Source organism: Molossus molossus, unplaced genomic scaffold (genome assembly GCF_014108415.1).
Source record: "Molossus molossus isolate mMolMol1 unplaced genomic scaffold, mMolMol1.p scaffold_m16_p_5, whole genome shotgun sequence".
Taxonomy (NCBI): Eukaryota; Metazoa; Chordata; class Mammalia; order Chiroptera; family Molossidae; genus Molossus; species Molossus molossus.
Genome location: NW_023425388.1, coordinates 64130777 through 64381339, shown reverse-complemented (window position 1 = coordinate 64381339; position 250563 = coordinate 64130777). Strand labels below are relative to the sequence as shown.

The following is a 250563-nucleotide window of genomic DNA, read 5'->3' as shown; positions in this document are numbered from 1 at the left end:
TGCTGCCTCCCATGCTATGGAGGCTAAAAAGATTCCAAGGCACCAGAAGAAAAACAGGGTACATCTCTAAACCTGTGTAGGCATTTGTGGAAGACCGAATAAAGGCCCCCAAAGATGCCCATGTCCTAATTTCCACAACCTCTGATGATATGTTACTTGGCAAGGGCAAAGTAAGGCTGCAGATGGAATTAAAGATGCTAATCAGCAGCCCACGAGATAGGAAAATTATTCTCAATTATCAAGGTGGGCCCAACGAATCACAAGCCTCCTTGAACGTGGAAGAGGGAAGCAGAAGAATCAGTGTCAGAGGGATGCAATGTGAGAACGACTCCTCTGGCCATTGCTGCCATTGAACACGCAAGGGGCCAGAGCCAAGGAATACAAGGCAGCTTCTAGAAGCTGGAAAAGGCGAGAAGGCCAATTCTCCCAGGAGTCTCCAGAAGGAACCAGCCCTGTCAACACCTTGACTTTAGCTCCCTAAGACCCCTTTTTGGACTTCTGACCTCCAGAACTATAAGACAATACTTTTATGTTGTCTTCAGCCACTAAGTTTGTGGTAACCTGTCACAGCAATGACAGGAAACTAGCACAACATTTTTTTTTTTTTTTTTTTTTTGTCATCTCCTTCCCTGAGCATTGCCAGGTCCGGGAACAGACCAGGGCCTTTCTCAGAGATCCACACCTGCCCTCTCTTTAGTGTTCTCCCCACCAATTATCTCCCTCTCTCTCCTCCCAGGAGAAAGTTCTGATCATATTCTACTTCTCCAAATCTGTTTGGGGAAATATAAACCTTGTTTTCTGAGTCTTTCTGGGTTTTGGTTTTAAATAACAGCCATTTTCTCTCAATCTATTATCTGTTAGTAGAAGAAACCCGAGAAAGAGTGACTTCAACAATCCAGGGCTTGTTTTTCTCTTGTACATAATAGGTCTGAAGCTTTTTCTTTAGATTCTCTGGCAAGATACTTTAGAGTCCTCTGGCAATAGGAAACTGTTTATCTTTTGCAAATAAAAATGAATTACACATTTACAAGGATTTTCACTCAGATGAAAAAGTTTCCTAGAGGACTTGAAAAATTTATGTTGGCAGTTTAGAGGTAATGCTTAGCATTACAATACTGTCACCCTGAAAGTCTCTGTGATCATTAAGTTGTCTAATTGCATTAGTTTCAATTTGGGGGAGATTAGGGCTGCCCTACCTCTGTCCACAACAGTTGTGTTTAAGGCAATGTTACTTCTCCTTTTTATCCTGGCTAAAGTACTATAAGCTGTGGGCTAGCTCTGCACAGAACCAGTTTCCCTCTGCTCAACTGCAGTTCAACTTATCCGTGATAGAAGAATAACAGGACATCAATAAGGGGTGCTAATTAATCACTGGAGGAGGTGGCCTGCATTGGTCTGAGCCTAGCTGGTCATTTTAGGAGTCTGTTGGAAAACAAGGCATCTCCCAAAGGTGGGTGGAATTTGGGTAGGTGGAAAGAAATTATTGTAGTAAGCTCTATGGTCTCCAGGATTTCCTCTCCCGGGTCATGAAAGAATACTAGGGGTTGAATGAGAACTATGCTATTGTGAGGTAGGGGTCAGGGATACTATAGCTCCAGGGAAGGACCAGTCATGGGAAACAAGTTGCATTTTAAGGATAGGGAGAAGAGTTTTAGCCTTGAGGGGAACTGCTCAGCCAGTGGTATGAGAAGTGGAGAACTACTAGAAGAAGGCCAGATGGGGGCAGGAAACTGGGCAGAACCAGCATGAAGGTGTATCTGGGGTCTAGAGGAACAATCAAGGCATCAGATGGGGTAAGAGAGACCATCTCCTCTGCTGGTATGACCAGCACAGCCTTGCCTTCCCCTGAATCTTGCACAAAAATGGAGGGAGTTTGGAGTGGAGATAGAGGTGCCTGTTTTTATCAAAAGCTAGATTGGAGGAAGCAGGGAGCTATGGAATATGTCACCAGCTGCCTCCCTCTGAAATTTAGACACTAGCTCCCAGGATAACTAGCTAGAGTAGGAGGCTAGAACCAATGAAAGCAAAGAACTCTAGGACTGAGTTCCAAGCACATTATGGGCTAGTGCTTGTGAGTATAGTGAAAATAGGTAAGAGATCAAAGCCCAAGAATAACCTTCAGGGTCAGCACAGGACTGGATCCCTGACCAAAGCATCAGGAAATAATTTTGGAGGAATGTGGTTGTTCTCCTTGACATCAACCCAAAGATGTGGTTATTGCCCCAAATCTCCCAATTTTCTTCTAATGTTTTGTTTCTATCTGACCTCTGAAAACATTCAAATTATAAACAGAGATTTCTGCTTCTTTAGAATTGTCTATACTTCCAGAATTTTTTACGTTAAGCACTAAATTAAATCAAAAATAAAGAATTTAAAATAATAACAATGTAATGAAGTTTTAATGAGAAGCATACCAACTTAGAAAGAATCCCCTGTTAGGTCAGTTGCCACTCCTAAAAAGTTTTGCTAGAATTATATGCCAGGACTTTTATGGAAATTTTTAAAATTTGTTTTATTTACTCATGAACAGGCTGGGCATATGAAATAGTGGAAAACCTGAAGTGGGATTCTAAGCCATATACATAAGCTATGCATCTTTGGATAAGGTACTTAATCTTTCTTTGTCTTAGTTTCTTATATAAAGAAGATTTAATATTACCAGCCATAATTACCAACTGTTGTTATTTGCCAAATAAAATAATTGATGTAAAAATGTCTGTCACCTTCAGAAGCATAGGGAAAATACAGAAAATCATTACAACCACAGACAACTGAAGTTTAAAGGTTTTTTTTTTATTTTATTTTTTATAGATACTCAAGAAGTAGCAGAGTTCAATGATTTATTCTACCGAGTTTCTTAGTTGGAAACAATAGAATCAATTCTAGCTATTTTAAGCAAAAAAGGATTTATTATTGGATATTAAGATGCTTTTAAACTTCTGATGACAAAGCTTGTTATGCTATACAATCAGGAGCAATGAAGCCAGGAGAAATACCTAATCCTTCCATAGGTTTGTTCTGACAGAAACCTCACTACCTCACCTGCCTTCCACTTAGCACCCATGATACAGGGAACCAGACACCAGAACCTAATTGCAGCCAAATGAACCAAACTTCTCTGCCATCAACTTTCCAAGCCTTCCATTGACCATGTGCAAAACCTTAGCTGCAAGGGAGTCTGGAAATGTAGCTTTTGCTGTCCAGCCTCTATAGTATAGAAAGACATACTAGAAGGAAGTCAAAGTGGGTAATTAATGAGGCAATCTGGAATATCCACTGCCCACAAAGTATTTTTAAGATCAAACACAAAATGAAAAACACTCCTGAGAAGGGAAAAAAAAAAAAAAGCAAAATGTAATGCCCTTTCATCTGAACAGCTGTGGTAAATCAGAAAAATTTTGTGCTTAAAACAGAGCTGCAGCTGGCATTTTTCCATGAGAGAGAACCTGTTGTCAGACAAAAGAGAGCAAGCAAGGGCAAGCACTGCAGGGGGTGGGTCTGCAGGGAGTGGAGGATGGCAATTAGTACATTTGATTATAAGTGCATCAGTACTATTTGACTTTTTAAATAATATGCATGTGTGTGTGTGTCTGTATCTGTGTCTGTTTAATAGCCTGTAGAAAAATACATAATTGTTTAATAGTGATTAAGTCTGGGTGTTAGAAATATGAATAATTTTTTTTTCTTTTAAAATATATTTTGGATTCTTCCTTTTATTTCTTTCCATGAGTATGACTTAGAGTAAAACAAGAACAATCTGTTCCTGGATTATCGGGTGTGACATTATGGTTATTTTTGTTTGTGTGTTTGTTTGTTTTTACTTTTAATTTAGAATCATTTTAAACTTACAGAAAATTTGCAAAAATCAGTAGTACAAACAACACTTGTACCTATCCCTTCTATTCAGATTTACTTATTGATAACATTTTACCCCATTTCCTTTCTCATCTACACTGTGGTCATTTAACCAAACATGACATGCACTTAAGTATTTAAGGGTGAAACCACATAATGCCTGGCATTTCCTTTAATATACCATGAGGTGGAGGATGGGGGATAAGTATATAGGGAGAAAGATAAGAAACAACACCAGAGCCCAACTGGTGTGGCTCAGTGGATTGAGTGTTGTCCCATGAACTGAAATGAACCTACTCAATTCCCAGTCAGGGTACATGCCCGGGTTGTGGGCTTGATCCCCATTAGGGGGCATGCAGGAGCCAGCCAATAGGTGTTTCTCTCTAACATCTATGTTTTTATCTCTCTCTCTTCTTCTCTCTTTAAAAAAAATCAATAAAAAAAAAAAAGAAAAGAAAGAAAGAACAGCAGAAAGTTAATGATTGTTGAAGCTGGATGACTGGTACATGGGGCTTTATTTTCTATACCTTCTTTATTTATTTATTTATTTTCCTTTATTGATATTTTAGAAAGAGAGGAAGTGAGAGGGAGAAAGAGATAGAAACATCGATGACAGAGAACATTGACTGGCCGCCTCCTGCATGTCCCCCACTGGGGACCTGGCCCACAACCTGGGCATGAGATTTCCTGACCGGGAATTGAACCAGTGACCTCTTGGTGCATGGGTCGACGCTCAACCACTGAGCCACACTGGCCGGACTATTCCTTCATTTTTGTAAGTTATTTTTAAGAGCCGGGCCCATGTGGCTCAGAGGTTGAGCGTCAACCCATGCACCAAAAGGTCGCTGGTTTACACTATTCACAATCACTAAGATCTGGAAACAGCCCAAGTGTCTATCAGTAGATGAGTGGATAAAAAAAAAACTGTGGTTCATATACCCAATGGAATGCTATGCAGCTGTAAGAAAGATCTCTTATCTTTTGAGATGATATGGAGGGACCTGGAGAGTATTATCCTAAGTGAAACAAGCCAATCAGAGAAAGACAAATATTACATGATCTCTCTTATTTGTGGAATATAATGAACAAAACAAACTGATGAACAAAATAGACCCAGAGACATAGAAGTAGGATACAGATTGACAAACCTCAGAAGGCGAGGGAAGAAGAGATAAACCACAGAACTTATATGCATGTATGTGTAACCATGGACATAGACAACATGCTGAGGATGGGGTGGGGGGGACATATCGGGAGGAGGGTGTCAATGGGGAAAAAAGAGAAACATCTGTAACAAAAATAAATTAATTTTAAAAAACTTAAAAATTAAAAAAAAAAAAAGAGGTCGCTGGTTCGATTCCCAGTCAGGGCACATGCCCAGTTGTGGGTCAAGCCCCCAGTGAGGGGCATGCAGGAGACAGCCAATCCATGTTCTCTCTCATGGATGTTTCTATCTCTCTCTCCTTCTCCCTTCCTCTCTCTCTAAAAATAAATAAAGAAAAACAATTTTTTAATTAGCCAAAGAATAAAAAAAATTCATCAGTCAAAAAATTACACAAAAGAATTTCAATAATTAGACTGATTGCAATTGTCACAACTCAGTCTCTCAAACACTCAAAGAAAAAGAAACTAAAAGTCTGCCAAACAGCTAACATTTTAGTTAAAAAGCAAAAATTTTTAAATAAAATTAGGATTTTTTACAACAAGGTTCAAAAAGTAATTCTTGGAGACTCAAACTGCAAGCTAAGAAGAGCAGCTTCATCAGAAACCAACCCTGCGAGCACTTTGATCTTAAACTTCCAGCCTCCAGAACTATTAGAAAATAAATTTCTGTTGTTTAAGTTAAAAAAAAGAAAAAAAAAAAGAAGAAGAAGTAGTTCTTTGAAGCATATCAGAAAGGCCTTCTTGAAAGACAAGTCTCCCTGGATTTTCTGATGTGATCTATTATGATCTCTCTCATTCTGAGATGAACCAACTGAGGGCTGGTTCGAGTTTTCTGGACTGTCCTCTGGCAAAAGGTTTAAACGTCTTTAACAGATCCTTCTTAGCCTTTGCACCAGTCATTTCTCTTTTATGTATACTCTCCCAAAAAAATAATGCAACAAGCAACAAAGTTAATTAACACTGATGTGTTTTGGCTAAATTAAAAACTGCCTGGGCCAGGTGCCAGGAGGCCTACACCCAGAAGAGCATTGACACACTACTGAGGTCCTGTGATGCAAACAGGAAAGGATCCAGACGCCCGACACCCAGGGGATGGCTAAGGAAATGAAATTACGCTATAATCCCGTTGTGGGAGAGCCACAGACAGATATGACAAATGTGTGCACTATGTCAAAACACGTAATCAAGTTTAGAAGTGAGGTTAAGGGGGAGAGCAGGGCACAGAATAGTACGTCCACACAGAATGAAGTTTCACTGGAAAGGAAGAAGAGGGGATGAATGCAGGGGAGGCAAGTAGTTTATTGTTTGTTTGCTTCTTTCTTTTGTAAAGTTATATAACTTTGCTGAAATGAGGAAAGGAGGGAGGCAGGGAAAAAGAAGAAACACAGCCTTATCTGAGATAGTTTAGCTACAGTTTAAGGACCAATAATGCCAAGATTAGGGTGGACAGTGGATTAGAAGAAGTTGCTTGTGGGCTCTTGATTGGACAGGCCATGGAGAGTGTTAATCCATTTCCCTACACCCTGGTCAATCTTAGGTGCCTTTAGATGAGTGGAAGGTAAAACATTCAAAGAACAATTTTTTAAATCACTTTTTTTGTTATACAATGTGGTTAAGTAAACTTTAAGCCAAATATAAAACAAACAAAATGGTATTAGCATTCCTCAATCTTGCCTCTTTTTCAGTCTCTTACCCTCCTCCCCTCCCCCAGTAATTAGCTGTGTGCTAATTAAGGCACCACACAGCTCTGTCCTAGACTTTCATAATTGTAACAATCACATTGAACAAGCAAGACTCATGGGTTATAATCCTAAAGTAACTTTTTATTTCCCATCATCCATCCAAAATCTGCTCCATGAAGCTAATTCTGCTGCCTCTAAATAAAAATCTTGGGCATGACTTCTCTGGTAACTCTTAGGAGACACAAGGAACATCCTAATCAGTAATTACAATGTCCAATTTTATGTTGTAATCAAATTCTGAATAGTATGGTTTCATTTCACTCAGCTCAGGGCTCCTGCAGAAAGAGAAGCCAGTGGTCAAAAAAGGGGGTGTGGTCAGCTATTTCCCTGTTTACCTCATGTGTGCTGTGACTTTTCCTCCCTACATGTATGGTTAACCTCTCTTAAGGTTTGGGCACAGGGAGAAAAACAAAAGTTAAGTTGGGCAGAAAACCCTCACACTGACTGTACCCAACAGATGTTTAAAGCTGACTCTCATTCATGGGACCCACATGTGTTCTTTGGAGACCACCTCCATTGCTGGAGCCCCCTCTCCTGCAGGTTTCTTAATGGGGGTGATGCACTCTCCTCATTTAACTCCTAAGCTTCCTGCAGCATCTCCAGTTTCTTACTTTGCCCCTGCAGGTGGCCCTCTTGGTCAGGAATGAAGAACACACAGAAAAAATAAACTCTAAGTTATCATTGCCCTGGGGTTCTCTCCCACTGAGCAGAATAAATGATATACTGCAGATACACAAAAACACTCCAGTTTACTTCCTCTGATACAATCGCTTTGGTGGGACATTCAACATAAAGTTTCCAAGATCTTTTTGATCTCCCTGTGACCTGCAATCCAAGACCAAGCCCTCAGGATCACCACCTTGGTCCACTGCACAAGCCCCTCCCAAACTCTTTCTAGACCTCCCCAAATGGAGGTTGTGGCTTTTCCCACTGTAATATCATTCATTAAAAGAGTAGGCCTCTGCCCTGGCAGGTTTGGCTCAGCGATTAGAGCGTTGGCCTGCGGTCCAGAGAGACCCGGGTTCGGTTCCCGCTAAGGGCACATGCCTCGGTTGCAGTTTGTCCCTGGCACTGGTTGATCGTGCAGGTAGCAGCCACTCGATGTGTCCCTTTCACATTGATGTTTTTCTCTCTCTCTCTCTTCCTCTCTCTCCCTCCCACTCTATCTGAACAAAAACTGGAAAAAAATATCCTCGGGTGAGGATAAAAAAATAAAATAAAAAATAAATAAAGAGTAGGCCTCTTGGGGGCTGAGAGTGGTGCCCCGGAGTGGGGTGTGGGCGCCTCACTCAGTAGAGCTGAGCTGGAGACAGGCAGTTGTGAGGAACTTCAGGACAAGGATGTTTCACCTAAGGACATGTGCTACTAAGTTGAGGCCGTTGGCGGCTTTGCAGACTGTTAAGACGTTTTCCCAAAACAGACCAGCAGCCGCTAGGACATTTGGGCAGATCCGGAGCCACACTGCCCCGGTGGCCACGATGCCCTTCCTGAGCGGACCAGCTCCGGCCATGCGGAGGAGAGGTACCATGCCTGGCTGAAGAACCCCAAGAGTGATTTTAAAGTGTAAGGAGCTGTGCAGATACGGGTTGTCTGTCCTTCAGTGTAGCCTGTGCTCCCACTTTTATAGGCAAGGAACCAAGCAGAGTCCAGGCGACTTCCCTGGCTTGGCCCAGCCTGCAGGGAGAGAACAGACCCCAGACTCCAGACCCCAGGCCCCAGGCCCCAGGCCCCAGACCCCAGACCCCAGACCTCAGACCCCAGAGCTGGCAGCCAGCGCCCCTTGTGGTGGGCTGTCCTGCACCTGGTCCTGTTAGGTCACGCTCTTGAGCTGGCTGACATGTTCAACACACAGTGGGGATTCTGTATTATAGTCACAGAAAACACTTAACTTCCTTATCAAAAGCAAACAAAACAAACAAGTGAAGCAGTCTGACTTCAGATATTATCAGATACACAAACCAGCACTATCCTCCAGAACCACATGGTTATAAGAATGTAATTATGTAATAAAATCCCCCCAATGCTCTTTTATTAAAGTCTCCTGGATAGGGTTAATCATAGGATCATTTTATACTGAATTCTCATGCAAAACAAACAAACATATAAGGTTGCTATGTATTAAAAGAACTCTTGAGTAACTTACAAATCTTTCTCAGGTTACTTGCTGTCCTAGGCAGAATAATGGCCCCGGATGACGCCTACACCCTAATGCCCAAAACCTGTGAATATGTTACGTTACATGGCAAGGGAAAATTCCGTTGTGTATGCAATTAAGATCGCTGTTTAACTGACCTTGATATAGGGAGAGTATCCTGGATTATTCAGGCCGACCCACTGTAATCAGTAAAAGAGGGAAGCAGGAAAGTGCAGGTCAGAATCAGAGAGAGATTTGAAGATTGTACACTGCTGACTTTGAAGATGGAGTAAAGGACCATAAACTAAGAAATGCAGGTGGCCTCTAGAAGCTGGGGAAAGCAAGGAAGAGGTTTCCCTTAGAGTCTTCAGAAAGGAATACAGCCCTGCCAGTGCCTTGATTTTAGTTCAGTGAGACACACTTCAGACTGCTGACCTTTGTGCTGTTTTAAGCCATTATTCGTCGAGTAATTTGTTACTGCAGCAATAGGAAAGGGTTACACTTACCCTTTTCTAAAGGTACGTGTCAGTGCTGGGTGGGCTTTCCTGCTATAGTATTCTACGGTTGCCAGTCTTCCTGAACCATAAGAGAATCAGTCAGACCAAAAGTTTGGGTGGCTTCAGACCACTGCAACTCCTGAAAATGTTCACATGGTAATAGGAATTAATTGTCCAAAAGTTAATTTGACAATATGCTCTTAGAATTAAACGACACGACAAGGAAGAGTTCAGACAACTATCCTGGTGTCTTCAAAAAGTCAGTATCATTTTTTTCCCAAGGCTTTTCTAGATTAAAAAACATCTAGACAGCAACCAAAAGCAATGTGTGAAACTTGAATTTGAGGGAAATTTGTAAAATGTGACTATGGGCTAGTTATGAGATGAAATTAAGAAAATATTGTTAATTTTCTGAGGTGTGATCATGTAGCTATTATCATTATTATTATAATGTCCTTATTTTTAGGGGATGCTGACTGAACAGTGGAGGGACAAATGTCACAATACCTGCAACTTATTTTTAAACGTTTCACCAAATTATACAGATATTTATTAAAATATAAGGCAAAGTATTAATAATTATTTAATCTGAGTGGTGGTATAAGGGTGTTATCGCTCAGAAACTTTACATTTAGTTTTAAATGCTCTCTGTGCCTAGAACTTTCTAAAATTATTTGTAACAACTTAGATGTGTGGCTAGGATGTGACAAGATAAGTAACCACCATATGTAAAATAATTTAAATGAGTTTCCAGTTAGAAAGCTGATGGGGAAAAATGTGATGTCATTCTATGAATCAGTGGAAAGTTGCTACCCTGTAATTGAAGAAAGTAACCTGGTGGGATGGGGATTTTTGGTCTCAGCAGATCACATATTTTCATTTCTTGATTTTGTTAAGAGAATGGATAAAAATGAAACTTTGAAAATTAAAAAATGGAAATTTAAGATCAAGTAAAAGAAGACAGGCACAAAATTATTCCCTAAACCCCAACATCCTAGAACCAGTAGCAGAAGGAAACTGCAAAAAATTATGTTGCCCAGTTTCCTATTGACATATGACTACATGAGAACATCAGAGCACATTAAGGAACCGCATTCTAGTCACTCCAGAGATAAGAACATGATTAGCTAGTGATAGAATGAAAAATATTTTTGTACAGTTTGCATTTGAGACTTTTTAAAATACATATAAGTGATTGGTCAATGCTAATTTCTATTTGTATTAAAGCAACAATTACTAATTTAAAGTTTTTTACTAAATACTCAATGTTGTTCATTTCTATCTGAAAAATATTCAGTTAAAATCTACAATGGAATTTAAAAAGAAAACCGTAATTTGATCTCATAGACGGCATAGCCAAGATATCTGGTACCACCTAGTGGAGCATAACTGAATTACAGGGAAAAACAAATAAACGCCTGAACAGGAAAGAGAACTAATTTTAAAAATCAAAATTCTGGTTCTCTGAAAAACTAACAAAAATCAAGCAAAATTGTAAATGCAAAAATAAATAACTCATTGAAACAGAAAAAAAAATTTCTTTATTGATTTTAGAGAGGAAAAGAGAGGGAGAAAGAGAGAAACATCCATGAGAGAGAACATTGATTGGCTGCCTCCTGCATGCCCCCCACTGGGGATTGGGCCCACAACCTGGGCATGTGCCCTGACCTGGAATTGAACTGGCGACCTCTTGTTGCACGGGTCAATGCTCAACCACTAAGCCACACCAGCCAGGCAACAGAAAATGTTTTTAAAAGTCATAAGCAACTACTTTGTGCATCACTATGCAAATATATTTGAAAAGTTAGATAAAATGGATAATTTCCTAATAAAACACAGTCTATAAAAATGGATTCCAGCCCAGACGGTGTGGCTCAGTGGTTGACCTTCGACCTATGCACCAAGAGGTCGTCAATTCGATTCCCAGTCAGAGCACATGCCCAGGTTGTGGGCCTGACTCCACCATGGGCGGCATGCAGGAGGCGGCCAATCAGTGTTCTCTCTCATCGATGTTTCTCTCTCTCTCTTCTTTTCCTTTCCTCTCTCTCTAAAATCAATAAAGAAAAAAAAAATGGATCTAGTAGAGATAAAAAGCTTAAACAAACCAATGTCCATAAGTAAATTTGATAAAGTTATCAAAGCACTACCCACAAAAAGGCACCAGGCTCAGTTACAAAGGAAAATTGTATCACATCTCCCAAGATCAGATGGTCCCAATGCAACATAAATTATTCTAGAGAAGAGAAAATATCCAAATTATTTTCATGAATTAAAGCATAATATTGATTGCTAAACCAGACAAAAATGGCACCAAGAAAATGACAGAACAATATTTCTTATGTACATTGATGCAAAAATCCTAAAATAAAATATTAGTGAACAGGATCCATTGCCATGTTAAGAAAATACACCGTGAGCAGGGAATTATTTCAGGAATACAGGGTGGTTCATTACTAGAAAATAAATTACTATAATTCACCATAGTAAGAGATCTAAGTTAAAAAAAAATTATATGATAATCTCCAGAAAGACTGAAAAAATATTTGACAAAACACCTCTTTCTCGTGTTAAAAAAAAAAAAAAGCATTCAAGAATATAGAAAATAATGGATTTTTCTTAATGTAATAAAATATATACAACTCAGTCCTAAAACCAGCATCTTACAGATGACATAATAGTATGTCCACAAAGTCTTAGAAAATTCATGATAAAACTAACCAAGCAATTAAAAAGTTCCAACATTAGCCCTGGCCAGTTCGGCTCAGCAGTTAGAGCGTTGGCCTGCAGTCTGGAGAGACTGGGTTCGGTTCCCGCTAAGGGCGCGTACCTCTGTTGCAGTTTGTCCCCGGCCCTGGTTGGGTCGTGTGGGTGGCGGCCACTCAATGTGTCCCTTTCACATCCATGTCCCCCCCCCCCCCCCATCATAACAAAATTTTTTTAAAAAGTTCCAACGTTAGCATAATATAAAGCTAACATACAGAAATCAATAGCTTTTAGGTACACTAACATTAACCAGTTTGAAGATAACAATAACAACACAACAAGATAAATTCTAAGGAATAAACTTAACAATAAATGTGCAAAATCAATATGAGAAAAACTTTAAAACACTTCTGAAACACCCAAAAATAGACTTGAACAAATGGAAAGTTATTTCATGTTCTTAAATACCATCACTCACATTTAAAAGATGTCTGTTCTTCCCAAGCTAATTTATAAGTTAAATAAGATTTTCCATAAATATACAAATAAGCTTTCTTCTGGAACTAGAGAGTTAATACTAAAGTGTATATGGAAGAAGAAGAAGAAGAAGAAGAAAAAACATGTAAGAAAGTCTATTTCCACAATACAATCAAGTAAAAGAGATGCAATAAATTGAAGTTGACATAACTTTTTTTAAACTCTTGAAAAGAAAAAGTAGATGAACCAGATATTAAACTATATTATAAAACTTCTAGAGTTTGGTATTGGCCCTTGAATAGACAGCCAGATCTATGTAATAGAATACAAAGTCCATTATTAAACCTATGTATTAATGGAAATTTGGATAAAAATTGTGATAAAGGTGGCATGTAAAAATCACTGGGGTAGCCCTGGCCAGTTTGGCTCAGTGGTTAGAGTGTTGGCCTGCGGTCCGGAGAGACCCGGGTTAGGTTCCCGCTAAGGGCACGTACTTCGGTTGCAGTTTGTCCCCGGCCCTGGTTGGTCGTGCGGGTGGCAGCCACTCGATGTGTCCCTTCACTTTGATGTTTCTCTCTCTCTCTCCCTTCCTCTCTCTCCCTCCCACTCTATCTGTACAAAAAATGGAAAAATATCCTCGGGTGAGGATAAAAAAAAAAAAAAATTCACTGGGGTAAATATATGGTGTGAAGCCAACTAGATAGCCATTTTGAAAAAGATCATATTGGATCCATACTTCAAACCTTACACAAGAATGAACTCCAAATGGATCAGAAATTCTAAATGTGAAAAACAAAACTGTATAAATACTAGAAGAAATCAGCGGTGAATTCTTTTATAACCTGAATGTGGGGAAAGGCTTTTTTTCTGTGACTTGAAATCCAGATTCAGTGAAAGAAAATACTGATAAAATTGACTGCATACCCTGGTTGGTTTGGCTCAGCTGTTAGAGTATTGGCCCAAGGACTGAAGGGTCACAGGTTCAGTTCCAGACAAGGGCATGTACCTGGGTTGTAGGTTCAACCCCCAGCCCTAGTTGGTGTTGTGTGGGAGGCAACTGATCAATGTGTTTTCTCACATCTATGTTTCTCTCTCCCTCTCCCTACTTTCCACTCTAAAAAGGAAAGAAAGAAAAGAAAAATATTGACTGCATAAAAATTTGTCACATCACAAAAAAGAACACCAGAAATAAAATCAAATAACAAATCACTAAAGGGAAAATATTTACAACATATATCATAATGAGCAATATCCTTAATATACAAATTATTTTTAGAAATCATAGGAAACAAAGACCAAAACCCCAATATAAAAATGGGCAAAAGATATGAACGTGTAATGCACCAGTATGTGAGAGAAGAAAAGGTTCTTGTCCTCATGGGTTGTAAGCAGAGTTACCAAGACCACCAACTTCTCTTTTTATTAAAAGATAAATATCAGCAACAACTGGTGGCTCAGTTGGTTGAGCGTCGTCCCATGCTCCAAGAAGTCACCAGTTGGATACCCGATCAGGGTACATTCCCAGGTTGCAGGCTCAATCCCAATAGGGAGTGTGCAGGAGGCAGACTATGGATGTTTCTCTCTCTCTCCCTCTCCCTTCTTCTCTCTCTAAAATCAATAAAAACATTTTTTTCTTTTCTTTTTTTTTTTTGGTACGTGCCCCTAGCTGGAACGGAACCTGAGACTCTCTGGTCTGCAGGCCAACGCTCCAACCACTGAGCCACACCGGCCAGGGCAATAAAAACATTTTTTTTAAAAAAAGGTTGTGGTCTGGCCGGTGTGGCTCAGTGGTTGAGTGACGACCCATGCACCAAGAGGTCGCCAGTTTGATTCCTGGTCAGGACATATGCCCAGGTTGTGGGCCAAACCCCCAGTGGGGAACATGCAGGAGGTGGCCAATCGATCTTCTCTCTCACTGATGTTCCTCTCTTTCTCTCTAAAATCAATAAAGGAAAAAGGTCAATTAAATAAATAAATAAATACAATTTTTTAAAAGTTGTGGTTTAATTCCCAACCACATACCTGGGTTTTGGGTTCAATCCCAGGTCAGGGCATGTATGGGAGGCAACCGATCCCTGTTTCTTTCTCTCATCCTCCTTTTTCCCCACTCCCACTCCCTGCCCCTGCCTTCACTGTACTGTTGCCTGGAGCCATTGGTTATTCATATATGCACATAAGTTCTTTAGTTTATCCCTTCCCACCCTTCCTCCCCCTTCCCTCTGAGGTCTGTCAGTCTGTTCACTACTTTAATAACAGGTTGTTTTAAAACACACCGGAGGGGTACTTAATTAAAAACAAATGAATTGGAAAGCTGCAATATAGTCAAACAAGAGAATTAGTTTTATCAATGATTAATGACAAATGAAGACTTGGGGATAGCATCAAATTGTATTTGTAATTTTGCATTTCTTTATATCTGTATTTAAAAGTGACTAAGTATGTATGTTCATCTCTAAAAAAAAACACCTTTATTTTTATTTCTAACAATTGCCTAGACAGCATTATGATGTCTTTAACCAGTGATTCACTGTGAAGTGGTTGGAACATAAAGTCCGCTCCAACCATGAGACTCTGTGGCATGATAATTCTCTGATAGCTCAGTTGAGCTCAATTAGGCAGATATAACCAAAGTGCCATTGGCTACTTGGTCACAATAATTGCCTGTAAACTTCTTGAAAGGTAATGAACAACCTACTAATGGATTTGAAACTAATTTATACAGACATTTCAGGTAGGTCACAAGATGCTTTAGTTGGAAAGGTCAGCAAAATCCTTTAAAGAGGAATTAGAAAAAGCAGAGCAAAACATATTCTGTCTTTATCAAAAATAGTTGTGGAGCCCTGGCCGGTTTTCTCAGTGGTTAGAGCACTGGCCCGTGGACTATAGGGTCAGGGTTTGATTCCCGGTTAAGGGCATGTACCTGGGTTGCAGGTTCAATCCCCTGCCCAGTTAGGGTCATGTGGGAGGCAATCAGTCAATGTGTCTCTCTCACATCTATGTTCTTTCTCTCTCTCTGGGGTTATACTGCTTCTACACCTCTGGCACCTTCTTTTGCAGCTTACACAGTTTCTCAAGCTTTATTTATTCACATCCCCCTAGATAAGAATTAGAAAGATGTCTTATCACATGTCGCTCATATTATTTTAAAAGTAGTTATCTTTGGTCTTCCAAACAGATTTACAATTATGGGTTTTCATACTTTACATGTCCTTCCTCTCTCCTCACTGCAAAGAGATTCCCAGACTTGTCCTGATGCGTTTGAGAATCACTGCCTTACAGTAGCTTTTACCTGAAAATTCTCAGTTAGAAAGCCCTCAGAACATCAGTTTTCCCTGAACTCTGCTGAGGATGAGTGAGATGGCTAACAAACTACTTCGAGGAACAGCGAGTTCCAGGTGAGGCTGGGCTTGGCTTCCTCTTGGTGCCTGCTTTCTTCCACATGGTCAGGCTCTAAGGTGTGGGAGGGAACAAGGACCCCTGAATGTGTTCTTCTCCCCTGACCAGACTGATGGCTATAATAGCTGCAAGGACAGAACATAGGCAATCAGCAGTTATGGGCTGTCTGTGTAAAATGTCTTTACATTGTGGATAAGGAGAGAAAGAAATTAGCTGCTTTTAGACCCATACCTGGCAACAACCAGCTTAAAACTTCTTCTGGAAGGACACAGGGATTATAAATGGCCCATCTCCATAAATAAGCCTTTCTCTGTTAAGGAGCCTCATCAGAAAAGAGGAGGACCCTGGGAACATGAACAGTGAATGCCCACAGTGAGCCAGCACCCTTGCAGCGTGTGGTCCCATCATCTCTCATGTGAGCTTGTCCATGGTGTGAAGCTGGTGGACACTGTTAGCACTGACTTCCTGTGGCACATCAGGTTTAACCTACAACCACCATTCAGAAAGGCCTGAAATCAAGCTGAATGGAAGTCCTACAACTACAGAATTAAAGAAGAAGCCACATCCAGACTGGAGGGGCAGAGACACAAAATGGCCTGGTGCCAAACCCACATGTGTCAGATAAAAATCAGGAGGATATCTCCACCATGGAGGTCCCCCCTAAGGAGTGAGGGGTTGCAGCCGCACACCAGGCCCCATAGCCCAGAATTCCAGTGCCAGGAACAGATGTCCCCATAACTTCTGGCTGTAAAACCAGTGGAGATTGAGGCTGAGGGAGAAGAAGTTGCTAGAGTCCCAGGCAGTTCCTCCCAAAGGGCCCACAGACGAACTTACTCAGACTCATTCCCTCTGAGCTCCAGCATGGGGGCAGCAGTTTGAAAGGCACCAGAGACATACAGGGAGAAGCTGTGTTGTTTGGCATCAGGGTGAGAGCTGGAGGGGCAGCTTTCTCCCGGACAGACATTCTGGTGGAGGCTGTTGTTCCTCTGGGGAGCCCTTACCCTGTAGGGCCAGCAGATGGGCACCATATCTGGGACTTCAGCATCCTGGCTCACACTCTGCCCCACCCTGGTGACTCCCTGAGACCCTGCCCCACCCACCTTTCAGGCCCACCCAAGCTGTTACCAGTTACTTTACCATAGGATTGGCCTGTCTCTGATCCTGCTTCAGATTTTCCTAACTCCTCTCAAACAAGCAGCATCTGGTCTCAGAAGCCCCATTCCTCACACTAAGTGGCCCCAAGCCTAGCACTAGGAGCAGCAAGTTTTGGTTCATAGCTTGGCCCCTCCTGGGCACCTCCAAGCCCAGCACAAGAAGCAGTCATCTGCACATCGTTTTGTAGCTAATGCCTGGTGGCCCTGGGTAGAACACAGGCAGTGTCTGACCTTGGCCAGCACCTCCTGGGAGGCCTCAGAGCCAGCACACCAAGTAGACAGCTTCAGACCACATCAAAGCACCACAACCCAACCACCTGCACAAGTGACACCCTCAGGGGGTGAACTCAGTGGGTACCAGAGCCCTGCTGAAGTAAGTCTTGTTCTGTGTGGTGGGCCCTGCACAGCTGATCCTCCAAGGTGGTCAGAGGTCAGTGGTCAGTGGGCACAGCTAGTCCTTATAGCTGATCAGCCTGAATAAATCCCTCCCACTGATGTGTGAACAGCAACCAAGACTTAATTACAACAGAAGGGTATACAGTCCACATGGCGGGGGTATACCTTGAGCACCCAGCTGGGGAGATCAGGGAGGCTGTGCTATTGGACCCCATAGGACACCTACTACAATCAGCCACCCTCAAGCCTTGGAGACATAGCAACTCTACCTAATACATAGAGACAAACACAGGGAGGCAGCCAAAATGAGGAGACAAAGAAACATGTCCCAAATGAAAGAACAGAACAAAACTCCAGGAAAAGAACATAACACAATGAAGATAAGCAATCCAACAGATGCAGAGTTCAAAACACTGGCTATAAGGATGCTCAAGAAATTTAGTGAGGACCTCAAGGGCATAAAAAAGGACCAGTCAGGCCTTTGTGGCTCAGTGGCTTGAGCATCATCCCATAGACTGAGAGGTCCTGGTTCAATTCCTAGTTAGGGCTTGATCCCCCATATGGGGCATGCAGGAGACAGCCAATCAATATATTGCTCTCACGTTGATGTTTCTATCTCTCCCTTCCTCTCTCTCTAAAAAATCAATAAAAATATACATATATATATATTTTAAAGGACCAGTCGGAAATGAAGGATGCACTAACTGAAATAAAGAGTAATTTATAGAGTATCAACAATAGAGTAGATGAAGCTGAGAATCAAACCATCGATTTGGAATATAAAGAAGCAAAAACACCTGATCAGAACAGCAAAAAGAATTTTTTTAAAATGAGGATAGTGTAAGAAGTCTCTGGGACAACTTCAAGAGGACCAACATTCACATTATGGGGTTGCTGAAAGGAGAAGAGAAGAATAAAAAATAGAAAACCTATTTGAAAAAATAATGACAGGCCCAGCCAGTGTGGCTCAGTGGTTGAGCTTCAACCCATGCACCAAGAGGTCACCGGTTTGATTCCCGGTCAGGGCACATGCCCAGGTTGTGGGCCCAATCCCCAGAGGGGGGCATACAGGAGGCGGCCAATCAATGTTCTCTCTCATCGATGTTTCTATCTCTCTCTCCCTCTCCCTTTCTCTCGCTCTCTAAAATCAATAAAAGAAAGAAAATAATAATAATAATAATGACAGAAAACTTCCTTAACTTGGCAAAGGAAACAGATATACAAGTCCAGGAAGCACAGAGAGTCCCAAACAAGATGAATCCCAAGAGGCCCATACCAAGACACATCATAATTAAAATGCAAAAGATTAAAGACAAAGAGAGAATCTTAAAAGAGGCAAAAGAAAAGCAGTCAGTTATCTACGAGGAAGCTCCCATAGACTGTCAGCTGATTTCTCAATAGAAACTTTGCTGACCAAAAGGGAATGGCAAGAAATATTCAAAGTGATGAAAAGCAAGGCCCTACAACCAAGATTACTCTATCCTGCAAAGTTATCATTTTGAATCTATGGCCATATGAAGAGTTTCCCAGACAAGAAAAAGCTAAAGGAGTTCATCACCACCAAACCAATATTATATAAAATGTTGAAGGGTCTTCTTGAAGATCAAAAATATGAACACTAGCCCTGGTCGGTTTGGCTCAGTGGTTGGAGTGTTGGCCCACGGATCAGAGAGTCCCAGATTTGGTTTCCGCTAAGGGCACGTACCTTGGTTGTGGTTTGTCCCCGGCCCCAGTTGGGGTCGTGTGGGTGGTAACAACTTGATGTGTGTCTCTCTCACATCAATGTTCCTCTCTCTCTCTTTCTCCCTCCCACTCTATCTGAAGATAAATGCCAAATAATAATAATAATAATTAATTTTTAAAAAAAGATACAGGCTCTTTCTTTAAAAAAAAATATGAACAATAAAATAGCAATAAATACATATCTATCAACAATTGAATCTAAGAAAAAGACAAAAATAAATGAACAAGCACTATGGAAAGAATCATAGATATAGAGAATGTTTTGATGGTTGACAGATGAGAAGAGAGGTTAGGGAGATGGGTGAGAAAGGTGAAGAGATTAAGAAGTACAAATTGGGCCCAGCCGGTGTCTCACTGGTTGAGTATCAACCCATGCACCAAGAGGTCGCTGTTTCGATTCCTGGTCAGGGCACATGTCCAGGTTGTGGGCCCAATCCCCAGTGAGGGCATGCAGGAGGCAGCTAATCAATGTTCTCTCTCATCCATGTTTCTCTCTCTTTCTCCCTCTCCCTTCCCCTCTCTCTAAAAATCAATAAAGAAATAATATTTTACAAAAAAAAAAGTACAAATTGATTGTTACAGAATCGTCATGGGATGTAAAGTACAGCACAGGTAATATAGTCAATAATAGTCTAATAACTACATATGGTGTCAGATGGGTGTAAAATTTATTGGGATGATCACTTATTAAGTTATATAATGTCTAATCACTGGGGTGTACACCTGAAACTAATATAATAATGTATGTCAACTGTAATTGAAATTAAAAAATGATTTTAAAAAAACACACAATTTTATGCCTCATAGAAATATGTTTCTGGATTTGAAACAATGTAGCTGAAAATGACACTTTCCATTAGTACTCTTGTTCAGATTTTTAAATTTTTTATTAATTTCTACAGAAAATATAAAAATTAGAGTGGATATAAATCTCAAATCAGAAGCCTAAGTATTAAAGAAATATAATTTGATTTTCTCTATTTCTGTTTCCATTTTGATCTCTCATTTCACAAGAAAACAGCCTTAACTATTTGGGTTTCCCCTCACTCCCTTTGGATTGTGCCATGTTCCAAAACCTTACATGGCGCCAAAGATGGGGAACTAGGGATCGCGGTCTGGTTCTCAGTGTCAAGTGTACCCGGTTTGCAGTGGAGATGTCCACCATTCCTGCCAGCATGCCTCTCGGCTCCCGCCCCACACTCAGGCACAGGAGTCTTTGCAAGGCCGTCTTCATCCCATCGGCCTGGAAGCACCATGAAGCTACTACCTCTTCAAGGTTTTGCTACTACCCTCCCTCGCTCCAGGCCCCACAGAGCTCTGTTCATTCATCGCCCCTCCTCCTTAGCCGGGACAATATTTTCAGTCTCACCTTGGTTTCAGACAGGTACCTTGTGTACTTCTCTCTACCCTGGAATTTCGTAGAAACAGAAACCAGAAAGGTTTGCAGACTTCTGCTTTCTATCACGCAGCTCCCCTCCCTTGGAACAAGAACAGGCAGCTGCAGCCTCGCCTGGAGCCGCTGGGCCTGGGCTCAGCGGGAACCGGGCCTGGGTCACCGCGGAGCCCCGCTCCCGCCGGGCCTCAGCGCAGCCTGCTGGGCGGCAGGGAAGCCGGACCACAGCAGGGAAGCCGGCTCCTGCGCTCTCCCGCTGAGCAGCCTTAACCAGCCGCCCTCCTTTCCGGGCTGCAGCAGCCCAGCCTCGCACGCGTTTCTGCCTCCCAAGAAGCAGGAGGCGAAGTGGGGGTGGACGGACGTGGGGAGTCGGGCGCCCCAGTCCATCCCGCCCTCGCTCAGCAATGTGGCAGTGCGTCCTGGCCCAGGAGGCCGGGGACCGGACTGTCCAGACGGAGCCCGCAGCCTCCCAGCAGGTGATCACATGGAGAGAGACAGGGACACAACGTTCAGGTGGAGACAGAGGGACCGTCCAGAGACTGAGAAGGAGCAGTCAGTGAGGTAAGAGTAGAAACCAGAAGAGTGTTCCAGAAGAGAGGAGATGATGCAGGAAGGAATGATCACCAACGTCTTGCGCTTCCAGGAGGCCATGTAAGATATCAGTAGAGAATGGATCGATGCTACCAGCCAGATTCAGTGTGAGACGCATAAGCATTTTAAATGAGCAGAGACGAGAGATTCCCTAATCCAGTCAGCTCACTTTCCCGGGTAGAGATTGATGTATAAGTGCTCAATAAATGATGTTTGAATCGCTTTCCCCCTTACCACTTCACAAGCTAGGGTGACCAACTGTGTGGGTTCACTTGAAAGGTTAGTTAAGCTTTAAAACTAAAGTAAGTGCCTCCTAGGATGCCCTACGCTGAACAGTGGCTGAGCCTGACCTAGTATACGTTTTCCTTCCCATCAGAATAGAGGAGTTTCTCAATCAAGGACCAGACTTTGGTATTTAGTTTTATTCATGCTTTGGCGTGAGGATCTGCCTCAAAATAGGACAGGTTTCCCCAACTATAGGAAAGAAAGTGTTCCTTTGAAACCTTTGTAAGCCTAAACGGTGTAAAGCAAAGCAGTAATTACTGTTAATTTATATGGAAAAATTTTGTGTCACCAAGCCCCCAAAATAACCTACTAAATCTACTAAATAACACATAGCCCAGCCAGTGTGGCTCAGTGGTTGAGCACTGACCCATGCACCACGAGGTCCCCTGTTTGATTCCTGGTCAGGGCACATGCCCAGGTTGTGGGCCTGGTCCCCAGTGGTGGGCATGCAGGAGGCAGCCAGTCGATGTTCTCTCTCATTGATGTTTCTAGCTCTCTCTCCTTCTTCCTTCCTCTCTCTCTAAAATCAATAAAGAAAAATAAATAAGTAAATAACACATAAAACCTAAAATAACATTAATATGTAGTAAAAACAGTGCCACTCTCACCACTCAGGGTTTGTGCTGCCTTTATAATGGCAATGCAAATGCTGAAAGACATTTTTGTTTTTCACCTTTTTTTTGTAAAAGCAAAATTCCTCTTCATATTTCTTTCTGTTAGAAAAACAGGTACAGATACTCCTCAACTTAAGATTAGGTTATGTCGACTTGTGGTCAAGATGGCAGCGTAGGTAAACGCGGTATCGCGTCCTCCCACAACCACATCAAAGTTACAACTAAACTACAGAACAACCATCATTCAAAACCACCTGAAATTAAGCTGAATGGAAGTCCTACAACTACGGAATTAAAGCAGCAGCCATATCGAGACTGGTAGAAGGAGCGGAGGCGGACGGGCTGGTCCCACACCCACCTGTGGGACACCTTGGCTGGGAAGGTCCTCTCTGAGGACTGAGGGGTCCCCATCCCACACCAGGCACCCAGCTCAGGGTTCCAGTGCCAGAAAGAGAAGTCCCCATAACTTCTGCCTGGAAAAACCAGCGGGAACTGAGGCTCAGGAAGGCAGAGGCGGCTGGAGCCCCAGGCAGCTCCTCTTAAAGGGCCCGCACACGGACTTATCACACTCACTCCCTCTAAACTTGGAGGGGAGGCAGCTCGAGGTGGCACCAGAGACATACAGGGAAGAACTGAGCTATTTGGCACTGGAGCGAGGGCTGGAGAGAGGGCTTTCTCCGGGACAAATGTGCTGGCAGAGGTCTTTGTTCCTTTGGTGAGCCCTGCCCTGGGGCGGCAGACAGTCACCATATCTGGGACTCCAGCAACCTGGCTCACACTGGTAGCCCCGCCCTGGTGACTCCCTGAGGCCCGCCCCACCCAACTTTCAGGCCCACCCAAGCTGTGGCCAGTTGCTTGGATTCTGCTTCAGGTTTTCCTAAATCCTTTCAAACAAGCAGCATCTGGTCTCAGATAGCCCCATACCTCTCCTTAAGTAATACACAGAAACAAACACAGGAAGGCAGCCAAAATGAGGAGACAAAGAAACAGGTCCCAAATGAAAGAACAGAACAAAACCCCAAGAAAAGAACTAAGCCAAATGGAGATAAGCAACCTAACAGATGCTGAGTTCAAAATACTGCTTATAAGGATGTTCAATGAACTTAGTGAGAACCTCAGTGAACTTAGGGAGGGCCTCAAGAGCATAAAAAAGGACCAGTCAGAAATGATGGATGCACAGTCAGAAATGAAGGAGGCATTAACTGAAATAAAGAATAATTTAGCCCTGGCCAGTTTGGCTCAGCGGTTAGAGCGTCGGCCTGCGGTCCGGAGAGACCCGGGTTCGGTTCCCGCTAAGGGCACGTACTTTGGTTGCAGTTTGTCCCCGGCCCTGGTTGGTCGTGCAGGTGGCAGCCACTCGATGTGTCCCTTTCACATCGATGTTTCTCTCTCTCTCTCTGTTCCTCTCTCTCCCTCCCACTCTATCTGTACAAAAAAATGGAAAAAGTGTCCTCGGGTGAGGATAAAAAAAAAAAGAATAATTTACACAGATTCAATAGTAGAGTACGTAAATCCAAGAAGCAAATCATCGATTTGGAATATAAGGAAGAAAAAAAGGCTCAATCAGAACAGTAAAAAGAAAATGAGGATAGTGTAAGGAGCCTCTGGGACAACTTCAAGCGTGCCAACATTTGCATCTTGGGGGTGCCAGAAGGAGAAGAGAGAGAACAAGAAATCGAAAACCTATTGTAAACAATAATGGCAGAAAACTTTCCTAACTTGGTGAAGGAAACAGACATACAAGTCCAGGAAGCACAGAAAGTCCCAAACAAGATGAACCCCAAGAGGCCCACACCAAGACACATCATCATCAAAATGCCTAAGGTTCAAGACAGAGAATCTTAAAAGCAGCAAGAGAAAAGCAGTTAGTTACCTACAAGGGAGTTCCCATAAGGCTGTCAGCTGATTTCTCAAAAGAAACTTTGCAGGCCAGAAGGGAGTGGCAAGAAATATTCAGAGTGATGAAAAGCAAGAACCTACAACCAAGATTACTCTATCCTGCAAAGCTGTCATTTAGAATCGATGGCCATATAAAGAGTTTCCCAGACAAGAAAAAGCTAAAGGAGTTCATCACCACCAAACCGTTATTATATGAAATGTTGAAGGGTCTTTTGAAGAAAAAGATAAAATATATGAATGTTGTTTACAAGAGACCCTCCTCACAACAAAAAACTCACATAGGTTGAACAAACAAAATGGCAATGAATACATATCTATCAACAATTGAATCTACAAACAAAATGAACCTGCAGAACAGAAACAATCTCATAGATACAGAGAACATTTTGTTGGTTGCCAGATGGGAGGGGGGTTGGGGGAAATGGGGGAAAAATGTGAAGGGATTAAGAACAAATTGGTTGCTAGACTGACAAACCTCAAAGAGAAGTGGGTTGGGGGGTGGGCGTAAATAAACCAAAGAACTTATATGCATAACCAATGGACACAGACAGCAGTGGGAAAAGGCAGGAGAGTGGTGGGAGTGGGGAGGAGGGGGTCAATGGAGGGAAAATGAGGAGCATCTGTAATACATTCAACAATAAAGATAAAAAATTTTAAAAATTAAAATAAAAAAAAAGATAAGGTTATGTCCCAATAAAGCCATCAGAAAGTGAAAAAAAAAAGTCAACAAGAACAGGGTGACCACTAGCTTGAAAGGGGGCGTCGGGAGTCATATAAGAAGAGTAAAAATATATGTAAATATCTGAAATACCATCTGGCCACACTTGTATTTTTCAGTACTTACATGGATTCTTAAATGCCTTCTTATATAATTTTGCATCTATCATTATCATTCCATCAACTGAAATAAGTTGGCAAATTTACTTTCTAATTCTAATCCCACTTTCCTCAATTGAGTATTTCTCTCTACTGTGGCCCTATGTTTCCATAAAAACCAAGTATCCTGGGACTTAAAAGTATAAACTAAACCTAACTCACAAAACCAGGGCATCTGACTATTTTCATTAAGAAAAGTGGAATAACATCCTCTAATCAATAAATATACATGGGCAGGACTTTATATAGAATAATGTTTATGAAGCATTATTTATATCAGCAAAGCATTGAAAACAACCTAAATGTTCAATAATAAAGAATTATTTAAATAGAGTAAGATCGCATGATAAAATTCTAAGTAACTGTTAAATGTCAAGTTGTAGAAGACAGGAGACTATATGGTAATATAGTGAAATATTCACAATAAAAATAATAAAGGAAGTACGAACTGTGCAATCACAGTCTTATAAAGTACACACTTGAACCGAGGTTACAGCAAGAAGCTGGAAAGTTCCTCACCAGAATGTTAAAAGGGATCCTGTGTGGTGGAATTATGATTGAGATTATCAATGATCATTATTTTCTTTCCATATTTTCACATTTTTCTACAATGTCATATGTTGTTTTCATAATCAGAGAAATAATGTTTCTTAAAAAACTAAAAACATTTATTGAGCTCATGATTTGTGCACCATATATATGCTATACTTCAATAAAAAGATTTTAAAAAATAAACAAGAGCAAGCAAGGATCTTCAACAAGAATAAAAAAGAAAAGAAACATCTCCTGAGATCATCTCAGCCTTGATTGGGCTTCCTTGTTCAACAAAGAACTCTTTTGTACTAATTTTTTGACTGTCCCATAGAAAATGTGCTTACTTGTTTTTAATTCTCAGATATTAATGTGCTTAATAAAAGTATTTGGCAAATCAAAGAGATAAGATTTGCTACCATTGTACTGTCTCTCCACAGTTGACTGCAGAAGCAGGAAGTAACCTGAATATGTCATACAGGTTATGAAAGTCTTGGTTCACAGGTTAACTGAGTCATTAAGAGCCTGTTGAGTAAAAATCTCGTCTGACTACTTGTCCTGGACTTCATAACTCCTGACTCCACCCTCTGTCTCCAGGCTTTGCTCTGGCTGAGAGCCCCACCTTCTCACGTAGGCTTGCAGAACCAGATGAGGCAGCGGAATTACTGGTGCTCAGAAGTACGAATGGCACTTGATTGACATGTCTACTGAAGAATTATGAAAGATAAGAACTCTTCTGTCATTGCTGAATCTGGGTCTAATTTCACCTATAACCACTTTATTTTGCTCCTTATACCTGAATCAGTTATTCTTAGTTCCATTTGGAGTTATACAGTGTTTTGCCATCCATCCTCTGTTATCTTTGTTTGGCTTTAGGATCGCAGTGTAACCACAGTAGTAGAAAGGGGATGATTCCTACAATTTGTGCTGAGAACCATAACCTGGTTAACATTCTTTTTTTTTTTTTTCATTGAATTTATATGGGGTGACATTCATTACTAACATTATATAAGTTCAGGTGTACAGTTCTATAATACATCATCTGTATATTGTATTGTGTGTTCACCACCCCAAGTCAAGTCTCCTTCCATCACCATTTATCCCCCCATACCCTCTTCTACTTCCCCCCACTGGTTAACATTCTTTTAACCAATCTCTGACATTGAATCTTCTGAGAAAGCCTAAAAATTACATCCTGGGTCTCCAGGTCTAAGATTTAAGTCATCTTCAATTTGTCCATTCATTCATTCATTCAACTATTTTTTGAATGCCTGGAACTTATAAGACACAAAGCTAAGCACTGGGGATGAAATGATGAACAGACATAGTCTCTGCCTATAAAGCATATGATGTAGATAGGCATACAGACCAAAAACAAAAGCAACACAAGCAATCAAAAAAAGACAAGACAGACAATTACAATACACTGTGGTAAGAACTCTGATAGAGAAATTACAATTATAAAGTGCCAGAGTAGTTCGTAGCAGAGGCATACAGGTGGCAGTTGGGGGGTGGAGGGACAGGGTTGTGTGTGTCCCAAGGGCTTAAATCTTATATTAATTTGCTAGAGTTGCCATGACAAAGTACTATAGACTGGGTGGTTTAAACAGCAGAAATTTGTTTTCTAACCATTCTGGAGGCTAGAAGTTTGAGCTGAAGGTGTCAGCAGTGTTGGTTTCTTCTGAGGCCTCTCTCTTTGGCCTGTAGATATTTGCCTTCTCCCTGTGTCTTTACATGGTCCTTCCCTCTGTATGTTTGTGTTTTTCCCCTCTTTTTATAAGGACACCAGTCATATTGGGCAAAGGCCCACTCTAGTGACCTCATTTTAACTTAATTACCTCTCTAAAGACCGTCTTCAAACAGAGTCACATTATGAGGTATTGGGGGTTAGGACTTCACCGCTTGATTTTGAGGAGGGGACACACTTCAGCCCATAACAAGCCTGAAAGATAAAGAGGAATCAGCCAATCAAATGGAAGCACAGGGAAGGGTTTCCAGCATGAGGCAGAGAGAAAGGCACCCTAGGAGAAGTTAGCAGGAACCAAATCAGAAAGAGCTTTTGAGCCATGTTACACAATGAGAACTGTATCCTATGGGCAGTGGAACACTAGTAAAGGGTTTCCACTAAGAATACAGTGTGATGAGACTTCCTTTTGAGAAGAAATTTTTAGCTGTTATGTGAAGAATGGGTGAAGAGGAGAGTGTGGGGGGGTTAAATGCTGTGATTCAGGGGAGAGGTAGTCATGGCCTATATGAGGATGGTGCAGCCAGATGGAGAGGATTGGATAGAGTCCAGTGTAACTGAAGAACTAGTTATTGCTGAAGGAGGGGGCTGAGATGGGGGGAACAGTGGAGGATGACACCATCTTTTTGACTTGGGGAGTGGGAGGACCAAGCCATGGAACACTGGAGAAGGAGAACAGAAGATGAAAGGTTCAGTCAGAAGTAGACCCTGAAACCAAAAGACCATCTAGCATTACCCACACAACAACTCTACTAAGGACCACACTTCATATCAAAACAGGAAAAAAGAAAAACATACTTAGATACTCAGCCTGGTGTGGTTATAACGATGAGACTTTTTATCTTACCTATTTCAAATATTTAAAATTAATCCAAATGCATTCTTTTATCCTGTTTTACTTTATTCATTTCTCTTTACATTTCTAGATCCTTCAAGATGCACCTGATGGTGCAAAATGTAAGATGGTTGCTAGGATATCTGGAAATGAAACGACAACCAGCTTCCACTTATGGAATACTATCAACACATGTGCCAGGCACTGAGCCAAATACTCTGCATACTTTCTGTTTAATCCTCACAGCCTGTGAGGTACTTACTATTGTTTACATTTTACATACAAGGAACTACTGATGCTCAGAAAGACAAAGTTCTTGCCCAGGGTTACAGAACTACATACGTACACAGATTCTTGAGCCCAGCCATCTCTGACTCCAAAGCTCATTATATAAATGAATATGCTATTCTACCTCAAGCCTTTCTTTGAGAACTCAGATGAGCCCTGGCCAGTTTGGCTCAGCGGTTAGAGCGTCGGCCTGCGGTCCGGAGAACTCAGATGAATTTAAGTCCATTCCATAAGCGGCTTCTCGCCCTTTACATGCATTTGTACTGAAAAATTAGAAAGTATCCTTAGTTAGAACATTTCATAAACTTGAACTCCCTTTAGAATGCAGCGTGGATAATGCCCTTGGAATTGTACTACCTTGCAGCCTCATGACTGTACTGGCTTGGATCAAACTATTGGGTCTCAAGATTAAGTTCAGACCAAGCATATAGACTGTCAAACAACTCAATTATAAAAATGAATTAGAGCCCTGGCCGGTTTGGCTCAGCGGTTAGGGCATCGGCCTGCGGTCTGGAGAGACCCGGGTTCGGTTCCCGCTAAGGGCATGTACCTCGGTTGCAGTTTGTCCCCGGCTCTGGTTGGTTGTGCGGGTGGCAGCCACTCGATGTGTCTCTTTCACGTCGATGTTTCTCTCTCTCTCTCTCTCCCTCCCACTCTATCTGTACAAAAAAATGGAAAAATGTCCTCGGGTGAGGATAAAAAAAAAACGAATTAGATGACTGACTCGTCGAATTATAAAACATCTGTATCAGCCCTTGGTCAGCAGTCCAGAGAAACAGAAGCCCAGTTAATCATGAGGGGATATAATCTTGAACTGCTGGCTGCTTATCTGTGAGGAACAGTGTCTATGGGAGACTGCCCAAAGGAGATCCAATAAATCCATTTTTCTAGATACTTTAGATTTTATTTTTGAATTAAGCTAGCTTAAGGCATTTCACACTGATCATTTTGCTATGCAAAATTGCTTTTTTTCTCAGCTACCCTTCAGCCCATATATAAGAAACAGTTTCTAAGTATTGTGGATCTTGCATTTGCTGAAGGGATGTGTTGAAGACAATCCTCACTGCTTTACATATATCCTCCCTCTGCGACCATGGGAAACATGTCCACCATGCTGTGCTATCAGGAAATAGCTGTCTTATCATCAACAGCGAGTTTGTTCTTATTTTCTCTTCATGAATTGTGTAGCTGACCTTGTTTCTGTCTTTGCTTTGGCTCAAGGACCATAAAAGCCAAAGCTGCAGGCTTGCCTCTTGGCAACTAACCCTACCTTAGAGAAGCCAGCATTTGGTGTAATAACCTTGACTTTAATTTTTTATTTCTTCTTACTCTTATTTTTCTTCTCTCCTCCAGTCCCAGTTTCCTCAGTTACATATGATATAAGTTTATCTTGTGATTGTGTATTAAGCACTTAGGCATGCTGATTTAAATCCCTTTGTAGACTATCTCAGGGTAGAAATAATCAATTCAGGATGGAAAATCAAAGGTCATGATTAGGGTTGTATGAGTTATATTTAAACCCAGATAGGTAAGGAATGACGCCAGAGCCAATTAAGGGTTCTGTTTGCAATTTCAAAACCTGTTTTGGTTGTTCCACAGGTTTATCAATTCTGACCTGCTTCCTGACTCATCGTCACTTGCCGCCCATGACAGAGCTAGACAAGGCTTTGGCTTCTCACCGTCGGCAGGAGTGCCCTGCTTTTGTAAGCTGTTTGTCTCTCTAGAATCCAGCCATTCTCTGTATAAAAATACAGAAGATATAAGCCCAGCTTAACTGTATGAAGAAAACAAGAAGGTTACCCTTACCATTCTTGCATCTGTGGAACTGTTTTATCATTAGAGAGACATAACTAGGCAGACAGACAACAGACAGTGTTAGAAGCCACTGGCAAAGTGATTGGTTGGATTTTTCTTTATTTTGGATACTTAACACCACGTAAACTGGTGGTTAAGTCTGGTCCGAGTCCTATGATTAGCAAGCACTGAATGCAAACTGATCTTCAGTTTCCTCAAGTACAAAATGGAGAACTTAACCTAGATGTGTTCAGCCAATGACCTTCAAGGACCCCATGAGACTACTTTGGAAGTTGCCCCTTCTCCCACTAAGAAAGTGGTGAGACCTATGAATTTGCTGGGCAGATGCTGTGTTTGATAATCTAGAGGATACAATGGGTGGCAGCCAACACAGCTGTCTCTGCCATGGAAGAGGTTAGAATCAGATCATGGAGAAGATACACAGAATATAAGTGTAATAACTGAGATAATATGAAAACATGATGGAGAAGAGGGTGCCAATGGGGAAAGGAGAAACATCTGTAATAAAAACAAACTAATAATAATTAAAAAAAGAATACATAGTGCAAACCAAGTGCTAAGAGGAACCACAGAAGGCTCTGAGTGGTGTGGTTTTTGAAAGCAGTACTGAACTTAAGTTGATGGAGAAGAGGAAGTGTAACATCCCTCTCAAGGGGCATCACAGGAGCAAGAGTATGGGTCATAAATGAGAATGAGGACGTGGTGCAAGAGACACAGACCCAACTGCTGGAGGGGAGTTCTGAGAGAGAAGGCTGGCTCAAGAAGAACCTTGAGTACTCAGGTGAGATTCTTAAGAATTTAGAATGGATTTGATAGGTGATAGGAAGTTCCCAAGTTATGGAACAGTAATTTTTAAAAGACTGATAAGAAAGAATTTGGTTTTCAGGTGGTAATAGAAGGGTGAGACCCAGCCAGGAAGTGTCAACAATAATCCAGTAAGGGTGTGATGAAAGATCTGATGGAGTGGTATCTGTGAAAACAGCAAGGAAGCTTGTATTTGAGAGGACTTGTGAAATCATAACTGTCAGTATGTTTGAGTAATTTCCAGCAATATCACCCCAGGTTTCTGCGCAATAAGCTTTTAAGTTGGAGGTTTCCAGCATCTTAGAAGTATTATCCCAAGACCTAATTATTCAATTTAATGTAAGCTTTTGGGTTGCTAATGCTCTATTTAAGTCTTTAGAAGGCCCTCTATAAGAACACAATATTCCTAAATATCGGTAGGTATAAAAGAAGAGAATACTTAATGTCTAACTCTGCCTTCCCTTCTTTTCCAAGGTTGCTGGGTCAGTGCAGGGGAAAAGGAACACTAGAAAGGTTAAAATGCAAATAACACAGAAGGCAAAGAAATTCCACTTGTTTGGAGAAATATTGATCATTTTGGCTCTTGATTGACAATGGGATAGTGCTGTGACCAGCATCTGTCCCCTGCTGATTAAAGAGCTTCATCTGCCCAGGCACAAAATTCTCAGCTAGTACTGGTGGCATGGCCATTGAGCTAGGACAAACTGCTTGTAAGGACTGGAATGTTACATGCGCCCAGATGGATGTTCTACAACATGAACCCAGAATTGAGTTGCATCCAACTCAATTTTCATCCCAGGGAGAGGTGCAGTAACATGAATTGCATAACATTACCCCACCCTGGCATTTGTTGTTAGTCATAAAAGTTGACAGCCAACTTCAGTATCACCAGGTCACTTGATTAGTATCCAGGGTGGATAAACCCTTACAATTTCCTTCCCTGTCCCCTCAAAGGGAAAAAGCACAACTCAACTTGGGGACCAGGCTACCGGGCAAATATTTGAATGATCCCTGAAGTCACACAAATGTTTCTGTATTGTTTTGAGAGTACCCAACACCATGGTGGTTGTTGAGATCACCAGTTCCTTTGTCCTGCGGAGAAGGAGAAGATGATGGCTACAACACTCACTTTGGAAGTGAAATAAACTGCAGGGGGCTGAAAGATTTACTCTTGAAGGATCTTTGACAACATCATTGTTTCTATAACTCTTCAAATTATGCTTGCACCCTCATCCTTGCCCAGAAGGGTGCCCTGGGGCAAGCACAGCACCCAGACTTTTTGGCTTTAGCTACTTTATTCCCACCTTCAGTCTCAGCACATCTGCATAAGCGGCACTGAAGTTGGCCATAGAAGCAGATATGGGTTAAACAGCCACATTACATCCCAATCCCAGCCTCCTCTCCCCCTATTGCATCTCCATCCCTAACCCACTGCAAGTTACTAACCTCCAACTCACAGATGCTCAGGACTCACAGTTTGGGAATCTCTCTGGGACCTCACACTCTGCCCCTTACTGGCAACCACCTTCCAGTGGAAAACCAGAGCCTTCTGTGACCAGAATTATTTTTTTCTTTGCCTTGTTTTGGCTAGAATTTGTGTTATCTTTTGCAATAAAAACATTTTTTTTTTTTTTTACAATATCAGGAATTTTCCGTAGCCAGGAAAGTTAGGATTGTCCAGGAAACACCAAGTGACTAGAATGCCATGAGCCAAATAATTAGGGTGAGGTTGGCTAATTCATATGTACATTCTACTTTTTAAAAAATAAGTATCAGCTTAATAACTATCAACTGAAAGTTCTAGCCAGAGCACGTAGGCAAAAAATAAAAGGCATCCAAATCCAAAAGGAAGAAATAAAATTGTCTCTATTTGCAAATGACATGATATTATATAGAGAAAACCCTAAAAACTCCACCCAACATAGTTAGCACTAATAAACAAATTCAGTAAAGTTGTAGAATACAAAATCAGTACACACATAAAGTAGTTTCTATACACTAACAAAGAAATTAAGAAAACAATTCTGCCCTGGTCAATTTGGCTCAGCGGTTAAAGCGTCGACCAGCAGACCAAAGAGTCCCAGGTTCCGTTCCCGCTAAGGGCATGTACTTCAGTTGCAGTTTGTCCCCAGCCCTGGTTGGGGTCGTGTGGGTGGCAGCCACTCGATATGTCTCTCTCACATCGATGTTTCTCTCTCTCTCTCCCTCCCTCTCTTCCTCCTGCTCTATCTAAAGATAAGTGCAAAAAAAAAAAAAAATGTCTTCAGGTGAGGATAAAAAAAAAGAAAACAATCCCATTAACAATTGCATCAAAAAGAATCAAATACTAAGGAACAAATTTAACAAAAGAGGTAAAAAATCCATACACTAAAAATAATAAGACATTGACGAAAGAAATTGAAGACACAAATAAATGGAAATATTTTTTATGTTCATGGATTGGAATAATTAATATTGTTAAAATACTGATACTACTCAAAGCAAGCTATAGATTTAATGTAATCCCTATGAAAATTCCAATTGTATTTTTCACAGAAATTGAAAAAAAAAATTTTTAATTCAAATAGTTCACAAGGGAACCCAAATAGTCAAAGCAATCTTGATAAACAAGAAAAAGCTGAAGGCATCCCATTTCTTTATTTCAAACGATATTACAAAGCTATAGTAATCAACACAGCATGGTATTGGTATAAAAACAGACACATACATCAATGGAACAGAATAGAGAGCCCAGAAATAAACTCATTCATATATGGTCAATTAATTTTTTACAAAGGAGACAAGAATACACAATGGGGGAAGGACAGTCTCTTCAATAAATAGTGTCAGGAAAACTGGATATCCACATGCAAAAGAATAAAATTGGACACCTATCTTACACCTTACATAAAAATCAATTCATATAGATTAGACTTGAACATAAGACCCAAAACCATAGTAAATGAAAAGATACTCAACATCACTAATTATCAGAAAAATGCAAATTAAAACCACACACACAAACACACAATGAGATATCACCTCACACCTGTGAGAAGAGCTATTATCAATGTATCAACAAACAACAAGTGTTGGCAAGGATGTGGAGAAAAGGGAACATTCATGCAGCTACTGTGGAAAACAGAGTGGAGGGTTCCTCAAAAAATAAAATATAGAGTTGCCATATAATGATATAGCAATTCTGTTTCTGGGTATTTTTCCAGAGAAAATTAAATCACTATCTTAAAAAGATATCTGCAACCCCATGTTCACTGCAGCATTATTTCCAATAGTTAAGACATGGAAACAACCTAAATGTCCATCTGCAGGTGAACATCCTGCCATTTGAAACAACATACACAGAACTTGAAGGCATTGTGCTAAGTGAAATAAGTTAGAGAAAAACAAATATTCTATAGTCTCACTTATATGTACAATCTTTATTTAAAAAAAACAAAAAAACAAAAAAACCTGGAAGAAACAGGGAGTAAATTGGTCATTACCAGAGGCAAGAAGTTGGGGGAAATAGGTGAAGTTAGTCAAAGTGTACAAACTTCCAGTTATAAGATGACTACGTTCTGGGGATATAATGTTCAGCATGGTGATTATAATTCACAATACTGTATTGTATATTTGAAAGTTGTTAAGAAAGTAGATTATTAAAGTTTTCGCCACACAAACAAATAATGGCAACTATGTGAGGTCATGGTTTATTAACTAATTTTATTGTGGTAATCATTTTTAATATGTACAAAAATAAAATCATCACATTGTACACAAACAATATCTCAATAAAGCTGAAAAAAAGACAAGAGAAAACAGTATGGAGGTTTTTCAAGAAATTAAAAATAGAACTATTATGTGATTCAGTAATCCCATTTCTGGATATATATCCAAAGGAAACAAATTCACTATCAAAGAGACATCAGTACTTTTATATTCATTGCAGGATTGTTCACAAAAGCCTAGGTATGGGAAACAACCTAAGTGTCCATTAATAGATGCATGGATAAAGAAAAGGTTATGTACACATAGATATAGATGTAGATTAGATAAATAGATATAGATATAGATATACACATACACAATGGGATATTATTCAGTCTTAAAAAAGTAAATAGTCCCATTTGTGACAACATGGATGAACCTGAAGGGTATTATATTAAATAAAATAAATACTGCATGGTATCCCTTATATGTGGAATCTTAAAAAAAAAAAAAAAAGTCAAACTCATAGAAACAGAGAGTCAAATGGTGGTTGCCAGAGGCTGGGGGTAGGGGAAATAGGGAGAGGCTGCTAAATGGTTATAAACTTTCAGTTTTAAGATGAATACATCTAAAGATCTAATGAAAAATGTGGTAATTATAGTTCATAATTCTGGATTGTATAATTGAAATTTTCTAAAAGAGTACAACTGAAGTGTTTTCACCACCACCCCCAAAAAGGTAAATAGGTGAGGTGATGAATATCTTAATTGGCTTAATGGTGGATCTTTTTATAATGTACGTATATATCAAATTATTACAAGTACACTTTAAATATCTTACAATTTTATTCATCAATTATACCTCAGTAAAGCTGAACAAATCATTAACATAGATGTAATGCAAACACCAATCACTAAATTGTATATTTAAACAGAGTTTAAGAGAAAATTTAAGAATATAAAAATATCTGGGGACAATTAGATACATTTTTGTTAAGTTTTCGACTCTTCCCTAGAACTATGAAATCCAACATTGTTTTTCCCATGTTATAAAACTACCGCCTTCCTGGTGAGCAGCTTATGCCAACTTTGCACTGTTGGAATGGAGAGAGGTGGGTCCCTGGAGAAGGATGCAGATAGAAAAGACATGTAGTTTAACAAAGTCAGAACAAAAAACACCAGCTTTATCTAGTAAAAGCAAAAGAGGTGATCACCTAACTGATGAGATTAATAGGTACTATAAATATTCTACTTCCCAAATGTATTCACGCATCTCGTGCATAATATGTCACTGCTGTATTTCTTCCTCTCAAAGCATTTACTCCAGCCAAGGTGTCAATATCCATAGAAAGTTTTGTTAGCCATTTACACTTTTTTGTGACAGATTTGCAGATACTTTCCTAAGAGTAAATTTTAATAAATGAGATAGGGGAAGTAAATGAGTACAGTAATACCTGAGGGGCTTGGCGGGGAAAGGATGGAAATCTGAGAGTCTCTTGATTTTGGCTGTGGCACACCCTGAATCCACATGGACTGGTTAAAAGTCTGGCATTGAATGCCTTTACCATCAGAAGAACTATATGCACAGTAAGAATATTGTTCTTAGGAATAAGGGAAATTTAACAACCACATACTATTTCCTTCCATGTGCACTAATCTCTGGATCTAGACTTCCTGGGCAAGACACCTGAAACGTGCTTTCTCTTGATGTATCAGGACCTAAAAGGTGAAATACACTTAATAATAACAAATAGATAGACCCACTCTTCTACTGTCAATTTATATTTAACAACAGTATCGATTCAATTTAATGATGAAAGAAAGTTTTTTTTTCCCCAATAAGACATATTAGAACAACTAGGTAATCTGTAAAGAAATACAAATTTTTTCTCCCTCCCTCACATCATATACATCATACAGAAATCAATTCAAGATGAATCACACATTTAAATGTAAAAGCTAAAACCATAAATCATCTAAAAGAAAAAAAAAGGAAGATATATTTCTGAACCTTAAGGTTGTAAAACATGTTATAGGCAAAAACCATAAAAGAAAAAGGGACTTCATCAAATTAAAAACTACTGCTCATCAAAAATAATCATTGTGCCCAGCCAATGTGGCTGAGTGGATTGAGCGTTGTCTCATGGACTAGGAGGTCCCAGTTCAATTCCCTGTCAGGGCATGTGCCTGGGGCATGCAGGAGACAGCTGACTGATGTTTCTCTCTCACACGGATGTTTCTCTCTCTCTCTTCCTCTCTCTCTAAAAAATCAATAAAACATTTTTAAAAATAACCATTGTGAAAGTAAAAAGACAAGCTACAGATTGGGAGAAAATACAACAGATGATAGATAGATAGATAGATAGATAGATAGATAGATAGATAGATAGATAGAACAAAGAACTCACATCCAGAATATATAAAGAACTTTTCCAATATAGAAAAAAGCTGGGGAGGGGGTACAGGCAAGACTTAAATAGGCACTTCATGAAAGAAAATATTCAAATGATCCACAAGGACATGAAAATGTGCTAAAAAGTGTTACTCATCAGGAAAATGCAAACTAAAACCACAGTGATATACACTATGTATCCATAAGAATGACTAAATTTAAAAAGATTGACAAAACGAAGTGCTGGAATGGATGGAGTAACTAGGCCATGAATTGTTGATGTAGTCTAAAATAGTACAACTACACTGGAAATTGTTTGGCAGTTTCTAATAAACATACACCTTCCCTTTATTCCAGGATTTCCACTCCTAGGTATACACCCAAGAGAAATGACTTGTTCATAGCAAATTTATTCAAAATAACCAAAAACTGGAAACAAGTCAAAACCTATCAGCAAGAGACTGAATAAACAAATGTGGCAATATATAAACAATGGAATACTACACAGCAATAAAAAAGAACAAACTATTGATAGTGACTGGAAAGGGGCATGAGAGAACTTTCTGGAATGAAGGAAATATTCCATAATATTTTCATATAGGTGTATATAACTGTAAGAATCTAGACACATATCATTGAGCTGTGTACCTAATATGTGTGCATTTTGCAACACACAAATTTTGCTTCACTTTTGAAAAAGGAGAAACATCCCACCTGGAACCCCAAAATACATTTAACCAGGAACTGCGAACTCCCCAGCCAAGGATTACTGCAATCTCCAGGCTGGAGACACGGCAACCCTATACCTCTCCAAGAATTTGGCTGAGCCCTAGGGTTCACCCTCTTCATTCCCTTCTGTTCACTCTGTTTTCCTCCACTGCAATCCAGGCATGAACCTCAGAACGTGCGCTCCCGCTCAGGAAAGAAATCTACTTATGCCAAGCACTTTGTAAGTTTTGTCAATTTCTGCGGGTCTGAAGTCACAGGCTGGGGACTCATCACAGAGCACAGGCTGGCTGTCCTGCCACTTTCCTGGCTAAGCGGTCTCTCCTCCCTCTGAGGAAAAAGAACAAAACTGCTTTTCTCAGCCAGCACCCAGGCCACAATGTCTCAGCTTCCTCCCTAAGGAGGCTTGAGAAGGGAATTCTTTGTAAGAACCGAATACCCCTTCTAAAAGGAATTCTGGGAATTACAGCGCGCGCGTGCGCACACACCATCTCCCTCGTGTTTAGTGAAGCCTCTCTGGTTGAAGCAAAGAGCAGAGGCAAAGTCTCCAGGGGCTGCTAACGGCTATATGCCCTTCCCGCCTGTCCTCCTTCCCTTCACCATCAGGCCCTGGCAGAGCTCTGAGAAACCTTTAGCATCCCTTGAGGGCAATTTGAAAAACACTGCACTAAGTCTTGGGGGGGAAAAAACTGTAACAAAAATGGAATTTTATCTTATTTTTTTAATTGATTTGAGAGAGAGAGAGGGAGGGGGAGAGAGAGAGAGAAAGAGGAGAGACATTTGTTCCACTTATTTATGCATTCATTGGTTGATTCTTGTATATACCATCTGCATAGCATTTCTTAGATTATCCAGCCGGACACTTACCTATGTCCAAGAATCTGTCAAGCACCTGCCAGACATTGCAATGAATAAAGCACCTTCCTATGTAGTAATGTAGGACAATATCCAAAATATATTGTTAGGGGTAAAAGAGTATATAACAGTTTATGTAGTAAGGTACCATTTGTACCATTTATTTTTTTTAAATGTATACACATGTGTATATGTGTAGGTGATTAGTTAATTATTTGCATATTTGTATGTATAGAGAATGTCTCTGAAGGCTACAATGAACTGGGGACAGTAGCTGTCTCTGGAGAGTAGAAGGAACAGAGTGGGTGAAGAATTCTTTATATTGTAAACTCTTTTGTTCCTTTTGAACATTTTTATCATGTGTATATGTTACATATTCCAAAATTTGAATAAAGTAATACAAATAGTCTGGCCGGTGTGGCTCAGTGGTTGAGCACCAACCCATGCACCAAGATGTCGCCAATTCGATTCCGGGTCAGGGCACATGCCCAGGCTGTTGGTCAAATCCCCAGTGAAGGGTGCAGGAGGTGGCCAATCGATGTTCTCTCTCACCGATGTTTCTGTCTTCTCTCCCTCTCCCTTCCCCTCTCTCTAAAAATCAATAAAAAGAAAAAATTTTTTAATAAAATAAAATAATACAAATAAATATTCACACAAAACAATATTACTTGTACATAAGTTGCCTGCAGAGACCCTCATAGATGTACAAAAAGGGAAAATGCAATATTGTTGATAAGGGTAAAAAAACAGAAACAACCAAAATCTTCATCAATAGGGGAATAAGTATATAAAATATGGACTAACATATAGCAGTTAGTGCACATAGAGATGATGGATAGATAGTGCTATCATAGAATAAAGTTAAAGGAAATGAATTAGATCAATCTATGTGTATCAACATGGAGTGGCAAAAATATGTTGAGTAGAAAAACAGCATAATATAGAACTGAACCCAGGACTCTCTGGTCACAGGCCGACACACCAACTGCTGAGCCAAACCGGCCAGAGCTTGCTAGACATTTTTAACACACTAATTCAAAAAATAAAAATAGGCTGGAAAGATACCAAACTCACAATGTAATTTCCCTCTGTGTGTGTTGGGGGTGGGGAGTAATATTTTATTTCTTAAAAACAAGTACAAGAAAAGATAGAAAGTAAATATGACAAAATGTTAGAAGTTTTAATTCTGGGTAACAGGAATATAGGGGCTTGTTGTTTTATTTTTTGTGTTTTTCTGAGTTCTAGAAATGTAAATAAATGTAAAATAAATTATCCAGCCATGGTTCTCCAGATAAATCCTTTTATTTTCTTTATAAAGTCAAGTAGATTCGAAATAATCAGTCCTGATATTATTAATAAATATTCCTTAAAAAAATTTTTTGTGGCTCTGGCTGGTTTGGCTCAGCGATTGGAGCATTAGCCCGCGGACCAGAGAGACCCGGGTCTGGTACCCATAGGGGCACGTACCTCAGTTGCAGTTTGTCCCTGGCCACAGTTGGGGTCGTGTGGGTGGCAACCACTCCATGTTTCTCTCTCATGAATGTTTCTCTCTCTCTCTTCCTCCCTCTCTCCCTCCCGCTCTATCTGAATATAAATGCAAAAATGTCCTCTGGTGAGAATGAAAAAAAAAAATTTGGTGTGTAAAAATTTTAAAACATTGGGAAACTCTGGCTGTGGTTTCCAGATGTCATCCTTCAGCTGCGACAGGATGGAACCATTGTCAGAGAACGCAGGGAAGTGTGATTCTTGCTAGGACACGACTCCTTGTGCACGCCCATTTGTTCACCCTCAGCCCCTCGTTCCTCCGAATGCCTGTTAGCTATTCTGTTGAAGAAGCAGAAATACTTGTCTTGAGGCATCGTCATTTTCCTTGTGCCTTTTGCTGTTTAAGGAAAATAAAACATTCTATAGGCGGAGCTTGTGAACAACAACACCCTCTTTAAAAACTGGAGTCTCCACCCTTACCTGATCATTTCAGTTTCAATATCCTGCCCAGCAAAGAAGCAATCAGCCAAAATGATGCCTGGAGGTTTAACTGAAGCCAAACCTGCCACTCCAGAAATCCAGGAGATTGTTGACTCGGTGAGTGGATGTGCACCATGGAAAGGCTGGATCCAATATCTTAGTTCCTAGGTTGGCCCTGAGTGAAGGATGTGGTGAACATGAAAACCAGAACACTGGGAAATGTGTCATTTTGTTCAGGGTTTCTTCTACTAAAAGTCTTTGTAGATGAAACCTCTAATAATCCCACTGTGAGAGTGTGATCTTGAGCAAATCACATCTGTTCTCTGAGCCTCAGTTTTCCCATTTGTAAAAGAAGAATTTTTATTGGATCATCTCTGAAGCGTTTACAATGTATAATTCTAGGATTACTAACTCAGTTTCTGATTCGACTTTCCTAATCTCACCAAGGGGAGCCAACATGTAATTAAAGTCTGAAGTTGTTAACAATTTGACAAACTAGACTTCAAACGTACCGCAGGAAAAAAAATTTTTAATGGGTTGATTGAAGAACAACATTGTAAAGGCAACAAACTTCCTACAGATTTGACCTAATAGATAATGTGTTCGTCTTTTAGAATTTATTTATTTATTTTGGTTTATTTATTTTTATTTTTTTCTCTTTTATTTTTTTATTTCTATTTTTTAATTTTTATTTTTTATTTTATTTTTTATTTTATTTTTGTTACAGATGTTTCTTCTTTTTTACCCCATTGACACCCTCCTCCCCATTCCCCCTGCCCCATCCCCGGCTTTGTTGTCCATGTCCATTGGTTATGCGTACATGCATATAAGTTCTGTGGTTTATCTCTTCCCTCCCCCCACCACCCCCTCTTCTGAGGGTTGTCAGTCTGTACCCTACTTCCATGTTTCTGGGTCTACCCTATTCCTCAGACTGTTATGTTCATTATATTCCATAAATAAGTGAGATCATGTGGTATTTGTCTTTTTCTGCTTGGCTTTTTTCACTTAGGATAATACATTCCAGGTCCCTCCATGTCGTCTCAAAGGATAAGAGATCTTTCTTTCTTACAGCTGCAGAGTACTCCATTGTGTATATGTACCACAGCTTTTTTATCCATTCGTCTACTGATAGACACTTGGCCTGTTTCCAGATCTTAGCTATTGTAAATTGTGCTGCTATGAACATGGGGGTAGTCTTTTAGAATTTAGAAGATGATTAACTAGTAGAAAAGAGAAGTGGAATAGTCTATGGTGATTCCAAATTGATCATGATGAAAACAGAACTCTAAATGTTTTTTTAGCAAGTTGATACATTTTTTCAGTGTTGTTTGATTAGCTATCACCCATATAGTAAAATTTATTATAGTGCATATTTTATGAAAATACATATATATAAATGACTATTTTAGGTTTGTATCATTTTCTATTTTCTCTATCATTTCTTCCTCCTTTTTCTCTCTCAAACTTTATTCTGTGACATCGTTTGGCAAACAAGTTTCTGGCGTAAGTCGAAGAGATGGGATCCTCTATGTCAGGGCCCTGGAAAGCTTTCTGAGAGATCAGATGTCTGGAATTCTACCATTCAGTGTTTGGGGCTAAATATTTCTCCTCTATGAGTTCTTTTAAAAAGTAAATACCTTGGAGCTTTCTTTTTCTTGGAGAACATAATATTAAGTCATTGATACTTTCACTCAAATCCCTATAGAGGGTCAGTGTTCTCAAACTTGGGGGCTTGTTAAAATGCTGATTCTGACTCAGTAGGTCTGGGATAGGCCTGATAGTCTGCATTTCCAACCAGCTCTCTGGTGAGGCCCATGCTGCTGTCCATGACTTCACTGGCCTGCAGGACCAGAGATCCATGATATCCTAGGAGACCTATGGAAGATGATGGGCTTTCTAAACTCAAAGTGCTGCCAAAACAGTCCCCATTTCATCTCTGAATTGCAGATAACACCCCTTGCCCTGCTGATCTCAGAGCTGTAAGGACTAAATGAAATAATTTGGATAAAAATTACTTGAAAACAAGAAAGAAATATGCATAGGGGAGGTGTCACAATTGCTCACTTCCAATTTTTGCCTGAAATCAGCCCTGACCCTGGAAAATCCCCCTGAGACTCTCCAAGGACCAGAGTTGTAAGGAGGATGGGGAATAACAGAGATTTAAAATATAGAGGATACAGAAATTTTTAATTTTAATGACTTTGACCTGTCTTGGTTAGCAAGAATTTTTTTAAATAAGAAGCTATCAGAAGGCCTTGCATTGTTAATAACACACATCTGTGAGCCACATCTGAAATTCTAAAATGTATTTGAAAGTGTGTTTCTTGCTACGTATCTCAGGATCCAATCCTGTCAAAGAGGTAGGATAAGAGATAGGTGTGTACAGTAGCTACATCACCCCAGAAAGGTACTTTACAGTTAGAAACTTTTTGCCCTCCATTCAACCTCTCATTTGATCTTTATAACCCCTGGGGCAGGGGAAAGGCATCATGCCCATTTTTCAGATGACAAAACTAAGATTCAAAGATGTCAACAACCACCTGGTTAAGAAGCTAGCCTATCTCCCGATTTTTGACCACCTGCCTTGTTTACCATACAATGGCAGGAATGTAGAGAAGTAGGTGGTGGAGTGAAATACACTGGGGAGATACACTGGCAAATTTGCCTTCTTTGTACAAGCAGCAGGCCACAGAGATAAATCAATATGAGAAATGGATATCAGCGGATCTTTCCTTGAATATCTCTTAGGCATCAGCACTGTATTATTATAGAAGCTATAGAAGGACTGCAAGACATGGCTCCTGCCCTCAAGGAGATTCACCTCGATTTAGGGTAATCGAGCTATCTGGAACGTATAAAACAATCTGCAATTAAGTACTTTTTTATAATCATAGGTTTTGGACCAGAAAAGACATTAGAGATTACTTGTCAAACCTCCTTATTTTCAGGTGAATAATTACTGTGTGGTAGTTCAGCTTCTCAGGTGTTAAATTCCCAATTAGCATTTATCTTCCCTCTCTCACAGAAGAGAGCCTTAGGGAACAATTCCTGATTAAGTGTTAGAAGATAGAGAAATAGTCCACTTGGAAGCACTTCATAGTTTAGGAAGCACTTTCACACCAATTACATCATTTGTTCTTCCACAAACAACCCCAAGAGACAGGTATTACTATAACCACTTTTAAGTGAGGAAATATAATTAACATCTCTAAGATCATGGAATTAGTTAGGTCCCCCAGGCAGGGCCAGGCAAATGGGTAAGTGTTGGTAATCACATACCTAGTATGATTTCAGGGAGTCCCAGGGAAGACCACCACTACCTGTCATTTACCTTGTAGATTTATTTCTTTGGTTTTGTAATGTATTTCTATTTTGGAAAATCACCTGGTAAAATGCAGGTGTTCTTGGAGGAGTTAAATTTATTAGCTTTCCCTGTTCTTATCACAGAGCTTCTTGGTGGAATGCCAGCTGAAGGAAGAACCCTGTTGGGGAGGGAGGGAAGAGAGGGGGGTGGTCATCTCATAGAGAAGGGAAAGTATAAGAAAAATAGATAACTGCATATTCAAGGAATTTGATGTCAAAATGAAAGCGAGATGTTGGATGAGGTCAGAAAAAGAAGATTAAACAAAGGGCTTGGGGTTCAGAAGACAAACATTTTTGAAGGCAGAAGAGTTTCCTCTTTCTGAAGATAACAGAGACTGGATGGTAATCGTAGAATCATTGCTAAAGAGTGCTAAGGGAACTTGGGACCATAGTACACCTGAAAGAAACTCCTCTTCCGAGAGTCTCTATACAAGTTGAGCATCTTGGCTATGCCCTTCTTCTATCCTCTTTTCTATTTTGTGAGACAATTTGTCACAAAAAGCCAAACCTACTCTCTTTATTCAGAAAATATTATATACACAGTACTGTGTGAATAGCTATAGGGAGTGAAGGGACATAAGGGATATAAAAAGAGTAGCCACCTTGGGGGCAATTTACAAAATAGATTGGAGATAAGAGATACACACCAGAAAATAAAGATCCAAATATGCCCCACCCATGAAAAGCCGTAATACAGGTTGGGGCAAACGTAGGTTTATAGTTGTGAGTAGGTGAAACAGAGTTTATTCTTGTATTTTTCATGCAAACAACTATAAACCTACATTTGCCCTACCCTGTGTATGTAATTAAAAAACAAATAAATGACCCTACTAGCAACAGCTTCTGGACCATTATTGCTGATTGGTCATCTTATATGTAAAAAAAACAAAACAATTGGGTGAGAATTCTGACAATGTATATGGGCAGGAAGGAAATGTTATTTCAATCATTATTTGTAGACATGAGAGCTATTATTACACATGCACAGGTACATACACATAGAACAGCCACACCAACACACACACACACCTCAAACCTGATCACTGAACATCATTCCTGGCATACAGAGATCATGCTTTTTGTCTGCCAGGATACCACACAAACACCCCATCTGCATACCATATGGACACACCCTGGGGCTTAGCATGTCATGGTGCTCAGTCACCCACGAATTTGTGTTCTGCTTTGACTATAACCTCCTCATCAATCACCTCTCCCACTGCCCCACACCCAGAGAACCTGCCATTCAACCACACCAGAATCCTTCAGGCTCTCACCCTCCCATCTGCATCTGAACCCACGGAGGCCCAGCAGACCACTCATCCAGCCTGGACCTACAATGGGTGGTTCCACACTCTCCTCCACCCCTGGTTTCCATGACTTCATATGCTTCTGGCATTCAATCCTCAGTTAGAGGACACTCCCGCTGCCAACACGCCTCCTCAGCTTCTGCTCCAGGTTCAGAAAACTCTGCTCAAGGAAGGTGCAAAACCACAGAAAGCTCACCTATTATGAACCTATGAATTCATGCTGACACACAACTGCTACAGAACGCTGGGGCTGCCAGAACATCCTCTGTCATATCCTGTGGGTCCTTCTCCACAGAGACGGAGCTGGACCTATGTTTCCTCAGTTCCTCCATCGCTCCCATCGCCATAGCGCTTCCAGCCAGTGTCTCGGTCACTCCCTTAGAGGACTGCAGTCATCCCGTGTAAGAACTCCCTGATCTACTTATCCCCTGCTGATCTCCGTCCTCCCTACAATCTAAGACTTTGTCCTCCTTTCTTAAGCCAGCCCTTCTCTCCGATGCAGGTGCCATCATTTTTGTATAGCAGGTGCCTTGTCCCATACGTACCCCTTCTCTCAAAACATAGCAGACAACAAATGTCCACAAGTCACCTCTCACCAGCCTCACAGTACTTTCACGCTGCCACCCAAACTCTCCCTCCTTGCTCTATAAAATTTCCCAGAATCTGGCCTATCCATGTTGCCACCATTACCTTTTGATCCATTCTTCCCTAAAATATGCATAGTCCAAATGATTCTGCAGAATTATTATGAACAAGAAAAACTCCCAGGTGTTGGGTGCAGCGTGGCTGGGATCCTCAGATCCCAGAGAACTAACAGTTCACCAAGATTCATGCTTTGCATCAATAAGAACTGCTTGAACAGCTCTGGAGTAAATGTATTTTACCAGGTGCTCCTCCCTGGCAGCCTCCTTCCCCTGGCTGGGGCCCAGGCAATAAACCGACACTGTTTCTTCCAGCACCTAAGCCACCACCATCAGGGTGGGCTGAGGGCGGTGAACACCGCCTGTGTTCAGCCCAAGGTCTGTCAATTTTTCACCAGGCTCCTGACCACCACTGCCAGCTGGACTTCAGCGTCTTAGCGCCCATTCTGGGAGGACTTCAGCACCAAGCTGCTTTCTGAAACTCAAGGTTTCACTGAGCAGCTTCTTCCTACTCTGCCCCTTTTCCTGCTCCTCAGCTTCCAGCTCATAACCCCAGGTTCACAGCATCCAACACTAGAACAACACAATGGTCCTGGTTTGTGTCTGTAAGTGCACCAGTACCTCTCAGAGTGTGTGCCCCGAATCCAGGGGGAGCACGGCTTCCCCCTGGGAAGGGGGAGCACAGCTACAGGTAATAAATAAGTAGGTCCTCCATATCCATAGGTTTCACATCTGCCAATGCAACCAACCACGGGTCAGAAATACTTCGGAAAGTTCTAAAAAGCAAAACTTGGATTTGCAATGCACCAAGCTCTATGCCGAAAACACACGAATGAAATACACTGCAGCCTATATGCAAACACAGACTATATGCAAACACTGTACTATGCCATTTTATATAAGGAACTGAAGCATCTGCAGATCTGGGTATCTGCAAGGGGTCCTGGAACCAAGGCCCCTTGGATTCAAAGGGACAAGTATACAGTGAACCTGGATTCGGGGCACACACTCTGAGAGGTACTGGTGCACTTACAGACACAAACCAGGACCATTGAGATCAGCTCTTGCATGGACAATTCTGGACTTACAGACTGCACAGATGCAATGGAAAGGTTACAGATTTAGACTGGACAGATGGAAATAAAAACTTCTGATACATGGTAAAAACATGACCAAGAGGGACTTTCAGTCAAGACGACGGTGGCGGAGGTAAACGTGGTATCGCATCCTCCCACAACCACATCGAAGTTACAACTAAACTACAGAACAACCATCATTCAAAACCGCCTGAAATCAAGCTGAATGGAAGTCCTACAACTACGGAATTAAAGGAGCAGCCACATCCAGACTGGTAGGAGGGGCAGAGGCACGACGGGCTGGTCCCACACCCACGTGCAGCAGATAAAAATCAGGAGGACACCTTGGCTGTGAAGGTCCTCCCTGAGGACTGAGGGGTCCCCGTCCCACACCAGACACCCTGCTCAGAGTTGCAGTGCCAGGAAGAGAAGTCCCCATAACTTCTGCCTGGAAAAACCAGCGGAAACTGAGGCTCAGGGAAGCTGATGCGGCTGGAGCCCCAGGTAGCTCCTTAAAGGGCCTGCACATGGACTTATCGGACTCACTCCCTCTAAACTTGGAGGGGAGGCAGCTCGAAGGGCACCAGAGACATACAGGGAAGAACTGAGCTGTTTGGCACTGGAGCGAGGGCTGGAGAGGGGGCTTTCTCCGGGACAAACGTACTGTCTGAGGCCTTTGTTCCTTTGGTGAGTCCTGCCCTGGGGTGGCAGACAGTCACCATATCTGGGACTCCAACAACCTGGCTCACACTGGTAGCCCCGCCTTGATGACTCCCTGAGGCCCCACCCCACCCAACTTTCAGGCACATCCAAGCTGTGGCCAGTTGCTTGGATCCTGCTTCAGGTTTTCCTAAATCCTTTCAAACAAGCAGCATCTGGTCTCAGATAGCCCCATACCTCTCCTTAAGTAATACACAGAAACCAACACAGGGAGGCAGCCAAAATGAGGAGACAAAGAAACAGGTCCCAAATGAAAGAACAGAACAAAACCCCAAGAAAAGAACTAAGCCAAATGGAGATAAGCAACCTAACAGATGCTGAGTTCAAAATACTGCTTATAAGGATGCTCAATGAACTTAGTGAGAACCTCAGCGAACTTAGTGAGGGCCTCAAGAGCATAAAAAAGGACCAGTCAGAAATAATGGATGCACAATCAGAAATGAAGGAGGCATTAACTGAAATAAAGAATAATTTACACAGATTCAATAGTAGAGTACGTAAATCCAAGAAGCAAACCATTGATTTGGAATATAAGGAAGCAAAAAACACCCAAACAGAACAGCAAAAAGAAAAAAGAATCCAAAAAAATGAGGATAGTGTAAGGAGCCTCTGGGACAACTTCAAGCATGCCAACATTCGCATCTTGGGGGTACCAGAAGGAGAAGAGAGAGAACAAGAAATTGAAAACCTGTTTGAAACAATAATGGCAGAAAACTTCCCTAATTTGGTGAAGGAAACAGACATACAAGTCCAGGAAGAACAGAAAGTCCCAAACAAGATGAACCCCAAGAGGCCCACACCAAGACATATCATCATCAAAATGCAAAAGGTTCAAGACAAAGAGAGAATCTTAAAAGCAGCAAGAGAAAAGCAGTTAGTTACCTACAAGGGAGTTCCCATAAGGCTGTCAGCTGATTTCTCAAAAGAAACTTTGCAGGCCAGAAGGGAGTGGCAAGAAATATTCAGAATGATGAAAAACAAGAACCTACAACCAAGATTACTCTATCCTGCAAAGCTGTCATTTAGAATTGATGGTCATATAAAGAGTTTCCCAGACAAGAAAAAGCTAAAGGAATTCATCACCACCAAACCGTTATTATATGAAATGATAAGGGTCTTTTTGAAGAAAAAGATAAAATATATGAACAAACAAAATGGCAATGAATACATATCTATCGACAATGGACTCTACAAACAAAATGAACAGTCAGAACAGAAACATTCTCATAGATACAAAGAACATTTTGTTGGTTGCCAGATGGGAGGAGGTTAGGGGGAATGGGTGAAAAAAGTGAAGGGATTAAGAAGTACAAATTCATTGCTAGACTGACAAACATCAAAGGGAAAGGGGTTGGGGGTGGGAAGAAATAAACCAAAGAACTTATATGCATAACCAATGGACACAGACAATAGTGTGGGAAAAGGTGGGAGGGGGATGGGAGTGGGGAGAAGGGGGTCAATGGGGGAAAAATGAGGAACATCTGTAATACATTCAACAACAAAGATAAAAAAAAAAAAAAAAAGCATGACCAAGAGACTGGAAACCAGAAGGAGTATAGATAACTGCAACTGAAAAATCAGACACTTGAGTTATCAAGCAAGTAATTTAAAACTTTAAATAATTATGATTAGTAATTTATCAGCCTTAAGCAGTCATGTTCTCCTCACAGCTTAAGGTCCCTCGTTTGTAAAAGAGGTTTATTTATTTATGTATTTATTTTTCTTTATTGATTTTAGAGAGAAAGGAAGAGAGAGGGAGAGAGAGATGGAAACATTGATGAGATAGAACATCGATGGCCGCCTCCTGCACACCCCCACTGGGGATTTGGCCCACAACCTGAGCATGTGCCCTGATCAAGAATTGAACCGGTGACCTCTTGGTGCATAGACCGATGCTCAACAACTGAGCCACACTGGCCAGGCTGTAAAAGAGGTTTAAATAGATCATTTTGGATTTTGTGTGGAGATTAACCATTTCCAACTCTTTCTAACATGACTGGTACTCAGTGTTGGCTGGAAAAGGTTAGGATGGGGCAGTCATAGGACAGTAACCCCTTTTCTTCCTCAACTTCTCTCTCCACTCTTGTCCACTTTTCTCCTCTGGCTCCTGCACCCTACCTCTCCCATCTCTGGCTCTCTCACTGTTCTCTCCTGCTCTCCATTTGGAGCTTCATTTTTCCCTCTTAAGGTTACAAAAGAAACAGGCGGTAGGTTGTCCATGAACTGTTTGCCCGCTCGAAAGAGGTCTGAGAATGCCTAGCTTGCAAATGTCTTTATCTTTGAAAACAGTTCTGGTACCCACACTGAGGCACCAATAGAAAAGGATTCAAAACATTGGCCCACTGATGGGCAGTACCAGATGGGCTCAAGGGAACCACAGAGGCACTGAAGATCTGACTGGAGCTGAATATGCACCTAAAAATGCTTTGGTGAAGGGCAGGGAGGCAGCTTCCCACTGAACACAAACTTGGTTTCCTCTAAAGCATAGAAAAGGTCTGCGGGAAGGGGGCACAAACACACAAATATAAAGAAAACAGGAGATAGGCAAAGACCACCTCCCAGATACCAACAAAATGTTGGAAGATGGAAAACAGATGAACCCTGGGGAATGACTGAGCCATCTAGACAGAGCCTAAGCCCCAGAGGGGACTGTCTGAGCCAGAAGCCAGCAAATTCACACTGCAGAACTCCCAAACATCTCAAGCACAAGCAACACCAGAGACTGAGGAAGAGGAGAGTGAGGCCTGGGGCTAAAGCCAGAACTGATGGAAGATCTGTATGAGGAGCAGTTAGGCTGCCCCCAGGTCCTTCTTTTTTTTTTTTTTGGTGCTACGTGCCCCTAGCGGGAACCAAACCCAGGACTCTCTGGTGTGCAGGCCAACGCTCAACTGCTGAGCCAAACTGACCAGGGCTCCTTCTCTTTGACTGTCCTCCACGCTGCAAGACAAGCTATTTCCTGTCCTTCACCCGGGCAGAGACTTGAGCTTTACTCTCAGCGGAAATTGAGGCAGAGAGACCATGGTGGATACGAGCATAGGAGGGCCAGCTGAGAGCAGGACTGAAGAACCTACACTGAAAACTTGGACTTGGTAAAAGTTGACATGTTGAATTTGAGACTCTCTTGCTCCCTTATCATGCTTGGTTCAGGAATTCTGACATTGAGGCTTATATCCTCTGTGGTAGACAGAATGACGGCCATTCAGATCCCTGAATCCTGTAAATATATTACCTTACATGGCAAAGGGAATTGCAGATGTGATAAATTAAGGATCTTGAGATATACAATAATGTATTTTTGCAATTTTGAGCTGGGAATTATTCACCCCCCCCCCATTTTATAGTAGTAATTATTGCTCTCCTTTTTTTGATTAATCAAAGGCATATTTATTAGAGCTTTGCCAGTCAAAACATTATCATATTGCTGTATCATCACACTGAATTGATGTAAATTCAACCCAAAGAAACAAAATTTGCCCAGCTGGTGTGGCTCAGTGGTTGAGCATCAGTCCATGGACCAAGAAGTTGCTGGTTTGATTCCTGGTCAGGGCACATGCCCGGGTTGTGGGCCCGATCCCCAGTTGGGGGCATGCAGGAGGCAGCCAATCGATGTTCTCTCTCATCAGTGTTTCTCTCTCTCTCTCCCTCTCCCTTCCCCTCTCTCTAAAAATCAATAAAAATATTTTTTTAAAAAAGAAAGAAACAAAATTTGACCTTTTAGTTAGTCCATGTAATCTTATTAAAGATAATATTTTTCCCCCCTGGCCGATTTGCCTCAGTGGTTAGAGCATCAACCCGAGGACCAAAGAGTCGCAGGTTCAACTCCGGTCAAGGGCATATACCTCGGATGTGGTTCATCCCCAGCCCTGATCAGGGTTGTGCAGGAGGCAACCAGTTGATGTGCCCCTCTCACTTCAATGTTTCTCTCTCTCTCTCTCTCTCCCTCTCACTCCCTTCCGCCCATTCTATCTGAAGAAAAATAGAAAAATATCCTCAGGTGAGGATTAAAAAAAAGATAAGTGTTTTCCTTTCTTGGAAATATGTAAATAGCTCCTAGATCTCATTATCATCATTTAGGAACGTGAGGTCCTACATATGTAAATCACATAAATGGAGTCCAATATAGATTTGATAATTTGTTTCTTCTTTTCTTTTATCAAGGTCAAGCCACAGCTTGAAGAAAAAACAAATGAAACGTACGAAGAATTTGAAGCTGTAGAATACAAAACCCAAGTGGTTGCTGGAATAAATTACTTCATCAAGGTTAGAGTTCATCATCTACTTTGGCACCAAAGGACATTGTATTTCTCACTTTATGTGATCTTGCCTGTCATCTCCACCATATAATCTGTTCCTCTCCTTGTCCTAAATCAAGATACCCATATAGCATACTTCCCAAGCAGTAAACTCTCAAAATCAATAGCTGACGGTATATTTATATTATATTTTTCCTTTTTTGTTAATCCTCACCCAAGGATGTTTTTCCATTGATTTTTAGAGAGAGTAGAAGGGAGGGAGAGAGAGAGCGAGAGCGAGAGAAATACTGATGTGAGACACATCTATTTGTTGCCTCTGCACAACCCTGACCGGACCCGGGATAGAACCTGCAACCCTTAAGTCTTTGGGGTGGGGGGCTGACGTGCTAACTGCTGAGCCAAACCGGCCGGGTTATATCATCTTTTTCTTGTTAATTTAGAAAGCCTTATATTGGTTCTTAACTTAATTTCCAGAAACTGTATAGAAAAATATTTCATAGAAGTTCAGATCATGTTTAGATTGTGGCTACGGCTGCTTCATATGTGAAGGGGGAGCCTGAAGGCATGGGCTGGACCAGCTGCTCTCTTGAAGTTTATTCCACCTCAAAGCATTGTGATTCTCATGTCTAAATTAAGTGGACTTAAGGAATGACTTGAATTATTAGCTGGGAAAAGAATTTAAACCACTTCTGCCCTTTTAGCATTTTGTAATTTAAGTAATTTTTGCAATTCAAATAAATAGATTCAACTTGTGGCCCTGAAGGTATAGTTTTTTTTGCTTGTTTTTTTTTATTGATTTTTTTTTAGAGAGAGGAAGGAAAAGGGAGAGATAGAAATATCAATGAGAGAGAACATTTATTGGCTGCCTCCTGCATACACCCCACTGGGGATTTGGCCCACAACCTGGGCATGTGTCCTGACTGGGAATCGAACCGGGGACCTCTTGGTGCCTGGGTCAATGCTCAACCACTGAGCCACACCGGCCGGGCTGAAGGTATAGTTTAAAACAGTGGACCATTAAAAATATTTTTAAGCCCTGGTCGGTTTGGCTCAGCTATTAGAGCGTCATCTCGAGGACCAAAGAAAGGGTTGCTGGTTCAATTCCAGGTCAAGGGCACATGCAAGGAGGCAACCAGTTGATGTGTCTTTCTCACATCGACGTTCCTCTGTCCCTCTCTCTCTCCCTCTTTCACTCCGTCTAAAAATCAGTGGAAAAATATCCTCAGGTGAAGATTAACAAATAATAATAATAATAAATTTCATATCTATATTAAAAAATTAAGTGATGTATTGATCAGTTCCAAGTGAAGAAGAAACTTATGTAGTTGTTGAGAGGGAACCAATTCAACCATAGATATTTGGGAGCTATTTTGTCCCTTTGTATTGAGAAGATGAAAATTCTGATTTAATAAATAATAACAGCAGACATTCAAATGCATTTACTTAATCCTTACTAAATTATTTGACCAGGGCACAGCCTGGTTTATTTCTCTTTAACAAACAATTAATTACTTAAGAAATAAAATTTAAAAATTTAATGTTTTTAGCAAAGAAAATAAAATAGGTGGTGCTAACCAGCTCAGCATGAGAAAATTACAATACTGGGTTACGTAAGTGGATCAGCCCAGTTCTGCCAAATTTGAGCTCCTGAAATATGCCAGGCCCAGGGTGATGCTCATGAATGATAGCCTGCCTTGTGCTCAGAAAGCAATCTGCTTTCTTCATAGCTGAAAAGAACACTTTCCAAGGAAAAGATAATTTTGTTCAATAAGAAACATTCCATCAAAATTGGGATCATTAATAATTTATAATTAATCTAAGTGCATAACTTTCCCATGTTAATTATCTCATGTATTTCTTTAAAAACTCATCAGAGCCCTGGACGGTTTGGCTCAGCGGTTAGAGCGTCGGCCTGCGGTCCAGAGAGACCCGGGTTCGGTTCCCACTGGGGGCACGAACCTCAGTTGCAGTTTGTCCCGGCCCTGGTTGGGTTATGTGGGAGGTCGCCACTCGATGTGTTCCTTTCATGTCAATGTTTCTCTCTCCCTCTCTTCCTCTTTCTCCCTCCCTCTCTATCTGAACAAAAAAATGGAAAAATGTCCTCAAATGAGGACTAAAAAAAAACTCATCAGAAAACGATCTTAAAAATTTTCTCCCTTAAGCGCAGCCGGTGTGGCTTAATGGTTGAGCATTGGCCCATGCACCAAAAGTTTACCAGTTCGATTCCAGGTCAGGGCACCTGCCCAGGTTGTGGGCCCAATCCCCAGTGGGGGCATGCAGGAGGTGGCCAATCAATGTTCTCTCTCATGTATGTTTCTCTCTCTCTTTCTCTCTCGCTTCCTCTCTCTCTAAAAATCAAGAAAGAGCCCTGGCCAGTTTGACTCAGAGGTTAGACCATCGGCCTGCGGTCTAGAGAGTCCCGGGTTTGGTTCCCGCTAAGGGCATGTACCTCGGTTGTGGTTTGTCCCCAGCCCTGGTTGGGTCGTGCGGGAGGCAACCAACCACTCGATGTGTCCCTTTCACGTCAATGTTTCTCTCTCTCTCTTTCTTCCTCTCTCTCCCTCCCACTCTACCTGAACAAAAGGTGGAAAAATGTCCTCAGGTAAAGATAAAAAAGAAAAATCAATAAAGAAAATAAATTTGTTTTTCAATTTCTTTCCTTAAGATCACCTTAACCACAGTCTCTTCACTTGCCTTCCCTTTTCTCCCCCTCCCTCCTTCCTTCTGCTATCAAATTTCTCCTACTGGTTTATAGCCAGGGACCCCAGTTCCCTGAGGCTTTCTGTCAGTCTAGCTGTTAATCACTTTGCTCTGAACCACTCTCTAGATTTAAGGTCTTGCTGGTGATGTGACCTTCTCTGTTATTTCTCAAGTACCCATCAAGAGGCAGGTGGTAAAAAAAAAAAATGGATTGTAAGCTTTGGTCCTGGGTTTGAACCCTTGTCTGACTTGTTCTACCGATCAAAACCTGTGAAATTGCAGCTCCTCATCTTCTCTGAGCCTTCATTCCCTTTTCCGCACAAAGCAGATAATAACCTACTTTTCAGGATATTGTGTGGAATAAATGAACCAAAAGTTTACTGAGCACATAGAATGTACCAGGCACTGTTCTCAGAGCTGGACGTGCATTATCTCATTTAATCCTCTCAACAAATCTATTGGATAAGTATGAGTATTTGTGTGTGTGTGTTACTGATGAAACGATTGAGCCCTGGAAAGGTGAAGTAACTAACAAAGGTCACACAATGGAAAAAGCAGAGCCAAGGAACTCTGATGCTTAACCATTGCCTTTAATAATATATGCAAACATTAGTGTCCTGTTCCAAGCACAGAATGAATGCTTTTAAAAGGTTAGACTGTAGAGTGAAAAGAACGTAAGTGTTGGAGTCTGGATTTGAATTGTGGTTCTGTCACTTATTAGCTGAGAGATTTATGGAAAATTACTTAATTTATGGAAAATTACTCAATCTCCCTGAATCTGCTTTGCTTCTGCATTTGTAAAATCATCATCAATCCACCTTTCTTTGGGCCCATAATAAAAAATAAATGTAATCATGTATGTAAAATGCTCAGTATAGTATCTGACTCAGAGTAAACATTTGATAAATGGCATGTTTTAAAATTAGGTTAGGAAGGGACATGAGAGCACAATAAATATTACTCTAAAGCAACACTTTTATCGTCTCAACCAAGATCAGAAATGGAAATTCTTACCATGATTTCTTAGGTCCCAAATTCATGCCCAAACTACTATTTCAATCTTTATACCAATAACTTCCCAGCAAGATCCCTTAACTTTAGAAGGGAGATCAGACTGTCCACCCCCTGGGCCCTGCTCAGTCCTACCAACGGACATTGATAACGTAGGTTCTAATATAGATATGAGAACCACAAATCTCAAATTCTCTATGACAATTCTGCATTTCTTCTCCCTTCTTAAATCATGTGGCAAATAAACTGTCCCAATTTGGGAGTCAGAATCACCATAAAGGTTGTCACTTGTTTTCTTGCTCTGTGCATCTTTGAAAGTGAAATGCAACTCATTTGTGCCCAGGTTATAGTAAAGTATAAAATGAAATACACCTAGGACCTAGGCCTCTTGCCCTGCTTTTAGCCTGCCCTGTCCCTCATGGAATGAGGTGACCGGTTTCTGAAAACCAAGGCTCTGAGGAGGCTGGGCTAGGAACGCTGTTCAGAAAAGCCATTGCAGAGAGGGCTTCAGAGTCTAAAGATGCTCCCTTGTCACAGATCCATGCAAATGAACCTCTTTTTCTTCTTCTTCTCTTATCTTTCAGGTGCGGGTAGGTCAAGACACTTATATTCACCTAAAAATATTCAAACCTCTTCCTCAGCAACAGGAGTCTTTGACTCTTACTGGTTACCAGACTGACAAAAGCAAAAACGATGAGCTGACGGGCTTTTAATGGCATGTTCCTGAGTGGTCGGATTCCTTCTACTGGCTACTGATGAATAATTCCTGCTAATAAATGCAAAACATTCCTTTTTGAATAAATACATCCTTTCAACTCTGTGTCTCTTATATTCAATAGTAATTACCTTTTCTTTCTCAAAATCATTGTTATTGCTTTAGAATAGAAATTCCATACAAATTGATGTCAGTTGGAAATCTTGTAAAAATCAGTCAGGCCTAAGCAACGGGCTAAAGGATATACCACCACCCCATCCCCATGACTGCCACCACCCCATCCCCATGACTGCCACCATAGGCAGCTACACCATGGGCCATCAGTGCCCTGTGGTTGCTGAGAATCTGACATTCCATCTCCCCTCTCACACTGTCGATTTAAATCAGGTATTTTACAAAATATATTTATATTTTGAAACAATCTCAAACTTACAAATAAGTTGCCAAAAAACCCACTTTTTTTTCTGGACATTTGAGAGTAAGTTACCTACAGTGCTGCCCCATAATCAACAACTACTACATTTTGCATTTCCTACAAACAAGTATAGTCTCCTGAATAACTGAAATGCAACAACCAAAATCAGGAAATTAACACTGATACATTTGCTTGCATCTAATCCCCAGATAACATTCAGATTTCCCTAGTCATCCCCAAAGTCTCCTTTATTGCAAAAAAGATCTAGTTAAAAACCATGTTTTTCATTTAATTGCCATTTTCTCTTTAACACCTTTATTGAAATATTCATCCAATTCAGTGATTTTTAGTATATTTAAAATGTGTGCAGCAATCACCACAGCCAATTTTGGGACATTTTCATCACCTCAAAAAGAAACCCCATATCCTTTATTAATTTCTTTAAGTATTTTTTTATTGATTTTTAGAGAGAGGAAGGGAGAGGGAAAGAGAAAGAGAAACATGGATACAAGAGCAGAACATAGATCGACTGCCTACTGAGGATCAAGCCTGCAACCTGGGTATGTGCCCTGACCGGGTATCAAACTGACAACCTTTTGGTGCGTGGGACAACATCCAACCAACTGAGCTACACAGGCCAGGGTAAACCCCATATTCTTTAGTTATCATCTCTTGTCCCCCACTCCTAAGCAACCACTAATTTAGTTACTTTCTGCTTCTATAGATTTGCCTATTCTAGACATTTCATATATATGGAAATATACAATACATATATGGTCTTTTATAACTAGCTTCTTTCACTTAGCATAATGTTTTCAAGGTTCATCCATATTGTAACCTGTACCAATATTGTATTCTGTTTTATGGCTAAATAATATTCCATTTTATAGATATTCTACATTTTGTTTATCCATTCATCATCTGATGAATATTTGAGTTGCTTTCACCCTTTGACTATTGTGAACAAAGATGCTATATATTTGTGTACAAGTTTTTGTGTATACATATGTTTCTAGTTCTCTTGGGTATGTATCTATGAGTGAAGTTGCTGCTTCATATGGTAATTCTATGTTCATTTGTTTGAGGAATTTACAGACTATTTTCCAATGCAGCTGCACCATTTCACATTCCCACCTTCAGTATATGAGGGTTTGAATTTCCTCACATCCTCATCAACATTTGTTCTTACCTGACTTTTTTGAGTCTCGTCATGCTAGTGGGTGTGGATTGTTATCTAATTGTGGTTTTGATTTGTATTTCTCCAATGACTGATGATGTCAACCATCTTGGCATGAACGTATTATACATTTGCATATCTTCTTTGGAGAAATTTCTATTCAGAGTCTTTGCCCATTTTTTGGAAGGCAGCTATGCTCACCACTATACCACCAATGCAGTCTCTCTTTTCCCATTTTTTAATTGGGCTATTTATCTTTTTATTTTTGAGTTGTGAGTGTTCTTTGCATATTCTGGATACAAGTCCCTTATCAGATATATGATTTGCAAATATTTTCTCCTATCTTGGATTGTGTGTCACTTTTTTTTTAAGGCTTAATAAAACTTTAGAGCTTTTTTATTTTCCTTTATTGATTTTAGAGAGAAAGGAAGGGAGAGAGAGAAAGGGAGAAACATCGATGAGAGACAACATCGATTGGCTGCCTCCTGCATGCCCCCCACTGGGGATTTGGCCCACAACCTGGGCATGTGTCCTGACCAGGAACCAAACTGGTAACCTCTTGGTGCATAGGTTGATGCTCAACCACTGAGCGACAACGTCTGGGGTGTGTTTCACTTCCTGGTGGTGTCCTTTAAAGAACAAAAGTTTTGCCCTGGCCGGTTTCACTCAGTGGTTAGAGCATTGGCCCACAGACCAAAGAGCTGCCAGTTGGATTCTGGTCAAGGGCACGTACCTTGGTTGCAGTTTGTCCCCGGCCCTGGTTGGAGTCGTGCAGGAGTCAACCAATCAATATGTCTCTCTCACATTGATGTTTCTCTCTCTCTCTCTCTCTCTACCTCCCTCTCTATCTGAAGATAAATGGGAAAATATCCCCAGGTGAGGATTTTTAAAAATTAAATAATAATAAAACAAATAATTGAAAAAATTCACTTCTAGTTTCTTGAGTATATTTTTTATCATGAAAGAACATTAGATTCGCCCTGGCCAGTTTGGCTCAGCGGTTAGAGCGTCGGCCTGCAGCCCGGAGAGACCCGGGTTCGGTTTCCACTAAGGGCACGTACTTCGGTTGCAGTTTGTCCCCGGCCCTGGTCGGTCGTGCGGGTGGCAGCCACTCGATGTGTCCCTTCGCGTCGATGTTTCTCTCTCTCTCTCCCTCCCACTCTATCTGTACAAAAAATGGAAAAATATCCTCGGGTGAGGATTAAAAAAAAAAAAAAAAAAAGAACAAAGAACATTAGATTTTATAAAAATTTATTATTCACCTATTAAAATGATCACATTTGATTTTTTTTTAGCCCATCCATACAGTATATTACATTAATAATTCATTGATTTGGGGATATTAAACCAACCTTACATTCCTAGAATGAATCCCATGTGGTCTTGGTATGTAATTTTTTTTTTTTCTTGAGGTTTTGTTCAGATAGAGTGGGAGGGAGAGAGGGAGAGAGAGAAACATCGACGTGAAAGGCCTAACCAGGGCTGGGGACAAATCGCAACAAAAGTACGTGCCCTTAGCAGGAACTGAACCTGGGTCTCTCCAGACTGCAGGCCAACACTCTAACCACTAAGCCAAACCGGCCAGGGCTAATTTTTTTTGTACTAGATTTGATTTGCTAGTAGTTGAGGGTTTTTGCATTCATGTTCATAAGAGATATTGGTATGTAGTTTTCTTGTGATTTTTTTTTTTCCTGGCTTTGGTATCTAAGTACTAGTGGTCTCAGAATGAGTTGGGAAGTAGTTCTCCCTCTTCTGCTTTTTGAAAGAATTTGTGTAGAATTGGTACTAATTCTTTAAATGTTTGGTAGAATTCAGCAGTGAAGTCATATGGGCCTGGGCTTTTTCTTTGTGGAAAGCTTTTATTTATTTATTAACAGTTTATTGATGTTTTAAGAGAGAAGAAGGGAGAAGGAGAGAGAGAGAGAGAGACAGAAATATCAATGTGAGAGCACAACATCCATCGGTTGCCTCCTGCATGCCCCCTACTGGGGATTGAGCCAGCAATCTGGGCATGTGTCCTTGACCAGGAATTGAACTAGCAACCTCCTGGTGTGCAGGATGATGCGCAAGCCACAGTGGGCCACACCAGCCAGGGCTGTAGGAAGCTTTCGATTATTAATTTGATCTCTTTACTTGTTATAGGTCTATTTAGATTGACTATTTCTTCTTGAGTTTATTTAATAATGTTTCTTTCTAGGAATTTGTCCATTTCATCTATATTATCTATTTTATTGGCATACGAATGTTCATAGTATTCCTTCCTTGGCCCTACCTAATGGATTTTGGCCTGAATTATTTAGGAAAGAGAGGGGAAGAAGAAGTGGAAGAGAGGGGAAAGAGAAAGGAGGAAATGGGGGAGGGGAAAGAGAAGAGCAAAAGGTGCCCTAAATAACATCTCCTCTGTGCTCTGCTGCTCTACTAGTGCCAACCCCTCTGTCCCCAAATAATAATAATAATAATATATTAAGTGCTTATTACATGCCAGATAGTATTCTGAAGACTTTACACATATAACTCACTTAATTCCTGTAATAACCTCATGAGGTAAATATTGTTATTATCGTCTCTTTACAGAAGTCTGTGTAGAGAAGTTCATATACTTGCCCAAGGTCTCATGGTTAGTTAGTAAAGTGAGGACATGATCCTAGACTGTTTGCCTCCAGGACTAATGCTCTTAACCCCTACATTCTACTAACACAAGCTCAGCTATTCTTACCCCTGAAGGAGATAAGTGGGAGCTTGAAACAGTGATTTTTAAAATAACCACTGGCAACTCTTAATGCTTCATAATAAAGAAACAGTCCTATTTATCTACCTTTAGCTCCTAGAACATAGACATTTAGTTCAATAAGTAAACTAAAAACTCTCCATAGTTTGGCTAGTATTGATGTAGGGCTCTTAGGTAATAGGAACTACCAGAGATGACCTAACGATCTAATAAGAATCCTTTCTGGCCTGGCCAGTGTGGCTCAGTGGTTGAGCATTGACCCATGCACCAAGAGGTTGCCAGTTTGATTCCCAGTCAGGGCACGAGCCCAGGTTGTGGGCCCGATCCCCAGTGGGGGGCATTTAGGAGGCGGCCAATCAATGTTCTCTCTCATCAGTGTTTCTATCTCTCTCACCCTCTCCCTTCCTCTCTCTCTAAAATCAATAAAGAAAGAAAAAAATTTTTTTTAAAAATTTCTGAGCAATGCAAACATGTACAAAATATATATAGCCATATACACACCACAGCTGCTCAACGATATACAAAACTCAATAATCAAAATAAGCCAAGCAGAAAAAAACAAATACCACATGATCTCACTTATATACGGAATATAATGAGCATAACAGTCTGAGGAATACGGTAGACCCAGAAACATGGAAGTAGGGCACAGACTGACATCCCTCAGAAGAGGGGGTGGGGGGGTGGGAAGAGATAAACCACAGAACTTATATGCATGTTTGCATGACCAATGGACATGGACAACTAAGCCGGGGATGGGGCGGGGGTGGGGTGGGGAGGGGGGTGCCAATGGGGTAAAAAAGGTGAAATAACAAAACAATAAATAAAAAATAAAGACAAAAATAAAGACAAAAAAACAAAACAAAACAAAACTCAATAATCAGCTTCATTAGATTTATTTTTATTTTATCCTGATTTTGGTATAGAAAGTCTGATACATCACTGTTTAAGAATTAATCTGCCCGCCCGTGTAGCTCAGTGGATTGAGCATTGTCCCATGGACTGAGTTGTCCTGTTTCAATTCCCAATCAGGGCACATGCCTGGGTCTCGGGCTCAATCCCCAGTGGGAGGTGTGCAGGAGGCAGCCAACTGATGTATCTTTCATGTCAATGTTTCTATCTCTCTTTCCCTTCCTCTCTCTCTAAAACAAACAATAAAAGCATAAAAATTTAATTAATAAATAAATAAATAAGTAAATAAAATTAATCTAATAAGGAACATACAGAACCTACACAAAGACACAGCACTTTACTGTCAGAAATAAATGACTTGAACAAATGGATAAACATATGTTGTTGCTGGTTAGGTAGACTTCACTTTAAAGTATTTTGGTTTTGTTTTGTTTTAATCCACACTCGAGGACATTTTTCTATTTATCTTCAGATAGAGTGGGAGGGGGAGAGAAAGAGAGGGAGAGTGAGAAACATTGATGTGAGAGGAACATATCGACTTGTTGCCTCCTGCACCAGCCTGACCAGGGCCAGGGATGAACCGCAACCGAGATATGTGCCCTTGACCAGAATCGAACCCATGACTCTTTGGTCTGCGGGCAGACACTCTAACCACTGAGCCAAACCAGCCAGGGGTAGACTTCATGTTAAAGAGAACACAATAATAAATAAGAATGAATAGGGAAAAAATCAACTAATGTGTGCAGTGATTCTCAATCTTGCCTACATATTAGAATCACTTAATTAATTTATTTTTTTAAATCCAGATTGAGGTCTCACTACAGACCAATTAAATAAGAATCTCTGGGAGAGTCCAGGAGATTATAAAGTTGGCTAGGTTGAGTACTACTGTGATTTAAAGGAAAAAAGAAAGAATTTGATAGAAATATTGCCCTAATAAAATTGAAAATATATTTTTAAGTTAAAAATTTATTACAGCCCGGCCGGTGTGGCTCAGTGGTTGAGCGTCTACCCATGCACCAAGAGGTCACTGGTTCGATTCCCGGTCAGGGCACATGCCCCAGTTGTGGGCCCAATACCCAGTGGGGGGCATGCAGGAGGTGGCCAATCGATATTCTCTCTCATCAATGTTTCTATCTCTCTCTCCCTCTCCCTTCTTCTCTCTCTCTAAAATCAATAAAGAAAAATATTTTTAAAAAATTTATTACAGCCTTGGCCAGTTTGGCTCAGTGGTTGAGCGTCGGCCTGCGGACCAGAGAGTCCTGGGTTCGGTTCCCACTAGGGGCACGTACCACACACACACAAAAATTATTACAAAATATTTCACTGATAGTAGGTGAGCAGAATAGATGAGGGAAACTGCAAAAAAGTCAGAAAATGTAACCCAAATTTGTTCAAGTCAGATTAAATAAAAATAATATGAAAATAATTTTTATTTTCTATATGCTGTTAAAAATTTACATTTTGGGGGGATAATAATTTGAAGACATATTAAACATATATTATAATAAATTACAAAGTGTTTAGAAAGTGAAAAACTAGAATAGTTTAAAAACAATTTTTACATAGGGTAAGGAAGTGTTATTTGAACAATTAGATTTATTCTCCAAGAACTGTTGGGATTCCCAGAGTGAAAAAAAAGAAAAGAGACCTACAACTGGATAAAGCATTAATGGAAAAAGTGTTCAAAAGTCAGTTGGTCATTTAGGGCTCATCCAAATAAAGGAGCGAGTTTCTCCCCAAAAGACCAGACTTCCCTTAGCAGTACCATTGTAACCAAATTAAAAATTACATTGCTAAAATATTTCCCCCACTAAATTTTAAGTTGAATCTGGGAGCAAGAATTTGTACTCTGTTGCAAAAATTATTTTAACCCAAAGAGAGAGAGAGACTGAGAAAATGTACTTTGCCTCACAGGAGTGAGGGACTCAATCCTAGCTATCAGGCACTCCCAGAATTCTCTCCCACAGAGCATGTGTTTAAATGAGTGGAATTGGGCCAAATGAAGACTCAGAGGACATAATTCTACCCAGAGTTATAGGCAACACCTACTTAGGTCTGTCTTGGAAAACAGGTTTCTTCACTCTATGATAAATGCAGGGATTTATCATTAAGACGCATCTGCTTAGGAGTCTAGGAAATGCCAAACAGCCAGGCCTCATGGAGAAGAGGTACCTATGCAGAATTCGGTCTCACAGCCAGAACCAGAATCCAAGGCTGCTCTAAGAACCTGAGGAGCTGTGCTGATGGGTTTTTACTCCAGGGCTCCATTATTAATGGGTCTCAACTCTTCTCCAAGCAGCTATCTGCATCTCTCTCTCTGTCCATTTTCCCACCAGCTCCAACTGGCATTCTCTCTTCTATTCTGTGTAATTTTTCCCTATCTTGAGCTCCTGCCTTCTCAGAATATTGGATCGTCAGAGCCCGTATTGTATATCATCACCACTCTCCTTCAAGCTTCACCTCCCACTGCTAACTACATCATTCTCTTCATATTCTGTTCAAAGCCTTGAAGATTTTGATTGTCCAGATCACCTTTTTGCCCCAGGACACTGGCCAACCTAAGCTTTGGCAGTTGCCCTGCCCTGATCCAATCAGCATAGTGTGAAATGGGCTTCCTAGGGCTGCTCTTTCAGTAAAATCTGTGGGCCAGAGCCTTCCCTAAAACAGGGCTCTGATATGGCAGGTATCCGATCCAGGTGACAAATATATGGGTGGACTAATGGATGGATGGACAGGTATAGACAGGAACACTGTCCTCAGAGAAGTAAGGCATGTTTGTTCAGTGGTAGAGAGAGATTAATGTGAGTTGAACAACTGAGCAAAGAGAGAACTGCATTTGTATGTTAAAATATTTGAATGAGTTCTGACCTCAATCATTAGGAACCAAGTAATGGGCAGATCCTGAATGAGGTGGCTATTAATGACAACTTTTCCTTCTTAGGAAAATGAGATGACTTTCCTCCAAATTCCTTCACATACTTCTGGCTGTTCCTTCATATAGGGCCTGGTCTTCTCTAGCCTTTCCCTATTAGAATCTTCCAAGGTTCATCTCATAAAGTACCCAGAATGGTAAGCACTGTAAAAACAAGTTAGTATACTCTTCATTCATTGAACAGATATTTGAACGGTGCATCACCTATGGGCTGCACTTACCTGCATGTAAAAGAATCTTAAATATAGAGACTTAACCAAATAGGTTAACCACTCCTGTTACATCCCCAAATGAACAGATAAAAACCCCTGTCCTCACTTGATAACAAGTATGGAGACACAGCTTGGGGCTGGAACAACAACCCACAATGCCATTGAAGAGCCAGTGTCCTGGGCTCCGACTGGGCACGATGTTTCCAAATAGATGACTGTGAGGCAGGCAACTTCCTGGTCCCCCTTCCTCCCCCTCCTCCCTCTGTCCCCTCTTGCCCAACCCATGACCCACTGCACCAGAATTTCCCCTTCTTTCCTGTGCTCCCCTTGGTAATAGAGGGCACCCAGAAAGGCACTAATATTTGAAAATGGCATTTTACATTTTCAAATGTTGGGAATCCAGCATTTTATAAGAGGAGGTGACTTTAGAGAACTGGACAGGCCAAAACCTCAAAAAACAAAAGATCCAGTCTCCTTACTGTTTGACCATCCTTAACGTGTTTTTTATCTTCATGTTTGTCACCACACAGGCAAATAGTCCTCATCCTTGTCACTTCTAGCCACCCTACCCATACTTCAGTTAGAAAGGAGGAGGAAAGGACAACACCTGTATCAGTAAACTTGCTCAGAAATGCTCCAGCAGTCTTCTGCTCACGACTCATTAGCCACAACTGCCTCACTGCTGTCTGGGGCTGCAGGGGAAGCTGGGCACACTGCCGCTCCAGACAAAATCAGGAGTCTGATGGTCAGGAAGAGGACAATGGATATAAGAAAGAGAACTAGCAGTGCCTCGGGCTTATCCATGCCAGGCACTGAGAATCACAGCGCCAGTCCTCAAAAGTTGGCAGGGAAGGGGAAACTAGCCTCGAAGCAACATGGTGAAGATCATGATAGAGGTGTTGCTCAGGGAGCACATAAAAGGGGCACCTAGTCCTGGCTGATTTGGCTCAGTGGTTAGTGTGTCAGGCTGCGAACCAAGGAGTCATGGGTTCGATTCCTGGTCAAGGGCACGCACCTGGGTTGCAGGTTCAATCCCTGACCCGGGACAGGGTGTGGGAGGGAGTCAACCAATCGATGTTTCTCTCTCCCTCCCACTCTATCTAAAAACCAATGGAAAAATATCCTTGGGTGATGATTAACAAAAAAAGGGGGGGGGGGGCACCAAATTTGTATTTGAGAGGTCACGAAAGGCTTGCTGAAAGAAGTGACAGCTGAGACCTGAAGTAGGGAAGGGAAGAGAGCATGTGCAGAAGTTCAGAGGTGAGGTTGGGTCTTTTCCACCAACAGAAAGTGGTGCCCAGAGAGCAGTGAGGTTGGAGGCAAGCAGGAGCCACGGCACCAAGGACTTCACAAGCCATTTAAAAAATTGGCTATCTTCAAGGCTGTGAGAAGCTACTGAGGAATTTTAATCAGGAGACAAATTTTGCTTATTAGTTTTAAAAACTGAAGTAGAAAAAATCTTTCAATCTACAGCAATTTTCTTTAAGTGCCTGTGAATTTGCTGTCCCTGCCTAGTGCCCCAGAAGATCCACAAATTCACCTACCAATCCTCTCCCCTTTCACAGGGTTGCCCTCAGCTGGCCACTGCCTTTAGAAGCTGGAAGCTCTTTGCTTATACCTTTTATTAACATTTTGGGCAAATTAGGCTTCTTCTGAAAATGCTGCCCCTATAAGGAGCAAGCACTTTTTGACGATTTTCTTTATTCTTCAATGTTCATGCTCAGTTATACAAGAAGTTTTGTTGTTGTTTATTTTTTAAAGAGTCAATCAAGAAATACCTGTAAGGCTAAGTACACATGGAAATCATAAGCAACCTAAGTAATCTCTAGCATATTTTACTAGATCACCTAACTCTAGGCAGAATATTCCATTGTCTTGATTTGAAATGACACCACACATTTGACTAATCTCCCAGTTAAAAAGTTATTCCTGGATGGTCTAAAGTAAGTAGTGTGGCACACAGGCGGAGACCATGCAGTGGCACTGGGTATATTATCGTTTCATTTCCCAAAGGGATCTTTGGAGCACAGCTTTAAAAAGAGAACGACTTACTAGAAAACTTCCTTTTTGTTACTGGGCTTATTTGGTATATTGCAGTCTCTATTTAAATCTTTTCAAGACAAGGGCATCAAGAAAGGGGGAGGGGCATCATAATTTCTAATCACCTCATAACAGTTATTTACAAACTACTCTCGCCCTGGCCGGTTTGGCTCAGCGGTTAGAGCGTCGGCCTGCGGTCCTGAGAGACCCGGGTTCGGTTCCCGCTAAGGGCATGTACCTCGGTTGCAGTTTGTCCCCGGCCCTGGTCGGTTGTGTGGGTGGCAGCCACTCGATGTGTTCCTTTCACATCGATGTTTCTCTCTCTCTCTTTCTGTTCCTCTCTCTCCCTCCCACTCTACCTGAACAAAAAGTGGAAAAATGTCCTCGGGTGAGGATAAAAAAAAAAAAAAAAACTACTCTCCACTCCCCATTCCTAACCCTCCCCCGCCCCCCTTTGGCATGGAACATCACCACCTTTTAGCATGCTATATAATTTACTTCTTTACTATTTTTGGTCTCCCTTCACTACATGTAAGCTTATTAAGAGCAGGTATTATCTGTTTTTGCTCAGTGATGTATTAACAGTGCTTAGAATATGGAAGGCATTCAAATACTTGTTAAAGGAATTTACACATAAATTGTGGTCGGTGTTTCTTCTATGGCTATGTTCTCTTATGCTGAGGAAGGGCCAAACTCATCTCTCAACTTTTGCACATTCTGTTCTCTTGTTTTGGCTAAATCCTACCTACCCTTTAAGCAAAGAAATCAACAAATTGTTATTAAGGCAATTACACGCAATACTACAATCAACAGGTAAATCAACTTTCAAGGGCAATACACCATCCCTTTTTCTTCATATTTGAGGCTGTAAAATGCCATTCATCACGATGAAACATACTATTCATTTATACTACAAATCACTCCAGCCCTGGCCAATCTGGCTCACCAGTTAGAGCATCGACCCGAGAACCAAAGAGTTGCAGGTTCAATTCCTGTCAAGGACACATACCTCAGTTGCGGTTTGGTCCCTGGCCCTGGTTGGGGTCCTGCGGGAGGCGACCAGTCAATGTGTCTCTCTTACATCAATGTTTCTTTCTCTCCCTCCCATATCTGAAAACCAATTGAAAAATATCCTCCAATGAGGACTGAAAATCACACTACACTGCCATAACTGCATGTTTTTCATGTTACATTGGAATGATTCAGGTGTCCTCATATAACTGGATGGACCAGACAGTATTTTAGCAGACCTGCAATTCTGGAAAGGATGTTATAAATCCTTTTCTAAGATTGTTACTAAATTCCTTCCTGAGCACCAAAAGATCTTTCTTGAGTCTTATTTTTATTCTTGCAATTCACTTACATCCAATAATTATTGAACATCAACTTTCTGTCGGGCACCAATCATTAATAGGTAAATCCCATCAACAATCTTTATTGCTGGCTCTAGACATTCTTTTCTTGTTGAAAAGACGACATTACCATTGTCACAGAAGTATGTCTTGTTTATCAATATTCCCCAAAACTAAGATAGTATCTGACCCACAGTAAGTGTTCAAGTTTTATTAAAAGAATGGCAAGCACTTAATACTTTTATTGCTCACTTCCAACTGCATAATCTGACAAAGGTCAACATACTGAATACACAGGCCGACCCACCACCCAGTTGGTCAATCTCACGGTGCCAGAGCCATGTGGCTAGTGTTTCAGCTGTGGCAGACAGAATCCTGAAATGGCTCTCCAAGATATCCCACTCTAATTCCTCAGACTGTGAAGATGAAACATTACATCTGTGATGATACATTACCTGGCCAGAGGGATTTGCAGATGTAATTAAGATCATGGTCATCTGATGCTGAGTTAAACAAAAGGATGGCAGCCTAAACAATCACAAACCCTGTAAATGTTATTTGTGTAGTTTACACCAGAAATGAAAGTCATTTTCCAAGAATGAAAAAGATTCAATGCACTATTGCTAGCTTGAAGAGGGAGACCATGGATTAAGAAGCATGGGTGTGCCCTGGCCATTTTAGCTCAGCAATTAGAGCAGTCCAGAGACCGGGGTTCGGTTCCCCCTAAGGGCATGTACCTCGGTTCCAGTTGGGGTCATGTGGGTGTCTCTCACACCTATGTTTCTCTCTTCCTCCCTCTCTCCCTTTCGCTCTATCTGAAGATGAATGCAAAAAGTGTCCTCAGGTGAGGATAAAAAACAAAAACAAAAACGTGGGTACTTTCCAAGAGTTTGGAGTGGCCCATGACAGCCAGCAAGGAAATGGGGACATCAGCCTTACAACACAAGGATCAAAATTCAGCCAATGACAACTTGATTTCAGCCTGTGAAACCCTGAGCAGAGAACCCAGATTAGCCTGCCTAGACTCCTGACCTACAAAACCTACAAACAGGTGCAATTTTAAACTGTTAAATTGTGGTAATTTGTTAGGCAGCAATAGAAACTAACATAATCACCCTGTACTAGAAAGTGCATTTTTTTTTGCAATGACCAAATTCTGACATTACATTTTTTTCTACTGACTCATTTGAATACTATCATAAAGTCTTCCTCTGCCTTTCCCTTTTCTGAATTTCTCTTACTGCTTTCCCTTTCATTATCCATAGAGGTACTGTCCAGGAAAAAATTCCACCCAAAATTAGTTTTTGCATTTGAAACCAAGAGAAGTTAAGGTACTGAAAATGTTTCTTTGGACAGTATCCAGCCTATAATACTGCCCTTTTACTTAAGAGCAATAAACCCACAAAAATAAACAAAGGGATAAAGTCTTCAGTAACCAAAAGGTCCATCTTCATGCCAATAAATTTGTAAAAATAAAAAAGGTATAACACAAATAAAATCAGATACTAAAATTGTGTTCATATTGTTATAAGAACTTATTGTCTCAACGTGGAAAATAATCAAATATATAAATTGAGTCAGAAAATTATTTTAATAGTTACAAAACATCTTTTTTTTTTTTCTTTTTTTACAGAATCAGTATAAAATAGCAGTTGATTTCTCCATAATTATCAGAATTATTTATATTTGAGGTCTTGGCTAAGTGGGGCTGAAATCAACAGAAGGTCTTGGACTGCTGGCTCAGAAACCATCCTATGAAGCCCGCCTTGTTGATGTTCATCATGCTTAGCTCTTATGAGATGACCCGGTCCTTTTTAAAAAGTATCTTTTCATTCATTCTTTGGAGGCTTGAAGTGAATTCGGCAGCGTTCATTAAACACCTAAGATATTTAAAGAGAAATAAGTCATTGAGTTATCCTGTATAAATTAGGCCTGGAACTGAATTAAATATATCATGGTTCAGGAAGACATAAGTTTGTCCCAGGTCAACAGTTTTACGCAGTAAAAGAGTTTTCTCACCAGTTCAAATTGACTGGCCACGTGCACAGAAAGCCTTGATATGCATTTATAAAGCAACATTAATAACTTTATAAAATTTAAATGATTCAAGGAAAAAAATCATCACAAGATAGCTTATTTAGTAACTAACAAACATTACAGCTCCATATTCTAGACATATTTTGGACAGTTAGATAAAAATATCTAAAATTAGTTTAAGGTTCTTTTCCTTTTTTTATAACTTAAAATTTACTTAGATATCTGCTGTGCCAGATCCTTCTTAGAAGTAGGTATGCTTGAAGGGAGGACACTTTTGTTAAACTAAATTTGTATAGTGTTTTGTTCTACTTACTTTGCTTCCTAAAAACTAAACAAAATACATATCATAAATGTCAAAAGCATACTCTATGACTGTCTATCAATATGGGACAGTGCTAACGAAATAATTTGATACAGCCATTCAATGAAATATAATGTAAGCATAAAAAAGAATAAGGAAGTTGTTTATGTTCCAATTTTAAAAGATCTCTAAGATTTATTTATTAAGGGAAAGAAACAGTGTGGACAATACACTTTCATTTGTGTGACAAAGAGGAAAGGTGTATGTGTGCACATATATAAAATCAGAAAAGGTGCACATATCTGAAAGTGAATAACATCCTTTTAGAGGGAAGGGAAAAGTGGCTATAAGAGAGGTAGAATTTTTACTGTATATCTTTTAATGGTATATAAAAAAGCAGCTTTTAATCATGTGTCTAAAAATTTCGAATACTTTAAAAAAGTATATATAAAAATCTAAAAAGTTTGAACATTCTTTCAATTCTAAACGTTACATACGCCTTGGCATGTGTATCTCACAATTAAAAGAAAACACTGAAAATATATAGCCTCTTTCTGGCCCTTCCACCTTCTAGTTCATCACACGGGAGTTCGCAGCTCGGAAGATCCCAATGTTCGGACCAGAGAAGGTTCAGGTCCGTGGCCGACACACTGGCAGGGATGACATACACAACTAGGCCAAGCTTCTCCAAATCCTCTTCCTAAATGACTTCCTAACCACTACTGCGCACCTACCGCACCATAGCTACATTTTCTTTTTAAAACAAGTGGGGAACCTCACTTTCTGTGGGGCAGATGGAGTATATTTCCTTTAAAACTAATATCAAATCCAAAAATGCTTCACTCTTCCCACTACAATACATTCTACATTGGATTCTACAATACATTCTACATTGTAGAACCTCTGTATTGGATTTTTCAAACCAGTTATTTATTGTCTCCTCATCCATCCCATCCCAAGAGTAATATTATCTCTCCAGAGAATTTAAATGGACAAATACTGCCAAAAATCTTTCAAGTACCAAACACCTCATCATGCTGGTGAAAAGGGCAGAAACAGGAAATCCTGGCAAAGGGGACAGAATAAGGAATGTATGCAGCTCTCTCTGGAGCACGCATGCAGGTGTAATCAGGAGCATGTGAACCTAGGATAAAAAGCCCTATTATCAGACCCCAAGAAGCTATGTTTCAGGATATGAAAATTTATGGAAAGGAACTGGGCTCAAAGAGGCTAATTTAATAATCTCAGTGAGCGTTCTGCGTTAACTGGAGTAAAAACTCTAAATATCAAATATGCCCATAATTAGTATTAGGAAACATACAGAATATCTCCAATTCTGTTACCATGACAAGCCACACAATTCTACCATAACTGTAAAGCTAATTTTTATAAGATGGCTCTATTTGAATGCTAACCATATCCCCACCCCACCACTCCCCTACCCCAAGCAAAAAAAGTGAACACCCTCAGTTGCTTATAAATAAAAGACGTCTATTTTTCTTAGGAGCCCCAGGACTCTCCTTACTCCTCCTCCCTTGGCTTCCCTCCCAGTTCTCTTAGAAAGCTAACATTATTTATACCTTCCAGCTTCTGTCATTGACCACTTCTTCAACATTCAGTTCTGACTGCATCCATTTCAACTGCAAGAAAGGAAAAACAAGTTTAAGTTACGAAAATTTAAATTAAAAAACAAAACCTTGCCCAACCTGTGTGGCTCCGTGGATTTAGCATCGTCCCATGGACTGAGAGGTCCCAGTTCGATTCCCCATCAGGGCCCATGCCAGGGTTGCAGGCTCGATCCCTATAGGGTGCATGCAGGAGGCAGCCAATCGATGTTTCTCTCTCACATTGATGTTTCTATCTGTCTCTTCCTGTCTCTAAAAAAAATCAATAAAAACATATTGAAAAAAAAAACAAATTCTATGTTTTCCCAACAAAATCAGCTGCTGCTTCTGCTTATTTGTTAACAGTATTACGTAGGCTAGATTTTAGAACCTTCTTAGCCCATTCTTTCCATAATTAATCAATTGTTAAATCTTATAAAACCCATGGTTCTCAAGTTTTTCTGCATATTATAATCACCTTGAGAGCTTATAAAAATTTTCAAATTCCCAAATAGTTCACAGAAGAAATAAAAAGGGTCTATAAAGATAAATGAATACAATCTCTATAAAGGACAAATTAGTAAGATTTATAAAAAATCTATAAATTCACAGGTCTTTGTACTCAATAATTCCAGCTCTAGTTATTGATCCTACAATACAGATTTGCAAAGACAGCAGAGAGGAATAAAAAGGATGAAAAGGAGGTGGCAACCTGAGTTGGATTAAGAAAAATGAATCAAGCCCTGGCCGGTTTGGCTCAGCGGTTAGAGCGTCGGCCTGCGGTCCAGAGAGACCCAGGTTCGGTTCCCGCTAAGGGCATGTACCTCGGTTGCAGTTTGTCCCCGGCCCTGGTTGGTCGTGTGGGTGGCAGCCACTCAATGTGTTCCTTTCACATCGATGTTTCGCTCTCTCTCTCTTCCTCTCTCTCCCACTCTATATGTACAAAAAATGGAAAAATGTCCTCAGGTGAGGATGAAAAAAAAAAAAAAAGAAAAATGAATCAAGAAGAAAAAAACAAAGAGATAGGAAGGGGAATAAGGCCTGAGTGATCTCGAAAGGCATGAGTTTTCCACACCCTGACCATAAAGCTCCAGAGGTCTGAGGCAAAAATGCTGAAGCCTTTCTAAGTTTCTTTATAACTGCCAACCTAATGATAAAAGTAGCCAATCCCAGATGGCAGGGTCCATCACACTCCTAGTCACTTGGGTTAGAGAAACCTGAAAGGAAAGAAGCTACCAAGTGTAGGGAAAGGGCTTGAAAATATTCAAGAAAATTAAGGGAAAAAAACATGAACAACAGGTTGAGGCAGCCAAGAAGTTAAAACCAGGATGATTTCCCTAGGTCAAAGTCAAGACGCAGGCCAGGATATTTGGGGACAAAATTCCCAAGTGCTAGACAACATTTGGGCAACCATGAGTCAGAGACTCAGGCCAAAGAACCTGACCAACAGGATTATAGCTCAAGCAGAAGATCTGAGAAATGTGCATGTAACTCTTGTAAGACTGGAACTTGGTACTGATCCAGGAGCTCCTTGTAAACACCCTTCCTAGACTCAGAGCTGGTGCCCGAGTGCAGTCTAGCACACAGGACTGGAACTGGGGAATGGGGGGCAGGGCTGCATTTCTGACAACTGGTACTCTGCTGTCAAGGAGCAACGAGCCTGAAGAGCACCTGCAAGGCTGCCTCAGTTTCAGATTTTAATCAGCTGTCCGGACCAGAAATCATGAAAGTGTCACAGCTCTGTCAAAGCCTGGTCTGTCTGCCAAAGAAGTAACAGCTTCAAACAACATGCCACTAAGACAGTCTTCATAACTGCTCTCAGATATTTAAAGGGATATCATGTAGCAGTGGGTTTAGACCTATCCTACATAGCTCCAGTAAGGAGCAGTAATTACCCATTACAGGGAGGCAGGTTTGAACAATATATAAGAAAACCTTTGAACAATTATAAAGAGAGAATGCACTGCCACAGAAGACAGTGAATCCCTAGCCCCCTTAAGCAGTAGTTAAACAAAAAGTGGAAACCACTGGTTGGGAGATATTGTAAAGATGATTAATGGAACAAATATGGAGACACAGAGACCCAAAAAGGAAAAGAAAGGAAAGGAGCTGCTACTTTTTGTTGTTGTTGTTAATCCTCACCCAAGGATATTTTTCCACTGATGTTTAGACAGAGTGGAAGGGAGGGAGGGAGGGAAGAAGGGAGAAAGAGAGGTGGAGAGGGAGGGAAGGAGGCGGGGGGAGAGAGAAAAACATTGATGTGAGAGAGACACATAAACTGGTTGCCTCTCACATGACCCAGACCAAGGCTGGGATTGAACCTGCAACCCAGGTACATGCCCTTGACCAGAATTGAACCCAGGACCCTTCACTCTGCAGGCCAACATTCCAATCGCTGAACCAAACCGGCCAGGGCAGGAGCTACTACATTTTATTAGCCAACATGCAAGTTCATATATATATATATATATATATATATATATATATATATGTAATTTAATCCTCACCAAAAAGAGAAAACAAAGTTATTAAGTATTAACTCCATTTTACAAACTGAAAATTCGAAGTTTCACAGCAATTAATTTACAAGGTTACAAAGCTACCAAGTGGTAGATGGGATTTATTTCCTTAGAGATATCTGCCTTTATAATCCATGTTCTTCCTATTCTTGAACACTGCACATATTACTGCCAACTTCTAACACAATTTCAATGCCACCAACCTTTGAGATGGCTGTTTCTGAAAAGGCTCTGGGTTTTAAACAGGTAAACTTCTTCTCAAAGGCTACTAATAGGTGACAGCAGTTATATAGTTCCAGCAAGGAATGTAATTTTTCTGAGTTAAGGATTCCGGTAAAGAACTGGGGACTTTCATCTCTATGTATCAATAAAATATGTCCACTAAAGTAATCAGAATTTGACTATCAGTCACAACTTGATATAAAAACACTAACTGAATCCAGTTGAAAGAGATGGGTTACATCCCACATCTACCTTACTAGCGTGTTATTTGAGGGTAAGAGTTAGTATCTTTGTGCCTCAGTTTCCTCATACAGAAAATGAAGGGGTAGAGGTGGAACAGCTCTTAAGACCAGGTAGCCTAGTTGATTGGAGAGTTGTCCCAATATACCAAAGTTGCAGGTCCAACCCCCAGTCAGAGCACATACAAGAACCAACCAATGAATGTATAAATAAGAGGAAAAGCAAATCGATGTTTCTCTCTCTCTCTCCAAAATTAAATAAATAAATAATTGTTTTAAAAAGAGCTGTTTCTTTCTGATTCCATAATCTGCATAGCAAACTTAAAAATAAAAAAACCACTTTCCTTATTTGTTTAAGTATTACTCATGCTTACCCTATAGTCCTATATGATATCAGGTAGAAAGCTACCTTTCCTAACTCACTGGCTAGTTTCCAAAGCTCCTCCTTTCCAGTGGTCACCCTGGTGATTCTCTCTGGGTCCTAAAGGCAAGGGCAGAAGTGAGGCAGAGCGAACTGTGTGACACTCCCAAACACTCAACTGGTTTTTGAACTTTGCTCTCCACTAACAACAGTCACTTAATTTTTTGTTTGACTTAATTTGCAAATAGTGATTTTTCAGTTTCTGATTTACCAGCCCTGCCCTACATTTTTGTTTGTTAAAATACAAAATACAAAAATAACTACATTTTAACCAGTGCTATATAAATTATCTCTATATTAGGCCTTCATAAACACTAACAGTAAAGTAAGATGACCATTAGAGCACGTTCCCTGTCTGAGAAACCCACCACTGCCTGATGAATAAGCAGGCATAGAATGGAACACAGGCTGAAGCAGTCTCGTGACCAGGGAGCAGCGAAGACAGTGGGTAAATCCTATATCCAGTGAGACTGCATCAGTGGGATGGATGGCTGAGCAAGTACACACTCCCCATGCACAGCTATGAGAACAAAGGCTTGAAAGAGATGAAAAGGCCCCCTGTTCAATGCTTGGCTACCTCTACTAAACAAAGGGCAAACTTCACAACTGTTCAGTATGAAAAACATGATTCCACCCCACAATGGATTGTCACTCACCTCACATGCAAGGCTCAGTAAGTCACCTATTGTGGCATCTTAAAATATAGATATGATTTTGATAATTGTACAGTAGTTATGTAAGAAAATGCCTGTTCCCAGAAAATAACCAACATATATAGGACTAAAGGTGTACAATATGCCCAACATAATCTCAAAAAGGCTCAGGAAAAAAAGTACATATGTGGTGGGACCAAAAGGAAGATTGGGAAAGAGGGAGGGAAGAACGGAGGGAGAAGGGAAGGTACAGAAAATGAATTGTAAAGCAGGTGGGGAAAAATTTAAACAAATAGGTGAATATAGGTAAAGGGTACATGAGAGTTCCTTGTACTATTCTTGCAACTTTTCTGTAAGTTTGAAATTACATCAAAATAAAAAGTTACCCCATCAGCGACCCCTAGGAGACAGCAATGCGTACCCACAATAAAATATGGCACATATACATTTCAACCATTTTCTTGCCATGTCACTTTTAAGGGCTACACAGCAAGTGTTCTGCTTCATTAACTATACTCTGAGGTCCGCACCCTATCTACATTATAGCTGACTTTGGAAAATAAGGCTTCCTCTGACAAATCACTCAGTTGGCAATTGCTGTTTTTAAAAGTGAAAGCTGCAGGAATGGGAGATGAAATAGAGACAAAAGAGTGTTCAAAATGAGGCAAGGCCCATAACAACTTCTCCACAGTAGGAAGGTAAATTATAATGAGGTTCTAGTGTATCTGGTTATATTTTACTGCATTTTTATGGACAAAGAGGGTAATGTCCTGAAGTTAATTATCTGTATTACATTTTAGCAGATTTCTACAGATAAAACCACAGGTAAATAATTTCAAAATGTATATACATTTAAGAAATGTTTCTTCTCCAGTCAAGCCTCAAGACATAGATACAGATGTGATTTCCCTAGATTTTCTGATGTGATATTGGTCTGAATTAATCCTTTCACCTTTAACAGCAGAATATATGAAGAAATGGAAATATGATTACATGTTCCTTTTAGCTAAAGCTGCTACAGCACTGCATATGTTCATGAAATGCACATTAATTTACCAATTTACCATTGGATATTTCCAAATGTAATAAAATAAAATCCACTAAACATGAACTTTTAATCTCTTGGTCTTTTTAAAAGTAATAATCACATCTAACTCTAAATTTTTTATATTAAAAACTGCTTTTGCCCTAGCCAGTTTGGCTCAGCAGTCAAAGCACTGGCCCGAGAACCGAAGAGTCATGGGTTCAATTCCCAGTCAAGGGCATGTATTTGGGTTGCAGGTTCAATCCCTGGCCCATCAGGGTGGTGCAGTGGCAACCAATCGATGATCTCTCTCACATCAGTGTTCCTCTCCATCCCCGACCCTTCCTTCCATTCTATCTAAAAATCAATGGAAAAATATCCTCAGGTGGAAATTTTTAAAAAATGCTTTTATTTTTAAGGCTAAGTTTGGGAAAACTTGGCCTCAGAAATGTAAACCTTATTCAACTTACCTTTGTCTGTTCTTTTCTAAGTTGCTTTAATAATGTTAAATCGTCCAAATTCTTTTCTCTCTCTTCTCGGAGGTGTTTTACTACTGATGACGTCTGAGCTATGCAGTTTTTTATAAATCTGTCCCTACTGGCATGAGCCTCCATCAACTAAAAGAACAAAGGAATGAAAAGAGAAAAAATATCACACCAATTTATCACATTTTTAGACAACAGAAATGTAATACTTTCTAAAATAATTTTTAAAAGTTCTATCTATGGAAGATTGTGCTAATCAGCGAAATCCCCTAAAAACAGATTAAAGGAAGCATCTCTGCCTGTGATCCAGGTTGTCTTCTTCCTCAATCAGCTGCCAGGGCTTCCTGTTGTTCTTGAATCCCTCTTCCCGCACACCCCACAGGGCTTACCATCTCAGTCTCCTCTTCCCTACCATCCCCTTCTCTCCTCGTTATTCCATCCATTGGTTCCTCTACCCTAAACCCACTCTCACACACTTTCTACTGACATTCTTCCTGTGTGTGTGTGTGTGTGTGTGTGTGTGTGTGTGTGTGTGTTCTTTCATGCTTTCCTCAGCCTCATGCTGTCACCAAGTACAGGAATTATGAGGTTAAGTGATGTAGAGAAGCTCTTAGTTACAATAAAGAAAAACAAAGAAAGTTACATGCCTATGTAAGACAGAGCCCTTTTCAAGACTTTAAAGTTTAAGTATTAATATAGAAAAATTACATATGAAGTACAGATGATTGGTTCTTTCAATTGTGTGTGTTGATTGAAAGAACAGCAATTCTTTATTTACTTTCATGTTAATGTAGCAAATCCATATAACAATTCACATTTATTCTCTGCCTTGATTCAAGAAGTATGACAGTCATGTTTCAAATACACTCCTGTGATCATAGCCACATTTTGATGACATCCCCAAAATTTGGGGGACAGAAAAAGCAAAACACTAAAATAATCACCATTATAATGGTACATAAATAATTTCACCAACTAAAATTTAATTGTTAACTTGTTCCATGTAATTATCATTCCTTCTTCTCTCTGGAGAATAACCAAATGTGATAGTTATAACAAGAATAACTCAACCATTATATATGTATAAAATATAAGACTAACTTAATCATTCTACAAGCATTCTTCATATATTTTATTTGAAATACATCTCCTAAATGATCATATTGGGACCGCATGGTCTAGTATTCTCCAGGAAAGAATAAACCTTTGTGTTTCTAGAGTGCAGTACTAAAGGTGCATTAATTATAAACCATACCCATGGGAAGAGGAGGAAAGTAAAAGTAAACTGCCAAATAAACATTAACCCTACCAACAGTAAATTTCTCTAATATGCTTATTTTTTCACAAGGATAGCCTCAAGGCCCATATTTCAAATGGAATAACATGCTGTTCTTTACTTGTCTACTCCTTCAGGTATAATTATAGGAAATTAAAGGAGCCACTGAGTGTAGGGAACTACTCTTTCCAAAAGAAAATAAAAAGAAAAGAACCATCCTCAGAGTTAAGACGCTTTCCCCGTTGCTGTGTTAGACTGGCTAAATAATTATCATTTCCAGGCTTGTTTTCACTTCTGTGAAATTATGTATTACGAGAAAATAATCACTGATACCCTTTCTACCTCTAATATTTAGGGGCAACATGACTTAATACACTGCTCAGATATCAGATGTCCTTCAATCACTTTGATATTTGTCTAACACCCACAGCAACCGGTGAACTAACCCTAGCACCAACTAGAAGTATAACAAAATAGTCTCACTTTTCTGTCTGCATTTTAGATTTTTAGTTCTTAGAAGTAATTTTATTTAATATTTTAAGATTTTATTTTTCAACTGCAGTTGCTATTTTTCCATCTGCATTTTAAAATCAAATTCAAATTTTGAACATTTCTTTTCGGTCTCTCTCACCACAGAGTGTCCCTCTTTGGTTAGGCTTTTCTCCATGATTCCCCTCTTCAACTCGCCCCTTTCCTGTGGATACACTTCTAGCTGCAGATCACCCTCCTACCCTGCTTACTCCTCCTTCATATTAGCCCCCTGGGAACCTACTCATGGGAAGAGAAATTACTGGGCAAATCATAGTTTACTCTGTACAATTAATTTTTAATCTGGTTTTCATGACCATCCTTCAATAAAATTCAGAATTAAGAGCCATGTGCAAGAGGAATATGCATGGACTTTTCTGTACATCTGTGTCAAAGAAATAAGGATGCTTGATAAGTAGTAACAGATAGTGTGACATGATATTATCAGAGGCAAATAACGCACTAAACCAGGCTTGGCTCATTAGCAGTTCAGATGCTTAGGATTTGGTCACATGAAAATTGTTTCTGATATATATGAAATGCTTATCAAAGAAACTGAGGTAACATTTATTAAGAAACTTGGTAAAAGGCAAGGAAGGCTTTGGTTAAAGAAGAAGAATCCTGAACAATAAGCATATCATAACCATACTTCCTTTGATTTGGGGTAAGCAATTTTGAAACGAAGACACTGGGGTTAGGCAGGAGAATGATTCACAACTAGTCTATAAGGGGTTTATCGAGGACTTTCCAGTTTTATTGTATTTTACCAAAACTTGAAAACTTCTTTTAGTCTAAAAATTTTCACATCTTTTAATTATTACTGTAAAACAATGCTTTTGTCTTTAAGGGAAATATAATGCCAACAGTTTTCCTGATTATATTTTATTTGGTGTCTTTTTTGTTGTTGTTCAGATAGAGCAGGAGGAGGAGCGAGGAAGAGAGAGAGATAGAGAGAGAGAGAGAGAGAGAGAGAGATCGATGTGAAAGGAATACATCGAGTGGTTGCCACCCGCACGACCCAACCAGAGCTGGGGACAAACTGCAACCGAGGTACGTGCCCTTAGCAGGAACCAAACCTGGGTCTCTCTGGACCACAGGCCGACGCTCTAACCGCTGAGCAAAACTGGCCAGGCATGTGTGTTTTTCTTTCTAAATCAAAGATTGATTCTAAATAAACTCTAGCCCGGCTGGTGTGGCTCAGTGGTTGGGCATTGACACATGCACCAAGAGGTCATTGGTTCGATTCCCGGTCAGGGCACATGCCCAGGTTGTGGGCCCAATCCCCAGTAGGGGGCATGCAGGAGGCAGTTAATCAATGTTCTCTCTCATCGATGTTTCTATCTCTCTCCCTATCCCTTCCTCTCTCTCTAAAGTCAATAATCAAAAAAATTATTAAAATAAATAAACTCTAAATTAAATTCTAATTTCTCCAACATCGTTTTTTTTTTTTTCCTTTAAGAACTATGACAATGACCTTTGGTTAACTATCATTAAAATTAAACAAAACCCCTGGCTTGTTTGGCTCAGTTGGCTGGGCATTGTCCATGCACAGAAAAGTTGCCTGTTAGACTCCCAGTCAGGACACATGCTCGGGTTGCAGACTCCATCCCTGGTAGGGGGTGTGCAGGAAGCAGCCAATCTTTGTTTTGTTCTCACATGGATGTTTCTGTCTCTCTCTCCCTCTCCCTCCCTTTCTCTCAAAAAATCAATAAAAGTATTTAAAACAAAAAAGATTTAGAATTTCTAAAATGAGTGCTTCTTAATAACTTTGCTGACCATCTCCTATGAAGAAGCTTTACCATTAGAGTGCAAATACTGCTTCATTTGCTACAGAAGGAAGGATCAGGGACTCAAGTAAGTCAGGGTGACTACAAGTAGCTTAGATATTTCATAAAGTTCCACTTCTTAACTGAGACAATACTTGAGGGAACTCAGTAGTACTTATTAGCACAGCACTGTGCTGCAAACCTGATCCCTGGAACAAAACTACTTGATAAACAATCCTCTGCATGATATTCACACTGCTGAAGCCCTCTAGGACAGAGATTTTCAACTGGTGTGCCTCAAGAATTTTTAAAACATACAATACCTGACTATTTAGTCAGGGGTACTGACCTCTTTTCCCTTAGGTTGTCAAATTTTAAAAAAATGACAACAGCCAACACAACAATAGCCGTTTGAAGTGAATGAATCAAAATTATACTCCCCCCCCCTTTTTTTTGTCAGATCAACAAAAGAGTACAACATATTTTTTGGTATGCCATAAAATTTTAGCAATTAGTTTATGCAGGTTGTGAAATGAAAAAGGTTGAAAATTGCTGCTCTAGGATATCAACAGAGAAAAACCCAAACACATACGTAAGGATATCCAAAACAGAAATTTAATATGCAAGGTTATCCTGGCTCAACAAAAGGATAAGAAATAATAATAGCAATAACTAATAGAAGAATCAAGCATTCACATGTAAAATATTTAGTACAGCAAGCACTTTATATTAACTCAATCTTCTTGGAAACCCTATAAAGAAAGTATTATTATGATACTATTTTACAAATAACTAAGCTGAGGCACAGGTTATGTAACATGTTCAAGGTCATCCACCTAGAAAGTAGCAGAGGTGGGATTTAACCTACATCTGGAATCCATGTTGTTAATCACTACAATATAAACCTCTAAATTAATAAAATGATTGGAAACAACTGAACAGACTACAGAGATTATATGCATAGTGGGGAAGTGGACTCACTAAAGTAGTAACAAATTTCTAGTACTTTAGACAGAGCTACCCAAAGAAACTAAGTAAACAGTCAAACAACCCCATAATAAGGATGCATGCTCCCTACTTTCAATACTGGATTCTACTCATTAAAGCTCACTGCCCTGTGATTTTCTCAAACCCCTAGAATTACCTGACCACTTGGTAAAATAACATACTTTCATATAAAAGCAGAACAAAAATAGCAGCAGTTAATAGTTTGAATTTAACTGATTCATCCAAAACTTATTTTTTTCATAACTGAGAAATGCACATTAGGTTTTAAGTAATACCTTCTCTGTAAGACGAGTCCAAATAGTAATCTTGCAATAGAGCCTAAAAAAGCAAATGCCATTTGAACTTTAGCTTCCTTGTTAAAGAAAAGTTAACTATAAAAAATACTTAGCTATACCCTGGCCGGTTTGGCTCAGCGGTTAGAGTGTTGGCCTGCGATCTGGAGAGACCCGGGTTGGGTTCCCGCTAAGGGCATGTACCTCAGTTGCAGTTTGTCCCGGCCCTGGTTGGGTCGTGCGGGTGGCAGCCACTTGATGTGTCCCTCTCACGTCGATGTTTCTCTCTCTTTCTCCCTCCCACTCTATCTGAACAAAAAACGGAAAAATGTCCTCAGGTGAGGATAAAAAAAAAAAATACTTAGCTATATCATTATTTCCCTCTGCTTTTGGAAATTAAAGAGAGAAATAAAGGGAAGCTTTAAGAGTCAATGAAAAAAGACAAACTTGAGAAACCAAAGCCTCAGAAAAAGACTATTTATCTGTAACTTTCCTTCTGTCCCAACTGCCAAATGTTTTATTCCCCTTCCTGAATGAGAGAAGGGAAGAAAGAAGACATAGAAAACGTGAAGGGCTTTAATTCTTATATCAGCTGTCCAGCTTCTTAGGACTGATCCATTCTAAGCCTTTCCTCTTGTTTCCCTGTTGTACTTGACTGATTTCACTCTCTCCGTCATTCCTTTGTGCATAAGGTTTCCTTAGTTATTAAAAGCTTCCCGCCCTGGCCAGTTTGGCTCAGCAGTTGGAGCATCGGCCTGCGGTCCAGTGAGACCTGGGTTCGGTTTCTGCTAAGGGCGTGTACCTCAGTTGGTTTGTCCCCAGCCCTGGTTGGGTCATGTGGGTGGCAGCCACTCGATGTGTCCCTTTCACTCGATGTTTCTCTCTCTCTCTCCCTCCCACTCTATCTGAACAAAATATTGAAAAATGTCCTCAGGTGAGGATAAATAAATAAAAAATAAAAGCTTCCCAAGTGAGAGCCCAAAAATGACTGCTCCCCTTCCTTAGAACCACCTTTTCACAGTCTGTGCATACAATCACACATTTCTTTAGCTTGTATAAACTGTATCAAAACCTATACACACTCTCAGGTGTGGGCAAGGAAAAACATGATGTCATTCTTTTATCCACAGTTTAATTATACATTTATCAAATGAGTTCTTATTTTGCCTGCAAAGAAAGGCATAAAGGAAGCACAAAAGAAAGACTCAAAAGATACACTTACAGACTCATAAAGTTGTTTACAGGTTTGGCTGGCATCAATTTTCCCTGCAAAGGAAGCTGTTGGAACCGTAGTGTTTAATTCATGTACTATTCTGTCATCAATCGTCCTCATCACCTTGAGTAATTCCTATATATATTTAAAATAAAAGAATAATAACCTGAATGGAAAGTTAAGTGATTAAAAAAAAAAAAAAGAAGAAGCAGCATTTAAACTAAAACAATAAAGCTCTTGGATATTTTACAACCTTGTAAATTAGAAATAGGGAAACCACACCAAATACAGTGCAATCACCGGAAAATCTTCATTATAAGAATTATGTAATAATAATTCTAATAATGAGCACCAGCTGTGTTTCCTTGGCTCCAATGTGATCATCTTAAAGGCAAAGATGGTTTTTAATTCACTTTTAAACCCACAGTACTTAGCAAACAGTATGTATTCTTTCCATCTCCAGTATATGGACAACAGAATTCTATTGAACTCGATTACCACATTCTCCAAATCAATCCAGCATAATTGCTTGTTCCATTCCCTAGCATTCTAAAACGTGGTGCTAGGTAAAAAACTTCTGGAAAGATAACACAACAAACTATCTGTAGTGGTTAACTTGCAGAAGTTAATCTATACCCTTTAGACTGTTAGTTTTTAAGTGTGTTTTTTGTTTTTTACTATGCTTGTAACTAAAATAAGTAAAACCAAATATGCTACTAGAGAAGGAATCACATATCTTCATGGCTTTCTTGTTTCTAGAACAAGCAAGAATCAGTTTCCCTTTCTTAGGAACCCTAGTTCACACTTCCCAAAGATCTCCTCCTCCCGAAAAAGGCTCCAATTCTCAAACCAACCAAAAGAAAAATGTTAACATAAAGGAAGAGGACTTGGACTCTGTTGAGTAAGCCTACACAGCATAGTCTCTTCTCCCAACATTGTCTAGGGTACTTCTTTCATTTGTTACTAGAGAAACTGGGCATCTGCTACGTTGTCTCCAACTAACATAAACACTAGAAAAGGTGTAGTATACCTTTCTCTTTCTCTTTCAATTATTTCTTAAATTTGCCTCCCCCACCCATAAACAAACAAACATGGTCTCTACAAAATCAACAAGAAATACATATAATACTAGGAAGAGATTTATTATTGAAAACGTCCAAGTTCACATTCAATATTATTGTGTAAGAGAAGCAGGGGAACTCCATCCTATTTGCTAGATAGGATGCTGCCTGATTCATTCATCATTCAATAAAGCCAATTAGATCTTCACACACACACAAAAGCAACTTGCTTGATCCTCTATTTCCCTCAGAATAACATCCTATTTGTTTCCTATGCCAAATTTAAATTCATGACTGAAACCAACTCCTTTATTTTTTCTTCATCCATTTGTTAAAATAAAAACTTTACTAGCATGGAAACATTACACATTCATTTTAGAAAAATTGGAAAAATATTTTAAAGAAAATTAAAATCATTCAGTTAACCATTATCAATGCTTTAATATGTCCCTTTAGTTTTTTTTCCTATAAATACCTATGAATATTTTTATAAAATTGAGGTACTATGTAACATTTTAAAGTCCAACTTCATGATATTTATTATATCATGAACATTTTGCCCTTGTTATTTAAAACACCTTGAAGACATTTTTAGTAGTTGCATAAACATTTTATCCTGTGGCAGTACTACAACTTATCTGACCACTTCTCCATTAATGAACATTTAGGTTGGTCCCAATAATAATGACCATTTAGGCCACTCAGACTAAGTCTATAGTCCAGGTTCTGTTCCTATCAGTCTTTAATCTTTCATTAGTAACTTAATGATCTTTTCTAGATTTCAATCTAGAAATAACACAGCTTGTAGAAGGCTCATAATTTCGACTAATAAAACACAGGCTAATGACAGGTCTAAAACCAGCTTCACTATCTTATCCCCACTTCCAGTATCCTTCTATTTTTGATCTTCTTGTATCTTTCATTTTTTTTGTCAACAGCATCATCATTCTCTGTACACTGAAATTGTTAGGGGTTAATCTCAACATGTTCACTAAACAACTTTAAATAATGTTTTATGTACAGTGGAAGATGTATCATGTCAATAAGTGACAAGTTAAATGATGGTTAGCACTGTTTAGAGAATCAAAAAATAGGTAAGGGGCAGAGACCTACTTTGTCAACTTAACCTCCTACAACTTGACTATTAAAAAAAGCCTCCTTTAATATCAAACTGGTTTTCTGAGGCTACATTTAAGTTATACATTTTAGATAAATCATTCCTTGATTAAGAGGCTTCAACAATCTTTATTTTTAAAACACAGGTAGTAATTAGAAAGTGCCACAACGTTCATCCATTTATTAACTTACTCTTCATTCAAAAAATATTCACTAATGTCTAGTATATGTCAAGCACCATTCCAAACACCAGGGCTACAGTGGTAAATAAAATAGAAAAGTTCCTTGATTTTATGGAAAAAAATTCTCAGAGACAGGCAATAAACAAGTATACCAATAAACAAGATAATTTCAATAAAGTAGTCCCCCTTTATCCATGGGGGATATGGTCTAAGACCCCAGTAGATGCCTTAAACAACGAACAGTACTAAACCCCATATATAGTGTTTTCTCTTATACATACATACATACCTTTTCACTTAAAGAAAGCAATTTACACCCTGGTCGGTTTTGCCCAATGATTAGAGCGTCGGCCTGTGGTTCAGAGAGACCTGAGTTCGGTTCCCGCTAAGGGCATGTACCTCAGTTGCAGTTTGTCCCAGGCCCTGACTGGGTCATGTGGGTGGCAGCCACTTGATGTGTACCTTTCACGTCGATGTTTCTCTCCCTCTCTCTCTCTCTCTCTCTCTCTCTCTCTCTCTCTCTCTCTCTTCCTCTCTCTCCCTCCCACTCTATCTGAACAAAAAGTGGAAAAATGTCCTCGGGTGAGGATAAAAAAAACAACAAGCAATTTACAGCGTCTCTGACATATCTGAATTAACAACATCACTCCTCTTATGCTCTGGGGTTATTATTAGTAAGAGTTACTTGAATACAAGCACTATAATATCAAGACAGTAGATCTGATAACCAAGACAGCTACTAAATGACTAATGGGTAGGTAGCAAAGGGATGACTCATCGATTCATGTCCTGGGTGAGATGGTGCAGGACAGCACGCTATCCAGAAAGGTGTGTAATTTAAAACGAATAAATTGTTCTTTCCAGAATTTTCTTTTTAATATTTTCAGACTGTAGTTGACCATGGGTTGCAACCCCAGATAAGGGGTTTCAGAATACAAACTAAGGTAACAGGGATGAAGAGTGACTGGGTGGGGTTGAAGGAGCTACCTTAGATCAAGAAAGGCTACTCTGAGGATGAAGCATTTGAGCTGAGACCTAAATATGAATGAGCCAACAACAAGAACACCTGAGGAAATAAGTAAAACATCATGAGACAAGAACAAACTTTGGGCTGTTTGAAGAACTAAAAGAAGGTAAGTGAGATAGGAGTAAATAAGGGAGAAAATAGTAAAAAGTAAGGTCAGAGAAAAAAATGAAGGACAACAGAGACTATGGAAACAATCAAGGATTCTGTTCTAAAGGTAATACAGTTTTAGGCAAGGGGATGATAGAAATGACTAACTTTTTAAGAGATAACTTTGGCTGCTATATAGAGAACGGACTACAGAGAGAGGAAAGGAAACAGGGTGACCATTTAGCAGACTCCTAAGTCTAGACAAGATAAAGACAGTTTGATAAAGTGGAAGCAACAGAATTAGGGAGAGGAAGCTGAATTAATGATTTACTTTGAAACTAGAGCTGATAAGACTTGCTGATGAATTGGGGAGAGGGGTAGGGAGTGAGAAAAGAAAATGGGATAACTTTTAGGTTTGGGACCCGAGCAACTGAAAGGATGTTGTGCCATTAACTGAGTGTGAGGAAGAGATTGGGGGAAGAAATGATTTGGAAGGAGTGGGCAGAGCAATAGTTCTATTCTGGTTCCCAGGGTATTAAATGATATTTAGGATTACTGTTAATTATATATTATACTTGTATTATGTTTAAAATTGTAACCTTTTGGAACTACAGATTGAAATATTTATAGAAAAAAGATATACTTAGGATGTGCTTCAAAATAATCTAGTTAGGATGGGGCAAGTGGTAGGAATACACACACGAAACAAGAGTAGCCATGAATTAATTGCTGGGGGCAAAGAATGGGTACATGGGATTTCATGGTACTCTCTCTCCTTTTGTGTATGTTGAAATCGATGTTATTCAAAGCCATGAGATTAGAAAAGATCAATGAGAGCCCTGGCCAGTTTGGCTCAGCAGTTGAAGCATTGGCCCTTGGACCAGAGTCCCGGATTCGATTCCAGTCAAGGGCACATACCTCGGTTCAGTTCGGACCCGGTGTGCGGGAGGCAACCAGTCGATGTGTCTCTCTCACAGTGATGTTTCTCTCTCCTTCTCTCTCCCTCCCTCCCATTTTGTCTGAAAATAAATGGAAAAATATCCTCAGGTGAGGATTTACAAAAAAAAAAAAAAAAAGAGAGAGATGAATGAGAGAGACTATAGCAGTGAAGGGGACCAACAATCAAGAAGGAACTCCAGCCCTGGCCAGTGTGGTTCAGTGGTTAGAGCATTGGCCTGCACAGCAATTCCCAGTCAGGGCATCTGCAACCAATGTGTCTCTCTCACATCAATGTTTCTCTTCTCCTCTCTCTCTCTTTTAACCCCCCCTTCCACTCTCTCTAAAAATCAATGGGGGAAAAATGTATCCTTCAGTGAAGATTATCAAAAAAGTTTTTTTTTTAAATGAAGGAACTCCAGCATCTACAACCACATGAGAAAGACTGTGATGCCACAGAAGTCAGCTGAAGAGAGGCTCCAAGGAGGGAATACTCAACTGTTGAATGTTACTAAGAAGTTAAGAAAGACATGAACAGAAATTAGCTTTTAGATTCAGCAGGATGGAAATCATGGGTGACCTGGACAAGTTCATTTAAATAGTGTTTAATGGGCTCAAAAGTTAATATGGCTTAAGTGCAGATATTAAGAGAAAACTGGTGTAAAATGAACCCCAAACGTCTATAGGTCACATGATAGGATTTTAGTCTTTTTCCTGGGAGCAATGGAGAACCCATGAAGTATTTGGGTACAGTGGGACTACGTGATCAGACTTATGTTCCGAAACGATTGCTTAAAGTATTTGAAGTGTGGAAAATGGAACGTAGAACAAGAGAAGATGCAGAGATACTAGCTAGACTGATGCAACAATCCAGGGGAAAGATTATCTAGCTTGATACTGCCTCGGGTTTTGATTTACCTGGAACTCAAACCAGTTTTGAGTTTGATGGGAGCTATACAGTCAAATTCTCTCCCAATAAAACAATTTGGACATACTGTTAAGTTCCTTATATAGAAGTGGGAATTCATCTGCATTTACTAGGTGATAAATCAATCAATTTCATTCTTACCAAAAGAACCCACAAATGTGGATTATCAACTCTATCAGTTCTTCTCTGTGTGCTAGAGAATTATTAATATATGATCTAGAGCTTGGCTTTTTATGGTAGAGACTAGCCACATGAGGTTATTTTAATTAAAATTAAATAATTTTAAAATTTAGTTCCTCAGTTGAACTAGCCATGTTTCAAGTGCTCAAGAGCCACATGTTGCTGGTGGCTACTTATACTGGATAGCACAAATTCTACCATCACAGAAAATTCTCAGACAGTGCTGAATTCAAGAAACTATGGCAGTTGCTAAACTAATAATGTACTTGTTCAGGGATTACTGACAACTACAAGCTATTTTTTTTTTTCTGGTAATCCTCACCAAATATCAATAGATAGCTTTCAATTGATTTCTTTCTTTCTTTTTTTTTTTTTATCCTCACCTGAGGACATTTTTCCATTTTTTGTACAGACAGAGTGGGAGGGAGAGCGAGGAAGAGAGAGAGAGGGAAATATCGATGTGAAAGGGACACATCGAGTTGCTGCCACCCACACGACCAACCAGGGCCGGGGACAAACTGCAACCGAGGTACATGCCCTTAGCGGGAACCGAACCCGGGTCTCTCCGGACCTCAGGCGGACGCTCTAACCGCTGAGCCAAACCGGCCAGGGCCAATTGATTTCTATATAGAGTGGAAGGGAGGAAAAGAGAGATATCAATGTGAGAGAGACACATCGATTGGTTGCCTCCTGCACAACCCCAAACGGGACCGAGGATCAGACCTGCAACCGAGGTTATGGTGCCCTTGACTGGGAATTGAACCCTAAACCTTCAGTCCGCAGGCCGACACTCTAACGAATGAGTCAAACCATCCAAGGCTGTTATTCTTAAAGGTCACAGAAAAGATATTAGAAAAGCTCAAGATAAGGAAAGAAGGAAAATTTTTCTCAGAATTGGAAAGGGAGAAGGACAGGAACTATAAACCCACTAGGCACACATTTCTTCCCAGGGGAAAGCGTGCTAGAGCTCCCAGGACAACTCCTGGAGGTCCAGAGCAGTGACTGTCAGCCTTCTTCATCTCACCGCACACAAGCTAATTACTAAAATTCTGTGGCACACCAAAAAGTATATTTTTTGCCAAGCTGACCAAAAAATAGGTATAATTTTGATTCATTCACACCGAATGGCTATTGTTGTGTTGGCTGTTGTCATTTTTTTATTTGACAATCTAAGGGAAAAGGTCAGTGCCCCTGCCTAGTCAGGTATTGCGTGTTTTAAAAATTCTTGCAACACACTGGTTGAAAATCTCTGGTCTAGAGGAAAGCCTGGGGGCCCTTCACAGACTAACAGCAATTGGAAGGTTAATGCTGGTACAAAAGTGCTGTCATTAAATTCTGGGCTCATTCGTAAGGAATTACTGACCACCTACCTGATACCTGGTCCCAATGGCATATCTTCTCTGTCGCTCACACAAATTCACCAAGAAAATACACAGATGTCTCTGAGCAGATCATACACAATAAACTGCAACTCAAGTTCACAGATATAATACAGAAATACACACACTTCAGTAGCTCTCTGAAGGCTACATCTTTGTGTAGAACCTAAAACCCTAACCAACTTCAAACTGTCAAAGCATAACAAAAAGAGAACTCTTCAGATTTTATAATGTCTCCAGCTTCTATCTTTCATCTTCCCCAAAACAAGAAGAGATTCTAATGTATCATGAATCTCTCATTTTAGGTTGTCTTTAAAATTATTTAAGTACTTTGTCTTAGAAATGCATTTTATGTCTTAACTGTAAATGTGGGGTAAAATCTCATCCCCTTGCAAGGCAATTTCAGTACTAAAGGAGTGCCCATATTTAGTAGTAGGGAAGAGTAGAGAAAACTTTTATTGCCTCTACAATTATACTATACTCTATTCCTAAAGTTAATCCTCCGGAAAATTCCTTTTATTATTTTGGGCAGCTTTTAGGGTATATGGGGGGTGGGGGTGTGAAAAGGTCTCCTACAGATTAGTAAAATACAAATGTACTCCAAAAAAATTATCTCAGATTTAACCTTTTCTCTCCACACTATCTGCCTATAGGTACCCAGAAGTATAGCCCATGCGCTCTTTTTAGACAGACCAGATTCCTCAAACCCAATTTTTCAGCAGTACTCACACTGTGTTCCCCCTAAGCCAGAGACACAGACTTGCCTGCAACTGCCCAAGTCCTCTGAGACCCAGCACCCCCAGGCACAGGGACAGAAAGCACCCAAGACTGTTTCAAGAGGAATCATTCCTAATGCTAGAAAACAGTCTATTTAGTCTGTACCTAATTGGCATATGACTCAAACCAACTGTGTATATATAAATAAATAAATATTCCTAATAGAAATACTAAGACTTACTGAGTTGGTTTTTTATTTTGTTTTTGCTGAGTTGGTTTTGTTCAGGTGATATATGAGCTAGATCTCAGACAGAGTCAGAAGAAGGGATTTAAAGAAGGGATTTATTTCAGGGTAGCCACAAGTGAAAAAAAAGCATGGAAATAACAAAGCGTAATGTGTTCAGAGAAAAGTAGGCCTACGTGGTTGGACAACAGAGATCAAGTGTATGTTGGAGGAGGTAGGGGTTTGGGGGAGAGAAACATTCATGAATAAAAACAGTGTAAGAGATAAAACTAGAGAGAGGCACTTTGGGATTGTATGCCATGTTAAGTAGATTAGATCAGTCATATAAGTCTAAAATTAGATGCATGGTTCAGATGCTAAAATTTAGAAAACAACAGTACAAAGCCACAATATTATAGAGATTAAGCTGAAGGAGAGATATATTAGAGAAAGGGATGGCTGAAAATAAGGAGACTTATCACAAAGCTAGCTGCAAAAATGACCATGGCACAAGTGATGAATCTTCCATAAAGCACTTATTTGATCATCTCACCCCCTCTGGTCAAAAATGACTCCCTAACCTCACACCTGGTTAGCATCCAGGGCCTTCCACAATCTGGTTCCAATTTTTTGTGTAATCTCAACGTGCCCCTATGCATATCCTGAATTTCACCAATAATGACTGGCTATTTTTTCCAAATACATAAAATTGCCTTATACATACACCCTTTTGGGTTTTTTTCCTACCTAAGGGTACAGGATACCCTTGTTCCTGTTTACTTAAGGCCCAACTCAATTATCACCTCATTTCTCTCTGAACTGTTATAAGCATTTTATCCATATTTTCTACATTTTATATACAGCCCACTGGGTCTTCCCAAGGGCTTGGTACCTAGCAATAACTGTTTTGAACTGATCTGTGTCCCCTCAAAACTCCTAAGTGACTGTATTTGGAGATAGGGCCTTTAAGGAGGTAATAGGGCACTAACCCCACAAAACTGTTGTCCTTGCAAGAGAGACACCAGAGATGTTTCTCCCTCTTCATGCACAAAGAGGCCATGTGAGAATGCAGTGAGAAGGTGGCAATCTGCAAGCCAAGAAGAGAGGCTTACCAGAAACCAATCCTGATAGGACTTTGATCTTGGACTTCTAGCTTCCAGAACTGTGAAAAAATAAATTTCTGTTGTTTAAGCCACCCATTTGTGGTATCTATTATGGCAGCCCTAACAAACTAATACATATCCAATAAATTCTTGCTGAATATTAAAATGGGATTCCAGACATTCAATTTTAAACATTCTTTTATGAACTTTATTTCATTTTGGAAACAGGATATTTTCTAGGAGTGCTAATGCCAACTTTCATAATAGAAAAATAAGAATTCCAGCCCAGCCAGTGTGGTTCAATGGTTAAGCATTGACCCATGCACCAAGAGGTCACCAGTTTGCTTCTTGATCAGGGCACAGACCCAGGTTGTGGGTCAAATCCCCAGTGGGGGGCATGCAGGAGGCGGCCAATCGATGTCGTCTCTAATCAATGTCTCTATCTCTCTCCCTCTCCCTTCCTCTCTCTCCAAAATCAATAAAGGAAAAAAAAAACTTGTGTTCCAAAAAAGAAAAAATTTAAAATACTTTAAAAACTCTTAGATTTTAAAACATACACCTATACCTTGGCCAGGCAGCTCAGTCAGTTAGAGCATCAGTCTGATGCGCCAAGGTTTCAGGTTCAATCCACAGTCAGGACACATACAAGAATCAACCAATAAATGCATAAATAAGTGGAACAACAAAACTGATGTTTCTCTCTCCCTTTCTCTCTCTCTCTCTCTCTCTAAACTCAATAAAAAAAATAAAACAAACAAACCATGCACCTATATGGAAAAATATCAGAGCACTAGTTGTCAGAGGGAAGAGAGAAGAAGGATGGGGCAGGGAATGACTGGGAAGGGACATGAGGAAACTTTCAGAGATAATGATATTATTCTCTATGTTGGTGGAGGTGTATGTAAATGTCAAAACTCATCTAATGGTACACTTAAGATTTGTGTATTTCACTAATGCAAATTTTATAGAAAGCAAGCAAAAAAATACTGAACTCTAGTTAATGATATGCATGATGACAGACATGAAGTATATGGATGTCTACAACTTAGTCTGATGTGTATTAAAAAAATAAAAGGTGGCCCTGGTCTATGTGGCTCAGTTGGTTGGAGCACTGTCCTATGCACTGAAAAGTCACGGGTTCGATTACCAGTCAGGACACATACCCAGGTTGCAGGTTTGATCCCCAGTTGGGGTGCACACAGTAGGCAACCAACTGATGTTTCTCTCCCTCTCCCTCCTTCTCTCTAAAAAAACTAATAAATAAAATAAAAATAAAAATGTGGATTGATGGCCCTGGCCGGTATGGCTCAGTGGTTGGAGCGTTGGCCTGTGGGCCAGAGAGTCCCGGGTTCGGTTCCCACTAGGGGCACGTACCAAAAAAAAAAAAATGTGGATTGATGGATAGACAGATTGGTATTTGATAAATATAGCAAATCACTGATTACAGAATCTAGATGGTGGGTACATAAGTGTTCATTGTACAAGTCTTTCAACTTTTCTGTAGTGTTTGAATATTTTCATGATAAAATTCTGAAATAAAACTAATCTTTAATAAAAAATACATACATGGGCTCTCTAGCTGCTGACAATTCTTTGTTTCCTACCATAACCATCCCCTTCCCCCTATCTCTCTTACACACAGACACACACACACCCCCCTTTCTTTTTTCACCCATACATTTCATTCCAGCACTCTCTGCCTCCTGCCAATGTCCCCAGCACTCATGCCACAAACTACCCCAGCAAGAATTTGAAGTCTAACAGTAAACCTCCCTCACAGTACTCCTTCAGCTCAGACTTTCTAGAAAGATCCCTTTCCTTTGAAATCTGCATGTTTAATTGAACTTTGTGATTTTATTTTTTGTTTCATATAAGTTTAAGAAATGGAAAAAAAATACATACAAAAAATAAGAAAAAATGGAAAAAATATCAAAAGGAACACACACAACATGACTTCTTGTTTTCTTTGACAGTATTCAGTGAAGTGCTTTTCACATTTAGGATACTTACAAATGTAATGGTTGCATAGCTTTAAAAAATTTAAACTTTGCTTAATAATTTGTGAGTATGCCAGTTAACCATGCTTTACAATTTTACCAAATTCATCTAAATCTAAATGCTACACTGACATTTTACGGTACCTTCACTTCTGTTCTTGTGTGTCCCTGAGGCAGTCAGGGAAAATGTTCTTATTGACAATGAGGTTAAATGATGTGCCAAGGCCGGCTCTGGAAAACCAGTCCTTCTGGCTTTTAGCCCAGAATATTCTCCATTATAAACCACACATTTGGAAAAGTCCTAGAGAAAGTATCCAGAAACTTCTCCCAGGTTTCACTAATGAGACTTATTTTACGATCTTTTCTATGTGAATGGAATGGTTCTGCAAGACAGTTTTGCTTTTGCCCCACTTACAACATTTTATGACCTTCGAAAAGAAAAAAAATCAGTGTTTTAACAGCAAAAATAGATCCTCTGAAATTTGGTTTGAGAGATTCAAATAACTAAAGATGGAAGAAATTTTAAATGTTACTTAACATACTCTTATTTTACAGATTCAAAAGTTAATTTCCAAAAAAATTAAGTGATTAGCTCAAGGTCTCAAAGCTGTTAATGGCAGAAGCAGTACCAGAACCCAAAACATCTAACTCTACAACCAAGGCTCTTTCTCATAAACCGCAAAACTATCATTGCAAAACTATCTGAGAGTATTAACTCATTCTAAAGCATCTTACTAATGTGACAAGATTAAGGCCACGAATGGGCAATAAACCTTAAACAGTCCACATACTTTAGAATTCAACAGTTTTTTATCCTACTTAAGATTTTTACAAATGTTTGTATTTGTTGGACACGTGGATCACATTTGAAGTCAGCTGCTGTGCTGAACTAGTCTGAGAAATAGCTGAAGTGGTGAAGAGAATGCAAGTATGACCCCATATAAAAAAGACCCCACATAAAGTTCTTTGGCCAAATGACGTTTGTTTGTCAAAGAATTCAGTCTGTTTAGTTTATCTTCAAGGATACCACTCCCCACAAAATGGCTCAAAACACAAAGCTTACTACAGATAGGTCAGTGACACGTGAAATGATTTTGCAATACCTTTAGTTAAAAATACATTTGTACGGTCATGATTTTTTAATTCAACTCTTTATCTAGACAGCAGCACATTTATTTGTGCCTACATTGGATCAGATAACTTTCATTGCAACTTGGTCAAAATCCAAACCCCTGTTCTTCAATTCACGGGTTAATATTTAACCCTAGACCTCTGGTGTTTGAATATATAAGATACAGCCTTTTTCTTAAATGTTAAATTTTCTCTAATGCTTAGAAAGGCAGTAGCCAGGGCAGGTATTAGAATCAATCGCCCTTCCAAGACTCCAAAAGTCATACCCCACCAAAACAGTAAAATTTGCATCATGTTGTTTTGTTTTATCACATCAATAAGCTCTCCTTCACTTTTTAAAAAATCTCCTACAAATGCCCACCTTAAAATACAAGTAGAATGATAGAGGCTAATAACAGATTTCGGTGGATGACTAAGATTGTTACAGTCACTACCCACTGGGCTCGAGCTCGGCTTCACCACCGAGCATCCACCCGGAGTTTCCCGTGCGGCTGCTCGAGGCCTGGGCGAAGCAGGGAGAACCATGACCCCCAAGGAGAAGCCTGGCTCCCTAAGTCCAACCCCGCGCCCCCATGACCTCCAATAGCTCGAAAAAGGAGCCTCGAATTGACTGCTTCTTCCACAGCTGGTCCGCACTCCCTCCTAGGCCAGAGGAGGAAACAGGGTCCGGGGACAAAAGAAAGGACACACCAGCCACTGGGGAAAACCCCATCACCTGGAACTCGGCGAACTCTTCACAGTTCACACCGCCACTGGGCGCCGCCATATTGGACAAACGCGAGGCCCCCGCCGCGAGCCAATCACCACGGAGCAAATGTGTCCGCGGCGCTGCCTGACAAAATATTTTTAAGAGAAATCAGTGAGAAAGCTGGGCACTAGCCTTGTTTTCCCCCTAGTTTTCATTCATTTCGAAACCTGGAACTCTGCTGTCCTTCTTTTCTACTCCTACCCCTCTAACAGGTAACTTTCATTGCAACTTGGTCATGTCCTCCTAGAACTGACCCGTGTGCTTGGATCGAAGACTGTCAGAACTTGAAGGGATCGTTTTACACTGATCCCATCTTCTTAAAAAAGGAGAACGATTTCCTGGTCGCACTAACCAGGTCGTTCAAGGAGGAAACCTGGAATAGAAGTGATTTTTTCTTGACCCTCCCACCCCATTATCTACTTCCAGTCTCTAGAGCTGAGGGACCTTCGTTTGTTAAGAATTCAGGACCACAAAGAAATGTAAAAAAATAAAATACATTTCTGGCAGTGTAGGTGCATAAAGGTCGAACGGGTGTTAGGTGTGTAAATATTTAGTTTTATAAAAATAGGTAAACAGAAATAGGAAATATACATGCTAGTTTCTCAATGAGCTTGAGAGATACGCCCAAAGCCAACAAGAGCTGGGCCCAAGTTACGTGTTTTTGATAAAGGCATACACTCATTGAAAACACTGTTAGAACAGTGTACTGAAATACTAATTTACCTAGACAGTGTAATTTCGGGAGCCTACAGCTCGCAAAAGTTCTACAATGAGCAGACTACTTTTCTTCTATTTTAAACGAGTACTTTCTTAGAGGCAAAGAATAATACTGTAAAGGCCCATTCTGCCCATATTCTACAAAAACATTTTAAGGACACGTGGAGGACGCCAGGTGGGATCTGAGGAACACGCCACTCGTACATTCTGCACGTAACGCACGTCCCTTGTATTGGGCAGGTCCCGACCGTAAGCCCCGCCCACACGCCCAGAGCGTCACGCACGACCCGCTCGCTCCGCCCTCACGCCCTGCAAGCCAAAGCTGCCTGCGTCCTTCGCTTCGCGGCACTCAGTGACATTGAGTGCTCCCACGCCACCGCCTCCCCTGAGGCGCTGTGCTGGTCGGCGGAGTAGGCGGCCATGGGGAGCCTCCGCGGCCTGCGGCTGGCGGCGGGTGAGACGCGGGACCGGCTGAGGGAGGGCGGGAAGCCAGCTTGGCCCCTGGGGTTAGAGAAATCCTGCAGCCTGCTCGGGCCTGGTGGTTGCTTCGTGCCTCACGCAGTCCCCTCAAGTTGCTTGGAATTCTACCCGCTTAGTAGTTGTAGTAAGGGCTGAGCGAGCAACTGCTTAGCAGACACTGGGCGCTGGCCCCGAGTGACACTCTCACCTGCCTCTCCATCCACATAGCTCCCACCAATTTTTTGGGCCCTTGCTCCCCTCATTCCCCGCCCCACGACCACCACCAGCCTCCTCGGAGCTCAGCTCTTAATTCACTCCCCATCCCTAAAACCTCATTGCCTGATTCTTTCAGCTTTCTACCCTAATCTCTCCCTTCCCTCCATTACTCTATTTGTGTCTTGAGCCTCCCTCCTCCCCCATCTCGTGTTTACCTGCTATCAGAAAAGACCTGTAGTCTGGAGTTTCCTACCCATTTAGTATCTGATTAGGCAGAGGATTTAAGGTCTCATCGTTGTTTTCTTTAAGTGGAGGATGCATTTCTGTTAAACAGTTCTACAGTCAAGTGCTTTGAATTTCTTAAAGTGTTACGTAAATGCAGGATCTGCAGTTTGTTTTCCTAGTAGACATTTGTATAATGGATATTTAGAGTCAGAGCTTAATTTACATTCTTGGGGAACCAGCAGAGTTTTGCATATTAGGGGCTAAGAAATCAGCATTTGCCTCTTGGCTCTTTTCTAGACACCAGAACAAATTACTCTTGGTCACCTTTATAATAAGTTTTGATAAGGCGCAATGAAATGTACATTGTAAATGAAATAATATTTTTAAAATGTTATCCTTTACATTATAGTTTATTTTGCATTTCATTGGAGAATGGACTGGAAAACATGTTTCAAACTGGAGAATATTATTCTTTAAAACAATACCCCCTCCACTAAAAGAGAATGATTTTATTGATTTGTTCAGCTTTGTTGAACTAATTTACCTAAAATCTTTTCTATACAGTAGCTCCCCCCTCCCCTTATCTTTGGTTTCACTTCCCAGTGTTTCTGTTATCCATGTGGTGGTCTGAAAATATTAAATGGACAATTCCAGAAATAAAGAATTTACTAATTGGAAGTTGCAGGCCTTCCCACTCCATCTCACCACGGTTTCCTCTCTGAATGCACTACCAGCTTGGTAGTCAGAAGCAGTCTCCGTTATAAGATTGACTGTTGAGGTATTGCAGTGCTTGTGTTCAAGTAACTTATTTTACTTATGGCCCCAGAGCGCAAGAGTAGCCATGCTGGCAATTCGAGCATGCCAAAGATAAGCTGTAAAGTGTTAGTATGTATAGGAAAAAAATACAGTAAATGCAGAGTTCAGAACTATTTGTTGTTTCAGGCATCCACTGGGTGTCTTGAATTGTATCCCCTGTGGAAAAGGGGGGACTACTGTATATCCTTTTAACTGTTATAAAGCTTTTCAGCACGGTAAGTGAAAGAATCATTGCTCTGTAAAAAAGCTAAAATATACTGTGTAAAAGGGACTTTGCATAGGAACTAAGACCGAGTGTTTCTAAGTAGTTCATCTTCTTGCCTTGAGAATATGTTTATGCATTATAAAGATTCCAAAACCTCTCAGCAGACTTTTGATGTTTAAGAACGTCAATATTGGGCACGCAGTCAAAACAAAATTCCATACTTACCTGGCAGGGGAGATACCATGATCACGAAGGTGGTTTTCCTAGAGCGAGGCTTATCCACTGCTCTCCAGATGTGCTGATTCCTGTGATTTCCCCAAGTATGGGAAACTCCACTGCATAATTTGTAGTAGTGGGGGACTGCATTCACCCTTTCCCCAACTTTAAAGAAGAAGAGAAAAATTCCTTGAGCAACTGAAGAGGAATTTTACTCCATATAGATCCACTGAAGATGATATATGAACAACTCTTTCCAACTGATCTCTGTCTGATGTTTTGTGAGCAAGTCCAGATCATTTGCTTGCCCACTTTTGCCTATTTTATATCTAAATACATTCACATACTCTATTTTATTTGACTGATTTCTCATAGTAGCCTTCTTAGGTAAGTCTTATCATCCCCTCTCCATTTTATAAATGAAGAAACATAGGTCAGAGGGTTAAATGATTTGTCCAGGACCAGGAGCCAGAAGATGAGCCTGCCCTCTAATTTGTGAACTTGTGCTCTTTGCCTTGTTCAAGCTGCCTATTCACAATAAGTGTGTATATGTATTTGTCATGCCTAATTGAGTCACTCTGATGTGTAGTGAGAGTCATGAAATGCAGATTTACTTATGAAAAGGAGGCACACATCCATATGCAGTTGGATTTTCAAGTAAGAAGACAGATATAACAAGCATCCTGAAACAAATGATGTAGTCTGTCCTATCCACAGATTCAACCAAGTACCAATAGAAAATACTAAAAAAAAAGTTACCTCATTGTTGATGTGTACTGTGTAATTAGGTGTATGATTATATCTATACTGAACATGCACACTTTTTTCTTGTCTATTTTCTAAACAATACAGCATAATAGATATTTATATGCCATTTATGTTGTATTAAGTATTATAAGTATTCTAGAGGCTATTTAAAGCATTTGGGAAGATGGGCATAGGTTATACAAATACCATGCTATTTTATATAAGAGACTTGAGCATCCTTGGATTTTGGTATATGAGGGGTCCTGGAACCAGTGTCCTTCAGATGCTAAGAGATGACTGTATAACTCATTTATCCAGAATATTACTTGGAATAAGGTATTGTAGGTGAGTGAAATTTCGAATAACCAAAGCCTAATTCTTTAAATATGGCCCTTCGTTTTTCATTGTTTCTGTTGGAAATCTTTGCTATACTCCCTTAGCAAACAGAATATGGGCTTTTATGAGCTTGAATTTGTTTATTGTTTTGTAGATATAGGTGAGAGTTAACTTGCAGTTCTTAGACCACTTCACAGATGAGAGGTCTTGAGAACCTGAAATTATAATATATATAATGTAATATAGAATTATATTCAAATTTTTGTTTACGTACCTGTTTATACAGAATTCATAGCTTGCGTCCATTACTCAGATCAGTTTGTACACTTTAAGTTTAAAAGTGTTGATACAAATATTTAGAACTTAATACTGACCCACACTAGTTTGGGTTTCATGAGGGGAATGGCTGCATCTGTTTTGTTTTTACTAAATCCTCAGCCCTGTCTAGGTCACAGCAGACAGGCAGTAGATATTTTGTTTGGATGAGAGACACTAGAAAGTATCTTGGAACGTGCTGCAGATAAAAGGTGAGTTATTTCACCTCTTTTCTGAAAGTAGAAGAAAATAGATATAACCTTCAGGACCCTGTATCTTTCTACAGAATAATTATTAGGTCAAAGAAATGGAAGGGCCTTATAAGAATGTTTCTTCACACCTTCAGAAGGTTTTACTGCCCTAAACTCCTTTGACTTATCAGATTTTAAAATGAATTTATTATTACATTTATGCTAATGCAATGGACTATGGGTTGCCTTCTTGTTATTTTAACCTACATTGCAGAGCATTAGAATCAAGAGGTGTCTTAGAAGTCCTGTAGTCCAGCCCCCTAGTTTTAAAGATGAAGGAACTTAAGGCCCAAGAAGGAAATTGAGCCCAGCCAGTGTGGCTCAGTGGTTGAGTGTCGACCCATGCACCAAGAGGTCACCAGTTCGAGACCCGGTCAGTGCACATGTCCAGGTTGTGGGCCAAATCCCCAGTGGGGGCATATAGGAGGCGGCCAATCAGTGTTCTCTCTCATCAGTGTTTCTGTCTTTCTCTTCCTCTCCCTTCCTCTCTCACTAAAAAACAGTCAATAAAGAAAAAAAAATTTTTTTTTAAAGAAGGACATTAACTTGCCAGGAGTCATACATATACAAAGGTTGGCCATAACTAATATCTCCTGGCTCCTATTCTGATTTTATTTTCACTATATTGTTTCTTTTGTTTGTTCTTGCTAACCAACCCTAAATGAGTACATGCCCTTTTCTACTGCTCCAGTCTTTGGCTTTGCCTATCTCTTCCTTCAGGTCTTGCCAGCAGGTTTTATTAAGCACACACTTTGTGCCCTTTAGACTATGAAAGCTCTGAAATGAGGGAACTGCTACTCCTAGGGTTGGAGTTTGTTGTAATTAACAAACATACATGTACAGTACACCTGGGGAGTTTCTACATGACAATATGTTAAGTTCTGGATTACAGAACAGGTTTCCAGTTCTGTGGTGCCCTAGAGCCAGTTCCTAGTGGCTTTGTGCACATCTCTCACCAGTTTCACAATCAGTGATGTTACGTTGGTAGCTTGAAGTCTGCCATGGTGAGGGTTATTGGCAAACACTACAAATCAGGGCTTATCCCAATTTCACAATTAGTGATGTTACGTTGATAGCTTGGAATCTGCCATGGTGAGGATTATTAGCAAACACTACAAATCAGGGCTTATCCCTGCTGGCCCCCTCCCAAGAGCCAGCATTCCATAGGCTTTGAAAATTCAGAGAAAGGAAAAATAGTGAAGATCATGATTATCTACTGAAGGCTCCACTGAAACAGAAGGGATGGGAGAGTTACATGAGTAAAGTAGGGGTAGTAATGAGTCTGGAGAGCTTATTGTGGGGGTGAAAGGATGGTAAGGAGAAAGGATTACCTTGGATTTTGGTCAGGAGGGAATGGGAGATAAGGTATAGTCTTTTGAAGATTTTGAATCAGATGAGTTTGGACAGAAAGGAAGCCTTTGAGAAGTCATTAAAGAAAACATTTTTCAAAAATTGACATGGCTACCCTGGCTGGTTTTGCTCAAGGTTAGAGCATCGGCCCATGGATCAAAGGGTTGCAGGTTCGATTCCAGTCAAGGGCATATACCTGGGTTGCAGGTTCAATCCCTGGCCAGAGATCAAACACGAGGTACATGCATACCCTCGACCAGAATCGAACCCATGACTCTGTGGTCTGCGGACTGATGCTCTAACCGCTGAGCCAAACCAGCCAGGGCTGGGAAGTGTTTTGAAATTATTATTAGTATGACTCAGACGTTTTTGAGCATGGAGGACTGAAGGAGTGTTTGCCCCATCATCAGAAAGAAGAAAGTTGGGAAGGGGTGCTGCTTTGGCAGAGAGGATAGTGCATTATTGAATAGCAGGTGGCACTGAGTTATAGGTGAGGATGGGACCCCTCAGTCAAAGACCTGAGGACAAAGAAGGGGGTCAAGTTAGGGAAATACATGGGAGCCAGCAGTGTGGAGCTGATTATTAGAACAGAATGGAGGAGTCCTCCCTGAGAGGAGTGTGGAATAGAGGCAAAGGCTAAACTTTAGAGGCCTAAGGTGTAACTAAGAGGAAGTGGCAAAGAGGTCGTTAAAGAAGGTAGATCATAGAGGTCATAGATGAAGGGAGAAAATGGTGTAGAATGTCAGGAGGGCCTGAGTTCTCGTAGAAGGATGAGATCAGTAGCCACAGAGAAGGGAAGAGTGGAGTAAGCTAATGATGAGAATCTAAAAAATATATTCATATGATTAGAAAGAGATTACTAATGTTATTAGAACAAATATAGTAAAATGAGTGGGGGAAGAAACATTGTAATAAAATGTGTGGGTGGTGAGGTCAAGGTAGGAGGTGCATGCCACTTATTCAGTCATTTGAGCTATGAAAGGAAGCAGATTAGTATTTTATTTATAGGAGCTGTTGAAAACAAGTCAATATTGTTGGTCCAAGATAGTGGATTCTCAGTGCCACTGTGGTGTGATGAAATAGGAATTCTCATCAACTGTTGATAGAAGTGTAAATCGACTCGACCTTTCTGGAAAACAGTTTGTTATATATAGTAAGAATCTTGAAAGGGTTCATATCCTTTAGCCCTCTACTACATGATTCTATGTAAGACAATAATCAGAAATACCCTCAGAGATTTATGTAGAAAACTGTTCACTGACACATTATTTGTAATTGTGAAAATGGGAGACAAATCCAGCCATAGGGAATGATTGAATTCAGGTTATATGTTTGTTGAATATTATACAGCTATCAAAAGTATTTTTAATTAATATCTAGGAAAAGTGTTTCTGATATAAATAAGATACAGTATTTATTATATGATTATGAAAAATGTTTATGGCCCCAGCTGGGTAGCTCAGTTGGTTAGAGCATCGTCCAGATACACCAAGGTTCTGGGTTTGATCCCAGTCAGGGCACATAAAGAATCAACCAATGAATGCATAAATAAGTGGAATAACAAATTGATGTCTCTCTCTCTCTCTCTCTCTCTCTCTCCCTCTCTCCCTCCCCCTTTCTCTCTCTCAAACTAATAAATAAAATATTTTAAATGTGTATGTTGTATGCAAACATAGGAAAAAGTATGGGAAGAAATACACCAAGTTGTTATTCCTGAAGAGTGTGATTGTGGATGCTTTTATTGTTTATTTTTAAGATTTTTTAAAAATAGATTTTTAGAGAGAGAGGAAGGGAGAGGAAAAGAGAGAAGAAACATTGATGTGAGAGCAGAACATGGATCGGCTGCCTCCTGCATGCCCCCTACCAGGGATCCAGCCCAAATCTCTGGCTGACTGGGAATCAAACTGGCAATCCTTCAGTGCGTGGGACAACTCCCAACCAAATGAGCCACACGGGCCAGGGCTAACTTTTTTAAGCTTCTAAAATTTTTTTAATGGGCAGGTATTAACTTTTATGATTTGGCATTAAAAGGGCAGTGGGGCCCTGGCCGGTTTGGCTCAGCGGTTAGAGCATCGGCCTGTGGTCCAGAGAGACCCGGGTTCGGTTCCTACTAAGGGTGTGTACCTCGGTTGCAATTTGTCCCTGGCCCTGGTTGGTTGTGTGGGTGGCAGCCACTGGATATGTTCCTTTCACGTTGATGTTTCTCTCTTCTCTCTCTCTCCCTCCCATTCTATCTGAAAAAAAAAATGGAAAAATGTCCTCGGGTGAGAATAAAAAGGGGGGGCGGCAGTGGGAAAAGAAGGATCTAGAGGTTGTGAGGTAGGTTTAGTACAACATCCCTTAATAAGGGGGATCCCAGTTGGAAGGGTTCACTATTTCCTGGGTTTTTGTTTTTGTTTTTTTTTACTTTTATTATTGATTTTTTAGGGAGAGAGAGAGAAAGCGATGATAGAGAGAAACATTGATTGGCTGCCTCCTGCATGCCCACTACCAGGGATCAAGCCGGCAACCCAGGCCCTGACCGGCGATCAAACCGGGACCTCTTAGTTCATGCAACAACGCTCAATCCACTGAGCCACACCGGCTGGGCAAGAGTTCACTATTTCAGAGGATTAGTGTTTTCCTGAGCCTGCAGGAAAGAATGAGGGAACAGATGGAGAGACAGGGAATCTCTTTCTGTCCCAAAGCTGATTTAGGTCAACAGCTAAGGCCAAGAGAATTTCAAATAGCCCCTTTTGGGAGTGTGCTGGAATCTTGGTGGGAGAAAAATGATCACCAGAGAGGGGCCCCTTCTCACTGAAGTTTGCCACCAGATACGTAAAATTGCAAGACTTTTTTCCATAGAGTTCTCCCCGCCCCCAAATTAAAAACTGGACGGATGCCTAAGATTTATTTAGAAATCTGTGGGTTTTTTTCCAACTCTAAAAGATTTTTTCCCATAGAACCAATGTTCCAAATGGCAATTAGGGCTCTAACCAGCCCACAAAAGCTCATGTAGATCTGTCTTGCCAATTTTTCCTTCCGGGTATTTTTCACATACGTTAGCTTCTCTCCATTAGGATCTATAGCTATCCACTTTCCTTTATGTACCCCACCTCAATACAATGTTGTGACACTCCCTAAAGGGAGGTTCCATGTTCATGTCTTCCCACTCCCACTCCCTTTCCCCTCTTTCTCCCCCACCCCAGGCCTGTCCTAAATTCTGCACTCAGATTTATCTTCCAGAAATACCATTGTTAATTGTTTTCCTGCTGAAAACTGTTTTTGCTTGTTTCCCAAATCCTTTTGGGGGCATATCAGATAAAAGAACTCTCACTGTAGGGGAGCATGGATAGCCACAACACCCAGAGCCAGAGTGAGCTGGACCAGCATCATCATGTAAATTCTGAGCCCTAGAACATCAGTGTGGGCCTCAATAAGGCAGAGTTAGGCTGTGAGTGATGGTAGTCTGGTAGGCAGGTCCAGAAGTCTGTATCACATGCAGGAGCAGAGCTCATCAGACTTGAAGCCAGACAAAATCCATTCCTCGTCAGAATAGTTGCAGACGGGAAATATCAAGCCATTCAGGTCTGATCACTGAAAAAAGTTCAAAGCAAGTTAATATTTCAGGTTTCTTCATTTGTTTCATTGTGGTCAGCCATTACTGCGGTCCAGCTTTTTGCTTCTAATGTAGAAACTAAATCAATGGTTCTCTATTCCAAATGAGCTCTGGGTGGCCCTGGCCAGGTGGCTCAGTTGGGGTGTCATCCCATACACCAAAAGGTTGTGGGTTTGATTCCTGGACAGGGCATATACCTAGGTTGGGGGTTCAATCCCCGGTCGGAGCACGTATAGTAGGCAACCAGTCAATGTTTCTCTCTCTCTCTGGTGCTCTCTAAGAAATCAATATGAACAACAACATATCCTTTGGTGAAAATAAAAAAAAGTGGTTTTTTTTTTTAGATGACAGATAGACAGATGGACAGACAGATAGATGGATGATAGATAGATGACTGCTAGATAGATAGATGATAGACAATTGGTAGATAGATACATGATGAAAGAAAGAAGAAAATAAAAATTTTTTATAAATGCGTGTTGGGTGGAAATAAGAGCTCCAACTTTAAACAACAGAATTACCCTAATTTGATTGTCTTCTATTTTGGTTCTCAGCCTTCCTAATGCCGCGACCCTTTAATACAGTTCCTCATGTTGTGGTGACCCCCAACCATAAGATTACTTTCGTTGCTACTTCATAACTGTAATTTTGCTACTGTTGTGTCTTAGGCAACCCCTGTGAAAGGGTCTTTTGACCCCCAAAGGTGTCGCAATCCACAGGTTGAGAACCACTGTATTAGGTCAATTAGAGCAGCTACAAACGTGTGACATGCAATTCATCATAATCATAAAATACAGTATTGATGAGATAGTGTGTATATATATATATATATATATATATATATATATATATATACTGTTCTGTACTCAGGATAGGCATACGTGTAGACTTAAAATTGAATTACAAAACAAACTTTTAAAGTTCCTTCCTCAGACTTGCCCTTTTCTGTCACAACAAACATTTTAGGACTAGCAATATCCTATTTCAATTCTAAAAGGATTGAATAGGCATTTGTGGACTAGTATGAGTACTGTTTAAGTATTTATATTAGAAAATCTTTCCACAGGATATGAAAAAGGAACATTATTACCCCAGAAACAAGTTTCTCCCAGTGGAGGTCATGGTACTAGCTACTGGCCTTCTGAAACACTAGAGAATGAGATGATTGGGCAAACATCTCACATCACTATGGTAGGATCAGCTCTGTGAGCTCTGGTCATTCAGACAGGAATGACCAGACAGTGGCTGTGTTTACCAATGAGGGGCAGCCAGCTGTGGAGGAGGAGGAATGTGAAATAAAGCCTTTTCTGCAGGGATGAAGAGGAGAGGCAACTATAGACCAGTTCATACTGCCTGTATGTCATTAAGGACAGAGTGGTGTATTAGAGATGTTGGGGGGGGGGGGGGGACTGTAAATTCTGAAAGCTGGGCATGCCACAGGGATTTCAAATTTTCAGTGTAATGAGTTACATATTATTGATATGCAGAAATTAGAAGTAAAGTCCCGCTGCTGGTCAGTAAATTAACTGTTGAAAAGAGGGATTTTGGAGCCCAGCCAGAGACAGTATTAAGCTCTGCAGGTGCATTTTGGCTATTCATGAAGCCTATGAGAGCAGCAATTCTCAAATATGGCAGCACGTTAGAATCACTTAGAGAATTTGTTTTTTCTTTTTTGATAGAGTGGGAGGGAGGGGGAGAGAGAAAGAAACAAGAGGTAAGAGAGACACATTGATTGGTTGCCTCCCACAGGACCCCAACTGGGGCCAGGGAAACCTGCAACCCAGGTACATGCCCTTGACCAGAAATCAAACCCAGATGCTTTGGTCTGCCAACTGACGCTCCAGCCGTGGAGCCACACTAACCAGAGCTAGAGAATCTTTTAAAATATATTAATGTCTCCTGGCCTGTGTGAATCCGTGGAATGAGCATCGTCCCATGCACCAAGAGGTTGCTGGTTCGGTTCCTGGTCAGGGCACATGACCAGGTTGCGGGCTCGATCCCCATTAGGGGGTGTGCAGGAGGCAGTTTATCAATGTTTTTATCTCTCCCTCTCCCTCTCTCTTTCTAAAAATCAACAAAAAAATATTTTTTTAAAATATCTCTGTCCGGTTAGGCTGAGCAGTTAGAGCATTGGCCCACGGGTCAATGAGTCGTGGGTTCAATTCTGGTCAGGGGCTCGTACCTTGGTTGTGGTTCGTCCCCAGCCCTGGTCATGTTGTGCAGGAGGCAACCAGTCGATGTGCCTCTCTCACATTGATGTTTCTATCTCTCCCTTTCTTTCTCTCTAAAAAAATCAATAAAAACATATTAAAAAAATTTTTTTTTATTTTGGAATAATTTTAACTTAAAAAGTTGCAAAGGTAATGCAGAGTACTGTATTGCCCTCACCCAGTTTCCCCTAATGTCAAGGTGTTACATATCCACAGTACATTTGTCAAACTAAGCAATTAACATTAGTTCATTACTATCAGCTAAAGGACAGACTTTATTAATTTCTCACCAGTTATTCTGTTGTCTGTTTTCTGTTCCAGGATTCAGTCCAGGACACCACATTGCATTTAGTTGTGTCTCCTTAGTCCCCTGGTCTGTGACAGTGCCATGATCTTGAGAGTTTTGAAGAGCACTGGTCAGATATTTCATAGAATGTCTCTCAATCTGTGTTGTGTTTGATACTTTCTCTTGATGAGACTAAGGTTATGGGTTTGGGGGGAGAATAAATAGCACAGAGGTAGTGTCCTCATCATATCATGCTAGACAGTACATGATTTTTGACTGGTGATTTTGGCCAGTTTGTCTCTTCCTTGTAAAGTCATGATTTTTTTTCCTTTCCATACTCCTTTCTTTAGAAACAAGTCACTTAGTCTGGCCCACACTCAAGGGGAAAGGAAATGTGGGAGAGAAGAATATCTACATCTATTTGGGATTTTTCTTTAAGGAACATTTGTCCCTTCTGTCCCATTTATTCACTCATCCAGTTATTATCCCTATCATTATGAACTCATATATGTTATACCTTAAGTTATAACCTATTACTGCATTATTTATTTTGTTGCTCAAATTATTCCAGGGTAGGCTCTATCACATCAGCTCCTGTGTCCCTTTACATGCCCCAGTCCTTTTGTTTTTTGAACACTTTTTTTCTTTCTGGTTCTACAGGATGTTCCAGATTCATCTTGTATTTTCTCTGCCCCCAAATCATCTATTTTTCTCCAAGGCGCTCCAGTTCCTTTTATTGGATAATGGTATTTAGAAACCAAGATCCGAGCACTGAATGTGCCTGTTGCTATTGAAGTGTCACTGATTCTAGACCCACCCTGTGGGTAGAGCTGGGAAATACATATGTGTAAACTAAGTTATATGTACACACATAAATATGCCTGTGTCTGTCCATCTATCTGTCTTACATTATGTCTCTACATATTTACAAATATATGTATAATAGAAGTGTATAGAGCTACCATAGTTCATGTAGTGCTCTCTGACTCAGATCCAGCACCACAGGGTTTCTTCTAGCTTTCCAGCCTTGCTTTTGGAACTTCTTTCTCTGACATTGAGAGACTTGGCTCATCAGCTACCATTTGTTTACTTACTTGTTCAACCCTAGTATACTTGTAAAGTAGTTTTAGAATTAACCCATGCTCATGTAAAAAAAAAAAAAAAAATCTGTCAATTAGAGTATAGTGTTTATGTATAGTTCTTTTTGTCTTTAGTCTTACAGTTTCTAGTCAGTGTTTTCCAGTTACTTAGGTGAGCTTCTTTTTTCCTCACTTTGAAGATTGTGTTGGAGGTTATAGGGTTAGGTTATGTCATACATTTCTAATACAATTAGATACATATGTCACATTCTTCATTCCATCCTAGGATTCCTCCAGCATTCTGGCTGATTTTTTTTTTTTTTTTTTTAAATTCTAGAGAGTAAGGGGGAGAGAGCTGGACAGACAGACACTGATGTGAGAGAGATACATCGACTTTCTGCCTCCTATACATGCCCGGAGTGGGAACTGAACCTGCAACCTAGACATGTGCCCTGACTGGCATCAAACCCAAGACCTTCCAGTGCACGGGACGATGCTCCAACCAACTGAGCCACACCAGCCAGAGCCTGGTTGATATTTTAAAAATTGCTTATATTAAAGGTATTTGTGATGTATAGTTTTGTAAGTTTTGACAAATGTCATGCTTTTATTTTTAAGCAGATCATTGGCAAACTTCATAGCTAGCAACAAACATGCAACACACCTGACAATTGATGTTGACAAAGGTTAGGAAATACTAACTTAGATAATCTTAAAAGTCTCTTTGTTGTCTAGCATTCATTGAACCTTCAATTATCACTGATTCCGAGAGATTGGTCAAGTCCCAAGTCACATCACTGATGTTTATCTCCAGGAGGGTCTTGAAAGATTCTGAGGAAAAAAGCATCCCCACCTCTCTGCACTGTCCATCATGAGGCTGAAAGGAATTTTTGTGGAAAGGAGGGGACAATAGGATAGAAGCCAAGTACTTGAACCAGCTTTGTCCCAGCTGACCCATTGTAGCTTCCAGCTGGCAGCAATATCTTGAAGGCCTTGATTTTTAAATTGTGAGCCCCAGAACCAACAGTATCGACACCACTTGGGAAATTGTTAGAAGTGCAGATTTTTAGGCAGTGAGAAGTGCATACTCACTGAATCAGAAACTCTGGAAATGGGGTCTGATAATCTGGGTTACAAGTCTTTTGGGTGATTCAGATGCTCCAAAGCAGCGGTTCTCAACCTGTGGGTTGCGACCCCTTTGGGGGTCAAACTACCCTTTCACGGGGTCGCCTAAGACATAACAGTAGCAAAATTACAGTTAGGAAGTAATTTTATGGTTAGGGGGTCACTACAACGTGAGGAACTGTATTAAAGGGTCGCGGCATTAGGAAGATTGAGAACCACTGCTGTAAAGTTTGAGAACCTCTACTCTCAACATTAACCAGCCATTTCCCAGTCAGATCCTTAGAGGCAGCTGTGAGGCCTCATCTTGACTTCCTGCTAAGGCCCTAGGGATGCAGAACTGTCAGCAGGACAGGCTGCAAGTTCAACTGGAGGGCTAAAGGGCTGTTTTCTTTTAATTTGCATGTTTGTTTTTAATTGTGGTCTACCAGAGGATGGAAAATTTTTGGCTTGGATGTCTGGGGCAAAATATTCTCTCTCTTTGAGATAGAAAATGAAGGCCTTAATAATGATACTAAAACTTTTATGTTTTCTCTTTTTTTTAATCACAAAGTAAAAACATCACATCAAATACTTTATTATTTTAGTGATATCATTTTTTTAAATTCTTTTTTTACATTGGTCTTTTATTTCTAATATGTATAATAAGATCATATTGGTATATGTTTTAATCAGCATTTATACCTTAGGGAGGTAAAAATTATTGGCATCCAATATGAAGTTGTAAGAAAAAGTCCCTACGCCTACCTCCACCTCGGATACCTCTATGATCTCAAATCCTACTTTTCTTTGCATTACTCACTCTGTTCCAGAACCACTCTAGGGCCCTTGCACTTACTGTTATTTCTATTTGGAATAGCATTCCACCAGATATCTGCATGTATGTATGTGTAGCTACCTCACTTCCTTCAAAAGTGGCCTTCTTAAAGAGAACTTTTCTGACTACCCTATCTAAAATTTTACACACACTCTACTCCAAACATACAAACACTTAATGTCCCTTCTGTTTATGTTTTCTCTCTGGCACTTACTATATATTTTTTCTCTCCAGTAGAATGTAAGTTCTACTGGCATAGATTTTTATCTGTTTTTGTGTATTGCCTGGAACAATGCCTGACATGTGATAGTTACTCAATTATTATTTGTTGAGTATCTCCAAACATGCATTTATGTAACTAATAGTAAATAGATATACAAGTTAGCATTTGTGCTTTAAATTATTAACTAAACTGAGCTGAGAGGCAACTTCTATTCTCCTTAACTGCCCTCTTCTATTCTCCTAAACTGCCTCTGTTCTAATTAGGAGGGATGGGGAAGGACAGCTACCAAAGGAAATAATTATTGATTCTTCTGTTTCCTATTTAGAGAGCAGAGTCCTAGTTCACCACTAGTTACCCTTGTTCCTTTCTGTCTCAGTGCCTGCCAGAGGGAGCAGGACAGGACTGTGAGGGATGGGTCTGTAGGTCTCATGAAACCAGTGGTTCTCTGTGGAGGTGAAAAAGTCCTGGAGATGGACAGTGGTGACAGTGAATTGTGATGGGAGCACAACAATGTGAATGTACTTAATACCACAGAACTGTACATTTAAAAATGGTTAAAATTATAAATTTTGTATTATGTATATTTAACCACAATTTGTTTTTAAAAACACAGTGGTTCTCAAAGTATAGTTCCAAACCAGAAGTAGAAGCTTCACCTAGAAACTTGTTAGAAATGCAAATTCCCAACCTCCACTTCAGAGCTACTAATTCTGAAACTGGAGGTAGGTGTGTCCAGTGATGTGTTTTAACAAGCCACTCAAGCGGCTCGCATGCACACTGAAGTTTGAGAACACACCACTAAATGATTTTGTTTTAATTCTGAGAGCCATAAAAATCTTTTGAAGAGTTTCATAGAATTTTCTCATGCCCTGGTAATTGCATAATTATCTTGGTCAGAAAAAGTCCTCTGGAAATGTTTTGAAGATTAATGTTTTAAGTAGTGTTTCAAAAAAAACAAACATAACATTTAGAGCGCCTGCTGTGTTTCAAGCATTTTGCCAAATGCTCTATCATTTGTTTTTTCCATTCAATCTTCATATTAGCCCTGGTGAAGTAAATAGTACATTAACCACATTTAAAATAAGGAAACAAGCCAAACTCAATTATAGTTTATACTTGCTACCACTAGGTGGCACCGATGGTATGGTTACCAAGACCCAGAAGCTTTCTGGGATTACATATTTAGAAAACTGAAGTGAGGCCTCTTATGAAAGAAATTAGACTGCAGGTAACCACAGATTTTTGCACAAATAGAGTTTTCAACTTCTGGTAGTCCTTAGAATAAGGACTTCTGAAACTCTACTCCTATATAAAATTAATGAAAACACTGTCAAAAGTTCTTAAAATCAATTTTTGCACACCACTAGAAAATACCCAGAGGCTTCTAACAATCCAAGAAAAAGGATTTAGTCATGGTGAGAACAGAAAACCTTGTGGAGTTTAACTGATTCCTATCTCCTCTCAGCTTAACAGTAGCCTTGAAAACTAATAGTCCTGCAGTCACAGTAGCTATGGAAATCAGCAGCCTAGAAGGCACTAAAGAAGGCAGAATGAATCTGGAGTGCTCCCAAACCCCCAGTCCCAGAGAAGTGTTACTATTTTGACCTGACAGTTCCCTGGAAACCCCCCACTCAACAGGGCTGGCTGGCTGGCTGGCTTTCTTTCTTTCTTTCTTTCTTTCTTTCTTTCTTTCTTTCTTTTTTACAAGACTCAGAGCCAATTCAGTGCCAGCAGCTCCCCTGCCCCACAACCCCTACCCTGGAGCAACACACACACACAGTCCTTCAGCAAAGGCTGGCAAACCTATTGGTGGGATGCATTTAAAGAAGTCTCTGTCTAGTTATTGGCTGACCACCAAGTTGACACAGAACATAGACTTCTGTGGCAAAACACAACAAAGAACACAAAGGAATATAGATCAGTGGAACAGAATTGAGAATCAGAAATCCTCACATTTTTGATCAATTGATTTTCTATATTGTGCCAGAACAATCCAACAGGGAAAGAATGGACTTTTCAATAAATGATTCTGGGAAAGCTGCACAGTGACATGCAGAAGATTGAAGTTGGATCCCTCCCTTCCACACACAATGTACCAGTATTAACTCAAAATGAATCACAATCCTGCCCTGGCTGGGTAGCTCAGTTAGGTAGAGTGTCGTTTTGATACACCAAGTTGTAGGTTTGATCCCCAGTCAGGGCACATACAAGAAGCAACCAATGAATGCATAAATAGGTGGAACAACAAAGCAATGTTTCTCTCTCTCTCTTTCTCAAGTCAATAAGTTAAAAAAAAAATTTTAAGACATAATTTTTTTTTAAAGAATCCCAATCCTAAATGTTAATTTAAAGCTAAAACTATAACATTCTTAGAAGATAACATAGGAGTTAACCTTTGTGACCATGTATATGACACCAAAGCTCAAATGGCAAAAGATAAAATGGATAAATTAGCCTTCATCAAAATTAGAAATTTCTATACTTAAAGGACATCATCCAGGTAGTGAAAAGACAACCCATGAAATGGGGGAAAATACATGCAATCATATATCAGATAAGGAACTTATATCCAGAATATATAAAGAACTCTTAACAACTCAATAATAAAAGATAGCCAGTTAAGAAATGAACAAAGGAAGAGAATGAACATTTCTCCAGAGAAGATATACAAATAGCTAATGAGCTTAATAAGATCCTCATTATCATTACTCAGTAGAGAAATACAAATGAAGATACAATGAGATACCACTTCACACCTGCTAGAATGGCTTAAATTTAAAAAAAAATAAAAATAAACATGAGCCAGGATGTGAGAAATTGTAACCCTCATAAATTGCTGATGGAAATATAAAATGCTACAGCCATTTAGAAAACAATTGGGCAGTTCTTCAAGTGATTAACCTTAGCAATTTCACCGCATAGTATATGCCTCAAAGAAATGAAAATAGATGTTCCTTCCAAAACTTATACACAAACATCCATATCAGCATTCTTCATAATAGCCAAAAAGTGGAAACCACCTAAATGTCCATTGACCAATATTTAAGCAAAATCTGGGATAGCTATGCGATGGAATAAAATTTGTCAATGAAAAAAGTCAAGTACATACTGATAAATGCTACAAACATGGATGAACCTTGAAAATTTTCTAGGTGAAAAAAGCCAGGCACAAAGGCTACATATAGTATGATTTCATTTATATAACATATCCAGAATATGCAAATCCATAGAGACAGAAAGTAGATTAGTAGTTTCCTAGGGTTGGGGGGAGGAAAAAACTGACTGCTAATGGATTTGGGGTTTGTTTCTGGGATGATGAAAATCTTCTGAAATTAGATAGTAATGTAGTGATCAGTACACTAGTTTGTGAATATACTGAAAACCACAGAATCATACACTTTTAAAAGTATAAATTTTATGATATGGAGTTAATATAACCATAAAAATGTTCTTTCAAAAATCTTTATGCAAATACAAAAATCTTTATGCAAATACAAACATGCCCATGAGAAGACCACAGTAATATTTATTCTATGGATAAATACAATGCTTTTTTCTTTTTAAAACCCTGTCATTAATATCATTTCAAAGAAGTTGCCCTTTGGTTTTTCTGTTTTTAGATTAGCTGAGTAATTCCACATTCACCATAGCCAGTCCCCACTTATTCTGACTCGTATTTCTGGAGTAAAACGCCTCATTAGTTAAGTCTATATTCAAAAGTTGGTCTAGTGTTTTGTTTTATTTTTGCACTTCCCTCAAGGGACAATGATTAGAATCTGGTGACATGCCCCAGGTAATGACACAGGAGGCTTTGTGAAGGCTCAGCAATACAGTTTCTCTGCCCTTCTTGATTCTGTGGTCAGGAACTGGGGATGAAGGTGTGGGGTCAAGATCTTGCCTCTGTGAAACAGTCCTTGGGTACATAGTCCTTGGGTACATAGTCCTTGGGTACATGCAATCACTCCTTGTGTTTCTGCCAGTCACAGTAAGAAAACAAAACTCTGAAAATCTTTTTGGATGGGATGCCTGAAAAGAAAATAATAATAGAAACTAAAAATGAACTCAGTTTCAGTTAGAGAATCTTAACATTCCCACAGACATTAAAGGAGGGATATTGAGGACACCCTAGGGGAGAAGATGGGTGGGAGAAAACATTCAGGGGCAAAGGTGCTTGTTGGGGTTACAACTAGTAAGCAATTTAATACATTATTTTATACTAAAATAAGCATGCATAGTTATTTTATATAACACAATGCCAATTTTATAGGGATTTTAAGATAAGGCATGGGGCCCTGGCCAGTTTGGCTCAGTGTTTAGCACGTCAGCTCACAGACCAAAGAGTTGTGGATTCGATTCCAGTCAAGGGCACATACCTCAGTTGCAGTTCCATCCCCATCCCTGGTCTGGGTAGTGTGGGAGGCAACCAATCAGTATATCTCTCTCACATCAATATTTCTCTCTCTCCTTCTCATTCTTTGTCTAAAAATCAAAGGAAAAATATCCTCAGATGAGGATTTTTTTAAAAAGATAAGGCATGGAACTTCAAAAACATTTCTAGGTGTATTATTGCCATTGTGGGCTGTGTCCCAAGTCCTCTTTTTTTTATTACTATTATTATTTTTTTTATCCTCACCCGAGGACATTTTTAGTTCAGATAGAGTGGGAGGAAGAGAGAGGAAGGGAAAGAGAGAGAGAGAGAAACATCTATGTGAAAGGGACACATCAAGTAACTGCCTCCTGCACGACACCAACCAGAGCCAGGGATGAACTGCAACCAAGGTACATGCCCTGGGTCGGAATTGAAACTGCAACTCATTGGTCTGCTGGTCAGTGCTCCAACCACTGAGCAAAACCAGCCAGGGCTTTTTTATTATTATATATTGGGATGACATAGGCTAACAGGGTCATATAAGTTTAAAGTGTACTTTACTATGATACATGATCTGTACATTGTATTGTGTACCCACTACCCAAAGTCAGATCACCTTTCATCACCATATATTCGCTCCCCCCATCACCCTTTACTACCCCCCCCTTTCCCTCTGGTAACCACCATACTGTTGTTTGTCTGTGTCTGTGAGTTTCAGTTTTATATCCCACATGAATGAAATCATATGGTTCTTCACTTTTTCTGACTGATTCATTTTACTTAGTATAATATTCTCAAAGGCCATCCGTGTCGCAAATGGCAGTATTTCATCTTTTCTTGTGGCTGAGTAGTATCCATAGTATATATATGTACTACATTTCCTTTATCCAGTCCTCTATCAAAGGACACTTTGATTGTCTCCATGTCTTGGCCATCATGAATAATGCTGTAATGAACATAGGGGTGCATATATCTTTTCGAATAAAGGTTTTTGAATCTGTTGGGATTGATACCCAGAAGAGGGATTGCTGCTGGGTCATACAGTAACTCTATTTTTAATTTTTTGAGGAACTGCCAGACTTTTCTATAGTGGCTGTGCCAGTTTCATTCCCACCAGCAGTGAATGAGGGTTCCTTTTTCTCTACAACCTCTCCAATGCTTGTTATTACCTGGTTTGTTGATAATGGCCATTCTAACGTGTGAGGTGGTATCTCATTGTAGTTTTTATTTGCATTTCCCTAATAGCTAGTGAAGTTGAACATCTTTTCATATATCTGATGGCTGTTTATATGTCTTTTTTTAAAATCTCACCTGAGGATATGTTTATTGATTTTAGAGAGACAGGAAGGGGGAGCGAGAGAAACATTGATTGGTTGCCTCCCATATGCGACCCAACTGAGGATTGAACCAAAACCTAGGTATGTGCCCTGACTGGGAATTGAACTCCAAACCTTTTGGTGTATGGGATGATGCTCCAACCAACTGAGCCATGGGTTGTATGTCTTCTTGGGAGAGTATCTGCTCAGGTCCTTGGCCCATTCTTTAATTGGATTGTTTGTTTGGTGTTGAGTTTTATGAGTTCTTTATATATTTTGTATATTAACCCCTTGTCTGAGCTGTTGTTTGCAAGTAACATCTCCCACTCGGTTGGTTGCCTTTTTGTTTTGTTGTAGGTTTCTTTTTCTGTGCAGAAGCCTTTTAGTTTGATATAGTCCCATTCATTTATTTTTGCCTTTACTTCCCTTGCCTTTAGGGTTAAGTTCATAAAATGTTCTCTACAACCAAGGTCCATAAGTTTAGTACCTATGTTTTCTTCTATGTACTTTATTGTTTCAGATTTTTCTGGTCTTTTCTGGTCTTTTTTTTTTTTATCCTCACTCGAGGACTTTTTTTTTTTTTTATCCTCACCCGAGGACATTTTTCCATTTTTTGTACAGATAGAGTGGGAGGGAGAGAGAGGAAGAAAGAGAGAGGGAAACATCAATGTGAAAGGGACACATCGAGTGGCTGCCACCCGCACAACCAACCAGGGTCGGGGACAAACTGCAACCGAGGTACATGCCCTTAGCGGAAACTGAACCCGGGTCTCTCCGGACTGCAGGCGGACGCTCCAACCGCTGAGCCAAACTGGCCAGGGCTCGAGGACATTTTTTGCATTCATCTTCAGATTGAGCGGGAGGGAGGGAGGGGGAGAGAGAGAGAGAAGAGAGAGAGAGAGAAAGAAATAAACATCAATGTGGAAGAGACACATAGACTGGTTGCCACCCACACAACCCCAACCAGGGCTGGGGGCAAACTGCAACTGAGGTACGTGCCCTCAGCGGGAACTGGACCCAGGTCTCTCTGGTCCGCAGGTCGACACTAACTGCTGAGCAAAGCCGGCCAGGGCTGTTTCAGGTCTAATATTTAAGTCTTTGATCCGTTTTTAATTAATTCTTATAAAAGGGGACCAACTGTAATCTAGTTTCATTTTTTTGCATGTGGCTTTCCAATTCTCCCAGCACTATTTATTAAAGAGGCTTATTTTTCTCCATTGTGTGTTTTTGGCTCCTTTGTCAAAAATTATTTGTCCGTATACCTGTGGTTTTATTTCTGGGCTCTCCATTCTGTTCCATCTGTCTGTGTGTCTGTTCTTCTGCCAATGCCATGATGTTTTGATTATCATAGTTTTGTAGTATAATTTGAAGTCAGTGTGATACTTTCAGCTTCGCTCTTTTTTCTCAGGATTGCTTTTGCTATTTGGGGTCTTTTGTGGTTCCATACAAATCTGGATTTTTTTTTTGTTCTTTTTTTAAAAAAATGACATTGGGCCCTGGCCGGTTTGGCTCAGCGGTTAGAGCGTCGGCCTGCGGTCCTGAGAGACCCGGGTTCGGTTCCCGCTAAGGGCGCGTACCTCGGTTGCAGTTTGTCCCCGGCCCTGGTTGGTTGTGCGGGTGGCAGCCACTCGATGTGCCCCTTCACATCGATGTTTCTCTCTCTATATCTGTTCCTCTCTCTCCCTCCTGCTCTACCTGAACAAAAAATGGAAAAATGTCCTCGGGTGAGGATAAAAAAATAAATAAATAAAATAAAAAAATGACATTGGGCCTGACCAGTGTGGCTCAGTAGTTGAGCATCGACCCATGAAGTCGCTGGTTCAAGTTCTGGTCAGGGCACATGCCCAGGTTGTGAGCCAAATCCCTGGTGGGGGGGCATGCAGGTGGCAGCCAATTGATGTTCTCTCTCATTGATGTTTCTGTCTCTCTCCCTCTCCCTTCCTCTGTCTCTAAAATCAATCAATCAATAATTTAAAAATTAAAAATGACATTGGCATTAAATCTGTATATTGCTTTGGGTAATATGACCATTTTAACTATGTTGGTTCTTATAATCCATGAACACAGTATCTTTCCATTTCATTGTATCTTTTTGAATCTCTTTAATAATGCTTTGTAATTTTTAGTATATAGGTCCTTCACATCCTTTGTTAAGTTCATTCCTAGGTATTTTATTTTTTTTGGCTACAATTGCAAAAGGAATTGTTTTCATTTCTTTTTCAGAAATTTTATTGTTAGTATATAGGAGAAAAGTGGATTTTTGTACATTGATTTATATCTTGCAACTTTATTGATTGCTTCTGATAGTTTTTTGGTAGAGTCTTTAGGGTTTTCTGTTTACAGAATCATGTCATCTGTGAAGAGTGATATTTTTACTTCTTCCTTCCCAATATGGATGCCTTTTATTCCTTTCTCTTATGAGGACTAGGACTTCCTAGTCCTAGGAAGTCCTAATTGTTCTGGCTAGTTCTTCCAGAATTATATGTTGAATAAGAGTGGTGAGAGTGAGCAATCTTGACTTGTTTCTGATTTTAGAGAGAAATATTTCAGTTTTTCACCATTGAGTATATCTGATACTGGCTGAGGGTTTGTCATATATGACGTTTATTATGTTGAAGTACTTTCTATACCCATTTTATTGAGTGATTTGATCATAAATGGATGTGTGTCTTATCAAATACTTTTTCTGCATCTAATAGTAAGATCATATGACTTTTATCCGTTGTTTTGTTAATGTAGTGTATTACATTGACTGATTTGTATATGTTGAACCATCCTTGTGCCCCTGGAATGACCCAACTTGATCATGATGTACTATTTTTTTAATGTATTGTTGTATTCAATTTGCTCATGTTTTATTTAGGACTTTTACATCTATATTCATCATAAATATTTGGAATCAGGGTTATGTTGGCCTCGTAAAATGTGTTAGGGTATACTGCCTCTTCTTCAACTTTTTAGAAGGGATAGAAAAGGACTGGCGTCATCTGCTTTGAATGTTTGGTAGAATTCACTAGTGAAGTCATATGGTCCTGGACTTTTATTTTTTGGGAGGTTGGTGATGGTTGTTTCAGTTTCCTCACTGTTTATCAGTCTAGATTTTCCATTTCTTCTGGGTTATTAAATTTGATGGTATATAGTCTTTCTTTTTTTTTTTCTTTTTATCCTCACCCGAGGACATTTTTCCATTTTTTGTTCAGGTAGAGTGGGAGGGAGAGAGAGAGAGAGAAACATCGACGTGAAAGGAACACATCAAGAGGCTGCCACCCGCACAACCGACCAGGGCCGGGGACAAACTGCAGCCGAGGTACGCGCCCTTAGCGGGAACCGAACCCGTGTCTCTCAGGACCGCAGGCCGACACTCTAACCGCTGAGCCAAACCGGCCAGGGCGGTATATAGTCTTTCATAGTATTCTAGTATGATCCTTTGTACATCTGTGATAACTTCTCTTTCATTTCTGATTTTGTTTATATGAGTCTTTTCTCTTTTTTCTTTAGTGAATCTAGCCAGGGGTTTGTCAATTTTATTAATCTTTTCAAAGAACCGGCTCTTTGTTATATTAATTTTTTTGTATGGTCTTTTTTTTCTCTATTTTATTCAATTCTGCTCTAATTTTTATTTTCTTTCTTCTTACTTTGGGTTGCTTTTGTTCTTTTTCTAGTTCTTTAAGATGTAATGTTATGTTGTTTACTTGGGATTTCTTGTTTATTGAGATAGGCCTGTAATGATATAAACATCCCTCTTATTACTGCTTTTGCTGAATCCCAGAAGTTTTGATATGTTGTATTGCCATTCTCATTTGTCTCCATATATCTTTTGATCTCACCTTTTATTTCTTTTCAACCCAGTCATTTTTTAGTAGTATGTTGTTTAATCTCCACATATTTGTGGGTTTCTTTACTTTTTGCAGTTGATTTCTAATCTCAGAGCATGGTGGTCAGAGAATATGCTTGGTATCATTTCAATCTTCTTGAATTTGTTGAGGCTAGTTTTGTGACCCAACATGTGGTCTGTCCTTGAGAATGTTCCAAGTGTACTGGATAAGAATGTATAATCTGATGTTCTGGGATGAAGGACTCTGCAGATGTCAGTTATTTCCATTTCGTCTCGTGTCATTGAAGGTCGATATTTCTTTGTTGATTTTCTGTTTGGATAATCTGTCTAGAGCTGTCAACAGAGTATTAAGGTCCCCAACTATGATTGTGTTTTGGTCTGTTTCTCCCCTTAGTTCTGTGAGCAGTTGCTTTATATATTTCAATTTCCTGGTTGGGTACATTTATGTTAAGAAGTGTTATGTCTTCTTGATGTAGTTTGACTCTTGTTACCTTTTTAATCTTGAAATCTATTTTGTCAGATATAAGTATGGCTATACCTGATTTTTTGTACATGTTATTTGCTTGGAGAATCATTTTCCACCCTTTTTGTGTGTGTGCAATTTTTATTATTTTTGTTACAGATGTTTCTCCTTTTTCTCCGTAGACATCCTCCTCCTGATCCCAGCCCCCCTCATTTTCCATCCTTTCATTTTGAATCTACCTTTGTCTTTACAACTTAGATGTGTCTCCTGAAAGCAGCGTGTGGTTAGGTTTTGTTTTTATTCCAATCTGCTACTCTTTGGCTCTTTATTCGTGAATTCAGTCCATTTCCATTTAGGGTGATTATTGATGTATGAGGATTTCTTATACCCAGTTTATCTTTTGTTTTCTGGTAGCGCTGTGCCTCCACTGGTTCTTTTCCTTTATGTTTCTGTCTTTTGTTTTTGTTTGGTGGCATTCCATACTTCTTTACTCTGTTTCCTGTTTTTGTATGCTAAGTGTCTCAGGTTTGGTTTTTTGGGGTGTGGTTACCATTAGATTTATGAATAGAAGATTTCATATATACAGTAGTCCTTTTTCCTTTGAATGCATCTCACTTCCATCCTCCTTTGCTAGTGCAGACCTTTTCCCCTCCTCTTTTCTCTTTGTTGTCACAAATTATCCCTGTTTATGCTGTAAGTTTGTTGGTAATCTTACTCATAGATTTATGACCTTATGTTCTTTGTTTCAGGTAGCATAACCCCTTTGAGTATTTCCTGCAATGGAGGTCTTCCAGTGATGAATTCCCTCAGTCTTCTGTATGTCTGAAAAGTCTTATTTCTCCTTCATATTTAAAGGATAACTTTCCTGGATATATTGTTCTTGGGGAGGAATTTCTCTCTTTCAGTAGTTTGAATATTTTGTGCCACTGAGTTCTGGCTTGTAGAATTTCTGCTGAGGAGCCTGATAATAACCTTAATGGGCTTTCCTTTATTTTCCTTTTCTTTTTGTCCTGGCTGCTTTTAGAATCCTTTATTTGTCATTAATTTTTGACAGTTTTACTACAATGTGCCTTGGAGAAGGCCTCTTTGGATTGAGGTAATTAGGTGTTCAGTTTCCTTCTTGGATTTGAGGATCTAGTTTTTTCCATAGGTTTGGGAAGTTCTCATCAACTGTTTGTTTAAATAGGCTGTCTGCTTCCTTCTCCCTCACTTTTTTTCCTTCTTTGTTAATCCTCACCTGAGGAGTTTTTTTTTCTTAGAGAGAGTGGGAGGGAGGGGAGAAGGGAGAGAGAAAAACATTGATGTGAGAAAGACACATCAATCGGTTGCCTCCCTCATGACCCCAACCAGGGCCTGGGATTGAACCCAGATACGTGCCCTTGACCGGAATCGTGCCATGACCCTTTGGTCCACGGGCCAACACTCTAACCACTGAGCAGAACTGGCCAGGGCTCCTCTACTTCTTGTATGCCCATTCTTTTATTACTCTGACGGAATCAGATACTTCTCATAGAGTTCTTTTTTTTTTTAAATCCTCACCCAAAGATATTTTTGTATTTCTCTTCAGACAGAGTGGGAGAGAGAGAGGAGAGAAAGGGAGAGAGGTAGATAAACAACTATGGGACAGGGACACATCAACTGGTTGCCTCCCACATGACCCCAAGTAGGGCCCGGGATGAATCGCAACCGAGGCCAGCACTTGTAGAGTTCTTTTATTTATTTATTTTTATATTCAGATCTTTCTCTTCTTCCCTTTGCATCATTTCTAGATTTCTATCTCCAATCTTACTGACCCTTTAATTCATTTGGTTTGGTCTGTTTCCTATGCTCACTGGTTCATTTGTCATCTCTTTTATTGAATTCTTCATCTCCAGGATTTCTGTTTGTTTATTTTTTAAAGTTTCTATCTCTAGTGAAGTACTTGTTTAAGTTTTCTGAGCTCACTAAATTGCCTGTCTGTATTTTCTCATATCTTACTGAGTATTTTCAGAACTGCAATCTTGAATTCTCTGTTGCTTATGTCACATATTTCCATGTCTTTAAGTTTGTTTTCTGAAGATTTTTCATTTTCTTTCTGAGCTGCCTCACTACTTTGCTACCTTGATTATTCTTGGTATTTGATGTATTCCTTCTCTATATAGGCATCAGTGTGTGAATGGCACTTATTGAGCAGATTAACATGAAGAGGTCTTTCTTTTCTTTCCAGTAGTGAACTGAATCACAAGGTTGTTTTTTTTTTTAGCTCTGTAAGATCCCAACCCTGTCTTCTACAGTCTTAGTGGTCAGTGTAGTAGCTTGTGATTCGTTGGGGTGGAGGTGGGCTGGAGGATCCATTCAGGTTCTTGGTTGTTTTGCTCTCCCTGTACTGGCAACTTCGGTCCTCCACTGGGGTACCCCCTGTATCAGGCCCTGGGACCAGTTAGAGAGTGAACTCTCTTGGACTCACAGTTAATGTGCTGTACAACCTGACACCACAGGCAAAGGGAGGCAGTCTCTGGGAAGTTCAGGGAAGGCTGCCAGGCTTTGTGGCTTTGTTTTTCTGTCTCAGTTGCCCACCACCTAACAACCAGAGCCACTCTCCCACTCAACCTTGCTGTTTCCTTACCCAAGTCTCTGCTCAGCCGCAGCTAGTGTGGCTCACTCCTGCAGGAATGCTCACCAAGTCTCTCTTTCACTGAAGGGGGTGTCAGCGACACCAGATTCCTCCCCTCTTTGGCTGAGCCCTGCCGTGAGCTCCTGGCTGCCAGGTTGCATTCCTGGCTCATATCAGCCCAACTCCATTTTCACCTCCTCATTTTGCTCCACTTGTCCGCCTTTGGATGTTTCAGTGTATGAATCTCTCAGGCGTATTTGTGCATTGAGCAGGGAATCTTTTGTTGAAATAGAGCCATTCAAGTTGCTGAAACTTCAAAGGGAGAGACCAAGGGGATCTAATGCCTCTGTTCCTCTAACATCACTAGTAATGTCTTTTAAATTGTTATGTTTAAAAGTTTCTTTAACAGCAAGGAAACAAATGTGAGGAAATCCTGTTTCTCACCAGCATTGGAAGGTCCACCTCTGTAACCATATTTTACTCTTATTCCCTCCAAACTCTGAAGCTATAAAGACACCCAAGAAGGAGTATGGAACTTCAAAGGTACAGACTGTCCATTAACATATAGACTTTAAAAACTTGACCTTTCCTGTGAGCTTTAAACTACTAAGCTGTGAGGACACACTCTTATTCATTAAAGGCAAGTCTTGGGCATTTCTTAGCATTCTTTTTGGTCATGTAGTGTCTGGACCCTAGTCAAATTTATCACTGGTGCCTCTCTAGCTTTCCTGTTCCATTCTTCTTCATAGTGCACCCTTCCTTCCATGTCCTGAGACCCTAAGGCTCTTATCCTAAACCAGCCCTGGTCTCCGGTATCACGACCTCCTTACTCAGAAGTATTCCCCCTTTTCCCACCCTCATCAAAACTGTTTCTGGCTATCTGCTCTCTCTGCTTGGAATTCTGATTATCAACTGATTAAAACTTTTTATGCTAACGCTGATAGTAAAAGTCACTAACAAACTAAGTTTTTAAGCATATATTTGTTTTAAGAATTAATATATTTCCTAGCTTTGTTCACTAAAAAGGCTTGGAAGCAATAACAAACCCAGTAACAGTGAGCTTCCCTCCTTAAGGCATCTCTAAAAACATTTCCTCTTTAAAGGGACCAAAGCACCTTAGAGACAGGAAGCATCAAAGTGAGTCTGGAACATTTTGTCAGGAAGTAGGAGAGCTATCAATGATCACGGAGTACTTGCTGAAAGGACTCAGAGCCCATTTAGAAGAGTTCCCAATGACCTAAGATGGGGGGTGTGGTATCTGAGCATCAAAAGAAAACTAACAGAAGTGGACTGGAGCACATCACGTGTTAAAATACAAGAGTTCCTTATGATACTTTTAAACAAAGGTCACCTGTGGCAGTTGCAAGGAAACCATGTCATTACTTTAAAAACTGGCAAATAAAGGGAAAGAATTAGGCATTTTTCCACATTTCCTGTATAACTTTTACCTTAGGATAGCCAACTAGTCAATGTGGAAAAGAATACTACCATTTTGCAATTCCTCTTGAAGCAACAGATCTAGCTAACATTAGATGAGCCCGGTTGTGGTTCAGATGGTTGAGCATTGTACTGTGCACTGAAGGGTTGTGGGTTCAATCCTCAGCAACCAATCATTGTTTCTCTCTCTCTCTCTCTCTCTCTCTCTCTCTCTCTCTCTCTCTCTCTCTCCTCCTTTCTCTCTCTAGGCATCTCCTTGGGTGAGGATTAAAAAAAACAAAACATTAGCCCTGGCTGGCAGTTAGAGCCTGCAACATAGGCATGTGCCCTGACCAGGAATTGAACTGGTGACCTCTCGGTACATGGGGCAATGCTCAGTCAACTGAGCTACACCAGCCAAGCTATATAATACAGTTTTATATAATTATATATGTGTGTGTGTGTATAGTTTTAAAATTATACATAACTCATGACTACAACCAAAGTTGAAATTTTTAAAAATTGATTTCAGAGAGCGGAAGGGAGAAGGAGACATCAATGTACAAGAGAAACATCCATTGGTTGCCTCCTGCACAGAGATCGAACCTGCCACCTTCTGGTATACAGACAACACTCCAACCAACTGAGCCACACTGGCCAGGGCTAAAGTTGATTTTTTTTGTTGTTATTGTTGTTGTTGTTGTTGTTGTTGTTGTTGTTAATACTCACCGAGGATATTTTTCCATTGATTTTTAGATAGAGTGGAAGGGAAGGGGTGGAGGTAGGGAGGAGAAACATTGATGTGAAAGAGACACATCGATTGGCTGTCTCCCGAACCACCCCGACCAGGGCCCAGGATTGAACCTGCAACCTAGGTACATGCCCTTGACCGGGAATCAAACCCGAGACCCTTTGGTCCATGGGCCAACGCTCTAACCACCAAGCCAAAACAGCCAGGCTGAAGTTGATTTTTGATTGGGAATTGAAGCTTGGAAGGAACTAAGCTTTCTAGCGCCCCTTGCCATTACAGCTTCCTACCCAGAGTTGACCACAATAGTATTGGCAACTTGGTGTCTTGGTTTATGGTGTCTGGGAGTTTGCTAATCTATACCTAAACAGCCAAGTGCCATAATACATAATATTTCCACCAGAACCATTATTGTTACGAAAAGACCTGTGAGGAGTACTTTCATAAAACTTATAGCTGGTAAAAGGTTTGTTATAAATTCCTAATTTTCCAATGAGGAGCACATGTATATTTTAAAACAACAACAAGCATAGCACCCCTAAACATAGTATATGTATCTTATAGAGAGAGAGAGTGTAGCATATTCATTTTCTAAATGAGTTAATTTTGTTAAGTGAAATATATACCTTGCAGGCATTTCTTTTTTAAAACATTAGATTTTCTTTCTCTGAAACATTTTTCTCTCTGTTCTAGGAAATTGTTTTAGGTTATGTGAAAGAGATGCTTCCTCCTCTCTAAGGCTTACCAGAAACCCTGATTTGAAGAGGATAAATGGATTTTGTACCAAACCACAGGAAAGTCCAAAAGCTCCATCCCGTAAGTTTTTTTTAATCCTCACCCAAAGATAATTTCCCATTTATCTTCAGATAGAATGGGAGGGAAGGAGAGAGGGAGAGAGAGAGAAACATCAATGTGAAAGAGACACATCGATTGGTTGCCTCCCACACGACACCAACCACGGCTGGGAACCAAACCACAACTGAGGTATGTGCCCTTGGCCAGAATCAAACCCACAACTCTTTGGTCCACGGGTGGACACTCTAACTGCTGAGCCAAACCAGCCAGGTCCATAAGTTTTTATTATTTTTTCTAATCATGAGCTAGGCAGCTCCCGAAGAGTAGGACTATTTGGAATCAAAAGAACCTTGGTCACTACATAATACCCAGTCGTGTAGTTCAGGCCTCCCAAATTGTACTGACATTGGCTGTGCTCACAGGTAGCAATGATTTCTTCATTTTCCTCTTTGTCATGTTTATTTCTTGCCTCAAAGATTAGACTGTCACTTTTTGTAGGAGAATAGATTCATAAAGTAAATAGTAGTCTAGAAATTATCTTTTAAGGAATCCCAAAGATGAACCAAATCAAGAAATGATGATTTGGGTAAAATATAACCTGGGATAAGCTCTGGCTTGGGTATTAACTTCAGCCACATTTAGTCCTGTCTCTTCCTCAAACCTCTCACCGTCACCACTGCAGGAAGAAGGAGTATACTTTTATACTGTAGAGGCCTAAGAACTATTTGCTTGTTGCTTCTTCATGGGAGTACACTCAGGCCAGGCAGGTCTTGGTGAGTGGAAAGGAACCATCCTCAAAATATATTTATCAAGAGCTTAAAAATGTTTATACTCTCCGACCTGGTATTTCAATTCTGGGCAACTGTCCTAGAATTGAAAATTCCACATGTGGGAAAAGCTTTGAGTGTAAAGATGTGTCCATTTTTTATATGTAATAGGAAAATGAGAAATAAGTCCAAATGTCAAATAATCAAGGAATGATTAATTATGTGTGTCGGATCTACTTGATGAGATTATGCAGCAGTTGGAAATGGTGCTTGTAAATACTATGTACTAGCATGGAAGATGTTATAATGTCAATGAATAAAGCAGGATAAAAAAAATTTTTTTTAATCCTCACCCAAGGACTCTTTTTTTTTTTTTGCATTTATCTTCAGATAGAACAGGAAGGGTAGAGTGAGGGAGAGAGAGAGAGAGAAATATCCATGTGAGAGAGACACGTGGAGTGGTTGCCACCCACACAACCCCGACCGGGGCTGGGGACAAACTGCAACCGACGTAGCAGGAACCGAACCTGGGACCCTCTGGTCAACAGGCCAATGCTCCAACTGCTGAGCCAAATTGGCCAGGGCCAGGATACAAAATTTTATATCGTGTGTAACATAAACAGATATAACATAAACATATACATAAAGATAAACATATACATACATAATTATGGAGGATAAGACTTCAGAAACACATCAAAATAAAAATATAGGGATTGTGCTATGACAAGAAAATTAGGGATGGTTTTTATCTTTTTCTTGTATCTGTACTTTCTGAATTGTCTTTAATGAATATATAATATTTAAAATGAGAAGGAAAATTACTATCGCGAGAGTTGTGCCAAGTGCTGGAAGTTTTAGATAAAACTACAGCAGTACTATTTCTGTACTTCTAAATCTCTTTTCTTACCTTTGGTTCTTTGAATGTTTTTCCTATTGACTTTCCTGTTCTTTTGCTGTTGCCTTTTGATTAAGTGACAGGAACAGCATAAACAAAGGTGTAGAGGTGGGAGTGAATGTGACATGTAGGTAATAGTCAAGGAGAAGGTCTGTCTGCAAGAGAGATATAGTCAGTACATGGGATTTGAATGAGATTATCTCCATGGTCCCTTCTAACCTTGACACTATTTGATTCCCAAACCTTTTCTGCTCCTTATCTTCGGTGACTTCCCCTTTCTTTAGAAGACTTTTTCTACAGTCTGTGGCTTTATACTTTTCTTATTCATCTGCCTTTTTGGCCACTCCATTTTTTCCTGTCCCTTTTCTTGGGCCATGCTCAAGGCTTATCCCTTGGCTGCCTCCTTCTCTTCTCGATCACCAGTCATCTCTACTCCTGACTTACTAATGAAACCTACTCAGGTGGCATAAATTTAGACCCAGTAAATAAAAAATGGCACAGATAGCATTTTTTGTTCTTTTTTTTTTTCTTTACTGATAGGGAGAGGTAGAGAGAGAGAGAAATATTAATGAAAGAGAACATTGATCGGCCACCTCCTGCATGCCCCTCCTGGGGACTGGGCCCACAACCTGGGCATGTGCCCTGACCAGGAAATGAACTGGCAACCTCTTGGGTGCATGGGTCGACGCTCAACCACTGAGCCATACCAGCTGGGCAATATTTTTGTTCTTGCTGCTAAATTTCAGTTATAATTTCACATAAGTAAGGTATCTCGTCTTGTTTTCCTTATAGACACTTACAGCCACAGAGTGCCATTACACAAACCTACGGATTGGGAGAAAAAGATCCTGATATGGGCAGGTCGCTTCAAAAAGGAAGATGAAATCCCAGAGACTGTCTCGTGAGTGCTCAACCTAGGGTTGTAAGCAGCTTTAGTGTTTCTCACTAATCTGTTTTAAAGGAAAAGCAGTTCTTCTGAGTGTGACTATTTAAATCCTTTCAACCAAATTTTAAAACAGTTTTCACTTCTCTAAATGTTTCTTCTTGATCAAGTATCTGGAATAAAAAGTGCTCAATCTGTCTTACATTGACATGTCATGTAGTACCTAGTGAGCAGCAGACTCTCAAGTCAGCTGAATTGACTTCTCCTAGCTACAGGAATGTGACTAAACAGTGATGTTCACTCTTTTTAGGTTGTTTTAATCTGGGTGAATCAGTTATGTTCCAGTCACAATAACTGTATTCTATACGATTCACTCAAGTGTTTAGACATAGGCATAAAAATATTTAAAAGCAACATATTCTCTGTCTGGGATCCAGGAAAGAGTGCCTCCTGCCACCAACTTCCTTAAATGCAGCTCTGGCTGGGATCATGGGACTTTTTCAGAGTCTGTAGATGATGAGTAAGATTCCTCCAGGGTTTCTCAACCTCAGAACTGTTGACATTTTGGACCAGATGTTTTTTGTTGTTGGGGCTATCTTGTGCATTATAGGATGTTTAGCAGCATCCCTGGCCTCTTCATCTCATATATGTCCCAGTAGCACTCATTAATGGTGATCAAAAAGTCTCCCGATAGTGTCAAAGGTTCTGGGGGGGGGGGGGGCGCAAAATCACCCCCCATTGAGAACCACTGTTCCACTGATTGGTTTGCATCTTGGCCAACAGAGATTCTGAGAAGTAGATGCCATCTCCCCTGTGGGGCATCATCCTGTTCAGAGACAGGACTTGGGACAAAGTTCCTAGATGTTCCCTTCTAGCAAGAAAACTATTCATGCACCTATCTTCTGGTTTCTGGTTTCAAGTCATGACTGCAAAAGATCTGCGTTCATTCAGGGTATATTTTTCCAGGAAGATAAGTAGTATTTGCCTTCTGTTTACAACAGCTTTTAAAAAAAGAGCCCTCTGCTTCTAAATGTCAAATTAAATAGCACATTATTTTCAGCAGGAAAAATTATTTCATCACGAAAGCCCTGGTTCTTCTTTGCTCAAGTGACAATGTACCCTCCTGGGAAATATCAGTAACATCAATTTCTTGTCCGGCCAGTGTGGCTCAGTGGTTGAGCGTCTACCCATGCACCAAAAGGTTGCCAGTTCGATTCCCAGTCAGGACACATGCCCAGGTTGTGGGCCTGATCCCCAGTGTGGGACATGCAGAAGGCAGCCAGTCGATGTTCTCTCTCATCGATGTTTCTGTCTCTCTCTCCCTCTCACTTCCTTTCTCTCTAAAATCAATAAAGGAAACAATTTTTTAAAATAAATAAATAACATCAATTTCTTGCCTGTCCCAATTTTGTCCTAAAAATCCCAGCAGAAAACAAGCTGGTATATACCCTTGGCCCTAACAGGTGCCATATAGACTTTGCTATGGAACACCTTCCTTAGTTGGCCTTGTAGGTGGTTCCCAGATTCCCTGAAGCCTAAAGAACTACCTAGTTCTTTAGGGTGACTCTAGTGAATCACCCTAGAAGGAAGGCCTTTTTCTGAGCCTGGGCAACCGTTTATCCTTGTGCTCATAGTTCTGAACTGGCACTGCTTAACTTGCCCATTGGAATTGCTCCCTGTATAGAGGGCAACATCACAACCTTATTTATATGCATTTTTCTCTTTTTTTCATCCTCACCCGAGGACATTTTCCCATTTTTTATTCAGATAGAGTGGGAGGGAGAGAGAGGGAGAGGGAGAGAGAGAGAGAGAGAGAGAGAGAGAGAGAGAGAGAGAGAGAGAGAGACATAGACATCAATGTGAAAGGTGCACATCAAGTGGCTGCACCCGCACAACCCAACCCGGGCCAGGGACAAACTGCAACCAAGATACGTGCCCCTAGCGGGAACCGAACCTGGGTCTCTCTGGACCGCAGGTCAACACTCTTAACTGCTGAGCCAAATCACCCAGGGCGCATTTTACTTTTTAAATGTTCTCTCAAATGTAAACTGTGTCACTTTTCATGAGGATCACAGCACATCAGTTGGAAATACCAATTTACATAGGTAGTCAGTTTGTGGTTGGTGTGATCTGAGATGCTCTTAATAAAGCAACTCACTGTCCTCAGCAGTTGTCCCTAGTTCCTCCCACCTGCAGGCCCAGTTTCCATGCCTGGCGAATTCCATGTATATTGCTGTTCAGTGGGTCCCAGTTCTTACATCACAGTGTATATGCTTTCAGGGTACTCCTCCTACCACCTGCAACATCCCAGAGCCTCTGCTTCCTTCCAAGCATTTTTGTTTTAAGATTTTTTATTGATTTTTAGAGAGAGAAACATCAATCAGCTGCCTCCTACATGCCCCTACTGGGGATCAAGCCTGCAGACCCGGGCGTATGCCCTGACCAGGAATCAAACCACAGCCTTTAAGTGCATAGGACAACATCCAACCAAGCCACAGAGGCCAGGGTCCAAATATTTTTAAAGTACATTTCCCCCCTTTATTTCCAATGTAATTCGTGTTCATAATCTGGGAGTGGAGGAGAACTTAACACTTTAATCCCATCTTCTAAAGATGATAACTTCCTATTGATACCCCACTGAATAGTCCAGTTCTCTATCCTGGGCCCATTAGGACTCCACATGCTCTCCCCTGAAGCTCTACCAGACACCCAGAGAATAGAACTTGGATCCACTGCCCTGCTGCAGAATCATCAAGGTGGAAGGGCCTTTGCTTCAGACTTTCTTGTTTGGCCTCTCAGCTTTGATACAAAAATGATAATCCAACCCTCAACTTGCTGTTAAGGTACATTGGTCTATATTCAGTGGACAGGCTAGAAGAGGCACTTGCAAAAGAGCTCAAGTTCACGGTCACTCAATTTTAACACACTAGTTAAAGATAAGCATTAAGGGAGTATTGCTTAAAGGGTCTTTCTGCTGATCCAGATATTTTTAAATCTATTCCTGGTTCAAGGCAGAGAACAGAATGCTGGGTATTAAAAGAAAATTCCCTAACTCTCTCCTGTGTTTGTTTTCTTCTGAATTGTGCTTTGTGTTAAAACTTATGCTCATTGTAGTATGTATCTGTTGTCAGGAGGTTGTTCAGATAATCATTGTATCACATAATATCCTCTTGAGAACCTCAAGGAGAAACAGCTACTGGTTCCACTGTTAGCATTGGCTACTCATGTGAAACTTCAGAGCCAAAATCAGAGCCCACCATAGCAAGCGTAGATTAACATGCCTTGCCTTTGGGGGTTGGGGGAGGAAAGTGGGCTTTGTTCCTGGCTTCACTTTCTATCTTTTCACTTTCTTCTCCTCTTTTTCTACTTTAAATTTGTGCTAGCTACTGTATTTTATATATAAAGTGAGTTGTGAAAATGCCCCATCTTCCCCAAAGTCCTACAAGATTTCCAGGCCTTACCTCCTTTTTTTATATTTAATAGGCACCACTCCACTTCTGATTTGTGGTACACAGAGCTTTATATCTTGCTGGCAACTTCAGAAAGTTAATTTTCTCTCATGATCTCATTGTATTATTAGGTTTGAAATGCTTGATGCTGCAAAGAACAAGATCCGGGTGAAGATCAGCTATGTAATGATTGCCCTGACAGTGGCAGGATGCATCTTGATGGTTATTGAGGGCAAGAAGGTGAGAGTGGACTTCCTCTCTATCTCTGTTTGTCTTCCACAAAAGACCTAGGGGAAATCAGGGATTGACCCTCATATTTATTTGCTGAGAAAAAGAAGCTATTTTCTGCACAAGAAATTATAAGAAACAAAATAAGATATAGTAGGTCCAAACCTAGGATATCATGCCTGGGCATAAACAGCAAATCCTAACATTGGCAAGGGGAAGGTTTTTTGTAAAAATGTCCGGAGTTACGCCCTGGCCAGTTTGGCTCAGTGGTTAGAGCGTCGGCCTGCGGTCCGGAGAGACCCGGGTTCGGTTCCCGCTAAGGGCACGTACTTCGGTTGCAGTTTGTCCCCGGCCCTGGTTGGTCGTGCAGGTGGCAGCCGCTCGATGTGTCCCTTCACGTCGATGTTTCTCTCTCTCTCTCCTTCCTCTCTCTCCCTCTCACTCTATCTGTACAAAAAATGGAAAAATATCCTCAGGTGAGGATAAAAAAAAAACTTCCGGAGTTAGTTTTGTGTAAAGTGAAAGTATTTAGTTATCCACGGATGTCAAAAATAATGTGAAACAAGAAATGTGAACTGGCCAATTTAATGATAGTTCTGCATGTCTATAAAGCATTCTCAGTACATGGACTTATTTATCCTAATCCCGGAGTCTTGGGTTCGACTCCAGTCAAGGGCATATACCTGGTGAGCAGTCTTGTCATTGTTCTTTACTTCATGTCAGCCCAGTTGGGCCATATAGCTAAAGACCTAAGCTCCTAAGTGGTACATAGGAATTCAAGCCCAGAAATCTTTAACATAATTATTAATAGCTATCACTAATTGAATATTTATAGTCTTCCAAGTACTTTGAAGTCACAACACTGCAAGATAGGTACTATTTTTAGGACCTCATTTCTAGCTGAGGAAACATAGCTTGGAAAGCTTTAGTAATTTGTCCATGGTCATGCATCTCTCCACTTTAAACCTAGACATAATTGAGGTGATAGTAAAATTGCTCCCACTTACTACTGAGTGCTTATTATATAGCAGGAACTGTTAAACTCATTTAATTACCATAATAACCTTAAGAACCTCAGAGGTAAGTTCTCCTATTATCTGTGTTTTATAAAAGAAGAGCACAAAGTTTAAAAGATATTAAATAATTTTCCCAAAGTCACATAGCTAATAAATGGCAAGATAAAAATTGAGAGCCGCCTGGCCAGTGTGGCTCAGTGCTTGAGCGTTGACCCATGCACCAAGATGTCACCAGTTTGATTCCCAGTCAGGGCACATGCCCAGGTTGTGGGCCCAGTCTCCAGTGCGGGCATGCAAGAAGTGGCCAGTCAGTGTTCTCTCTCATCGATGTTTCTATCTCTCTCCCTTCCTCTCTCTTTATAAGCAATAAAGGAAAAAAAATTAATTAAAAAAAAAATTGAGAGCCAAGTTTGCAAGTTACCAAACTTCATACTATTCTATCTTGTGATTAAGATATAATTACTTTTATATGCAGCATCATTGGTCAAACCCTTGTTCTAATACTGTGTCTAATTCTGTGCATCAGTTTCCATGTGGAAAGAGATGTCTTATATCGATTATCAGACATTAAAAAGGTTTTTCTATAAACCCAGTGGTAACTGACTTCCTTATCCCAAGAGTCTAGAGTAAAAGGAAATGAACTTCCAGCTCTCTTTAGTCTTGGAATGGAAAATACTGACCATTTAGGCTGACCTTATGGGAGCATGGAGGGCAGTGTGCAGACCTGGGTGAAGTTCTCTTGACAACTCCTGCCCTACTTAAGTTTTTCTTGTCTCCCTCTTTGACCTCTCATACTTAGTTCTCAATTGAAATATGCAGAAACATGTGACTAGGACATAAGGGTTTCTAGAATTCTTTACACAAGATTACACAGATTTAAGAAAAGAGTACCTTGCCCTGGCTAGTTTGGCTCAGCAGTAGTGTCGGCCCACAAACCAGAGTCTTGGGTTCGATTCCAGTCAAGGGCACATACCTCGGTTGCAATTTAGTCCCTGGCTCTGGTCGGGGTCATGTGGGAGGCGACCAATCAATGTGTCTCTCACACTGATGTTTCTCTTTATCTCTCCCTCACACCCTGAAAATAAATGGAAAAATATCCTTGAGTGAGGATTTTTAAAAGAAGAAAAATTGTCTCTTTTTAAAAGATAAAAATTGTTTCAAAGACTACCTTATAGAGTGCTAGTGTCACTTATTTGGTATAGAAAATTTGAGCCCTGGCTGAGTGGTTCAGTTGGTTGGAGCATCGTCCCATACACCAGAAAGGTTGCAAGTTTGATTCTCTGTCAGGGCACGTACTTAGGTTTTGGGTTCAATCTCTGGTCAGGGTATGTACAGAAGGCAAACCGATTAATGTTTCTCTCTCTTGTTCTGTCTCTCCCTTCCTCTCTCTCTAAAATCAATAAAAACATATCCTCAGGTGAGAATTAAAAAATAAAATTTTGAGCCTGGCTGGTGTGGCTCAGTGGACTGAGCATTGTCCCATGGACTGAGAGGTCCCAGTTTGATTCCTGGTCAGGGCACATGCCTGGGTTGCAGGCTTGCTCCCCAGTAGGGGTGTACAGGAGGCAACTGATCCATGTATCTCTCACATCTGTTTCTCTCTCTGTCCCTTCCTCTCGCTCTAAAAAAAAAATCAGTAAAAACATGTATTTTCCTTATCCTCCCCCGAGGACATTTTTCCACTTTTATTCAGATTGGGAGAGAGAAATATTGATGTGAAAGGGAAACATTGAGTGGCTGTCCCCCGCACAACCCCAACCATGTCCAGGGACGAATCACAACCAAGGTATGTGCCCTTGACTGGAACTGAACCCACAATTCATTGGTCTGCAGGCTGATGCTCTAACCACTGAGCAAAACTGGCCAAGGCAATAAAAACAGTTTTAAAAATAAGTGAATAAATTTTTGAAACTGGTCTGTTAATGTCAGCTTCACATATAGTGTAACAAGTCACAGGGAGGGGAGCAAGGGGAGAGGATGGTTGCCTCTCCCCCACTGTTGTTTGCTCCCAAAGGATGGAGTAGTAGGATAGATGCTGCTGGAAGTCATTGACAGTCGTGTCTGGTAAAGTCTGGGATCCCCAAAGCTGAATATTTTTGGTAAAAAAGGAGTAAGGAGCTAGAAGGGTGTGAACGTATACAAACGAGTTGAAGAAGGAAAAATGGTAGCAACAAGGCAAAGTAAAAGGACAAAAAATGGAAATGAGAAGGTATTTAATACTAAAAGGAGGAAAAGGGAAAGATAAGAATAAATTATAAAAGAGGCTAGATTTTATTTTTTATTTTTTTATCCTCACCCGAGGACATTTTTTCATTTTTTTATTCGGATAGAGTGGGAGGGAGAGAGAGGAAGAGAAAGAGAAACATCGACGTGAAAGGGACACATCAAGTGGCTGCCACCCACATGACCCAACCAGGGCCGGGGGCAAACTGCAACCGAGGTACATGCCCTTAGCAGGAACCGAACCTGGGTCTCTCTGGACTGCAGGCCGACGTTCTAACCGCTGAGCCAAACTGGCCAGGGCGAGGCTAGAAGATTTAAAGAATGAGACCAGAAAGGAATAGAAGTGCTTGAATGATGGACTGCTGGGCTGTGTAGCACTAGAAGCAGAAGTCACGCGGAGGGGCCTGCTGTGCCTGGTGTGCATGCAGCAGACGGTTCTGTTCTCATAGTGCCCTTACTAACCTGCGACATTAGTGCACGGTAATGATATCATTCCCAAACATGCATAAATAACTACTTGTTCAAATTTGTTTCATTTTAGGCTGCCAGAAGACATGAGTCCTTAACAAGCTTGAACTTAGAAAAGAAAGCTCGTCTGAGAGAGGAAGCAATGAAAGCCAAAACAGAGTAACAGAGGTATCCATGTTGGCTAGAATTTGAAAATCCAGGAATGTCAGCAACAAGCCTGTATTAAACAGACTGTGGTATGACGATCCATTTCATAAAAGTATGTTTTGTACAAACATACCATTTCTCCATTTCTGCCCTAGAGGTACAAATAAATTTTCTTAACTGATTTTGTCTAATTTAATGGCTTTGGTCCAGGTTAAACACAGCTTCGCAGATTGTTTGGAAAAATGAGACGGCTTATTTCAACTTTAATATTAACTCTTTAGAGTCAGGTACTATTAATTAATTAATTCCTATTACCAAAGTGACTTCTCCCAGAAGCCAAAATGGCTTTCCCCCACCCCACTGCATTTCTCTCTCTTTGTATTCATTTCTGGAGAGATAAGGAAGGCCAGCTGAGTACACTGCCCAAGTGCATCTTTGAGAACTAACCTCCTCAAAGCCCTGGAGAGCCGAGAGACCACACACTGCCATTCTGAGGCATGCTGGCAAACAGAGGCTTTTAGGAGCACAGTCCTTGAAAATGTCCTAGCAAAGTCATGAAAGGGATCCGGCCACAAGTTTCTGAGAACTCTGAAATTCTAGCATCATGGAGTCACTTGGGGCCAGCAGTCCTCTTCTGCTCCATGGCTTAGAATTCCCAACTGGTCCTTGTTCTGCTGCCTTTCACTAAACTTCTCAATTGTGAAAATCTATCAGAATTTTGTTACTAGTGTTGAAAAACAAGTATCTGTACCTGGTATGTGTCTTGCTTTTTTTTTTAACTGCACATCACTTTATTCATGTGGATTCAGCATAGAATAGTGCTCAGAGGGTAGCAAATTCAAATTTTGTTTTGTTTTTTTAATTTTTTGAGATTTTTTTTTTCCCCAAACATTTTCAATCCATGGTTGATTGAGTCTGTGGCAAAACCTTCAGGGTCCATGGCGCTGCGCTCCACATTAGCTGCTGCGGCAATGGCTGCCCACACCATCCCGCAGCGATTAGCAGCGATTAGCGATCTTGTGCTCACCCATATCCCCGCCATTGTCGCCCCTCTGGACCAGCACTTCTGTATCTTGCTTTGACTGGGATGCCCAGTTGTCTCGTATTTAGGTAATGGATACTGATTTCTTTTTTTTAAATCCTCACCCAAGGATATTTTTCCATTTATCTTCAGATGGGGGGGGGGGGGAGACAGCGATACAGGAAAAACATATCCACGGCTGCCTCCCTCCCTCACAACCCTGACAAGGGCCAGGACGAACTGCAACAGAGGTACATGCCCTTGACCAGAATCGAACCCGTGACTCATTGGTCCGCAGGCCAACACTCTTAACCACTGAGCCAAACCAGCTAGGGCTAATTTCTGTTTTAAGTATTTCATTTATTCTCTCACAATATAATGGATGACAAGTCCTCATAGCCATCTCAACCTGTGAGGTCTCCTAAGAGGGTTATAATAAATAGCAACATATGCAGCTGTTTGGGAACATAAGGTTTAATAAGATACTCAATAAAATGTAATACAGTCTACCTATAGCTTCATAATCTATCTGATGTTAATGATGTCTATCTATATACTTTATTTTAGAGTAATTTGACCATAGCGTCTTTTTAGATACCAAATTCTTTTATTTTTAATCACTTATAAATTTATTATCAAAAAGTATCATTTCTTATATATTTTAGCAGATTAGTTTTTTATTATTTTTGAATACTTATATTACATCTTACCTAAACCAATGTTTTAAATATGGGTCAATTTTAATGTAATTCTTTTAAAAATAAGTAATCTTTCTTCATAGAACAATACCATTCTTGAGTTCTTAAAGTAGCATTTTAAAGTGTTGTATCTTGGAAATTCATTGGAATAAAAACGTTTCCTTATACCAAAGCACATATGCAGCAAGAATTTACACCATTACTTCTCATTTTGTGTCAGTCTCCCACTCAGTAACTTACAGTGACTACCTCGTGAGCTAAATACAAATTTCTTGGCCAGAATTTCAGACCTGCTCCTCTAATGGCACTTCTCCCGGTACTCTCACATACTAACTTCTTAGCTGTCACACCCTAATTAACGCTTAATATCTTAGGTTCCTCAGAACTTATCAAGCAAATCAGATTTAATGAGCACTAGTATAAGATACTGTAGAATACTAAAAAAAAGTTTTGCTCTTGATACTTTCAATTAAATTATTGATGTGCTATCTTTTGCCTAATTTTTTTTTTTTTAATCCTCACCTGAGGATATTTTTCCCTTGATTTTTCTAGACAGAGTGGAAGGGAGCGGAGGAGGGAGAGAAACATCTATGCAAAAGAGATACATAGCTTGATTTCCCCCCACATGCACCCAACCCGGGCCAGGGATCAAACCCAAAACCAAGGTAGGTGCCCTTGACGGAATCGAACCCGCTACTCCTTGGTCCACAGGCTGAAGCTCTAACTACTGAGCCAAACCAGCCAGGGCTCACTCTTTTGCCTAATTTCTAAACTTTTTTTCATGTTTACCACATCTCTATAGGTGGTGGGCAGAAACCATTTTCCACATTATATTTTCTATAAGCCTTCTTTGAGTAAAGTTAACATGTGAGATTATACTGATACTTTTAATTTTTTTTTTTTAATCCTCACCTGAGGATATTTTTACCTTAATCTTCAGATAGAGCTGGAGGGAGAAAGAGAGAGAGAAACATCTATGTGAGAGGGACACATCAATTGGCTGCCACCCGCACAACCCCAACCGGGGCCAGCGACAAACTGCAACTAACGTGCCCTTGACCGAAATTGAACACAGGACTCTTTGGTCCATGGGCGGTCCTTTTAACACTGAGCCATACCCGCCAGGGCGATACTTTTAATTTGAATCAACAAAAATACCACTATGGAGAATTGATTCCAAAAATTTAGAGAAAGCAGGCAAGGCATGAAGTGTTGCTGGTATAATTCATTGTCATGTGTCAAACATTACTTGAGTCCCTTCTATATACAAAAACTGAGAATGAATAATATAATTTTTGGCTCCACAGAGCACATGATATACTGGCCTATGAAACCATTACAATACAATTGGTAAGTGATATATTTTGAACTTTACTAACAGAAACACAGAAATAGCAAGAAAACCTAACTCAGCTGTCAGCTGGTTGGAGTCAAGTAGGCAGAGACGGTGATTTCTGAACTAAGTTTGAAGCATGAATAGGTGTGAGTCACACACATAACGAGAGAGCAAGCGGCCTCACCACTCAAGACATTTAGCTTTCCTGAAAATCATGAGAGGGCACAACCTGACAAGGTATTAGGGATCCTTTAGTAAAATGACATAATGTTTTAGACTCTCAGAACAAACCTAACCATGACTTATTTTTCCAATGTACAGACTTGATTCCATGGACTACTTCATGTACCATCATATAGGATAGTATTTAAAAGTGTGTGTGTGGCATCTGACATACATCTCCAATCTACCATAATCCCAGGCTTATGTTCTTATTCATCTGATTTCCCAAACCAAAAACCTTGGAGTTATTACAAACTCCTGTTTCCCTCATTTAATCAATCATTCTGTCTTGTGAATCTTCTAAATATTTCTCAAATATACCAATCCTCTAGAATAGTCATTGAGAGGAATAGAATGGAAATCTGTTCAGGGACAGATACAGGAGATTAATAACAGATTTCAAGATTAAAAGTCAGAAGCTCTGGGTTCTAGACTTGCTTTTCCAACTGTCCTTGGGTTTTTTTGTTTGTTTTTTTTTTTGTTTTTTTTCCCTTTATTGATTTTAGAGAGAAAGGGGGAAGGAGAGATGGAAACATCGATGAGAAAGAACATCAATTGGCTGTCCTCTATATGCCCCCCACCAGGGATTTGACCCACAACCTGGGCATGTGCCCTGACCAGGAATTGAACCAGTGACCTCCTGGTGCATGGGTTGATGCTCAACCACTGAGCCACACCAGCCGGGCCCAACTGTCTTGCTTTGTAAATTTAGGTTATAGGTCTTAAAATCGTATATAATTCTAAACAATATAAGGAAATATAAAACCATGCCAAAATTAAGAGAAACCATCTTTTTAAATATGTTTTTGCCAACCTGGCTCTACTACTTGACTTCTAAAGGGTTTAGCAGCTACTCATCCACAGTTTAATTGTTTTGTCATTTCCTAATGCTGCTGATGCAATGATGTTCTCTGTAGGATGACAAGCTGCTGAGATTACAACATCTGTATGACCTTGTAATTTCTGTACAATCTCTTTAGTCTGGAGGTCCCAAATGTAAACCAGGTTATCCTCTGACCCAGACACAATCCACTTTCCACCAGTAACAGAAAAATTGGCAAATATGCAGTATTTCTCATTCTTATGACCGGTGTATGTCTTCAGGCATCTGCCTCTGCTGTAATCCCATAGTTTAAGAGTATTATCCAAAGTTGCAATGAGAATATATTTACCATTTGGAGAAAATTTCACAAAAGAGACAGGAGGATTATCATCATCAACAAGTGTTTTTAAACACTGACCTGATGCAGCATCCCAGATTCTACAGACACCATCGTAGCTACCTGACACGATCAAGGACCCACCACAATTAAAATGAACAGCAGAAACTGGGTCAGAATGAGCAGACAAAGTCTTGAGGCACTTTCCTGTTTTCACCTCCCATATCTTCACGCTCTCATCAAAAGATCCTGAAATTATGAGGTTGGATGGTGGATTGAAATTACAGCAAAACACATAATTACTGTGCCCCTCCAGCGTTTTCAAACATTTTCCAGATCTCACATCCCAAAGCTTTAGAGTTTTATCATCTGAGGCAGAAACAAGACGACTGGAATCTGATGACCAGTCAACATCTGATATTTCCAGATGGTGACCATAAAGTGTTTTCTCGTATTTTCCATCATGAGCTCCCCAAATTATAATTACTTTATCAGCAGAAGAACTTGCTAGCCATTCTCCATTAGGACTAAACTTAACTGATGATATTGCTTCCGTATGCCCCACGAGAGTACACCTAAGAGCATAGTTTGGTTTTTCAGACACTCGTTTGCTCGGACTGGCAGATGAGGTGAGGGCCGACTGTGCTCTGGCGTCTGACTCCCTTGTTGCCATGGCTCTGAAGCTCCAAGTCACTGCTTTGGCTAGGCCCAGGCAGCTTGGTATTTTGACTTTCTGCCCAGCAAAACGAAGATTAAAACATTAGAGTAAAAAATAAACGGTCTTTCATCATCACAATTTCTGGATCGTCTTTAAATTACAACATACATACACTGATTCACTGCTTCAGCAGCATGGCTTGGACCACGTGTTTTTCCTCGCTTCCCTCTGTAAACAAATACTTGAAAAATATTAAAAGGGTCCCATGCTCTGTCGGCAAGTACGGTATTAATAGTGGGTATTTTGCAAACGTATGCGGCCGTCCTAAGCGGCGCAGCGCGAGGGGAATCTACAGAAACTATTTCTCACCGCCCCTCCCCCCACCCCCGACACGTCTGAGAACACCGAGCACCCCCACCAGTCTGACAGACTAGGTACTTGAGCATGAGTGCATCACCGCTTTAAACAGAAGATTTCAGAAGATCAGAAAAAACGTGCGTAGACACCGTTATTTGAGGTCCGGGTCTGTCGGCTACATTCTGCAGGCAAAAACAGGGCTCACCTCCGCGTCAGCCTCTAAACCTGCGGGTCGACCCCAGGCGCATGCGCAGAGGGAGGCTACTTCCGAGTCGAGGTGACCAATGAGAAAGGTCTTCATGCGCTTGCGCCAAGAAAAAGGCCGGGTTTCTTGCGGTCTTCTTCGCCCCCGCCTTCCGCACGCAAATATGTAATTCCTGTTTAGCCCAATGGGAAGGTGAGCAGGATTGTTCCAGACCCGAGTGGGTGTCGTGGAGAGCAGTGACTGTGTCAGAGAATACTTGTGTGTCTGTAAACCGTGCCACAGGAAAGGACTGCGTTTCCCCGTGCCTGGCTGGGTTAAGCCCACAGCTGAAACGTGAGCGGCCCAGACGGTGCGCTTTTAGGAAATGTAGCTAAGGTCGTCTGGCCACCTAGACGCCGGTGGCTACCTATTAAGCTCCTGTTTCCCCGGTGGCTTTGGTTCTGCTCCCTTCTACTTGTGTACAGCATGGTCGCGTATACAGCAAGGCTGCAAGTAGGAAAGTGGAGCATAAGGGCTTCTGGTTTTCAAGTTTTCTCTAAAAGCCCCTGGCTGGGTAGTTAAGGTGGTTAGAGCATCATCAATATGCTTACAGGTCCCTCTCCATAGCAAGAATCAACCAATGAATGCATAAATAAGCGGAACAACAAATCCATGTTTCTCCTTCTCTTTCTTCCACTTTCTCTAAAATCAATCAATACAAATAAATAAAGTTTTCCCTAAACGTTTAGGGAAGGATAAAAGATATGTGTTAGGGGCCTTTAAAGTCAGTGCTCAGAGAGCATGACATGGTAGTGATGGGGAAAATGAGCAAACGTTTCAGCACGTATGATTTAAGTTTACAAAGGAAATTGTGAAAAGTGCAATATTCTAAATAGAACTGTTGCCACAAATGGGTATTTATTTTAAATTTATTGATTTTAGCCCTGGCCGGTTTGGCTCAGCGGTTAGAGCGTCGGCCTGCGGTCTGGAGAGACCCGGGTTCGGTTCCCGCTAAGGGCATGTACCTCGGTTGCAGTTTGTCCCCGGCCCTGGATGGTCGTGCGGGTGGCAGCCACTCGATGTGTCCCTTCACATCGCTGTTTCTCTCTCTCCCTTCCTCTCTCTCCCTCCCATTCTATCTGTACAAAAAATGGAAAAATGTCCTCGGGTGAGGATAAAAAAATAAAAAATAAAAATAAATAAATAAATTTATTGATTTTAAGGTTTTTAAAAAATGTTTCATTGACTTTAGAGCGAAAGGCAGGGAGAGGGAGAGAGAAACATCAATCAGGCAGCTGCCTCCCACATGCATCCAGACCCAGGATCAAACCTGCAACCCAGGTATATATACCATTCAGTGCGTGGGACTACACTCAGTCAACTGAGCCACATGGGCCAGGGCATTCAATTTATTGACTTGGGGGTGGGGGGAGAGAAACAGCATTCTGTTGCTCTGTTTATTTATGCTTTTTTTTTTTTAATCCTCACCTGAGGATATTTTTTCATTTATCATCAGATAAATTGGGGGGGGGGGGTGCACATCAACTGGTTGCCTCACACAAGACCCGACTAAGCAAGGTGGGGAGGAACCGCAACCGAGATGCGTGCCCTTGACCAGAATTAAACTCGAGACTCATTGGTCTGCTGGTCCGCCCTGTGGAGAGTCTAATCTCTGAGCCAAACCGGCTAGGGCTATTGGTTGACCCCCCACCACCACCACCACTGGTTATATCCAAATTTTATGTTCCAGCATGAAACTGTGCCTAAAGGATTTCCCACATTCAACACATTCATAAGGTCTTTCTCCAGTGTGAATTCTACAGTGTTCACTAAGGTGTGCTTGCTTGTGGAAAGATTTTTCACACTCACTACACATAAAGTTTCATTTCTTACATTTATAAGGTTTCTCTCCAGTATGAATCCGCAGGTATTTAATAAGGGATGGACTATGACAAAAGGCTTTGCCACATTCATTACATTTCTAGAGATTCTCTCTGGTGTGAATTCTCAGATGCTGGACAAGGACTGCTTTTGTTTGAAAGGCTTTCTCACATTCATTACATTTACAAGTTTTCTCCCATGTGAATCCTCAGATGTTGAGTAAGATTTGAATGTTTACGGAAACAAGTATCACATTCACTGCACATAGCGCCTCTCTCCTGTGTGAATCTTCTGATGCTGAGTAAGAGATAATCTCTGAGTAAAGAATTTTCCACATTCACTACACGTTGAAGGTTTCTTCTGCATGTTAAGTGTCTGATGTTTCATTTGCGGTGGAATCTGGCCAGAACTCATGCTGCTTGTAACACAATGAAGGGGTGTCTGTCCAGTAGGTTCAGGTTTAGAAAAAACTTTCAAATTCATGTTAGTTACAAGGTACTTTCTCAAAGATGAATACCGTTAGAGTTAACACTGTTCTGGGAAAGGGCTGTGTGTTTGTGCACACGTGTTGTCCTCTCAACTATTCCTGCAGGATTTCCTCTCCTAATCCTTGTTTAGCCTGCTTCGGTTTCTCCAAAGGTGACCCCCTGATGACCAGGCCCTCTGACTCTCCACACCTTCCTCAAGTCATTTAACAGTGTGCCATCCGGGCTGGTCTTCTCCCTGAGACAGGCTGTTAGGAACACAAGTGATACTGGTTGGTCTCCTGGGGACTCCTCTTGAGGGAGGGCAGGAGTCCAGACGTTCGCTTGCTCGATGGAGTTCCTATAAACGGAACCCAGAGCTCCCGACTCCCAGATCAGGGCTCCTGACAGCCTTCTCCCTTCCCTCTCCAGGCGGAGCAGGCCCCCATTCTTGGGCCTCCGCTCCAAAGGTCCCTGCTTGTCCCAAGGGAGAAATGCTGTAGCCCACCAGACCGAGTGGAGGGAAGCCTCGGGCGGAACTGCAGCAGACAGGCAAGGTAGACGGTTCGGCAGGGTTCCCCTGGCATGGTGGATGAGCCCCTCACAAAGCTCAGCTTATTGGTTGATTCTTTTGTGTGTCCTGACGAGGGATCGAACCCCCAACTTTGGCACATGGGAATGCTGCTCCAACCGAGTTACCAGGTCAAGGCCTATGCTTTTCTGTTTTTTTAAATCCTCACCAGAGGACACTTTTTGCATTCATCTGCAGACAGCGAGAGGAAAAGAAACATTGATGTGAGAGAGACACATCAACTGGCTGCCACCCACACGACCCCAACCAGGGCCTGGGACAAACTGCAACCAAGGTATGTGCCCTTAGCAGGAACTGAACCTGAGTTTCTCTGGACCACGGGCCGACGCTCTAACCGCTGAGCCAACCAGCCAGGGCTGTTTTTGTTTTTAATAAAAAATAAATTTTTTTAAAATCCTCACCTGAGGATATTTTTCCATTTATATTTTTTCAGAGAGAGAGAGAGGAAGGGAGGGAGAGAGAAACTTCAACGTGAGAGGGACACATTGATTGGCTGCCCCCACAAGACTCCCACCAGGGCAGGGAACAAACTGCAACCGAGGTGCGTGCCCTTGATGGGAATGAACCCTTGACTCTTTGGTCCGAGGCCAACACTCTAACTGCTGCACCCAACCAGCCAGGGCTAAAAAAAAATTTTTTTATGTGTGTCAGACTTAAACAAGGCCTGGGAGTGATTTTCTATGTAAGGGCCGTCTTGACCAACTTGCCTTGTAGTAACTCTGATTACCAAATCCAGTCCTCAAAAATCAAGCTTAGAGCTGTGTACATATCCAGTGGCTTTACCGTAGTCGTTTTTGCTCAGTGAGAGCATCAGCCTGCAGACGGACTGAAGGGTTGAGGGTTTGATTCCAGTCAAGGGCATGTCCCTGGGTTGCAGGTTCAATTCCTGGCCCCCGTCAGGGTCATGCAGGAGGCAACTGGTTGTGTGTCTCTCACATCGCTCTCTCTCCCCCCCTCCATCCCTTCCATTCTTTCTCTAAAACAAACATATCCAGCTGTTTTAGACCACTTGCAATTTAAACATATGAAAATCTACTTGGGCTTAAATATGGGGTGGCCATATAACTTATCTAAACTAAGACTTTCTTAAAGTGAAAGGAGGCACTAAAATAATTAACAGATGTTAATTATCTAAAAACCTGGACTGCTCCCAACAAACCAGTACAACCACTGCTGACTTCTCAAGAGGTCTCTCCTCATAATCACAACTTAATCTTGGAAAGTTCTACACTCTTTATCTCAGCCTGCCAAGATCTCTCTCAAACCACTGTCCTCTCCCCACCACTGTGGTCTTCTGGGTTTCTATTTTCTCTTTCCCCACCACTCTAAATAATGCTGGGCCCAAGTGGTTTAGTTAAGGAAGTGATCCACCTTGTGGACACCCACCCGCTAAACTCCACTGGCTTCCTCAGGTTGTGGGTATAGAAGAAGGAATTTAAAGAGTAATTTTATTCTTCACAAGAACATTCAGTATCACAGAAATGACTGCGTGTTGATTTTTTTCCTATACCAAGACTGCTTCACAATGGCAAATGAAATAGGGGCAACAATCACCTAAGCTGGCTATAATATAAATTTGTAAACCCAAGTGTTTTTTTTTTAATCTTCACCCGAGGACATTTTTGCATTCATCTTCAGATAGGGCAGGAGGGAGAGAAGGGGGAGAGAGAGAAACATCGATATGAGACACACATCCACTGGCCGCCACCCACACGACCCCAACCGTGGCCGGAGACAAACTGCAACCAAGGTACATGCCCTTAGCTGGAACCAAACCCTGGACTCTTTGGTCCGTGGGCCGATGCTCTAACCGCTGAGCCAAACCGGCCAGGGCAACCCAAGAGTTTTGTACTATAGATGACAATGTAGTCTGCAGGAACAAAGGCTCTATCTTGCTCAAAGATTTTGTTTTTACGCAAAAAAATACCCGGTCAGTGGAATCTCTCAAAAATAGTAGAGAAGCAATCATGGAATGAAGAAATACAACTGTCTTTGATTTTGCTGATCTGTCCCTTCAATTGGAGGCATGCATAATGTTCTCATGCAGCAATACATACAATATGTAAACATTAAAACACCCTCTTTAATAATCTAAGCAACCACCAACTTCCACTCCAGTTGGATGTAATTGGCCCAAAGTTTTTAACCTTAGACTAATGCCAGAAGAGATCGGCGAGCTATTTTTAGTATATATAAACACATGGAGTTGGTTTTATATTTGCTGTCCTGTAAAATACACCCACCCATTAACTTCTCTCAGAAGGCATAGGTTGTTTTTATAAAGCAAACCTCTGCCATGACAATGTTTGCTTTTGTAAACTTCAGGTCAAATTATGTCTCCTGAAAGGTAACGTCATATAAAACACATTTTAAGACAATAGCTCTGAGAGTTGATAATCCTGATTTCAAACAGCAGCATAAAGGAATTCCTCTTAACATTTTTGTAACCAAATACCCTTTACTAATTTCACATAGATGAATATTCCTTCAGTCATTTAATATTTATTGAAGGTCTACTAGGTGTAAGGCACTCACTCACCCATGGCCTGACATACCGCATTCAAGTACAAAGAATCATTAGAGCCATTCCAAATCAAAGTGTAAGAACACTTTGAAAAAGGACATAGAGTGGTCAAAATGATGAGGTAAGCAGAACATACTCAACAACATACATTACAAGGTGATTTTTTTGATACTCCCTGGGATGATACTCCTTTAGGAAGTCAGCTGTGTTAAATTCATACCTATGAATGGCACTACTTTCTAAGGCAGGACTCTTCATTCCAAAGCCTTGCGTTGTGTCAGGACCTTCTACCTTTGAGTTTCTTGAATGGAAACATGCTTCTAAGTTTAGCCATTATGCTACTAAACTCAAAATCAATCATTTGCATATTATTTTAAAGTTTCTGTTGTTTTGTTGGATCATATACAATTTCAGCACCACAAAAGGGGAAAGATGTTTGGGCTGAGAGGATCTACACACCAGAATAGGTAAACTTAAAGCAAGTTATACCTGACTTAGTCACTTATAAAAAATTTTCTTAATTGATTTTAGAAGGAGAGCGACAGAGACATCGATGACAGAGAACATCGATTAGCTGCCTCCTGCATGCCCCTCACCAGGGATGGGGCCCACAACCTGGGCATGTGCCCTGACTAGGAATCAAACTGGTGACCTTCCAGCACGTGGGTCAACACTCAACCACTGCCACACACTCCAGGCTGATTTAGTCACTTTAAGGGTGTTGCTGCTGAGGAAGATTCAGAAAGAATGGTCCAACAAAAAAAGCTGGCCCAGCTGTGCTGCCATGTAGTTCTGGGAACTGCTGGCCCAGAACACCTCCACCGGGACTGCTGCTTTCTACATAAAATCTACAGGACTCTTCCCCATCTTTGGACAGACAGTATCTAATGGTTGTGACCTCAGGCGAAGTAAATGTTCCTAAATCTTGACTTTGTCATCTATAACATAGTGACAATTATCCACCTCAAAGAGCAGTTGGAGGATTAAATGAGAACACGTGAAAGCCCTTAGCCAAGCAACTTGGAACACAACAGAGGCTGAAATAGTTATCTTTATTTGACCTATAGGAAAACACACTGGGACTAGTCTCCCCTTAGTTGAAAGCAGGATGGAACTTCAGCTACCTTAATGCTTTCTCCTCACCCAAAACTTCCAGATACATTTATGTCCAGTAGCAATTTGATGTTAAAATTAGCATTTAATGTTTCACTTTATCACACATTATTCTGATGCCCTGGTACCCATTGTTATTACCTGCACTTTTCTGACATTAAAACATATTACAGAGTATTCTCCGTGTTGGACTAGACTTACTATACTAGTTAGTGCCTCATCTGGCATTCAATTATTTTTTTTAATTATTTTTCTTTATTGATTTTTAGAGAGGGAGAGAGAGAAACATCGATGAGAGAGAACATCGACTGGCCGCCTCCTGCATGCCCCCCACCAGGGATTGGGCCCACAACCTGGGCAGGTGCCCTGACCAGGAATCAAGCAGGAAACGTTTTGGTGCAAGGGTCGACACTCAACCACTGAGCCACACCAGCCAGGCTCACTTACTTTATATATAACCTTTGATAAGAAAAGGTAGCCCAAAATATTCCCTAACAGGGTAGATATATATTTACTCTGCTCACTTCACAACAGAATAAAATGGCTTTGTTAATTTCAGATGGCAAAAAATCCAGATTTGAGACTCCAATGTATAGGTATACCTATTAATGCAAATAAGCACATTTTGGAATGTAGGAGGTAGCATATAGCTTATAAATATGAAAAACAATAGTCCCTTTCTAAAAGTGGATCTCTTTACTGAACATCATCCTTAGACATCACAATTTTCCAGTATTTATACAGATGGGGCAAAAGTAGGTTTACAGTTATTCATATGGAAAATACAATAACTAATAAATAATAATACAATAAATTATTTCACATACTTATAACTGTAAACCTACTTTTGCCCCACCCTGTATGAAAAGTTCCAAGACCAAAAACAGCTTTGACTTACCTAGTAATATAAAAATGTTCACAAAACTAATCAGCAAGAAAGAAAAATCCTTCAACCCACGGTAAACCGTTTTATAATGCAACGCCAAATTGGGAGATAAATAACTAAAATGTTTAACACTAGAGACATAAATTCAAAGTTGCCTGTGGGTAGCCATGTACAACAGAGGATCAGATGGGGAAGTTTGGTTTATAAGATATCCTACATATTTTCTTAGACAAAATCAACAACAATCTGTAATAATCCAGATTTACTATGGAATAATTGTCAATGTTTATATCTGTGACAATGATGAAAACAACCCAGTTTTATCTGGCAGATGGAAAAAACAATCCTAGGGTAGTTTTCAAAAACAGTGCAGCTGACAAAGGTAAGTTTCAAAGGGCCCTAACTACTTAGTGACAAGAATACGAATGAACGTGTTCCATGGAAAATTCCATCTCTTAAATCGCACCACTCTTCCTATCGGCTTTACCTTTCCCAGTATTTCCCAATCTAATCACATCTACCTGTTGATCCTTCAGATACAAGGTGCCTTTACTCCCGTATCTTTTCAATGCTTTTTCCCCACAGAAGTTCTCCTTATGAAGACTACACAAGGAAAGTTCGAGGAGGAAAAAAAGGGCAGAAAGGGACCAAGCCACTTCCCTCCCTCACTCATCAGTATATAAAACTGCAGTAAGTTTTCCTGTGTTGAAATTAACATGCTTTTATAATGAGTAACATCTTGGTGGTAGGGTATATTCAATACACTGAAAGTAAATCAATAGAATTTGCCAGGCAGAGAACTAAATATAGGACTTACAGTTACCTCCTAAAATGTCATTTCTATTACCAAAAAAAGAGGCTGCTTTTTCAGTTCCGATAGTCATGCTGGGATTTAACTTTTTAGTCAATTCCAGTATTTATAATTTTTTAAAAAATCATTATTTTAAAAAAAGTTAATTTAGCTCATATCTCATGGTTCATGAACTTCTAGGACAGGAGCAAGATAAATTCTTGTTTTAAACAAAAAATAGACCATATTAGTTGAGTGGACTTTAATTAATTCATTGAGATACCTGCAACTGCTAGCAAAATTTTTCAGTGTATGTTATTTTAACTTGGAGAAACAATTTTGTGTGCTTTATATTTTTTTCCATTCAAATTGGTTTACCAACATAAATTGAAAATTATTAAAATTATCCAACAAATTGTACATAACTTTAAACATCCTACAGAAATGACGTGTTACCAGTAATTTACAATTTTAAAAAACTCAGCCACAAAAAAAGTCAAAGCTAAAAACAAGATTTTTACTATGAATCAGTGCTTCTATTACCCTTCTGAAAGAAGTTATATTTTAATGTGATGTCAAGGCAACATTGAAAGTTTTTCTTTAAATTAACCACCTAAGTTGTCTCTAAAATTACAAAGAATCAAAGTCTTTTACAGGTCAAGTGCAGTAAACTAAAATGTTCTTTCAGCACAAAGCAGCACTAGAAAAAGTAAGTTATAAATGAGTTGACTAGTTTTGCAGTGGCTGCTCCATCAATGACAGACATCAGACGGTATCCATCCAGAGCAGACACAACTACAAGCTAGATGCGAAGACTGTCGCAGGCATGGCTGAAACGTCCTTTGTTTTTGTATCTTTCTACTTTAAATGAAGTGGATTTTTAAAAAGTCTAAATCAGGTCACATAAGTTGGCTGCTTAAATGACAACATGATGAGGTACCAAAAGCTCTGAATATCCCTAACGTTCAGCAGGATTTACCAGAGACGTATAATAGCTTGTCGGGGGAACTTCCAAATAGTTACGCTTTGGGATTAAAATAAATTCTAGAAGAGGACAAGATTAAAGAGATTGAAAGGGTATTCTCTAAAACAGAAATGAGCAACTCTTCCTTCAGAATTCACTTGGAATAGCACATTAACAAATATAAATCTTCTCTGATAATGTCCCAACATTGAGTCAAGATGGCCAACTAGCACCAAGAAGTCATATGTTCAGTCACAGTTCTCTTGGCAATTAAGCTTATTTTTCGTTCCAGTCCAAGCACAAATGTAGATCACCGAAGACAGTACTGGAAGCGCCATTTGCAGGTACAGATTGCAGCCATCGTTGAAGGTAGAAACTGGGGGCGGGAGGGGCAACTTGACTGGGCAATACTAACTAGTAGGAGATGAAATGATTAGGGAATAATGAGGTTGTAAGAAAAAGATCACTGCCCTTATTTGTGTTAAACAGGTCATGTTGAGAAGATAGTTATTTGTTCAAGATAAAGTTGCTACATTAAAGGGATCACATATGCAGCATGAATACATTGGAATCAAGCTGCACTCAATTAAGGGAAAAAAAGTCCCTAAGTAATCTTTAAAAGTCCGTGTCTCTGCCAGTCACAAAGGGGAAAAGCACCTAGGGTGAACTTCAATTTAATGAGGACCTTATCAGGACCACAAAGCCTGAAACATCTGTTTAAATTCAGAAACACAGCCTCTAATCACACTGGTTAAGTTTGGGAAAACTGGAGGGGGTTTTGTTTTTTTACTTTGTTATTGAATTACAGAACATGGTTTAGATTACTAAGGATTCTAAATCAATCTTCAACCAGCATTAGAACTGAAACACTTTCAAATCCTAAGACACAGAAGACCAAAGAGAAGCAATAGCCATACAAATTAATACGTGCCCCTCTGCTTTCTGCTCTAAGGAAATCTTCCAACCAGAATCACATCGAGAATCAGTGTCAATTCTTCAGCATTCCTGACAACGAGAAAGCACATTCACTGAAGGCTGAAGGTGAGAAAGCAGGTGGTTTAACTTTAATATCTGTGAAGAATGGCGCCAATACAGGAAAGAAAACCATCCAATTTCAGTAAGAATTAATGCAAATTTGGCTAGAAAAAGCCACCAGGCAATCCAAGGGTTCACTGTGGAAGAACGCATGAAAAGTACTCTGAAGTATACACAACAGGTCTAAACATCTCCCTTGTTGCAAATAGTTGTGTGAAATTCAAGATAAAGTTTTAGTCTTATCTTTTAAATGTCAGTATTTTTTCCCATTTATAAGGGAATGAGGAGGAGTCCTCTTTTTTCCGCCACAAAAAAGGAGAGCCACATTAATATGTATATATTCCCATGACTCTTATAATATAGAAGTGTGGATCTCCAAAGCCTAGGGATTTTTTCCTTAAGAGTGGGCCATTCTGGTTACTCTTTTCTTAGAAGGATATTCCACCACAGAGAGCCAGAGGTTTTCCAGATGTGTGTAAGAGAGCAGGTGCGCAAGGCAAGCAAATGAGCGCAAACAGTATTATGGAAAACATTTGAGAAGTCAGCTCCATGAGGATTGTGGGCTCCACAAGAGGACGTGACTGGGTAGCCTGGTCTGACACAGGAACATGAAAGCGATGTATTGCCTCAAAGCTGAAAACCTTCCATAGGAGCCTCACACTGCTGGAAGATGTACTGCTGCTGGCTAAGGTCAACCTGAGGTGCAATGCTGCTGTCCTCATCCTCGGTACCGAAATAATGCTCAATAAGATCAAAGGCCTTCTGGTAGATCTCCTGGTTTTCATGACTCTGTAAGAACTCAATTTTATCCAGACCTAAAATAAAGAATAAAGGAAAATCTGTTGTTTATCCGTAGTAAATTCCAATGAAACGATGTTTTGCCATATGTTTCTTTCCCTAAAGTAAAAGAAGGTTCTCTTCTCCACTTAAATCAAGTATGTATTTTATAATAACATTTTAGAAAGTATTGCTGGGGATTATATCTGAATGTTGGTATTACAAATTGACATCTTAAACCCATATGCAAGCAAAAGCCAGTCCCCAGAAATAGCAATTTCCCTAACAGTCACCACATCATCCAGTGCTGAAGGCCAGTAGCAGAAGAGTTCCTGTGGATTGTACCTAAGACCTAATTAATTCTTCTTGGCTCTAGTTCTGTCTACCTAGGCTCTGAGCTATCCAATTTCATTTCAATGAGTGTGCAATAGCCTTAAATCAGTCAGAATCTGTTTTTATTGCTTAAATTTAGAAGTCTGACTAGAACAGTTAGCCAACACATTCATTCCCTGTATTAAGTTCAAGCCCATCCGAATTAGGCCTTCTTTTACTTGCAGCCATAAGCAGTCTAACAGCTACAGTAAAACCAGAAATAACTACTAACATTGCTCAAAGGAAAAAAATACATATTCATATACACATTCATATTAAAAATTATATACACCAAAAAAGTAAAAAGTTATTTCTGTGAAAAAAGATCTCTAGATAAAGAACATTTTTCTGTTTTATACATTTCAAAATCCCTTACACTAGAAGGTATAACTTTAAAAACATTTTTTTTCTTTATTGGTTTTAGTGAGAGAGAAAGGGAAAGAGAGATAGAAACATCGATGAGAGAGAACATCGATTGTCCGCCACCTGCATGCCCCCCGACTGGGGATCGGGCCCACAATCTGGGCATGTGCCCTGACCGGGAATCAAACTGGTGACCTCTTGGTGTATGGGTTAATGCTCAACCCCTGAACCACACCAGCTGGGCAGGTATAACTTTTAATTTTTTTTATCCTCACCCGAGGACATTTTTGCATTTATCTTCAGATAGAGCAGGAGGGAGAGAGGAGGAAGAAAGGGAAACATCGATGTGAGAGAGACACATCAAGTGGTCGCCACCCACACGTTCCCCACCGAGGCCGGAGACAAACCACAACCAAGGCACGTGCCCCCAGTGGAAACCAAAACCAGGGCTCTCTGGTCCGCGGGCCGATGCTCTAATTGCTGAGCCAAACCAGCCAGGGCTGGGCAGGTATAACTTGTAAGAATGTTTTGTTTTTGTTTTTAATTTTTTTTTTTATTGACTTTAGAGCGAGAGATGGAAATATCGATGAGAGAGAACATCAATTGGCCACCTTGTGCATGTCCGCCATTGGGGATTTGGCCCACAACCTGGTTAGGTGCCCTGACCGGGAATTGAACTCTTGGTGCATGGATCCTGAGCCACACTAGCCAGGCTATAATCATGTTTTTAAAAAATAAATTGTTACAATCATTTTGGAAAACAATTCTGCATTAGCTAGTAAATTTGAAAAATGAATGTACTCTCATGACCTCTAATTCCAATCTCAGGAATAAACAAACCCCAAAACAGTGGTTTTTAACCCATGCTATGCATTAATATCACTCAGGGAACTTAAAAGTTTAAAGTACATTGGTAAAATGATAATTAAGAATACAATTAAGCCCAGCTGGTGTGGCTCAATGGATTGAGGATTGTCCCATGAACTGAGAGGTCCCAGTTTGATTCCGGGTCAGGGCACATGCCTAGGTTTCGGGCTCAATCCCCAGTAAGGGTATGCAGGAGGCAGCCAATTCATGTTTCTCTCTCACATGGATTTCCTATTTCTCTGTCCCTACCTCTCTAAAAAAACCAAAAAACAATAAAAACTGATGAAAAAAAAAAGTATACAGTTAAGACTGAAGGTAGAAACCAAGTGACTCTTTAAGATGAAACTCTTAGAAACCTTTAAAGTCAGGAACTCTTTAGGAACACAGGAGCTGGAGGTGTAATGCAAAATCAAAACTCTCAATCTTATAAGAGAAAAGGAGTCAGGCATTATCTATAGTACATGTGGATATGCTTGAGGCTCAGATGCACTAGTAAGAATACAGAGTACCCAAGGAAAAGCAGGTCAGAAAACTGGGAGATCCTAAGACCCAGCGTAAAACTGGCCCAACTGAAGGGTACTCACTCCTCTTTATATTTACAATACATATTCTTTTCCAATTTTGCATACTAAACATTATCATTCTTAAGAGAACAATTTTTTATATGTGTTTGCTAATGACAGATATGGACAGAAAAGCAAAGAGAAAAAGAAAATGATTTCAGGACATCTGAGTAATACTCTATCTTACCATAAGCTTCTTCAATCAAGGCACAGTAAGGATTAATACCAGTGCCATTTCTTTTAGCTTCTTGTTCTCCAAGCCTCAGGATATTTTCCAAGCCATTTAGGGCAACCTGTACAATCTTAGAGTCCATGACTGTGAGAAGATCACAGAGTGGCTTAATACAACCCAGTTCTACGAGGTACCTAAATTAATAAAAAGAATAATTTAGTCACACAAAGCTTTTAATTCAATAAAACTCATTAGGTTGTGGAAGTGTTATCCTCAACCTGACTACAGAGATAAAAGTAGGCACCCAGACATCAAAATTACAACCAAATTACAGAACAACCATCCTTCAGAACCACCTGAAATCGAACTGAATAGAAGTCCTACAACTATGAAATTAAAGAAGCAGCCACATCGAGACTGGTAGAAGGGGTGGAGGCACGGATGGTCCCACACCCACATTTAGCAGGTAAAAATCAGGAGGGAGCCCTGGCCAGTTTGGCTCAGCGGTTAGAGCGTCGGCCTGCGGTCCAGAGAGACCTGGGTTCGGTTCCCGCTAGGGGCACGTACTTCGGTTGCAGTTTGTCCCCGGCCCTGGTTGGTCGTGCGGGTGGCAGCCACTCGTGTACCTTCACGTCGAGGTTTCTCTCTCTCTCTCTCTCTCTTCCTCTCTCTCCCTCCCACTCTATCTGTACAAAAAATGGAGGAATATCCTCGAGTGAGGATAAAAAAAAAAAAAAAAATCAGGAGGGATACTTCAGCTGTGAAGATCCTCCCTGAGGAGCAAGGGGTCCCCTTCCCACATCAGGCATTCCAGCTCAGGGTTCCAGTGCCAGGAAGAGAAGTCCCCATAACATCTGAACGTAAAAACCAGCAGGAAGTGAGGCTGCTGGAGCCCCAAGCAGTTCCTCTTAAAGGGCCCAAGCACAGACTTACTCCAACTCACTCCCTCTGAGCTCCACTGCAGAGGGGAGGCAGCTCCAAAGGCACCAGAGACATACAGGGGCAGCTCTCTCCTGGACAGACATGCTGAGGGAAGCCGTTGTTCCTTTGGTGAGCCTTTCCCCCTCGAAGCCAGCAGATGGGCACCATATCTGGGACTCCAACAACCTGGCTCACACACTTTGCCCCACCCTGGTGATTCCCTGAGGCCCTGCCCCACCAAGCTGTTTCAGCGGCTTTAGCATAGGATTGACCTGTTTTGCCTCCTGCTTCAGATTTTCCTAAATTCTCTCAAACAAGCAGCATCTGGCCTCAGCGAGCCCCATACATCTTGCTAAGTGGCCCCAGAAGCTTCCAGCCTTGGTTCACAGCTTGGCTTTGCCTGGGTACCTCCAAGCCCAGCACATGAAGCAGCCATCTGCAAAAAGCTTTGTAGGTTATGCCTGGTGGCCCCGAGTAGAACACAGGTAGTGGCTGACCTTGCCCCAGAGCCAACATATCCAGTGGACAGCTTCAGACCACAGCGAAGCACCACCACCCAACCACCTCCACAAGTGACACACTCAACGAGCAGACTAAGTGGATACCAGAGCCCTGCTAAAGTAAGTCTTGCTCTGTGTGGTGGGCCCCTGCAGAGCTGATCATCCAAGATAGTCAGAGGTCAGTGGTCAGTGGACACAGCCAGTCCCTGCAGCTTATCAGCCTGAGTAAAACCCTCCCACTGACGTGCCAACAGCAATCAAGACTCAATTACAACAGAAGGGTGTCAAGCCCACACAAGAGGTGCACCTTGAGGTCCAGCTGGGGTGACCAGGGAAGCTTGTGCCACTGGACCCTACAGGACACCTGCTACAATAGGCTACCCTAGGAAGCCTAGAAGACATAGCAACTCTATCTAATACATAGAAACAAACACAGAGAGGCAGCCAAAATGAGGATAAAGAAACATATCCCCAAATGAAAGAACAGAGCAAAAATCCAGGAAAAGAACTAAACAAAATAAAGATAAGCAATCTAACAGATGCAGAGTTCAAAACACTGCTTATAAGGACGCTCAATGAACTTAGTGAGGGCCTCAAGAGCATAATAAAGGACCAGTCAGAAATGAAGGATGCACTAACAGAAATAAACAATTTACAGGGAATCAATAGTAGAGTAGGCGAAGCAAAGAAACAATCCATCAATTTGGAATATAAGGAAGCAAAAATCACCCAATCAAAACGGCAAAAAGAAAAAAGAATCCAAAAAATGAGGATAGTATACAGAGCCTCTGGGACAACTTCAAGTGTACCAACATTCGCATCATGGGAGTGCCAGAAGGAGAAAAGAGCCAGCAAAAAATTGAAAACCTATTTGAAAAAAATGACAGAAAACTTCACTAACTTGGTGAAGGAAACAGACATACAAGTCCAGGAAGCAAAGACAGTCCCAAACAGGATGAACCCAAAGAGGTCCTCACCAAGACACATCATCATCAAAAAGTTAAAGACAAAGAGAGAATCTTAAAAGCAGCAAGAGAAAAGCAGTTAGTTACCTACAAGGGAGCTCTCATAAGGCCGTCAGCTGATTTCTCAAAAGAAACTTTGCAGGCCAGATGGGAGTGGCAAGAAGTATTTAAAGTGATGAAAAGCAAGGACCTACAACCAAGATTACTCTCTATCCTGCAAAGCTATCATTTAGAATCGATGGCCACATAAAGAGTTTCCCAGACAAGAAAAAGCTAAAGAAGTTCCTCACCACCAAACCAGTATTATATGAAATGTTGATGAGTCTTCTTAAAGAAGATAAAAACACATGCACAACAAAATGACAATAAATACATATCTATCAACAACTGAATCTACAAACAATATGAGCAAGCAAAACAGAAACAAACTCATACAAACAGAGAACTCTTTGTTTATTGCCACATGGGAGGGGAGTTGTGGAGATGGGGGAAAAAGATGAAGGGATTAACAAATACACATTGGTTGTTAGACTGTGGAACCTCAAAGGGAAGGGGGGACGTGGGGCAGGAAGAGAGAAACCGAAGAATTTATATGCATAACCAACAGACACAGGCAATAGTGTGGGAAAGGCAGGAGGGGAGCAGGAGTAGGGAGGAGAGGGTCAAGGGGGGGAAAAAAAGGAAGAACATCTGTAAATCATTCAACAATAGATAGTTTAAAAAAAAAAAAAATAGGCACCCATTCAACCATACAAGCTACACCTTATCACACAAAGAAAGCACACATAAATGAAACACAGTTCTATAGCAGCCAGTTCTATTTTTTTTCCTTCCACAATTACTGAACCCCAAGAATCTCTTTCTTTGAATATGAGCAACTCATTTTGTACAAAGAACTCTTAAAATTTAAAGAGATCAACTCAATGTAAAAATGGGCAAATGATCTGAACGTATATCCCACCAAAGATATATTAATGGCAAATAAGCATATGAAAAGATGTTCAGCATCATATATATGTCATTAGAGGACTGCAAATTAAAATAACAGTGACACTATATACCCACTGAAATGGCTAAAACCCAAAACTCTGACGACACCAAATCCTAGCTAGGATGTGGAGCAACAGAAACTCAATTTTTTGTTGATGGGAATGCAAATTAGGATAAACCTCTTTGGAAGACAGGTTGGCACTTTGTTACAAAGTTTTCTATATGATCCAGCAATCATACTCCTAGGTATTTACCCAGCTGAGATAAAAACTTATGTCCACACAAAAACCTAAACACTAATATTTACAGCAGTTTTATTTATAACCTGCCCAAAACTGAAAGCAACCAAGATGTTCTTCAACAGGTGAATGGATAAATAAATGGTAGTCTATGCAGACAATGGAATATTGTTCAGCAATAAAATAGGAACCCTGCTCTGTCCTATCATCTCAATTTTTCTATAAATCAAAAAGGGTTGTAAAAAAAGGTCTAAATTTTTAAAAAGTAGTTTTATGTCTTATTTATATTATTTACTCAGGAGTAAATTTAATAATACTGTGCCTAAATTCATTTAAATATTTCCTGGCAATTAAGACTATATGTTTTGTGAACAGAATAAGTTGGTTATCTAGCCTTAAAGCCATTGCTGACCATTCCCCATCCTTTATACCATAGTTTTTAGTCAACTTTTCCTTCAAGAATAATTTTCATTATTTTTATTTTTTGTTGTTATTCCATTAATGTATGCATTTATTGGTTGATGCTTATATGTGCCCTGACCAGGGATCGAATCCAAAACCTTGGTATATCAGGAATGGCTCTAACCAACTGAACTACCCAGCCAAGGCTCTCGTTATTTTTCTTAAAAACAAACACCAAGCCTCTTTTATAATTGTCAATACATTAGTTGTTGCAAATTTGGAAAACACTTAAACTTCACAGTCCTATATAGGTGAGTCTATTGAACACCAATTGGCATTTCAGAGACTTGTTCCCAATCTCCAAATTGTCCTCAAACTTGATCCTGGTCTACTCTTTTTTTTTTTTATTATTCTCACTCGAAGACATTTTTCCATTTTTTATTTAGATAGAGTGGGAGAGAGAGAGAGGAAGAGAGAGAAACATCAACGTGAAAGGGACACATCGAGTGGCTGCCACCCGCACGACCCAACCAGGGCTGGAGACAAACTGCAACAGAGGTACATGCCCTTAGCAGGAACCGAACCTGGGCCCCTCTGGACGGCAGGCCGACGCTCTAACCGCTAAGCAAAACCAGCCAGGGCGATCCTGGTCTACTCTTGATGGGATCTCTTCTTCCCACTAAAAGTCCTGGCTGACCTCTGATCTTTTTTTTTAAAATTTATTCTTGAAAACCTACCAACACTTTATTTATTTTTTAATCCTCACTCGAGGATATTTTTCCATTTATCTTCAGATAGAGTGGGAGAGAGGGAGAGAGAGTCATCAATGTGAAAGAGAGACACTGACTGGCTGCCTCCCGCACCACCCTGACAAGGGCTGGGGACGAACCACAACCGAGGTACATGCCCTTGACTGGAATCAAACACGTGACTCATTGGTCTACAGCTGACGCACTAACCACTGAGCAAACCAAGTCAGGACTGACCTGTGATCCTTATATTGCCTTTAAAAAGTTCATTTAGGCCTGGCCAGTGTGGCTCAGCTGTTGAGTGTCCCGATCCCCAGTTGGGGCATACAGGAGGCGGGCCGAATGATTTTCTCTCTCTCTCTCTCCCTCTCCCTCTAACATCAATAAAAAAAAAATAATAATAATTAAAAATAAATAAATAAAAATTAAAAGTTCATTTAGTTTGATAACACTGGTGCTATTTTATGAAAACCAGTGTACTAAAAACTTGTTTGACTGCAAATAAATTTTAAGATTGGCAGAAAGTTTCTAGAACTTTGAGCAAACAGCAGATGACAACTTTTTTTCCAAGACATTAAGGATTAAAAGCTATGCTTTCAGGTCAATGGTGGCAAACACCAAGCCTGTTTTACAAGTCAATTACAAAAGAGGTTTGGCATTTCTTTTCAGACACTCCTGTTCCTTAAATAATCTACAGGATCAAAAGGAATTTCAGGTGTTGTTTTCTGATGAAACCACTAAAGATTTAAAGACCACCATAGTGGTATTTCACTAAAGACAACAATCTGCACCTAAAAGCAACAGGTGACCAGGGCATGTGGGCTGTGTAGAAGGTGTAAAACTGTGTTCTTCTGAGGAAATCCTGAGAAGTGTGAAGACTTGAAAAGATAACTGGAGCCCTGGCCAGTTTGGCTCAGCTGTTAGAGCGTTGGCCTGCGGACCGGAAGTCCCGGGTTCAGTTCCCACTAAGGACATGTACCTCGGTTGCAGTTCGTCCCCAGCCTCTATTGAAGTCGTGTGGGTGGCAGCCAGTCGATGTGTCTCTCTCATATCAATGTTTCTCTCTCTCTTCCTCCCTATCTGAAGATAAATGCAAAAATGTCCTCAGGTGAGGATAAAAAAATTTAAGAAAAGAGAAGATAACTTGTAAACAGCATGAACAAGCACAATTCTATGGTTAAAGTCTGGGAGTGGCTCCTATGGGTGGTGTATTTTGAACAACTGAGTAAAGCAGGCACTGGTCATCAATGCTAGCTGGCTTTTGTGGCAGAAAAGGTTACCATTAAGAAAATTTTCTGTGTCAGGAAATTTAGTCCACAAGAATACATTATTTGAAAGAGTGAACTATATTTCTTAAATTATATTACAGTCTCAAACCTGAGAGACGTGATCTAATTGGTAATTTTACATTTAGGAGTTCCTTCAGAAAGGAAAAATTTATGGGGAAGAAATCTACATACTCTAGAATGGAGGAAAGTGAGTTTTGAGAGACAGAATTGATAAAATCAGATGAGCAACAAACTCACCTTCAAGTAGGATTTTGTTTCCTCCGTGTCCTAATTTCTATCAATAGCACTAACATTTCTGCCCAGTCATCTCTGATTTTTCTCTTTCCTTTGCTAACTATAGCCTACCACTAAGTCCTACAGATTCTGCTTTCCCATACTCAGATCTACATCCCATGCTATAGCTATTATCTTTTTTCTTTTAACTATGTTTTTATGGATTTTTTTTAGAGAGAGGGGAAGGGAAATAGAGATAAGAAACATGGATGTGAGAGAGAAACATCAATTACCTACCTCCTGTACAACCCCTACTGGGGATCGAGCCCACACCTAGGCATGTGCCCAGACCAGGAATCAAACCGGGACCTCAAAGTCCATGGGATAATGCCCAATCTACTGAGTCACACCGGCTGGGCTACAGCTATTATCTTAATCTCGGCCATCACTGTACACTAAACTACTACAATGCCATCTCAATTGTTCTCTTTTCTCTCAAAAGATTATCTTCTTCATTTTGCTCCAACACACTCCAAATCTTCCCAAGATTAAGACCTTCTAACCTAGCAAGATTGATTTGCCTCTTCCAATAATATTTACTATGCATATTCCCTCATACTTCTTTCTCCTCATGCTATGCTCTCTCCTCTAAAACTGCCAAATCTCTACCCAAATGACAACTTTCACCTCTTTCCTGAAACTCTAATGCTAGACAACATTCCTTCTAAAAAAAAAAAATATGGCCCTGGCCAGTTTGGCTCAGCGGTTAGAGCGTCGGCCTGCAGTCCGCAGAGACCCGGGTTCGGTTCCCGCTAAGGGCACGTACTTCAGTTGCAGTTTGTCCCCAGCCCTGGTTGGTCGTGCAGGTGGCAGCCACTCCATGTGTCCCTTCACGTCGATGTTTCTCTCTCTCCCTCTCCCTTCCTCTCTCTCCCTCCCACTCTATCTGTACAAAAAATGGAAAAATGTCCTCGGGTGAGGATAAAAAATATGGCCCTGGCTGATTTTGCTCAGCGGTTAGAGCATCGGCCTGCGGTCCAGAGAGACCCGGGTTCAGTTCCCGCTAGAGGCACGTACCTCGGTTGCAGTTTGTCCCCGGCCATGGTTGGTCATGCGGGTGGTAGCCACTCGATGTGTCCCTTTCACGTCGATGTTTCTCTCTCTCTCTCCCTCTCTATCTGAACAAAAAATGGAAAAAAATGTCCTCGGGTGAGGATAAAATATATATATATATATATGTTTATTGATTTTTTTTTTAGAGGGAGAGGGAGAAAGACAAACATCAACCAGTTGCCTCTTGGTGATCAAACCCACAACCAGGGCATGTGCCCTGACCAGGAATCAAACTAGCAACCTCTTGTGCATGGTTAACGCTCACTCACTGAACCACACCGGCTAGGCAAGTCAGTTTATTTTCTGTAATTTAGAATATATATACACATACATACACATACACACATAGTCCAAATACATATTATAAATAAATAAATAAATAAGTAAATATTTTGAATCCTCACCCAAGGATATTTTCTCATTGATTTTCAGTTGCAGTGGGAGGGAGGGAGAGAGACAAACATCAGTGTGAGAGACACATTGACTGGCCACCTCCCACACAAGTCCAGCCAGGGCCAGGGCGGGGGACTGAACCACAACCGAGGTACACGGCCTTGACCAGAATCAGACCCACAACTCTTTGGTCCATGGGCTGCCACTCTAACTGCTGAGCCGAATTGGCCAGGGTTGGACTATATTTTTGTGAATATCTTTTTAAAAAATGTTTTATTTGATTTTAGAGAGAGAGGGAAGGAGAGAGAGAGAGAGAGAGGGAGGGAGAGAGAGAGAGAAACATTGATAAGAAACATCAACGTCAATCATCTGCCTCCTACATGTTCCCTACTGGGGATCGAGCATGAAACCTGGGCATGTGCCATGACCAGAAATTGAACCGGCAACCTCCTTGTGCACAGGGCAATATTTAACCACTGAGCCACACCAGCTGGGTGTAATAATCTTTTAAAGAAAACTCTTCATCGCCCTGGCCAGTTTGGCTCAGCGGTTAGAGCGTCGGCCTGCGGTCTGGAGAGACCCGGGTTCGGTTCCCGCTAAGGGCACGTACTTCGGTTGCAGTTTGTCCCCGGCCCTGGTTGGTCATGCGGGTGGCAGCCACTCGATGTGTCCCTTCACGTCGATGTTTCTCTCTCTCTCTCCCTTCCTCTCTCTCCCTCCCACTCTATCTGTACAAAAAATGGAAAAATATCCTCAGGTGAGGATAAAAAAAGAAAAAGAAAACTCTTCATCTAGTTAAGAAGAAACTGATAGGATATTTATTGATAACAGATTTAATTATTATAGACAGCTATGCCAGATTTTAAAAGAGGTACGAGCCATCCTACTCTTCTCTAACAGAACAAAATACCCCTGAATACTTTCTGATGAAAGCTACCCACAGAATTTTTTTAATGTTTTTAAAATATGTATGTGTACAGTTTAACCATTTCAATTAAGAAAACAGATTTTGTATACAACAAAGAGACCATTAATAATTATAAATCTGAATTTGAACATAAAACTTGACTATCAAGTGTCAAACTTCTATAATATTGCACATTACTGCCATCTGGTGGTAGCATACTTTCAATTATAGTACATAAAGTCCTCAATGTCCATAGATTCTGCAATTTCAAGCAAAACAAAACATAACAAAACCCATTTTACCATAGGCTCATTGATATAAACAAGAGTTACATTTATACACTATAACAACAACAACAACAAAAAAACAGTATTAAATTCTTGCTATACCCCAGAACCAGAATCTTGGAAGTTGAAAAAGACCTAACACCTCATACAAGACCACTTGCACGTCTTCCATGAATAACCTGTTCGTGACAAACTTGACCGAAATAACTACTGCATGTGTTAACATATTTATACTTTTATTATTTCAGCTAAGTACCTCTTATCTTCCATACCTGATCAATGTTAGGATTACTTTTACCTTTTCATTTTAAAATTCTCCACAGAGCTCTAAAAATTAGCTTTAGTTCAGTACCTACATTTAACACACAAAGCAACAATATGCGAGGTTGCTGTTTCCCCGATACTACATATGAGGAAGGGGCTAATGCTTGAACACTCATTCAAAACCATCTTCCCCTCATCTGAATTCCCTATATAGAAAGTTAAGGGATGCACAGAGTCTAGGTTCCATTTTGTTCTTCTTCAGTACTCTGTTTATTCTTTCTGAAATACTGAATGTTCATAACTTAGCATTTAATTATATAATATTCCTTTGAGGAACTGATTCCTACCCATATATTTTTTTTCGATTACAGTTTACATTCAATATTATTGTTATTAGTTTCAGGTATACAGACAACCTAGTGGTTAGACAATGATATTCTTTACAAAGTGTTTCTCCACTATTTCCAGTACCCACCTGGCATCATACAGTTATTAAAATATTAATGACTATTTTCCCTGGGCTGTGACACTTTTGTAACTACCCATTTGTACTTCTCAATCCCTTCACCTTTTTCACCCAGTCCCCATCTCCCCTTCCTTCCCCTCTGGCAACCCTCAATCTGTTCTCTATGAGTCTATTTCTGTTTTGTTTGTTCATTTATATTGTTCTTTAGATTCCAAAATCATATGGCATTTGTCTTCCCCTGTCTGACTTATTTCACTTAGCATAATACCCACTAGGTCCATCCATACTGTTGCAAATGGTAAAATTTCATTCTTTTTTATGATTCCTATCCATATATATGCCTTTTCTAACCATTAAGATTATAAGCTGCTACCCAAGAGGTCATTTAAGTCTCAAGGTAATAGAGACATCTCTCTTTACTGAATACTACAGTACTTTAGGAGACACTGGCCTCTACTGAATTTGGCACTGTACCCTAAGACATACCTCTCTTTCAAGTCTGGTCCAATTAAGACATTTAAACTAGAAATATCAAGAGTTACCTATTAAAGTTGGACTCTAAGGATTCTACAAGTAACCTAGACTACTCAAGATGTTTCCAGCCAAGCAGCTCCAGAGTAGGCTGATACTTCAAACCTCAACTTTGCCTTACTTCTCACATACCAGAATTTTTTTTCAGTAAAAACGGTTTATGGAATAAAATATATATTTGAGTCTAATTATGAAACTGAGAACAATCTTCCAAGAGGCTAGAATTGAGCATTCTTAATTGGTAGAGAAAATAATTTTTCCTTTAATTTAGAAGATGCTACCTGGCTAGTACTTACTTGATCTGTTCAGCTGATCCTCCAGAAGTTGCATTTGTGATGGCCCAAGCTGCTTCTTTCCTTGTCCGAAACTCAGCAGTTTGTAATATACTAATGAGGGCTGGGAAAATGTTGGCATCTATCACAGTCTGAAATTTTAAAAAAAATTAAATTGAAAGGGAAATTATAAGATTTATAATGTACAACCACTATGTTTCACTTAAAATAAATATAAAATATTAAATGTCAACTTAATTGACAAATTAAAAAAAAAATTATAAAAATGCTCGTGATACACCCTGGCCAGTGTGGCTCAGTTGGTTGAGCGTTGTCCCATGCACCAAAAGGTCACCAGTTCAATTCCCAGTCACGGCACATGCCTGGGCTTACAGGCTCAATCCCCAGTAGGGGGCATGGCAAGAGGTAGCCAATCGATGTTTCTCTATCAGTTTCTCTCTCTCATCGGTGTTTCTCTCGCTCTCCCCCTCTCCCTTACTCTCTAAAATCAATAAAAACATATTTTTTTAAAAAGTGTTCATGATACTAATTATAACTTTTCTAGTTACACTAATGACATCCCTCCATGTTATAAAATTGGAAGGAGTTAAATCCTCATTATGCCTAACCTTTTGGCCATATTTTATATCAATAACACCCTCCCTGGAGTCTGTGACCCTATAGTTTTCCCTCTGAGTTTTTCTCTTCTGTTGTCTTTTCCTGTGCTACCCACAATACATTTAAAAAGTTCAATTCTCTGTTTCTTTGCTATTCTCATTTCTCTCATAGCATCCACCCTGACATATGTGTTGTAACTCTCCTTTCTCACTGGAGCCTCAGCCCAGGATGGCCAACAGTTTACTTCAGATCTGTTAAATGCCTCAAACACATCATCTACCCTCTAAATCAGTTTCTTTCCAAATCTCTCAAGTTCACAAAGGCTCATTTTGTATTTATTTATTCTAAATCCAATCACTAAATCTACATTTTCTTTTAAAAAAATTTTTCTTTATTTATTTGAGAGAGGAAGGAAGGAGAGAGAGATAGAAACATCAATGACAGAGAACACTGACTGGTCACCTCCTGCATGCTCCCTACTGGGGATTTGGCCCACAACCTGGGTGTGTGCCTTGACAGGGAATCGAACAGGTGACCTCTTGGTACGTGGGTCGATGCTCAACCACTGAGCCATACCGGCCGGGTCATCTTTTACATTTTCAATTTAAAATACTGAGTTCATCTTTTCCTTTCCTTCAGCATTGCCACCGTCCTATTCTAAGCCACCACCTCCCATCCAGATTACCAGAATAGCCTTTAGTTGGACAGAGTACTACTTTTACTCAATCCCTCTCATATTCTAACACTAAAGTAGTCTTCCTCAAATTACTTTCTTTGTGTTTCTTCTTAGCTCAAGAACCAAAAATGGGTTCATATCATTTCCTATACCAAGAAACTGAGGTCTGCCTAAGAGCCTGGTGGTAGCAGGCAATCAACTGCAGCTGAAATTCGTGTGGAAGCTACCAAATGCAACAGTTACCAATGTCAGTTCCTGACAGCATTCTGTTAGGGGATGACTGGCCCATGCTTTCCCAGTCAAGAATTTTTTCTATTGCACCAATGAAGAAAGCAAGCAAAATTTAGCGGAAAGACACTTCACCTTGGTTCTGTCATTTATTAGAGGTGCCCTCAAGCAAATCATTTTATTTCTCTGAGCCTCAGTTTCATCTATAAACGAAAATGTTGGATTAGATGACCTCTATGATTCCACTCAGCTCAAAGTCTCATAAATTGTTTTTTAACCTGTTGATCCAGCCTTTCTCATAGCCTATGCTGGACCATTTGGCCCACTGCTAATCTTCCACTTGGGGTGCTCTCCCACTGATATAAGGATAAAAGGAAAGGGCAGATAACTAGTTAGAGAAAACCAGGTCCCCAAAGGTTCATGAAAAATTGAAGCAATCCAATACATGAGTCCACTAGAAAATAGTTCACTTGGCAAGAGCAAAGGTAATCTCTGTTCAGCATAAAATCCAACAAAACACTGCAAGAGTACAACATTATTTCACTATCTTGGCAAATCATCACATATTAAAGGCAAAGGGAATAACCAAGGCCCAAGTATAAGTTCCAAAGACTTAACTTCTTTAAAGTAGGATTAAAAAATTAAAACGTAGACTGACCAAATAAGTCAACACTAGAAGTAAGTGGTCTCTGAACAACAATAATAAATATATTTTAAAGGCTGACAGAAAAAATATCTTACTTATCAATAAATATACAAAAAGAACAGGTACTATGAAATTACCTGGATCTGGGCCCTATTTCCTGCTGTGATATTAGATATTGTCCAACATGCTTCCTTTTTGATAGATTCCTTTGGGCTGCTCAGCAAAGGCAATAAACTCTGCAGAGCTGAGCAATTCAAAATTACCTAAAAGGAAAAGTTTGAAAATTTTACTTCTTGTATTGACCCAAACAAATATGTGTAAAACTTTAACTCAAAAACTTTATTTTAGGAAAAATAAAGGCAAAGAAGTACCTTACTGTCTCCCTCTTGGAATTTTAGAAACAAATAACTTTATATATGTAAAAAAGTATTCACTGCTAGTAAGAATTAGCTTCTAAGACCATCAAAGTTCATTGCATACATTCTCAACTACTAAAACCACACTTAGTAATACATAAAGATGTCTTAGTTATTTACCTTCCTATCCCTACAGCATATTAAAATGCCTTTAGATGGGTAATGTATCAAGTGGCCAGAAATTCAGAAGTGGTCTCGAATTTTTAAGTCCTCTGATAACCCTCTACCTGGTAGTCAATACATACTTAATGAAGCATAACAGGTACTTTATAAGATACAAAGATAAAAGAGTATGTCCCCAGCTACCAAATACTTATAAAGGTGAGGGAGATAACATATAAATACACATGAAGGAAATCCACTCTACCAAAAACTAAAATCATAAAGTTGTCATGACTAAATTAATAGGTGGTGGGCTCAAGAATCAATCACTGAACAACTGAATAGGTATGAAGTCCAAAAGCAAATGCAGGTATTTATAAAGAATTAAGTATACAATAAAATTAATTCTTTCCTCCTATAATAATTGGTGGTCTTATTTAATAGATGGTACTAGAATAAAGGGGTTAACTAGTTGAGAACATTTTTATTTATTTATTTTTATTCCTCACCTGAGGCTATTTTTCTATTATCATCAGACAGAGTAAGAGGGAGGGAGAGAGAGACAGACAGAGAGAAACATCAATGTGATAGAGCCACATTGACTGGTTGCCTCTCGCACGACCTGACCAGAGCTGGGGGCAAACCACAGCGAAGGGAAGTGCCCTTGATTGGAACTGAACCCACAACTCATTGGTCCGCAGGGTGATGTTCTAACCACTCAGCCGAACTGGCCAGGGTATTGAAAACATTTAAAAAAAAATGAGTTCTTAACCCCCATTTCAAAAATAAATTTGCAGCTGGTTTAAAGAGTAAATATAAAGGAGAAACCATAAAACAGAAGACAATATCAGTAAATAGCTGGTTTTGGAACAGTGACTTTCCAAGCATAAAAACAATGCAACAGATAAGAGGGTTGCTATCTTTAATATGGAAATTGGTAAGAGAAACTAAAATGTAAAAAAATATATTTTTCTTCTTTTACTGATTTGTTTTAGAGAGAGGTAGGGAGAGGGAGAGACAGAAACATCTATGAGAGAGAACATGGATCGGCTGCCTCCTACATGCCCCCCACTGAAGATTGGGCCCACAACCTGGGCATGTGCCCTGACCAGGAATCAAACCGGTGACCTCTTGGTGCACAGGTCGATGCTCAACCACTGAACCACACCGGCCAGGTGAAGCTATAATTTTAATAGAAAATTATCTTACAAGTAATGAAAGAAATTCAAATTAAAAGAAAGTCTTTTTTATTTTTTGCCTATTAAAATTTAATGTAGCTCAAAAAAAGAAAACTTTAATTGAACAGGTACAATTTTCCTAAATAATAGTATAAAAGATGTCACAAAGCAATTTTTAAAATGTCAAAACACGTGGTATAAAAATAAACACCTCAGAAGTCAAAGATAATACTTGGGGAGGAGTAGTCAGGATAAAACAAACTTCATAGGGAGTAGTGGAGCAGGCTGCTTTAAAACAGGTTAAGATTTCAAAAGCTAAGAAGAGAGCCCTGGCCGGTTTGGCTCAGCGTTTAGAGCGTCAGCCTGCGGTCCAGAGAGACCCGGGTTTGGTTCCCGCTAAGGGCATGTACCTTGGTTGCAGTTTGTCCCCGGCCCTGTTTGGGTCATGCGGGTGGCAGCCACTCGATGTGTCCCTTTCACATCGATGTCTCTCTCTTTCTCTTCCTCCCTCTCTATCTGAACAAAAAATGAAAAAATGTCCTCGGGTGAGGATAAAAAAAAAACAAAAACGAAAAAACAAAAGCAAAGAAGAGAAAGGAACCTGCAGATAGGTTCGAAATGAGAAAATGCTTTGACGGGCTACCACAAGTACCAAAATAAGAAAATAGACTAATGAGGCTATTGAGTAAGGGTTCTGTACCCCACAAATTAACAGTAGGCCAAAAAGAAGACTGAGATTAAAATCTTGAAGTACAAATTCCTTAAAGTCTTCCAAAGTTCTTTATCTCATAGACATTAAAGAAGCTTGTTTCCAAGAGGAAAATAAATAATGTGAGCAAAATTATTTTAGGAAAGGTTAAACTGTTATTAGGGAAAATAAACCAAGGGGGGTTAAGTGCTTAGGAGAGTAGGAAGATAAAGCAGGTGGGTACAGCAACAACCCTTGTGTGTGAAAAAAACAGGAACCAAAATAAGATAATAGGATTAAGATGTGGTGGCAATAAAAATCAACAAGACCTGGTGATTTACTATACAAAGTGTAAGAGATATGGAGACATCAAATATGACTGCAAAGTTTAAAGTACAGATGAATTAATTGCAATGGGAAAAATCAAGAGTTGGAACATGCTTTGTGGGGGAAGAAGATAAACTGTGAGAGACAAATATGAGACATGCAAGCAGAAATATCTAACAGGCTACTGGAGACATGGGACTGAAACTTGAGAAAAGTCAGAACTAGATGTATAGATTCAGAACTCCATTCAATAACTATTTTTTAAGTCTATACATTATGTCAGTAACTATTATACTACAGAGGCATAAAAGTAAACAAGATTGACAGATTCCCCTCTAGAAACTTAAAAAGCCAGTAATCAGACAGTTACAATACAGTGTGATAAGTGCTACGATGGATGAAACAAAAGATGGAGCACATAACTTATTAGAGTATCAGAGAAAACAGTGTTTTGTCATAACAAGACCTGAAGATGAAAAGACAGCATCAGGGTGTGGATACATGTGAGGTAGTGGTCAGAGCAGGAATGAGGGGTATAAATAGGTTCCATGCAGAGGGAAGAATGCATGTGTTAAAGCTCAGAGCTGAGTGAGGGTAGTCATAGCTAATTCAGGGAAAAAACCAAGAGCATGATGTCGGAAGGGGAACACAGAAACATTTTTAGAAATAGCAAATACAATGAAATGGTTTAAAAATACTCCCAGTTCTCTATAGAGACAACCAATATTACTAGTTTCCTATGTAGAGAAATTTTATGCAAACACAATCAAACATATAGTATATTGTTTTTTTCTCTTTTCCTCCTTGCCCCTTTTTACACACTATTCTGCCCTATTTTTTTTGTTAATTCAAACCTATATTTGTAGTTTCTAAAATGTTGATCCACAGACCACTTTCTTGTTACATATGTGTACCAACGAAAACAAAAGGCGAAGAGAATCACTGCCATCTCCCCCGCACCCCCCACACACAAAGGCTCTTTTCCTAACATTCTTTAAAAATATACATTGTACAGTCTTGGCGTGCATCACCAAAGGTGCTGATGTAATAAATACACTGCCTTAGTTATCCTCGCTGTTCAGTAAGGTCCACCAACTACCTGTTATAAGCCCTCTCCTTTTTGGATTTCTCCAGGGCTTTGTCCATATTTTTCTTGTTCTCCCTTTGACATTGGGACAATACTACTTGCTCTGTAATTTATGATTCAGTCCTACACAGGGGAAGTGGAACCATTCAATGGGGCACTCATCAATCATTTCTCCATAGGATAACTGACTGCAGACTTAAGTAAGTGGGCTCGTTTGGTTGGATGGGAAGGTCTACAGGGGATGCTTCCCTCTTTGCTTTGGCCTTGAAGCACTTCTTTCCTTGGAGGCCTCTGCTTTCTTCTCCTTAGGTGTTCCTGAGGTGATGTAACCATGGTCGTCATTAGCTGCATTCTCCCAATTCTCATTATTGTGCCGTGGTCCAGACCTCGTTATTGAGCTTTCTCTGCTTGTGTGATTTGTCTCGTTCTTAAACTTACCCTGGTTGCCTTTGCCACTGTGGCTAGAAAGGCGTCACTGCCCTCTTGGTGTGCCTCAAAAAGTTCCACGTGACTGTCCACCTGCCTTGTCCAGTTCTCCAACAGCTCCACCACTCAATTCACAGTCTGGTTCTTCTCGTCACCCAGCTCCTGACTCCAAATCACAGGACTCTCTAAATGCAGTGTAACACTCTCCTCTTCTGGGTGCTGACCATCTCCCATTTAAACTTCTCATAATACTCCTCTAGTTCCTTCAGTATTTGCTTCCCTTGTTCCTTGATGCAACTGGATCTGGGGCCAGGACAGGAGGCCTGAGCTGCATCTTGAGCAAGAGGCTTGGCTAACAACCATGCACCACGTCCCCTGCCCTGGGGCACTGCCATTGGTCCATGGTCCCCTTGATTTTCTTTATAAACAATATAACCTTGGAGAGCTTTTCCTATCAGTGCATATGAGTTTCTTCCTTCTGTTGCATAGCATTCCATTATTTTAAATGACCTTAAACATCATCCAAGGACAACAGAAGGCCATAAAAACATAATAAGCAAACGATTATACATGATCAAATTTGCTTTTTAGCCCTGGCCGGTTTGGCTCAGCGGTTAGAGCATCGGCCTGCGGTCCGGAGAGACCGGGGTTCAGTTCCCGCTAAGTGCACGTATTTCGGTTGCAGTTTGTCCCCGGCCCTGGTTGGTCGTGCGGGTGGCAGCCACTCGATGTGTCCCTTCACATCGATGTTTCTCTCTCTCTCTCCCTTCCTCTCTCTTCCTCCCACTCTATCTGTACAAAAAAATGGAAAAATATCCTCGGGTGAGGATAAAAAAAAAAAAAATTTGCTTTTTACAAGCATCCTTCTGGTAACATGGGACAGTACAAGAACTGTCTGAACTAAGCGCTACAAGGGATAAGTAGAGATGAGTAACAGACTTAGAGACTGATGAGAGCAGTGGAGAAGAATCAATCTGATGTCCAGATTTCTGTCTCAGGCAACTGTTAGTAATAGTCACTGAAACAGGGAACATAAATAAGCAGAGGTCAAAATATACAAAGGGAAATAATGAGTTCCCTAGTGGACAGAATAAATTTAAAGTAAATATTAGAGTCTGAAGACATCTCAGAGAACAAATCCAATCTTCCTTAATTTTAGAGATTAGAAAAGTAAAGACATTAAATATCTTGCTGAAAGCAAACAGTGGTTAAGAAAAAGCTAAGGTAAAGCTAAATCCCAATTCTCAATTCATGTGCACAGAGTGACGGCTGAATTTATAAAAAATATCAATAAGCCCTGGCTGGTCTGGCTCAGCGGTTAGAGAATTGGCTTGCGGTCCCGAGAGACCCAGGTTCAGTTCCCACTAAGGGCATGTACCTCGGATGCAGTTTGTCCCCGGCCCTGGTTGGGTCGTACGGGTAGCGACCACTTGATGTGTCCCTTTCACGTCAATGTTTCTCTCTCTCTTCCTCTCTCCCCCTCCCACTCTATCTGAACAAAAAAATGGAAAAATGTTCTCAGGTGAGGATAAAAAAAAAATCAATGAATGAGGCTGAAGGATGATCTCCTGGAGGATTCCCACAAAAAGGAAGAAACAGAAAAAGGACCTCACTAAAGAGAAATAGTCAATGAGGCAGGAGACTGAACATACTTCAACACCACAAAAGCCTAGAAAGATTAAATTTAAAGACAACAGCAATGTGTCAATGTTTCTGAGAGATCAAGAAGAAAAATGGCTAGGACGATCTGGATACAGAAGTTGAATGGAGTGACATCAGGAACTAGAAGGGAAGAATCCTCCTCATATAGGAGACTTACTAACCATACACAAAAAGGACAAAGCTATCAGAGATGATGAGATAAGGATGACAGAAACTGAGAAAAGATGCTACTGGAAGCTCCTGATGCCCATAAGAACCATTTCAGTAGGAGTTGTGGGAAATAAACAGGCGTAACCAAAAGATTAAATCAAATCATAGGGGAACCCAAAATTATTACAAATACCAGGTCAAACAGAGAGTAAAAGTAGTTGTCTAATTTTTAACCTTGATAAAAGCAAGTATCAATTCTCCCCAATAATATGGAATTCAACAGTATAACAGAAACTTAATCATGGGGCTGAATGTACTATTTTTGAAAGAAAAAAATAGTTGCCACTTACTCATACCTGTGTCTGAATATCATCCCCTGTGACAATGTTTCCCACAGCCCGCAAAGCAGGAGAAACCACTTTGTAATCATTATGCCTGCAATCATAAAAAGAAATGTTATATCCAACCATTCTCTTTTCCTTAGGGCTGAAATCCAAACTAAATAGCATGTGATAGGAAGGGTACCAATGATGGTTATTAAGGGAACCTTATCATGATGATAGAATGTTTGCTGTACCCTAGGAGAGCTGTGTCTCTCTCTACTTAGTATTTTTGGAGTAAAGGAACTATAAATCTTTCCTAATAATATTTCCCAGGTATTCCATCACCAAGATTCTAAGTTTTCTCTTTTGTTCTTTGTTACACTCATTTCCTCTTTACTTGGTCTCTATGGTTGCAGAGACAGCAAAGAGCAACAGTTAATATTTATACAACACTTTAAAAAATTATATAATTTTTAGCCCTGGCCGGTTTGGCTCAGCAGTTAGAGCGTCAACCTGTGGTCCAGAGAGACCTGGGTTCGGTTCCTGCTAAGGGCACGTACCTTGGTTGCAGTTTGTCCCTGGCCCTGGTTGGGTTGTGCGGGAGGCAGCCACTCGATGTGTCCCTTTCACATCAATGTTTCTCTCTCTTTCTCTCTCTTCTCTCTCACTCTATCTGAACAAAAAAAAAAAAAAGGAAAAAATGTCCTCGGGTAAGGATAAAAAATAAAAATAAATAAATAAAAATTTATATAATTTTTAGCCCTGGATGATTTGGGTCAGCAGTTGAGCATCAGCCCGCAGACCAGAGAATCCTGAGTTCGGTTCCTGCTAAAGGGCACATACCTCGGTTGCAGTTTGTCCCCGGCCCTGGTTGGAGTTCTGTGGTGGCAGCCACTCGGTGTATCTCTCTCACATCAATGTTTCCCTCTCTCTCTCTTCGTCCCTCCCGCTCCATCTGAAGATAAATGCAAAAATGTCCTCAGGTGACAATAAAAAAAAAAAATTATATAATTTTTAGAGTTGAAAACTGTCAACTTTAAAAAACATGAAAATAAGTACCACACTTTACATTTCAAATAGTGAACTGACTCTGCTAAATCACTCTTGACTTACTAGACCCAAAAACACAAAAAAACAACCACCAAAAGACCCCTCCACAAAACCCTTTATAATTTGAAGACAAATATTAAGTCTTTATTTCAGGCTAAATAAGTTAATATCCTTTAACTTTCCTTTGAAATCCTATTTTTCTCTCCCTTTGAAGAAGATTGATTACTCTTCTCAAAATGGTGACAGTTCCTTCACATTTAAAATCGAATGATTAAAAAGAAATGGTCAAGATAGTGGCTAAAGAGTACAAAGATTCCTTCCCAGATTTTAAATGCTGTACTTGTGACTCCTGGGGCATCAGACTGCCTTTAATTCACAATAGCATTACACTGCTGATCTGCACCCAGTCTGCATCCAGCTATAATCCCAGAGTTTTGCATTGTGTACATTATACTGATCCAATTCATTCCATGTGTCAATTTTGGGGCAGTGTCTCCTTGCATCTACTTTGTACGTACTTGAGTTAAATTTCATGTGGCTTGTAATTGTATATTATTTCCCCATTATCCTATCACTCTAATTTTTTTTAGTATTATCTAAAAATTTCATTAATAGTCTTTACTTACGTTGTCAGTAAATCTTCCATTCCATAAATCAAAGGCATTACAAAGATACAGCAAAATAAAATTCAAAGTATAACACCAGTCTAGAATAAGCCCTAAATCAGACAGAAAGATAAGGAATGACTATTTTCAGTGGCAATATGCTTTTTGCTTTCCAGTGATTGGTCTCAGGTCATTAAGCATGAGCTGGAATTACACAGATCAGTTTTTCCACTATTCCTGAAGGACTGCTAACAGCAGTAGATTGAGAGGTTCTTTTTTTTTTTTTAACCCTCACCTGAGGATATTTTTACATTTATCTTCAAATACGGTGGGGGGGGGGGAGACAGAGACATCAACATGAGAGACTCCCGAATGACCCCGACCAGGGCCAGGGACTGAACTGCAACCAAGGTACATGCCGTTGACTGGAATCAAATCCTCGACTCTTTGGTCCACAGGCCAATGCTCTAACTTCTGAGCCAAACTGGCCAGGACAAGAGATTCTTTTATAAGCCTCAAAACAAACAGACTTGCCATCAATATAAACAAGTACAAAAGACAGAAGCCCAAAGCACAATAAATCAATATAATGAATTAATATTTGAGTACAACTAAAAAAATTAATATAGGGACAAAAAAATCAGACACACGTTCTTAAAGATAACTTACATCAGCAGCTCCACAAGTCTTCTACACACCCCTGCATCAATGACTGCTTGAATTTTATCATTAGGTCCATCTGATAGATATGAGAGGGCCCAGCAGGCATCAGCCAGTACATCAGTGTCACTGACAAACAGCAACCAGGAAAGCACATTCAGACAGGGTGAAACCTGTAAAGGCAAGATGATATGATTATGAAATTCAATAGAATAAAAGCCAGAAGTGAGGTGAGAAACTCTAGAAAGCAACCAGGCACACACTTGTTGACTTCTGCAGTGATTAGATGGAGTAGTAAAAGTGGTCAAGTGGCATGTCCATCTTTGGGAATACTGTCAGTGGCCTTGTAGTTTACTTGGATGAGGTGGTAAATAATTAGAAAATAATTTCAGAGAGCAAAGTTTAACATAGACCAATTTGAAGAGATTCCTTGTCAAAACACTCACTGTAGACCAAAGAGGTAAAGGAAGTTTCACAAGTGCTAAAGTCAATTCTGTATAAATACTTTGTTATGAAAAAAAGCTATTTCTCACCCTGGCCGGTTTGGCTCAGCGGTTAGAGCGTCGGCCTGCGGACCGGAGAGACCCAGGTTCGGTTCCCGCTAAGGGCATGTACTTCAGTTGCAGTTTGTCCTCGGCCCTCGTTGGTCGTGCAGGTGGCAGCCACTCGATGTGTCCCTTTCACGTCAATGTCTCTCTCTCTCTCTCTCTCTCTCTCTCTCTCTCTCTCTCTCTTCCTGTCTCTCCCTCCCGCTCTATCTGTACAAAAAATGGAAAAATGTCCTCGGGTGAGGATTAAAAAAAAAAAAGCTATCTCTCTAGAAACAGATAATTTTTGATAAATTTTATTATCTCTTTCCTTTCATATTAATACTGGTTGCTACACTCTTCTAACTGTACTTCTCTGCCAATTTCCCACAAGTATAATCCTTACCTTTGCAAATTCTGGAGGTGGACTTTTTCCTCTACAGAGATTAGACAAAGCCCATACTGCATTCCGGGTCATGGTCAGGCGGTTTTGCTTTGAAAATAACCTATAAGTATGATGATAGAGTGGTAAACAATATAATAAACATTAATTCTCTGTTGGCATAATATAAATACTAAAACCATTTTCTCCAGAACAATAAACTTTAATTATAACCAAATAATTCAAAATTTGGGGACTGGAATAAGACAGGATGCCTGAAGAATTGATCTGAACAAGTCAGCATGAAACTGTCTAGAATTAAAAACCACAGTAGAAAATCCAAAATGATTTCCAAAGATGCACTGCTTTCTGAAGAACTTCCATATTTTTATTTAAAAAAATGAGAAACTTACAGCAAAAGAGGGGGAAGAATGTTGCAATCTAAGACATAGTCCCGGCACATGGTACTATCACCAGCAATGTTGCCAAGAGCCCAGACTGCCTGTGAAAAAATAATCAACGAAAAGGTTGTATAGTTAATTCTCTAATTATTTTTTAAAAAGTCAACAAGTCACAATAGTTCTTCACAAAATTATATAGTAATCAACATATTATACATGGACATTATTAATACTCCTAAGTTCACTCATCAAGGAGTCAGATGAAATAGTTGTGGGACTAGGGAAAGAAGATCAATAACATTATAAAGTGTACATGTGAACACTCATGGTAGAAAGAGCTTAGTAAAGAAAGGAAACAGTGCTCGTACATATTCTTTACCTTTCGGGAACCCACCCCCTAAGTAACATTCCTTACAGCTCTTGCAGAGCAGTTATTCCTATGGCTTACTCAGCTGGTTAAAAATGTATTTTAAGCTTGCTTGTAAAAAAAAAAACAGTAAACAAAAATTTAAGAACAATCAAAACGCAGAAAACTTCAGTGAACTTTGGGGATGATGGATATATTAATTATCTTGATTGTCATAATGGTTTCATGGGTATATACACATGTATATTGTAACTGTAAGTCAATTATACCTCAATAAAACTGCAGAAAAAAATCATTCTCATTTAGCAATGATGTATATTTGTGAATTTGATAAAGTTTGCAGGAATAAAATATTCATGTTTTCTAAGTCTTTTGCGCACAAAAATGGCAAGGACCTGCTACTTCAGTCAATGCTAGATTCCTATAAGAAAAATCTTAATAACTGTTTACATGGTCTAAAAAGGTCTAGAGAGTTTAAAAAATTTCAGGGTTGGAAGAAAAAATGGTCTTGTTTCTAGGAGAAATTCTACTTATATTCATGGCCCAGTGGGAAAATTGAGGTCCTAAATATAAGACTAAAGGGGAAAATTGTATTCTTTCACCTGCTTCTCTTTATCGGTTTCATTTTTTTTACCTGCTCCTGGACATCTTCAAACTCTGAGCTGAGCAACTCTATGAAGATAGGCACAGCTCCTGCCTGAATCACAATCCGGGTCTGATGTGAATTTCCTGAAGCAATATTTGTCAATACCCAAGCTGATTCAAACTATAAAGATAAAAATAATTACATTATCTTATTAGAATTTAATAGCTTATTTCCTTATACAATAAGGTTTTCTGTACATGAAGAAAAGAATCTGAGATTATTTGCATATAACCTATCAGGTGAATACTATGTTAATTTTAAAAGAAGAATTCCCAGAAGAAATACCTCAGTAGCCTAGAGGATATTCAGGGTATCTAAAATTTCAGATCAAGGTAGAGCTGACAAGAGACCATAAAGAGGAGGGAGTGCGTCATATGCTAACATGGAATGGTCTCCAAAATGCACAGTATACATTAATATGATGCCCTAGTATATTTTCTAAAAGGTTAAGAAGGAATGTATGCATTAATTTACTTATTGCACAGAATATCTCTGGAAGGAGTCAAAAGAAACTGTAAATACTTGTTACCTACATGAAGAAGTCTGGGTGAATGGGGAACAAGGATGGGAAGAAAAAATACTTCTCACTATAAAGCCTTCTGTACCCTTTGGCCTCAAACTATGTACATTATCTAATTAAAAATAAAATTAAATAGTTTATATAGGATGGGAAAATTGAAACGGGGAGAGGATGTTAGTGTAAAATGTATAAAATACAGACAGAGTGAAAAAGGCAAAAGATATTTTAAAAGATAAGTAGGCCAAAAGAAGTTAACAGGCATATAATTAATAAAAATGGCACCTTCAGAGCATAAAAACTTCCAATAAATGAGAAGGCTCCAAACCAAGGCAAAAAGGTTAAGATTTTTTTAAGAGAGAGGAACATTGATTGGCTGCCTCCTGTATGCCCCCTACTGGGTATGGAGCCCACAACCCGGGCATGTGTCCTGACTGAATTGAACCTCTCAGTCCATGGGACGACGCTCAATCCACTGAGCAACACCAGCCGGGCAAGGTTAAGACTTTTTAAAAAGAGCATTCTTAAAGATTAAGCTGGTAAACAGAAAATATGAAGAAAGTTATGGCCAATGAAAAACACAGCATATAACTACTCCTACCCGCCTCTATAGTAACTTGACTCTTGAACCTATTAGGGAGAAATCTAGGAATTAACTATTAAAATCCAAAAATGAACTCTTAGAGTTCTATTTTAGTTGAGTGCTTAGTTTTTGTTTCCTTCTCCTGTTTTGTCTTTTAATTATCCTTTAATAAAGCTCATATGCAGGGGGGGAAAAAAATCAGTGACATGCCCAATGAATGAGAGATTGATAAAAATTCATTAAAAAAATAAAGCTATGACTCTTCTAAGCTTCTGGGTAGAATGAAAGGCAGTTATCATATGACAAACTAAAACATCAATCATAGGGGGTGAGAGAAGATGGAAAGACAATCTGGTTAGCACAGTTCAAAGCTATATGAATGATAGCAAATTCATAGCAGATGTTTAAAGAAGAGGATGTTCAAAGAAACCTATAAATGTGACATAACGTGGTTTGGTAGCCACAATGGACACTGATATTATAGCACCAGTAAGTACCGGATTAGGAGCATCCTACTTAAAAGGAACATATTTTCTGGATGTTAACTTTTTGTTATGAGAGAAGTTCAAGAGACTTTAAATACTGAATTATCACAAAATTAAAACCCATCGGCCCAGCTGGGTGGCTCAGTTGGTTGAGTGTCATCTTATACACCAAAGAGGTTTCAGGTTTGATTCCCAGTCAGGGCACATATGGGAGGCAACTGATTGATGTTCTTCTTGCACACAGATGTTTCTCTCTCTCTCTCAAAAAAAATAAAATAAATAGAAATAGCGCAGCTGGTATGGCTCACTGATTGAGCATGGACCCATGCACTGAGAGGTCACCAGTTCGATTCCGGGTCAGGGCACCTGCCCAGGTTGTGGGCCAAATCCCCAGTGCAGGGCATGCAGGAGGCAGCCAATCGATGTTCTCTCTCATTGATGTTTCCATCTCTCTGTTCCTCTCCCTTCTCTCTCTAAAATCAACAAAAAAATAAATAAAAAAATAAAATTATCCTCGGGTAAGGATTAAAAAAGCAAAACAAAAAACCATCAAATATCCCCATGTAATTAAATCACTATACTGAAGCCAATGCGCAAACCCATTTCAATCTGTCTGAATTGAAACATACTCTCAGGTGTTTCTCACAGCAACTCAGAGAAGTCTGGCTCTTCTAGTTTATGAATGAAGAATCTATCCGGAAAAAGATTCAACAATCTGACTAATGACTTGAGTAATGTTACACAGCCAATCAAAGAGAACGAGGTTACAGGCTCCTATTCTAATACACTTAAAACCAGCCTCTCTGGCTTCCTCTTTCAAAGGTTTCCCTCTGAAGCATACCTGTCACACTGACAAGAATCTTTCAACCGTAGTTTGGTATCTAGGGCCAGAAATGTCAAATAATGATATGTCGGATTATTTATTGGATATTAAAATGAAAACACAGTTAATCTAAAATGTAGCTTCGTTTGCTTACTAGGAAAATTAATTAGTAAGACAGACACATATGATGTGAATAAAAGAAGCAAACTTTCGTCCTGGCCAGTTTGGCTCAGCAGTTAGAGCGTCGGCCTGCGGTCCAGAGAGACCCGGGTTCGGTTCCCATTAAGGGCATGTTCCTCGGTTGAAATTTGTCCCTGGCCCTGGTTGGTCATGCGGGTGGCAGCCACTCGATGTGTCCCTTTCACATCAATGTTTCTCTTTCTCTCTCTCTCTTCCTCTCTCCCCCTCCCACTCTATCTGAACAAAAAAAAATGGGAAAAAATGTCCTTGGGTGAGGATTAAAAAAAAGAAGCAGCAGCAAACTTTCCTGCCAGAGGGCAGGTTCAAAGTTCAACAAAGAGTTGTCACTCACTGTCGAGACCAAGTCAAAGAAAACTGTGAGTCAAAGCAATTTGTAAGTAATGAGTAAAATCAGCATACATACCAATCTCTATCAAAGAGAGAACAGACTAGTGTGATTTTAATGCAAAAGAAATGGCAACAATAATCTCAGTAATTAAAGAATATATTAAAGAGTTATCAGTGAGAAGAAAGTAGAATACCAATTACTGCCAGAGTCCAAACTGCTGTTTGTCTGATTACCAAAGGTCTCACAGAAAATGAGAGAGAATTCCAGATGTTACTGAAGTGAATAAAATGGAGAAGCAAAACAAAAGTGTGACAATGATTAGGAAAATATGGAGTAAGTGAATAATAGCCTGAACATGACTGGAAGGAAATTAGAAATGAGGACATCTCAGCAACAGAAGAACGTACCAGAGTAAAGTATTGTGTACTTTATTACTAAGTACACAATAATGATAACCTCTGAACAAAAGATTCAAGGTCTCTCTTGGTAAGAATAAAATCAGAAATCAGTTCTGCTATTACCAGGACAAAAACAGACAAATAACTAATAATCAGAAGGCCACTGAGAACTAAATCATATTCATGCATTAATAAGGCATTAACACATTCACACATACACACTGAGTGATTAATGTTTACCTCATAAAAACTCATCAAGCTATATTTGTGCAGTTTTCTATACCCATGTATTATGTGTGTGATAAACTTCTCTTTCACTGGGTACTGCAGTCACTTTTTTGATTGATGTTTTGGCTTTGGGTCCCTGATCAGAATTTAATATGAAAGACAATTGTGAAATGGGAAAGCCCAGAGTTGATAGCACAAACAATTGCATAAAGTTATGATAGAAATGGCCAGGAAAAATAATTTAAGTAAGCACGTGATTCAAAAACAATCAGTAACATGAAGAAATAAAAAAAAAAAACCTAAGAACTAGTACTACCTGAAGTAATAAATGGTAACCAAAATAACTATCATCTTTACTTCCTTTTTGTCATTTTAAGTTATTATAGTGTTCCAAAAATGGCACCATACAAGGACACAACCTGTCATGCAGCTGTAATTGCTTATAAATTGTAGTTCCATTATTTTTCACTATCCAGAACTAGCTAAATAAAGCTACAACTGAAATCTGAAGGGCACACTGAAGATTTGATATTTTCTCTCTTTCCTTTCTCAGTCTCTACCTTCTGGTACTCAGTTCCTTAAATAAGGAAAATGAAAATCCAAAGCTGAAATACTTCTGACCTCCTATCAAGTTTCCCACTCCAGGTTGAGGTACGCCTGGTTCCCTTTCTCCATTTGGATCAGGACTCTGTTGCTGGCCACTTTGCTGGGTCCACTCTGGTTCCTAACAAATGCCAGGCTCACCTGGAGAGCAAGTGAAAAGAAAGGCTCACATCAGAAAAAAAAAATAAACCCAGATACAAAACTCTGCAGAGAACAGTGTCTGAGTCATCTGAGCAACCTTTCAAGAAAGGTAGAGGGATCAATGAATATGGGGAAAGATATAGGAGGATGAAGGCTTACTGCAGTTTATCACATGAAGCTTTTAGAAGGGACAAGAGAGGCAGGAATGGGGAGACTAAACCATTTTTTTCCCTTCAAATTTATGACTTCAAGAAGAGTATCTATCTAATGATGGGAGCTAAGAGGCAATTTACTTATTTCTAAATTTTTTTGTAAGCTTTTATAAGAATAATTATAAGAAGGTTTGAGAAAGTAACATTTTAGCACTGCAAAAGACAATACACAAGATACTGGGCCTGGACTCAGAATGCTCTTAGCCAAATGATATTGTCTGCTTCCAAAATCCTAGATTCCACCCATGTTCACCTCGTTTGAGGGTAAGAGAGTATCTGGGTAGCAACAGCCAGAGCAGTGTTTATCTCCCTGGTTTAAGGCACCTCACTGATTTCGGGATAAGGAAAGCCAGAAAGAAAGTAAAGAGACCCTTTACTAGGATTCAGTCCTTTATCTATGGAATGAATGAATGAAGTTTGTCCACAGAATTTATTAGTGAATTTAGCTATTATGACCATACTATTATTCTCCTCCTAGAAGAGAAATGGCAAAAGCCCCATTCCAAAGACACACTATTCAACTTTCTAGCCAGCAGGTAGGAGTAGCCAAGACAACTTACGTCATGGTGCTGTCCTAGAAGACAGAGGAAGGAGTACCCTCCAAGTTTACCTCTAGAGCACGTCTAATTATTTGAGTATGACGCCTCCTGGCCCTAAGAGGTTTCCATCAATATACTTGCTCCTCCTGCTTCTGGGTGGTCAAGATTACCCATTAGTCACACTGGAGAAAGAACATCATGTTGTGCTTAAATGCACACAGAAGAAAAGCTGGGGAATGACCTTTAGATAATAAACAGATTGATTATTTCTCAGTCTTTGGGTAGCTAAATAAGGTGCAAATCATGAAGTGGTCACTTCCAGAGGAATCAATTCTCAATTTTTCAGCCTAATTATTAGTTTGCACAAGGGTAGAATCTGAGAATTTAGACAGAAGCAAATTAGAGATTTCTGAAGGCATTCATCTTCAGATGTTTTAAAGACACAAGTTCTAGGAATACAGTAAAAAAATTTACATGAATTTACATGTGTTAGCCAGGAGAGGGCACCGTCTGAGAGCACATACTGTACTCTTCAGGAAGTATGGAGAATGTAGAGATGGGGAAACACCCATTTCTCTGACTTTCCATTTTAGGCCAAGGTTATATCATTTTTCTTTGGTGCATTACAAAACTGGACCTCTGCAATCACCTATTAAAAACTACTAGATCCAGGAGTGAATTCAGTATCTCAGAACTACTCTCATTGTCAGAGACAAGATAGAAACATATTTTCACATGAACAAAATAATTTTCCCTACCTCCCTCTTCCTACAAAGCTTTTCAAATGATAAACTGCAGTAAGGCTCTTCATTTGGTTCCTCTGGTTCTCTTGGCAGGTAGCTTAGGGGCTCAGGCTCTGTTCTCTGCAGTGTTGGTTGTCTGGATTTCTTTTTTTCTGAGAAAAGTCTTTCTTTCCATGCTTTCTAGATGAACCTGATAAATTTTCAGGTGATGGTGATCCTGGCCTTAGATGGGGACCAGAATTACAATCCAGGAGGCAGCTAGCAAAACAGAATCTTAATGCAAATGAACTTGGGGATTAGTAAATGTCAAACTGGAGAAGAAAAACTGATGGGGCACTGAAGTACTCTACCTTTTCTGGATTTCTTGTTTTTCCTCTGGAAGAAACTCATTACCGCAACAGAGAGTAAAAAAGGAGAAAGATGGGGTGGGAGGAAAGGAGAGAAAATATCAAGACAAAGCATCAAGTCTTATGAATTACCTACAACACTCTGGACAGTAGATAAGGAGCCTGGGGACAGAGTTGTCATTCACAAAAATGCCCCAATCCCTACAGCCTTAGAGTGAGGCAAAAGCAAACAAGAGAGTGAAAGTGATCTTTATAATTAACTTGTTACTGGCAAATATTACTTGGAAAAATAACCCCCTCTTGAATTTACTTGGTACCCAACCCATTTTTATAGTTGCCTGAACCCTTCAGATTAGCTCCTGTAAGTACTTGAGAATTTAGGCATCACAGCTATTTGTTAAATAGAGAAATTAACTCAGTTGGTTACTCTCCAAAGAAGTCTGGCTACTAAAAAATCACCAATTTACTATAAGTCCAACATTATTCAGGAACAAAATATTATTTTAAAATGTCTAAATAACTTCCAGGATGAGTGAGCTAACAGTGGTTCTTTTTTTTTTTTTTTTTTTTTTTGAGAGAGAGAGAGAAAGAAACATCAATGTGAGAGAGAAACACTGATCGCCTGCCTCCTACACACCCCCTACTGGGGATCAAGCCTGCACCCCAGGCATGCATCCTGACTAGGAATCAAACCGGGACCTCTAAGTTCATGGGACCACACTCAATCCACTGAGCCATACCCGCTGGGAGACAGTGGTTCTTTTTACTGTGAAAATTATCCAATCTAGAAGTTGTAGAATTTCCTCTTGGAACCCTTATATAACACAGTATTGACAGACTAAATTAACATAGCAGAAAGCACAGATTCCTGAAAACACTATCTCCTTGCCAGATCTTTTGAAGTAGGGGAGAGGATTAATTAGGAGCAGATTTGGGGACTGGTGAGTCTCTGCTCTAGCCCATGTTACACAGCCCTGAGAAAGCCAACAAGTATAATCTAAAAATCCTTCAAAACCAGATTTTACATAGCCCACACTTAGGTCCTATCTATGATGGCTCCTCTACTACAAATAATTCCATATTGGATAAGTATTATCCACAATTGTAAAATAATCTTTTGTATGACTAAAAATGACAAAATTCTAAAGAGTACAACCAATGGCCTGGATGTTAACAAAACTATCAAAGAAACCTGCAATGTGGTTTTTGGGAACATCGTTATGAAAACTAACCCTTCATATAGATTAAAATAAGTAACAAAATGTAAGTTTGCAAAGAGAATTAAGATATGAGGCAAGAAATGGAAAGGTTCGCACCTGCAGTGTACAATTCTCTTTTCGTTTGAGGAACTCCACAAACCTGGCCACTACTCCTGGTGTGCTGATGACTTCATCAATAGGAGGATTAGGTTCTGTCTCCCCATAAAATAAAAGGAAAGAAGAAAAACAATCCTTTGATTTCAATGCAAAGACTTTATGGCTCAAAATTATTTCACAATATCCCTCCCTCCATTTTTGCATCTCTTTCACGTTGGAAATCTAGAAAAGGAAAAAAAATGTAAAATTGAGTCCGGTCACTTTGAGACTATGGTAACTTGAAAGATTTCACAATAAAGTAAGCCTTTAAATTTTTTTTTTTTTATCCTCACCCGAGGACATTTTTCCATTTTTTGTTCAGGTAGAGTGGGAGGGAGAAAGAGGAACAGAGAGAGAGAGAGAAACATTGATGTGAAAGGAACACATCGAGTGGCTGCCACCCGCACAACCAACCAGGGCTGGGGACAAACTGCAACCGAAGTACGCGCCCTTAGCGGGAACCGAACCCGGGTCTCTCAGGACCGCAGGCCGACGCTCTAACTGCTGAGCCAAACCGGCCAGGGCGCAATAAAGTAAGCCTTAACATGGAAATGATGGGCATAATTCTTAAAAATTATAATTACTACCTCTACTATTTTAGAAAACTTAGAAAGTAGAGGGAAAACCATCAAAAGATAACCAGCTATTATTTTGGTGTACTTCCTTCTAGCCTCTTTTCTGTGTATGGGTTTATTGTTCATCTCTTTATTTAACATAAACTGTCTTAAGAAACAGGATTAGGGGAGCATTTGAGATCTTGCTTCCCGCCACATGTCGTCAATTTGACTCAATTAAACTCAACACTTTTCGAAAAGAAAAGAGAGAGAGAAGCTGAATAAGAATATTCTGAGTGTGCTTGCAGGACAATTTTGCAGCTGTTAAGTAGAAGCCAGAGCAAGAATTCACCAACGATGACTTGCCAAATTAATCTCATAGAGTAGCTTATAAATGAAATCAAGTCAGTAGAAACTTGTTGGGTGAATAAATAGGAAATGTCCTAAATAACCAGCATAATAATTTCAACAAGAGATATGACAAAATTTTATGACATGCATGTAGTAACACAAGAAAAATGGCAGCTGGACTATAGCACTACTATGAATTCTTAGCCAAGTTAATGGCTTTACTGAAAGAGGTGACTAAATGGTTCAATGATAATTTGGAAAGAGTTCTAATGATATGTTCTTTGCCTGGTTTGGCTTTTTCAGCAACCATTCAGATAAATACAACAAATAAATATGATATAATAATAAATATAAAGTAGTTAATATGCTCACTTACAGAAACATATAGAAAGAACAATAAGCCAAAGCTGGCAATAAAGCAACAGAGGTAAAGCAAAATTCAGCAACTGAATTTTTTAAAAATTAAAAATATAATAATAATAATCCACATTGACTTCATAGTTCATGAAGTTTAGAAACAGTTCATGAACAAAAACGTACTAGGGAGTTTAGAGTGCTGCAAACACAACGAAACATTACTATGCCATGACTACTGAAATCTGATGTATTTTAGAATACATTATTGTAATGTATAGTCTCAGAAAGGCAATCTCTCACCACTGAGAGTAATAACACATCAGCAGTACTGTATTCTAGTTATCACATTTTTAAGAGAGGAGGCTGGCAAACTAAAACACATGCAGGGAAGTAGTAGAGTGGTGAAAGGCCTTAAAAAGCCACATTATGTGAAAAACCCATTAGGCTCAGCATGCTGAAAAGAGACAAGACATTTTTAGAGGGTGGGGAAGGTGTCTATGATAATGGTCTTCAAATATTTAATAAATTGTCAGCAAAAAAAACAATTTTTTTGTTGTTGTTGTTATGTGATAGATTTTTATTCCAGTTAATCTCAAGGAGCATGTTAATTTCTCACTAACTCCAAACAACTGTAACTTACTACTGGGGGGTTAGTTCTAAGTATTTACTATTGACATTAATATGCTTCAGAGTTCCAGAGTTCTTTTTACATGCCCAGATGATAAGAAGTACTACATTACATTCTATCCTAATTATACAAAAGGTAGTTACCCTGCCCACCAATAAATCCATACTTAATTTCAGTGTTAAACTAACATTAAAATCAACAATCATTAATCTTTCAGTGATATTTTTGAAGTTTTTCTTAAAGAAGAGTGGAGTTTTGTCCTGGCTGGTTGGGCTCAGCAGTTAGAGCGTCGGCCTGCAGACCAATGAGTCGTGGGTTCAATTCCGGTCAAGGGCACATACCTTAGTTGCAGTTCGTCCCCAACCCTGGCTGGGGTCACGCGGGAGGCAACCAGTTGATGTGCCCCTCTCACATAGATGTTTCTCTCTCTCCCCCTCCCTCCCTCCCACTCTATATGAAGATAAATAGAAAAATATCCTTGGGTGAGGATTAAAAAAAAAAGAGTGGAGTTTCTCCGTATAAATTAACATAAAATACTGACTACTGTTCTTATCACTTCTTAAATTTTTTTTATTTTTACTTTTATTAGTTTTTATTTTATGCTGAATTTACTCCTGGGCCATGTTTTTGTTTCTTCAGTTTTTTTCTGGGATATCTTTTTCTTCTGTGCAGCCTCCTCTTCTGGTTTAGGAACAACCTGCTCTTTCTCAGTGAGGATCATCTCAATGTGGCAGGGAGAGCTCATGTATGGGTTAATCCACCCATGAGCTCTCTTAAATTCTATGCCGCATATTGGGAGCTTTGTTTACCTGGATGTGCTCAATGACCGGAGAATCTACATCTAAACCCGTAACTTCAGCATTGTTTTCTGCATTTTTAAGCATGTGCAGCAAAAACTCAGCACTCTTTTTGGGCCACCGAACCTGTGTCCAGCCCCACTGTTTGGCCTGTGCACACCTACCAACTCCACCATTGTAACAACGGAAAGGCACACATTGCTTCTGTAAAGTGACATCCTTCAGATACTTGGTGGCTTTTCAAGTATGCATACCTTTGATGGCCTAGGCAGTGTCACGAGTGTTCTTAAAGTGAACACAAAGATATGAACCTCTCAATTTGCATGATTTTGTGGGGTTATCTGGATCAAAGGAATAGCAAACCATTTTCAGAGGTCACCTCTGGCCACTTTTGGAAAGAGCTATTCTTACCACTTGAAGGTCTTTTATAAGATAGCTCAGAAATAAAAATAATGCTGCTTTCTGGTCCTGGTAAGATCACACAAATAAATAAGGAAATCTAAAAGTTAGCTATGGCTCATAATTATACATATGTCTCTATGCATCCTTTTATTCTGTTGACAGACAAACTTCAAAGCAAGTTATCTGTAGTGTGAACAATAACAAGTTATAGGAAAGTAATACTGTGTAAGTAAATATTATACATAACATATTCAGAACTCACCTTTTGAAAGCAGTTTTCTGAATTTCTGTGTTGCCGAAAGTTGTTGCTCTGGGCTATTAGAAAATATCATTTCGATCATGTCAGAAGTAATAACACCACCCTGAGATCACAAACAAAAAACAAATATAAGGAAATTTTAACTTCAATTCAGAGGAAAGCAAAGACAGTATAAATTGTGGCCATGTACTAGGTTAATCATATTTTATCTAGAAGAGTAACACAAAGGGAGGGCAATCATTACATAGAGAAATGCATGAGATGACTAATAATGTGATAAAGCCAAACTCTTCATCCATCTTAAAAAGCTCACAGAAGTGAAAAAGAAGTAATCTTAGTAGTAAACACTAAGACAAAATGTTTATTATTCTTCCTCTCCTTGCTCATCAAAGGGCTAGCTATTCCTTGTCATTCTGATTAAATGTAAATTCTAAAAGGCTTTTCATGACCTCCAAATCTAAAGGGTCCACTCCATCTCTATCCTATCCTTCTATTTTAATCCTTTTCACTATTAGATATATTTTTTCTTAGTTATTTGTTTACTGCCCAGGTTCCCCAGTATATTGTAAGCTCCTTGAAAGACAAAGACCCTATCTTACGACCCTACAATGATAGCTGGCATACAGCAGATGCTCAACGAATATTTACTGAATGAATAGAGTTGTCTTATATAAATCACAGATTCTAGCCACTACTAAATTCAACAGCTGACCCTTAAATTTATTTAAAATTTCTATTTTATTGCTTTATTAAAACTTTTTAGCCCTGGCTATTTGGCTTAGCGGTTAGAGTGTCGGCCCGCGGACCCGAGTCCCAGGTTCAGTTTCCGCTATGGGCATGTACCTTAGTTGCAGTTTGACCCTGGCCCCGGTTGGGGTCATATGGGTGGCAGCCAGTCGATGTGTCTCTCTCACATCGATGTTTCTCTCTCTCTTTTCCCCCCTCTCTCCCTCCTGCTCTATCTAAAGATAAATGCAAAAATGTCCTCAGGTGAGGATTAAAAAAAAACAAAAAACTTTTCAGGTTCTATTTTCTTGATTTATTAGAACTTTTCCATATTCCACTAAAACCCATCCCCAGTATTAGTAAACTCTCTTCTCAGGAACATTTGTCAATGAAGTCAAGTTCTTATCATTTCAAGAAGGATTACAGTCAATAAGATAAACTGTGAAGAAAGCTGCACAGAGTTGAAAACTAGATGGTTGTAAGCAATATCTAACACTTAAAAATCGCCATAGGGCCCGGCCAGTGTGGCTCAGTGGTTGAGCATCAACCCATGCACCAAGAGGTCACCAGTTCGATTCCTGGTCAGGACACATGCTCAGGTTGTGGGCCAAATCCTCAGTGGGGGCATGCAGGAGGCGGCCAATCTATGTTCTTTCTCATCGATGTTTCTATCTCTTCCTCTCCCTCTCCCTTCCTCTCTAAAAATCAATGAAGAAAAAAAAAATCCCCATAAGGAGAATTAAGTGTTGTGCTCTTAAGAGTCAGAAAAGTAACAACCTGTACTTTGAAATTTATAAGACTAATTCCTGAATAAACAAAGGTACTTATGTATATAATTCTATTATGAATTATATATATATATATATATATATATATATGGTGTCTGCAAAAAATATATATATACATTTTGAATAATTATAAAGCCAGTGTTTATTAAAATATAGTCCATTTTCAAAATGTAATAGAATCTACAGACACCCTGCATACATTTTTTTGGAATACCCTGTATATCTTTTGTTTTCTTCCCTCTCCTATCCTCTTATCATATAACAAAATGTACTGACTTTATATTCATAGTACTGTATTGAAGTACTGTTAACTTTACATCATAGTATTAGTTACAGGATATCAGGGTGAGGAGTTCTTGAGTGAACAACACCCAAGAACTTTGCTTCCTATTCTGCATAAAAGGTTAGTGCACCGTAAGTTGCATTTTATGTGGAGGCACGACTTGTGTTCTTGTCTTTATCTGAGACTCAGTATGGTTTAAGGAGATGTATATGGATGTCAAATTGATGGCTAATTTTATGTGTCAACTTAGTTAGGTTATGATATGCAGCTGTTTAGACAAACACCAGTCGAGATGTTACTGTGAAAATATTTTCAGATATGATTTAACATTTTAAATCAGTACACTTGTGGCCAGCCAGTGTGGCTCAGTGGTTGAGCACTGACCTATGCACCAAGAGGTTACTGGTTTGATTCCTGGTCGGGGCACATGCCCAGGTTTTGGGCTTGATCCCCAGTAGGGGGTATGCAGGAAGCAGCCATGTGATGTTGATGCTTCTCACTCTCATCAATGTTTCTCTCTCTCTCTCCCCCTTTCCCCTTCCTCTCTCTAAAAACATCAATAAAAAACTTAAAAATAAATAAATCAGTACATTTGAGGAAAACAGATTACCCTCCAAAATATGAGTGGGCCTCATTCAATCAGTTGAGAAAAGACTGAGGTGTCCTAAAGAAGGAATTCAGCCTCAAAACTCCAACTCTTGCCTGAATTTCCAGCCAACTCGCTTACCCTGTGGATTCTGGACTTGCCAGTTATAATAATTGCATGGGCCAATTCCTTAAAGTCAATAAATCACTAAGTCTGTCTAACTCTCTCCTATTGGTTCTTTTTTGTCTGCAGAACCCTAATACAGTCCAAAAATTACTTCATATTCATTTAACAGTCATGTAAAAAAAAAGAGAGAGAACAGCCTAACTTTCTGAAGGGCCTAGAATTCACCACAAAATAATATTGGCTACAATGTCTGTATCAATTCCAGAAAGATTTTAAACTGCTCTCCTAATTCCAAAAGAAAACTGGTCCATAAAAACTGGAGACCTCCAACCCTGGCTGGTTTTTGCTCAGTGGTTAGAACGTCGGCCTGCAGACCAGAGAGTCCCAGGTTCAGTTCCCACTAAAGAGCACATACCTCGGTTGCAGTTTGTCCCCAGCCCTGGTTGGGGTCCTGTGGGTGGCAACCACTCAATGTGTCTCTCTCACATTGATGTTTCTCTCTCTCTCTTCCTCCCTCTCTCCCTCCCACTCTTTCTGGAGATAAATGCGAAATTATCCTCGGGTGAGGATAAAAAACAAACAAAAAACTGGAGACCTCCAGACAGAGTGGCTCAGTTGGTTGAGTATTGATTGTTCCATGCACTAAAAGGTTGCTGGGTCAATCCCCAGTGGGGGAGCATACAAAAGGCAACTGATTGATGTTTCTCTTTCACATCAATGTTTCTCTCTCTCTCTCTTCTTCTAAGCATGTCCTCAGGTGAGGATTAAAAAACAAAAAAAGTGGAAAAAAGGAAAAACCTACAATATTGTGCATAGTGTGCCACCATAAGAAAAAGGAGAAAGAATATTTTATTTTCTCAAAAGAATAAAAAATTAGTAATAGTGGTTGTCATTAGCAAACAACAATGGTTGACTAAGGTAAAAGAAAAGAGATTTTTCTTCTTTTTGAAAACCATGTATATATATATGTCCTATTAAAACAGAACCAAATTTATTATAAAACTGGTGTGATCTACATTAAGCAGTTTTTTACTGTTTTTGTATCCTCAAGACAGTTACAAAATGGGTTATAATAAAAAATTCCAATAGTTGTGATATGGACCCAATTTTTAAAATCATATAAACATATCCAATTTTGTAACTGAAATGATTAACAAATTGGGATTTCCTTTAACATATCGCTTATTATTCAACTTTTAAGAAATAACTATTATAATTGTAAATTTTAATAACTGGGTTAATCTTCATAATTTAGTTAATTCTGTTTAACTGCATGTTAAACTATAATAAACATTTAGTGAACCATGAGATTAAGTATATGGCTTCTTTTTAAAAATGAAATGTTAACTATTTTTTGTAGACTTGTAATCTTTTTTAAAAAACAAAAAAGATCTAAACCTCATATCTTTATCAAAGGAACACTAAAAAGGTTCTTTCATTTTCTTACTTACTGGTGCCATCTCCATGTTATTAATCTGAGCCTCATGGAAGCCTCCATCTGACATAACTTCCTCTTCTGTTTCTTCCTCTGCTGTAGCAACATTTCTTCGCTTGAATAACTGAAAAAGAAAAGACCGTTACTAAAGTAATTCTAACACAAGGGAGTTTAACAGCCAAATACTAGTCACCCCACTTAAAAGGTAATAAGGATGAAGCTTTTTTTTTTTCGTACGTGCCCCTAGCAGGAACTGAACCCGGGACTCTCTGGTCCGCAGGCCGACGCTCAACCGCTGAGCCAAACCGGCCAGGGCAGGATGAAGCTTTTTGAAAATTATTTTAAAAATTCTAAAGTTTGTGCCACCCTCAACCTTTATTTTCTGAGAAGGAACTATTTCAGAATTCTCCACAGTCTTATAATCTGCTGCAATTAACTATCACTTGATGAAGTAAAACTTACTGAGAGTCCTCATACTGCATGATATATAAAAAAAGGTAAGGTGGAGAATCCCTCTTTCCTCTATATGAGAAGTAGGTGATAGGACAGTTTCACAGTACACCAGGGGAAATGAGGATAAAAATATCAGGATGACTTAATACTTTCCTCCTAACCCTCAAAGGCAGTGGATTGAGGCTTCCTGACCTTCCCAACATGTCCAGCAACCACTGACTGGCAAATGACTACTGCTACAACACCACTTTTAAAGCATCCATTAATCTGCGTAAGCAAAGGAGAATAGTTCTCTCCAAAAGCCGCCCACTAAGTGGCTTCCATTACATTCTTAAGAATCCTATGCTATACAATTATTCATCAAGCCATGATAGTATAACAATAATTTACCCCCTCATCCTAAGTGACTAAGATAGCAGACAAAAATCCATAAGACAATGGGTTTCAGCCACTGGACAACAGATAGCATAGGCAATGATTCTTCAGAAAAGAAACATAAGTCCTATGATTACCTCAGTTTATTGCCTGGACAAAGTTTCCAGGCTGCAGCACAGGGAGGGTGAGCCCAAACAGGGCCTGGAGGGTCCCTCAGTTGAGGAGAGAGAGTTTAGAACTGAAGAGGCCTAGACACCCAGGCTAAGACACTCTGCATTGTAGATTCTGTAATCTACAATGCAGAGTACTGAAGAGAAGAGAGATCAACACAATGGAAAGAGAACTCCAATAACCTGCAGAAAGTCTTCCTTGAATCTTTAGCTTAGTATTGACCATTGCAGGTATGTGAGGAAAAGATCCAAAGTTGGAAAAGAAACCACTTTCAAGGAGCATGCAGAACAATTTCAGAGGTCACAGAGATAAGGGGATAGTTTACATTTTGACTGGCTGGAATAGAAAAAAAATCTAATACATGGGGCACTGAGTAGAATATTCAGAAGGGTAGTGACTCAGTAATAATGCAAAATTAGCCCTCAATTAAAGGCTGTTCTGGTCCAGCCCAATGAAACGTAAAAGCAACTGCTTCCAAGTAGCTTAACTACATCCAATGACAAAAGTCAGAATCATTTACATTAAAAGAAGACAAAATTATACCCATTAAAAAGTACATATAAAAAAACTCCAACACCAAATGAGGTAAAAGTGGCAATGCTTGGCATTCAATTAATAACTACCAAGTATGCAAAAGAAGTGAAAAAAGACTACCCATGAGGAAGAAAAAAATCAATCATAATTATCTAGAAATGACACAAATGGCAAACTGGACCAGGACATTAAAATAGTTTTCATAAATATATCCACATATTTAAAAAGTAGAGGAAAGTAAAACCATGAGAAGGAGAGAGAGGAAAATGGGGGGGGACCAAATCAAACACCTAGAAATAAAAAAATTTTCAGTTGAAAAGTATACTGGGTGGGATTAACAGCAGATTTAGATATCATAGAAAAATAGATTAATGGATTTATGGACATTGCAATAGAAATATTCCAAAATAAAAAAGAAAGCCCGACCTGTGTGGCTCAATGGTTGAGCATTGACCCGTACACCAAGAGGTCACCAGTTCGATTCCCAGTCAGGGCACATGCCCAGGTTGTAGGCCTGGTCCCCAGTGGGGGGTATGCAGGAGGTAGCCAATCAATGTTCTCTCTCATCTATACTTCTATCTCTCTCTCCCTCTTTCCCTTCCTCTCTCTCTAAAATCAATAAATAAAAAATAAGAGAAAAAGGCTAAGAAAATATGTACAAAACATAAATGTATTCCTGTGGGACAAGGACTGTATTTAAGCAGACTTCACTAAAGTAGATACAGAGATGGTATATAAGCCCGTGAAAAGATGCACTCAACTTTAGCCACTAGAAAAATGCAAATTAAAATCATAATGGCATACTATACACATACCTTAGAATGGGTAAAATAAAAAAGACTGACCATACCAAATGTTGACAAGGATATGCAGGAACTGAAATGCCATACTTTGCTGAAGGGAAGGTCAAACAGTACAACCCATTTGGCAAACAGTTGACAGCTTCTTAACTATATAACAACTAAACAACCCAACTATCTGCTCCTAGATATTTATCCCAGACAAAGAAAACTATGTACCCATAAGAGCTAGCTATAAATATTCACAGCAGCTGTATTTGCAATCACCAAAACCCAGAAACAATCGAAATTACTATCAATAGGTAAATGTATCAATCAGTTGTGGTTTATTCATACAACAGAAATACTACTCAACGATAAAATGAAATACACAGTATAAGTAAACCTCAAAATGATTAAGCTGACTGAAAGAAGGCAGACAAAAATACATACATACTGTATGATCCCATTTATGCAATCTAATCAGTGGTGACAGAACACAGATCATAAACTACTTTAAGATAGGAAAGGGGTGGGGAAAAGGTACCACACACATAGGTGTACCAGAAAGTTTTGGGAGAGAGAGATAGGTTCACTATCTTTATTTTTAATCCTCACTTGAGGATATTTTTCCATTGATTTTTAGACAAGTGGAAGGGAGGGAAGGGGGAGATAGAGAGAGAAATATCGATGTGAGAGAGAGAGATATCAACTGACCCCAACCAGGACCAGAGATCAAACCTGCAACTCAGGTACATGGTCTTGACTGGAAATTGAAGCTTCAACTCTTTGGTCCATGGGCTGATGCGCCAACCACTGAGCCAAACCGGCCAGGGCAGGTTAATTATCTTAATTACAGCGGTGGTTTCACAGAATATATCAAAACATCAAATTGCACACTTTATTATATGTCAACGATATGGCCAAAGAGATTTTTTTTTAAAGACAGAAGAGTTACAGCTGAAATAAATTGAAATTTTATGTTAAACACTTTAAGTTCCTAATGGCATTAAAACACACTCACACTCTACCAGTCCCTTTGGAGGATGCTAAGAAATCGACTCTATTTTGAAAAAAGGGAAAGAATCAAGTATTTCTCTTTCCTATATGATTAGTAATTCAAGAAAACAAAAAACTTATTTAATGAGCAAAAGCTCTTCTTTAGAGTGACCTACCAGCTACTAAAAAGAGAAGGAATGATAGAATGATCATTGTGATGGTCATTTAATGATCCAGTAGTGGATCTAGGCCATCAAAGGCTGTTAAAGTCTGAGGTAAAAAACTGATGGATATTAATTAGATGCTTGATATTAACTTGATGGAACTGTTAACTTTCTTTTTTTTTAATCCTCACCCGAGGCCATTTTTGCATTTATCTTCAGATAGAGCAGGAGGGAGAGAGGGAGGAAGAGAGAAACATTGATGTGAGAGAGACACAGCGAGTGGTCGCCATCCACATGACCCCCACCATGGCCGGGGACAAACTGAAACCGAGGTACGTGCCCTTAGCGGAAACCGAACCTGGGACTCTCTGGTCCGCAGGCCAATGCTCTAACCACTGAGCAAACAAGCCAGGGCAAGGAATTGTTAACTTTTTAAGGTACGATAACACTACTCTGGTTTAAGTTTAAAAGTCTTTATCTTTTATAGATTACTTACTTAAGTATTTATAAATGAAATTATTTGATATCTGGGATTTGCTTCAAAGTACTCCAGAATATTATTCTACTTTTGTCTAAAGGACACCCTTTAACATTGCTTGTAGTAGTGCAGGTCTGGCAGTGATGAACTTTTTTCATTCTTGTACGCCTGAACACATCTTTATTTCACCATTGTTTTGAAAAATATGGTGGCCGGGTACAAAATCAAACAGTTTCTTTCTTTGAGTAAAGTTTTTTTCCCAATGTATTCTGGTTTGTATCATATGTTCCCATTGAGAAATTTGACATCATCACCATTATCTTTGTTCCTGTGTATGAAAACGTATCTGTTTTCTCTGGGTGTTTTTAAAACTTTTCACAACTGTTTTTAAGTAGTTTGGTTATAATGTATCATGGTATAGTTTTCTTCATGTTTCTGTGAGCAGGACTCAGTGAGAGTCTTGGATTAGTGGGTTCATAGTTTTCAATAATTATAAAATTTTTAGCTATTATCTCTTTCAATACTTTTTTTCTCCTTCACCCTCTCTCCTCTCCTTCAGGTACCTCCAACTGTCCACATATGAAGTTTCTTAAAAATGTGTCCCATTCACTGATCTCCTCCATGCACATGCACACATGTGTGTATTCTTTCACCTCTTTTTAATTTTGTATAGTTTTTATTCCTATTCCTTGAAATTAATATTTTCTTCTGCAATTTCTAATTTGACACTCATCCTATCTATGTATTTTTCTTCTCAGACATTGTAGTTTTCATCTCTAGAAGTTCAATTTGAGTCTTTTGTATATCTTCCATATCTCTACTGAATTTTAAAATATATGGAATACAGTTACATTAATGCTTTAATGTCATTATCTGCTAATTCTAAGTCTGTGTCAGTCTGGGTCAGTTTCAATTGATTGTTCTCCTCATAAATGGTCATGTTCTTCTGCTTCTTTATATACCTGATAATCTTTGTATGTCAGACATAGTCAATTTGACTCTGTTGAATACTGTGTATTTTTGTATTCCTATAAATCTTGGCCATTGTTCTGGTGTGCAGAAATAGTCTGATCCTCCTGGATCTTGCTTTTATGTGTTAGGTACATCTGGAGCAGAACTAAGTCTATGGCTAATTAATCTCCACCACTGAGGCAAGACTCTCCTGAATACCCTACATAATGCCCTGTGAATTCTCAGTTTTTTTAGTTTGGGTAGGGAAACAGGCACTATTCTCAGCCCTGTGTAAGTGCCAAACACTATTCCCTCTAATTTGGGATGATATTTTTTCTAGCCTTGGGTGGTTTCCTTAAACACATGTAATAACCAGAACTCTGCTGAATATTCAAGAAAACCCTTTGAAGAGCTCCAGGCTTCTCTCTCTATATATACAGATCTCTCCTTTATGGCATTCCATCTTATGAACCCCATTATCCTTGGTCTTCCTGGACTCTCAACTCTGTCTTCTCAACTCAGAGAGTCTTACCTTATACCATAGTTCCCTCTCCCTATGTTACAACTGGAAAATTGTAGCTGAGGCTATCATTTGTTTCCTATCTCTAGAGATCACTTCCTTCACTGCTTGATGTCTGGTATCTTGAATTGTTGTTTCATATATTTTATCTATTTATTTTTGGTTATTTCAGGTAGGAGGATAAATCTGGGTTCTGCTACTCCACTTTGGCAAGAAGCAGAAGTCCTCATAGTCCCCTTCCTGATACTCAAAACATCCTACTTTTGGCTAATGGGAGCCTGTTTAAGCCACCTCCCAAGTCTTTCCAACACAATTTCAGTGGTCTTAGATTACTCCTTTGCTTCATGTTGTGAAAAAAATTATATTAAAGGGTCACCTTGAACATTCCCTACCTTTAATCAAGAATCAGCCTGGGTGGTTTTGGTCAGTGGTTAGAGCTTCGACCTGCAGTCCAGAGAGACCCAGGTTTAGTTCCCGCTAAGGGGACAAACTCGGTTGTAGTTTGTCCCAGGCCCTGGTTGGGTCATGCGGGTGGCAACCACTCGATGTGTTCCCTTCACATCGATGTTTCTCTCTCTCTCTCTCTCCCTCACTCTCCTTCCCACTCTATCTGAACAAAAAATGGAAAAAATGTCAAGTGAGGATAAAAGAAAATAAAATAAAATAAAAAAAGAAGTAGCCATTTTCCCAAGGAATCTTGTTCCAGTGAGAGAAAATTCTAATGACCACAATCTCAGGGTGCTGAGGGAGCTCACTATTTCAAGGTATTTCACTATTTCTAGGTCTTTTCAGGGCAGAGCTGTGTGCGTGTACGTGTGTGTGTTAAAAAAAAATACATCATGAGCCCTGCCGGTGTGGCTCAGAGGACTGAGCGTCATCCCATAGACTGAAAGGTCCAAGGTCAATTCCCAGTCAGGGCCTATGCCCCGGTTGCAGGCTCAGTTCTTAGTAGGGGGGCATGCAAGAGGCAGTCAATTGATGCTTCTATCTCTCTCTCTCTAAAAAATCAATTTAAAAAAATACATTGTGCCCTGGCTGATTTGGCTCAGCAGTTAGATCATCGGCCTGTGGTCCAGAGAGACCCGGGTTCGGTTCCCGCTAGGGGCATGTACCTCAGTTGCAGTTTGTCCCCAGCCCTGGGTGGGTCGTGTGGGTGGCAACCACTCGATGTGTCCCTTTCACATCGATGTTTCTCTCTCTCTCCCTCCCACTCTATCTGAACAAAATATTGAAAAAATGTCCTCGGGTGAGGATTTAAAAAAAAAAAAAACATTGTGAATTCCCTAGTGATATTACCAATTCAGATTTATGTAACTTCTTTGATTTTGTATCTCCATATTTTCTTAATCTAAAAAATCCAGGTTCCTAAATTAACAAATACTTATTTGTTATATCCATATAACTATCAATCCTATGAATGATAAATTAACTATCAACTAAATGGGTTGTCTAACGCAGCGTTACTCAAAAGCATAGCATATGTTGAGAATAGCTCACTATACCTGAAAAATATTTATGACAGATTACCTTATTTCTCAGGTATGAAGGGTTCTGATTCATTTGCCTTTTAAGGAGCTTTTGTAGTGTGGGGGTCAAATGGTCCTTTCAAGCTCAAAAGTCTCTCCTTAGCACACACGCACACGCACACGCACACACACAAAAAGTCACCTAAGTATTCTAAATGTTATGTCTCTAAATGTCATTGCAAAAAGTGATGGAACATTTGTCCTAAGCGTTTTGAGAGGAAGGTAAACTGACAGTGAATCCCAGATTCTCCTATAGATGCTCTCAGGTTAAGATGATTTTAAAAAATAATGTACTACCAGGATTGGAGGACTTGAAAGAACTCAGTCCTATTTTGGGAAAGAGTTTGCTAACACTTCTGAATGATGAAAGTGCCAACTATGAAGAAGTATTTTATATCCATTTCAATGTGCATTAGGATAAAAATGATGTAGACTTAATTCTGAATGGAAGTTGCATAACTGTCATCGAGACTAACAAGATAGACTTTTTCTAAGCGTGACAATATTTTCAACATTTGTAAAAGCAATTTATGAAGAATTTCAAAAAGTATTTTATAAGGTGTATGACAAGGAGATTATTGAATTTTTCTTTTCCATCTTAAAGAACTAAAGGATTATTAGAAACACAGATTATGACTGGGAAACGTTTGAAAAGAATACATTTTATGAACAAGGATATGACATCTCACATCCCACCATAGTGTTGTTTTGGAAGGCTTCACACAAACTGACTTTAAAGGAAAATAAAATTCCTTATGTTTCTTACAGGAAATGACAGAATTCAAGTAAAAGTTTAAAGAACATAAAAACAACATTTTGCTGTCCTGAAAATTTAAATGAATAAGATCCCATAAGAGCACATGTGGAATATGTTTTAGTGTCCTCTAAGTCCCTAAATATTCTACAATAGAAAGAGTGGAATAAACACTTCAGTAGCCATCAACAGAAGATTTGGCTGACCCTATTCTCACTCTTTACCCGTTTTGGGAAATATTTTCAAAAATAAAATTTAAAAATAAATAAAGATATCCTGAATGTGCTTCTAAATAATACAGAATTTAGGGGTAAAAAGACATATTCCTTGAGGTTTTGCTGTAAAATATTACATAATAAAACCCTGGCCAGTGTTACCCAGTGGTTAGAGCATTGGTCTGCCCAAGGAAGGGTCTCAAGTTCATTCCCAGTCAAGGGCCTGGGTTCCAGGTTCTGTCCCCAGACCCTATTGGGGCACATTTAGGAAGCAATCAGTCAAAGTGTCTGTCTCACTTCAATGTTTCTCTTTCTCTCTTCCCCCATCCCCTTTCATTCTCTCTAAAAATCAATGGAAAAATATCCTCGGGATAAGGGTTAACAGAATAAAAATAAATAAATCAAACAAAATATTACGTAATTAAGAAATGTAGAGACAGACGGACATGAAGTAAGGCAAATTGTTGACAGTTACTGAAACCAGAGGATGGGTTTATGAAACTAATTATTTGTTTTTTACTTCTGTATATATTTACAAAGTTTCAAATTCAAGTTTACAATAAAAAGCAATGTTTTGTTGGCACCTGAAAATTCATTAACAGCCCCACCAGTGTGGCTCAGTGGTTGAGCATCGACCCATGCACCAAGAGTTTGCCCATTTGATATTTGGTCAGGGCACATGCCCAGGTTGAGGACCAAGTCCCCAGTGGGGGGCATGCAGGAGCTGACCAATCGATGTTCTCTCTCATTGATGTTTCTCTCTCTTTCTCTCTAAAATCAATAAAGGATAAAAATTAAAAAAAAAAAAATTCATTAACATACACACATAAAATCTTAAGAAAGTTACAACCTTAGAAAAATAAAATACACTAAAAACAAACAGGCCAAAGTATTAGACAGTATGCACAGTGGGAAAATGGGAACCGAAGACATTTCTTCATTCTTGTATTTCATTTATCATTACCTGCTCTCCCTCGTGCCCAAAACATGTAGATTTTATACTGTGTCTATGGGATATATTATATATGTATGTATGTATGTGTGTGTGTGTGTATGTATATGTATATATATACATATACAAATATATATACACACACACACACATACATATAGAGAAAGAGAGAGAAAACATTGTTAAAATTAAAATAAAGTGATTTCAGGTTTAAAATAGAACATTAAGTCCTTTAAAAGGAATTAATAATACAGTAAAAAACTTACCTGCTCTTCTCTCTTCTGCTTACGTAACTGTAGTCCTTCTTCTTCCCTCCTCCTTCTCATCTCATCAGGATTCAAGGACTTATTTTTATAACTTTTCAGGCGGAAGTTCTCTTTTCCTGGAGTAGTCATGATTTCTACAAAAGAAAGAAAGAAACAGATGAGCTTAGCTTAAAGAGCTCTGTTGTTCTAATAGTTCAGTCTTTTACAAGTATACATGCCCAGGTCCAGACAAATGGATACCAGAAATAACTTTTTTTTGTTACAGATGTTTCTCCTTTTCCCCTCATTGATTTCCCCCTCCCCTTCCCTCCACACCCTGTCCCCAGCTTTGTTGTCCATGTCCATTGTTCATACATATATGCATATAAGTTCTGTGGTCTATATCCCCCCACCCCCTCTTCTGGGGATTGTCAGTCTGTATCCCACTTCCACATCTCTGGGACTACCCCATTCCTCAGACTGTCATGTTCATTATATTCCACAAATAAGTGAGATCATGTGGTATTTGTCTTTTTCTGCTTGGCTTGTTATGATTAGGATAATACTTTCCAGGTCCCTCCATGTCGTCTCAAAGGATAAGAGACCTACTTTTCTTACAGCTGCATAGTACCCGATTATGTATATGTACCTCAGCTTTTTTATCCATTTGTCTACTGATGGACACTTGGGCTGTTTCCAGATGTTAGCTATTGTAATTATTACTTTTCTTAACAGCTTTATTAAAGTATAAAACTCAGTGGGTTTCAGAATATTCACAGCTATGTCCAACCATTACCACTGTCAATTTTTTTGTTTTTTTTACCCTCACCTGAGGACATTTTTCCATATTTTGTTCAGATAAGGTGAGAGAAAGAGGGAGAGAGAGAGAAACATCGACGTGAAGGGACACATCGAGTGACTGCCACCCGCACAATCAACCAGGGCCGGGGACAAACTGCAACCGAGGTACGTGCCCTTAGCAGGAACCGAACCCGGGTCTCTCTGGACTGCAGGCCGACGCTCTAACCGCTGAGCCAAACTGGCCAGGGCACCACTGTCAATTTTTAAATGCATTTCATCACCTCAAAAAAGAAACCCTGTACCGTTAGTTATCACTCCCATTCTGGACATTTCATATGAATCATACATGTGATCCTTTGTGCCTGGCTTCTTTCACTTAGCATATTTTCAAGGTTCATCCATGTTGCAGCATATGTGTCAGTAGTTTTAGTCCTTTTTATGGCTGAATAATGTCACACTGTAAGGATATATCCCTTTATATTTAACCGCTAATCAGGTGAGGGACATTTGGGTTCTTTCTACTTTTTTACTATTATGAATAATTCCATAATTATTTGTGGACAAGTTTTGGCACAGACGTGGCTTTATCCCTCCTAGGAATGGAATTGCTGAGTCATATGGTAACTCTGTTTAATCCTTTGAAGAACAGCCAAACTATTTTTCCAAAGTGGCTACACCATTTTACATTCCCACCAGCAGTATATAAGGGTTGACCATTTTTCCACATCCTTGCCAACACTTACCTGTTTGATTCTAGCCATCCTAGAGGGCTAGATGTCATTTCATATATTTCCCAACTATATATCCTCCATTTAAAAAATGTCTGTTTGGCCCTGGCCGGTTTGGCTCAGCAGTTAGAGTTTCAGCCTGCGGTCCAGAGAGACCAGGGTTCAGTTCCCGCTGAGGGCGCGTACTTCAGTTGCAGTTTGTCCCCAGTCCTGGTTGGGTCATGCGGGTGGCAACCACTCAATGTGTCCTTTTCATATCGATGTTTCTTTCTCTTTCTCCACCCCCCCCCCATCTGAACAAAAACATGGAAAAATGTCCTCAGGTGAGGATAAAAAAAAAAATGTCTGTCTGGTGCAACATCATACTTAATGGGCAAAAACTAAAAGCATTTCCCTTAAGAACAGGAACAAGACAGGGATGCCTACTTTCACCACTCTTACTTAACATAATACTAGGAGTCTTAGCCACAGCAATTAGACATGAAGAAAACATAAAAGGAATCCAAATTGGAAAGGAGGAAATGAAACTGTCATTATTTGCAGATGACATGATACTGTACAAAGAAAATCCTAAAGATTCCATCAAAAATCTACTAGATTTCATAACTGAATTTGGCAAAGTAGCAGGATACAAAATTAACATCAAGAAATTGATGGCATTCTTAAACACCAACGATGCACTCACATAAAGAGAAACTAAAATATCAATCCCATTCACCATTGCAACAAAAAAATTAAGATGCCTAGGAATAAACTTAACCAAAGAAGTAAAGGACCTATTTGCAGAAAACTACAGGTCATTGAAAAAAGAAATAGAGGAAAACATAAAAAAGTAGAAGTTTATGGTTTGGAAGAATTAACATACTACCCAAAGCAATCGATAGATTCAAAGTAATTCCCATCAAAATACCAACAACATTTCACAAAACTAGAACAAATACTCCAAAAGTTTATAGGGAACAAAAACAAACACACAAACAAAAAAAACCCCACATGGCCACAGCAATCTTGAAAAAGAAGAACAAAGTAGAAAGGATCATAATACCTAATATCAGGTTATACTACAAAGCCACTATAATCAAAATAGCCTGGTACTGGCACAAGAACAGGCACACAGATTAATGGAACAGAAGAGAGAAACCAGAAATTGACCCAAGTCATTATTCTCAATTAATATTTGACAAAGGTGGCAAGAGCATATAGTGGAGGCAAGGCAGCCTCTTCAATAAATGGTGTTGGGAAAATTGGACAGCTACATGCAAAAATATAAAGCTAGACCACCAACTTACACCCATACACAAGAATAAAATCAAAATGGATAAAAGACTTAAATGTGACTTGTGAATCCATAAAAATCCTAGAAGAATATGAAGGCAACAAAATTTCAGACATCACACGCAGCAGAATTTTCACTGATACAACACCTAAGGCAAGAGAAACAAAGGAAACAATGAACACATGGGACTACATCAAACGAAAAAGCTTCTGCCCAGCAAAAGAAACCATCAAAATGGAAAGGGAACTCCCTATTTGGGAGGGCATAATTGCCAACAATACATCAGATAAGGGGTTAATTTCCAAAATATATAGAGTACTCATACAACTCAACATAAGGAAGACAAAGAATCCAATTAAAACATGGGCAGAGAACCTAAAGAGACACCTCTCCAAACAGGACATACAAATGGCCAAGAGACAATATGAAAAAATGCTCAATGTCACTAATCATCAAAGAGATGCAAATTAAAATGACTATGGGGTATCACCTCACACCTGCCAGAATGGCTGCCATCAACAAATCATCAAACAAGTGCTGGAGGGGGTGTGGAGAAAAGGGGACTCTAGTACACTGCTGGTGGGAATGCAGACTGGTACAGCCACTATGGAAAACACTATGGTGTTACCTCAAAAAATTAAAAATTGAACTTCCATTTGACCCAGTGATCCCACTTCTAGGAATATACCCTAAGAAACCTGAAACACCAATCAGAAAGAATGTATGTACCCCCATGTTCACAGCAGCGCTATTAACAATAGCTAAGCCCTGGCCGGTTTGGCTCAATGGTTAGAGCGTCGGCCTGCAGTCCAGAGAGACCTGGGTTCAGTTCCCGCTAGGGAAACGTACCTTGGTTGCAGTTTGTCCCTCCCTGGCCCTGGTTGGGTTGTGTGGGTGGCAACCACTTGATGTGTCCCTTTCATATCAATGTTTCCTTTCTCTCTTTCTCCCTCCCACTCTATCTGAACAAAAATATCAAAAAATGTCCTCAGGTGAGGATAAAAAAATAAACAATAGCTAAGATTTGGAAAACACCCAAGTGTCCATCGGTAGATAAGTGGATAAAAAAGTTGTGGTACATATACACAATGGAATACTATGCAGCTGTAAGAAAGAAAGATCTCTGATCCTTTGAGACAACATGGAAGGACCTGGAGAGACAAATATCATATGATCTCACTTGTTTGTGGAATATAATGAACAAACAAGCTGATGAACAAAATAGACCCAGAGACATAAAAGTAGGATACAGACTGACAAACCTCAAAAGAGGGGGATGGGGGGGTTAAACCACAGAACTTATATGCATATATGCGTAACCATGGACATAGACAACAATGCTGGGGATAGGGGCGAGATTGGGAGGAAGGTAACAATGGGGGGAAAGAAGAAACATCTGTTAACAACAAAACACAAAAATGTCTGGATTTTTGGTCTATTTTTAAATTGGGTCGTCTTTTTATTAGATATATGATTTTAAAGTATTTTCTTCCATTCTCAGTTGTCTTTACACTTTCTTGCTGGTGTCCTTTGAAGCACAAAAGTTTTTAATTTTGATGAAGTCTAATCTATTTTTTCTTTTGTTGCTCATACTTTTAGTGTCCTGATTAAAGATTCTCAACCCTACGTTTCCTTCTAAGAGTTTTAAATTTTCAGCTCTTACATTTGGGTCTGTCGTGCATTTTGAGTTAATTTCTGTATGTGGTATAAATGAGGTAAGGACCCAACTTCATTCTTTTGCATATGGCTACCCAGCTGTTCTACCATCATTTGTTGAAAAGACTATTCTCTATTGAATGGTCTTGACACACTTGTTGAAAATCAGTTAACAGGATACATGATTTTATTTCTCGACTCTCAATTCTATTCCGCTTATCTGCATGTGTATTCTTGTGTCAATTTCAGTCTTAACATTTTCATATGAAGTTTTGAAATCATGAAGTGCATGTCCTCCTATTTTATTCTTTTCAAGATTGTGTTGACTCTTCTGGATAATTTACAATTTCATATGAATTTTAGAATCAGTTTGTCAATTTCTACAGTCAGCTGGATTCTGATATGAACTGCATTGAATCTGTAAATCAATTTGGGGAGTAATGTTACTTCAACAATGTTAAATCTACCAATCCACGAATATGGGATGTTTTCTATTTACTTATATCTTCTTTAATTTGCTTTAACAATGTTTAATAGTTTTCAGAATGTTTCAGACTTCTTGTTAAATTTATTCCTAGGTATTTTGTTTTGATGCTATTATAAATGGAACTGTTTTCTTAATTTTCACTTTTGAATTATTCATAACAAGAAATACAATTGATTTTTGTATATTGGTTTTGTATCCTGCAACCTTGCTCAACTTGCTTATTAGTTCTAATTTTGCAGTAGATTCCTTAGGCTTCTCCCTTCTATTCCTAGTTTTTGAGTAATTTTATCATTTTTCATCTATTGCAATGACAGTGTAACTTTTGTTTTTTATTTTACTGATATAGTACATTAAGTGGTTTATGAATTTCACACCAACCTTGCATTTCTGGGATAAATAACAGTTGGTCATAGTGTATAGATATTTTCATATGGTATTGAATTTAGTTTGTTAGTATCTTGTTCAAGATTTTGTGTTCATATTCAGAGATATATTGGTCTGCAGTTTTCTTATGCTGTCTTTGCTGTTAGGGTAATATGAGCTCCGCAAATTGGGAAGTGTTCCACCCTCTCAATTTTTGGGAAGAGTTTGTGAAGAAATAGTATTAATTCTTCTTTAAATGTTTGGTAGAATTCAGCAGTGAAGTCATATGGGCCCTTAGGTAATTTTATGATTAATTCAATCTCCTCACCTATTACAGGTCTATTCAGATTGTCTATTTCTTAAATCAGTTTCAGTCCTTTTTATCTTTCCAAAATATTGTCCATTTTATCTAAGCGATGTAATTCATTGGTATACAGCTGTACAAAGTATTCCCTTATAATCCTTTTAACTTTTAGGTAAGGTCAGTAGTTTCCTCTTTAATTCCTGATTCTAGTAACTTGAGTCTTTTCCTATGTCAATCTAGCTAAAGGTTTGCCAATTTTGTCAACCTTTTCAAAGTATCAGTTTTTTATTTCCTTCATTTTCCCTGTTGCTTTTAATTTTCTCTAGTTCATTAATTTCTACTCTAATCTTTATTATATCCTTCCTTCTGCTTGCTTTAGATTTACTTTCTCTTCTTTTTCTAGTGATTTAAGGAAGAAGGCTAGGTTATTGATTCAAGATCACCTTTTTTTATTTTATTTTAAATTTTTATTGATTTTGGAGAGGGAGAAAGGAAAATGAAGAGGGGATGGAGAGAGAAAAAGATCCAGGTGAGAAACTCCACCAGTTGCCTCCTATAGGTACCCCAACTGGGAATCGAACCTGAAACCTGGGAAATGTGCCCTGACTGGAAATCAAACCCATCACCTCTTGATGTATGGAACAATGCTCTAATGGAACCACAACAGACAGGACATTTCTTCTTCTTTTTTATCCTCACCAGAGGATATTTTTCTATCTATCTTCAGGTAGAGAGAGAGGGAGAGGCGAGGAGAAACATAGACGCGAGAAGAAGACAACTGGTCACCTCCCACACAACCTCGACCAGGGCCGGGGATGAACTGCAACCAAGGTACGTGCCCTTGGCTGGAACCAAACCCGGGACTTGTTGGTCCACAAGCCAATGCTCTACCGCTAAGCCAAACTGGCCAGGGCCAATTTTTCTTACTTAACACCGGCATTTATTGCTAGGAGTTTCCTTCTAAGCACTGCTTTAACTGTATCCCTTAAGTTTTCTTAGTTGGTAACTTCATTTTCATTTATCTCAAAGTATTCGTTGATTTCTCTTTTGACCTACTGGTATGTTCTTTAATTTCCACATATTTGTGATTTCCCAAAATTTCTGTTGTCGATTTCTAATTTCTTTACATCATGAGCAGAGAACATCCTTTGTATTCGTTTAATCCTTTTAAATGTATTAGTGTGTTTTGTGACCTAGCATATGGTCTGGTCTACCCTGGAAAATGTCCCATGCGCACTTAACAATATATGAGGTGGGCAAAAGTAGGCTTACAGCTGTATGTGAAAAAGTTTATTCTTGTATTATTTATTATATTTATTTTTATCACAACTGTAAACCTACTTTTGCCCACCCCTGTATATTCTGCTGTTGCCGGGTGGTCAATAGGGTCTACCTGGTTTATAACCGTTGTTTCTTGTTGACCATAAGCCTAGTTGTTTTGTTCACTTTTGAAAGTGGAGTACTGCCCAGCCACTATGGCTCAGACTAAGAGATCCTGGTTCAATTCCTGGTCAGGGCACATGCCCAGGTTGTGGGCTTAATCCCCAGTAGGGAGAATGTAGGAGGCAGCCAATCAATCAATGTTCCTCTCTCTACCTTCCTTTCTCTATAAAAAATCAATTTAAAAAGTATTAAAAAAAGAAAGTAGAGTACTGAATTCTCCCAACCATTATTGGAGTTTTTTTTTTCCCCTCTAACCATTATTAATTGTCTATGTTTCCCTTCATTTGCCAGTGTTTGCTTCATGTATTTTGATGCTATTATTAGGTACATATGTAACAGTTTTATCTTTCTAGTGAGTTGACCCTTTCATCTTTAAAAATGTCCCTTTTTATCTCTGGTAACATTTTTGTTTAAGTCTTTTTCTGATATTAGTATAGCCACTCCAGCTTTCTTGTGTTTCTTGTTTGCATGATATATATTTTTCAATCCTTGTACCTTAAATCTATTTTTATCTTTAAACTTAAAATGTGTTCCTTGTAGAAGGCATTAGTTGGGCAGTCTAACAACCTCTGCCTTTTTTTATTAGGTTGTTTAATCAACTCATATTTATGTTACTGATATAGTTGGATTTGATAGCTTTTTCATTTTTTGTTTTCATGTCTCTCGTCTTTTTCGTTTTTTTAGTGCTTTTTTACAGCTTTCTTTTGAATTTAGTGAATGTTTTCTTCTTCTTTTTTTTATCCTCCCCTAAGGACTCTTTTCGATATTTTGTTCAGATAGAGTAGGAGGGAGGGAGGGAGGGAGGGAGGGAGGGAGGGAGGGAGGAGAGAGAGAGAGAGAGAGGGGGGGGGGGAGAAACATCGACACGAAAGGGACACATCGAGTTGTTGCCACCCACACGACCAAACTAGGGCCGAGGACAAACCGCAACTGAGGTACGCGCCCTTAGCAGGAACCAAACCCACGTCTCTCTGGACCACAGGCCGACACTCTAACCACTGAGCCAAACTGGCCAGGGCTTAGTGAATATTTTCAAGTGAAGCACTTAAACTTCTTTAATAATTTTTTTCACTGTATTTTTTGCCTTTTTCCCCCCTACTGATTGCTCTAGGGCAGCAATTTTCAACAGGTGTGTTTCAAGAATTTTTAAAACATGCAATACTTGACTATTTAATTAGGGGCATTTACTTCTTTTCCCTTAGACCATTAAATAAAATGACAACAGAGAACACAACAGCCTTGCAGTATAAATGAATCAAAATTATACCTATTTTTGTCAGGGTGGTAAAAAATATATATATTTTGGTATGCCGCAGAATTTTAGTAATTAGTCTGTGTGTCATGAGATGAAAAAGGTTGGAAATCACTGCTCTAGGGCTTACCATACACACTTTAACTCATCAGAATCAGCTTCAGATTTCTATAACCTTAATGTCAGTGAGATTTCTAAATACTAAGCTATGTATTCCCTTTTATGGTATTGCTTTTATGCATATTACACTTGTTATAAACCCAACAACAGGATTGTAATTATTACTTTATAATCTATAGTCATCTCCTTAGTTTAACATAGCTCTGCTCTCACTCACCTCCTCTGTGTTATTACTGGCAAATTCATTACAAATATATTACATTTCTGAATGTTACAGGCCCAAGGATACATTATCACTTTACACAACTGCTTTTTAAATGTTTTAAGAAAAGATTTACTGGTGGTTATTTGTTCTCATGAATTTGAGTTACCTTTTAGGATAATTTGCTTTCAGCCTAAAGAACTTCTTTTAGCATTCTTTGCAAGGCGAGTCTGCTGGTAACATTGTTTTTTTAATCTGGGAAAGTCTTTACCTTCGTTTTTATTTTTTTAAATATGTTTTTATTGATTTTTTTAGAAAGAGGAAAGGAGATAGAGATAGAAACATCAACATGAGAGAGAAACATGGATCGGCTGCCTCCTGCACACCACACACTGAGGATTGAGCCCACAACCTCCTGGGCATGTGCCCTGACTGGGAATGGAACTGGGACCTCTCAGCCACACCAGCCTTGGCTCACCTTTACTTTTTTTTTTTATCCTCACCTGAGGACATTTTTCCATTTTTGTTCAGGTAGAGTGGGAGGGAGAGAGGGGAACAGAGAGAGAGAGAGAGAGAGAGAGAGAGAGAGAGACATCGATGTGAAGGGACGCATCTAGTCGCTGCCACCCGCACAACCAACCAGCGCCGGGGACAAACTGCAACCAAGGTATGCGCCCTTAGTGGGAACTGAACCCGGGTCTCTCTGGACCACAGGCCGACGTTCTAACCGCTGAGCCAAACTGGCCAGGGCCACCTTTACTTTTAAAAGATAGCTGTGAAGATATATAAAATTTTTGGTTGACAATATTTGTCTTTGAGTACTTTAAATATAGTCATGTACAACATAATGACATTTCGGTCAACAAACGACCACATATAGTAACAGTTGTCCCACAAAATTATAATGAAGCTGAAAAATTACTATTGCCTAGTATTATCATAGCTGTCATGACATAACAGAGGAACACATTACTCACATGTTTGTGGTAATGCTGGTGTAAACAAACCTACTGGTCTGCCAGTTATATAAAAGCACATACAAGTATGCAAAATACTTACTTGATAATAACTATTGCTGATTTATGACTTGCCATACATATTTTTATCATTAGAGTGTACTCCTACTTATAAAAAAAAAGATTGCTGTAAAACAGTATCTATGTTACAATGGCAGTGGATTCATACATATTGTGCTTAACACATCTCTTGACTGCATAATTTTCTCTAGTGATCTAATCTTGTGTTGTTTGTACAGTAAGATGCTACACAGGCTTGTAACCTAGGAAAAACAGGCTATCCCACATAGCCTAAAGGTGTAGTAGGTTATCCCATCTAGGGTTGTATAAGTATACTCTGTTTCACACAACAAAAGTAGCTAATGATGCATTTCCCAGAACTGATCCTTTATTAAGTGGCATATGACTGTGTATTATTCTATTGCCTTCTGTCTGGCTTTCATTATTTCTGCTGAGAAATCAGCTGTTATTCTTATCAGTGTTCCTTTGTAAGTAACTAGTTGTTTTTCTCTTGCTGCTCTCAAGATTTTCCCCTTCCTTTTACCTTTCAACATTTTTACACTGATGTGTCCATTTGTGGACTTTCTTGCATTAATCTTACTTTAAGTTCACTGGACTCCCTGGATGTACAGGTCAGTGTTTTTCAATAAATATGAGAAGTTTTCATAGCCATTATGAATTTGTATACTTTTCCCTGCTTCTTCTCTCCTCTTCTTCTGGTATGCTTATTATGTGTATTGTGGTGCACTTACTGGTGATACTCATTTCTCTGAGGGTATTTTCAGTTCTCTTAATCTTTTCCCCTCTCCCTTCCACGAATTTCTCAAGTTTAGTAATTCTTTCTTCTACCAGTTCAAATCTTCTATTAAGCACCTCCAATTTTTCATCAGTTATGTATGTTACTTTCCATTTAATTCTTCCTTGAAATTTGTCTTTATTGATCATCTGTATTTGATGTGTGTTATGATCATACCTTCCTTTACTTTTTCTTTATTGATGAGAGAAAGAGAGAGAGAGAAAAACATCAATGTTAGAGAACATCGACTGGCCGCCTCCTGCATGCCCCCCCCCCCCCCCGCCGCTGCAGATCTGGCCTACAACCTAGGCATGTGCCCTACCTGGGAATCAAACCAGTGACCTCTTGGCACATGGGTCAGCATTCAATCACTGATCCACACTTCTTTAATCAAGGTTTTCTTTGATCCTTTAAACATATTTATAATGGATGCTTCAAAAGCCTGTTTTTGTTCAATATCTGGTCCCTCAAACAGGCAGTATCTGGTTTGTGTTTTTTCCAATGTAGTAACCATATTTTCTTGGAGTTTTTGGTTTGTTTACTTGTTTTGCCTGGCATAAGTTTTTATTGAAAACTTGGTATTTTATGTAATGCTTTGTGGCAGCTCTGGTTAGTGGTGCCCCACATATAGGGTTTTTTCTGTTTTTATCTGCTTATTTGTTTAGTAATGTGTTGGATTATTTTAAAGAAGTCTATTTTCTCACCTCCACATCTCTCCCTGCAATATTAAGCCTCCATGCTGATCCTCAGGAAGGATAGCCTGAATATGCCCATAGCTACCTTGCCTAGATAGTAGTTTGGCAGGGCTCTGTTTCTTTCCCTGATGACTCCCAGCTGTTAACCTCCACTAATCACTACCAACTGATTATTCTAGTTTTCAACAATGGTCTCAGGCATAAATTGCTCTACAAGGAAATCCAATCAAGTTCATGCTCCTTTAAAAAAATAGTTCCAGCCCTGGTCGGTTTGGCTCAATGGTTAGAGCATCAGCCCACGGACCAAAGAATCCCAGGTTCGATTCCAGTCAGGGTACATTCCTCGGTTGCAGTTTGATCCCCAGCCCTGGTCAGGGTTGTGTGAGAGGCAACTGATCGATCGATGTCTCTCAAGTTGATGTCTTTCTCTCTCTCCATGTCTCTGTCTCTTTCCCCCTCCCTCCCTTTCTGAAGATAAAAGGAAAATATCTTTGGGTGAGGATTAAAAAAAAAAGTTCCAGAGGTCAATTTTTGTCATACTCTTAGACCCCAGGAAGACTGCCTCCAGCTATTTCTTGTCTCAATTCTCTCCAGCAAACTAGCTAGCCTGCAATTTAGCCTGTATCTTCTTGAATCTACAAATAGCCTAACTGCCTTTGGCTTTCACAACCCCCAATGTTTTTAAAAGTACCCTTAAGCAGCTGTTCTCAACCTATGGGTTGCAACCCCTTTGGGGGTGGAACAACCCTTTCACAGGTGTCGCCTAAGACATAACAGTAGCAAAATTACAGTTATGAAGTAGCAACAAAAATAATATAATAGTTGGGGGTCACCACAACATGAGGAACTGTATTAAAGGGTCGTGGCATTAGGAAGGTTGAGAACCACTGCCCTTAAGTTTGAACTTCTTCAGCTTCCTCAGTTCCTTGAGGAGGAGATTAGAGCTACAGTCGGTCCTCATTTATCACAGATAATCAGTTCCAGACTCTACTGCAATAAATGAATTTCCATGAAGTAGGATTCTTTATTTATAAATAGAATATTTTCGCAGTTAGAGCACAGAAAACCTGTTTACGACCTTCTAAATACGTTTTTTAACATTAGAGCCCCTAGACATGAAATTACGCCCTTTAGTCACCATTACACTCGTATTACCCAATACATTTGACAAAATAAGACATATTAGACGTTACAAATATCATATTGTACATTTAATTACACACACACACAGTTCTTACACACAACCACTAACCTATGAAAATAGTGCAACTTGTTCGATAATGAAGTGATGAAGATGAAGAGATGTACTGCACAGCAAAGAAGAGCAAAGCATGACCTCAGTAGGAGAGTCTTCAGGTGGTGCACTATCTTCAGCAGGTGCGTCATCGTCTTCTGCTGAGGGAGTACTAGGAGTAAACAGTGGGTGTCTGGGTGCGTGGCTGAAGAACATCCTTACTGGCAATTGCTGGCACTGAATTTTCATATGTGTGAGAAGGCTTTTGTAGGGTTCTATCGCTCCATCAAGTGCATTCCAGAATCACAATGCACGTATCATCCGTGGGTCCCATTCACCAATCACGTCCTGTACTACCTTAATAGTTCTCAGGACTTGCGAGAGACACTCAAGTGTACGGCCAAGTTCCTCCTTCTGACCCCTAGGAACCTCTGGCTGCTCCTTCTCCTCACTCGCAGACTTAGTCATCTCCACCAGATCCTCATCAATTAAGGAATCTGAATGTGTCTCCAGCAGCTCATCCATGTCACCGCAGGTCATATCCACAAAACCTTCTCCTCCCAGCATCTAGGTTAGCCTAACTGCCTTATCCGATACCGAGTTGCTTATATCTTCTGGGGTGAATCCTCTGTAGTTGTGGACAATTTCAGGCCACAACATCTTCCAGCTGGCCGTCACAGTCTCCATCTTTATGTCCTTCAATGTGGCCTGGATGTTCTTCAGACAGGTTGTGATGGTATATTGCCACCAGTACTCCTTCAGCAAGAAGTTCTCAAGGTCCATGCCTTTGACGAGGTGCTGCAGGGTGTTTGGCATGTAGAGGGCCTTGAATGCATGAATAACACCTTGATCCATGGGCTGGATCAGCAAAGTGGTATTGGGAGGAACTCGATCCCCACACTGTCATAGGATAGGTCTTGTACATTGTCCATGCTGGAGGTCATGCAAAAGAAGGACATTAAATTCCAGTCCCTTCTCCGCAAGATACAGCTTGACTTGGGGGATGAAGCACTCGTAGAACCAGTCCGATGACAGCTGCTTCGTGATCCAGCCTGTCATTGTGCATCCAATGCACTGGCAGCAGGTTCGTGTTTTTAATTCTTCAGGGCCCTAGGGTTCTTGGCCTTGTAGATAAGGGCAGGCTTGAGCAAAAATCCCTCAGCATTTCCACACATAACGATAGTAACACGATCCTTATATGCCTTGAAGCCACGGACCTTGGCCTCATCCTTGACAATGAATGTCCGGGAAGGCATTCTTTTCCAGAACAGTCCTGTTTCTTCCATGTTAAACACCTGTTCTGGATGATACTCACCATCCTCAAGGATATTCTGCAAAATGTTGTTCACGCAGTCCTCTGCTGCAGGCTGGTCAGCAGAGGCAGCTTCTCCATGGAGAACACCACTCTTCAAATGATACCTCTTCTGGAACTTCTCGAACCAACTCTTGCTCGCCATGAAATCCATGAACATTGCAGAAAAGGGTCCTGGTTGAGGTTCATTCGCCGTAAAGTGCTGATAGAGCTGCCTCACCTTCTCCCGGATGACCAGCTAATCCAACAAATTGTTTTTCTTGCAGCTGTCGCTGATCCAAATGGCTAGGGCAGAGTCCATTTTCACTACGAACTTTTTACAACGTTATGACGTGCTTTGCTTCCTTGTTTAAAGAGACAGTAGCCATGGCACGAATGTTCTTTTCATCTTTACAGAAGGAGCAAACAGTAGACTCATACAAGTCGTAATGGCGGGCTACCTCAACAATTTTCTTGCCATTTTTATCATATCCAAGAATTTCACCTTCTCCTAGATGGTAAGCATCTTCCTCTTGCACTTAGTTTCATCGTCAGAAGACTCAGAAGAGCAGCACATTGAGGCGCCATCGTGGAGATTAGATAAAGGTTTTCAGAAGTCGCAAACACAAGAGCAAAGATGCTTCCGATGCATAGCGAAACGTGTATGAGATAAACAAACTTGCATGAGGCTGAGCCAATCAGTGGCCAGGATAGGAATAGGACAGCCAATCAGTGAACAGCACGCTCTGATTGGCTTGGTTTCACCACACCCGATTTTTTGGAAGTTACTGCCCACACACAAGGAGTGGTTGAGTGGTTGCACCCGGCATTGAAGGATTTGCGGGGGTGCTCGAATACATAGGCCTACATTCCATACGTAATTTTAACTGTAATACAGGGGTGTATAATTGACTCAGACAACCAAGTGCACGCTGTATCATTTTCACTGTCTCAATCAACTTTTTAATGAATATATTTGAAAAAAACCCGCGAAAGTCAAAGTGCGATGTGGCGAGGGACAACTGTATGTTTTAGGACCTGCTTCTCCCCTCCCCCATCCTCACCCCTACCCCCACCCTCGCCACGTCCCCAAGCAAAATCTCTGAATCAGGGCTCTCAAGCTGCAAGTATGGACAACAGGACACTTCTCTGAGTGATACCCCCTATAGGAGCTGCATATTTGATGAGGGACCGGCAGCAGCCTGAGGTTTTCTCAGCTTCTCTCTCCTGACATGAATCACCACCTTTTATGACAGAAAAAGGTAATCCGTTCCCCAGTACTCTCAGTGGCTCTGTGCCCAAGGTAAAACCTCTGTCCCACAAACAGGATCTGGACAGAAGGTAGTCTCCTACCTCTCCAATGCATTCACCCAGAACTTAGCCTCAGCAGCAGGCAGCTGGGGGCAAGATGAGAAATCCTGATATCCTGTTCCTCCCAGAAAGAAAACCTTCCCTCTAACTAGAAGCTTTTCATTTACTGTCTGCAAGAGGACCATTCCCAGAGGCATTAAATAGTTGTTTTTAGTTATTTTCCCCAGTTTTACTAGAGAGCTGATCTGCAAACTTCCTTATGCTGTCAGGCTAGCAGTCACAAGAAGAGTTAAGATGATTTTCATGCAAGCCAAGGTTGAGAATAACTGATTTACAATGTGCTGTGCTACATAATCTAATTTACCTCAATCACTTAATAAACCCATAGGGCAAGAATTACTATTCTCATCCTTTACAGGTAAGGTTTCAGAAGGCTCACAGAGGCTGTGACTTGGCCCGGGTTATACACAGGGCTTTGATTTTAGGTCTCCTGATTATAAATAAACCCAATGCTCTACTATTACGAACTTAATTGTGCCCTCCCTCTCCAATTCATATGTTAAAACCATAATTCCCAATTTGCATATAAGACCTTTAAGGAGGTAATTAAGGTTAAATGAGGTCATGAAGGTAGGGCCCTAATGCAGTAGGACTAGTGTCCTCATAAGAAGAGAAAGAGCCCTGGCAGGTCTGGCTTGGCGGTTAGAGTGATGGCCCGTGGACCAGAGTCCCAGGTTCGGTTCCTGCTAAGGGCACGTACCTTGGTTGCAGTTTGTCCCCAGCCCCAGTTGGGGTCCTGTGGGTGGCAACCACTCGAAGTTTTGCTCTCACATGGATGTTTCTCCTTCTTCCTCATTCTCTCTCTCCCACTCTATATCTCAAGATAAAATGCAAAAATGTCCTCGGGTGAGGATTAAAAAAATAAATAAAAAAGAAGAGGAAAAGCCCCGGCTGGTTTGGCTCAGCAGTTAGAGCGTTGGCCCATGGACCAGAGTGTCCTGGGTTTGGTTACCCCAAAGGGCATGTACCTCAGTTGCAGTCTGTCCCCAGCCCCGGTTGGAATCATGCGGGTGGCGACCACTTGATGTGTCTCTTTCACATCGATGTTTCTCTCTCTCTCTCCCTTCCTCTCTCCCTCCTACTCTAGCTGAAGATAAATGCAAAAATGTCCTAGGGTGAAGATAAAAAAAAAAAAAGGAAGAGACAGTGGACTGTCCTCTTAGCCTGTGCACAGAGAAAAGACCATGTGAGGGCACAAGGAGAAGGTGGTGACCTGCAAGTCAGGGAAAGAGGCCTTACCAGAAACCAACTCTGCTGGCACCTTGATTTTGGACTTCTATCCTCCAGAACTGTGAGAAAATGAATTTTTTGTTGTTTAAGCCACCCAGTCTGTGGTACTCTTTTTTGGCATATCAACCCGACTAATGCATTTACCCAGAAGTATTTTGTCAGATTGGACTTTATTAGACTGAAAGGCAGGTGCAATGCAAGCGAGATTTTGCAAATAATCTCGGAAGAAATCAAATTTAACAGTGCTGAAAAATTATACGAAGAAATGGGTTCCTGAAGCAGGCAACACTTTGGCTCCAAAATATCACAAAAGAACATAGAAACAGCAGTGTTGCAATGATGATCGAAGGTCAAGAATCAGAAGTTTTAGGTCAATAGAAGGAGAAAGCCTACTGTAACAAGGCAAGACCAAAAGCCAATTAGACTTAAGTAATTGGAAGCCTACATTCAACATAGAGTTGGAAGGACAAACAATTAACGCAATGTTGGCAACACAGTACACTTATAAAGAGAATAAATGATAAAGCAAATGGAGTAAAGGTAAAATGAGTAATTGGGGAATGTGGATGAAGAATAAACAGGAGTGGAGGTTTTTGTACATTTCTTAAAACTTATGTAAGCTTGAAATTATTTCAAAATTAAAAATAAATACAAAAAAAATCTAAGAGGAAAAAATGTTCACACAAAAATTATTCACTTGCTTTTTTTTTTTTAAATCCTCACCTGAGGATATTTTTCTGTTTATCTTCAGATAGAGTGGGAGGGAGGGAGAGGAACACATCGACTGGTTGCTTCCCACACGACCCCAACCAGGGCCTGAGACAAATTGCAACCAAGGTACCTGTCCTTGACTGCAATCGAACCTAAGACTCATTGGTCTGCAGGCTGACATTCTAACTGCTGAGCCAAACTGGCCAGGGCTTCACTTGCTTCTTTTTATTAAAGTAATGTAAGAAGTAAGTCCAGAGAAGTTGTCTGGCCTTGAAGCCCCATTCTCAACTTTACTTCTTAGCATAATGATGCAGGTAAAATACTGAACTTCTGTGAATCTTGGTTTCCTCATTTTCATAGTGGAGATAATACCTTATGAGGGGAAAAGAAGAAACATATAAAAGCATACTTCTACATCTGGCACATACCTAGCTTATACCTGATACCTGTATAATGAAAAAATGGCTATAAATAGATCTAAAGGCTCAAAAAAAGATTTCTTCTTACTAAAGTGATCAAGGACAGCTTCAGAGAGATGTTTTAGATAGGTTGTGAAGAACAGACAGAATTTCAGCAAATGAGGTTGATAGAAAAAGACCCACAAAACAGACAGAGTACAAAATAAAGGCACAGACATTAGAAAATACAACTGAAGAGAAATAGCAGTAGACTGGTTGCCTCCTGCATGACCCCGGCCAGGGCCAGGGACCAAATAATTACAGGAACTGTTCTTCAAAAGGAGCAGGTAGACTTGAGAAATGCCAGGGCCTCTTAGTTTTTTTTCTTTCTTGCCTTGTCTGTTAAATTATGGTTATCCAAGAACTTACAAGTAACTCCAACAATTTCTACCATCCATACTGTGTACCTTTGCCTTTTAAATTATAAAAAGGCTCTTCGTTTTTAAAAAAATCCAAATATGGAAGGGTATAAAGAGAAAAATGAAAGTGTACTTCCTCTGATGAAGTACACTTGATGGAAACCTCCATAAAGTTCAGTCTAGTCTTTCTTTTTAAAATTTTTTTAAATTTTAAATCCTCATCTGAGGATATTTTTCCATTTGTCTTCAGATAAAGTGGGGGGGGGGGGGGAGAGAGACATTGATGTGAGAGAGACACATAGACTGGCTGCCTCCTGCACGACCCCGGCCAGGGCCAGGGACCGAACCGCAACCGAGGTACATGCCCTTGACTGGAATCAAACCTGCGACTCATTGGTCCTCGAGCTAATGTTCTAACCACTGAGCCAAATAGGCCAGGGCAAGTTCTGTCTATTCTTTCAAAAACTGGTTATAGCCCTGGCTGGTATGACTCAGTCAGTTGAGCTTTGTTCCATGCACCAAAAGATCACTGGTTGGATTCCCGGTCAGGGTACACACCCAGGGCTCAATCCCTGGATGGGGTGCATGCAGGAGCCCATTGATGTTTCTCTCTCTTTCTCTCTACTCTCCTCCCTTCTTCTCTAAAATCAATAAAAACATTTTTTAAAAAGTACTCCGATGCAAAAGAGATTTATTTTAAACTGGTTATACACGCATACACATATTCTTTTGTTTTTTATTGTACACACAGTTCTGCACTTTTCTTCACCTTTCGACAAACTTTTCCACATCAATGCCTACAAAGCCAAATCATTTTCTAACTAATACAGTAATTAACTTGTATACCATAACCAGACCCTAGACATCACACAATTAAGCTTGTCTCTAATTTTCTATCAATGCTATAGCCAATATTCTTTCATGTATTTGCACACATTTTGTAATTATATCCATGAATGAATTCTAAACAATAGAACCTCAAGGTCAAAAATAACAAAGGCCCTGGCCGGTTTGGCTCAGCGGTTAGAGCATCGGCCTGTGGTCCAGAGAGACCTGGGTTCAGTTCCCGCTAAGGACATGTACTTTGGTTGGAGTTTGTCCCTGGCCCTGGTTGGGTCGTGCAGGTGGCAGCCACTTGATGTGTCCCATTCACGTCGATGTTTCTCTCTCTCTTCCTCTCTCTCCCTCCCGCTATACCTGAATAAAAAATGGAAAAATGTCCTCGGGTGAGGATAAAAAAAAAAAAAAAGTACCCTCTAAAATATTCCACAAATTTACTAGTGAATATGAGTGTACCAGTCAGTTCCCCATGACCACTATCACTAACCAGGACTAAATAAAAATTTTCCATATTTGACAATATATGTGAAAAAAATACATCTCATGATAACTATTTTCATAATACTAAGATGTTACATGCTTTTTTCACTTTCACTGGTAAGTTTTTTAGAGGCTTCATATGTGATGGCTTTGTCATTCTTATGCCTAATGGAATATTTGCTGTGTATTCCTGTGTTTTAAAATTTTTAATTCTAATATGGTAAATATTAACCGATACACAAAAGTTCTTTGAGGTCCTCAATAAGTTAAGAGTGTTTGAAGAAACTCTACCCAGTGTGGCTGAGTTGGCTGAATGTCATCCCATGCACCAGTTTGATTCCCGCTCAGGGCACATGCCCAGGTTGCAGGCTTGATCCCCAGTAATGGGCATGCAGGAGGCAGTCAGTTGATGTCTGTCTGTCTGTCTCTCTTTCAAATCAATAAAAACATATTTTAAAAAAAGAAAAGAGCCCTGGCCAGTATGGTTTAGCAGTTAGAGCGTCTGCCTGCGGACCAGTGAGTCGAGGGTTCGATTCCGGTCAAGGGCATGTACCTCAGATACGGTTCATACCCGGCCCTGGTCGCCAGGGCCATGCGGGAGGCAACCAGTCAATGTGGCTTTATCACATCGATGTTTCTCTCTGTCTCTCTCTCTCCTCCTCCCTCCCACTCTATCTGATGATGAATAGAAAAGTATCCTTGGGTGAGGAATTAAAAAAAAAAAGTGTAAAGAACTTCTGAGACCAAAAAATTTGAGATCCCTTGGTCTAGATAACTTTTTGTCTTGTTAAAAAAAAGCCTTTTGAATTTTCAGAAGGAAACCCAACATGTTTACAGTATTTAATTCAAGAATTAAGTATGTATTTTCACTTATGTTTTTGGTTACAATAAGACGTTTCCTTCCATTATATTCTAATTGGCTACTGTTTGTATACAGGAAAATGACTCATTACTATATATTAATCTTTTTAAGCCAGCCACTGAATTAAATTAACTACTGAATTGTTTCTAATACTTTCAGCTGATACTTTAATATTTAGTATCTTTAAAAAATTATACTTGTGCCTTCTCCATTTTAATATTTGCATCCCATTTCACTTCCCTTTTTAACATATTAACAGGTACTTCAGGAACAATATTAAGCAGCTAAGGTTAGGGTTGGCATTTTTATCTCATTTCTAATTTTGATCTATGTCTAGTGTTTTGCCACTAAACATGATACAGGGGTTATTTTTTAAAGGTCAAGTTTATTGAGGTATAATTGGCATACAGTAAAATTTACCATTTAGGTAAACACCACCACAATTAAGACAAAGAACACTCTTCACTACAAAAAGTTATGTCAGGTAAATCTACTTGCCGAAGCCCCAGGCAATCACTATGTAATATCCTATCCCTACAGTTTTACATTTTCCACAATGTCAAATAAGTGAGATCCTACAGTGTGTAGCATTTTAAGTGTGGCTACATATCACTCAGTATTTTTTGAAAATGTTTTTATTGATTTTTTTAGAGAGAGGAAGGGAGAGATAGAAACTACAATGTGAGAGAGAAACACTGATCAGCTGCTCCCCGCAAGTCCCCCACTGGGGGTTCAAGCCCACAATCCAGGCAGGTGACCTGACCAGGAATTAAACCAGGACCTCTCAGTCCATGGGACACTCAATCCACTGAGTCACATCAGCTGAGCTTTCACTCAGAATTTAACTAATTTAAGATTCATCCATGTTGTTGCATCTATCAGTAATTCATTCATTTTATTGCTAAATTGTATTTCATTGTTTTTCACAATTTATTCACCAGCTGCTAGACATTTAGGTTGTTTGCAATTTTTAGTGATTATGGATAAGTCACTATAAACATTCACATGTGGTTTTTGTGTGAACAAACATTTTCATTTTTCTGAGTAAAGACCCAGGAGTGAGTCTGCTGGGTCATATAGTAAGTATATGTTTAACTTTATAAGAAACTGTCGAACTGTTTTCCAAAGTGCCTGTAGCATCATGCATTCCTACCAGCAACGTATAAGATCTCCAGCTGTGTCACAGTATTGTTTAAGATACTCTTTAAGGAAAAATAATCATATAAAAGTACCACTTATCCATATTTACTTTACTAAAAATTTTTAAACCAGAAATATGTGTTGAATTACATCAAATGCCTTTTTGCCAGTTATTAAAATGATCATTATCTCCTCTGATCTATTAAATATAATAAGCTATTAATAGATTTCTTAATATTGAATGACTATTGATTCTTGGAATTAATACACTTGGTCATGGTGTATCATGCTTTTTAAATATTTTTTTTTCTTTATTGATTTTAGAAAGAGAGGAAGGGAGAAGCAGAGAGAGAAACATTGATGAGAGAGAACATCAACTGCTGCCTCCTGCATGCCCCCCACGGAGGATCGGGTACACAACCTGGACACGTGCCCTGACTGGGAATCGGCGGGCCACCTCTTGGTGCATGGGTTAACGCTCAACCACTGAGCCACACTAGCTGGGCAGTGTATCATGCTTTTTAATTCTGTCTGTTAATGTTTTCTTAAAAATTTCTACACCAGTATCCATAAATGAAATTGATTATTTATATAATACTCTCCACTCCCCTGCTCTTTGGGATAGTCAGGTGTATTATATTTGCCACATTGAGAGCTTTTTGAAAAACATGGGTATGATTCCAATTATATGACACTCTGGAAGAGGCAAAACCACGGAGACAGTTAAAAGATCAGTTCTTTGCCAGAGGTTTGAGAGGTGGGAGGCATAAACAGCAGAGCACAGAGGATTTTTATGGTAGTGAAACTACTCTGTATGATACTATAATGACTGATATATGTCATTATACATTTGTCAAAATTCATAAAATATACAACCCCAAGAATAAACCCTAATGTAAACGATGGACTTTGGGTAACAATGATGTGTCGGTGTTGACTTAATTATAACAAATGTAGCACTCTGATACAAATGTTGGTGGTGGGAGAGATTGTGCATTTGGGGATAGGAGGAGATGGGAATTCTGCATTTCCCATTCAATTTTGCTGTGAATCTAAAACTCATCTAAAAAATAAAATCTATGTTTAAAATATAGATAGAAATTAAAATTTCAGTAATAAGAGCCCAGCCAGTGTGGCTCAGTGGCTGAGCATCAACCCATGCACCAAGAGGTCACCAGTTTGATTCTCAGTCAGGGCACATGCCCAGGTTGTGGGCCCGATCCTCAGTGGGAGACATGCAGGAGGCGGCCAATCAATATTCTCTCTCATTGATGTTTCTAGCTCTCTCTCCCTCCCCCTTCTTCTCTCTCTAAAAATCAATGAAGAAAAAAATTTTTTTAATGTTTTCAGTAAGAAGAGCTGGAAGATAACACTGAAAAAACCTCTCAGGAAACGGAACACATAAGACTAAAAGATAGAAAATAGGTAGGAAAGTAAAGATTAAAAGAATAAGATAAGAATCCCAATACCCAAATATACAAATTACAATGGAGAAAACAAAATAGTGATGAGGAAGAGATTATCAAAGAAACAATGCATCAAATTTAAAATATCCATTCAATAAAAGACAACATGGACAAAATTAACAGAAAGATAATAGGCTTAGAGAAAATATTTTCCAAGACCCTAGTCAACAGTCTATCCACAAGGAACTTCTACCAACCAAAAACAAAGACAGGAAACCCAAAGAAAAGATAGAAAAAGAACAAAATAGACAATTATCCAAAAGGAAAACCTGAATGGATCCAAAAGCTGCTGAAACTCATTAGTAATCAGACAATGTAAATGGAAACAATGAGATACTACTTTACAACCATCAGACTGTCAAAAATTAGAAAGTTGGATAAAACTAAGTACTGGCAAAGATGTGAGCAAACAAGAACACTACTGCACTGCTAGTAGGTACAAAAATTAGTTCTATTCTATGATCCAGAAATTCCACTCCTAGGTATAGTATATCCCAAAGAACTTCTCACACAGTTCCAAAAGGATGATGAGAGTGTATTTACAAGTCTATTTGTGATGCCAGAAAGGCAAACTCAGGTTTCAATCATTAGGGAATGAAAAATAAAATGTGGTAGATGTACACTATGGAATTCTACATTATACACAACTATATATACGTGCAACAAATCAGAATGGTCTGCAAAACAATGCTATTAAAAAAGTAAGAAACAGGACAAGGTCTGTAACAATACAACTGACCTTTGAACAACACAGGTTTGAAATGCATGGGTCCATTTATACTAATGTATTTTTGCCCTAATAAATACCAGTACTGTTTTCAATCCGTAATTGGGAGTCTGTGGATACACAGGGCCAACTGTATGCATTTGATCTGTGACACTTTACACAGGGGACCTGAGCATCTGTGCATTCTGGTGTCTACAGGGAAGAAGGGAGGTCCTAGAACCAATTCCCCAAAGATATCAAGGGACAACTAAGTTTTGGAGGAGTTAAAGTTATACTTGGATTTTGTACTGCATTGTGGTGCTCCTATCCAAGCTGCTCAAGGGTCAACTGTATAGTCATGTACCACCTAACAACGGAGACAGATGCTGAGAAATGTGATATTAAGTGATTCACCTTATGCAAACGTCATAGAGTGCACTTATACAAACCTACATGGTATTGCCTACTACTGTAATTGCATATGCTATACTTTTATATGACTGGCAGTATAGTAGGTTTGTTTATACTAGCATTACCACAAACATGTGGGCTAAAGTGTCATGATGTCACCAGTCAACAGTAATTTTTCAGCTCCATTATCTTATAGGACCACTATACTACATGCCGTCCACTGTTGACTGAAATGTCATTAAGTGGCACATGACTGTACATAAACTAAATACACATACCCTCTACATATTTTACAATGACTCATATATAATCCAGGAATGTATCAACCACAATGGAGAGGGTGCTTGCTGAAAAGGGTAATGGAAGTAGGGCTCAGAAATGAAAGAGAAAAATTTGAAGGAGCTTGTATGGTCTGTTGATAGGTATCATGAACTGAGAAGCATAATTAATTCTAAAACTTATTTTACCAAAAGTCAAATAATAATAAAAAAAATTTCCCAGAACAGACATGAATTCCCAGCTTGTAAGGGTTCAGGGAGTGCCCTTGAAAGACCCACATCATGCTCGCTTCAGCAGCACATATACTAAAATTGGAACGATACAGAGATTAGCATGGCCCCCGCGCAGGGATGACACGCAAATTCGTGAAGTGTTCCATATTAAAAAAAAAAAGAAGACCCACATCTAGGTACATCATTATAGAATTCAGAGGTTAAAAATAATATTCTAAAAGCTTCTAGAAACTGGAGAAATGACAGGAAAGGTCATCAGAATGGCTTTGGACTTCTACTGCAACACTAAAATGCAGACAACAATAGAGCTATGACTTCCAAAATTCCTAAGCCTAGAATTTTATACTTAGTCAAATTATTGATAAAATGTTAAGTTAGAATAAGGATTTTTTTTTCAATCATGCAAGCTCTCAGAAAGTTTTTACTTTACTTCCCAGGTATTCTTTATCAGGAAGCTAAGAAAATACGGGAAGTAAAAGATCCAATATAGGAGAGGGACAAAGAGAATTTTAAGGGTGACAGAAATTCCAGGATAACAACTATGAAGTAGGCCTAGAAAGTAACCAGTCCAGATTACATTAAAAGGATAGAAAGTTGCAGGACAACTGTCTCAGGGAATTAAAGGGTGGGTAATACTCCTGGAAAAATAAAAACTGGCTAAATGAATAAATGACATCATAAAAACTACATGATTCAGCTGTGAATGCTGAAAGTTCTAATTCTGTAAATACACTGAATATTAACTTAATAAACACCTGTGATAACTACATTGGGAGAATGGGAGCAGCAGTGTAGTGATGTGGAGAAAAGTCAGTAGATAATGTCCAAAACTATTACATCAAGAAATAGCAATAGAACCAAGTTATTTATAAATATGAAAGAGGAAACAGCTAAAAAAAGAAGAAGAAGAAGAAGAAGAAAATGTTAGCTTCTAATATGCTGAGGCTGGGACAGGGGACAGTTGTTTTCAGATATTATTCTAATTTTTAAAAAAAAAATTTCATGGCAGTAATGCAAGGAACATGAACAGCATTTAGCTTTTAGTAAATTAAATCTTCACATTATTTCATGATACTAAACAAACTATGTCTAGTTTGTTCTGCTGGAGACACTGAACTACAAACAAAAACAAAAAACAAAATCAAGCTTTAATAACTGATGTGAACACAGTCCAAATAACCTTGTGTTTGAATCCAAGCTCTACCACTTACTCTTGTGAAGTAGGGCAAATTACCTAACCATCCTGTACACATAACCACCTCCTCAAAGTGGTTTTGCAAGGATAATTAAGTGAAAGCACCTGATGTAGTGCTTGACCCATCAATAGATGTTACAACTTTCTGCTTGTCTCTCTGTTCTCTAGCTACAAACCCACATTCTGACCCCAAGCTGCTTTGTTGGTCACAGAGTATAGAGACTCATGGACAAATCAGCACATATCCCTCCTCACACTGGAAAATCAATGATGATGAGTAAGCAGACTTAAACTCTGTATATGAAGGGCAGCATTATGCTTGTTATGTGGAGAAGATTATCCCCATTATCCCCATTCTGGATTATTGCCTGCTTTCAATAACTGTCCCAATCAATTTACTACACAAGGTCAGAACCATTTTATCACTTAGGTGAGCTGTTTTGTACAGCTGGAAAACCTTTTTTTTAAAAAAAAAGAACTGTCCTGTTTCATCAGTCTTCATCCCTGTTCTTTCACTACAGGGCCTCAAAATTTTCTAATGTAGGTCCTATCTGACCCCTCTTTGGCCTGGGGCCACTTCCTGCTTACTGCAGCAAGAATAGAGTGAAATCAGCCCCATCAGCTAGTTAAATTGTTTACCATGTCAAATGTTTTCTTCCATTACTATTTAATTCATAATACCCTACAAAGTATAGAGATCTCAAAACAGAGAGGAAGAGGGAATTATCTGTTATCACTAGGGTCAGTCATCTTTATTTGCAGGGCCAAAAGTCTTAACTGATTTTCTACAAAGTATTTATACATACTTCTAAACATAATTTGACAGATATAAAAACACAAACATCAGAAATCATCAAGATTTTATCATTAATTCAACAAGCACTATCAATTTAAAAAGTAAGATATAATTTATAACACAGTTGAGACTAAGGAAAATTACAAAAATTACACCCAGTTCTAAGCCCCCTGACAGCCAAAGCTGTAAAGTGAAAGAGGATGGCTTACAAAACACAAATGATCTAATAAAAGTGGTCATTTGTTTAAAAAAAAAAAAAAAAAAAGGTCTATCACTGGGATCTTTTAAAAAATTGTTTCTAAGGTCTTTCTCTACTTTATAAAACTTGATGAATAAATTACAAATAGTATCTTTGATAGCAATGAGGATTTTTTTTTTTCATTTTTGCCTTTTCTTACGTATCAATCCTAGATAAAAGTCTAGGTGCATAATATTAAACCATAGTTCTGTGAAGAAACCTCTATGAAGACCTAAAGTAACATAATGCAAGTATACCAACTTCAGGTGAGGCATTTATTTCTGTCATTTAGTTTATTCTTAAGTTTTTGTAAATGTATGTTTTGTTTCCCTACTAGACTATAAACTTAAGGACTATGTTGTTTGATTCAATTTGAACTTTCTTTGCTATATAGTAGAGTACTTTACAGTTTCTGCTCTATTACAGTGACAGATAAAATGTCATGTAGTATTTACATTCAATATTTGTTAGTCTTCCCCGCTACACTAAAAATTCCATGAGGACAGAAACAGTGTCTTGATCATGTCCACATCCCCAGTCTTGGGGCACAGGATGATTCCATAAGTATTCACTGAATGAATGGATTAAGTAAAGAAAACACAACCAGGTAGGAAAGAGGAGGAAAAATAATTCTTAAGATAGACGTAACTCTGGGTACTAAGGCCAGTTCCAACAGGAGCTGGATGACCTTACCTAAGTTACTTCACTTCTATGACCTTCAAAGCTTTCATCTGTAGAACAAGAAAAAGTAGTATCTACTTCAGAATTACTGTAAGCATTAAATGCTTTAATATACATAAAGTATTTAGCACAATACCTGGAAAAAAACCTCAATATATATTAATCCCTTTACTTTCACTTATGTCCTTAATCTTAAAAACAGATATTACACATAAAACAGTCCCTTCCACCCTGGCCAGTTTGGCTCAGCAGTTAGGGCGTCAGCCCATGGATAGGACCCAAGGGTTATGGGTTTGATTCCCAGTCAAGGGCACGTGCCTGGGTTGCAAGTTTGAGTCCCAGCATTGTTGGGGTCATGGGGAAGGCAACCAATCCATGTCTCTCTCTCATATCAATGTTTCTCTCTCTCTCTCCCCCCCTCCCACTCTATCTAAAAACCGGTGGAAAAATATCCTTGGGTGAAGATTAACAACAAAAAGTCCCTTCCAATAACAAATTATTTCAGTAAAAATACAAGAAATCATTCTCACTTTCCTTTGAAAAGTTAAAATTTCATCTCTTCATTTTTTAAAACGGAAGGGGAATAACCTGTGAATTACTTTCAAAATATTACAAATGCAAGAACAAGTTAAGGAAAAACTGTCAAGAATGAGACTTGAAGCAACAAGAGGGAGGAAAAATCACTTATCTACCGCTAAGAAATTGGGGTTTTGAAGAAACTGTTGATTAAAGGAAAAAAGGACTGAAAAGCTAGTAATACTATATTTTTAAAAAGCACTTCAAAAATTGTTTATTCCGAATTTAAACCTTAGAAATCAAGTGCTGTGAAATCTTCCACTTAAAAGTGGAACATTAAACTTCCATTCAAACCTCCTTCACGACGACTTCCCTGATTCCAGTTATCCTTCAATTTTCTTCTCCCATTTTGAGCTTAATACTTCGCTGATTTCCCTCGAATCACCACTTACACACTGTGTGCAGACCAAGTTCTGTCATTCCTATAATTACCACACCCCTGTCAGCCGCTTCAGGCCCTTGTTGTTATGACATCGGTAAACTGCAGCCGTGCGTCTCCACCCCTGCTCTCCACCCCATCCACCTCCCTCCAAACCACCGGCTCCGGCTCTAACTTCTAAACCCGGAGACAGTCCCTTCCCGCCTAGGTCAGGATTTGTACACGCTCCCCCCACCCCCGCTTCCCGGCCTCGGCCACAGCACTCAGCGCTGCCCACCCCCGCCCGCCCGCTCGCTCGCGCCCGGCCGCGGCGCAGGCTCCGCGCTCGCCGCCCTCTCCGCCCCGCTGCCTCGGCGCCCCGCAGTCCCCGCCACCGCTTCCAGCCCCGCCGCCGCCCCGCCCCAACCGGCGTTCCCTATGGCGATCACACCAGTGCTCCCCACCCCCACCCTGCCCTCCGCCGGTAGCGCGGCCGTTAGGACAGCCGGGCCCGTGACGCACAGCCGCGCCGCGAGCGCCCGGTCCCAGGAAACCGAGCTCGAGCACGCCGGCGCCCGCCCTCTACCCGGGACCTCTCCCGGGTCCCGCCGAACTGCCGGATCCGCCGGCGGGAGGGGGAGGGGCCGGGACCGCAGGCCCCCCGCACTCACCAGGCTAACGGCAACCGATCCCGGTGCCACAGTTTGGGTGAGCCGCTTGCTCGCTCGCTCGCTCGCCGGCCCGCCGTACCTATCACTCACACAGCCTCGTGGAGCCGGCTGGCACCTCCGCGGTGCTCACCAGGCCTCGCTCTCCACCGTCGCGCACCCACAGCGAGACCCAGCTCAGCCGGCGTTCGCAGTGCGTCTGCGCGTGGGGGCCGGCCCACGCGCCTGCGCACCCCCATCCGTTGCCCTCTGGCAGAGGCTGCCGGGAGATGTAGTCTTTCAACGGCCTTTCACTGGAAGCCCTACCGGTTAACTCCCAACCAGTTGAAGAGTCTGAGGTCCCGCAGAAGGTCCCGCTGAGAAGGTCCGCAGTCAGTGGCAAAGGTTGTAGAGTCGTGGTGGGGTGATAATGAAACGGTACTTCTTAGTTTGAATTGCAAGGTTAAGTCGACAAACTTGTATTAAAAGCTGTTCCAGGTGGATCTATCCTCACTCACCTCTATCATTATCTAGCCTCTAACACCCTTGGTATCAAATACATGTTTACTTTGCGGGTGGCAGCCACTGGATGTGTCCCTTTCATGTCGATGTTTCTCTTTCGCTCTCTCTTCCTCTCTATCCCTCCCACTCTATCTGAACAAAAAATGGAAAAATGTCCTCGACTGAGGATAAAAAAAAAAAAATACACGTTTACTGAGTGAATAATGGGATGAATGAAAGCTGAGGGAGTATAACAAAAGAGTTAAAAAAAATCAGTGCCTCGGCCCTGGCCGGTTTGGCTCAGCGGTTAGAGCGTGGCCTGCGGTCCTGAGAGACCCTCCTGAGAGACCCGGATTCGGTTCCCCTAAGGGCATGTACCTCGGTTGCAGTTTGTCCCCGGCCCTGGTCGGTTGTGCGGGTGGCAGCCACTAGATGTGTTCCTTTCACATCGATGTTACTCTCTCTCTCTGTTCCTCTCTCTCCCTCCCACTCTACCTGAACAAAAAATGGAAAAATGACCTCAGGTGAGGATAAAAAAAAAAAAAAATCAGTGCCTCACCCTGGCCGGTTAGGCTCAGCGGTTAGAGCGTCGGCCTGCGGCTCAGAGAGACCTGGGTTCAGTTCGCCCTAGGGGCGCACCTAGGTTGTGGTTTGTCCCCGGCCCTGGTTGGTCCTCCAGGTGGCAACCACTCAATGTGTCCCTTTCGTGTCGATGATGTTTCTCTCTCTCTCTCCCTCTCACTCTATCTGAATAAAAAAATTGAAAAATGTCCTCGGTTGAGGAATAAAAAAAAAAAAAAATCATGTCCAAGGCAGTCACGTGCATGTCTGAGGAAGCTTCTGGTTATTCCTTTTTTTATTTCTCTCCTATCCCTTTGATAATGTATGAGGATTATCAAAAGTCGTTAAATTACATGAAACACAAATTCTTGCTTTATTCCCAATCAGTGCCCTCAAACAAAAATCTGGGGCAAATAATTGTTACTGTTAAATTAGATGGAATGTGTGTGTGTGTGTGTGTGTGTGTGTGTGTGTGAATTCTTTTTGAGCAGTCAAAAAGAGAAAGACTGAAGCCAGACAAGCAGAGGTCAAGGAATAGAAAATCTCATGTGTGACATTATTGAGCATATCGATTTAAAGCACCCGCTAAGAAGCAAGATGAAAGAGATGGGGTAGCCTAATACATAAGTATGAGAAAGAGGATCACACTACCTGAATCCTGAGCTGTATAACAATGTTCATTTGTCCTCGATCTCTCTCTGCAGCATCAGTATTCCTCATTGATGGTGTGTTTTCTAGGATCAGAGTTGAGTTTGAGTTAGAGGACTAGGGAAAGGGAAGGTATTCTGAGAGACTTAGGGGAAACTATGCCTGACCACCTGACCACAGTAAAGCTGAGGACAGATCACTTTATTCCAATCAGGACCTAAGATTATTCAGAGGAGGACTTTAGTCTTTGTGAAAAAGAATTTATTTCTAGTTCATCCTTAATCCTAGTGAGGGTATCCCTTGAGGATCCCAATTGTAAAAATAATATAAACACAGGCACTTTAAAATGGAGCCAGAGAGGACTTCCAGTTAAGATGGCAGTGTAGGTAAATGTGGTATCACGTCCTCCCACAGCCACAACAAAGTTACAACTAAACTAGAGAACAACCATCATTCAAAACTACCTGAAATCGAGCTGAATGGAAGTCCTACAACTATAGAATTAAAGAAGCAGCCACATCAAGACTGGTCGGAAGGGTGGAAGCACGATGGGCTGGTCCCACAACCACGTGTGGCGGATAAAAATTAGGAAATTAGGAGAGACCTTGGGCTGGGAAGGTCCTCCCTGAGGACTGAGGGGTCCCTGTCCCACACCAGGTGCCCAGCTCAGGGTTCCAGTGCCAGGAAGAGAAGTCCCCATAACTTCTGGCTGGAAAAACCAGCAGGAACAGAGGTTCAGGGAGGCTGAGGTGGCTGGAGCCCCGGGCAGCTCCTCTTTAAGGGCCCATGCCTGGACTTACTCAGACTTGCTCTCTTTAACCTCAGAGAAACAGCAGTTTGAGGGGAGTCAGAGACAGACAGGAAAGAACTGAGCTGTTTGGCATTGGAGTGAGGGATGGAGAAGGGGCTTTCTCCGGGACAAACGTGCTGTCAGAGGCCTTTGTTCCTTTGGTGAGCCCTTCCCTAAGGCGGCAGATAGCCGCCATATCTGAGACTCCAGCAACCTGGTCACACTATTTGCCCTGCCCTGGTGATTCCCTGAGGCCCCGCCCCACACAACTTTCAGGCCCACCCAAGCTGTTGCCATTTGCTTTACCATAGGATTGGCCTGTCTTGGATCCTGCTTCAGGTTTTCTTAAATTCTTTCAAACAAGCAGCATCTGGTCTTAGCTAGCCCCATACCTCTCCTTAAGTAATACACAGAAACAAACACAGGGAGGCAGCCAAAATGAGGAGACAAAGAAACAGGTCCCAAATGAAAGAACAGAACAAAACTCCAGGAAAAGAACTAAGCGAAATGGAGATAAGCAACCTAACAGATGCTGAGTTCAAAACACTGCTTATAAGGATGCTCACTGAACTTAGTGAGAACCTCAGCGAACTTAGTGAGAGCCTCAAGAGCATAAAAAAGGACCAGTCAGAAATGAAGGATGCACAGTCAGAAATGAAGGAGGCACTAACTGAAATAAAGAATAATTTACACAGATTTCAATAGTAGAGTAGGTAAAGCCAAGAAGCAAATCATTGATTTGGAATATAAGGAAGCAAAAAACACCCAATCAGAACAGCAAATAGAAAAAAGAATCCAAAAAAATGAGGATAGTGTAAGGAGCCTCTGGGACAACTTCAAGCATGCCAACATTCGCATCTTGGGGGTGCCAGAAGGAGAAGAGAGAGAACAAGAAATTGAAAACCTGTTTGAAACAATAATGGCAGAAAACTTCCCTAACTTGATGAAGGAAACAGATATACAAGTCCAGGAAGCACAGAGAGTCCCAAACAAGGTGAACCCAAAAAGGCCCACACCAAGACACATCATCATCAAAATGCCAAAGGTTCAAGACAAAGAGAGAATCTTAAAAGCAGCAAGAGAAAAGCAGTTAGTTACCTACAAGGGAGTTCCCATAAGACTGTCAGCTGATTTCTCAAAAGAAACTTTGCAGGCCAGAAGGGAGTGGCAAGAAATATTCAGAGTGATGAAAAGCAAGAACCTACAACCAAGATTATTCTATCCTGCAAAGCTGTCATTTAGAATCAATGGCCATATAAAGAGTTTCCCAGTGAAGGAAAAGCGAAAGGAGTTCCTCACCACCAAACCATTATTATATGAAATGCTGAAGGGTCTCCTTGATGAAAAAGATAAAAAATATGAACAAACAAAAGGGCAATGAATACATATCTATCAACAATTGAATCTACAAACAAAATGAACCTGCAGAGCAGAAACATTCTCATAGATACAGAGAACATTTTGCTGGTGGCCAGATGGGAGGGGGTTGGGGGAATGAGTGAAAAGGTGAAGGGATTAAGAAGTACAAATTGGCCCTGGCCAGTTTGGCTCAGTGGTTAGAGCTTAGGCCCGCGGACCAGAGTGCCAGGTTCGGTTCCCACTAAGGGCACATGCCTTGGTTGTGGTTTGTCCCCGGCCCGGGTTGGGGTCATGTGGGTGGCAGCCACTCCATGTGTCTCTCTCACATCAATGTTTCTCTCTCTCTTCCTCCCTCCCTCCCTCCCGCTCTATCTAAAAATAAATGCAAAATATATATATATATATATATATATATATATATATATATATATATCTCCTCGGGTAAGGATAAAAATAAATAAATAAATAAGTACAAATTGGTGGCTAGACTGACAAATTCAAAGGGAAGAGGGGTTGGAGGGTAAGAAGAAATAAACCAAAGAACTTATATGAATATATGCATAACCAATGGACACAGACATCAGTGTGGGGAAAGGCAGGAGTGGGGAGGAGGGGGTCAATGGGGGAAAAATGAGGAACATCTGTAATTCATTCAACAATAAAGATAAGTTTTAAAAATAAATGAATAATTAAAATAAAATGGAGCCAGAGCCCGGCCGGTTTGGCTTAGTGGTTAGAGTGTTGGCTCCGTGCACCGGAGAGTCCAGGGTTCAGTTCCCACTAAGGGCATATACCTCGGTTGCGGTTTGTCTCCTGCCCAGTTGGGGTGGTGTGGGTGGCAACCAGTGGATCTGTCTCTCTCACGTGGATGTTTCTCTCTCTTTCTCCCACTCTCCCTCTCACTCTATCTGAAGATAAATGCAAAAATGTCCTTGGGTGAGGATGAAAAAAAAGAAATAAAGTGGAGTTGGAACTGTCATCCCAGAGGAACTGTCTTGCACATTTTATGCCTCAAACCTACAGAATGTTTGTTTAGGGCAAAATAACCTTTCGATTGGGCCTAAAACAACCTTGTATCCCAAAGAATTGGTTGCCAAGATAATGAAAACACAGATATTATTTCTACCAGAATGATGAATACGGGATTGAAAATTTTAAAAACTGTTTGGAATTAGCATCACTGTTATGTTATCTGCACCAATAGAAACAACTTCCTTCTATTGATGTACTTGTTCCCTTTACTTTCTCATAAATATCCCTTGCCTTTGTCTCTAATTGGAACACTAGTTGGGTTTCTGAATCAGTGATTCCTGAATAGCTATTCTTTGATCTCAAATAAATGCTTGTTGCCTCTCACTTTGAAAGGTCTTTTATTTTTAGGTTAACATAACCAAAAGTCTGGTGTATTTACTAAGGCCTCTCTTCCTCAGCCAGGCCTCTTAAGCCTGATGAGACAGCCAAAAGCTTTATTCAGACACTGCTTTCAGAATTAGCAATGACCTCAGGTGAAAAAGTGATGGCAAATGCCTGGCTCATCTCTTATGGCTCCCTTTTCTTCCAGATGTTGGACCCACAAATTCTCACTGCCGTAGTAGCAATTTACAGACTGAATGCTTTTTAATATTTTGTCCTATTGTTCTCAATGATGGAAGAATTTGTTCAAGATAATAGTAGGTCATTACTGAAACAGAATTCCTATATGCATACGTTGCTTTTATAAAAATGTTATCATACCATATATAGTGTTTTATTAGCTAATGTCTCTCTGACTATATCTTTTTGTATTTTGAGAAAATTAAAAACTATAAAGCAGTAGTTTTGCTATTACAAACAATGCTGCTATGAACATTCTTGTACATATCTTTGTGTATACGTACAGGGAAACTGCTAGATACTAGGACATTTCATCTTTAACTTTATTCAAGATAATAGGCAGAATTCTAAAATGGCCTAAAATGACCTAAAATGGCCCTATGGTCTTTGCCCACCTGGTGCCGCTGTGTATAAATCCCTACCCCTGTAGTGTGGGTGGGACCTTTGACTTTAGCCAATAGAATGTGGCAACAATGAAGTGATGTCACTCCCATGATCACATTTCTTCTTTTTTTTAAATATGTTTTTCCTTTATTGATTTGAGGGAGAGAGAGATAGAAACATTGATGAGAAAGAATATTTATTGGCCACCTCCTGCATGCCCCCCACCCCACAGGGGATCGGGCCCACAACCTGGGCATGTGTCCTGACCAGGAATCAAACTGGTGACCTCTTGGTGCATGGGTCGATGCTCAACCACTAAGCCACACTGGCCGGACTCCCATTATCACATTTCATATGTGATAATGAACAGCCTGGAGCTGGCCCTGAAGAAGTGAGCTGTTATGTTATAAAATGCCTACAGAGAGGGCCACATGGCAGAAAACTGTGGTTGGCCTCTAGGACCTGAGTACAGCCGCCAGGTGACAGCCAGTAAGAAGCTAGGGCTCTCAGTCCTACAACCACAAGGAAATTAATTCTACCAACGACCTGAGACAGCTTGGAAGTAGACTCTTTCCCAATCAAGCCTCCAGACGAAAAGATGGCTTGACTTATACCTTGATTGCAGCCTTGTGAGACCCTGAACAGAGGAACCAGCTAAGCTGTGCCTAGACTCCTGGCCAGAAGAAACTGTGAGACAATAAATATGTTTTAGGATACTAGGTTTGCAGTAACTTATTACATAGTAATAGAAAACTAATATACTAGAGCCCTGGCCAGTTTGGCTCAGTGGTTGGAGTGTTGGCCTGCGGACCAGAGAGTCCCGGGTGCAGTTCCTGCTAGGCCCTAGTGGCTAGGGGCACTTACCCCCGCCCCCCAAAAAAGAAAACTAATATACTAGATATTTCTGGATTATTTCACAAAGTGATTGTACCAATTCATACTCCATAAGCAGTACAGTACATAAAATTCTTTTTCTTAAACATCCTTGCCAACATTTGGAAATGAATGACTTTTTTTTTTTTTTTGTCCTTACCCGAGGACATTTTTTGATATTTTGTTCAGATAGAGTGGGAGGGAGAGAGAGAGAGAGAGAAACATTGACGTGAAAGGGACACATCGAGTGGTTGCCACCCACATGACCCAACCAGGGCCGGGGACAAACTGCAACCAAGGTACATGCCCTTAGCGGGAACCGAACCCGGGTCTCTCCGGACCGCAGGCCGATGCTCTAACTGCTGAGCCAAACTGGCCAGGACGGAAATGAATGACTTTTTAAATTTTTACCAATATGATGCATATGAAAATAAATAATAATATATAATAATCACATACACATCTTATTACATTAACTTAAAAACATGAAAACATTGTACTTCCTTGAAATTATACTGTTATATTTATTTTCTGTTGCTTAAATGCCAATAAGCAAAATAGCAATAAGACTAGTGAAAAATGGCAACTAGCACCTAGCTGGTGTGGCTCAGTGGACTGAGCATCATATCATGGACTGAGAGGTCCCAGTTCAATTCCTGGTCAGGGCACATGCCCAGGTAGCGAGCTTGATACCCAGTATGAGGTGTGCAGGAGGCAGTCAATTGATGTTTCTCTCTCATATTGATGTTTCTATCTTTCCCTTCCTCTCCCTAGAAAATCAATTAAAACAAAATTAAAAATTTTTTTAAATGGCAACTAGTAATAATGGAAGGACTAAGCAGATAATATGTGTGAGGAAATATAACAATATTTTATGTTTCTGTACTAATTTTTTACAGAAGAATGTAAGCACAATAAAACTAATTAAACATATTACTTATGTTAAAGAATGCAATGACCCCTAACAGGTTTGGCTCAGCAGTTAGAGCATCAGCCTGCAGACTGAGGGGTCATGGGTTCAATTCCCAGTCAAAGGCACACACTTGGGTTGCAGGTTTTATCCCCAACCCCAGTCCCGGGTCTTGCAGAAGACAACTAATCTATGTGTCTCTCTCACATCGATGTTTCTCTCCCTCTCTCCCTTCCACTCTATCTAAAAAATCAATGGAAAAATATCCTTGGGTGAGGATTTACAACAAAAGATAATAAAATAAACAAAGAATGCAATGATATGTTTCTGTTCCATAATACAGTGGGATATTTTTATTCTTTCTGTTTCCTTTTTCATTAATACTTTTCTGAACTGCCTGGAGCCTTTAGACATACTTCTTTTTTCTATGTAATGGTGAAAGTAAATACAGTCAAATATAAAATTAATTTTTACTTGCAGCTCTGTTCTTCTGCCTACATTGCACTGATTCTTATTGTTGGTGCAAATGATGTCAAGCTAAATATCCTCTCAACAACTGTGTTTGAGCATAGAATACTTAGCATTTTACTTACTAGCATAGCAGATTTTTTTTTTTTAATTTTTTATTTATTTTTTTTGTTACAGATATTTCACCTTTTTTACCCCATTGGCACCCCCCTCCCCACCCCACCCCCACCCCGTCCCCGGCTTAGTTGTCCATGTCCATTGGTCATGCATACATGCATATAAGTTCTCTGGTTTATCTCTTCCCACCCCCCGACCCCCTCTTCTGAGGGATGTCAGTCTGTGCCCTACTTCCATGTTTCTGGGTCTACCGTATTCCTCAGACTGTTATGTTCATTATATTCCGTATATAAGTGAGATCATGTGGTATTTGTCTTTTTCGCATAGCAGATTTTTAAACTTGTTGGAATTCATTTCCAACTCTTCAAAATCTCCACCCATTTTGTATCTACATACTTACTTTTGTAAACCAACTGTTTGTCAATCAGGTCCTTTGCATAAATTAACTATTCAGGCTCTCCTATCTAAAATGCCTATCATTTTTAAAACACTTTGAAGCAAGTTGTATGTCATGTTAAGGTAAACCTCTCTTCCCCAGGGAAAATGGTTCTAAAGAATAGAGGTAATTTGGCCCCAGCTGGGTGGATCAGTTGCTTGGAGCATCATCCCCTACACCAAAAGGTTGCAGGTTCAATCCCCAGTCACGGTGTGTACTGTAGGCAACCAATTGATGTTTCGCTCTCCCTCTCTCCCTTCCTTTCTCTCTAAAATCAATGAAAACTTATCCTCAGGTGGGGATTAAAAGAAAAATAAATAGAGTAATTTGAACTTGTGAAACTGAAGTTAGAATCAAACTAAGTTCACAGGTTTTGTAAAAAAATTCATAAAGTAATTTTAACTGAATTTATTGGGGTGACATTGGTTAATAAAATTATATAGGTTTCAGAGGTACAATTCTATAATACTGTACATCTGTATATCATATTGTATGTTCACCACCCCAAGTCAAGTCTCCTTCCATCACTATTTATCTCCTATTTACCCTCTTCTCAGAAAGTTCTGTTTAATGTGGTTGCCTTTTACTAAAGACATTTTTTTTTTAAGTTCTGAAAAAGTCTTACTTCCAAAAATCAATCACTTTTTCTGTTGAAGTTCTTGTTACAATGTATATACAACATTGAATAACTTTGATGCAGTTGGTTATTCCTTTTCTAGATTCCTTATGGCCTCTTCAAAGATTTTTAGACAGTTTTGGAGAAGCAATAAGTTTATTTCTGTTTCACTATAATCTTTCTCTCCATTCTTATCTTCAACATATTTCCAACTTGGAGCAAGACATTCTTCTTGTTCCATACTTTGAAATATGATTTTATGGCAGGCCAACATTTTAACATCTTTTCTATGGCTGGCAACAATGATAGCCATCTTGTACATATATGTTTAAGGAAGCTATCTCCTTCTATTTGTATAAAGTCAAAAATTTCATTAAATGCTTCTCCACATTGTGAAGAAACTAAAATGACCAAACGCTTTTATTATGAAAACCTCCATATCACAGATAATCAATCATACCAAAGCCTTCTTTCAATAATTTTCTGTATAAGGTATTTACCAGATGAAGTCATTTCATTTTATTTTTTGGTAACAAGTTTATAAACTGAATAGAAGTAGTCAAAATTAAAATTTGCACTGAAAGCAGATAAATTAGTCAAATCTACTTTGTCTTTGGACAAGATGTAACACCTTTTGTTTTATGTGTTGTGGTTTCATTCAAATCTAACTAGATATCAAGAAGATAATTTTAAATCCATTTTTTTCTTTAATTTTTATTTTTTAATCATCACGATTATTTTTCCATTGATTTTCAGATAAAGTGAGAGGGAGAGAGAGAGGGAAACATTGATGTGAAAGAGATGCATTAACTGGCTGCCTCCCTCATGGCCGGGGATTGAACCCGCGACTGAGGCACATGCCCTTGACTGGAAATTGAACCTGTGATTCCTTGGTCTGCGGAACCACTGAGCCAAACCAGCCAGGGCTTGAACTCCATTTTTTTCAAGTCAAATTACATTAAGAGCTAGGGGGAACACTTTTTTGAATCAGGAAATGTAACCTTACTCAATTGCATGGACCAATCAAAGGCACGGATTATGCATATTGGTTCATGTGATCTGCCCAAGATAATTCAGCAGCTACTATTTTCAACTGAGCATGGGTGTCTGTAGGGGAAACTAAAAGACTTTCGATTGATTTTGAAGTACTTGTCTGTTTCATTCCAGACTTAGAAATTTCAGTCTCCATATGTGCTTTCACACCTCCTTCTCCACGGTACACAATCGCAAATTCTTTTCTGCATTTATGCAGTATGCTCTGTTTTTGTTACTTACCTTCATAATCCAGTTATTGCCCTTCTGTCTGTCATTAATATTACACAGTCGTTTAGCTTCCCTTTTCAGTGATGTGTGGGTCATGCTGTTATAGGTATTAAATCATTCTCATTTTCATTATCTTAACTCATAGTACATGGTCACCATGTTCATGTTAAAAAAATTAGTTTCTACAAGGGACAATGGTTAAACCATAGACAAAGCCAAAAACAGATTGCTAATGTTTAGGATTACAGTGTACTTAAATTGTACACTTAGGTTGCATCCCTCAGAATGATGCAACAATGGATGATCATTATTATGAAATGCAAATCATGGTTATTAATATCAATGGATGGGGAAAAAAAACTGATGGCAACTAATAAAGTCAAATAATCTATGCTGTATCCATTTGACACTAACAGCAGTATTGTTTTTTATCCCCTATTTTGTGGGGCAGTCATGGATTTTGTAATTTCCCCCCAACCTCCCACACCCATCACAGAAGATCAGGAATTTTTTTTTTTAATCCTCACCTGAGGATATTTTTCTGTTTATCTTCAGATAGAGTGGGAGGAAGAGAAAGGGAGAGAGAGAAACATCAATGTGAGAGGGCCACATCCACTGGTTGCCTCCCGAACAGAACAACCCCAGCAGGGCCAGGGCCGAACGGCAACCGAGGTACCTGGCCAGAATCAAACTCGTGACTCATTGGTCCGTGGGCTGACGTTCTACCACCGAGACAAACCGGCCAGAACTTTTTGTTTGTTTGTTTTGTTTCTAAAATAGGTCCTCAAACAGGAGTACTTTAACTTTTCCCTTCTTCACCTTCATGCTTTTTTTTTTAATCCTCCCCCTAGGATATTTTTTTTCCATTTATCTTCAGACAAGGAAGGAGAGAGAGAGAGAGAGAGAGAGAGAGAGATTGAGAGAATGAGAGATTGATGTGACTGGTTGCTTCCCATACCCTGGCCGCAACTGCAACTGAGGGACATGCCCTTGGCTGGAATAAAACCTGGAACTCTTTGGTCCGCAGGCCCATGCTCTAACCGCTGAGCCAAACTGGCCAGGGCAAGACCAGGAATATTTTTGTGTGTGTCTTGGGAGGGTTGTCCAAGATGTGGGGATTACAGTGCTAAAACCTGGAAAGTCAGGCAAATTGGGACAGTTGGTCAATCATTTCCATTTGTACCGGCCAGATGTATCCCCTTCATCTATCCAGTATACCATTCCCCTAACTCCTATGAGTGCTGGCTGATAACTTAGCTGCACCTTTCTCTGAATAACTGCAGGCCTAACAGGGGCCAGCTTGCTAAAAGGTTCCCACTCCCATCCCCAAGGACAGACCTAAGCAAATAACTGATATCAGGGTTCAAAAGGCCAACCCTTGCTACAGTGTGGGACTTACTCTAATGGTATAATTTATGCTCTAGATCTGCCCTTGGAATAAGACTAACAATAATCATCAGCTGAGACCACACTTTTGCTAGCTTTCCCCCTGTGCTGTCTTCCTTATTCCTGTATTCCTGAAAGCACTCCCCCAATAAGTCACTTAAACAAGAATCCCCATCTCAGGCTCTGCTTCTGGGGAACCCAACCTAGGAAATGATCCAAATGTATTGTTTTCCATTTTCTTAACCAGTTGGCCAAGACCACTTATTGAGATTAGTCCATTATTTTCCCAGTGACCTGCCATTTTACTTGTCATTCATATAAAAACACACACTCAGGCTCTATATTGAGAAAAGGGTGCATATAGTCACATGATACTCAGAAAATAAAAAGTGAGCAAAAATTTGACCTGAACATGAAACCTTGAATAAGAAATCAATTATATTCTTCACTCCATAGATTCTGACTTTTAAATGGTACTTAGCTTCTAATTTCAAATACTTACTGGACATTCTTTTAAATGATTTTTAAAATTGATTTTTAGAGAGAGAGGAAGAGGGAGGGAGGGAAGGAGGGAGAGAGAGAGAGAGAGAGAGAGAGAGAGAGAAACATTAATGAGAGAAAAACATTGATCAGTTCCTTCCTGCATGCCCCCTACTGGGGATCAAGCCTGAAACACAGGCATGTGTCCTGATCAGGAATCAACCAGCAACCTTTCAGTGCACTGGGCAATGCCCAACCAACAGAGCCACACCAGCCAGGGCTGGAAAAATTTAAATGTACCATAAAAATATTGATATCATAAAACCTGCAGTGTGAAAAGGGGGATTATAAATATTGTAGAATATTTGTATACTTATATAATTTATTTAGTATATATAATATATAAACTTGAGAGATATATGTATCTTGAATATATATATTCATACATTTTTATGTATCATATATGTTCAATACATATATAGAGATACACATACAGAGTGGGGCAAATGTAGGTTTATAGTGGTTTGTATGGAAAATAATACAATAATAAATAATACAAGAATAAACTGTTTCTTGTTCTCATAACTATAAACCTACTTTTGCCCCACCCTGTATATTTTGAGATAATATATTCAAGATACAGTATTCTCAAGTTTCCATATTAACACAGATCTGTTTGTGAGCTTTCTATTTATTAAGTTGGTCTGTTTATCCATACACCAAAACACATCTAAAATCCTGTGGTTGTATATAAGGAATGCTGTGTTGTAGGTCAAGTCACCTTCACTTTGTTTTCTTCTTTAAAACTGCTTTGGCTCTTCTTGGGCCTTATTATTTAATACAAATTTTATAATTACTCCATCAATTTTTTGTTTTTAATCCTCAACCAAGGATATTTTTCCATAGATTTTTTTTTTTTTTTTTTAGAGTGGAAGAGAGCAAGGAAGGTGGGGGGGGGGGGAACATTGACATGAGATAGAGACATCAATTGGTTGTCTCCTGCATGACCTCAACTGGGGCTGGGGATCGAACCTGCAACCCAGGTACGTGCCTTTGACTGGAATTGAACCTGCAACCCTTCCGTCTGAGGGCCAACACTCTAACTACTGAGCCAAACTGGCCAAGGCTACTCCATCGATTTAAAAAAAATTTTTTTTTCCTTTATTGATTTTAGAGCAAGAGGAAGGGAAAAGGAGAGAGAGAGAGAGAAACATCCTGGCTGGTTTGGGTCAGCGGTTAGAGCATCGGCCTGTGGACCAGAGAGACCTGGGTTCAGTTCCCACTAAGAGTGCATACCTCCTTTATAGTTTGTCCCCTGTCCCGGTTGGGGTTGTGTGGGTGGCAACCACTTGATGTGTCTCTCTCGGGTTGATATTTCTCCGTCTCCCTCTCTCCCTCTCCCCCTCACACTCTATCTGAAGATAAATGCAAAAATGTCTTCCAGTGAGTTTAAAAAAAAAAAAGAAACATCGATGATAGAGAACATTGATTGGCTGCCTCCTGCATGCCCCTCACTGGGGATCAGGCCCACAACCTGGGCATGTGTCCTGACTGGGAAACGAACCAGCGACCTCTTGGCGCATGGGTCAACGTTCAACCACTGAGCCACACCAGCCAGACTACTCCATAAATATTTATGAAGAAAATGTGGAATGATGTTGATTTAAATTGCATTGAATTGATAAAATTAAATTTTGGAAAATAGACAACTCTATTGTATTGAGTCTTCTGCTGCATAAATATATAGTATATCTCTCCATTTATTTAGGTCTTCTTTAATGTCTTATAGTGATATTTTGTCTTTATTTATTTATTTTTTTATCCTCACCCGAGGACATTTTTCAGTTCTTTTATTCAGATAGAGTGGGAGGGAGAGAGAGGAAGAAAGAGAGAAACATCAATGTGAAAAGGACATATCAAGTGGCCGCCACCCACACAACCCAACCAGGGCCAGGGACAAACTGCAACCGAAGTACATGCCCCCAGCAGGAACCGAACCCGGGTCTCTCTGGACCGCAGGCCGACGCTCCAACCGCTGAGCCAAACTGGCCAGGGCATATTTTGTCTTTTGTTTTCATGAATTTTTTCAGGTCTTTTGTAAACTATTTCTAGTTACCTTTTTTGCTGTTGCTATTGTAATGATTAAAAGAAGTCATTACACTTACTGTTTCTCATGCATAAGAGTGAAATTGATTTATGTATAACTTCTATTTAGAACTGTGAAGAATGCTTTTAGTATTTCTTATCATTTGTCTCCAGATTTTCTTGGATTTTCTGTAGGCAATTATATTTCCTGTGATTCATGACATTTTTATTTCTCCATTTTCAGTCATTTTTTGGTTTGTTCTTTACTGTGTTTGACAGGAGCTCTAATTCATTGCTAAACATAGTAGCATAGGAAGCATCCACTGTCTCATTCCTGATTATTCAGGGAATCATTCTAATGTTTTACCAGAAAATACAATGCTTGCTCTAGGTTTTTGGTAGACATCCTTTTATGAATTGTTTATAAAATGATTTTTCTCTATGTATTGAAATGAGCATACCTTTTAATATACAGTTGACCCTGAACAACGTGAGTTTGAACTGCATGGGTCAACTTATGTGCAGATTTTTTTTTTTTTTTTTTTGATATTTTGTTCAGATAGAGTGGGGGGGGGAGAGAGAGAGAGAGAGAGAGAGAGAAACATCGACGTGAAAGGGATACATCGAGTGGTTGCCACTCTCACAACCCAACCAAGGCTGGGGACAAACTGCAACTGAGGTATGTTCCCTTAGTGGGAACCAAACCCGGGTCTCTCTGGACCACAGGCCGACGCTCTAACCGCTGAGCCAAACTGGCCAGGGCAAGATTTTTTTTTTTTTTTTTTTTTATCCTCACCCGAGGACATTTTTCCATTTTTTGTTCAGGTAGAGTGGGAGGGAGAGAGAGGAACAGAGAGAGAGAGAGAAACATCAATGTGAAAGGAACACATCGAGTGGCTGCCACCCACACGACCGACCAGGGCCGGAGACAAACTGCAACCGAGGTACGTGCCCTTAGCAGGAACCGAACCCGGGTCTCTCAGGACCGCAGGCCGACGCTCTAACCACTGAGCCAAACCGGCCAGGGCAAGATTTTTTTTTTATAAATACCTGTAATGTATTCCATCTGCAGTTGGCCTTCTGCAGATGTGGGGGGCCAACTATATGCATTGATCTACACAGTTGTATGTAGGGGATTTTTTTGAGCACCCACGAGTTTTGGTACCCATGGGGAGTCAAAGGTACCACACCCCAAAGTTGTTCAAGGGTTAACTGTGTTTATATGGTGAGTTACATTAATAGATTTTCTAAAAGTTAAATTATCTTTGCATTTCTGAGATAAACCCAAATTTACTATGATTTATTTGTTTATATCGAGCTGAATTATATTTGTTATATATTAGGATTTGTGCATCTATTTACATGTCACTAGTAAAATCATTTTACCCTGTTCAATTTACTTGTTTACTTGGTAGGTATATGTTCAATTATTAATTCAACTTATACATATTTAAAAATTCAGAATTTCGCCCAGCCAGTATGGCCCAGTGGTAGAACATCGACCCGTGCACCAAGAGGTCGCCGGTTTGATTCCCCGTCAAGGCATATACCCAGGTTGTGGGCCAAATCCCCAGTGGGGGGCGTGCAGGAGGCAGCCAATTGATGTTCTCTCTCATTGATGTTTCCATCTCTCTCTCCCTCTCCCTTCTTCTCTCTCTAAAATTAATAAAGAAAAAAAAATTTTTTTTTAAATTCAGGATTTCTGTTTCTTCAGTCAATTTTGATGTTATACTTTGCTAAGAAAATCTACATTTTCAAGTTATTAGCACAAAATTGTTTCTAGTATTATCTTATTACCTTTAGATCTCTAATATATATGTTACATCCTCTTTTTATTTCTCAAATTATTTGTACCTTTTCTTATTTTTTCTTTTCTTTTCTTTTTTTTTATCCTCACCCGAGGACATTTTTCCATTTTTTGTTCAGGTAGAGAGGAACAGAGAGAGAGAGAGAAACATCGACGTGAAAGGGACACATCGAGTGGTTGCCACCCGTACAACCAACCAGGGCCGGGGACAAACTGCAGCCGAGGTACACGCCCTTAGCGGGAACCGAACCCGGGTCTCTGAGGACCGCAGGCCGACGCTCTAACCGCTGAGCCAAACCGGCCAGGGCTTATTTTTTCTTTTTTATAATTTTTTTTTCTTTATTGATGTTAGAGAGAGAGGAAGGAGAGAGATAGAAACATTGATGAGAGAGGACATCGACTGGCTGCCTCCTGCATGCCCCCCACTGGGCATCTGGCCGACAACCTGGGCCTGTGCCCTGACCGGGAATCGAACCAGTGACCTCTTAGTACATAGGTCGATGTTCTACCACTGAGCCACACCGACTGGACTCTTATTTTTTCTTGACCCATCTTACCAAAGATTTATTTTTCTAATCTTTACAAATACATAGCTATTGGCTTTATTAGTCCTGTTTATTTTTTCTATTCCCTTATTTTCTGTGTTTATTCTTCAAGTTTATTCTGATTTTCTTTTCTTACATTAAGTTGGATGCTTACTGATTAATTTCTACCTTTATCTTTTAGTATAAGCTTTAAGATTATGAATAATTTAAGCACTATTTTAGCTCTGTCACAAACTATGTTAGTAATATCTTCACTAACATTTGGTTCTAAATATTTCTAATTTGTTACATTTTCATGACCCATGAAGTGTTATTTTGAAGTATACAGCTAATCTCCAAACTATACTTTTATTGATTTCTAAGTTAATTGCACCATGGGTGATGGTCAGAGAACATGGTCTAGTTGAAAATGTCTTTGAAATTGTTGAACTTAGAATATGGTCAGTATACATAACTGTTCAGTGTACAGCTGGGAAGAATGTATTCTCTAATTATTGGGTGGAGAGTTTTAATAAGTATGAGCTAAAAAATATTATTCAAATCTTCTATAGCATTATTTTCTTTTAATTTTTTAAATTTTATTTTCTTGTGATGAGAACTATTAAAATTTATTTTTTCTTTATTGATTTTAGACAGAGAGGAAAGGAGAGGGAGAGAGAGAAATAGAAACATCGATGAGAGAGAACATCGATTAGCTGCCTCCTGCATGGCTCCCACTGGGGATTGGGCCCAAAACCTGGGCATGTGCCCTGATGGGGAATAGAACTCAGCGATCTCTTGGTGCATGGGTCATCGCTCAACCACTGAGCCACACAGGCTGGGCTAATTTTCCTTTTTTTTTTTTCTTATCCTCACCCGAGGACATTTTTCCACTTTTTGTTCAGATAGAGCGGGAGGGAGAGAGAGGAGGAGAGAGAGAGAGAAACATTGATGTGAAGGGACACATCGAGTGGCTGCCACCCACACGACCAACCAGGGCCGGGGACTAACTGCAACCGAGGTACGTGCCCCTAGCGGGAACCGAACCTGGGACTCTCTGGTCCACGGGCCGATGCTCCAACAGCTGAGCCAAACAGGCAAGGGCTATCCTCATATTTTTTGGATTCTTTTTTCTATTTGCTGTTCTGATTGGGTGTTTTTTGCTTCCTTATATTTCAAA

At 39.9% G+C, this 250563-nt stretch overlaps 5 protein-coding genes, 2 non-coding genes and 1 pseudogene across 9 annotated transcripts; 4 read left to right on the top strand and 4 right to left on the bottom strand.

The window, feature by feature from the left end:
- Positions 1–30881: 30881 nt before the first annotated feature.
- CSTA (cystatin A) lies at positions 30882–56454 on the top strand. Its single transcript, XM_036243663.1, has 4 exons — positions 30882–30913; positions 40574–40677; positions 51829–51930; positions 56219–56454. Exons 2-4 carry the CDS (start codon positions 40612–40614, stop codon positions 56345–56347), a joined length of 297 nt encoding a protein of 98 aa, XP_036099556.1. The 5' UTR covers positions 30882–30913; positions 40574–40611; the 3' UTR covers positions 56348–56454.
- A 13239-nt stretch (positions 56455–69693) lies between these two features.
- Positions 69694–96524, bottom strand: CCDC58 (coiled-coil domain containing 58). The gene is made up of 5 exons (XM_036243288.1): positions 96471–96524; positions 83698–83823; positions 77611–77757; positions 72039–72098; positions 69694–70000 (listed from the first exon to the last, which is right to left on the bottom strand). The coding sequence occupies exons 1-5, from the start codon at positions 96519–96521 to the stop codon at positions 69950–69952; spliced, it is 435 nt and encodes a 144-aa protein (XP_036099181.1). The 5' UTR covers positions 96522–96524; the 3' UTR covers positions 69694–69949.
- Positions 96525–97531: 1007 nt separating this feature from the next.
- On the top strand, positions 97532–137482 carry FAM162A (family with sequence similarity 162 member A). Its single transcript, XM_036243868.1, has 5 exons — positions 97532–97674; positions 127125–127247; positions 129684–129792; positions 133355–133463; positions 137232–137482. Exons 1-5 carry the CDS (start codon positions 97641–97643, stop codon positions 137319–137321), a joined length of 465 nt encoding a protein of 154 aa, XP_036099761.1. The 5' UTR covers positions 97532–97640; the 3' UTR covers positions 137322–137482.
- LOC118617945 lies at positions 99359–99522 on the top strand. The gene has a single exon (XR_004956902.1). It is a non-coding gene; the product is annotated as a U1 spliceosomal RNA (small nuclear RNA).
- Positions 137483–141182: 3700 nt separating the features above from the next.
- On the bottom strand, positions 141183–143000 carry WDR5B (WD repeat domain 5B). Of its 2 annotated transcripts, none has more exons than XM_036243934.1 (3): positions 142963–143000; positions 142569–142628; positions 141183–142475 (listed from the first exon to the last, which is right to left on the bottom strand). In XM_036243934.1, the coding sequence occupies exon 3, from the start codon at positions 142413–142415 to the stop codon at positions 141426–141428; it is 990 nt and encodes a 329-aa protein (XP_036099827.1). In that variant the 5' UTR covers positions 142416–142475; positions 142569–142628; positions 142963–143000; the 3' UTR covers positions 141183–141425. The 2 variants fall into 2 exon arrangements, with proteins under 2 accessions (XP_036099827.1, XP_036099826.1); XM_036243933.1 differs by having other exon boundaries at positions 142573–142628; positions 142963–142999.
- A 7373-nt stretch (positions 143001–150373) lies between these two features.
- On the bottom strand, positions 150374–232789 carry KPNA1 (karyopherin subunit alpha 1). 2 transcript variants are annotated; one of them, XM_036242592.1, is made up of 15 exons: positions 232607–232783; positions 231014–231051; positions 203903–204036; positions 194782–194889; positions 190825–190924; positions 187435–187529; positions 179959–180090; positions 178970–179058; positions 178581–178680; positions 177657–177820; positions 175366–175444; positions 169111–169236; positions 166830–166957; positions 156320–156498; positions 150374–154005 (listed from the first exon to the last, which is right to left on the bottom strand). In XM_036242592.1, the coding sequence occupies exons 3-15, from the start codon at positions 204029–204031 to the stop codon at positions 153818–153820; spliced, it is 1617 nt and encodes a 538-aa protein (XP_036098485.1). In that variant the 5' UTR covers positions 204032–204036; positions 231014–231051; positions 232607–232783; the 3' UTR covers positions 150374–153817. The 2 variants fall into 2 exon arrangements, with proteins under 2 accessions (XP_036098485.1, XP_036098484.1); XM_036242591.1 differs by lacking the exon at positions 231014–231051 and having other exon boundaries at positions 152829–154005; positions 232607–232789.
- Positions 172780–173694, bottom strand: LOC118617561 (annotated as a pseudogene).
- LOC118617931 lies at positions 228140–228243 on the top strand. The gene has a single exon (XR_004956889.1). It is a non-coding gene; the product is annotated as a U6 spliceosomal RNA (small nuclear RNA).
- Positions 232790–250563: the final 17774 nt, after the last annotated feature.

Coding starts and splice junctions, on each gene's coding strand:
- CSTA (XM_036243663.1), top strand. CDS start 40,612: ATGATGCCTGGAGGTTTAACTGAAGCCAAACCTGCCACTCCAGAAATC. Junction 40,678..51,828: donor TCCAGGAGATTGTTGACTCG/GTGAGTGGATGT, acceptor TCTTTTATCAAG/GTCAAGCCACAGCTTGAAGA. Junction 51,931..56,218: donor GAATAAATTACTTCATCAAG/GTTAGAGTTCAT, acceptor CTTATCTTTCAG/GTGCGGGTAGGTCAAGACAC.
- CCDC58 (XM_036243288.1), bottom strand. CDS start 96,521: ATGGCGGCGCCCAGTGGCGGTGTGAACTGTGAAGAGTTCGCCGAGTTC. Junction 83,824..96,470: donor AAGAGTTCGCCGAGTTCCAG/GTGATGGGGTTT, acceptor AAATATATATAG/GAATTACTCAAGGTGATGAG. Junction 72,099..77,610: donor TTAGAAAAGAACAGACAAAG/GTAAGTTGAATA, acceptor CCTTTCTTGCAG/TTGAAATGGATGCAGTCAGA.
- FAM162A (XM_036243868.1), top strand. CDS start 97,641: ATGGGGAGCCTCCGCGGCCTGCGGCTGGCGGCGG. Junction 97,675..127,124: donor CGGCCTGCGGCTGGCGGCGG/GTGAGACGCGGG, acceptor TCTCTGTTCTAG/GAAATTGTTTTAGGTTATGT. Junction 129,793..133,354: donor GAAATCCCAGAGACTGTCTC/GTGAGTGCTCAA, acceptor TTGTATTATTAG/GTTTGAAATGCTTGATGCTG.
- WDR5B (XM_036243934.1), bottom strand. CDS start 142,415: ATGGCAACAAGGGAGTCAGACGCCAGAGCACAGTCGGCCCTCACCTCA.
- KPNA1 (XM_036242591.1), bottom strand. CDS start 204,031: ATGACTACTCCAGGAAAAGAGAACTTCCGCCTGAAAAGTTATAAAAAT. Junction 178,681..178,969: donor ATTCTTCCCCCTCTTTTGCT/GTAAGTTTCTCA, acceptor TCATACTTATAG/GTTATTTTCAAAGCAAAACC. Junction 177,821..178,580: donor CACCTCCAGAATTTGCAAAG/GTAAGGATTATA, acceptor TTGCCTTTACAG/GTTTCACCCTGTCTGAATGT.